Source organism: Rhyacophila brunnea, unplaced genomic scaffold, assembly GCF_057557595.1.
Source record: "Rhyacophila brunnea isolate RB1 unplaced genomic scaffold, BYU_Rbru_1.0 scaffold_9, whole genome shotgun sequence".
In the NCBI taxonomy this organism is placed as follows: domain Eukaryota; kingdom Metazoa; phylum Arthropoda; class Insecta; order Trichoptera; family Rhyacophilidae; genus Rhyacophila; species Rhyacophila brunnea.
Genome location: NW_028233361.1, coordinates 42,142,751 through 42,401,965, shown reverse-complemented (window position 1 = coordinate 42,401,965; position 259,215 = coordinate 42,142,751). Strand labels below are relative to the sequence as shown.

General features: G+C 35.6%; 10 protein-coding genes, 1 long non-coding RNA gene and 1 pseudogene across 17 annotated transcripts; 5 read left to right on the top strand and 7 right to left on the bottom strand.

The window, feature by feature from the left end:
- Positions 1-305: 305 nt before the first annotated feature.
- On the bottom strand, positions 306-3,276 carry LOC147063655 (uncharacterized). Its single transcript, XR_015072124.1, has 3 exons — positions 2,252-3,276; positions 801-1,844; positions 306-541 (listed from the first exon to the last, which is right to left on the bottom strand). It is a non-coding gene; the product is annotated as an uncharacterized LOC147063655 (long non-coding RNA).
- A 34,657-nt stretch (positions 3,277-37,933) lies between these two features.
- Positions 37,934-54,390, bottom strand: LOC147063653 (U6 snRNA phosphodiesterase 1). Its single transcript, XM_085959811.1, has 5 exons — positions 54,137-54,390; positions 51,052-51,188; positions 50,114-50,294; positions 43,353-43,515; positions 37,934-41,533 (listed from the first exon to the last, which is right to left on the bottom strand). The coding sequence occupies exons 1-5, from the start codon at positions 54,241-54,243 to the stop codon at positions 41,330-41,332; spliced, it is 792 nt and encodes a 263-aa protein (XP_085815937.1). The 5' UTR covers positions 54,244-54,390; the 3' UTR covers positions 37,934-41,329.
- Positions 39,577-41,307, bottom strand: ZC3H3 (Zinc finger CCCH domain-containing protein 3). Its single transcript, XM_085959803.1, has one exon. It carries the CDS (start codon positions 41,305-41,307, stop codon positions 39,577-39,579), a length of 1,731 nt encoding a protein of 576 aa, XP_085815929.1.
- Positions 54,391-60,030: 5,640 nt separating the features above from the next.
- Positions 60,031-66,656, top strand: LOC147063652 (GEL complex subunit OPTI). Its single transcript, XM_085959361.1, has 4 exons — positions 60,031-60,221; positions 62,062-62,165; positions 63,984-64,113; positions 66,279-66,656. Exons 1-4 carry the CDS (start codon positions 60,114-60,116, stop codon positions 66,330-66,332), a joined length of 396 nt encoding a protein of 131 aa, XP_085815487.1. The 5' UTR covers positions 60,031-60,113; the 3' UTR covers positions 66,333-66,656.
- Positions 66,657-68,858: 2,202 nt separating this feature from the next.
- Positions 68,859-84,031, bottom strand: Tcs3 (Probable tRNA N6-adenosine threonylcarbamoyltransferase Tcs3). The gene is made up of 6 exons (XM_085959501.1): positions 83,786-84,031; positions 76,971-77,192; positions 74,449-74,599; positions 71,555-71,661; positions 69,985-70,151; positions 68,859-69,324 (listed from the first exon to the last, which is right to left on the bottom strand). Exons 1-6 carry the CDS (start codon positions 83,898-83,900, stop codon positions 69,085-69,087), a joined length of 1,002 nt encoding a protein of 333 aa, XP_085815627.1. The 5' UTR covers positions 83,901-84,031; the 3' UTR covers positions 68,859-69,084.
- A 4,868-nt stretch (positions 84,032-88,899) lies between these two features.
- LOC147063649 (5'-3' RNA helicase armi-like) lies at positions 88,900-124,184 on the top strand. 3 transcript variants are annotated; one of them, XM_085959795.1, is made up of 7 exons: positions 88,900-89,199; positions 92,288-92,716; positions 97,454-97,896; positions 99,097-99,255; positions 102,378-104,744; positions 106,626-106,987; positions 123,341-124,184. In XM_085959795.1, exons 2-6 carry the CDS (start codon positions 92,518-92,520, stop codon positions 106,974-106,976), a joined length of 3,519 nt encoding a protein of 1,172 aa, XP_085815921.1. In that variant the 5' UTR covers positions 88,900-89,199; positions 92,288-92,517; the 3' UTR covers positions 106,977-106,987; positions 123,341-124,184. The 3 variants fall into 3 exon arrangements, with proteins under 3 accessions (XP_085815921.1, XP_085815922.1, XP_085815920.1); XM_085959796.1 differs by lacking the exon at positions 123,341-124,184 and adding an exon at positions 118,698-118,775; XM_085959794.1 differs by lacking the exon at positions 123,341-124,184 and having other exon boundaries at positions 106,626-107,388.
- On the bottom strand, positions 107,376-111,685 carry LOC147063650 (uncharacterized). Its single transcript, XM_085959812.1, has 2 exons — positions 111,219-111,685; positions 107,376-109,975 (listed from the first exon to the last, which is right to left on the bottom strand). The coding sequence occupies exon 2, from the start codon at positions 108,516-108,518 to the stop codon at positions 107,736-107,738; it is 783 nt and encodes a 260-aa protein (XP_085815938.1). The 5' UTR covers positions 108,519-109,975; positions 111,219-111,685; the 3' UTR covers positions 107,376-107,735.
- Positions 124,185-128,357: 4,173 nt separating the features above from the next.
- eIF3e (eukaryotic translation initiation factor 3 subunit e) lies at positions 128,358-140,515 on the bottom strand. Its single transcript, XM_085959806.1, has 6 exons — positions 140,361-140,515; positions 140,010-140,126; positions 136,937-137,104; positions 136,461-136,583; positions 129,038-129,835; positions 128,358-128,503 (listed from the first exon to the last, which is right to left on the bottom strand). The coding sequence occupies exons 1-6, from the start codon at positions 140,454-140,456 to the stop codon at positions 128,477-128,479; spliced, it is 1,329 nt and encodes a 442-aa protein (XP_085815932.1). The 5' UTR covers positions 140,457-140,515; the 3' UTR covers positions 128,358-128,476.
- On the top strand, positions 130,681-135,001 carry LOC147063648 (uncharacterized). Of its 2 annotated transcripts, none has more exons than XM_085959809.1 (3): positions 130,681-131,252; positions 133,013-133,515; positions 134,104-135,001. In XM_085959809.1, exons 1-3 carry the CDS (start codon positions 130,835-130,837, stop codon positions 134,167-134,169), a joined length of 987 nt encoding a protein of 328 aa, XP_085815935.1. In that variant the 5' UTR covers positions 130,681-130,834; the 3' UTR covers positions 134,170-135,001. The 2 variants fall into 2 exon arrangements, with proteins under 2 accessions (XP_085815935.1, XP_085815936.1); XM_085959810.1 differs by having other exon boundaries at positions 130,738-131,225; positions 134,104-134,302.
- Positions 140,516-151,572: 11,057 nt separating the features above from the next.
- Positions 151,573-160,979, top strand: LOC147063646 (type 2 phosphatidylinositol 4,5-bisphosphate 4-phosphatase). The gene is made up of 4 exons (XM_085959814.1): positions 151,573-151,746; positions 154,210-154,385; positions 155,427-155,636; positions 156,648-160,979. Exons 1-4 carry the CDS (start codon positions 151,647-151,649, stop codon positions 156,918-156,920), a joined length of 759 nt encoding a protein of 252 aa, XP_085815940.1. The 5' UTR covers positions 151,573-151,646; the 3' UTR covers positions 156,921-160,979.
- A 5,607-nt stretch (positions 160,980-166,586) lies between these two features.
- LOC147063645 (tubulin polymerization-promoting protein homolog pseudogene) lies at positions 166,587-171,986 on the bottom strand (annotated as a pseudogene). Its single transcript, XR_015072059.1, has 3 exons — positions 171,826-171,986; positions 169,476-169,608; positions 166,587-167,782 (listed from the first exon to the last, which is right to left on the bottom strand). The product of XR_015072059.1 is annotated as a tubulin polymerization-promoting protein homolog pseudogene (transcript).
- Positions 171,987-226,893: 54,907 nt separating this feature from the next.
- Positions 226,894-236,823, top strand: LOC147063644 (uncharacterized). Of its 3 annotated transcripts, none has more exons than XM_085959505.1 (3): positions 226,894-226,954; positions 228,039-228,364; positions 234,907-236,823. In XM_085959505.1, the coding sequence occupies exons 2-3, from the start codon at positions 228,178-228,180 to the stop codon at positions 235,173-235,175; spliced, it is 456 nt and encodes a 151-aa protein (XP_085815631.1). In that variant the 5' UTR covers positions 226,894-226,954; positions 228,039-228,177; the 3' UTR covers positions 235,176-236,823. The 3 variants fall into 3 exon arrangements, with proteins under 3 accessions (XP_085815631.1, XP_085815630.1, XP_085815628.1); XM_085959504.1 differs by having other exon boundaries at positions 226,894-227,007; XM_085959502.1 differs by having other exon boundaries at positions 226,894-227,135.
- Positions 236,824-259,215: the final 22,392 nt, after the last annotated feature.

Sequence of the window (259,215 nt, the reverse complement as noted above, 5' to 3'; positions counted from 1 at the left end):
TTTTAATCAGTTTCTATCTACTACTTGGTAGTTTTAGTTCATTTTGCTCTTAAATTCTCACCAAAAATTAATAATATTAAATATATATTTCAGAAGTACCTATAGTTCACAAACGTTTATTTATTTTCGAATTTAATGGGATTGCATAGCGCCTAGTTGTCCCGGCGCAGAATCGTCCTAGACCAAACCAGCTTAAGTCGCTCAGTATTAATTGATTGCATAGTACTGCAATCTTAGTGGACTGTATATAGACAAAAAAAATATGAAAAAAGGAATATGGTAAGTTGAAAAAAATAACACATTAATTTTGTAGTTTCTTTATATATTTCTCCTGTCATCTCTTTGTTCCCATTCACATTTTTTATAAAGAACAATATTTAAGGAACTTCACAAAACATCGGTTATTTTATTTATGATCAGGTTTAGTGTGTCCATCTCACGTAGGCTCACTCACTCTGCCGACCAGTTTTTCATTTGAATTATGCTAGTGTAGCAGACCTCAGACACCAGAGTGGGGGTGAGCTTTAGTAGGATGAATACACTATACATATCGCACCGTGAGTGTAAAACCAAGGCATCTGAAAATTTGTCAATTTTGAACTGCAAAAGTCGTGAACTTGATAATGTAAAAGTGAAGTAACTGAAAGAACATGCGATATAATGTAGATATAAACCAAATATTATGGTTTTTTTTAGAAACTCTATTTCTCCTAACAAAACGAAGACTTCAAACCCTAATATATCCAAAATATGTCTTTTGCAGATGCCATGGTTTTACACTCACGCTGCGATATGTACACATACATCAGTACTCCTCTGTTATTTATTTACAATTTCAGAAGAAAAGCCAAGTCGACAACTAATTAAAATATTGATAGTAGTACTGTATTAATTTATTATACAATGCAAACATTATAAAATCAACCAAAACATGTAGGTAGATTCCTTCTATTTTTCAGCAATAAACATCACATACCAATTGAAATTCTTGAATTAGTTAAGTTTTTTACTTTTCCTATAATAAAATAGTATTATTACATACAAAATGTGTAAGCGGACCGGTGGGACAGGTAAAGTAAAAAAACAATAATCCATAACATAAAGTTGCTTGGTAGAGAATCCGTCAACTTATTGGATTCTTCACTGATTGCTTGTTTAAAGCAAAAAAATGCATGTGGATTAAAAAAAACTACTAATGACTGACAAGCAGTATTAGTGACAATATTGTATTCACGTTATTTTAAATAAAGAATTACCTACATTATCAAAATTACTCCAAAATAGTGACATCGTAAATATAAAAATATATATAAACACATTAGCGGAAAAATACCGCCAAGCCGATATAGCTATTGTCATGTGACATTTCAACGCCACATGTCTACCTAAACCTTCAACGCATAACCGAATACCGTTAAAATAACAAAAATAAATAACGAGTAATTTCGCCCGGTTCGAAAATGAACTAGATACTGACGCTGAGTTTTGGAATTCACCGGACCCCTCTCTGTCTCATCAAACGAACCACAGCCGAGCAATTCACTGGCTACATATTATCAGACAGTGGAAATCGGACTTGATCATACTCCTTAAGGGCCTACATGCCCCATGTAGGTCAAAACGGAGCTTTTATGGTATTTTCTGAAATTTTCTGAATTTTTTTTTTTGAAAAATGGCTTATTTAACAATAGCCCTCCGCTATTGAAAACTTTAATTATAGGATTGTGGTTTTTTCTTTACTCAATTCAGATCACAAACCAGTCCTAATGTTTCTTAGTTACATCACCCGAAAACTCAAGATATAAAATATCTTGGGAAGAGTTCAGATCTGAAATTAAAATAGACTGGGAAATCAATGGGAGAAACTGGACACGCGGTCATAAAACTAGAACTTTACCCATTCCGCGAGGTTTGTCACATACAGAAGAACATGTGGTGGAAGCATGCTTTAAAAAGATTAACCTTTCTAACTACATCTCCTGCGGATCCATTGATGTTACAATTAATGAAACTAACAACAATGGCGACGAACCAGATTTGCAAACTTCCCAACCATACAAAAGACAAAAGGTCAATGAACTCCTCCAATTCTTACAGGAACACCCAACCAGCTCCATATTAGCTGTGTTGGGTTCAAGTACTCAATTCAATCAATGTTCAAGTTGGGATGAGTGCCGAAGAAGTTGACAGACTACTACTGATCCTTCTGCATTAATTTCAAAGCCCGGACCTGCGTGTTTTTCTTGTAGACTCCACTCTGAGAGACTTGACGTCCTCGATACAAGAGGCCGTCAAAGCCGCCTCAGCTTTGCTCAGCCCGGCTGATAAATACAGACTTAACTGACCCAAAGACACTAGGCAGAAAATCACAGAGAGAAATCGTGCTAGAAAGATTGCCCAAATCATGGGCGACCACTCCTCTGATGCCTAGTTTAAAACACTATTGACAAGCGTTAGATATCTAAACGCTGATTACGTAGATAACAAATGGTATAATAAACTCAGAGCTAGATAGAAATGGGCAGTAATCCCTTCTGGTCTCTACCTAAATCCTGAGGACAAAGAAATGTCCTATAACTCCCCTGAAGGTTGTCATGTTACATTTCATTGTAACATGTCTACGATCATCTTCATCGCACCTTTTTACCAAATACCATTGTGCCATTGGCACAACATTGTGCAAAAAATCGACTAGCTTGATTTCTCATCTGCATACAGTGTGTACAATTGTTATTGTAGAATTGTGTAAATCTCTTACGGCGTTGTGATGCCATTTCATGAACGTAACTATTGATTGTTATATTGTATTAAACGCAGTGAGGTTAAGATATCACAGTGTTTCATTTGATTTAATTGTTCCCTTTATTATGTTCTTTTACATTCTTTCTCATTCAGAAAAGAATCGTTGGCGCACTTTTGGAGTTTAGTTTGTCACCTACTCGCAGTTAACCGCTGCAACGGTATGACAAAAATATTCGTCGGATACCAAATGGCTCCGATGGTCCTTTCCGTAATGGATTGGAATTCACCAGAGAGATAGTGCGACAATCCAATACCCTGAGCTAGCTGTACCTGTTATCCATGTAAGTTTGGATAACAGTGTTAAAGGTAAGGATCGTGACGAGGTTGGTCTGTTTCTATAACAAACGCTCGTTTAACTAATGTTAATTCTTAATTTTAAGTATATTTTAGAATTGTCCATTTTTTTTCATAATCGATGATTATTATTTAATGTAACCTTGTTTTAAGTTGATTATTGTTCGATGCTGCCCATTCAATTTTCTTGCCTTTAAATATTTCAAATAATTATTTTAGAATCCTTTTTAAAGAACAAAAATATATCTAATTTTAAATTAAAATGGAGAACCAACAGTTACCTATTCAAATGAATAAAACCTGGAAGGTTCCTACATTGAAAATAGCTTTAATTATTAGAGGTCTTGTACCTAATGAAAAATTATCAATCATGCAGGAACAAGCAGTCATGGAATTCATCATTGTTAACTCATCAAGTAGTCAAAAAAGAATCTGCAATTGATGAATGAAAAATATTTATTAAAAAGTTATAATGTATCATTCGATGGAAAAACCAGTGTGCATAATTTCATTCAACATGTAGATGATTTAATTGAAAGCAGAAAAACTCCTGAGCATATTTTAGTATCGTGTTTCTATGACCTATTTTGAGAGGCAATGCTTCTATTTGGTTCAGATTAGCTAACGAAGAGTTTAAGGATTGGGCTCAGTTGAAAAAAAGCACTTTACAATCAATTTGAAAGCGTTCACGTAATTAGTGAATTAGCAAATACTATTCAGGTAACAAAACAAGGAAGTAATGAGTTAGTCGCTGATTACATTTTAAAAATCAGAGCGACGGCAAGTCGTTTAGGTACTGTATGACACTTGAGGCAGCATTGATCATAATTCAGTAAGGGTTATTACCTAAATACCAGAATTTTTTATGGAAGACCTTGAGATGTTGCTCTGCATGGCAGAACGAAGTTTCGACGCAGCTGGTGTTGTGACGGCTTTATTTTCGAATGACCAGCGAATGTTTTGATGAAATTTTGAACCTCATCACAAATGACATTCGAAAATTTCATACAAATTATCGTGAAGCCATCTCACCTGAGGAACGACTTATCTCTAATCATTTATCTCATCTGTTAAAGCGTTAATATAGTATGGAATGAATTATTTTTAACTTTCTTTTGGTATGTTGTATTAATGAAAATTTTATTGAATAATGGTTATCAATTTTTTTTATATTTAATATTGTATACTAACTGATAACATTGCATGGCATGTGCGATTTTAATTTTCTTTTTATTTAATTGCCAATAATTTAATTTAATATGGTAAATGTAGATTTATAACTAACAAATGGCTTGTTTAACAAGCGCCCTCCGCTATTAAAAACTTTAATTATAGGATTGTGGTTTTTTCTTAACTCAATTCAGATCACAAACCAGTCCTAATGTTCCTTAGTTACATCACCCGAAAACTCAAGATATATAATATCTTGGGATTCTTCAAGAGTTCGGTAACCATGTGGTGGAACACCACACACTCACAACAGACCTCAACTCTAAAAATAAAATTGACTCCGCTCTGAGGGACTTGACGTCCTCGATACAAGAGACCGTCAAAGCCGCCTCAACTTTGCTCAGCCCGGCTGATAAATACAGACTTAACTGACCCAAAGACACTAGGCAGAAAATCACAGAGAGAAATCGCACTAGAAAGATTGCCAAAATCATGTGCGATCAACTCCTCTGATGCCTAGTTTAAAACACTATTGTCAAGCGTTAGAGATCTAAACGCTGATTACGTAGATAACAAATGGTATAATAAACTGAGAGCTAGAAAAGGGCAGTAATCCCATTTGGTCTCTATGTAAATCCTGAGGACAAAGAAATGCCCTATAACTCCCCTGAAGGTTCCAACTAAATCAGTATACACCACAGAGGAAAAACTAGAGGTATTTGCGCATAGCCTCCAAAATCAATATACCCCCAATGAGATAGATTACACGAACAATTCACTACAAATGACACGTAAACTCAACAATCAGTAGAGCTATAATTATGCTTCACGACAATTATATTCTTGCGTTTGGATGTATCTAAAAGAAAATAGTAGTGGCAAAGACATGATTTTCTATTCTGACAATTGCACTGGTCAGAATAAGAATAAAGATATTGCCAGCATGTATCTATATGCTGTAGGGAACTTGGACATACCGACTATTACCCACAAATACTTGGTTGTGGGTCACACACAAAACTCTAGGGTCTCCTCTCGATGCCTAATTTAAAACACTATCGAAAAGCGTTGGAGATCTAAACGCTGATTCGGTAGATAATAAATGGTATAATAAACTGAGAGCTAGAAAAGGGCAGTAATCCCTTCTGGTCTGCGGCGGCACTCTATTGGTCCATATAGAGTATCGACGCGTATATGCGGCGACACCATTTCATTTGAAATTTTCTATTCCATTTTTTTAATTATTATCTACAGATAACAGAAATACATTTATCAACAATTTTTAGATGTTATTATAAAATAAATATTCATTTCTAGTGAGAAAAAAATACGTAAATAAACATAAATATTACGAACACAATCTAATTCCGTAAAATTCCTATATCCCCTTTTATGCTCTTTTGAATAACATTTTGAATTTTACCAACAGAAACAGATGGTCTGTCGAAGATTCCAGACCCAAACTGGAAACAATTATGTGTTCAAAATTTTATAAATTATTTCTAAAATATTTTTTTTATGCATTGCAATTTCATTTTTGATCCCAAATGTGTAGAAATTCATTTATACATATATGACGACAAATTATTATAAAAAATATTATTTTCAAAAGTTTCCAAAACAGCTCTATTGTGACACATTTCAATTTTATTCACACTTGTCGAGAGCTTGCTCTTGCGTTGCGTTGCTTCAATCACTCGAGAAAGATTCAGATATTATGTCAATTTTAGGTAAACCTCACCCTCTGCACAACCCTAAGCATATATTTGGATATTATTTAGTCTTTTGCTTGAAGTTGGATTGCATGCATTGAAATTGAATCGCGATAATAATTATTTGATATTATTTATTTTGTGATTTTGCCATTTCATATCGATAATATTTCTTTGTCTACTGTGTCGCGTAAAAATTGTGAATTCTTCAAAATGTCTCGAAGACTGAATTGATGAGGAAATAGACAATGTTTTTAGTGATAGCGAGGATGAGAACGTGTTGGACGATTTAGATGACCTATATCTCCATCTAAACAATTCCTCTCATGAGGAATCGGATTCGGAAGAGGAAGCTGGACCTTCACCGCTTCGATGGCCTCGGAAGAGAATTAAGAAGGTGGGAAGAGGGAGACTTCACCCCTCAAATTTTTCCATTTACTAATTCAACGTGCGGAATTCAGTCAGGCTATCAAATGGAGACTGAATTGAGCTTCTTTACACTATTCTTCAATATGGATACTATGAATAATATAGTAAAAGAACCGAACAGGTACGCAAGTAGGATTAGAAGTAACATGACATCAAAATTACAAAAATGGGTTGATAGGGATGTTTCTGAAATGTACTTTTTTTTAGCCGCCATAATGTTGACTAGTTTGGTTGGAAAAAATTCCATGAAGGATCATTGGTCAACTAATCCAATCATTTCAACCCCATTTTTTAGAGTGCTCTTCTCCCAAGATCGTTCTTTCTATTACTACGAGCACTACACTTTGCAAATAACGCCATCCGGATCACTGACAGATTACAAAAAATCTGACCCTTATTAGATCCGATAAAAGCCATATATAAAGCTGTTTTTCATCCGTTTCAAAATATAAGCATAGACGAAAGTCTATTACTTTGGAAAGGGCGGTTATCATTCCGAATATACATTCCATCCAAAAGGCACCGTTTCGGAATAAATTTTTTTGTTTGTTGCGATGTTGAGACAGGCCATGTTTTAGACATAATTGTCTACACGGGAGGCTCAACAGGTCTTGAAATTGACACACATTGGCATATCTGGATCGGTTGTAAAAACAATGCTCCGCGATTATTTGGGAAAGGGACAACGATTATTTATTGATAACTGGCACACGAGTCCAGCATTATTTGACTACCTATTTCAAAACAAAACTCACGCTTGTGGTATTGTTCGACCAAACCGTAAAGATTTTCCGTAATTTCCAAGAGGAATACAAAGGCATGGTTACGTAAAATTTTTGCACTCGGATAGTCTATTGGTTATAAAATGGATGGACAAACGTGAGGTTCATATGCTCACAAATATTCAGGAACCAAAAATGGCTATTTCGAGTGCAATAAATTATACAACGGGTGAAAATATCAGTAAGCCAGAAGCTGTCATCGATTATAATGTAAACATGGGCATTGTACATAAATCTGACATGATCTCAGTTTTATCGATTGTTCCAGAAAATCTTTGAAGTGGTACAAAAAAATTCTCTTTCGACTGTTGGATGTATCGACCCTCAACGCGTATAATTTATATGCAGTAAAAACGGGAGAAAACATAAAATTTAGTGATTTTCATCTCAAAATAATTACACAAATCATCGAAAAATACCATAAGCCAAGACCATCGTCTTCTGGAGGCAGAAGGGCTAAGGAGACTCCTTTTGAGACTCCAAGTGAGACATTTTATTCACCCGGTTCCGGAAACAATGGCCCAAGGCTCGAACACACGGAGGAAATGTTATGTTTATAGTCAACTCCACAGTACATCAACAAAGAAGAAAGGACACAAAATTTATGTTGTGTTGGATGCGATGTGGCATTGTGGTTTATCCATGTTTTGAGCAATACCACACGAAGACAAAATTTTAGCATAGTGCTTACATATTCCAGCTGCGTAAATGTTTTTTTTCATAAACTCTTTATTTTTCGTTTTTCCATAATTATTTTCAATTATAAAAAAGTTGTTCCCATTGTTTCCTCTAATTGTGCAGTGTAAACAATAAATGCATAACAATGATAAAAAGTGTACTCTTGCAATATAGAAACTGTTGAACAGACTGATATATTTTTCAATTATATTTCAAGTTCCTACCTAGGTAAGTTTATATAATAAGACTTTACTTATCTATACTTTTTATATTTTTTTAAAACTTTATAATCTAGCAATATTGCAATGTAAAAATATTCTTTTTGATGTTGAGAGGCAGTGAATTTGTTTAAAATAGCATAATAATAATCATTGGAAATTGTGAGATAAATTTAGATAGAAAAATCTTTTTATAAAATCTTGACAACTACTGCTTGTAGATTTTACCATTATACTGATTTACTATAGTTCATTACACAATAAAAATTATTTTAATATAATACCCAATAACCATTGGGAAAAGTGCGAGTTAATGTTACCACCTGTAGGTAGGCGGGCGTCTACCCATAGTAAATTAATTAGTTATAAGCCGACATATAAACCTGATCTCTAACTATACGGCTTAGTAAAAACGACTAAATCGCCTTCCTTGTATAATCATATGTAAATGTTTTATTTGCTCGCAGGTTTAAGCCCTCCGTTCAGTGTGAAAACACACTGGACGAAGGACTATTTACTACAAACAAGGTAATACAGAATGAAAGAAAGAAGTACGATAAATTGCCTTGTTCTATGTAAAACCTGTGTTAATTTTAAGAATAAAATGTTAGGCATAAGTGTAATTAATATCTAAATATATATCCATGTACTGGTATGAAAGGAGAAGAATGATTGATAACATAAAGGGATGAACGCGGCAGCGAGCAATTATTATAATTGTATGTAAATAATCAATATGAGCGCATTAATCGAATGATATTATTTAAAATTAGTAAATTCATTATACGCCTAAACCAACGCGGTAATACTGCATAGTAACGCAAGGCACAGGCGAACGCGCTAGTATGTGTGCGCAGCCAGTAAACTCGTCTGTGTGTGTACGCAAAAATATTGCGTGCCAAAAGGGAGTCGGCTCACAGGAAAAATAGATAGAATAACGTCGTAGAGTCTCTAAAATATTATTCGATTATTGTCTTCATATTGATTATACCTATCGTCTGTAATATAAATCATAAGGGAATTCTCATGTCAATAAAATCTTGAAAAAATTCGGCGTGGAGCTTCGCCGATTTCTAACCAAATAAATTAAAATCCTGACCTTTATACAGCTGAACGGTGTAGAAACAGCGGCTAAAATCGGAGCAATGCGGGGATTACATCGCCGATCGATATAGTCTCTAACAGTGAAATGCGAATCACCTATATGGCGAAGTAATGTTTTACTATTTTGTGAAAATAGTAAAATATTATTTCATATTACTATAAAGGACGTAATTTTAAGTTAAATTAGTTAATAGCATAAATATGTATTTATAAAAGGTAACGATAGCAGACACGTTTTACCGTCGTAAAATCGCAAATATTTATGTGAGGGTCAGTGGATGTTAATTACAGGGCCTATTATCATGTTAATAGGTACCTAGTAAGTAGTTGTAAATGCATATATTTCAAACGACAATCAAATCATGTGTTTTATCTCATCATAGACCATCAACCGCGGGTTTATGCTGGAGATGGCTATACAAATGCTCTATAAAAATTCATTTAAAATCAATCAAATTACATAGACGTTATTTTATAACGTCAATACATCCACCCACTCGCGTGATAACATAATACCTCTTGACGTATAGTCCTTCCGACAAACGAGTAAATTCTAATTAAATAAACAAGAGGTATTTCATAGGACGAATTAACGAATAAATTAAAATCATGGGTGATATTTGGTACTATCTCTTTGGACTAATCAGAAACAAGGGATGAGCTCTATAAATACCGCTGTACCAGGGCAATAGATCATCAGTCTCCAGCCACCGGTCAGCCTCATCTCAGTCTCTTGCCGCTCATCTCTTCAGCTACTTACTCGCCGCTCCGGGAACTTCTCAAACAACTTGTAACCGGAAGTACTACCCGACGAGAATAAAACTATCCCGTTTACTTACGGGTAGAATTATTTTCCGCGCGCATCATTTTTACGTTCCAAAGGAACTCGTGTCGCAAAAACCTACGTGTCTGGCATCGTTACCCGCCAGATTTTTGAACTGTGCCTGTGAATTTTTGAACATTGTGATACACCCCTGTTACAGGCGGGCTTCTCCCGGTGTAAAATAATCATTTAGTAGCTCAAGTCGAAACGTAACCCTGACCTCTAGAAACGGCTTCATAAAACATCTAATCTGATTCCTTGCTCAACCACGTAAGTATTTTTTTTATTTATAAGTAAGGGCCTTCGTCCGGTGTGTGAAAATCACATATTGGGCGGAGGTGTAATTAAGATAAATTTAATTTAATTTAAAAAGTATAAATGATGATGGATGAAAGCGATAATTTTAAGACTAAATATAAGTATTTAAATATATTAAATTTTGCCGCGCATTGTGCATGAAATCCTCGCGCGCCGGCGCCAGGGTCAGGCTCGTGATTCGCCGAATCAAAGATCACGCGATAAAATTTGGCCAATCACGAGAGTCCTTTTGCTGGATGGCGTCGGTACGAGTAATTTAAAAAGAAAAAAAGAAAAAAAAATTAGTGAGCGTCCGGTTTTAGAACGATACGGACTGACGACTGTAACTGTAAAAAACTACAAAATAACCTTGTCAAACTCAAGATTAAAATATATACCTAATACCAAGTTACACACAAGAAAGTCTTAGTGTTTTATTTAACCACAAACATAAATATATCGTTCCTTTTTTTTTTGTGAATCCGGGGTTCGATGGACACCTGAGCTAGCCGCTGGAACCCCGGGGATCTCAATTGACTGCTGTATTTTACTGATCGAAGAAAATATTGAATAAACCTAAACAATTACGGGTCGTATGAACCCCGTACTGAAAAAAGGAAATATTCTTTTTAATTGACAACTCCTCCACCGACTGAGCTACCATTCAACGAGGTATTCGTACACGTATCGTTGAGGGGGTGTTGTTATTAACTTTAGAAAAAAATATCTTTTTATAAATTGTTGAGAGCCGCTGAAATTGATTTACTATATAGTTTATTAATATAATATAACACAACGCAATTATAATATAACGTATTCAACATAATTATAGTACTTGTAATATAATCATTACCATTGGAAAAAGTGCAAGATAAACTTTGAAAAAAATCTTTTTATAAAATATTTAGAGCCACTGAAATTGATTTACTAATAGTTTATTATGTAATCGAAATATTCATGGTATATTACCGCGCCCTGCTAACCAAAAACAGTTTTTTTACTTAGCAAGGCAATATAACAATCAATGAAAAAAATGGGAGACAAATTGACAAAAGATTTCTTGTTATAAAATTATGAGAACTACTGATTGATTTACTATATAATTTATAACGCATTCGAAATAATTATAGTACTTATAATATAATAATTAGGGGAGAGTGGGTCATAGTGAATCACGGGTACAGTGGATTATTCACTATAACTCAATTTGTATAACGCTTACGCCAGTGGCGCACCCAGGGGGGGAGCCAAGGGGCCCTGGCACCCCCCAAACATGAAAATTATCAGAATGATTTTAAACATTGAAACCGAAAGCCCTATACCTTTGGGCTTAGACAAATAAAAACACGACAAAAAAATTATTTGTAATTCTCCAGCACTCTTTTTAGAAAAATTTCTTAGATTTTAATTTCTAACACAAAAATTTTGAAACACTAATGTCAGGTTTTTTTAGAAACCTAATCCCTAATGGAACTGTCAAAAAATTCTCGGTGTCCACCCGAATTCCGGAGTGGCGTAGGTCATGGCTGGGGAGGGCTGACATGGCTCTATCCTGGGGGCCCGGGCTGTGGGGGGGCCGGCGTGTCGGGTTGACCAGATAAGTGAGATAAACACACATCATAAATTAGCTTTAATAGTAAGAAAAGTCGCCTGCGGCGCTATTATACTTCATGGCTATGAACATTTTCAATTATATAATTGTGCAATATATTTTTTGATTATTATGTATCGATACTCGACAGCTCCATTATTAAAGTAGATGTATTAAAAATCGTCAATAATTCACTGTATACGTACCCTTAATTTGAACTTAAACACAATTTGACAAACGTTAATGTAGTGTTTCACGCTGCCTTTAATCTTAGCGGTAGGTAGGGGGACCGCCAAATATCCTAGCCTGAGGGCCCGTTTCAGGATGTGGGGACCATGGTGTAGGTACACCGATGCAATAGACAAAAGACCGATAAACGTGAAATTAGGCTGTAAAGAAGAAAAAGAGCCTATGGGACTAATTTATATTCTCCGCCTTGGGCCCCCTCCAATATTAAATCCTGGGTGCACCACTGGCTTACGCAAACAAACGAATGCGTGGTTGCCGCTCCCTCTCCTCCGCACTAGTCGCTGACGTGGTATCAAAGCGGGAAGACGCGCTGTCACCTGTCAGTAGGTAACGAAACTATTTTTTCACGTGGTTTTATAATTTGTTTTGTCTCTAAGTGAAAAAGAAATGTAAATGTTTATATTATGTTTTACATACGTTGTTTTGTCTTTGAGTTAAATAGTTTTTTTTTTGTTATATTTTTTTTTCCATAACAGCCAATGGGTCACAGTGAATCATTTCGTTTTGGGTCACAGTGGACTGCTGATCCAGTGTAACCCATGAAGCCAATATTCATCTGTTCTTTTTTCGTAAGTAAAAATGCCTCGTAATCGAGTAAGGAAAACTAGTATTGGACTTCACACTGAAGAACAGATGAGTAACGCTTTAAAACTTATATCAAATGGCCAGAAAATAAGAGCTGTTGCTAAATCGACTGGTATTCCATTTACAACGCTATATAGGTATCATATAAAATTTAAAAATAATCCTGATCCTGAAACACCAATAAGGATTACACCTAATTACACAGTTCATAAGATATTTACTGATGCGCAAGAAAAGAATGTAGTCGATTACACAGTTAAGTGCAGTCAAATGTTCTATGGACTTACCATCACAAATGTTCGATGCCTTGTTTGCGAAGTGACGATGATAAACAATATAAAAGTACCAGATAAATGGCAAAATGTGCATGCACGAATGAATACACGACAAACGGAGCTCTTCAATATGATAACGAGCAGTATTCGTTCGCAGCTAATTGGCAGTGAAATCCGCATAAGAATGTTTGTCACTGGTGGCGCTGGAGTTGGCAAAACATTCAACTTCAATGCACTGAAGGAGCAAGTAAATCGCTGCTATGGAAAGAATGCAGTGAAAGTAGGTGCACTAACCGGTATTGCTGCTTTACGTGTGGGCGGTAAAACACTGCACACACTATTTCGCTTCCAAGTCCAGCAAAATGGACGAATCCAGCCACAATTGCCTCCACTTACTGGAAATTACTTAAGAGTCATGCGAAATCAGTGAAAGGGTATGGAGTTTTTGTTTATAGACGAGATATCAATGGTTCCATACGAGATGTTGTGCATGATCGACTCTCGACTGCGACAACTCATGAAGAATGAGCAAGATCCATTTGGCGGCATCAACATTGTTGTATTTGGAGACTTCATGCAGCTACCGCCAATTCCACCTACTTCTCCCATTTTTCGTCAACCAGTGCGATTCTTCCCAGCAATCACTTGTGGAGACTTTTCAGTCTCATTGAGTTGACTGAGAATATGCGACAAAAAGAAGATACATTTGCCAATCTTCTAAATGCCCTACGAGTTGGCAAAATGGAAACACCACATTTCAGCCTACTGATATCAAAGCAGTTGACTGAAAAAACCGGCGAATTTGCTCGCAACAAGGCAATTCGCATCTATCCAACTCGCAACTAAGTTGACGAGCACAATGCTGCTGTGCTTCAACAATATCGAGCCGAAGGAGAGCACATTTTCAAGATTGGAGCTCAAGATGTTCTTATAGATGCGACAAGAAATGCTGACAATGTGGACAACATTGTTTCAACAGATGTCAATAAGACTGGAGGTTTACAAAGAGAGTTGGAGATATTTGTCGGAGCAAGAGTAATGTAATGCTTCAATCTAATATCAATGTCGAGCTGCTGGTGCTATGCAAATATTATAGAAATTGTCTGGCCACTCTTCCGCCGCGATCAGATGTATGACACCAACACTCCTATCTGTTCGAATTGACTCTGGTAACAATAACGTTCAACTGATTCAGCCAAAATCAGTTCAGTTCCCTGCGCTCCGGAACTACGGAACGATTAAGAGACGAATGCTGCCATTGATTTTGTGCTGGGCTTGCACTGTGCACAAAATGCAAGGATGTACCGTGAACCACGCAGTTGTGTACCTCGGAAAAAAACTCTTCGCCAAGGGACAGGCTGACGTTGCATTAAGCTGAGTTAGAACCTTGGAAGGACTCCGCATCGAACAGTTTGACTGCTCCAAACTTACTGGAAATACGCCTTGCAATGAAGAAGCCATGACGGAAATGGAAAGAATGCGTCAATATCCTCCAGCACCATAATGGTTATTAATATATACTTTTTCCTAATGATTGATGACTTCTTTTCATTTCAGTCATTTTTTCAAGTCCATTTTTTGTGAGTAAACTTCCATGGTTTACTCATTTGTCCTTTGTCTAATATTTGTGTCTGTTCGCACATTATCACAAAGCCCGGACCTGCGTATTTCTCTTTTAGACTCCGCTCTGAGGGACATGACGTCCTCGAAACAAGAGGCCGTCAAAGCCGCCTCAACTTTGCTCAGCCCGGCTGATAAATACAGACTTAACTGGCCCAAACACACTAGGCAGAAAATCACAGAGAGAAATCGCGCTAGAAAGATTGCCCAAATCATGGGCAAATCACTACTCTGATGCCTAGTTTAAAACACTATCGAAAAGCGTTGGAGATCTAAACGCTGATTACGTAGATAACAAATGGTATAATAAACTGAGAGCTAGAAAAGAGCAGTAATCAATCAGTTCTGGTCTCTATCTAAATCCTGAGGACAAAGAAATGTCCTATTACTCCCCTGAAGGTTCCAACTAAATCAGTATACACCACAGAGAAAAAACTATAGGTATTTGCGGATAGCCTCCAAAATCAATTTACCCCCAATGAGATAGATTACACAAACAAATCACTACAAACGACACGTAAACTCAACAATAAGTAGAGCCTGCGCTATAGTTCACGACAAGTCATCTCCTCCGCCCCCACCGATAAGCCCAGCCGCAACTCAACCGCTTGAATTGACTTAAAAATCGCAAAGCCCCCGGTAAAGACGGTACCACCATAAGTTGACTAAGCAAAAATATTTTATCAAAACTAAGTGCTTTAGGGCACAAAATTTTCTCTTCTAGGATGTACATCCAAGCTGTAGATGGCCGATCGCAACGCGCTAAAGGAGAAATCACTCTACCCATTTCATATAACAATGTTACTAATAATTTTAAATTTATTATAATGTCTCTAATATTTATCCAGAGTTAATTCTAGGTATTGATTTTTGGCATACCTTTAATATTGGACCTGATATTGTTCAATTAAGAAATGGCTTGTTTCCGCTATTAAAAACTTTAATTATAATAAAACTCAAGATATAAGTTCAGTAACCATATGGAGGAACACCACACACTCACAACAGACCTCACCTCTAAAATTAAAATAGACTCCGCTCTGAGGAACTTGACATCCTCGATACAAGAGGCCATCAAAGCCGCCTCAGCTTTGCTCAGCCCGGCTGATAAATACAGACTTAACTGAGCCAAGACACTAGGCAGAAACACAGAGAGAAATCGCGCTGGACAGATTGCCCAAATCATGGGCGATCCACTCCTCTGATGCCTAGTTTAAAACACTTTTGTAAAGCGTTAGAGATCTAAACGCTGATTACGTAGATAACAAATGGTATAATAAACTGAGAGCTGGAAAAGGGCAGTGATCCCTTCTGGTCTCTATCTAAATCCTGAGGACAAAGAAATGTTCTATAACTCCTCTGAAGGTTCTAACTAAATCAGTATACACCACAGAGGAAAAACTAGAGGTATTTGCGGATAGCCTCCAAAATCAATTTACCCCCAATGAGATAGATTACACAAACAAATCACTACAAATGACACGTAAACTCAACAATCAGTAGAGCTTGTGCTATAATTATGCTTCACAACAATTATATTCTTGCGTTTGGATGTATCTAAAAGAAAATAGTAGTGGCAAAGACATGATTTTCTATTCTGACAATTGCACTGGTCAGAATAAGAATAAAGATATTGCCAACATGTATCTATATGCTGTAGGGAACTTGGACATACCGACTATTACCCAAAAATACTTGGTTGTGGGTCACACACAAAACTCTCAAAAGTCTCAAAGGTCTAGTACCTAATGAAAAATTAGTGATTTTGCAAGAACAAGCATAGTCATGGAATGCTCTTTATAATCAGTTTGAAAGCGTTCACGTAAAAAGTGAATTAGCAAATACTATTCAGAGGTATTTGCGGATAGCCTATTAGATAGATAGCCTGCGGATTACGCAAACAAATCACTGCAAACGACACGTAAGCTCAACAATCAGTAGAGCCTGTGCAAAGAGATTGGAAGACTGGGGAGAGGGAACACGCCATCATTTATGTACTAAAAAATACGAATCAGAGAAAGTCAGTTGGTAATGTTGGCATTCTGGAGCTAGTACCTACTTGTTCGTGTGGTAAAACAACATGGCGGATATAATATTGTTATTCTCTCCATGTTGAAAGAAGTAAGATATTTTCGTCGACATTTTAAGTAAAAAAACCATGGCCTGTTGCAGTGCAATAGGATGCAAAGCCAAGAGGAATGCCGGCGTATCTTTTCACAGGTATTTATAAGATGAAGAAAATTTTGTACCATATTTTGTTTTTGATAACCAAAAAATAGTTGTTATTTTAGATCCTTGTCATATGATTAAACTTATTCGAAATGCTTTGGGGGATAGAAAACTTATAATAGATTCAAATGGGGGACTTATTAGATGGGATTTAATTGTTAATTTACAAATATTACAAAGCAGTGAGGGGCTTCATCTAGCTAGGGAGTATTATATTATCTTGAATCACAGTTTGTAAAAAATGTGTGGCACTGTCACGTGGCATGATTTTCTGCAGTAGTTTTAATGCATGCTGGCTGATATTCTGACATTAATAGGATTTTTTTTCAACTTTTCATTAAAAAAATTGTTTAGTTTTTCACTGGTCAACTTACTGATTTTTATGAACAACTGATATACATACTTGTAAGTTCTTCTAAAAGGAAAGTGGCTAATAGGTGTCTGTTCATGTTAATAATATTTGGAATATACACATTTTAGCAAAGACCTCTTAATGATAACATAATAATCAATCCTAATATTCCAGTCTGCTAGAGCACGAGGGAAAAGCCTCAGGACCCCGGCGTCCACAGGGAACCAGTTTTTTGTGTTATTAAAAATAAAATACTTACATCCATTTGCATTATTTTTTCTTACCCTGAATCCTAATAAAGTTTTTATTGCGGGAACTTTTTATAATGAAAATACGTTTATCATAAATTGGTTGTAAGCTTGTGTTGATAAAAAAAAATACTCAGTGGGGCGTTTTTATGTCCGAGTATGGCCCATTTGCAGCAAAGTGTACCTAATTTCAGAGAAGTAACACTTTCTCTCACAAAACGAGTACACACTGACATTTGTGTGCTACCTCTGGGGGAGGAGTCCAATCTCTTTGAGCCTGTGCTATACTGCCGTCCTAAGCGAAAGAGCGGTATCTCAAAAATGTTAACTTTGCCTATGAGCAATTTTGTAAAGATACAAACCGCACCACTTTGTAAATTCTTATTTGCTGTTTATATGCGATAAAATACCTCTTCGCACATTTACCTAACTGCTTATAGGTTAATTTTAATTAAAAATAGTATAGATCCATTCGGTGGCATTTTATATACACATGTTTTCCGTCAATACTTCTGATGCAATTTGGAAATCCCCACTTTTCGTTAAATCTAGCTTCAGACTTCTTCCATGTTGTTTCCGTGGGTAATGGCATATATATTGGTTGTAATACTTTCCAAATCGCTTGACTTACTTCTTTTACTATTACACCAAACGTTGTAAATCCAATATGATATGAATAACCGATTGTTTTATATATATATATCTCCTGTAGAGAGGTATCTGAAACAAAATTATTTTTACATTGGAGTTCCAAGTGGAAGAGCCTGAGGGACAATTACCATAAGTATAAGAAAACCACGGAAACTGTCTCAGGCCAAGCCTGAGGGTGGAAGGAAGTCCGCAGACAAGTGCAATGTGTCAATAGTAGTTAAGTTACAGTTAAGAAAACCTAGAAATAAGTACATCTTAATAACTAATCTTAAAGTGCATTGCAAGCCTAAAATTTACAGCAATATAAATATTTTACAATCAGTAAACTGTGCGAACTTTCCTGCAGGCCGAAGGAATGCTTACGTGTCGGGTTTCATTCGTCGTATCACAGAAGCAATCCGCAGTGTGGGAACAAAACAACAGTAATTAACCCTCGATAGCATTTTCTTTGTCTCCTTTTAATATAAAAACAAATGTTACAATCCAACAGGATATAGTATCTTCAAATCGTTCAGACTAATCACACGCTTTCATTACAAACACAATCTTCTTTCATTACAAACACAATCTTCGTAAATCTTATTTGTAAACTTCGCATTGTAACAAACTGTAATTTGAACTTGCATATTGTTGTTAAGGGATAATAAATTTGGGGCTACTTTCATACGCATCAAAACCTTCTGATTCTATGCATTACCTACCCCTCATCACACCATCCCTTACTACAAGCCTATAAAAAAATACAAAAATTGGCCACGGGCTGAACAGATGAGGTTTTTGGATGACTTCAATAACAGAAGGACTACTGAAAGCAATATTTTAAATCAAGCTTCCAATGTAGAAAATTTAGAGCCTTTTGATGCATCGATGCCAAGAGGTTCAACGAAATGATAATTCCGAAAATAGAAAAAGGAAGAGAAAAAAAGCGCGCAGACCCGACAGATAAAGTACTGCAATATCTGTCAAAAAAAAAATGGATGATGTAGATCTGTCCTTTTTGAGTTCCGCTCAAACTTTTAAAAAATTTCCACGTAGAACACAAACTACATTAAAATTAGAAATTGCAACATTATTCGCCCGGTTCGAAAATGAACTAGATACTGACGCTGAGTTTTGGAATTCACCGGACCCCTCTCTGTCTCATCAAACGAACCACAGCCGAGCAATTCACTGGCTACATATTATCAGACAGTGGAAATCGAACTTGATGATGCTCCTTAAGGGCCTACATGCCCCATGTAGGTCAAAACGGAGCTTTTATGGTATTTTCTGAAATTTTCTGATTTTTTTTTTTTGAAAAATGGCTTATTTAACAATAGCCCTCCGCTATTGAAAACTTTAATTATAGGATTGTGGTTTTTTCTTTACTCAATTCAGATCACAAACCAGTCCTAATGTTTCTTAGTTACATCACCCGAAAACTCAAGATATAAAATATCTTGGGAAGAGTTCAGATCTGAAATTAAAATAGACTCCGCTCTGAGGGACTTGACGTCCTCGATACAAGAGGCCGTCAAAGCCGCCTCAACTTTGCTCAGCCCGACTGATAAATACAGACCTAACTGACCCAAAGACACTAGGCAGAAAATCAGAGAGAAATCGCGCTGGAAAGATTGCCCAAACCATGGGCGATCACTCCTCTGATGCCTAGTTTAAAACACTTTTGTAAAGCGTTAGAGATCTAAACGCTGATTACGTAGATAACAAATGGTATAATAAACTGAGAGCTAGATAAGGGAAGTAATCCCTTCTGGTCTCTATCTAAATCCTGAGGACAAAGAAATGTCCTATAACTCCCCTGAAGGTTCCAACTAAATCAGTATACACCACAGAGGAAATACTAGAGGTATTTGCGGATAGCCTATTAGATAGATAGGATAGATAGCCTTCGGATTACACAAACAAATCACTGCAAACGACACGTAAACTCAACAATCAGTAGAGCCTGTGCTATACTGCCGTTCTAAACGAAAGAGCGGTATCTCAAGAATGTTAACTTTTGCCCATGAGCAATTTTGTAAAGATACAAACCGCACCACTTTGTAAATTCTTATTTGCTGTTTATATGCGATAAAATACCTCTTCGCACACTTACCTAACTGCTTATGGGTTAATTTTAATTAAAAATAGTACTTTCCAGATGACTGTAAACTGGAAACTTGCAGACATTATTCTATTACCAAAACCCGGTAAAGATCACAATCACCCCGAAAATCACAGGCCTATTAGCCTTCTCCCTATGATGAATAAAATCCTAGAGAGAATCACATGGAACACAGCCCTCTGTGGGCCAACCTCACCGGCGATCCCAAGGATAAGTGCCACCAACTAATACGAGTTGGCTTGATTAGCTTTAGCGAAGGAGCTTTAAGAATAAATTAAAGTTAAAAAAAACTGCACTCAGAAAAGCTATGTCCAGTAAATATTACGATATAACCAACGCAACATTTATGCATTATTTTCAGAATGGAAGTCATTACGACAGCCGTAAATAAGATGAAAAGAGATCGCAGAAAACTAGGAGCGAGACCATACAAAAACTACAACTTTGAAAAACGTTGTGTATTGCAACGGAACTAGTTACAAGTAAAAACATGACGTCCCGTGATGCAGAAAAACAATTCGCAATTCCTAAGAGCACGAATTATATCGGACATTGTCTCTGTTGATTTTGTCCGAGAAGGAAAAGAAGGAGTTAATAGATTACATACCATCAGATATAAGGGAGCCATCTTCATCGTTTGTCTTCATAAAGGAAGCAGATTTGGAGCCCATTACCACGTCGTGCATGACTGCGCCTATTACGACAGCTACTGCTCCTGTGCAAGAATGTCAATCTTCACCCGAAGACGAAAATCCGCTCGCAAGGTGGTTTGGACAAGCACTATCACAGGAGAAAGGCTCTACAATTCCATCGAGTATTTCTGCACGGAACCAAGATACCTTGTTTACTGTTAAATCAATGGGAGAAACTGGACACGCGGTCATAAAACTAGAACTTTACCCATTCCGCGAGGTTTGTCACATACAGAAGAACATGTGGTGGAAGCATGCTTTAAAAAGATTAACCTTTCTAACTACATCTCCTGCGGATCCATTGATGTTACAATTAATGAAACTAACAACAATGGCGACGAACCAGATTTGCAAACTTCCCAACCATACAAAAGACAAAAGGTCAATGAACTCCTCCAATTCTTACAGGAACACCCAACCAGCTCCATATTAGCTGTGTTGGGTTCAAGTACTCAATTCAATCAATGTTCAAGTTGGGATGAGTGCCGAAGAAGTTGACAGACTACTACTGATCCTTCTGCATTAATTTCAAAGCCCGGACCTGCGTGTTTTTCTTGTAGACTCCACTCTGAGAGACTTGACGTCCTCGATACAAGTGGCCGTCAAAGCCGCCTCAGCTTTGCTCAGCCCGGCTGATAAATACAGACTTAACTGACCCAAAGACACTAGGCAGAAAATCACAGAGAGAAATCGCGCTGGAAAGATTGCCCAAATCATGGGCGAATCACTACTCTGATGCCTAGTTTAAAACACTATCGAAAAGCGTTAGATATCTAAACGCTGATTACGTAGATAACAAATGGTATAATAAACTCAGAGCTAGATAGAAATGGGCAGTAATCCCTTCTGAATCCTAAATCCTAAGGACAAAAAAATGCCCTATAACTCCCCTGAAGGTTCCAACTAAATCAGTATACACCACAGAGGAAAAACTAGAGGTATTTGCGGATAGCCTACAAAATCAATTTACCCCCAATGAGATAGTTTACACAAACAAATCACTGCAAACGACACGTAAACTTAACAATCAGTAGAGCCTGTGCTATACTGCCGTCCTAAGCGAAAGAGCGGTATCTCAAGAATGTTAACTTTTGCCTCTGAGCAATTTTGTAAAGATACAAACCGCACCACTTTGTAAATTCTTAATTGTTGTTTATATGCGATAAAATACCTCTTCGCACACTTACCTAACTGCTTATGGGTTAATTTTACCGGCGAGCCCAAGGATAAGTGCCACCAACTAATGGAGTTGGCGTGATTAGCTTTAAGAATAAATTTAAGTTAAAAAAAACTGCGCTCAGAAAAGCTCTGTCCAGTAAAGATTACGATATAACCAACGCAACATCTATGCATTATTTTAAGAAACGAATTATATCCATTGTCCCTGTTGATTTTGTCCGAGGAGGAAAAGAAGGAGTTGAGGAGACGAAAATCCGCTCGCAAGGTGGTTTGGACAAGCACTATCACAGGAGAATGGCTCCACAATTCCATCGAGTATTTCTGCACGGAACCAAGATACCTTGTTTACTGTGAAATCAATGGGAGAGTGCGTTCATTCCCTTTGTTCTAGTTAAATAGGCAGCGAATATGTCGTTGGTAAATGTTACAAAAAGATAGTTGAACGACTAACGGGAAGTGATCGCAAGCTCGCGCTTTTGTTCCAAATATTGGGGACTTCACTCTCAACCGCCACACACACGCACTTTTTCGCGCTCCGTGTTAATTAATTAACAATTTTTTTTCAACATCGAACCAGTTTATAGTTCCTAATAGTAATGAATGAATTTATCTTGAAAACGTTTGATACAATGTGGAATATAATTATTTATTTTAATTAAATAATTTATGTTACGTGTAAACTGTGAACTAGTGTAAAATTTTCAAGGAAGTGACAAGGCCTGGATGACCTGACTGGATGTCTAGAATAGGTATTAATATGATTGGGGCGGTTCGGAACCCCGGAAAGTGGATTTAAAGTTACAAAACTGTAAATGATGACTCACCATTTCAGAAACTTTCAAATTAAGAATATTTTATAAATATTTTTGGAATCGAAAAATTCGCGAATTTTTTCGAAATTTAGGATTTGGACTATATACCGGGAGGTACCTATAGTCAATAAAAAGATTTTTTTTTTCAAAAATAAATTTTTATGACTTTTATAAATTTTTCTTCGATGTCGGCTATGATTACCGTGACGCCGTATACCGCAGGATACTTGTAACCTGATCTATAAACGTGCCCACTTTGCGCGGCAAAGATCGGACGATCTTTAACTAATTTGGAGTTCAAAGTCGTTAAATCACTTAGCTGGATGATAAATTCAAATAACGATTGTAGCCGAACGGTTTGAGATAGAAGCTCCAAACAAAAGCCAATCGGAGGCTGGAATTTTTTTATGAATTTACGATCAGGTGTTTGTTACTTCCAACTTCGAGGAACTGAGGAATTCGAAGAAATAATGCCGAACCCTATTCCTGGTCCAAGTGTTGAAGACTTTATATTGGAAGAAGGTTTTCAAAACGCACAAGTTTTCCAAGAGGATAGTCCTCGTACAGACATAAGTGCTCTACATATAAGACGCCCGACGGCGACTCCGGATAAAAAGATGGATACACATTGTAATTCCAAGCCAGAACTTTTCGCCACGTACGATGGCAACTTAAGACAACGTGCCGACGTCTTTTTAAAACATTGCCAAGACTATTTCGAAGCGGTCAATTATCCGCGAGAAAATTGGACCGAAAGAGCCTTGAGGCAATTGACAAGCGAGGCTAAAGCCTGAGGAAGGAATATTAGTCCTTCAGATAGTTGGAAATCGTTCGGTTTGGCATTGACGGCATACTTTGAATCGTCTACTCGAAGACGTTGCCAAAGAATAGATCTGCAGGAAAGACCGCAGAGATTGGATGAAGAAGCGTACTACTTCTTAGTACAGAAGGCCGAACTACCAGAAATCCTTATGCCTGGAATGCAATCGGAGACATTAGCTGCTACCTTCTTTGATTTATTGACAGAAAGGGATCAATTTCGAATTGATCAAGGGACTTGGCGTGACTTCAATGTTACATCCCTTGAAGCAAACCCAACCCCCCGTAATGTCAACAATGGTATTTTGGGGTGATTACGGAAAGACCTACGACCACAATCGTGGTAATAACGACAGAAGAGTCGTTGAGCAGAATAGGTGACAAGGAAGGCCACGTTTCGAACAAAGGCCTGAAGGGCGTTTCGAAAGAACGCAAAATGTTGCTCAAGAGAGGCCTCAATATGGGGGCAATAATGTGAATCAACGCGGTAGTTCAGCTAATGGAACCAGAGGAGGACGTGGAGGCATGCAGCCGGGAGGTGCCTGACAATCTAGTGAAAGTCGTAAATGTCACTATTGTTCGGGACCCCATGACAATAGAGATTGTCCGAATCAACAGCGCCCTCAATGGAATGGTAATCCCCGAACGTGAGGATGGCCAGCGGCCCCGGTGTCTCGTCGACGGCTCCTTGATGGCGAACGCCGGCTTACCGCCAGCAAAAAACTCTCGGAGATACGGGAGCAGGCAGATATCTGGAACAACAAGCTACGTTCCGTTCCGCTTGAGGAAAAAGCAGATGATCTCGCATCACTCTCGTCTTTCTCTCAGTTAGTAGAAAGAAAACCCGCAATAAATTATAAGGTTCTAAATTCAATGCATGTTAAGTATGACGGCTCAACACCGGTTCATGACTTCGTCATTAGAGTAGAAGATATAATGAGAAATCGAGGGCTATCGTTTGCCACGATGATCACCCATCTTGGTCGTGATCCATGAAACATCTTGGTCGAACGATCAACCAAGATGCAGATGATGTAGAGGGGTCTGGAGAGCATATTCCATGCTTGATAGTCGTAAGCGTGCCTAGACACCCAGCCCGTGAGACATGCTCATATGCAGGGCCGGTGTAGGGTAAACAAAAGTCACACTGTCTGTTCGTAGAATCATCAAATCCTCACTGTGAGAGGAGATCTAACATAATCAGTAATGCAACTGAATAGCTCATCAAAGCGTGAGATCATCAAACTGTAATTTGCTTGCAAAGACAATCAAAGTCGTTAGAAATATATCCCCTATTATAAAAAATTTATTGTGCTTAAGTTCGTGTCTTAACCTTTTTATCGCGACATAATTTCGCTCATGTACTTGTTCGGGCGCGCTGCGATTTTTACGATTCATAAATCATACCGAAACGTCATTAAAAATGTACCTAAAAATCCACTGAGTGGCTCTAGCTATAATAAAACATTCCTTTTAATTTTACAGCATGTGAAAATAAACAAAAAGATCGTAAATTAAGCAACAGAGCTTTAAGAAATTCTGTCATACATAATAAAGCACGCTTGGAGTACATACCGCAGAGTGAAGTGGCCTCTATGATACCGGATAAGTGGTAGACATTTGCGCCGATGATTAATGTTCACACGTTTTTTAACACCAACACAGAACGCACACAATCGTTATTGTTATATTATTTCCTTACAACTTGGTCTCATATTTCAGTCACACCTAATTAATGTTTATGGCTTAACTATATTTCAAAAATTGATTTTGTCATGGTAGTCATAAAAACAGGGCACAGAGCATAAAGCGACATCACATGCTTCACACATAATGTTCGTCATTTTTCTTTTTTTATCTTTAGTAGTTGAAGCAATACACACACGACATCTTCGATATGGTTTTGTTTTATTTACTGTTGGAGGAATTTTACGGGGTAAATGTCTTAGGAGTTCTGTTTTTAAAATTCTTTTTGGGTTATTAACTACACGAGTAGTTTGTGATGTCGATGGTCTTGAGGCACTGCCATATGTTTCGATTAATTGCCGGATTACGTTTAATTGAAATTCAGCTAAACTAATTTTTTTACCGGTGATAACTTTGTAAAGTATGCTACTATTTAATAAAAATAAATCTATGATGTGGAATCCAACCTTTTTATACCACTTAAGACTCTTTCGCATACACGAGAGGCTGCTCAACATCATGTCAGCTTTGTCTACCGTGCCCATATTTTTATTATAATCCACAACGCATTGTGGTTTTATAATGGGTTGTCCTGTGGCCCTATTAATTTTATCTGTCGGTACCATGGAGTCATCGTGCATGGTACTGATCATATGCACTTCCCGCCTATCATGCCATTTTAACACGAGCAATGGGCCACGGTTAAGAGATTTTACTTGTCCTTTCTTCAGTTTATCAAATTTTGGCATTGACTTTCGTGTTTTACGTACCGTGCCGCAAGCATTTGTCTTTTTTTTATGTAGAAACTGAAATAATTCTGGGCTGCTGTACCAATTATCACAAAATAGTTTATGCCCTTTACCAAAATAATCCTTCATCAAAGTGGTGACAACAGCCCCAGATATTCCCAAAAGTTCACTATCACTTATTTCGGTTTCTACACCACAATAAATAATAAAGTCTAAAATATAACCGGTTTCCACATCACAAATCACAAATAATTTGATTCCAAACCTATGTCTTTTTGACGGTATAAATTGTTTGAATATTAATCTCCCTTTAAAAACAATGATACTTTCGTCGATGCAGAGATTTTCGTTTGGTAGCATTGTTTCTTTGAATATTTTTCTGCAGTGGTCAAGAAGTGAGCGCACTTTATAAAGACGATCTCCAGTAGGGATTTGGGTATCAGAGTAATGTAGCATTTGTAGAATCAACTCATACCGATCTCTTATCATAGTTTGGCCAAATATTTTAGAATTTAATAATGGATCAGCACTCCAATGTTCTTCAATTGTGAGATGGCGATTTCTTGTCATCAACATTGATACAGCATAAAAAACATACATCTCTTCTGGGCATGTATCATACCAGGCATGGATCCTTGCATTCGGAGTGTGGGCTTGTGTGTTGAGCATATGGTTGTGGTAATTATTTGTATGGTTAACTATGGTATTCATTATTGTTTTGTTAAGAAAATGACGAAAAAATTCCATTTCTGTGGAATTTTCATTGAGCTGTACACTAGGGTTAACGCCTGAGTTGAAACTATCAAAATCGTATGTGATCGGCACGAAGGGACCCGCAGTCCACGATTGGAGTAAACTGTCTGGTGCTGCACTGGTAGACGGTTCAGCCACTCCTTCATCACTGCCTATATTGGAAGGCTCGTCAACATCGTCGGGATGTTCTACTAGCGCAGCTTCTTCATTATCACTTTCCATCTCATAGTCCGAATCCAAACATTCAACATCAGGGATAGACATTTTTATTTAAACACTAAATATGGTATTATAACTTAACAGTTTTGAGGAAATTTAAAGTTTTAATTCACTACACAATAATATTAAATTTTAATCTTAGTTCTTTATTCGACTAAAATGAGAAGAATTTTCCTTGAAATAAAAATGAGTGGCCGTGAATTTTGAAAATCTATTCTACATTTTTTAATTTAAATTTAAATATTTTACAGATTATTATTTACTTATTCTCAATTTTTCGTATGTATTTCCATACAGTACAAAAGATTTATTATAGGAATTTTAAATTATTTATGTGTTAATAATTTCGTTTTCACTTTACAACCACTGATTTAATTCATAAAATCACTTTTCATTTAAAGAATTAACGCACATAATTAATTATTAACAGAATGGCGCATCAATAATAATTTTATAGAAAACCGTAAAAAACTTTGAAATGTATCAATCACAACACGAAAGCAATCGACTGTTGAAAATTATCACCGCACTAGCCGATTTCATGTATGAGATCATTAACATCAATTCGCGCCGGCGCAAATTGCGCAAAGCAACTAGCGGTAAATTTTGAAACCAATCATTGGAAATCTGTTTTACTCCAATATCGACAGGGTATGTGTCTTTGCTTAATTTCGAATTATCTAAAAAGTCTTATTGAAAAAAAGTCACAGATGTCAGTAAAGGAATAACCCAGCTAGTTTTTCAAACAAATTTCGACTGTATTACTCGCCGAATTACGAAAATACGGAGGTAGAAACTTATGGGCACTTCTGGATGCCCTTAGCGGTGAACGGTTTAACTATCATGGGCATTTCTAGATGCCGTTAGCGGGAGGAGGGTTAAGAATCTCGATTGTACTTGATCAAGGTCCAACCAGAAGAGGAGAGAAGGGAGCAAGGAGCGCTGAGGAAACCTCATCCCGCAGATGCAGCACATACCTCAAGGTCTGCAGTTGACTGCCACCTGAACCTCCGTTGAACACCCCGTTCGACCCAACCTGACCAATCATCCTGAGGATGAAACCGACCAACTGCAACTCGCATCCGAGAGACACAACTCCTTCAAAAAATTGTAGACTCCAGACTTGGAAGCTATCAATACTCAAGGGAGGCAGTGGGGACGCTAGCAGTAAATTGAGACCTGTGCCTCAATTTCATCTGACAAGGTGGGTGATGTCACGATGTACGTGAAATAGAGAATTATTTCATAAGATGGCAACTCTGAACACACTGGCTGGGTGTCAGCGGTCGCGATGGAACAGGCGGACGTAAAGAGGTGGGGGGCAGGCGGAAATCGCTGGCGCGAAGCAATGAAGGCAATTTCGCGTTCTCTTTTGTGTTAATATTGGTGGGAGACGGACGTGTGTTGGTGGCACTGGGGGACTACCGGCCCCCGTGCGTAGGATAATCATGGTGTAGTTTAATCCAAGAAGCATGGATGAGGGCTCACATACCTCTGTATGTGAGCATGTGTAAATATACTGTATCGATATTAATTATTAAATAAGGTTATTGTTAAGCTAGTGACGCATTGGTGTGCGAGGTAAAATCTTACCATGTGGTCCCTAATTATTAAATAAGGTTATTGTTAAGCTAGTGACGCATTGGTGTGCGAGGTAAAATCTTACCATGTGGTCCCTGTTGTAGGTTAATTTGTATTCCGCTGTATTCAATATGTTTATTTGTACAATACAGTGACTTAATCTTACTCAGTTTTTGTTCTTCAATTCTTCAATAGTCCCAAATTACTTGAGTCGGGCTTTTGCAGTTCTTTCCACGTGAGAGAAAAACTCGCTGGCGCTCATCCGGAATGATAGGATTTGCCTCAAGGGTCAATAAAGCATGCAACACTCATTCCAGACTCCTTTAGAGTCTGAGAATCCACGCCATGGAGATTAGTTCCTATATTCCCATAATATAAAATTAAAAATAATTCACCCGATAAAAGTGACAAGTGACATGGGTAGCTCATTGTAATGCGCTGTCCAAATGAAACGATGCTTTGCCGCATTTTCGAGCGAGGCGAAGACGCGCCAGACGGAAATCACCGCGAGTGCAGCTTGCGTGCACATCGCGAGACTCAAATCGTATCATGTGGGCAAAACTTTATATCCATGTATTGCAGTGTTTTATTATGATTTCTGATAGAATAATATTAGATGCATGGTTATATTTGCCACTTATTCATCAAGTAATATTATATTTTTAGTTTCATGTTGAGCGCGTTTCAGTGTGCATTTCATAATTTTTCTCCTAAGTTTGTAATATTATTTCGTGAATTTTCGGTGAATTTTATTATTCCTAAAATAGAGTACCAATTGTCACGACCTCGGACTTCGGGTCTTATACCTGGAGTACCTTTTAGGGGTGTAGAGTGGCCTGAACACGCCATTTGCCTCGTAGTCAAATAAACTGCACCGAGCCGCACCCTTGACCACCCAGAGGGACGTTTCTTTCCAGAAATAAGTCCCACGGCCCGTGTCTTCGAGACTGAGGACACGGTTCATGGAAGACCAGGTGTGAATAAGTAAGAAAGTATGCGAGACGACGAATGCAATTGGGCTTCGCCACTTAAACAGTATAAAAAGTGACCAACTGTTGCTAACAATAATGTATGAAACATGTCAGTAGAATGTATAGAAAAAAAAACCGCCAATAAATTGTAATACCATGTATAAAGAATGAATGGGAAAAATAACTTGTATTGTGACTGAGAGGGAGGAATGTTAGATAGTGCAAGGAGAAGAAAAAGAGTTGTTAGAAAATAATTAAATAATGTTGAATATCTGCTGGCAACAATGCCATAATTTTGACCGTTGGAGATATTGCAACGTCGCCTTGAAAAAAAACCGTTGAAAGCGGAAGACAAGATGGCGGCAGTGTTCGGAAAACAGCCAAACAAGAAACGCACAAATCTTGTCCTCCGTAAAACAAATTATAAAAAAACGTAACAATTATATAAAATCCACTTAAATATACCCTGCCATTTATAAAACAAATTCCGGTGTGTTACTTTGTCCACCCCAAATCCTAAAAACCATACTAAAGATAAAAGTGACAGTTTACTAATTACTAACCAAAAATTATGATACCCACCTTCAAAAACAACTGAAACTGAGCTAGACCTGAAGTGTGGTGGTTTATCACTACCTATAAACATTGACAGTGTGTAATAGATATATTTGTGTTTGTGTTTTGTCACCCTTCAAAATGGAAGATGATCATAATAATCCTGAGCAAGAAGCCGATGATATTTTATTTTCGACACAAGAATCCGAAGATGAGGATGATTTAGACCTCGACATGAACGAGGATAGCGATGAGGAGGTATTCGACGAACCACTTTCGGAACACGATGATAATGGATCCCAATCATATCAGCCTGCTGAACAAGTCAATTTCTTTGATTTTCAATGGAGTGACAGTGAATTTGTTCCCCATTTGCATAATTTTGACGATTGTAATTCCGGAGTAAAATTTGATCTCGACAGCAATGCAAAAGAAATGGATTTTTTCAAATTATACGTAGATGAGGAATTCGTGTCATTTATTGTCACAGAAGAGAACAAGCAATATGATTTTTTTGAAATGATTTTTTGAAAAATAAAATGATCGCAGAAAAAAATCAATTATCACACAGAATGAGTAAATGGGTAGACACCGATATAGACGAAATGTACGTTTTTTTAGCAATACGTTTCCTAATGGCTCGCAATAGAAGAAATAAGCAAGAAGAACACTGGTCCACCGATCCACTTTTACATTCTGAAATTTATTCAGATACAATGGCACGCAATAGATTTCAAATTTTGCTAAGAATGTTGCATTTCAATGATAATAATGAACAGATTCCCGGAGACCGTTTACAAAAAATTAGAAAGGTGGTTGAGCACGTAAAAAATAAGTTTTTGATCCATTTTTATCCTTATACAAATTTATGCATAGATGAAAGTCTACTATTGTTCAAGGGTAGATTATTTTTTCGCCAATATATCCCATCTAAACGAAGTCGATTCGGTGTAAAATTTTTTGTACTCTGTGACTGCAAGACAGGCTACATATTGAACTTCATCATATATACAGGCATTACAACTGAATATCATAAAATCGATCAATTGGGAGTGGGCGGTAGCGTAGTTATGACTTTACTTGAACCATATCTGGAAAAGGGACACTCGTTATACGTCGATAACTGGTATACAAGTCCAAAATTGTTCCAAAGTTTATATTCTAAAAAAACAAATGCTTGTGGCACTGCCCGTAAAGGTCGTATTGGAATGCCCAAATTTGAAGACAAATTAGCAAAAGGACAAACGAAAGAATTACATACAGATTCAATTATGGCACAAAAGTGGAAAGATAAAAGAGATGTTATAATGCTATCAACTATGCACACGGCAGAAATGATTACTACCCATAAAAAGGATCCAAAAACGAAGGAATTTATAAAAAAAACCGACCGCGATCGCTGATTATTCTAAAAATATGGGAGCTGTTCACAGAAGTGATGGAATGATTTCATTCGTGAAATCAATTAGAAAAACCATCAAATGGTACAAAAAAGTATTTTTTCACATGTTAGATCTTTGTTTATTCAATGCATATACAGTATATTCGTCGTGGTAAATGCAATAGGTCGTATGTCAAAAAAATCTCAAAACTGTTTTATTGCGCCATAGTGATCAGCTCAGTCATCTACACGACCTCGAATAGCTCTTATGTCGTTGAACCAATAAGAAGTCGACTATTTCAACACTTGCAAAAAGACGAATCGACACGTCATTGATATTGGTCAAGCCAAACAGTTGTATGTCAAACCTCATCATGACAGTAATGTTTTTGTTTGTTTCTATTCCTCGTTCTTGACGTTATATTCAAGAATTCATCAAATAATTTGATGTAAGTAATTTTCTAACCACTGTTTTATTTAAATCTACTTTATAATTACATTACTGTTGTTAATTTTAGTAAATTTTTCAAGATTCTTTCTAGAGATACTAACCTTACTTTTTGTCTCATTTATTTATTATTGCCAAAGTAATTATTTGTTCAAGATCGACAGTTTTAATAAGACACTGTTTATTTAGAGTAAAAATTAGTTATATAATAATGCAATTATTATTAATTAAATAGAAATTTGGTACACGAATCTTTGACATAGAACCTTTTGCATCAGGGAATTCCGAGCATCGGTTTTGACATACGATCAATTGCATCTGTTCCAGATTACCAAAAAGCTATCAAAATGATTAATGGAAGTCGTGGGCGGTACTTGGTATCTTTAGCAGTCAGCAAAATTACTTCATCTAAGAATAACGGTAAGAATAAATAAGTTTATCTCGTCATAAAACAATACGGTGTGGAGTGGAGATGACATTTTGCTGAGGAGCATGAACGATTATCAAATTTAAAAATCATTATTTTCTTCAGGACCTCAAGTAACCTGTGGAGTCGTAGGAACCACTGACGATGTGGCGTTACAAGTTGAACCTGGGAATGCGGCGGAAATTGAACTCTTAAAGCATCCATTAGAAGAAATTTTTCAAAATATTGGCTCAGAAATAGAACTCGATTTTGCTGAAGTTAATAATACTTTGACTGTTGAAACTCCAATTTTAGAACAAGCAGAATCATTGTTGAAGCAACCTTCGGACATAGAGATAGCAGAGAACACTGTATCAACACAATCAGCCCTGAGACAAAATATAAATTATGATATGACGATGGCTGAACATCTAAGTGGCCCTGAACATTCACTATCTGACAGCAGTAGTGACTCTGAAGATCTGTATCAACCTGAAGCTAATCAATCAAGCTCATCAGAAGATTTAGAGGAGTTTGCTATGCAGTCTGACACCCATGGTGATGAACCTAATGAGCAAGTCAATCAAAGAAAACGAAAAGGGCAAAGCATTAATTGTAAACTGTGGAAGAGGCAAAAAAACTCTCAACTGCGATTGCTAGGCAAGTCTTATGTGGGTTTTGAGAAGAGTGAAGAGTCCGGCAAGTATAGACAAACGTCTAAAAAAAAATCTAAGACCATAGGTCCACGTTGTGGTGGGCATAATGTGCGTCCTCAAAAGGGTGGGCCAAAAACAGCCTTTAAGTGCGATACAATTAGTGATAAACAACGCACCGTGATATTCACAAATTTTTGGAAAAAAACAAGTTGGGATTCCAAAAAAACATTTGTCACCGAAAACGTTTTGCAAACCACCCCAAAATACAGAAGAATCGCCAGTGAAAACTCAAGAAGAAAACAAAGCTTTCGCTTTTATTTTACAGCAAAAAATGAAGAAACTGAAGAAATAACTGAAAATATAATTAAAAAACAAGTTTGCAAAAAATTTTTTTTAAACACTTTAAGTATAGGGGAAAAATGCTTAAAATTATGGACCTCGAAGGTTGAAGAGCCGCAGTCATCTGAAACGAATTTAAATAAACAGAAAGATGCAACACTAACTATTTCAGAAGAGTTAGAGACCTGGTTTAACTCTCTGCCAAAAGTTGAATCGCACTATTGTCGATCCTCTTCAAGTAAGTTATACCTGGAGCCAATTTTTTACAGTTTTCGAGACATGCATCGCTTATATCTAGAAAAATGTGCTTCTGAAAATAAAAGAAAAGTATCATGGGGTACATTTCAAAATACTTATAAAAAATTGAATCTAGACATTTACACGCCAAAAAAAGATCAGTGCAATGAGTGCACTTTGCACAAAAACGGGACACTCGACGAAGAAAGTTTTCAGAAACACATTAAAAAAAAGAACGATGCTAATGCGGAAAAAGAGTCTGATAAATCCTTAGATCTGAAAAATGAAAACATCAGATGTTACACAGTCGATTTGCAAGCTGTTCTTCTTTCGCCTCGTTTAAATGCTTCAGCAAATTATTATAAAACAAAATTAAAAGTACACAACCAAGTCTATTATAACCAAGCCACGAAGGACGTCTCGTGTTATGTATGGCATGAGGGAGCTGGGGGGCTTGAAAGTGACGTCTTTTGCACTATAGCTACTAAATTTATCTTGAAGGAAATCGGCCATCTGGTACCGCAAAAAGTTATAATATGGAGCGATGGTTGTGCGTATCAAAATAGGAATGTAAAATTATCAAACGCACTACTCGACATCAGTATGAAGAATAATCTTATCATAGAACACAAATATCTGGAAGTAGGGCATACACACATGGAGGTTGACAGCGTCCATTCAACAATCGAAACGAAGCTGAGAAATCGAAAACAAATTTTCGTCCCTGCCGACTACATGGCTATCATTGAAAGTGCAAGAGTAAAGAAACCATACAAAACACTTTATCTCAGCCATGACGATTTTCAACAATTCAGCACAGACTACTACAGCAGTATTCGGCCTGGAAAGAAAACTGGCGACCCATGTGTAAACGATGTCGTTGCATACCAGTATACTCCAGAAGGTTTAATAAACTTTAAATTGGACTTCGGCCATACATGGAAACCACTTCCAACACGAGCGCGAGTTTCAATCGCAAGCAGTGAACGATTAATATTATACAATGGGCCTTGCCCTATTGAGGAGAGTAAATACCAACACTTGCAGGTACTAAAACTATTAATTCCAGAGGACTACAGAGATTTTTACACCAGACTACCGTTTAAATAAAAAAAATACTTTTTTATAAAAAAAATTAAGTATTCTTTTAAAACTGCTATTTTTACTTTTAATTAGGTATTTACCTGCTCTGTTTTAATGCTTTTTTAAAAAATATTTTATGTATTGTATTTTAACTTTAATCTTTTCTTTTAAAAATTGTAATTGTTTTTAAAAGTACCTAATTAAACAGATCTCCAATTTATAATAAATCTACTTTTTCATTAGTCTAAGCTTACTTTTTAAGTGTTTATGTACAAGTGTATAACAATATGTATATTAATATAATATAATCTGTATAATATTATATTCGTTTCATTATAAATACCAAATTTTAGTGAATTAAATATAGGTATGTATACATAAAAATTGGAATTGGATTTGTCAACAAAAGTGGCCAACATTGATGAGCAAATAGTCGTATGTCAACCTAACTTTCTAAATATTCATCTTACGTAAAAATGTTGATAACCATCTTAACAGGGAACAAATTTAACCATGAAAATAAATTTGTGAAAAAAATCGGTGAAATGGGGTTAAGATGGGATAGTTTTTTGTCTCTCCTGAAAAGTTTGGTATTTTTGACATACAACCTATTGCATTTACCACGACGAATGTAAATAAAACAAAAAAGAAGGTTACATTGGCTGATTTTCAACTTGCGGTGATACGCCAACTAATTGATGAACACAAACGACATGTAACCCCTCGGAAAAGAAAAATTGGATATATTCCTCGATTAGAAGGAAAGTGTGGGCACTTTCTAACCTTTGTATCAAAGGAATTTCAAACAGATAGAAAAAGGTGTATTGTATGTCTTGCTGCCAAAAAAACGCCAAGCAACAAAATTTTCATGCCAACAGTGCCACGTTCCCCTGTGTCCGACAGATTGTTTCAAAAACTACCATACAAAAGAAAATTATTGAAATAAAATAAAAAATCTAAAAAACACTATAATAGAATTTATGATGAGATGACCCTGAAAATGATGACCGTGAATAGTAAAGACTGAATTCTAAGTGAAAAAATACATCAATAATAATAAAAGTGAAAAAAAATACTTATAAAAAATAAATAAATATTGTTGGGTGACAGCCCTGAGTGAAAAATGAATACAATCTATGTTACCATACATAATATGTGAGTATTACTATACATTATATATTTATTTCAACTTTTTCTATTTTTTTAAAAATGTGTGGCATATAGGTGTTAATTTGATTTTAACTCTTGGCGATCAACTGGTTAAGCAAATTTTGCAGCGAGCGAAAAATCATTTTATATGCGCTACCACCTACAAGGTGATGTTGTTATGTGGCTAAATGAACACAAAACAACATTTGAAAAATATCACCCGAGAGACATTTATAATATGGATGGAAGGGGTATATTCTATAACATGCTCCCTGATAAGACACTGGCCTTGAAGGGCGATAAATGCCATGGAGGAAAGCGCAGCAAAGAGCGCCTTACAGTAGCTCTTGGTGTAAACTTGGACGGAAGTAATAAATTGAAGCCATTAATAATCGGGAAGTTTGGTAAGCCCCGATGCTTCTGAAATATCGATATGACAACATCATGTGTGGATTACACATTTAATAAAAAATCATGGATGACGCGGGAGCTTTTTAAATCGTGGCTAATACACCTTCAACGCCGAATAGCAGTACGTAATCGCCAAATACTACTGTTACTCGACAATTTTTCAGCACATCATGTCCCTGAAACAAACACGCCCAATATAGAAATACTATTCTTCCCCCAAACACCACAAGTGTTTTACAGCCGCTGGACCAGGGAATCATCCAGAAACTCAAGTCCCACTACCGTAAAAAATTGGTGGGTTCGTACCTACTCCAAATAAGCAATGGCCGACAGGCTTCAGAGTTAAGAAAGTGGTCAATTTTAGATGCTTGCCGAGCTATAGCATGGTCATGGGACCTCGTGACCCCTTCAACGATCACTAATTGCTTTAAGTGTGGCATTTTGGCCACACCCGATTCAGCTATGGAGATCGACGTGGCAACAGAGGAAATGCACGAAAACTAAGGCCATCCTCCCACGGCGCAACTTATGTCCGTCGGAACTGAAACTAAAATTCCAGCCAGTATCTAGCTAATGTATTTCAATGGCGGCTCGCTGACGGCGAGACTGGAATCTCTCAGCTTCAAAACGGTCACGAAGAGATGCGACATGCTAGTCGCGCGGTCTCTGAAGTTTCCAGTCACCGTAAAACAATGGTACCAACATCATTAGATTTCGGTGAAAAATCATATTTTCTTACCAAAATTGGTTAAATGTTAATTGGAAAATCAAAATAACCTTATGTAAACGCTGCAGCGCGCGTGTTGTCAGTTTTTGTACAACACGGTTGATAGTTGAGTTTGACAGTTTGAGGTTATGTGATTATTATTTCAACTGGGTTTCAGTAGCGCCGTGTGCGAAGCATCACATTGGTCAGTTTATGAGTTCCTTCATAAACCAGTTCCATCAGATTTCAGTTGCGCCGTGGGAGGATGGCCTAAGTGATGGGTACGATTTCTTTTGCCGACTTTGTTACTTTCGATGATCTGACAGTTGGTGACACGGAAGGATTATTGAGTGATGCAGTTGAGAATGTCAATGAAGATAGTTCTGAAGACAATACTGATGAAGAAAAGGAGCCACCACTGCCTTCAAAGAAAATAGCTCTCCAGAGCTTAGAAACTCTTACACAATACTTAAAAGGGAGATCAGATATTCCTCCAAATATTTATGCTGCAATGGATTATATTATAAATATTATAGTGGTCAAAGAAAGTGCAAAGACACAACGAAAGATTGAGGATTTCTTTGCAAAAAAATAGACCTAAAGCATAATATAGTGTAGGTAGATACTCAATGGTTTCATGTTCACAAATACATGTTCATATTTAGTTGAGTACATATTCTACTTATTTTAATACAACTTAAACTTAAACAGTGCATATACATTATTATTATTAAGATTGATGTGAATGTTTTTTATTGTTCAGTGAAAGTGATTAATGTGAAAACAGGGCAGACATGTGTTTCAGGGAACATTCAATCACTTTAAAACCACGAAAATGGAATTGAGTATTTTCCTGCATACATTTCATAATTCTAATTTTTTTTCGATTTTAGGTCCCGTGGAATTCGTATTAACGAGGTTTTACTGTACTTCAAAACCAATTTTCACAATGAAGTTTGCGTATGAAGGATTGTGTCATCTACCTATTAAAATCGCTTTTGAAAATACACCAGTCGCTGAATTGGCTGGCTACTAGCATATTCACACTAACAATTAAAAAAAAAATGTGATAATGTTGCTTCTTAAAAAAATATTATAAAACATATTGAAGAATTTCAAAGATGTGATGTTTTATTTGCCTCGTAAAACAATCTATATTTCAGATGTTGTGTCAGTTCACCAATAAGGGCTCCAATTATTAAACCCTATGTTGTGAAATCAATGGCACTGATACGCTTTGTAATTAAGTTTAGTACCCCTGCATACATGGATATTTGTATAAAAATGCATGGATATTTGTATTACATTGCGTATGTGCAAATGCACTAAAAAACATGTTTGAAAATGTTACTGGAAGTCCCGAATGATGTAAAATGTCCAAATTGCATTCGAGCAGTCTAATACCAAAAAACTGATAGTCCACATGAGGCCAAGTCTAAGAAGAAAAACGCCCACATTTCATGTGCAATTTCACACAATATTAATGGTCAATAACTCATAAAACGCCCTCAATCCCATGAAAAAATGTTTGAAAACCCAAAGATTTACACAAACTGATTGTTAAAACTGACTAGTTTCGTCCGACGCACAAAAATGTAATCTGCCACTAATATTGAATTGTGATATCAGTTTTTGTTATTAGACGCCTCATTTATGCAATGTTTGCATGCATATGAGTTGAGTTTGAAGTCGGGGTGGGGTTTAACTGTATCAATTGTTAATTTTGTAATGAAATTAAATTGTAATTCCCAAAACTCAATACATGACAGTTAAATTAGTTGATTTAAAAAGAAAAATAACAAAGGTTGAATGTATTCAACCACATGATACAATCTAAATTAGACAGTGCGCGAGTGGAGAACTACATGGTTCTAAGTGTTTGTCCTTGGAGAAACAAAAGTAACAATGAGGCAGCTTAGAATACTACTTCATTATTGGGTTTATTTTTTCAAGGACGAACACTTAGAACCTTGTAGTACTAGGCTCGCGAGTGGTATTAATATAAACAAACGATATACAGTTAAGTTGGTACCAGTGACAGCAAATGGTCATAGACAGCTGTTTTTGGCATTCTTCTATCCTTTAAAAAAAAAATCTTCCATATATTTAGTATATTCTTTCATGGGGAAAACGAATTTCGGAGACTGGTTTAAACTCAGTACTCCATCCCTATTAACAATAGACAGGAAAAAGAAGGCCAAGGCATATAAAGAGAAAAAGCACACAGCTGCCACTGTCAAGGCAAGACGGCAAAACAACCGAAGACATTAATGTTGCATATTAAAATGGAAGCCTCCATTGAAAAGGGATGCTAAACACTCTTTCTTCTTTGTATAAAGTACTTTAAATTTTGTCTTGCTAACAGATATAACCGTTTGCTATCACGGTACTGAAGTTATTAACATTAATTAAAATACAAAATTCAATAACATTATTTGAAACTCTCATCAATAATTAGATAATTTAAATTAGGTACCCTCAGTCGGTAATATTAATAACATAATTTGTTCCAAGTAGAAGACTGAAAAACATTACTCTAAAGATATGAACGACGGAAGCTTTCCGAGCTTAGGTCTATTGTGAAAATTAACGATTTCCTTACTCTCTTCCTGATCAGGTCTCCTCGTCACCCGTACAGACTCTTCGACATTCACGAGAGACGCATCTGCACCCACTTCTTTCAACAATGACACTCTAGATGATTCTTGAAAATACCTTAACGATTGCTGTTGCTTCCGATCACACTCTCGTCCAATCGATTCAGTATTATTATTATTAATTGAAGATTCTAATGTCTTATGCACAGATATTTTATGATTGTAAGCCAATAGAGCGAGAGGCTTTCGCTCCTCAATGTTTTTATGGGGATATGTACACTTTGGCCTGACGCACTTACCGGAACTATAAAATTCCGGACAGACGTTAATATGTTTATTAGTGCACCTATCCCCGACGGCACAGTATCCCTGGATGAATTGCAAGCATACTTTAGCCGAATCGTTCACTTTGACATGGAGATAGGGACATGACTGTCGGACACAGCATCCTTCCAGGAAGAATCGGCAGGCGGGCATCTTTTCCGGCACCACCTCGTGGGAGAGATTGCAGCCGTCGATCTCGCAAGCGCCTTTCAGAAATTTACTACAAATAGTTACATGCTTTTTGTCATGCACCAGAGCGCACTTTCCTGTGTTATTCTTCAAGCATTTCCCGTACCTTCTGTACACCGGACAAGGCACGTTCATTTTTTTCAGTCTCTTCATCGAATTCTTTTTTCTGTTATCAAGTGTGAATAAGTCATTCGATCTCCTGACATAGGTGACTCCGCTTACACGGATCACTTTAACATCTCTAGCTTTGGCTGACTCCTTCTCTTTGTTAATCCGTTGACTAGTTTGCGCCACTTTTTTAAGAACATTGTTATTAACACTAAACTTTTCACCGTTGATATAAACAAATTGAGCTTTTTGTTTAGAAAAAGACAGTCGACGGCCGGAAACGACCCTTCTATTTAATTGGGAATCAGAAGACGAATTCAAACAGAATACGCTGTAACGTTTCGATGCATTCGATAAGCCACATCCATTCGGTTCAGAGCTACCGATTGACGTTCTTTTCCACACTCTGGTATGCAATCCCGGAAGAAAGTATTTACTCGGTTTGGGTTTATCTGACTTATTCTCTTTATACCTAGCCTTTACCTTTGTATAAGATTCTTTAGGATTAACCGTGGAAGGCGGCAGATTTGTTTTTCTAACAAAAGAATATGAAGGTTTCTTTGGCACACTCGATATTGTACTAGGCGTAATGGACAATGGTTTGTTCACAGCCTGTGAACTTATACTATTGTTTCTAATAATTTTATTTTTGGAATGTAGAATGTAGTTAGACTTTTGTAATTTTTCCACGACAGGTGTTTCGCTTTTAACAATATTCGACAGCTTTAACATATTCGGATTGATATGAATCAATGGCGCAGCATACTGACTACTGACAGGATACTCGTTTTGATAAGGATAGTGTATTTTACTTTGAACATCACCTTCGATTTGATGTCCATTCACAGAACTATCCAATGAGTTTAAAAGTGATCTCTGTATCAAATAGCTATGCTTAAAATGTGGGTTTATGTGCGGGACAACATTGACATTCTGCTGAAAATCCTTATTGATATGAGGCCGAACGGCAAAGTGTGGATTGACGTGAACATTGGTAGGTGCACGACTACTCAGCCGCCCGCCTGTTTCACTGTTTGCATCCATACTATTACTACAAAGACAAAGTCTACGCGAGCTCAAAATTGTAACTTTTATTTCCCGTTTTGCAAATTATGCTGTCGACATCCAAGCAATACGGAGAGTTATCTTCGCAGTCTGTTTCGCCAGAAATGGTATCATCAAGAATTAGCTGAAGACTCGGAAGAAGCTCATAGATTTCCGCTCGCTTATCGCCCAGACACCATAAGAGACTGATGTGGAATGACGGATCCTGAAAATGAAAATACATACAAGGTAAATCAGAACGTAATATAATCTTATTTTTGACAATACCTTGTGTAACACATTAAAGTTTTCCGAGTGCAACAACTGATAGTTATTCTAGAACATCGATGGGCACGTAGCCACATTTCGTAGACATCAAGTATAGTGGAGGATTTTTCCAGTACGCCGTGTTCAAATAATACATTTTTGTACATTAGAATTACACTTACAATTCATATGAATACGTGTATTAAATAAGGCTCTAAGTACCAAAAAGTAGTATTGCCTGTAGTTACAAAATACCGAGTCATTGCAGTAAAATTTCATGAAGCAGAACTTTTGAAAAATGTAGTTTTACAGTGTGAAGCAATCACGGCAGCTTCTATAATTTTAGGTATTAAGAACTCGCAAGTGTCAACACACCATCATCAGCTATGTTATATTGAATGCCGTTGACCACTGCAGTGCTACTTACACCATTATAAATAAAACACGCCAACGGACTTACAACGTCGACATGTTTAATTATTTTGCTGTATTTTTTTGACTTGCTTGAGGCACTTAGACTATAGTTGAAGTTATAGGCGTTGGTATGTAGAACATTTTTCTATAAAAATGTCAGTTTTTATTTTTTTGGTACTTGGCGCCTTAATTAATACACGTATTCATATTTGCATATGCAATTGCGTATTTAGCCCATTCTCACCGGTTAATACATATTTTACCTAAAATTCAGTACATACGTATCCACGGCCGTCACCGGCGCACAAAATATAAAGAAGATAATTAATTATATCTATAAAAAACAGAAATTATTTTTTTTTTTAAATAATTATATAGATTGTAAAATTGATTTTTCGATCTTCGCAGTTAAACTGATTATATTTAGAAAATTACGATGTCGCCATGCACAATACGCATAACGGAGCACTGGTACTGGCAACAGTAGAATATTATTATAATATGGCCGATTAGTGTATTGTGGTAATTAACTAGTCAGCAGTGAAAGTACTATCTAATGGCCACACGCCTGGCGTGTCTTTAGTCCTTACAGCGCGAACGCCACAGCTGTTGTGTTCTGATTAGGGGGCCATTAGATATAATTAGCATGTTATTAAAAAGTAATTAAATGCTCCGCAGTGAATCGGTTAGCGGTGAAAGACTTAATAAACTTACAGATGTTTCAAAGATTCATAATGCCGGAGCTCCATTGGCAAGCCCAAAAGTCCAAGTACAATAAATCGTCCGATTTGTCCATGCTCTGCTACTGATCAAAGAACGAATACAAAATTCGAGCTGTCAAAAGTTGCGATTATCGTAATGTCTTCCGATAATCCTACGATTTTGTGTTATTTATATGTAGTCTTGCTTAAAATAATAGAGCAATGAAAACAACACAAGTTTTACGTTTTCTTTTATGAATTTTATAAATACAAATAAAAAAGTAATTGATAAATCTCTCATTTTCCAATTCCAAATTCTCATTTTAACAAATTAATCAATAAAAATGTTTAAAAAAATTAGCAGATTTTTTTTTGGTCGGAATGATTGCGTATTTATGTAGTGATCTACGGACGAAGTCTGGCAACTCGGAGAGTAAAATATCAAACATGTTTGAAATCCAACGAGCCTGGTCCGCGGATTAAAAAGTCCGCAGATCTGGGGTGCTCCAGGCGAAAAAAAAGTCCGAAGACTGTAAATCGTCTGACTTGCGTGCCAATGGAGCGCCGGCATAAGAAATAGGTATTTTTGTAGGTTATAATTTGAAATTTACATAGAGAAAATTCAAAAGGTACTAAAAGGGTTAAGAAATATAGATAACATACCTCATAAAATGTCTTCAATTGCAATTCTTGGAGGAGAAAGTCTGTTTTGTCCACAACACGCTTCAATTCACAGCAGCAATCGTCACCAACCTTGAGACCGATGAACGTCCTCGACTTCTCATCATTGCAGAACACGGCCAGTGAATCGAGAGTTAAGGAAAACCTACAATAAAATAGGTAGATAGTAACATTACATCACATTTTAAATGCTATTTGCAGGGCTTTTTTGTCACGTAAGGTGGTGGAACGGCGTTCCGGTACCTTTGTCATGGTATTTATAATGTTTGAAAAGGAATCAGACGAAACAATGTTCACGCTTACATAAATTATAATCCATAAATTTATATAATTTGTAAAAATTATAAAATACAGTATCGTTATGAACTGGATGAAATGTGGATGGATTCAAATTTGGCGCTCTCATGTAGAGACAAGTGTGAAGTGGACTCATCTATATTCCCATTGGTCACTTGTGGTCAACGACATGACAGCGACGCATGCGCTTTATTTTTTAGTGGAATAGTTAAACTGTTACTTCTCAACCGCCGGTCCCGCTAACAAAAAGTCCAAAACAGAAACGATGACAGAAAATATCAGTACAAGTTGATGTTCTTGAATCATCTCAAGTTTGGACCTACAATGTCAACCACATTGCAAATCGAAAAATAAATGAACTAGAGTGCGAAATGTTTGCGGTGATGGCCGGCTGGCTTGGAGAACTAGATCCCCTCCTCTCGCGTTTCAGTATTCATTCCCCTCACCTTGAACGCATTCGACGTTTCTTATAAGTGCGCGGTATCAGTCATTTAGACATGTTAATAAGGGCAAAAATTTTAAGTGACAGCAGGAAGTTTATAAGTCATCTTATCTCCTACGCTGAAGAGGAAAAACAACAAAATAACCTAATTCGGCTCTTCAACAACATTATCGAAAGAGTTGCCGCGCCGCGATGACAGCTACACTTAAAATTTTTATGTTGCCCTATAAAATTTATCCTTAGTTATTGGGAAAAAATGTATACTTATCATTATTTGAAATTTGCGAAAATATATAGGTACCTATTTAAAGAAGTGGGAAATAATATCTTTCAATCCTGGCAATACTCGAAATCAAAAACCATAGATAAGATACAACACGAGCGCAGCCGCCAGGCCTCACGTTAAACTTTTCGGTCCCTAGTTCAAGTTTTTGAAAAAAGATAAGAGAATTTTGGACCCTATTATAAATATGCTGCACCTACTGTATGCGATCTGCGTTTTCGTAAAGTGATACTCCACGAAAAAGTTACAAAAAATGATCCTCATATTGTTCCAAAAATATTTTATTCCACGTTGAAAGAGTCAATTGAAAAAGGATGCTAGATATCAAAGGTGATGAGTTTGCATTTTGGGCTTGCGTACGTGAGCAAAAATTTTGGAATGAAGATATTGATAATCGGTTGACATTTCAATGTCAGAAACATGTCAATCAGACGACAACTAGGCGAACAAGAAAGATGCGTGGAATTCGCGAATACATTCTCGAAAAGACATATTCTGAAAAACTATTGCGTTTGATATTATGCTCTGAATTCTATTCCCATTACCCCAAGTACATGTGAACGCAGGTTTTCGCAAATGAATTATTGTTCATCAAACTAATCGGATCACCTTTCCACACTTTTCAACCCTTCAAAATACCTTGATCGTTGGTTACTCAGAGTAAGACATTAGGCTATAGACAGCAACACTAAGAAATGGAATCAAGACAATTTTCCAGACGAGAATTGGACAAAACTTTGGAAATCACTACAAACTTTTATTCAAAAAGGTACCTATATGATGTTTTTACAACTTAAAGGCTAGATGACATTGAGCTGCTTTACAAACTGCTAGTCGGCGAGTTTAAAAGCGTGCGAGTCAGCTAGTGCGATAGTGATGATGACACACAAAACTTTCCACTCGCTCAGAAGCCAACAAGCTAGCGAGTTGAAACCATATGTTGTTTCTTTAATTTGCGGTGAATGTAAATAAAAATGTAAATAAAAATGTATATAAAAGTTCATTGAGATTTACGCCAAACCCCAATATTGAAAGGGTACATAGGATATGAGGAAGTGAGATGAAATTAAGGAACAGGCAGGGTAGGTTGACTCCAAAATGAATAACTCAGAATTTGGTGCGTGAATGAAATGAACCCTGGTTTTATTATCTCCTTCCAAATAAATATTAATTTAATTATTACAGGTACGTTTACAGATTATAATTTAGATGAGTGAAATCACGGTTATGCGTTTTGACGAATTGCCAAGAGCAGAACGATAACCTTACGGTTAAATCTTTGATAACTGACTGACATTTGATTTCATGTAATTAGTATTTTTATAGTGATTCGATACAACAGAAAATGCTGTTATCACTACTTGAATATTTTGATAATCATGCTTTGTTGTGTAATGCATGGCTCGTTTATAAATAATTGATTTTAATTTGAACAATTAAGCAGTTTTAATAATTAGGCAAGATTGATTTTCATATAAACAACTTTTGTGCATATCATGATAAATCGTTTTGTAAATTATAAATAATTGATTAATATAATTGAATTATTTTGCTAAATTAGCTTTCTGTTAAAAATTGATTGATTCACATAAATCGCTTATTTTACTATTTCAACAATATTATGTTGCAAGATACATTGTAATTATAAATTAATGGTTTCCTGCCGAGTCATGTGGATGGCAGGGTATTGACCTCCCTACAGATATTATACTTTATGTATCTTAAAACATCTTCGTCGGAAAACAGCAAATGCCGTTTTTCGCGGATTGTCAGTCGAATGCGGGACACAGCAAAAATCGTTTTTGTTGACTGTCGGTTATTTTCGGGAAACGGCTTTTCACGGGTTTGTATATTGGCGTGAAATAAAACCCCGCACCTAATTATCGTTAGTTCTACATCTTCGCTAGATTATAAGAGTAAACAAAGAATAAACTGTCGTATAGATTTGTTTTGCTATCTCAATCTCTAGTTCAGTTTGAGTCGTTTCACGTGTCGGACTATTTTTCTTATCGCTCGCTTGATTATCAACATATAATGGATTGTATTGACTTTTGGAAGAATAAAAACTATGATTCATAAGTTGAATGGTTTCTTCAAATAAGGCGCGGCAACCGCCAAAGACCCTTTTTCGACAAGCAATAAAACTCATGAGTTATTATACACTGAATGTTCGCCAACAGCGTTTAGGCGACACGTATTTCTCAAATATTTACGCAATCAGATTTCACACATCCAGCGATTGTAAACTTTAATATTGAGTGCCATTTACTAAATTGATATCAGGTTTTTATATTCAGCTTAGAAATATAGTGAAATTATGATGCAATCAAAGTATTTATAATTTATTTTTAACCCGGCCGGCGCCGATGTCACACACCTTGTACAAATCGGCCAAATTCGCAATGCGCATGTGTATAAATCGATGTCACCGCGTCCATATTTATCATACGGGACTGATTTTTTCACGTAAATTTGGCCTGATTTGTCCTTCTCCTGCCACCTATGACATATTTTAAAAGCATTGGTTCTAAATATAAAATAATCACCAAAGTTTCGAACCAATTCGTACGGCCAAGTTTTGCCGGTCGACAGAAATCAGTTTGAACTGCGCGCCGCGACTGCGCAGTATACGACAGACTTTCAACCGAGCGGGCCATTGCGCGGGATTGTATTTATCGCATACAAGTTGAATATTTACCGCAATCGTTGATAAATACTTTTTTTGCTGTCTGGTGTACTTATCACATTAAAACTGGCATGATTAACTATTGAACGTATGATTTTATTTTACCGCGATTTTTAAAATACTTTTTGTACTGTCTACCGTGTCCCATTTTAGTGAATGTGAAAATTAATACTGATATCAATAACTATTGTGTGTGAGTTTAATGGTTTCTGTGATTTGGCGTTCCCTAATACTGTAGTTAAACATTTTAAAAACATTTCAGAGTTTTATAGTGCGTAAATATGGAGGAAGAAAATGTGCGTACTAATGAGGAATTGGACTCAGATTATGATATGTCGGAAGAGGAATTGGAACAGCATGAGACTGATCATGACGTCGACGATACGGACTCTGACGAGCCAATTGAATTTTTGCGGTCGTGGAGAACTGGCCCGTATATTCCAATAGTTCACGAATTCAATGATTGTCGATCTGGCGTGACATCGAACGACTTGAACGAATCCTCTCCCGAATGTCTTTTCTTTGAACATTTTTTGAATAAAAATATAATGTCGGAAATAGTGAACCAAACGAATACATTTTTTAACCATTCGTACAGTGCGGGAGACCTTGGACCGAAATCGCGATCACACAATTGGACAGACACGTCAGTGCCGGAGTTGTATACATTTTTTGCCGTATCAATGCTGATGACTCGAAATAAGCACACGTCGATAGAGGAACATTGGAGTACCGATCCTTACCTGCATGCAGACATTTTTGGGAAAATAATGGCTAGAAATCGATACCAACTTATTTTACAAATGCTTCATTTTTCTGATCCTAGTGTGACCGCCTCAAATGATAGACTAGCTAAAATTAGATTACTGTTAGAACACACAAGAACAATTTTTAGGGAAACGATGATACCGTATCAGAATCTTTGCATAGATGAGAGCATAATCGTGTTTAAGGGTAGATTAATTTTTAAACAATTCATTCCTTCCAAAAGACATCGATTTGGAATAAAAATGTTTGTGATGTGTGACGTAATGACAGGATATATTATTGACTTTATAATTTATTGTGGGGAAGGGACTGACATACAAGACAATGAAAATCTCGGTATTTCCGGTGCGGTAGTGACAACGCTAATGAAAGACTACATCGGGAAAGGTCACACCTTATGGTGTGATAACTGGTATTCGAGTCCGGCGCTTTTTAAATACCTTCACTCTCACAAAACGAATGCTTGCGGTACAGTGAGAAAAAATCGTAAAGATATGCCAGAGTTCAGCAAACTGAAAAAGGGAGATACCGAGTCTAAGTACAATAGTCCACTTTTGGCTCTGAAATGGCACGATAGGAGGGATGTTCACATGCTATCCACCCTCCACGATGCATCATTTGGACCAACGGGAAAAGTGAACTATAGAACTGGCGAAAACATCGAAAAACCAAAATGTGTTATAGATTATAACAAAAATATGGGTACGGTAGATAAGTCCGACATGATGCTTAGCAACTTGTCGTGTATGAGAAAGTCGATCAAGTGGTATAAAAAGGTCGCATTCCACATGATCGACTTATATTTATTAAATGCTTTTTATTTATATAAATTTATTAAATGTGACAAAAAAACATTGGGCGATTTTCAACTCTGTGTAATAAAACAATTAGTGAACAAATATTGTGTGAGAATTTCAAATGCACCCCTGCCCAAGCCGACAGCGTCAACTAGCGATAATCCCGTACGATTATTGCCCAAAAGTGCAACGGGACATTTGCCAGAATACATTTTACCGACACAAAATACCGATAAGCCTAGAAGGAGATGTTTCGTATGCGGGAATTCTAAAAAAAATCCGAAAAAAACAAAACTCTCTCGCTATATGTGCCCAACGTGTGATGTTGCGTTATGTCTGTCACCTTGCTTTAAAATATATCACACGTCAAAAGAATTTTAAAATAGGTTTATTATTGTATTTGTTTTTTTTTTAATATCTGAGTTCGTGTTAATTTATCAATAATATTCAATAAGTTAAGTGTTTGTGTAGTTTAAATATATTAAAAGGGTCCCCTTTATATTTGTTTACGACTCAACCCGAAGACATTAATATGTGATTTATCGATATGCACTTGAAAATTAGTAACACTTCAATTCGTGGGAACGTAATGCACAAGTGTCGAAATAGTACACACCGCGCAGAGCTCTAACTATTGGCTACAAAATGGCGTCTTACGGTGAGTTCTTTCAAATTTGGATAGCATTCGTTTGTTCGAGTGTTTCTGATATTATAACTGATTTATTACGGTTTTTTAGTGTGTCGAAATTATTTTAATGGTTTTGGGTTCTCGACTGGAGCTGTGACATATTTTTTATTGCTTTTTTTAGTATAGAACAAAGACGATAATGAAATTCATGCGTAGTTATGGTGCGTCATACGATTTTTGAGGCAGGTGCCGGGTTAATAATCAAATGTCACATATGATTTCTTTGAGAATTTCAATCGAAAATATTGTTTGGTTTAGAAGTTGTGTCAATTTTAAGAAAGCAATATATTTTTGCGCTAATCGCGAAAAACGCCCGCCACAGGATAGTGTCTATTGATTAAAAAGTGTTAAAACATTATTGGTACTATTTGACAGGACGTATTGAGTAGTTCGTTTTTTTACCGGCAGGTTCGCCATTATGGCTCTACTGTGCAGACACAGATCGGCCCACACGCCAGCGAGTAGCAAGTAAAGTAGCCAAGCTTTCAACTTTTCTCGGTAGATTGTTTACAATCTGCTGTTAGCTAGTTCGATGATGACACTGGGCGAGTTTACAAGCAGATAGTAAATTCGCCGGCTTGTAGCTTGTAAAGTACCTCCATGTCATCGAGCTTTTAGATTTGATATTATGTTGTTCATGGCACAGGAAAAGCTGCTTGAAATTTCATTTAAATATTGGAATACAATTTTGAAGTGAGTTCCGCACCTTTTTTTCTTTAAAAAAAAAAGCCCTGGCTATTTGTATAATACAAGTCATATTATATACGAGAAAAAAAACTCACCTCTTGATGGACAACAGAGATTCTTTGAGCGAAGCCACAAAATTATTTATCCAATGGAACTTCAGCACGACTGTCCTCGACAGGCTTATATGGAAGTCTTCAATCACATCCAATTCACCGATGGAAGAGCAACTTGCCAGCAGCTTGGTGATAAATGAATAAAAACCTTTGCTCGGCACATCTAGAAATATACAAGTAAATTGGTACAATAAAAATATCGAGGCAATTCTCTATTTTATTTGCTGTGAATACCAGATGCAATAAGTATTTATTCACAACGTTAATACTATTAACTATTTCTTTTATTCAACGAATAATTCACGAGATTTTAAGAATGTACCATTCTAATGGTTCGAGAATGGTACATTCTTAAAATCCTGTGAATTAGTTGTTGAATATTAATTATAATATTAATATTAAAATTATTAGCAAGTTCAAGTGAATTACAACAGAAAATATTGGGAGTGATCCGTGACGTCCGTTAGTAATTAAAGTAATAAATACTTTCATTTAGGATACAAAAACCGATCGCCTACCGTAACTTAATTTGGAGAGCGCTTATGAGCAGGTATTAAAAAGGCAAATAGTTAAAATTTGTCGCAATTAAACATGGCAGTCGTAGCATAGTGGTAATGGTAATGCACAGGGCGCGATACCCAAGAGACAGGTTTGATTCCTGCCGGGTGTCATACTTTTTTCAAAAACGATTATTTCTATTGGCTATATTTTCTCATGAGTGTTTTCAGAATTATGTATGTTCATTAATACTATTGACTGAGGGTAAGCTCAACGTGTAAGGCCAAAACAGGTGCAATGAGAAGAGTATAATAACCAGATGACGACCTCCTAAGTTCCTACCGCTCATTCGACCCTTAGTGGTACATAACCATGAATACAGATCCATTTTATACTTTATTATTAATGTCTTCAGTACTTACATGGAACAAAAACGTAGGTGGACCAGTTGCCTCTTTCGTGGGGGTAGCTTCTTATCCTGCCGTTGTGTTTTTCGGGTGCATCGTTATGCTCACATGTCTCCGATGGTTTTTTATTGAAGACTGCGGGCAACGGCAACCTAAAATATTCATTACATCACCATGTTTGATCGTAAGAGGACCGGACGGTTTTTTTACTAGAAATGGATATTAACCACTTGCTAAAATGTCGCTCATGTTTAAACTCACATTGACAATCTGTTCATTTTCACGACATATACTCACGCATTACCGCTCGGCTATTGTGTGCATCACAATATTAATATAACGTGAACAAAACAAACTTTACATTGGACAGTCTAATCGGAGGTGTAGGAAACTTTTTTGTGTGTATATTAGTAAAAAAAAGTGTGTAGTCATTTTTCTTGGTATTTAAAATGGTAGCAGACTGATACTCCCATCCCGTAGACGTAGCACCTTTAAAAGCTTTAAATGAACATTGTCAGTTCTGAATCAATTCGATTCAGTTCAGTTAAATTATTATCTATGACTGGTATTTGCGTCTTATCTTTCAGCGGGTGGGGTCGACTGACTCAGAAGACGCACCGTCCTTTTACATAATATTAGAAAATGAGATACGGTATGCGCTCGGTAATCCGGTACCCATATTTTTTCACCTATGCCGGATTGTCGGAAATACCGAATTATTGGATTTCTATAGGAAATAATAAATAATATGTCAAGGTCGCGCACCAAACTGCCGAGCGAACGGCTCTCAGCTCTGTAATCCAGCAGTTTAATGTGAAACCTGCCGAATTATAGAGCGAGAGAACTGAGTTGCAAAATGCCGGATTGATGAACGCCGGGTTACCGAGCACCTACTGTATTTAGATATCAACTAAATTATTATTTTTTGTTAAAATTTATAATTACACGCTTGACCTTGAGTTTAGATTTTTGTCAATAATGCAAAAACTGTATGCTTCCACAGTCACTCCCCCACCTCCTTATAAATGTATAACAATGAGTGAGAAACAAGAGATACCGACAAAAAAAAATAACAACTCTTGATTTTTGGTTTTACAAAAAATTAATTTTATATCCGGTATGTGTGATGCATTACGATAAGATCGATAAACTGTAAGTGTTGTATTATCATAATGTGGGTACATTATACACTAACTTTTCATAGTTCTAAAAGTCTAAAACAATAAATTAACAATATTTAGTAGGAAACATATCTTCAAAATGCTGCAATACATAATGAATAAAAATCGTATTGAAGTGAGTAATTTACATGTAAATTGTACGTATTACATTTCACTGTAGTAAAATGCGGTACAAGTCGGTTTACAAGAAGCCAGGCGGGAACCGCGCCAATCTTCATAGCCGATTTATAAATAGGTACAAGTCGGTTATGGGGAAACCAGCGGCAAACACATTTGAAAATAGCCAATATACTGGATTATTTGTTAGGTTGGGTTAGTTTAGGTTTTCATTCTTGTAATTCATGCATTTTGCTAAAATCGGCTATGAGAATTAGCACGGTTCCCGCCTGGCTTCCCCATAACCGACTTGTACCACTTTTTTTTTAAAGGCTAAGGCAATCAATCATCCATAGACCGAAACCGTATGCTGTTTAGAAGCGTGTGCCATATTAAACTTATAATTTCTGTTCACGAAAAGTGTATGGTATAAAGGGATAGGATCAAATCAATGACATTAATATGGACGAATCATCTGGAAAAGAAAATGACACTCACTTTATTGTCGGGTCTGCCGAATGGCATAATCTGTTCTAACGCCATTACAATAAAGGTGATATTGCTATAAATTCCTGATGCTTTTTGTTGTTCGGTTCGAACGGGTTCGCTCAAATGAACATTGACATTAGAAACACTGCGCTAACGCCATTACAATAATGGTTATATTGCTATAAATTCCCGATGCGTGATATCGCATAATGGAAATTGCGTGACGTCTACCTATACATGCCAATGCGCGAATTTACTTGCCAGCTACTATATTGAGTGCGTCGTCCATTAATAATGTCATTGGATCAACTGCTTATAATATAATTTGTGAAAATATATTTACATGAACAGAAATCACATGGGACACGGTTCTAAACCGCATACGGTTTCAGTCTATGGATAGCCTCTTCGTTTCTTGAAACTCAACAAAGGATATGCTTATAAAACATGATTATAAACATATAATTTATTATTTACCTATTGTACTTGCATTTATCTTGCTTATGGTTTTAAAAAAATATGAAAAAAGGTAACTGTATGTATCTGGTTAACATTTAACTTTACTGACGTTTCGAAGAAACTAGAAAAGAGACCATCATGTAGCCGATAATGTAAGATAACGTAGGTACCTAATTTAAAAAAAGATAAGTAGACAATGTTGTTTGACTTTCAAGCACTCGAAATATCTAATCCAGTACATTTATTATATCCGATATCGGCTATCAAAATTTGTTTGCCACTGGCTTTCTTGTAAACCGATAAGAAACGAAAATGCTTTGGTTATTGATAAAAAACGACAGAAAAATATTTTTTTCAAAGATCATGTGCCTACACGTCCATGCAGATTGCAGATAGGTAACGCATATTATCGCAGTTGAGTTATCTGTTGATCAAATTGTAAGAAAATGCGTTGTAATTCTTTACATTGTACATATTTCGATGATATTATACAGCAGGTACATACATATTCCATATCGTTTTTGTAGTCGTGGCCTTGAGACACAAAAACCCAAAACTAGTTATTTTTCGGTTACATTAGGTTGTTTGGATTTTGGACTCAAAAAAACCATATGGAGTACCTACCTACTGTATCTTTACCCAAATTTCTTTGAATATAATACACCATTTCTTGTAAACAAACCCCATAAACTATAAGGATCGCATTTTATATACCTACGCCACCCTCGCCTCCACAAAATTGGTAAATAAAGGAGCAAAACAAAATGTATTCAAGCAAAAATTAATAATTGTAGTCAGTCTACTTTATTCACCAATTATTACAATGGCGGATGAGGCTTCCAATTTCCAATGCAACAACAAAATTAGAGACTGACCTTTCGATGCTCGTAGAAGTTTGAAGCTTTCTGCGTTTTGCGGCTGACTCTTCGTCACTTGAATCAGAACTTGAAGAATAGTTTTCAAGTAGTCCAAGAGCAGACATCACATTTTAAGGACGAAAGGGAATGTTGAAGATTTCCATGAAGACACAAAAATAATGTCGGAGGCCACGGCTCTAGTCCCTACAACGGTCCCAACTGTCGAAAACAATAGCGTCAACAGGGGCTCGATTGCGCAACGGACGTACACTGGGCGGATGCCGGAAGTCGAATGCAGAGAATGCTTGAATCAGTGTTACCATATTTTGAAAGTGGAATTATAGTACAGTGCCTTCAAAATTATAGTATTTCGGCAAAAAATATAGTACGCGTTGAGTGACCTATAATTTTCTGCATTTTCAAAAAATTATACATGAAGGGTAATTAACGTCTTGTTTTTTTAGATAAAATTCAAATGTTAAGTCAGTGGTTTCCAAACTTTATGTTACTACGCCTCCCTTTAAAAAAAATCTATTCTAGGCGCCTCCCCCCTTAATTCATTAAATAATAGACACCTTTTTAAATAGTCAACAATGTACCTACCTACTTACGAATACAAAAATTAAAAAAAAAATAAACAAGGTTTTACTTCTTATATTACATTAATTTTTGATGAATGTGCTTGTTTATTATCACAATCAATTTCAATAGTTAGTAGTCAATCCAAACTCGTCTTCGTTCATTGACAAAATGGATTCTATCATGGACCCCACATCCCGAAGCGGACCTCCCCAGGTCAGGATTTTTCAACCACACTTTTTTTGCTATTAATAAAACAATGTGAAAAGTGCATTAGTAAACTAACCAAGAACTCTGGCGTAGAAATCATTTAAAAATAATGGAGACATGGCGAACTTTTTTTTTGTCATTTTGATTTCCTAAGCTCCAATTTTTTATGAATGCCTTCACTTTGTTGTTTTAAATCAGTGAATGCATTAGTGGTCCTTGGATTGATTTATTCACTCATTTTTTTTTTAATTTCAACCAAATACACAAGTTTAACAACAAAATTATCGTTCCTAAACAAATTTTCTTCAAATTTCAACATTATGATTAATTTGACCCTTTTATTTAATTTTTTTTACGAGATAGCCATTGCGCTTCACAATAGTATAGAAGTGAGGGATTATATAATTAGTCTCCATATTTGCAGAAAGGTTTGGAAACAACCTTTTATAGAACTGTTTTTTTGTGTAGTTTATAACTAGCGGCCGTTTTATAAACTATGCATTTGAAAACTGCAAACTTGTGGCTACATTAATTGTGTTAAATTTTTCGCGCCTCCTTTGCAACATTCCGCACCTCCCAGTTTGGAAATCGCTGTGTTAAGTAATTAACGTCATCTTTTTTAGACATGCGGATAATTTTTTTTTGCTGCTCACGGATTATTTTGGCGTTGTTTTTCTTTTATTGGCAACTTTTTTTCCAATTTCTCAAAATTATAGTATTTTGGGCGTACTATACCTGTTTTATATCGTACATAGTACGCAGACGAAAATTATAATACAAATACCATAATTATAGTACGGTTAGCAACACTGGATGCCATCTATCCAAAGTGGAATTATAGTACAGAGCCTCCAAAATTATAGTATTTGGGGAAAAAATATAGTACGCGTTGTCATAATATGCTGAAAATGTTTTGTTTTGGCTTTTTTTCTCAGAAAAAACGGAGAATTTGATAAACTCCGAGACCCTTTTTATTTAGGTGCCTCTTCCGAGCATAAATGCTTACCGAAGAATTCAATAAATTTCATTTTAAACCAAAGTCAAGGGATTTTTACGTTTTTGGAGCAGTTTTTTTCCAAGTTATAAATAATATTGCAAAATTATAGTACTTTGTACCAATTTATCGAATAAAAATATCAAAATTTTAGTACTTTTAACATATTTTTTCCGATATTAAAAATTATAGTATTTTGGGCGTACTATACCTGTTTTATATCGTACATAGTACAAGGACAAAATTATAGTACAAATATACTATAATTATAGTACGGTTGGCAACACTGGCACGAATGGCGGAATCAGTGTTGCCATCTTTTGGAATTATAGTCATTATTCATAACCTCAAAATATACGGTGTTTGACGTTTGTCATACTGAAGAAACATCCGCCATCTTGCAAAATCCATAGACAATGGCAAAATCACTAGGTGACGCAATAAAAATAACCAACACGTTTGTTCGCCGGGAGACTCGCGAGGTGACTCATAATCACGTAGCGAGGCGTGAAGCGTGCAGTGTGGCCATTGCGATAGAATAGTGTACGTTCGTTCACTAGGATATGTCACCTAGCACGTAGCCACCAAGCAAGGCTCCTGCCTATGTGGCCGAAGCCTTAGCATCCAACATGGTGACGTAATGTAATGAAATGAACCGCAATAAATGCCATCGCGGCCTCAATGCGGCCCGCGGGCCGAGGCTGTGTAACACTAACCCAGCTACTCGTAGTTGTACCTACTGGAAATCAAGCAAGTATAAAATCTTATGCCTAAGTTAGCGAGAAAGGTCAATAGAGTATCTCTGACTTATATATTCATTACATCCATCCATCTTATACATTGAAGTCCTATCATAAGTTTAGATAGAGCATTAAGATTGTGGCTATTGTCCCAACAGAGCACTAGTATTATTAAATTTTAGGAATAGGTACTTAATACTGATCTGCTGATATTAAAATAATCATGTAATCGAGAATCAATACATGGACACCACTTTTCTATTATAATCTTGTATACGTATGGAAAACAGTATGGTTTTCTGCAAACACTATGAAATTATTGTGCTGACGGGAATATTCCAATTTGTAACAAACAATGGCAAGATAGAATGTTAATAATTGTTAAACCTATGCTGTCCACTGTTCAAATTTAATAAAACAGGTACGTAATGATGAATGCGAAATTTGGCTTTGTGTTTCAGGGCGCATTCTTTGATAGGGCGCCGCCTTATTGTCCTCATTTGAATTGAGAGGGCCGACATGCTCGAGGAATTTCGCTAGGTATTATATTAATTTATATTAGAGTACACACAATGTATATAATAATTATTTGTGGTATTCGGACTGTTGCAAGCCTCAACATTTGTATAACCAGTATTTGGGGGTATTAAAAAATTTAGTACGAGTTGTCATCACTGTTGAAAATGTATAGGTTTTTTGTTTCTCAGAAAAAATAACCGAGAATTTGAGAAAGTCCGAGACCCCTTTTTTATTGAGATACCTCTTCCGACCAAAAATCAAGTCAAGGGATTTTTTTACGTTTTTCGAGCAATTTTTTTTCAAAGTTCTCCAAAGCTTTTTTTTTTGTGAAATTATAGTACTTTCCACCAATTTGTCGAACGGAAATATCGAAATTTTAGTACTTTTTACATATTTTTCCCGATATTCAAAATTTTAGTATTTTGGGCGTACTATACCTGTTTTATATCGTACATTACGCGGACCAAAATTATAGTACAATTACTATATTTATAGTACGGTTGGCAACACTGGGTGGAATAAAACAACAAACAAAATGGAGCCGATATTGTCTATGGTTTAGTTTGATTTTTTCGATTCACAAGTGACCAAGTTGCCAAAGTACAAATTTAATATTTGTAGTGCAGGGTACAGAGAGCATTTTATTTTTCAACGATAATTTACTACCTAGGTATCTGTATTAATTACAATGGTCAGGAAACCTTTTGCGCAGGATCTAAATCAAATAAAGCCGCGTTGACGCGGTCCAAATACGATCCAAGTACCCATAGACCGAGTGCCATCCAAGCGACAGCTTCATACTAATTATTCCTATCTAAGCCACTCGGACCGCGTCCTACTCAATACTCATCCAAGTTAGCTTGATAGGAGTAATTTGTATGAAGCTGTCCCATACGAGTGCGCTTGGATGGCACTCGGTCCAAGTGTACTTGCATAGACTAATATACTTTGTACTTGGACCGTGTCAATGCGGCTTAAAGAAAACATTTTGACAAAAAGTCTAACTAACAATTTAATAGTAGGTAATACATTTTTGGTGTCAAAAGTCAAAATGCATCCTACTGTCGTATCTACCGACCGTCCAACCACTACCTAGTACAGTGGTCGGCAAACTGCGGCTCGCGAGCCACATGTGGCTCTTTGGCCCCTTGAGTGTGGCTCTACCACAAATGACCACGTACGAACTAAAATAGTGAAAAATAGAACAGTCAAAATGTCTTCGAATATAACCAACCAGCAAATCGAAGATCTTAAATTGGTTTCAGCGTTATCAAAAGCAGTTGACGAGTCTTGTTACATAAATGATTCAGCACAAATTTGTACTATTTATTTCATGTACTGGTATTAAAGAAGAACTTTTAGGATTATTGCCACTCAAAGGTCAAGCACGTGGAGAGGATAATGCTGTAATTGAGCGCATGGAAAAACATCATATTCCACTCGATAAAATTGTGTCAATTTCAACAGACGGCGAAAAGTATGACTGGCATAAGAAAAGGGTGTGTTAGTATTTTGAAAGAAAAAAATAATCACAAGATACTTGCTTACCATTGCATCATTCGCCAAGAAGCGCTTTGTGCGCAGACATTTCCAGAAGAAATTTACAAAGTTATGGAATTTGTGATTAAGATTATCAACTTCATTATAGCTAAAGTTCTTAATTGTCGCCAATTTAAAGATTTTTTAGTTGAAATGGAGAGTGAGTGCGCAGATCTTCTGCTGCATAACAAGTTACGTTGGTTATCAAGAGGAAACGTTTTAAAATTTTTCGCGTGAAATCAAAGCATTTCTCCCTGAGAAGGGTATTCACGATCCAGAAATAACGGACGATCAGTTGATCCAAAAATTTTATTTCATGGTAGACGTTACGTCTCATCTAAATCAGCTTCATCGTAAACTGCGGGGGGAAGGAAACACATTTTTTTCGATGTTAGAAGAAGTTATTTCATTCGAAAACAAATTATCCCTTTTTGCGCAAGATTTCGAAAGAGAAGCTAACTAAGCCTGCTGAAAAATCGCCAAGAAAATCATTCTGATATTGACATTTGCTATTTCAAAACAACAATTTTAAATAATAGGGAAGCTTTTCTCAACAGGTTTCAGGAATTCAGAAACAGCAAAGCGACGTCAGTCTTTGTTAAAAAAAAAACCTCTTAATGCTGAGGTAACAGAATAAAAAAAATTCTCCCTCAATGTTGACATTGGCAACTTTGAAATATGAACGTCTCTGTGCTGATATGGACATATTTGAGAAAAACAAATATGAATATGGTTCACAGCACAAGTAGTCTGACTCATATGATCAGTTGAAAAAACTAGCGTTTGCCGTACTTTCGCATCTTAATCTTTAATCTTTTTCAAGCATGAACCTTATGAAAAGTAAATTGAGAAGTTGTCTTATTGATGAGAACCTGGAATCGTGCCTAAAATTAAAAACAACCACATACAAACCTGACTTCCCCAAACTTTTCAAGGATACGGATATTAAGTGTTTGTCATAATTTAATTGTATGGATACCTACCTTACTTACAATTTAATTTTTATCAATAAATACGATCCTTTTTTATTATTATATGAAGTTTTATTCAGTGTACTTATAGTTTAAAATTTATAGTTAAAAAGTTTATTAAGTTACTACAGTGTAGCTACATAGGTATATATACTTTAAGTTTAAGAAATTTGGCTCTCAAAAGAAATCTCAATCGTTGTACTGTTGATATTTGGCTCTTTTGACTAATGAGTTTGCCGACCTCTGACCTAGTACAAAGTATCCTGCCAGCGAGTCCAGCGACTGTATTGATGTAGTAGAGTATATTATTTTGTTTATGGAAAACAGTTAGCAACAGCAACACTGCACGTCGCACGAGTTGGAACATTTTGACAATTTGGCAGATTCAAGATTGGGAAAATTTGTCATTCATCAAAGTAAAGGAAATACTGATTCTTTCAGTCATGTCCACAAAAACGCGAACTCTTGAAGGGAAAACCCTAAATAAATCATCTGAAACTTTGTCTATTTGGTCCAGGGCCATTAAATCACAGTCAGAATGGCCAGATAAGGTGATTATTACTTCAATTTAATGGTCACAAAAATATACTTCTAAGGTTTCATCATGATGTTTAATTTATGTAGGCAAGCATATTATTATATGGAATTATCTGCCCAATCACATATTTGTACCAATATTATTTTCATATTTAAAAGTAAGAATCTACGCGGCAATCTGTCATTTATTTTTGGTTTTGACTTGTATGACTTGTGGATCTCATCTAAACCAATGTTTTGTTGTTGAATCAGTCAATCTGCCAATTATTGAATCTCAAATTACAATAGTTATTAAAGTGGACCGTCCTGAGCATTAACAGATCAGCCTGCAAGCGTAAAAATGAGTAAAAATATTATGTTATATCGATGTATTAAAATTAAATGGATGAAGTATCTTAAAAATCAAGTCAACCAAGTCACACATAATATTTTAGCCTGCAAGAATCCTCTCATACAAATTTTGGTCAATGTGCCGCAGATGACCGCATGAGTTTTTATAACTTTCTTTTTAGACCAAACCCAACCTAACCTCACCTACCTCAACCTAATATTATAATCTTAGTGTGTGGTAATGATGCATCGAAATGTATGAAAATTTTAAATTAACAATTTGATCGAAAAACATCTGCGCCGACAGGAAAAGATTTAATATACTTATGTAATTGTATTCGTGGAATAAACTTTTTCGTAAAAAAATAAATATAAAAGCTCATGCGGCATCTGCGGCATAATTACCCAAATTTTATTCTTTCATAATAAACTTATAAATATAGATGAAAGTAATGGAAAAATGAACTATATCTGCATTGTAATAAGGTCAATTTGCAAACTGCGCTAATTTATATAATCGGAAAACATGAATTCCGGGTGCATAAAATTGAGGTTCTGCTGTATTATTAATTTTAAAGCAACGTATTTTATTTGAATGTTTTTTTTATTAGTACTCTTAAACATTTACAACATGTAAACAGGATAAATATCAAAGGTGTCTTGTTCACTAGAATTAGTTATTTTACACATCTTTAGATACTTTTTGAAGTTATACTTCTTTTGGCGCATTTGGAAAATCAGATCAGTGTATTTTTGGCGTGTGACATGTAACACATAATTTATTTTTCAAATGAAAAAAAACGCACTCGATTGGATTCGAACCACCGATTGTTCGGTTATCAGCCGAACGCATTACCTTTACGCCATGGTATGGTACTGCAATCGTGACGAGTATACAGTATAATATTATAGTTTAGAATTGTTGCCTAGGCAGCGAATTTATTATTGTCGGCCATTTGCAATTCCTTACGTAAACAAACGATTAAACGTCAGAGTGACAGTTGGTACTTTAAAAATAAAAACAACGAGAAACCATTATATAATTTAGTAATATAAGTTAAAGTGTATAGAAATAAACCAACGGCGTTCCAATAGGCGGTCATTTTTCTTGAGTGTGTAATTTAACGAGATAATTTAAGACCTAGTCAAAGAATCTAGTTTAGCACAAGTTTTGTTTTTGTTTTGTTACGCCAAAGAAGTATAACTTCTAACGCGAGTACATAAGTACTCACACCGATTTTTTTATATATAATTTGACCAAGGGTTTGACTGCAACACACTGACATTCGTCTTTTCCTCCTAGTGAGGATCCATTATTCAGGTCCTCTCTCCAATCCAATTGATAAAATTTTATGGTTTCATTAAACTTTTCCATCATTTCCTCCTGAAGGACTTAAAATGCGTGTGTAGGGTAATAGAAGCATCATTAAAGAGACCCTTCTGGTCTTGTGGTAACACAGAAGAATGTTAAAAAAAAATGCTGCATTAGATTTTGTTGTGTATCATATTTTTATTAATTTTCAGGAAGAATTTCTAGATGTCATCTATTGGGCACGACAAGCTATGGGAATTATTTTAGGATTAGCATGGGGGGTCATCCCCCTGAAGGGTTTTATTGGATTAGTGTTGTAAGTATTACTATCAAGCTATTGAAGACAGACTAAGGTGGACGCGTTTGGCGAAGCGGCGTGCGCAACTCAAACGTAGAACCGTGTGTGAAAATGTTCGTAGACAATGTCTTTTTTTGGTTATACGTTTGAGTTGCGCACTCCGCTCAACGCTCCGCCGAACGCTTCCACCATGGACAGGGACTAAAACGGAGAAAATAGTGGACTAATAAGCCAGTATAAATTTTGTAGTAAATTTGACATGAGTTTACTAAAACTGGTACATCTTTTTTATGTTTAATTTCAATATTGTTTTAAAACTTGTGTAAGTATTGAAACAATTCAATTTACAATTCTCTTTTAAATAATATCTAAAAATAAAGAATTAAACATTTTTACTGTCTACATATCGTCGGTGTTTTGTAAAAAGGGCGAATTAACCAAAATGCTATTTTACAGGAGGAGGATTTTTAACTTTTGACATTTATTTGTTTATTACCTGTGGATGATTATAAATATTTAACAAGTTTATAATAAAGCTTAGAAAGAATACTGTCATTATAATAGGCATGATTATATAATATTTTAAAAGGCCTAATATGTCACACTCGCTTTTTATTCGTAATTTTAATTAATTTAATTTTAGTCGATTATCGTTTATACACAACAAAGCTAGTGGGGTACATATTATATTTTCAGTAAAATCTCCATTTCGCCATAATGGTTGATTCGCCCTTTTTACAAAACACCGACCATATTGTGCCAATTGTCCAAAATAACTTGGTTAAGTTATTGTATCTGCGTGTTCATTCGAAAATCCTTGTAACCTTCCTTCAGAGCAAGACAATTCAACCCTCCGTTTATTAATCTTTATCAACAAACTACCCAATGTTGTATAGCCCTTGACAGACTTTAGAAAACATCTCCACTCCTGCCGCAACCGTTATATATTGTGGAACGAAACCTTTGAATCAGAATCATGAAAACACTACCGGAACTGTTTAATATCTCCGGTTTCCATTGTTTTTAGTTTTGTAATATTCTAATCTAATAATTTTGATTGTCGTAACTGTTGTTTGAGCCAGCTATTACTAAAAATGATTAAATAGGTACTATATTTTTATACATTCCTAAATCTCGTTTCAAAAGTTTTTTTTTTACTAATATGTTTATTACCTACTTAAATTGTCATGTCATATACTCCTCCTGCGGGTCTATTCTATACACAAGGCGACTATCGACTGCTAAAGTGATAGTATTTATTACATATTTGTATTGAGGTATTATAATTGTTACAATAAATTAGCCATCTAAACAGTCAAAACTGTCTATCTCGCTCTAAATTTTATCACAGCTAAGAGCGAAGCCACACGGGCGCTGCGTCGCAAGACCGCTGTATTCCGACTGCGAGCGGGAGTGAGGACGCATCAGCGGTGCTGTTAAAATATAGCACTTATTGCAACAATTACAACCAACTTATTGTAATTGTTACAATAAGTACTAATACTTTGATACAAACCTACCCTAAGTTTGAAAATATTTATCACTCAATAAGTATACAATAGACCCACTGGTGAGGATATCTACAAATAATTGAATTGGTCTTTGAAAGAATTGAACCCATTAGATTGGGACAATCCCGGAACCAAATTGTGAAAAAATGGTAATTCTCCCACAGTCCAAATACTTCAATTTAGATCGCTTGGTTTGCCAAAAAGTAAAAAATTGGTTCCTATGATCATGGGATCGGATTTTCTTGCCAACAAGGGAATAGCAAGGTAGACAGGTGCAATACCAAAAAATTTATAGGTTATAAAAATGCATATTGTTTTGTTTCAGATTTGTACTAGTTAACGCGGGAATAATATATGTGTATTGTACAAGTTTTCAAAACATTGATGAAGAAGAATACGGTGGCATATGGGAACTAACCAAGGAAGGCTTTATGACATCTTTTGCCGGGTTTTTGGTAAGTTTGTGATTAGTTTTGACATGGCGCTACGTAATGTTCGTCAGTAAGCGATGATTGTACACATTGCATATTCTTTACATATTTGGATGAAAACCGTATACCTACTCTTGATTGTCCTATCTAATGATGGGCAAACAAGCAAGCACAAATAAACCTAGTGGATTTAAGTTTTATACTATTCAATTTTGAGTCGTGTTTTGCGACCCGGGTTTTGTCTAATATAACTTATTAAAGACTGATAGGTATTGTTGATATATCTCATTACTTCATTAAATTCCTAGCATTGATGATTGTGACGCTTGACCTCTTGAATTTATTGATTATTATTAATGATCTATTATTAGGGTTTGACGATGTATACACCTATTGATTGTATTATTAGTGATAGGGGTTTTTTACAAACATTCATAATTTGTTGACTAATGAGTGGGTGATATACTTTTTACCTACTTTATTGTATTAATTTATTACCTATATAAGTTAAAATTAATTGTATTCGTTACCAGTGTGTATTTACCCATAGTGCTTGAAGATGCCGAAAGGTGAAACCCGGGTCGCAAAAAACGACTCAAATGGAATAGTGCAAAACTTTAGTCCATTATAATTGAAATTGAAATTCCACCAAGTACCTTTGGTCATTTATAATATAATTATAAATATAATTTGAATCTTTTTTACAAAACACTCATACATGCAAATCGCCGGTAAAGATAATGCCACTTGTCCATGATGAAATAACTGTTCTTTGATATACGTGCATGGATTTACTGGCAGCAATAGTGCGTACTTGAAACTATTGTGACAATAACTGTTTACACGTAAAAGTGCTGACTGTCTCTCCAATCTCATTCTTCAAGAGTAAGCAAGACTCGATGTTGTCATTTTATGGTACTATTTGACAGGTCGTAAAAATCGGTTAACCTCAAAATTAGTCTCCACACGGTGTAGTTAATTTTTTTGCCAGTAGGTTTGCCACTATCGTTCTACTGCGCAGGCGCAGATCGAAAAAATCCCAAATGTCACATGAAAATTCAGAAGCTTCGGAACTTTTTTGATTCATGCATGCAATCTTGCAACTGCAGGATGGATATTATCCGTGGCTCTATCTAACTGACTTTCTCTTAGGTATGCTTACATGCTGTAGTTTAAAATTTAGAAGGGATCTTTATTTAGCTACATATTTTTTACGACTTATACGCGGCGTAAATGGAAACTCTGCCATTCTTGGTGGTGTTGGCTTGTGTTTCTCTGATAATTATCTTATTAATCGAGGGCATCCGTTGTTTGTTCTCCCACGGTGCGGAACTAACCTGCCCCTAGTAATGCCAATTGGGAGGGCAATAACCATGTTTAATGAAATCGCTTGGGATATTGATATATTCCACTTACGTGAGAGTGAATTTAGGTGGACGTTGTTTTATAAGTTTTTTAAGATAGGGTCTATCAATAGTTCACTCTGTGTGCTTCCATCTACTTTTATTTTTGTTATTTTATTTTATTTCTTTTCTTATTTTATTACTTATTGTATTATTAACTCGCATTGCTCTGTATTTTTATTTGAAAAATTGTTAACACTTATTTTATGTCATGTCGTGAACGCTTTAAATTTATAATTTGTTATATTCATTAAAATAAATAAATTTGAAATTTTGAATAATAATGTTTACACGTACATTTTCTTGTTATGGCCGCGATAATGGGGTATTTGACTGGTAATAATAACAATTAGTTTGTTAATTTATGAATGTTTCACTTGGCGAAATCCCCAAGTTAGAAATGTACCACATGAAGTGATAATAATTGTCGCCAACATATTAATTGGGTTCTAGTCGGTTATGTCGAATACAGCGGCAAACACATTTTGAAAATACTCTACATACTGGATTATTTGTTAGTTTGGGTTAGGTTTGGTCAGATTAACCTAACAAATAATCCGGTATATCGGCTATTTTCAAAATGTGTTTGCCGCTGTATTCCACATAACCGACTTGTACCAATAATTGCTATGCCTGTACTTGTTTGCGCCTATAGCTTATTTGCGGTCCTGTCAAAAAGTGGAGATCGATAGTTTTTGTTGCAGAGTGAGAGAACTGATGTGTAAGCTGTTGTACATTATAGCCGCCTTTTCTACTCAATTCTAACGTGTTGATTTATATTTCCAGGTCACTTGGATAATAATGTATACGGGTTTGCACCAAGAAACCTTATTATTATGAACATCATAGCATGAGTCCGATACAGATCAAAATGCTGTTGCAAATAATAGCCATTAATTTATACTACGAACGTATCCTAGAAGAAGAAGAAGCCAGGATTATTATAAATGACATTGTGTGACATACTTCCATACATTTTTACCTGAGAAATGTTCCCCCGAATAAAGACTTTCGAATAGGAGTAGTAATAAGGCTGTTTTCACCAAAATAATATGTTAACTGTTATTTAATGGATATTGCATCGACTACCTAATTTATTTATCAACGTTTATGAGTGATTTTATAAAACTATAACATTAAAAAAGTTTTTCATTATTTACAAAACAGATGTTTCATTCTTTTAATCTGTTACCAACCATGGCAGTGATTCCCGATTTGATTTCGTGAGAATTTAAAAATCTTGCAGGCAGGTCATACGTTGTTTAGAGGCATTCTGAGGAGGCCGCAAATTAAAGAATAAATGCGAATAGTAATGTGAAACATATCAAGAGAACAGTAACGATCAAAAATGCTACGTCTAAACTGCAGCTAGTAACCAGATAAAACAGAACTGCCAGTGGAAAAATAAGACATTAATTGTTGTCGTATCTATTTATTAATTAAATACTTATAAAACTTAGGTTTATAAAAGAAATATGTATAAATATAATCACTGCATGTTGACCATTCAAACCTCAATTTATCTGCTTGATTTTGATAATCATGCACAACTCCACAGAATTATCAAACCCATTATTTCGTTGTACCTAGTCACCCAAACATTTTGAACATAAATGATTGATTAAATTGAAATATACCCCGCTTGCCTACAACACCGTTCAACACGAGTCTCGTTTAATTGAGGCTTTTGCGATTAGGAATGCAGAAATTATATGGTAATTTGATTTTTTTTACGGCGTATTGAAAACCTGTGTTATTAAAAATCTATACAATAGAGATACTACAATATTAAATGTTATATTTTTCCTGAAATGTCATAGTTCTGTTTATCGCTGTTCTGTCTTATCACCGTTCTGTTTCTTCATGTTCTGTTTATTCATGGAAGCACTGCAGCCAATCTAGTGAGATCTTTTGTCTTCCCCATTTGTATATATCCCTCTGAGACTTGCAACGGTAAATGCAGAGGCTAGATGCTTTTGAAATATTGTAGTGGAGGCAATATCGAGGGTATACTGACAGAACGCATTATTTCAGTTTTTTCTGTTTTAAATGCCAAAATGTATACAATTTTACGCTCCACGTCCTCGTAAAACGCACAAAGGCATAGGATATAATGGTGAGAAACTAGAAACATTATTAAATCATATTGTTATTTTTTTATTCTGATAGAAAGCATGATAATGACCTAATGCGTTCTGCGTATACAAAATACAGGACTTGTCACATGTCGTATATTGTGTTTGCCATAAAGGTTAGTCTTTATAATGTAGAAAAAATGTTTTTAAATCATAAAAAAATCTACGTGGGAGAACGCTTTGAAAAAAAAATTAAAATTCTTTTTGCGATTATCTCAGAACTTGTTTTAATGAGTTAATGCTTTCTGTCAGTATACCCTCGATATGGCCCCATACTAGAAAGATAAGAACGGCCTATTTGGCATAACCTAGAGGTCTATAACCTCTTCCAAGAAGAATGTAACTCCACATTCAATAAACTTGGTAGACTTCAATGAGCGGGCCATATAGCAAGAATGGACAGTGCTAAACTGCCAAGGGAAGTCCTGGATACCACACCGGACGGTCGAAGGTCCCAGACTCCGGTGGTTGGACGGTGTCAACAAAGATGCTAGAGCGGCCGGCGCAGACACTTAAGAGGACACAGGCCTAGGATAAGAGAAGATAGAGGATGCTGGATGGATTCTGAGCATGTCGCAGATGGCAAAACATACTGATTCCATAATTTGCGAACTCCATATTCGAGACAAACTTTGCTAGGTTAGCCTTTGTTGGAATTTTTTGGTCATACAACACCTAGGAATGATGACAATCTAGAGAATGTCATGATATTAGGTCGCTTGACGATTAGAGAGGATGAAGAATAGCTCCTTCCATCTGCGTGATTATATAAATTTAGTTTTATAAATTTTTTGTAATATTTAAAAACTAATCGATATAATTTCGTATTTACAAGTATCTCGAGTATGAATTTACATATTCACACTTTTCAACCATCTGTTGCGTTGCATGGAAGCATGAAGTCCGTATCTACCAAAATACCATATTCCCCCTGAGATAAGCGTTTCATATTGACATAATATCTATATCAACATCAGCCGAGGTCGATCTACTGCTGGATGAAGCCTCCCCCAAATCTTCTCGGTCCCTAGTTCTTCACTGCCACATGCATCCACCGAACTTCACGAGCTCAATATTCATAGACATATTATTCCTGTAGCCACAATATCATTGCGTGTCGTAATAATCTCTGTTATTGGGTGGTGTGACTCTGCAGCAGTTTCAACACATACTGGTCAACGTTCTGGCATGTAAATAATGTTTTATAAAATTTAAACATTGTTTTGTTTTTAAAAACATTGTTTATTTGTTTAGTTAAAAACATGTACTTAATTAAAAATATAAAATAACTGTTGATTTTTAAACATACACATTCGGAGAACCTACTTTATTATATAACGGATTTTCGGCTTTAATGGACACCCCCTTGTTCGAATTAGTCTGTAAATCGAAGTTTTACTGTTTGTGAAGCGGCAGATGTTGACAGAATGCTGTAATGGCAGTGGATCAATAAATCTTCAATCTCTCCACGTGACCTCTACTTCATCGGTTCTATATCTTTGCGTACAGCTGGAATCCTTCCATTTCATTGTGCCGCCACTTTCAAAGGCTCGGGCGCCCGCATGGGCTATCATCAACCCATTGTCAATGCAGAACCTCTCGTCAGTTGCGAATATTGTGGCGTTTCTTTCTTTGCACATGACCCCCATCATTTCTTGAAGCCTTTCGTTGCACCCCACTCCGCCTACTATTAAAACCTGTGAATAAAAGATAATATTTAATAATGCCTTTCTGTTTCCAATGAAACAGTAGTAAAAAACACTTTGTATATATTATGTTATTGTTATACGCAACATGCACACTCACAACAATGAGTTGAAATTCTATTGAACAAACACATTTCGTCACCTTAATACTACAACTAGATAACTCTGATTTGGTCATTGTTGGGAACTTACTTGATTAACGTAAATCTAGGCTATAATTATTATTTAAAATAAAAATGGAAAATTATGCTTGTCTAATTGGGAACAATTAATAACACAATCACTGCTGACCTTTTAATTACCACATTTAAATAACACGTTAATTATATATAATGGCCAAGTACTCCAAACGCGCCAGTTGCGGTGTTCGCACTAATTGAGTTAAAGTTCAATTGTATGAAAAAATATTGTAGATAAATATTATTTTATTTATTCAATGCATTTATGGTTTTAAAGTTATCTAACATTTTCAAACACAAAATTAATACAGTTCCCGTTAACTTCTGACTTACCTAGTTTCATTATTTTGTAAAGAAGGAAATGTAGAATCATATTCAATAGGTATCTCAAAAATAGTGAAAATCAAGTTATCTAGTTGTAGTATTGAGGTGGCGATTTGTATGTGCAAAATTAAAATATTATCACTCTTACTTCATGTGATCCGCAATGTGCCATCGCTCTTTCTGTAGTCTCAACGAGCATTGCGAAGACAGTTTCCTGCAAGGAAAAGCACAGGTCTTCAGCAGACCATTCCTTGCCGATTTGTGATGCTTTCTCTTCGATAAATGATAGTATCCCGGAGAAGCTTACATCCATACCTGTTTTCAAAGTAGATATACTGAAAATTAATTACAATATACAACTGTACTCTAAATGTATAGGATAATAAGTGAGGTTTGATAGTTTAACCAGAAAACAAGGGAGAGTAGGAGGGGTCTGAACCAAACAGGCATGATTTAAAGCTGTCAGAGAAAAGCAACTTAAGACAATAAACGCGATATAGATAGTCAAGAGATAGTTGAATAATACCCTTTTATGTATTTGAGGGTGAAGGTGACAGAGAGCGGAGGAGAGAGGAGCGACTGCATAAAAGTGCACAGTTTTTGCATTATCAACAAAAATCTAAATTTTAAGAGATGTACGAAACGGCGAATTGTACGAAAGTAGAACGTTCGAAAGTCGAGAGCCACCTCGCCACAAATAAATTTTATTAATTTCGAATTAACCGTGTTCGTATTAATGAGGTTTTACTGTATTGAAAATACATTGTAAAAGAAGGAGGATCAAATCACCATTTCATATCGAAGGAAAAATTATCGATACCAAATGATGTTTGTCCACAAGGGATTTATTTCTGTAAAAATATTGGTATCGGGCAGTGACAGGTGGAGGTAGGCTGTTAAGATCCGACATATATTGTGCACACTAAACTTTGTCAGTCAAACGGATATGTTTTCATTGAACTAAGACTACAATGTGTAGGTAGATAGTGTTTTGTTAGTTTTCAGATTCAATGCACTATCTGCAAATTGTATTCTTAGTTCAATGAAAATAATTACAAGATAAAAAGAACTTTTTATATACAACGTTTTTAAATTTTCCGTTGAATTATTATGCTCAATATGCTCAAACTTGTACATGATATGAAGTAAATAAAAAACAATCAAACAAATATAGAATACTGAAATTTCATTTTGATTTCCATAGTAACGCATGTATATATTAATAATTTAGTTGCTAGGACCACCCCCTTAGCAACCAATAATAGTCTTTTACTTTTTACGGATTTTTCTGAAATAACTTTCCATACAAAAACAGAATTCACTGAAAATTAATTCAATTCTGCTTAGAGATGGGTAAAAGTATTAAAAGAATGCATTGGCACCGTGTTCTGATATATTCTAAAAGTTTCAAATGTCTAGCTAGTCGGGAAGTTAGTTAAAAATCGATTGCAAGATTTGCACTGGACAAACAACCACCGGACAAACAAGAATACGAGCTAATAAAAATAAGTATGACTGACAACGTTTAGTGTGCACTATTTATGTTGAATCTTAATAGCTTACCTCCACCCCTTGCCATAGGTACGGGCATGGAAAGAAACACATTGAAATATCTGTCAAGGAGTGTCAATACATTTTTGACAGCCCTATTTCCATCTAAGATGGACCATACTGGACTAAATAATATACTAATTATGGTTCATAAATAATTAACATACCTTTAACAACATATGGCAGGGGCACATATTTCTTTCCTTTCTTTGCAGCCTGTTCTATGTTGTATCCCGGGCTTGGGGCATTTGACAGCTTAAGCACTCTTGCAAACCTAAATAAACCGATCAAGTCATATTAGAACAAAATTAGTATCTGTGATTTTACAGAAATATATTTATTATTTTGTCTTGCACCCTACCCTTGCCCTACTGTGCCGTCACATGAGGCCAGAACAGGAGAACTCGTTTATGTTTCAAATGACATAGTCTTAGAGCGGAATGCAGAAACATTTGTCATAACTAAAATTTCCTTAGCATAAAACACTATGCAGAAACATTGTCCTTAGTTAAGATCATTTCTATTGAAAATAATACCATATTTAAAAATTCTCTTTCCTATAGTTTAGGTAAATTATTTTATAATTGTTAAACGATGACAAAAATATGACAACTGCATTTTATAAATGCAATAACTATAAATACATATTAATATTTAATTATAATACTCTTATGTTTCCGTTATAAGTCATTATACGTGATTCCACAGGCACCGCAAGATATTTTTTTAACATGGTAACACTAGCGTCAAGTGTCATTCTTCACCTGGCATTTTGTATTTCTGTGGGCTGGCGTATAAAAGTAAAATAATATTCTCCAAGTACATGCCAAACGAATTAACACTATAAATATTCATATTGAGATACATTGTTAAATGCATTTTAGTGTATGGACTGTTTTATAGACATGCAAATTTATTTTGACAGCAGCTGTCAGTGGTAAATGGTAATACAGACGGGGGCGTGTTCATAACAAAAGTAGTCAATGGTTAAGGATTCCTTAACTCTATACTCAGGATTGTCTATAGTTAAGTCATGGTTTTCGGCATCTTATCCTTAGGATCGAAATCTTAGATTGTGCATTCCGCTCTTATTTATTAAAAGTAAATTGCAGGGTGCCAGTGCTGTAGTGAGAGTGGAGCATGCTCCGGCACTTCTTCAAACAGTTCTTATCAATATTATTTTACACACAATAATTTCAAATGACATGAATACTGAAAATTATTGTGAGGTTGTTATTTTTAACTTAATCGAGAATTTTAAATAAGTACAGTCGAACTTGGTTATTACGAGGAAGATGGGACCGACTGAATTTGCTCGTTATAAGCATTACTCGTTATATTGTTATATAAAATTTTTCGCGCCACATTCTATTTAAGCATATAACAAAAAAAATCTGAAAACCATTGTAAAAATCCCTGAAACAAGCATGGTATTCATAAACTACAAAAGCAGTTGTGGTACAGTTCGGTTATGAGGAATACAGCGGAAAACACATTTTGAAAATACCCGATATACTGGATTATTTGTTAGTTTGGGTTACTTTAGGTTAGGTTAGGTTAGGTTGGGTTGGGTTAGGTTAGGTTAGGTTAACCTAACAAATAATCCAGTATATCGGCTATTTTCAAAATGTGTTTGCCGCTGTATTCCTCATAACCGAACTGTACCGAAGTTGTTTATTGTAATGAAATGCTGAGCCACTGGCGCTGGTAGGTACCTACTGACTTCACAAAGCTTGGATTTTTACATGCAATTTCAACCATATGCGTGGATACTTTTTCAATGTTGTCGGCGAAAACATCAACTACGTACTTAGACACTTAACATTACAGGGCAGTAGCGAAGAGTGGAGGTAGGCTGTTAAGATCCGATATAAATAGTGCATACTAAACTTTGTCAGTTATACGTAATTGTATTCATTTTACTAAGACTACAATTTACAGATGGTGTTGGTTAGTTTTTTAAATTCAATTAAACCCTGCGAAACCCAAGCCATAATAGACAATAGTCAAAAAATACTCATCTATCTATAAAATATCTATAATTATGACATCAAATCATATATAATTGAAATTTTTTAATGGATATTTTATAGGTATAATAATATTTGTATGTGGCTTGATTTAAGAATTTTAAGAAACTGACCAATAACATAAAACGTAATATGTATTCTTAATCCAACGAAAACAAATAAGTATGCATTAAAAAGTGTGTACAATTTTGTCAGATCGCCCAAAGCATACCAAAACTATTATGGTTTGGTTTAGGCAGGGTTTAACTGATTTTTTTTAAATTAACCAACTCCATCTGTAAATATTGTAGTCTTGGTTCAATAAAAACAAATACGCATGACTGACAAAGTTTAATGTGCACTATTTATGTCGGATTTTAACAGCCTACTTCCACCCTTCGTCACTGCTACAGGGTGTCAATAAACTTTCTATGAAACTATTGTGTATAATGAAAATGAGATACAAAATTAAGACAGGCTAAACAATTAAATTATAAATTAAATTAAGAAAAGGCGGAAAAATAGAATACATAATTATAACGACTTGACAGCACTACATTTCGTCGGTGTTTTGTAAAAAGGGCGAATTAACCAAAATGCTACTTTACAGGAGGAGGATTTTTAACTTTTGACATTTATTTGTTTTTTACCTGTAGATGATTATAAATATCTAACAAGTTTATAATAAAGCTTAGAAAGAATATTGTCATTATAATAGGTATTATTATATAATATTTTAAAAGGCCTAATATGTCACATTTATTTTTTATTTCGTAATTTTAATTAATTTAATTTTAGTTGATTATCGTTTTTAAGTACGTTCCTGTGGAGATAAAAATTCGCCGTTTTTACACAACAAAGCTAGTGGGGTACATATTGTATTTTCATTAAAATCTCGATTTCGCCTAAATGGTTGATTCGCCCTTTTTACAAAACACCGACGATTTGATGAAGGATGCAAGAGAACAAAATGGTTCTATATTGATCTATATTTTTCAAACATTTACGCTCATCAGCCATTATTTCAAATTATATAGATATCTATGGCTTACCTGTCTAGGCAATTTCCAACGGCAATGTCAATCGTCTCGCCAAATATCCTATACCTCTTTCTGGAGTAGGCGATGACTTGCGTGTTGCCCCCGCTCACATACAGAACTGTTGGATTCTCTGCTTTTGTTATCAGGCGACCCATTTCTATATCTGTGTATTTACGGTAAGGAAGATAAAGTTTCCACAATCTGAAATACACTGAAAAAACCTTTGCAGTATAAACCAGTGGATGCTTGAGTTGACGCCATTGTTAGTTGAAAATGTCCCCCTGAGGCGGATGAAACTGGTCCAGTGAATATGTCATAAGACTGAAATAATTAGTGTTATATAATTGTGATTTATTTGAATTAATAGTACAATATATTAACCATTAAGGGGAATCATATAATGCCAACAGAGAACCTAGCGGAAAAATACGAAGCTTGCAATTTGAGATTTTTTTTTGATAATTTACAATTTCAACTGAATTAATTAATAAATATGTATCTGAAAACATTAAAAAGATATTTTTTTTTAGGTCAAAGATAAACTTAGAATTGTAAAAAAATGTGAATTTGTCACATATTTGGTACATAGGTTACGTTATTATTACATTATTTTTATGGTTAAGATTTAATTTAAAAATTTAGTTTATTAAGTTTTCAAATTTTCAGCGTTTAGATTTTTGATTAATTCATAGTTTTAATATTTTTTATATCTATTTGAAAAAAGATCAATTTTTATAAAAAATATAAATGTGTATAACTTGATATAACTAATGTACGTGTATAACTAATTATCCTTTTTATTTATATCAAATCAAGCTTAAATATTGGGACCATACCTAAATAAGATTTTATATAAATAAAAAGGATTTCAAGTTATACACATTTATATTTTTTATGAAAATCGATGTTTTTTAAAATAGATATAAAAATATTGAAATTATGAATTATAGGCCAAAACGAACCGTTTATGACGGTCTCATCTTACACCGGAACCCTTTATTACCATAATAAAACTAGTCGATCGTTCATGCAGTTGCCTGTGAATTTGTAAATTTGGATGCAGTTGTGTTCCATTATGCTCCATTCGAATAACAGTGTTTAGACATGCTCGTCTATTTGAAACAGGTATTCCTTATATCATGGTTTCCCAAACTATAAGTCGCGACCCACCAGTGGGTCGCAAGCGAATATTGAGTGGGCCTTCGCCACTGTATGTATGAATTTAAAAAAATTAGAAAGTGATAAATTTGATATTTTATTCAGCTATTTATAATTCTTAAAAATTTAAATATACTTAAGTTACGGAAAATATTGTGATAAAATAATAATAATTTGAATTGCCAATGCACTACAGATGGCTTGATTCGTTGCGTTGGATTTGTAACCCATTTCAAGACGACTTACCAACTAGTATGTCAACAAGAGCAAGTGAAGAACTCATTGATTTATCAGAAGATAAGTCACTGAAAAATAGTTTCAATCGTAAACAGTTAACGAAATTCTGGCTCTCAGTTGCTGATAATTATCCTTGCCTGTTCGATGAAGCTATGAAAGTCCTCCTCCTCTTTACTGCCTCATATCTATGTGAGGTCGGATTTTCGGCTATGGTTAACATTAAAACTAAATACCGAAATAAATTGGATATATATCAAACTCACTGCGATTAAGAGTAACTAAAGTTGAAGTTGATGCTAAAACTGTAATGAAGAAAAATAAGAAACAAATACATCCTTCCCATTGAAATAACTTTGTAAAAAAAACCTTGCAGGTGTAGGTATTTAAACAATATTTTTTTTAAATTTAAGTTGTGTTTCTTATTTCAACAGTCTTTCATTCATATTGGTAACACTTATAAAAAATATTTTTTTTATTTCAATTAGAACAAATAAGACGGCATTAAGTAGTTCCACGACTCGCCACTAGGGAATCTGAGCATTACCAATATTTATACCCTCTTTTCTCTAAACAGCTAAGAGGTGGGTCCCAAGATTGGAAATTTTTGTTAGATGGGTCGGGGCCCAGTCAACTTTGGGAACCACTGCCTTATATAAAAACAGAAGAATATTTTTCTCTATGGTCACTTTTTGATGTCTATGATCTACAGTGGTGTATTCTAAATAGTGTTTGAGGTAAAATTTAGGGTATTTTTTATCGATTTTTTAATACACCCACTTGAATTATGGAGTTATCGAATATTGACAAACAATAATCAAAAATTGCATCGCACAACCACATAAATTTAATTATTATTATGCTTCAAGTAAAATAGCTTTTACATTTTTTTTTCTATTAGTGCAATTTTGTGATGTGTGTTTATCTAACTTGGCTGAATGATCTACCAGTCAGTAGAATCAGTAGAAGTAAATCAGTCAGCCTACCCCCTTGTGCGGGCCATGGACATGGCACATGTCAAAACAAGTACGGGACAAAAAAATATTATTAAAAATCAATGGCGATATAATGAACTCGCACGCGCCGAGGTCGCAATAAACGACGGTTACCTGTATATAAATGACACTAGTATAAAAGGATACGGCCGATGCAATGATTCACACCGAGAATTGGTTTATTCCACAGCTGCGCAACGGTTCTCGCTACGATGGCTACCGATACTAGTGGAGCACCCATTCCTGGTCCTTTGGTGTAGCATACCACATCAATGTCGCTCGGCTTCAAGCCTGATTGGTCCAGGGCATCTTTTAATATCTTCAATGCATTTTGTCGGTGGTGTTCAGCAGTTTCACGAGGGAGAAAGCCTAAAAAAAAGGCTCATCAAAATAAATCAAAGTATTATAGATTGTAGTTGTACATGATACGAGTGGCGTGGACAGTTAACGAACATTGTACCTGCCAATGCGCTTTATTTATACATGGTCATTGCAGTGGCAAAGGATAGAGGTAGGCTGTTAAGATCCAACATAAATAGTGCACACTAAACTGTCCGTCATACGTATTTGTTTTCATTGAACTAAGATTACAAATTGCAGATAGTGTTGGTTAGTTTTTAAAATTCATATAAACTCTGCGTAATAGCCAATCTAAACTAAATAATAAAAATAAACCATCATCAAACATTTAATTGTGGTGATTTAAGAATGCACTGACAAATATAGAGCGAAACATTAATAAATTGGTAGTAGTACACCAGAGAGGCAAGGCTATTCTAACGTATCACTTAACATTCAAGTGTGATAAATATATACTTTATGTCGTCTCTGTTCTGGCAGAACACACTAACTGGAGAATACTAGTTTTGAGTAATTTGACTTTGAAGTTGTTAAAATATTTGAAATGGTCTATCATGTGAGTTTATTAAGTAATCGTGAAAAGGATGACTTTAAAATAAAGACTGTTTATTTATTAAGAAGATTTCCAGACGGTAAAGTTTGAAATAAGGAACATTTTGGTATAACTAACTCAATATGTAATTTTTTCGAATTAGTGTCTTCTGCCAGAACAGTGACGATGTAATCAGGCATTAATTATCACAAGAAGTTAACTGTCAAAAGTGCAATCTTTTAACACCCCCTCTCTTGGCTGTGTTAACTTTTAGAGCGAGATAGAGTACGCTAATTACATATTGAAAATTGAGATCCGAGTATTTTGAAAAATAATCTAGGTCATGGGTCATGGCAGCTGCCCCAATTTACAGTTCCCCGCGAGCTGTTAAATATCGAGTGGCGAGTAGTAACATATTTTTTTTAAAACATACTGCAATGACATGACTAATAAAATTGTAGGTTATGTTGATATGTTCAATTTGTGTTTGACGTTTCAGAACAAAATTTTGGGGTTCAGGTGAAAAAACCATAGATACGCGAGAACACCCGAATTTGACCGGCCTTCGTAAATAAGAGACGAATTTTACACGACAGGCATACCAACTTAAATTCTAACCATATTACCGTGTTAACAGTTAAGAATAGCTCTGCAGAGCATCTTATTTACATCTTCTTCGAAGACATCTAGGTAGAAATATGAATACATAAGAGAATGCATTTTTCTGACGGTGGAGATGCTTTTCGATCCAATAAGTAATTATTAATTTAAAGTTTGATATTTTCATACATTTCGATACATCATTATCACACAAGGTTAAATTAAGGGGCCCGTAAACGAGCAATTTTTTACAGCAATTGTGTTGCCGTTAATAGTTGGCGAAAACACGAAAACAGTAGTCTATGTTGCGAAAACTTTCCATCTATTGCCGGCAGCATGGTTGGTCGATATATCGAATATTGGACACAATCGAAAATACGGCAATAATTCCTAGATAAATCTATTTCCTTCTCGCTCTGTTCCATATGTGCGTCTCTGCTTAACCTGCCGTCGGCCAACCTTACCCATAGCAACAATAAAAATATAGTAGTGACAACCGATTTGACAATACATTATTATGATTTTTCACTGTGTCATTATTTATATTATTATTAATATTCCCCCCCCCCCCCGACCATGTCCGATCCTAATAGGATCATATGGGCCTCCAAAAAGTAGAGGGTTGTATTAACAGATTTTGTTTTTTTTACGAGAAATGGATGTCAGCCACTTGCTCAACCTATTAGGTCCATACCCTGACTCACACACAAATTGAAAAACAATATGTGTCTTTGTCAGACCCAGGATTCGAACCTGAGACCCACGGCTTGATAGTCCAGCGCTTAAGCCACGCAGCCACCGTGGGTGTCATTATTGTGTTATTACTAGGGCCCGGATTTATATGCTAGTGCATGTTTTGTTAGGGTGTATGCACAGCTATGAGAGTTGCACAGAAATCCATTTTGAAACACACAGAATCCAAAAATAAAATTTTATTGTGCATATAAATGCATATTTGAGACGTTAGAGCATATTTCGGAGATAAGTGCATATTTCGTTAATAAATGCATATTTTAGGGCTTTTGTTGGAAGTTGAATTGGAAGTGTTAAGAAAGTGTTTATTAAGGCACCACTTCGAGAGAAGATCAGCCTAATCTACCACTCCCCCCAGAACCTGTGCTGACTAGGTGGGAAATGTGGCTGAACGAAGCTCATTTTTCTCACAAAAAAGATTCAGTGTCCATAGAAATATGCCAAAACATAGTAGATTGCCCGACGGTAGAAAGGAACTTGGCTGTGATTGAGACTCACTTTTCTTTCTTCTTTCTTACCTGAAGCAATCACAAAACTGGAGACACGAGGACTTCATTTAACAGAGTCACTGGAAATGGTGGAAGGTGTTAAAAGACGATTGTCTTCTATCCCAAGTGAGATGGGAGACATAAACGAAATATTCGTAAATATTTTATCGAAAAACCCTGATTTAGAGAAGCTATACAAAATTGATGCTTATATTAATGGAAGAGGCCTGGATTTACCAGAAAACGTCAAGTCAACACACGCACCTTTATTTAAATTTTGCCCAATCACCTCTATGGATGTTGAGAGGTCATTTTCTGCATATAAACAAATACTGACAGATATGCGGAAAAGTTTTACACCAGAACACATTGAAAAAAATATTATAACTTATTGTTGTGGACAAAAACAACAATAAATAGTATTTAAGAATTAGTTAAGTGTGTCGTTTCTGTTTTTTTTAAATTGTATTTAGTTTATATTGCATTTCTTATTCAATTGTAGGTAGGTACTTGTAAAAAAAACTATTTTGAAAATAAAATTGTATATATATATTTTTTAGTTTTTAGTGCATATTTTAATGATTTTAAGCGCATATGTGCATGCATATATTCATGTTTTTGGTGCATACAAATCCGGGCCCTAGTTATTACTAATCGTCAATTCACACTACGTACAATGAATAAATGAACAAGCGGCAGGGTATATTAATGAGTTTTATTTACATCCCGAGCTATAAAACGTAGAAGCCAAATATATGTTGGGTCACTAGTGTGGTGTTCAATGTGTGGGTTGAGGATGATGATGATGAAGTCTACGATGTAGCAGGGTGAGATTTATTAGCAGCGTATCGGTACAATAGTATATTATACAATGATAGTACCTATAATCTACTGAGATAGTTACGAGCTAGGTACTTGGATTCGAGTGACATTTAGATAAATTATTCTTCGTTATTTATACAATAAAAAGTAATACATTAACATTTAATTCTGGCATATTGGACTAATTATAGAGTAGCGAAATGAAATATTATTTATTATTACAGCCGTAAGAAAATATGATAACATGAAAAATGATTATTCGGCTAATACACCGTAATGATATAATGTGCTGTGTTATGATGTAATAATATACCGTATCTAATATTACCAATCAACTTGCTGATCTAGCTAAGAGTTGTTTGCTGGAAATTGATTCGCTGGGAATATATTACTAGTAATTTGATACATTAAACAACAGATATCTGATCGCTATTATTCTGCAGCTACATATATAATGATCCAAATATAAAAAGACCAACTGTCAACGCTGCACAAACGTCTTGATCTGGAACAATGTGAGCAATTGAAGAGTCGAACACCCCGAATAAATACATTTAACTCCTGTATGAGTCTCCAGCTGCCAAAAATCGATTAACAGTATTGTAGTAATCGGTGTTGCTTTCTTCATAACTGTATCAATTTTCTTTTTCTTCGCACTAATTATATTTAACAAATAAATACCCACTAAATGTCAATTTTTTACATCTTGTAAAGTTTTTAAATAAATAAATAATTATCAATAACTAATTACTGGTTTAGGGTCTTTTTACTGGTTCTCCGCCACCGGCCGCTGTCATCTGTCAGTGAGCGCAGTGTTGCCAACCGAACTATAATTATAGTACATTTTGGTTCGCGTACTATTCGAAAAGTTACATTTTCGTCCGCGTACTATTAAAAAAGTATAGTACATCAAAAATACCACAATTTTGAAAAATTTTATTAATTGAATTCGCCGGTTTGGTGTGGGGTGTGAAGCGAGGGACGGTGTATTATAAATAATATAAGATCTCAGTGTGCGATATTAGTCTATAGCCGGGTCTACACTCGGGACTTTTCCATACGTCTCACGAATTGAACTCAGGGCATGCGTCGTCGACCTTGAAATCGGTTCGAAAATGGCCGCCATTTTGTGATGAAAGTACTAACGCACTGCGATCCGACCGGCTTGGATTTCTATTCAACACCCCAGCAGCTTCGTATTTTTTCGGTAAGATTCGGGTCGTTCGTGCATTTGGCTGTCAGTTGCGTTGTCAATAAATGTATTTATTTGAGTCTATTTGATCATATTCGATGCATTTTAGTATTGGAATATTACGATTTTTTGCAAAATGTCGACTGAAATGATTACAATAGATTTTATTGAGAGTAGGGGCACATTGCGCATTATGGCATATAACCATAAAGACTATACGAACAAACTGAAGCGCAATGATGCCTACCTACATGTTATTGGCAGGAAAATTTGGAATGTCAGTTTTAGGGGTAAAAATAAAATGTTTACGGTTCTACTTTTCCAAGGAGTACCATAAAACAAAGGAAACAAAGAGTGGCGCTGTGGCTGACAACAAGCATGAACCCTCGTGGTTTGCATATGAGACATGAGTCAAATGGCATGTCGATAATAGGGGTTAAAAATAAAATTGAGAGCTTGAGTTCGTATTTTTCAAAAGAGCTCCACAAGACTAAGGAAACAACAATGAGTTGAGCTGGGGCTACAGCAAAAATGAACCCTCGTGGTTCTCATACGAGTCACTGTTGTGTTGTATCGAATATAATATTATTATCTAGTTATTGTAGGTACCTACCTATTCAATGACATAGGTATTGTAGTAGGTATTGATGTGTCGTATTATGTATAACGCCCACGGTGGCCGCACGGCTTAAGCGTTAGACTATTATGCCGTGGGTCCCAGGTTCAAATCCTGGGTCTGGCAAGTACACATATTGTTTTTCAATTTGTGTGTGAGTCAGGGTAAGACCTAATAGTTTGAGCAAGTGGCTGACATCCATTTTGCCTTTGACATCCGTGTCAAGTTCTGAAAAAGGACGTTTTCATTCGATTCTGTTGCCCTCATTATTCCGAACAGTAGTCAGAAAATATATTATATCATTAAATTTAAATCTCTTCAACTTAAATTGATGTAATTACAATATACCTAGTATAATTGTAATATTTATTTTGAGAATCAGAATTATTCGCATGACGTTTTGGCATAGAATATTTTAATTTCGAGGGTGAATATCCATACAAGAATAAATATCATTAATTTAATACAAAGTGCACCGATAGATGGCACTAAACTAGTTCCATGACTGGTTTGTCGTTAGGACACACTCAAGTATGCTCATTTATTACAAATATGATTGTGATAATAAGTTTAAAAAAATAATTAATATAATTAAGTATTTGTTATTCTAAATTTTACTGTTTTCTTTTAACATTTTACACTCGTTTCCCGTACGCTCCGTGGTGGCGCTGTATTACCGTGAATAATTTTATTCATCACCTGCGAATCTATTTCGATGTATAATATATGACTCAACGAAGTGTAAGCTGTGATGAACGAATGTAGACAGTAAAACGGATTCATCTCCTCTGCGCATGCACAAAACTTCTCGGTGTAAAACCAGAATTTAAAAGTTGAAGAGGAAGTCGGCGTTGAAGTGACTAAATGGGGACGTAGCTTATGGACGTGGTTTTGCGTTGTATACCTACTCTAAAAAACTAACGTGACAGTTAATGACGGCGGCCGGTGTTAGCATTTTTCGGTCGTAAGAGGTGTTATAATTAAGCAGGGCATCGGAATTTCTCAAATTCTCCAATATGTTTAAGTATGTGACAAACAAAAAACTTTCATTTTCTACACGTCCTATAATTTTTGCCGAAATACTATAATGGCTTGGACCGCGTACCATAATTCGATGACAAAAAGATAGCTAAAATTCAAAATGGCGACTGACAGATTACGATGACGGAGAACCAGTAAAAAGCACCCTGGTTTATATTACTTATTATTTCACGTTTGTTTAAGTAGGGCCGGATCTAAATCCTTGTTTTATTTTGGATATGTTTATGTGATTATTTAGGACGGTATGTTATGCTGCAGTAACTTCATTGTCGGCCGTTTTTGCTTTATCTAAAGTCACGTGTACGCACGAAATACATCAGCCTCACTTGCCCGACATTAATGTCGGGTCACACATTGCCCAGCAACTGGGCAATAGTTTCACCATTTTTTTTGGCAATTGTAAGTATCGCCAATCTGTAATTTTTGATGCTCGTTTACGGGCGCCTTTAGGTTAGATTAGGTGGTCTAAAAAGAAGTTATAAAAGGTCACGCAGTCATCTGCGGCACAATTATCAATATTTTACCTACGTAAAATGTATTGACTAAATAAAAACAAACCTTCTCCCGGAGGAGTTATGTACGTGCACCGGCAATTGGATAGTACTTCGCCATCTCGGATGATACCGATTCCCAGTTTATTTGCGCTACCTTCAAACCCAATGGCAATAACCATTTTATAAAAGTATTTATATTTTATAAAACCTTGTAAGTAACAAAAAAAATATATTTCAATATTGCGAATTAAGATAACCTATAAAAACGGAAATCTGACAGTGACAGTTGCAGTGATGACCATAGATAACTGATGGTACTGTTTTTGCGTATATTATCTTTATCACTAATAACAAGAACTATTTTACCTATATACAATTAATTTTAAATAAATTGGGACAAATTGGTTAGAAAAATGGCTAGATTACATAGATAAAAAATTCATAATATATCGTTAACCCTATAAGAGTAAAATGGTAATTAAGTATTTAAATACCTATGTGAAGTATAGTAGGTACCTACCTACCTAATAATTTATCTTATTGCGTTCCTTTTTACTACAAATTATGATATGAATATCATTATCAAAAAAAGATTGTATTTTCATTATATTTTGATTCTGAAAATAAATTGATGGTTTAAATTGAAAAGATCATAAAATGGTAGGTACCTACTTACTATTCCTTAATCTAAGTGTACCTACCTATTTACAGTAAAAACGAAACAATGATGCGGTTCGTTGATTGTATATATTATTATGTGTCGCTAGATTAAGGTTAAGTTGGACTGCAGAGGTCTTTGTTCTGAGTAAACCAGACACTGGTCCTCGCTGTCCTACAAGGCAAGTGGATGCGTAATATAGATCTAAAACAGATCATTAGCCTCTCCCTTACCGAGACCGTATGTGCGTGGTGCCAGCACCACATCCTCCTAGAGGTGACCCTGGTATCGCAGAACACAGCGGATCTTGACTGGGAAGTCAATAAATATCCCTGTTATTGGACAGCAGCAAGTATCAGTACTGATGTAAGGTGGAGAGGATGGACTTCGGTACAGCTTACATTTAGATAACCGAAGGCATGGTCGCAACGGCTTTAATGGCTTTGACACTGCGATGTGGAAAGCAACGGGAAACTACCACATTAACTATATCCCTAGTAATCACCATGCCTGGAAAATCTAATTGCATGGCCCTCAGTCCCCGGCAAGCCTTAAATGGTCAGAGGGTGTTAAGAATCCCCGGGCCGACTATCAAGATTGCGACCTGGAATGTGCGATCTATGTTTAAAAGTGGAAAATTGCAAAACGTTATAATGGAAATGAATCGGTTAAAATTAGACATCCTTGGTATCAGCGAAGTGAAGTGGAAGGGAAACGGCACATTTAAAACTGACAACGGCAACTTGTATTACTCGGGAAATGATAATAACCACCATCAAAATGGAGTGGGTATCATAGTGACCGATAAAATTAACAGATCGGTCAATAGTTTTGTTCCCTACTCTGACAGAGTAATGCTATTACAACTCAAATCATGGATGGGTAATGTTAATATAATACAGGTGTACGCTCCAACTGCCGACAAAGATAACGATGTTATAGAAGAATTCTATCAACAGATAAATGAAATTCTAAAATCGACGAAAGATAATGAAGTTACCTTGATTATAGGAGATTTCAACGCAAAGATTGGTAAAGGTAAAAGTGGAGAGTTAGTAGGAAAATTTGGTCTAGGACAAAGAAATGATCGAGGAAAAAGATTACTACAATTTTGCCAGGAAGAGAGTATGGTTGTTTGTAACACATTATTCAAACTTCCAGCAAGGCGATTGTATACATGGAAATCCCCACACGATGATAGCAATAACATTGTAAGAAATCAAAAATAGACTATATATTAATTCGCAATCGTTACAGAAATAGCGTAACATCTACTAAAACTTATCCAGGTACTGACATCTCATTTGACCACAATCCTGTTGTAGCTACAGTAAAAATTAGATTTAAAAGATTACTGAGGGAACCACGCGCAGCCCAACGTGTTGACATTAATCAACTGAAGGATCCCGAAGTCAAACAACAAGTAAAAGTGCACTGAACACAGAAATAGAACAAATAAAAACTTCAGTCATTACATCCTCTGACATAAAAGACAATTAGTGGGACAGGATAAAAGATGTGTTCTCCTCCATATCTAATAATCAATTAGAATATAAAAGAACAGCTAAAAAGCAAAAATGGATGACAGATGAGATTCTGTCTTTAATGGACGAAAGAAGAAAATGGAAAAATAAAAATGAACTCAATATAGGAGAATTCATAATACCATAAAAAGTAAAATTCGTACAGCTAAAGAAGAATGGATGTCCGACCAATGCAAAGAAATTGAAAATCTCCAACGAAAATACGATTCCTTTAATATGCACAAGAGGATAAATGAAACATTGGGAATTACGAAAGGAACCTCATCAACTATCTTGAAAGACGAAAATGGGCGTATTATATTAGATATAGAAAAGAAGCTGACTCGCTGGAAGACATATATTGAAAATCTGTTTGATGATGATAGGGGACCTATTGGCTATACTTTTAATGAATGTGAACAAGCCCCATGCATAAATAGGGCAGAAATAATAAACGCAATACGAAATTCTAAAAATGGTAAAGCTGTCGGCCCTGATAATATTTACAACGAAATGATAAAATTATTAGAAGAAGATCAATTAAAAATTCTCGTTGATTTGTTTAATAAAATTTACAAAACGGGCATAATTCCCGATGATTGGTTGAAATCGACATTCATCACTCTACCAAAAAAGGCGAATGCAAAGGAGTGCAGCGAGTTTAGAACAATAAGTTTGATGAGCCACATGTTAAAAGTTTTATTAAAAATCATCCATAATAGGATTTTTCGAAAATGCGAAGAAGACATGGATGACACACAATTTGGCTTCAGAAGTGGTTTGAGCACTCGCGAAGCACTTTTCAGCTTGAATGTTCTAGTGCAAAGATGCCTAGATGTTAATGTTGATGTTTATATGTGTTTCATCGATTACGAGAAAGCATTCGATACTGTTAGGCATCCTAAACTTCTCGAACTCTTACAGGAGAAAGGCATCGATGCAAGAGACATTCAACTGATAGCTAACTTATATTGGAATCAAACAGCGAATATTAAGATTGAAAACGAAATCAGTGGAGAGGTAAAAACTCGTCGCGGTGTAAGACAGGGGTGTATATTGTCACCTTTGCTATTTAACATATACTCGGAAGCTATTTTCAAGGAAGCCTTACAAGGTAAATCGGTGGGTATTATGGTTAATGGCAAACATATTAACAATGTACGATATGCCGATGATACTGCGCTGATTGCTGATAGTTTAAAGAGTTTACATCAACTGGTAGAAAAGGTTAATGAGGTCAGTAATTCTTATGGTTTAAAAATCAACCCCAAGAAAACAAAACTATTACTAGTATTAAAAACAGCAACACCAGACACCAACACAAATTTTGTCATTAACATCGAACCAATCTAACGTGTGACCCATTATAAATATTTAGGTACATGGGTCAATGAGAAATGGGAAACAGGTCTCAGGAAATAAAAACTAGAATTGAGATCGCAAGGAGCGCCTTTCTCAAAATGAGACGCCTCCTTAGCAATCGAGATCTTAACCTAGGTCTGAGACTGTGTATGGTACGTTGTTATGTGCTCTCAATTCTTTTCTATGGTATGGAAGTATGGACGCTAAACCAAGAGATGTCACGGAGACTTGAAGCTTTCGAGATGTGGCTGTATAGACACATCCTCAAAATTCCTTGGACTGACCGGGTGACAAAAATGTTGAAGTTCTCAATCGAATGGGGAAGGACCGAGAAGTTCTAGGTAGTATCAAAACCAGGAAACTACAATACCTCGGCCACATTATGAGAGGACAAAAATACAGCATTCCCCAACTCGTCATTCAAGGAAAGATCAATGGGAAGCGTAGCAGAGGACGGCGCCGCATTTCGTGGCTTAAAAACCTCCGTGATTGGTACGAGTGCAGCTCCACCGAACTGTTCCGGGTAGCAGACGACAAAGATAAGATCGCCTTGATGGTGGCCGACCTCCGATAGGGGATGCCACAATAAGAAGAAGATTTGTAGACATGTACCTACTCGCTACATAGATAGTAGGTTGGTAGGTGTTAAGCCTCAATTACATTGAGCTTCTTTAGGAGCTGTTTATTGGCGAATTTAAAAGCGGGCGATTCAGCTACTGCGATTTGATGATTACACACAAAACTTTCCATTCGCTGAGAAGCCACAAGCCAGCGACTATTTTGATGGAACGTAGTTCGTTTTTTTACCGGGAGGTTGGTGCTGCGCTCTACTGCGCAGACGCAGTAGGCCCACACGCCGGCGTGTAGCGTGTAAAGTTGACCGGCTTTCAACTTTTCTCGGTAGAGTGTTTACAACCTGCTTATTAGCTTATTCGATGATTACACTGGGCTACTTTACAGGCAGATTGTAAATTCGCCAATAAACAGCTCGTAAAGAAGCTCAATGTAATTGAGGCTTTAGAAAATGAGAGATTTATCTTTTTTTCTTTTATTGTTTTAACTGTAAATTCATGGTAGACATGCATTGTACTTATTATTAATTTAATTTAATAAAAGGCACTTTTTATCGTACTTACTTCTTTCACTTTTCTTTAATATCTGGAGTCTGGACCGGTTTCACCACCTCAGAGGACATTTTCAGAAAGATTTATCAATTATTTTTTTATTTGAATTGATGAAATTCTTAACTGACAACGGAATCTTATGTTCACGGCTATATTATTTTATAAATAGGATTATCGGAATACATTACGATAATCACAACTTTTGACGGTTTGACTTTTTTACTCTCGTTCGTTGATCGTCCGTTGGTCAGTAGCAAAGAAAAGACAAATCGGATGATTGACTTTTGGCTCGCCAATGTCTGCAAATAACAGAAAATTTCAATATTATTTACGAAATTACAATAATCACAACTTTTCACTTTTAACAGCTAGAATTTTTTACTTGTTTGTTGACCTCTATTGGTCAAAGTCTAGACACGGACGTTGTCCTCCGACTTTTGGCTCGTCAGTGGAGCGCCGGCATTATGTCAGTACATTATCTATGATATCAACAAAACTTCATAAATGCTTTGATTTTGTGAACACGAACACGAAATTTTCCGCCAAGGCGTCTAGCGGCCGAGACAGTTTCCGTCATAACATCATCTTTTTTTGTCTTTTTGTTTTGTTGTTTCGGATATCGGAAAGATTGGAAACGTCAGCCCATAGACTAGTATACTTTTGTCAGCCGTAGCCCGAAGTTAGTTTTCATTTGGTTACTTCGTGCAAATAGAAGGATTTAAAACTTTGCTCGCGTTTATTATTGTCGATTATGAGTTCCCTCAATGTTTCAAATTCTGTGTTTTCTTCGCCAAACCAAGTCAAATCGGAGGTAAGCAAACGAAATATTCCCATTTAATCGACGTGCTTTTTGTTTCAAATTCGCTTATCAGAGCAGGCATTTTTGTTATGTTATGGTAGAGAAAGATTCCAATCGCCGTACGCTATCGAAACTCCATAGTCCACCCCGCATGGCCGCTTCAAGCGTTTATTTGTAATAATGTTAGGGTTAATGGTGGATTAGAATGCGGACTTATGCTCACTAGACTTTTCTCCACAACAAGCGTTTACACTTGGGTTTATGTATTTATAGGTACTGTTGTCTGTTGTGAATAGTGAAACTATATGAAATAATTTAACATCTTCATTAGTAATTTTCAATTTCTTTATTGTAAATACAGTACTACCTATATTATATTATATATCATCAAAAAACGCCCCGTAATTCATATTTTTCAATGAAAAAATTGAAATGGTTGTATGCTACACAAATTTATAGATACCAAGTACCTATGTAAGACAATAATTAAAAAAATACTTGTATGTAGCTGCAGAATAATAGCGATCAAATATCTATTGTTTAAAGGTTTCAAATTACTCTTCAGTAATATATTCCCAGCGAATCCATTTCCAGTAAACAACTGAGCTAGATCAGCAAGTCGGTTGGCGAAATTAGAGACGGTGTATTATTACATCATATCACAGCACATTATACCATTACGGTGTATTAGCCGAATAATCATTTTTCATAGTATCATATTTTCTCACAACTGTAAAAACAAATAATATTTCATTTCGCTACTCAATTTAAAACCCTGATTCTATAATTAGTCTAATATGATTATGTACCAGAATTTAATGTTAATGTGTTACTTTTTATTGTATAAATAATGAAGAATAATTTATCTAGATGACACTCGAATCCAAGTACCTAGCTCGTAACTATCATGTATAATATACTATTGTACCGATACGCTGCTAATAAATCTCACCCTGCTACATCGTAGACTTCATTATCATCATCCTCTACCTACACATCGACACCACAGTAGTGACCCAACATGTACATTTTTTTTCATGAAAACTAAACATGATAGCAACTGAAACGATGGCTTGTGTCGGTAGGTGGATTTTTCCATAAAAAATCTGGTTCTATACGTTTATCCTGGATACAGCGGCAAACACATTTTGATTATATACTGGATTATTTTTTAGGATAACCTAACCTAACCCAAACTAACAAATAATCCAGTATATCGGCTTTTATCCAGGATAACTGACTAGTACCAAAAATCTTGCTCCAGTGACCTGTCGCTTGCCATTGTCTCATTTGGTTCTGTCATCGATAACTCGTGATTATTAGTGATGATTTGTGATATATAGATAGACATGCTGAATACTTAGATGAACTTGTAAAGTTCGGCGGATGTATGTAGCAGCAAAGAACTAGGGACCCTAGGGGAGGGAGGAGAATGGAGAGAGCTAGGGGAGGCATTCAAAAGTTCAGCAGTTTTTGAATTTTCTTGTGACAGTTGGAACTTGTGAGATGTCTACACCTGCGCAGTAGAACGTTAGTGGTGAACCTGCCGAAAGCATTTTCATTAGCTATCAAATAGTACCATACAATGACAAAACATCTTGCTTAAGTTTGATGAATGAGGCGGCTCTCATATCAAAACTCGCCTCGTTCGATGCGACCGAGATCCGAGGCTGCTGTACGTGACGAACGCGCACGCCTATAGTGCGAAAACATCTTCTTGGCTATGTGTTAAAACTGTGAACTAACATGCTCCTCCCATTTTTAGCCGCACTTCCATTATAAACTAACAAGCTCCTCCCATTCAGTCGCCAACAGCGCTTCCTTACGTAGCCAAAAAGATGTTTTTGCACAGTACTAGCATCACTAGCGACACCGCGTCTCGAAACGTCAAAAAAATAATATACTCCCAGCCAGACGCCATTCATTACGGAAAATGTCATCGTTGAAACAGAGATTATTATATGTTGGTACTGCAGAAATTTAAGTAGAAGGCGAAAATATTAATATATATCCATGCACAGTGCTTCATTTATCGCAGCAGAACTGATCCAGCACCCCGATAGATTCCAAAATTGTTATAGAATGAGTCCGATCTGTTTTAACGTACTGTTGAAGTTAGTTGAACCCCAGCTAACGAAAAATGACACGAATTTTAGGAAAGCCATCAAACCAGACGAAATCTCCGTGTATAATCATATACCTATACACATATATTTTTCTATCTCTTGAATGGAAGAGATGTTAAACCGTTCGTCTGCCATTTTTGTTTATTTAATGCCTCAGTTTGATGTGTTGTGTGTGGAAAGACCACTGATGTCTAGCTAGTACAACAAATGTCCGCAACGAGCGCTCCGCGCAATCTCGGCAAACGCGACTATCAACATGTTAGAAGAGTCGATCCTCAACATGTTGCATTTGTTGTACTGTCGCATTCGACCAATCTGCGAAGCTCCATTTGACAACGTTTGTTATGTGGATTAACGATGACATCACATCGACGATTTCAACATGTGGCGCATGAGGCGGATTCTGATGTGCGAGCCGACTGAGGGTTGATGAATGAGATTGGCGACTTTTACGTGTAAACAATTATTATCATTTAATTTACACATTATTGGTGCCACTAAATCATGTATGTGTACAGGCGCTATTATACAGCAATTTTTCGACATACGACAGGGTTCCGTTCTGCAAATATGAACCTAAATCGAAATGGTCATAAGTCAAATTTCATACAAAATATATTGAAAAAAAAGCATTATAACAGTCAAGGTTGGTGAATGTTGCATTCTACCTTCAAAAATACATTATTTGAGTCCATATTTTCAAATTTTTAAATTGCCTCATAGCTAAGCCATTTCTCTCAGCACAAATTGTTTTGGATGGTTGTTCATGTTCATCTAGCTCTGTTACGTTATTCCTGCAACCTGTTGTTCAGTGATGAAGGGTAGAGGTAGGCTGTTAAGATCTGACATAAATAGTGCAAACTATATTTTGTCAGTCAAAAGTATTTGTTTTCATTGAACTACGACTACAATGTGTAGCTAGCGTTTGTTAGTTTTTAAAATTCAATTAAACCATGCCTTATTTTTCTTGTCAGATCGTAGACTCCCAGAGCTCCACGGCTGAGATCGAGGTTCTGAGCCACATCCGTTACGAGCACAAAATCGAGCAGCTCCTCAACCAATCGCAGAAGGAAGCCCACCAGAAGAGGATGCAATCACTCCGCAAGGAAATCGACTTTTTGAATAACACCGCGTGGCAATTTGAAAACCCTGACAAAAACACCACTCCCTTCTAATCCAATCGATTCGTGAGACATCAGCCACGATGTTGAGTATGCTGAAAGGTCTGGGGCAGTATGTGTGGGGGAAATTTGACCAAACAGGTGTGGCGGAAGTTGTAGAAAATGAAGAAGAAAAAATTGAAAAGGAGTTGGCGCAGTTTGAGGCCGAGAAATCTGAAGAAATCAATCCTTTAATTCCCAAGGAGGAGTCGCCTTCTCGGATCGGTTGCTTTGAAATGACAGGTAAGACTAGTATAAACACTAGAAGTATATTTGGCCACATATTTTTTCCAACTTAGACGCAGTGTAAATGAGAATTCTGCCATTCTTGGTAGTATTGACGTGTTTCCCCTTGATAACTATCGTAGAAATCGGGAGCATCAATTGTTTGTTCTCCCAAGGTGTAAAATTAACCTGCCATTGATGATGCCAATTAGGAGGGCAATCACTCTGCTCTTAAAATAGGATCTACTTCGCTCATTCGGCGCATACTTTATAATTTTTTTATAATGTACTCTTTTACTAATATTACTTTTATTTCTTTGTTTTTCATCTCATGTTGTGAATATTATGAATTAGTAATTTGTGAAGTTCACTATATGTAAATACAGTCAAACTCGGTTATTACGATCTCGGACATAGCGAGATCTCAGATGTGATGGGGAAACATTCGTTGACATTTTGGTTTATGATTTTCTCCATACTATCATGGTATGATTTAGACATGGGGGTAAGGAATAGGTATGGATGGGGATATAGGATAGGGATAAGCATGAGACTCGGGGAAATAGGAGGCAGGGTCGTGGATGGTTTGACTTTTACCTCTTTAGACCTCAGCTACCTGTCCGGTTACTATACTCATTCGTTGGATGTTCCTGTATTATAATAAATTACATAAAGATGGAATAAATATAAATATCTCGGATTGAGCGCCACTCTATGATGATGCATAGAGACAATAGTGATAAGGAAAATTAAATGAAAAGCAAGTAGAGAAATTTCAACAATTGTATATTAATAAATAAGATAACTTGCGGGCTACAGTGTATAAAGAAGTATAATTACTTAAGTGAATCACGAGCACCTAATGCGATATAATATTTAAACAAATTAGAACAAAGACCCAAAAGCTAATTCGAAACAAAGACTACTTCGGTGGACCGTAACATAAAAGAACAATAAATACCAATTACACAAAAGGCTCTTCAGCCTTTTCGCTGCCCTCGATTCCTTCCAGGACGGAATCGAGGAGTGCGTCTTCAAACGTGTGGGGACCGTGGAGTTCCTCCGATCTCCTGGCGTGGGGGGGACGTCCTTCAGATGACCATCGTCCACGTCTCCAAAACGTCAGGAAATCGAAAGCCCTGAGCCCAGGGTCCGAGGCTCGGAACTGGCCAAGACGTCTGCTTCCTTCGAACGATCAGGACTGAGAGATCGACTCCCGCTTCACCTTCGTGTAAAAAGCCCGCTATCTCCTATAGCGCCGGAAATAGTGTCACGAACTCCGTACCAACTATCCCGTGCGCAGGCGTGATCCGGTCGTACTTTTGCGTAGTGTTGCCCTCGTAAAGACTTCCTTGACTTAGTGTGTTATGTTATAAAATAACATGACAATACATTTATTCACTGTTATAACGGGCAACTTATTGGATATAACGAGCTAAAATACTGTTATTGGGTCGATTGTTTAAAAACATTTCGACCCTAAGCAATAAAATCTGGTCAGACAGGATGCCGTCAGGGTCGGATTACATTTATGACACTAGTTAAGTGTCTAAGTACCTACCCAATTGGTGTTTCGCTGACAATAATAAAAAAGTATCAACTCATATGGTTGAAAAATCCTAGGTTTGTGAAGTCCGTAGGTACCTACCAGTGTTCATTACAATAAACAACTTCTTTTGTAGTTTATGAATGCCATGCTTGTTTTGGGGATTTTTACGATAGTTTTCAGATTTTTTGGTTTTTTCTGGTCTGCAGATTTAAAAGTCCGCAGATCTGGGGTGCTCCATGTGAAAAAAAGTCTGCAGACTGTAAATCGTCTGACTTTCGTGCCAATGGAGCACAGGCATTAGGTGTACCATCCCAACCTAACTTAACAATACACTCCAATTATCTCTTGAGAATGGCCTCTAACGAACCCCAAACATCGAGGAAAGACGGAGGAAGAACACGTGTCCAAAATATATTATAATAACTAGAGACCACATCGAGGGCTTAGTGTCAAACAACACTATCTACAAAAGTGCAACTTTACAGGAGAGCCAAAAATCGTTATTTTAGATTCTTGTAACTCAACAAGGGAAATGTTTATTTAAAAGCTAATGTTAATATTTTATAATTTATTGTGTATTGTACATTTATCTTGCTTATGATGATGTTAAAATTTATAGGGATAGTTTTAAAAAAAATATGAAAACAAGGGTAACTTATGTAGTTAGCGTTAAACTTTACTGACGATTTAATAAGAAATTAGAAAAGATTGACATAACGTTGTTTGACTATCATGTAGCCGTAAATGTAAAATAACGTTATCTCAAAAAAAAAAAAAAAAAACACTTTTTTGTAGATAACGTTGTCTGACTTTAAGCACTCGAAATTATATGTAACATAAAAAGCTTGAATGCGTGAAAAGTGTCAAAATATGAAACATTAAAAAGATACTAATTTTTTTTAATCAAATCGACGATAATTATTATTCTTATTTAATATTTTGTTACTCTTGTAGACGTTAATAATCTGCTACTGTTTCAAATGTTCGGTAGTAAGATTGTGTCTTCAATCACTCTGCATATTTTTATAAGTGGAAAAGGACCGTCCCACGTCCACTGGGTAACTGGGCAGTATTTGAATTTGGGTGCTATGTTAGCACTTATTGTGTCTGGCAAAAGTTCACCCGTCCCATTAATAAATAAAACTATCAGTTTGACATAAAGGTTCAAATCCTGGGTTATTGTTCAAAATGTTTTCAAACTTCTCTCCAAGTGTACGGAGGAATACCTCTGGCAATGCGGAGTTCATTCGGCGGATTTTATTCATTAACTGAATAGATTCAGTCATCGCCAAACTTGAGTGTTAAGTTTCTTAATACTCGCAGGTATGCGGGAAAAATGAGTGCTAACGCTAATCAACTATGTTTTTTTATACTAGAATCGTTAAATACTTCATTGAACTGACAAACTGCCATAGCTTCTGCACTATCGAAGTCCTTTGATGGCCTCGAAATATAAAATATACCGAAAATATGCATCATTACTAGATTTTAGGTAAAATATGCAATAACCGGTGAGAATGGGCTAAATATGCAATTGCATATCGACTGTAAAAAGGAAAACGGGCGTAATCCAAACAAAACAAATTTTACAGGAGGAGCAAACAACGTTTTTTCAATGATTTTCTGTCAAAATCAAAATAAAAAATATACACAGACTTAAAGTGCATAATGATTAATAATTTTGTGTATTATTTTCCCAATCTGACATAAATTACGTAAGTTATTAGAGAAAAACCGATAAAAATGATGGTAACATCCTTTTTCCTTACCAATTTCAAAAGTCGTATTCATAAAATACAGTGGACTTACGCAGCATATAGCCTTTTTTCTCAATTATTTTAAATTAAATTCTTGGGAATGTATTTCTTTATAGTGTTTCACTATGTGTTTATTTAATATTTTTCATTTCCTATGGTTCAATTATATTAAGGTTAAAATTAGAACAATCATAATTTATTATTTTCAGAAAAAAAGTATTTTATTAAACCATAAATGACACATAATCATTACATAATAGTAATAATGATAATAGTAAATATAGCAAATATTTTATTATATATAGATAGACATAAGTATATTGATTCAAGCTAATCTTAGTTATTTACAATAATTCTAACAAATAACCAATATTTGCGGATGTATTTGGTTCTTGACAATCACATGTCACTTCGATCAGTGGCTCCTGACAACAAATTAAAACAAAACGCATTTTACTCGAGATTTATGTTATTACTATAAATAATACGGTGCATAATTATAATTTTTGTCCATTACAATGATTTTAATCGTAAATATAAGCGTAATTAGGAAGTTCAGTTTAGAATTGTGTTTGACACGTCACATAACCTATAAACCGCACGGCGGTGTTTGTAGTAAATATAGCAAATATTTAATTAATTTTATCATCTAATATGAACAAGAGATCATTAACCAATGATTAAGACACAATATAAGTTGTAATATAGTGTTTTATAACAATTTACAGAGATTAACGATGACGCTTCACTTGTGCGGCATAAAAATTTCAAGACGTAATTTTAAGGACTTACCATTTTTGTTTGTGTTGTTTATTCCATCCATGTTAACACCACAAATTTTAAGAATATTTTAACTTCTTTCTATTGCCATTTTCACTTGATTAGTATACTTTTAATGAATTTTAATGGAGAGAGTGTCGAAAAACGTGTTGACTGTCAAACGAGCGGGCGAGACTATTAGGCGGCTTAATCTTCATTATGGTTCATACCTGACCCAGCCGGCCATCAGCGTTTAGTGAATCTGCCATTATTCTCGTAAATTTACGGATTAAGTTGCTTACCGCCCTCTTCCTTACCACAAAAGATTGCTTGAACGACTTATAATGTCATTGATGTGGTTTGAGCCCCTTTTCCTGGACGTAAAATTCACACGCCCTTCATTTCCAAAAACTGCAAGCTAAATTTTGATAATAATTCGTCATTTGCAGCTTAAATCCTTTGGGCATACCATGTATTGAGTTGAATACTTTGCTAATAACAAATAAAACCCACTTCGCAAAAACTGAGGCTTACGCCCCTTTTCCTTTCCACAGTCGATATGCAAATGCATATAAACCTGTCTCTAATAATAACAAACAACAGTCAAACATTAAATTATTATAAAGTAATTTGTGGTCATCGAAAGGAATATTATAAGTATTAACATAATAACTGTTGAAATATTTTTAGGCACAATCACCAAGCTGACAAGAACATTTGGTCTCATCGATAATAGCCACCACTTCTTCGTCACAGAAGACTATTACGAGAAATACCGAGAGAAGGATGTCGTTCACTATCTGGCGTACAGCATGGACAGCAGTAAAATCCTGAAAGTCGTCAGACTCCTGTCGACGCAGGAACGCTCGTGGGATAAAAACGTCACCACCACGGAAGAGATCTTACGGGTGCCAGTGGACCCTGTGTATGATGAGTTTGAGATTGGCAATCACGATATCATCGGAAAAGTTTCCAAAAGGAGTGGTACAATGGTCATCCTGGAAGACAGCGGCATTCAGTTGAATCTGGACGCGGTAAAGTGCAGCTTTCGACCCATCGTCGGAGACTGGCTGCAGCTCAATTCCAATGTGCAACTCAATGATGGCTCCTCCATGGACAAGATCGTTGGAGAGGTAATAATCACTGAATAAATCCGTATGTTGATACGCCCAGTAGGCTAATACTAGCTGTCCTGTTTATTGCGCATGCAGACATGTAGGTGCTTAAGACTGCCAGAACAGGGCAAAAATAGGGGTTTTTTTAATCATCATTGTTATCATCAGCCTGGATCTATCCACTGCTAATTGAAGGCCTTTTCTGGTGTGTTGCCTCAAACTTTGGCAGAACATAACTATTTCATTAATCTAGCAGTCTCTGGGTCTATATTTCAGTTGTTTTCTACCTCTTGAGTATCACTGGATGATAAGAATTATCCAGTGATTGTCTCTGCTTTGGCTTTTTAACTGTCACGGTATCACAAACTCATCTACAAAATCAAAACCATCAACTTAATGACGTATTCAATATGGCATCGTTGTAGTCCTATTTACGTCAGCTCTACAGACGAGCTTGTCAGACTTTACATCGCAAATCCTTGTTTATTACCTTATTTTTGATCGTTTAGTTTTTTGTCCTTACACATTATGGCAGCATAAATCTCTGCCATATGCCTCACTGCTATTTTTAAGTTTGTGGATCTCTCTTTCCCTTAGTGTCCCATGTTTCACACGTATATATTGTGATTACGGGGGAAAACTGTGGAAAAAATATTGATTCCTCGTAAAGCATTTAGAGAGTGCACAGATATAGTGTGATATAAAATTTTCTACTCAAAAGATATTGAAAAAAATCTTCTTGTATAGACAAGGAGCTTAAACATAAATTAAGTTAGTTAGTTACTTAAGCTGGTGCTACAGACCATTCAGGTCCATGGCCGACTGCGCAACCTTCCTCCAGTTATGTCTATCGCCAACTCTCGCTCTCTTTCTCTCTCTCTCTCTCGTCTCTCAGCCCCTGCTCATTTCCTCTGGGGACGGCCCAGGGATAAATATATGAAACTCCTGACGATAAAAGGACAACTGGGTAAACCCTGCTAAATTACTACTAAGCTGATGATTTTTATAGGAAAATTACAGAAGGTAATATCTTTAGTTCTACCCAAGGAGATCTGAAATTTTGTCAGCGCTGCTTGTGGAATTGCCTATCTATCCAAAAATTATATAGACTTCGCTGCACACTGCCAATTGCCAAAATTTCAATATTAGTATTATGTTATGCATTATTTTTTTATTATGTCTGATACTTGGCAGTAATATGGTTTTGTATCGGAACAGATTCTGGAAGTGAACTCCATAAGTAGCCTGCGCTCCAAACAGGTGGAGGGCTACGTCACCTGCTGGGACAAGGCGAAAGGCATCGGCGCAGTTGACAACACAATAATGGTGATCAAGGAATTCTGCCGCTGCAGGATTGAACCGGAGGTCGGTGACAAGGTAAGCCCTCTACTATCATTTACTTCTGTGTCTATCGAGTTTTAATTGAACTATATTTGAAGGGAAAGGAGTAACAGGGAAACAGTGCGTTTACAGATGATGTAACGAATTTATTGTATTCTCTATTGAATATACATTATTTTTCGTAACACAGATATACCTAAACAATTGAAAAATATTTACACTGAGTGGTAGATGGATCAATAACCATCACATATCCGTTATTGTATTTTACTGCTTAATGTTTAACCCATTGACACCTAACCACGAGAAATTCTTATGTTAGAAAAGGTACTTTTTTCTTTCTTAGGGCATCTATTGAAAAATTCTGGTATTAAATGTGTTTAGAAAAATGTTCTAAAAACACACAGCAGGAATCGAACTTGCATCTCTCGGGTATCATTGAGTCTGTCTTCTATAAGCTGGCGTGCCGGTTTCCCCACCGCTTCAGCATCCATCTTGTTCCCTCCCATTGAAAACTTGCAACAGTTGAACGCGATGGCACAATGCTTTCCGCGTGACGTGTACGCCAGTTTATAGAATCCAGACTCTAGTCCGCTATGCTAAAGGAGTCATACTTAATTACGACAAATTTTAACAATTGGCCTTTTAATACTCACTGAAGCGCTTCCCAAATTGAACTACTTACTTTTTTCAAAAAGATTTTTTCTATTGGTTATAATATATTTTCTCAGAATTTTACAAAATACAACTTCTATAAACGTCGGGTTGTATTCGTTCCACAGCACATCTCACAAAATACGACGTCTATAGACGTCGTGTCCGTGAATTTGATTAAATAACAAACATTTGCATGTGCAAGGTATGTTAAAAACTAAAATTTGTGGAGTTCTTGTTATCCATCGTTAAAATCTTGATTCAAAATTACAAAAGATGGTCGCAAATATTGTATGTAATATCGCATGTAACATAAAAGTGCTTATATCTCAGTTTGTGGTTTGTGTGGACTGTCTGCTTTCTGCATTACTACGCTCAATTAGAATACAAAAATCGATTGCCTACCGTAACTCAATTTAGAGAGCGCTTATGAGCAGGTATTAATAAGGCCAATATTTAAAGTTTGTCACAATAAAGCATGGCAGTTGTAGCATAGTGGTCGTGCACAGGGTGCGAAACCCAAGAGACGCAGGCTCGATCCTGCCGGGTGTCTTACTTTTTTCGAAAAAGATTTTTTCTATTGGCCATATTTTCTCATGAGTGTTTTCAAAATTATGTATGTTTATTAAATAAATGTCAAAAGTTAAAAATCCTCCTGTAAAATAGCATTTTGGTTAATTCGCCCTTTTTAAAAAATACTGAAGACTTTATATTCATAAATTAAAAGTTATTTACATTCATCAGCCGTCATTTTGTTTTTACTATTTAATAATTTTAATGACATTACATTTGAAATTTTTAAGGAGAGTTTTTTGAAACAACTTACTGAAATTATTTATAATCTTCATGGATAAATGTACTAGAGGTGAGTTAGAAATATTGACACCAGTTTGCGTACTCAAGTCTCGGCATGTACTACTCATACTCAGTACGTGTGGCCCAATAAACTTGTTCCAAGAAACTTGAAACATATTAAAAGTTCTTTAAATGTTATTGACATTAAATGCGCGCGAGCGAGATAGCATAATACACGTATGTCTAGCCGTGATATACTCAACTGTCATTGCTCTCCCTTTCTCCCCAGTTTTAAAGTTGGTATAGTGAAGGACAGAAATGGTAACATGTTCGTTTTATAGTAATACTACCGAGTTAATTTTAGTTTCAGTTGAGTATGACACTTATATCAAGTTGACGTCAGTCGCAAGTCTCGGAATAGGTACTAGTATTCGAGTTCTGATAACGCTAACTGACTACCCGTTTATCTGGTTTCGAAAAAACGGTGCATACAATAATAAATATATAAATAATAAATAACTGAAGTAGGCTGTTTCAAAAACTCTTTTGCAAAGTATTTCAAATGTGAGTTAGAATACTTCTGCATTCAGTTTCGCCATTTGCTTTTTCTAATTGTTTACCAAACACCCACGGTGGCCGCGCGGCTTAAGCTTTGGACTATCACGCCGTTGGTCCCAGGTTCAAATTCTGGGTCTGGCAAGTACACATATTGTTTTTCAATTTGTCTGTGAGTCAGGGTATGTACCTAATAGGTTGAGCAAGTGGCTGACATCCATTTCTCGTAAAAAACAAAATCTGTTAATACAAACCTCTACTCTGTGGAGGCCCATATGATCTTATTAGGATCGGACATGGTCGGAAAAAAAAAAATATTCTAAATGCAGGCCTATTTATGTGCTAGACCAGCGCCTGGCAACCTATGCTACGCGTGCCACTAGTGGCATGCCTCGAAAATGACGATTTATTAAATTTTTAGGTACTGCAATGTTTATATAATATATTTTGCAGCCTTACATTAAAGACAGTTACAAAATTGACAAAGAATATTTTGAATTTTTGAACATTGTGTATATTGATTTAGAGTTAATCGAATTTAGCAATTCTGAAATTTGGAAATTAAACTTCAAAACTACCAGAGATGAAATTATTAAAAACGAAGACATGATAACCAAAACGTGGAATGAACTCCCAGACAGATTTCATTGTATGAAAAAAGTCGCATACAATCTTTTAAGTATTTTCGGTACAACGTACTACAGTTAGCAAACATTCTCAATTATCAAATATATTATAAACCTGTATCAAAATCGTTTAACTCAGAAATGTGCATAAAATTAAAAACATTAAACTATGAACTAAATATTGAGGTGTTAGCTTCCAAAATTGAACCTCAAGGGAGTCACCAATGTTTAAAAAGTATAATTTTTATGATATTTTTATGTTGAGTGTATTATAGTCAAATAAAATTGTCTTACAATAGATTTACTAGTTTTATTTCAGCATCGGCACGCTGAGTGTCCAATTTGTACTTTGAATTATATGTTTTGTGGCACGCCAATGCATTTGGGTTGCTGACCGCTGTGCTAAACGGTTTTTTGTGATAATCTCAAAACGTGAACGAAGGCATGAATAAAATAAAAAATGAGACCTTACCTAACTTAGTATTGTAAAATATAAATGAAAAATATCAATGTTTAACTGTTTTTCAGGTCTTCGTGGACGCTATTGAAAGTCATCAAGGGGTCCTTCAATGGCGGGCACTATCACTCAAGATCGTCAGGAAGAAAGTAGTGTCGATAGATTATGTCGAAGATAAAAAAGTCGATCCGAAACAGACTCTCCACAAATTCGGATTGACCGTATCGGGCGAAACCGACTTCGGTGACCTTCAAATCGGGGAGACAAAAACCCTCACCATTTCGATTTCCAATAATGGAAGGACACTGCAGACATTGAAGACCGCCAAATTTCTCCATGAAACGAGCCGGTCGCAGATGACAGTTCTTGATCTTCCGGGTGCGGTGGGTGACATTGCTCCGGGGGAATCCCGCCGGATCGCTATCCGGTTTTCCGCTACATTTTACGGGTTATCCGAAGAAAAGTTTGCATATGTATTCAAATCATTTGAGATGTGTCAGACTTTTAGAGCGAACATTGTGAATCCTGACTGGGAATTTCAGAGGAACGAGGGAAGGCATCCCTCGCACATGGCGGAGGCCCGCTCCTCCCTCAACAAGCACCGCGACCGCGCCGGCAAGAAGTGGATCCCCGGAGTGAAGACCATCAAGTCTCCCCCCTTTGTTTGCCAGCGCCTCCCCACCTTTTCTGTCCCTCAACAGTTTTGGGACACCATTTACGACTGCTATGAGAACAGCAATTCCCATCTTCATCTGCAGACTCTTCTAGAAAAATCGTATCCCTGCCTCAATGAGGTTCTGTCCCTCAAAAATTATACGGAAAGATTCCACGCGCTCCTGTACCTCGAGGAGATTCACACTATCCTCAGGATGAAGCGCTATGACATTGACAGAGCTCACATGATCTCGTCTGGCCAGTTTCTGGTGCTGAACATTGAGGGGCTGAGTGAGCGCCGCCCGTCTCTTATGGTGGGTGACTCTGTGAAAGTAGAGATGGCTGACTATGGTCTGCTCTATGAGGGTTGCGTCCACCAGGTGAACGCCTCCTCCGCATTCCTCCTATTCTCTCCTGACTTTCACTCTAAGTACAGGGGTGAGGATGTTTCTGTGGAGTTTTCCAGCTCTAGGGCACCCTACATCAAGTGTCACCAAGGTGCTGCGCTTGCTGTCGCCCACCTCGGGAGTGATATCCTTTTCCCCGAGGGCGTGACGCTCAAGTTGCCCCAGATAGATGCAATCTCTGCTCGAGACATATCTCCCCAAAGCTGCACCAAGCGACTGATTGAGGCGAGTCGAGTGAATGGAGAGACGATAGGAAATAAAAGCAATGGAATAAATTTGACCTGGTATAATGACGGTCTGAACACAGCTCAGAAGTTTGCCGTCGTGAATGCGCTGAGGGGTGTGACCCGGCCGGTCCCCTTCGTCATCTTTGGCCCGCCTGGAACGGGAAAGACCATAACCCTGGTGGAGACGATCCTGCAGCTGTTGAAGCATGCACCCTACAGCCGCCTGCTGGTGGCGACGCCATCCAACAGTGCTGCTGACCATTTGTCTGAGCTACTGATCTCTTTCGGCGTCGTCTATCCTGGCACGATGGTCAGGCTGGTGGCGCAGCACGTCGCCCTCAGGGGTAACACATCGGACATACTGAAACCCTATTGCGCCACCGTCGACATCTCCATGGAATCCGCCGCGAGTAAAAGACGAGAGTACAACTCCAGCGGGATGAGAGTCAACTGTCCCAAGTCAGTCATTGGGCATCACCGCATCATCGTGGGCACCTGCGGTTGCATCGGATCCTTCCTGAAGCTGGGATTCCCCCGAGGGCATTTCACTCATGTGATTGCTGATGAGGCCGGCCAGGCCACTGAACCCGAGCTAATGGTGGCGCTGTCCTTCATCGACCAGAACTCCGGCCAGATCATTCTCGCCGGGGACCCCATGCAGCTGGGTCCTGTGGTTATGTCACAGTTTGCTAACCAGTATGGCCTCGAGGAGTCGTACCTGGAGCGGCTGCTCCAAACCTCCCCTTATCAGAGAGACAGTGTGAGCTTCGGGATCGCCAATGGAGGTTATGACCCCCGCCACGTCGTCCGTCTCAATGAAAACTACCGCTCCATCCCCAGAGTCCTCCGTCTGGCCGCCGACATGTTCTACGAGGGAAATCTGGAAGCCCGCCTTTCACCCGACCGAGGATGGGCTGCTGATGACATTGTCACTTTGTCAGAGTTTCTCGTGGAAAAGGGTTGGAGTGTGGAGAGTGGCTTTCCGGGAATCGTATTTCACGGAGTGCGGGGGGTGGACTACAAGTCCGAGGAGAACCCTTCGTGGTTCAATCCGTGCGAGGCGGCCATGGTTCTTATGTGCACGCTCAAGCTCTATAGGCTAGGCTTCCAGCCTCAGGACATTGGCATCATTTCACCTTATCTTCAACAGGTATCTATTTTCACATTTATACGTAAGTAAAATCATTAGCAACGTACCCTGAAACCATATGAATACTTCGAACAATAGAACTTTGTGCGTAGCAAGAAATTTTTAATGATTTGTGCAAAAATATAGTACATATTCTTATAAAATTGACACAACTGAAACAATAGGTATTTTTGATTGAATTTTTCACGAAAATCATCGTAACATTTATATTTCATTTTAAATTTAAAAAATAACCCAATTACATACTTGATAATTTTATTAAAATTCTGAACTAAATATAAATACCTACCAATATTTGCATAATATCCATCAGTTATCAATTTATTAAAATGCGCTCTGCATGTTCTTCTATATCTGAATTTATGCAAAATCTATTCAACACATTGTAAATAAAAAATAACAAAAATATGGTACCTATGTCATATAATTCTATAATAAATAAATATCCAGTAAAACCTCGTTAATATGAATTCTATGGGACCGGAAATCGAAGAAGAATTACGAAATATGAAATGTAAGGGGAAAAATACTAAAATTTTGAAAAAAAAAATTGATTTTCATTAATTTCATTTACGATCATAAATGTGCCTACCTAATTTTCGATACAATACTTCAAATTAAAATCTGTGCAAATACCACTAATGCATTAATTGAAGTTACCAAGTAATGGAGGTATGTATATACCACCGTGTGTTGAGCTAGAATTATAAATAATTACAAGATAAAATATATATATATGTTTTTAAATTTTCTGTTGAATCATACAAACTTGATTTGAATAGCTTAAACGATCAAAAAATTTGTTCTTGATAGAAATAATACTGAAATGTCATATTGATTTCCATAGTAACGCATGTATATATTAATAATTTAGTTGCTAGGACCCCAGACCCCCAGCAACCAATAATGGTGTCGAAATAATTTTTCATACAAAACAGAATTAACTGAAAATGAATTCAATTCTACTTAAAGATGGCTAAAAGTATTAAAAAAATGCATTGGCATCGTGTTCTGATATATTCTAAAAGTTTCAAATGTCTAGCTAGTCGGGAAGTTAGTTAAAAATCGATTGCAAGATTTGTACTTGACAAATAAGAATACGAGCTAAGAAAAACGTAAAAAATACTATAGTAAGTAACAATGTCACAAATTACAATTATGTCGTTGTGGATTCAAACTCAGAAAATAAATTTGTCACAATTACCTTAATGACGTTGCTGTCACAGTCATTCACCAAAACCGCAATGACATATGGGACCTCTGACGGAAACTATAAGAACTACACTTATGACATCGATGCGCCAGGTGCGGGACCTATTAGGCATCTTTTCTGACATTAATCTAGCACTTATAACGTTGTTGCACCGGATGTGCGATATATTCTTTTTAACACTACAACTGGCCTAGAGGCCCAATGACAGTAATGTATTTTTAGTAATAGAAGTGGAACTATCACAAACACAAACCCAGGCTTTGAGAAAATCTAATTAAATATATTGTGTTCCCACCGGGCTCGAACCCGGAGCTCCCAGATGAAAGGCCAGCGCCTAACGCACTGCACCACGAGAGCCGCAGTTTTTTAGGTTATGATGTGTAAGCTTTTTCACTACATTATAATATTATACACGCTTAACAGTAAATAAATACAAATAAACCAATTATTCTTATGATGCATAAGTCTTTCAGTGCTAAAGACGCGCTAGGCGACTAACGATTAGGTGGCCATTAGATATAATTAGCATGATATTTAAATGTGGTAATTAATTAGCAATTATCTAGTCAGCAGTCAATGTGCTTAGCACTGTTTCTTTATAGATAACACTAATGGGTTAAAGGTAGCAGTTTTATGTGCACACTATAATTATTGTGTTTTACTTTCAGACTGTCCACATCCGTTCACTTTTCCAAGAGCTGACGGACGAGTGTCCTAAGACGGGCTCCGTAGAAGACTTTCAGGGGCAGGAGAGGAAGGTGATCATTCTGACGACGGTGCGGTGTTCCGTCTCCCTGCTGAACCTGGACGTGAGAAACGTGATGGGCTTCGTGAAGCACCCCAAGAGGCTCAACGTCTCCATCACCCGCGCCAAGCTGCTCCTCATCATCATCGGCGATCCGCACCTGCTAGCTATGGATCCTCTCTGGTGCCGGGTCATCAACTATGCCCTCCACAGTGGCAGTTACATCGGCTGCAACTTGCCCCAAGTTTTGACTGACTTTGAATGTGAACTGTGAATGATTCAATGGTTCGCATGTTTATTGTCTTTTCAACCCCTGATAGCTTATATTTAATATTTTGAGAAATAATTACAAAAAGTATAATGGGGAAATCTGCCGGAAAAGCTAATCAAGACTTTGTAAGTACAGTAAAACCTTGAATTGCGAGCACTCGTATATTAAATTTACTTCCGTTGCACTGCTACAGCCTTAATTGGATGCTGCTTTTCTACAAATTTTTGACGGAATCCGGTCAGCTTGAAGAATAGGAAAGGCATGTTGAGGTTCTCTTCTGGCATCCACAGCACGTGGCGAGCTAGGTCCAACGTCGCCTCTTCACTTTCAGCGTGATGAGAGGCTGCTTGGTACGTTCTCTTATCTCCTCATTGCTCCTAAAGTCATACCACCGCACACCCAGTATTCGTCGCAAACATCTGTTTTCGAAGCTCAGTATACGGTTGCTCTGAGCCTTCGTAAGGTGCCATGATTCACTACCGTAAAGCAGCACTGTCAGAATGCAAGCGTCGAATATGCGGCATTTGGTTTTGACCGAGTACAATCGTGAGTCCCAGACATTTCGCATTGAGTTGAATGTTGCTCCAGCCATTCCCATTCGGATAGCGAGCTCTTTCTCCAAAATGCCATCTCCCGTGATGTGTACCCCCAGGTACTTGAAGCTGTCGACGCTCTCTATGTTTTGTCCATCGCTAATCAGAGGGAAATCTGGATCATGACAGGTACTATTGCACAAGACGTTGGTTTTCTTCGTGTTGATTTTCAAACCAACGCGAGAGGAGTTGTTATGCAACCTGTCGATTGTCTCTTGAATGCCCTCGATTGAGTTGTCGAATAGGACAGCATCATTATTTCTGTGATTACCCCAATTAAGTTGCTGGGATCTCCGTTTCCTTTATCAAATTGGCTGATGCCAACCAACACATTACCGCCTTCTTTCAATGGTGGCATTAATAATTTGGATCTTTCCATCATTTTGTTTGCTTGGAGCAATAAATTTTTACTTGCTATTTTTCTGCATTCAAATGCAGGATGTGACGTAGGTTTCTGATTCTCCGATTCAAATGCAGGATGTGACGCAGGTTTCTGATTCTCCGATTCAAATGCAGGATGTGACGCAGGTTTCTGATCCTCCAATTCAAATGCAAGATGTGACACAGGTTTCTGATTCTCCGATTCAAATGCAGGATGTGACGCAGGTTTCTGATCCTCCTTTAGTAATATTGGAGCCCAGGTATGTGAACCAGTTGACAATCTCAAATTGGTGGTTTCCAAAACTCGAACTTTGATCCAGCCTACTCTGATTTTGTCGGCTTTGTACCATGACTTTTGAGTTTGAGTTTTGTTTTCATTTACTCTTAAGTCAATCTCTATTGCGGCCCTTTGGAGGCGGTCAAATTCTTTCTTCACAATCTGTATGGATCTGCCCATCATGTTGAGGTCGTCTGCGTAGCCAACCAGTTGGCTCGGTCTGCTTAATATAGTGCTGCTCCTGTTCACTCGAGACTTTCTAATAGCGGATTCGCGGGCTAAGTTGAACAGCATGGGAGCCAATCCGTCTCCTTGCTTTAGACCCCGAGATACTTTGAAACCCTCCGTCAGTTGGCCATTCACCTTCACCTGGGAGTGTGTATTCTGCAGTGTGATCCTAACAATCCTGACTAGCTTCGGTGGGATTCCAAAGTCCAGAAGGTCAGTGAATAGTTTTCCCCTATCGATGCTGTCATATGCCTGCTTGAAATCAACAAAGAGCTGATAGATGTCCACATCAAATTCCCAGCATTTTTCCAGTATTTGGCGTACTGTGAAGAGCTGATCCGTTGTAGACCTTCCTGCCCTGAAGCCAGCTTGGTATTTATTCACTTATTATGTTTTCCGCGTAACCTTCCAGTTTTGTCTTCAGGATCATTGTGAATAACTTGTGCTCAGGAGTGATACCCCTCTAAAATTTTCACATCGCAGTCTGTCTCCTTTTTTATATATTGGACAGATAACGCTAATCTGCCAATCCGCTGGAAGGCTTTCGGACTCCCAGATGTTAACCTCATGCACTGCTGCTATTAATTGGTGTCCACCATACTTGAGAAGTTCTGCAGGGATGTTATCGGCTCCTTGTGCTTTATGATTCTTTAGTGTTATAATAGCTCTTTCGGTTTCACTAAGTGTGGGTGGAGAGATGCATGGTTCGTCGCAGTGGTGCTGTAGTCGTGGATCCGGTGGGGTATTTTCATCCTGTAAGTTAGGGTTCAGGACTTCAAGTTCTTACCCCTTCCATTCAATTGGATTTGTTTATATTGGCCTGTGTGCTCATACTTGTGCAATATTCCAGGTTAATCCTTCGAATACTTAAAACTTTTGACCAGGAGCCAATTCACAATACCTTTTTCGGTAATTTTTGACCGGTTATTAAATTTATCGAACAATGTACGTAGATAAAAGAAATTATCGTATTTAAGTTCTGTTACGTTATATTCAGAACTTCTTTGATTGCGGTTTCTCTTAGGTCGTGCTAGCTTAAAAATTGATATCCAATCTTGCATTGTGTAGATTGGGATATATTTTTTTGCATTCTCAATGGCACAATGCATCTAATCTACGTCCATGTACGACTGACCGCTCTCTTAAAATTTATGCTCTATCACTTGAATGTGAGTCGTTTGAACTACACAACTGAGAAAGGTCGCAATATGTCATAGCGTCGAAGTGTCATAGTGACACTTCAGTCACATTCTGCGGCAAATTCACTAAATATTTATAGAGACACGATCCTATCGCTCAGCTTCCTCTTTTCCTGTTTAATTCGGTCCAGCAATAACAAAATGCTGAATTAGGAGATGCGGATTCATAAATTGTCAGGTTATATTTACACAATTTTTGGCTGTAATACATTAGGCTGTCTGATGAAGGAATTTGGAGACCCGACTGAAAAACAAAAGAAACTGATATAAAGTTGGGATCACTAGATGTTCTTTCTTCATCAATAGTCTTAGCAGTGTAGCATTCTTATTAGAGGTGGGAAAACTGGTCGATTTTGAAGACTAAGTATACTTACTACCAGTATTAAAAAATACTTAGTATCGAAACTTGTTCCAAAATACTTACTAGTATTTGAAATATCGGCTATAATAGAATCGTTAAAAATACATCCGCTTTTCGGAAAGTCCCATTTTCGAGATAGGTATAGCTGGAACTATGGCACTAGTCACTCCTGTTTCAGTAGAAAATATTAGAGCATTAAAAGCACTGGTTTCATTTATCTGTAAAGCATTTTCATTTACAGGTGGAGCTATATTTTGCCTGGCAAATTCAATATGAATAGTTGGGTGCTTGCGCTGTAAAAGTTTCTTCCAATTTGACGTTGACTTGTATGAATTTTTTATTTTACAAACATTACAGATGGCATAATTTGTAACTATTTCTTTGGAACGATTCCACACGAAACTTAACCTTTTAGTAGCCATTTTTACACAAATTGTTTATTAAGTATAATATAATTATTATCCATTTATACAATCACGCATACAATTTGAATTCAGTTTATGTTTATAAGTTCCAATTATAACACTAAAAAATCGAGAAACTCGACGTGACAAAACCAGATAAACGCGTAGTCAGTTAGCGTTATCAGAACTCCGCTATTCCGGCTTGCGACTGACGTCAACTCGATGTAAATCGATGTAAGTCAACTGAAACTAAAACTAAAACCAAAACCAGTCGCATACTAAACATACGCGAGTCGCGACACCGAGGTGTGATGATTTCATACGTACCAAGACTACGAACTATCTAGCGGACGGCGAGATCACATACCATGCGTCGAACTACAGAACTCGATAAAGTCTCATACTCAACTGAAACTTAAAACTCTTAAAACTCTTAAAACTAAAACTAAGGCGAACTCAAATAGTATACTATAAAACGAGTGACCATTTCTGTCCTTCACTATACCAATTTTACAACAGAGGAGAAAGGGAGAACAATGACAGTTGAGTATAATATCACGGCTAGACATACGTGTATCATGATATCTCGCTCGCGCGCATTTAATATCAATAGCGTTGAAAGTCAACCAGCATTACGCGAGTCACTGCGATGACATCATCGAATGCGTTCGAATTCGAACATCTAATACGTTTCAAGTTTCTTGAAACAAGTTTATTGGGCCACAAATACTTAGTATGGATAGTTTCATCCGAAACTTACAATCCGAAAGTACACAAACTGGTGACAGTATTTCCAACTCACCTCTAATTCTTATCTCTCATCATGCGATGGTTGCAATTCTGGCAACCGTATAATTTGGCACTGGTCCTTTTTAGGCTTAAAGAAATACAAATTGTACCGAGTTGCAAAAATTTATCTGTACATAATTAACGATGCTGGTAATTTAGTTTCGTTTGTACATATTTCTTTATAGAGATATACATTTTTGTAAAAGTTAGTTTACAATCAAGGTATTTACTCCCTTTTAGTTGACTGCCGTGTGTAATGGGATTCCATTTTCGGAAAGCTTTCAATGCGACTCTTAATATGCTGCCCCCCATAAGCAAAAAATAACGCAGCTAATGGGAGAAAATCAATTTGAGAAAAGATATTTTTCATTGTTGCTTCATGAAAAATTAATGAATTTTTCAGTTTACAATAGATAATATAAAAATTGATATTTTTTTTACACAAAAATAGCAAAATTACAAAGACATTGATTATAAAACATTAAATTTGTCTTTTTATTTATGATTTTGAATGGAATGGTCAGTTTCATAAATAAATATATTGTTTTTTTGCTTATGATCACAAACTCTGATTTAGGCCTTGAGCAGACAGGGAGCGGTCAGGCGGTCTGCGTTCGGAGTTCAGCGTTCTTTGTACTGTATGGGTACACAGCCGGGAGTCAGACCACGCCGGTCAATTAGAACGCTAGCATTACAAAGAACTCCGTACCTCCCGTCGCAATGTCAGAAAAATTAATCGATTTAGTGAGAGAGAGGAGATTATTGTACGATTTAAGTGATATATTATAAAAATCGACAATTGAAAGCCAAAGCATGGCTCAAAATCCATTCCGATCCAATTGGTATCTTCTTTTTCTATGTCTAATTTAATTAGATTATATAATTCATCGAAGCTTTGTATTGACATGCGAAGTAAATAAAAAATCGTTTTTCATCTTGAAGCAATTGCTGAAAAAGAACATGAAATTCTTCTTCTCGCTTCGTATTTATCGGATGCACCCAGTGCCTTCGTTTTGTTTGAGACGCCTGTAAGCTCCACAAAAGCAATGCTTTGTCTTCAGAAGACGAGCTGTCAAACGACATATTGCTACAACGTTTGTATACGAAAGGAACGCATTATTGTTGACCGCCACCTGTCTGATGTAGGAACTTGTATTGAACGCTACCGGTCAACTTGTCGGTTGAACGCAGAACGTCGACCGCTCTCTGTCTGTTCAAGCCCTTAGCGCAGAAAGAGTTGAATATCATTTCCCGCGTTTCCTTGGCTGAATCTCTTTCCCACTTGAGAACCCTTCAAAGGTAAAACAATATAATATTACTTAATAAAAAAAATAACAGTTATTATACTTAATACAATTAAAATTGTAATGAATATAAAATTTTTGAAAAATGAAGTATATTTTAATGTAATGATATTTATTCATAAAATAATATTGGAATGACAATATTTTTTAAATATACCTACACTAATTAGACAGTTTTGGTGTGAAGACTGCTAAAATTTTGAATTATGCATTTCTTCTTTTCCTTCGTTACTCCACATGATGCAACGTACGCTTGAGGTTCTGGTGTATTGAGGAGAGAAGTTTTAATCAAAAACTTCACATCTTGCTCCTCAGAATCTATATCAAACGAAGTTTTGTATTTTAAAAATGTATTGCCTCTGACGGCTTTGACAATCATCATATCCTTCATGTATGGTCTACGTAGGTTCGTCTTCTTATTGTTGATTTTATAATTGGATGAATCATCCTCCCACTTCCAAAAATCAAAATGCTGTATCACTTTCGTCACAACTTTGCCCGAATTGGCTTTTGAAACAGCTTCGTTTAAATCACTGAAGTCGTATGTCTTTCCTTGGGTTTTCAATGATTTCTCCACAGAATGGTGGAAGTTGTCAGCCAACATAAATGTATGCCATGGCTCCAAGTATATAAGAGTGATCTCTTCGGCAAGAATTTTGTTTGAGTTTATTATAAATATAAGAAAACAAAATAATGTTCAATTATTGTTTTGCGCCGAACAGTTGTCGAGCCAAATGGTAATATTTTTTACATCACGATTGAGCAAAAAAGGCATAAAACATGCTAATCAACTCTTCCAGCTATCGCTTTATGCCAGATTACTGCAAATGGTTTCACATTCTTTTTGTTTTTACCAGAAGCTACAAAACTCTCAATGGTAAGCGATTATTCGCTGTGTAAATAAAATCGATTTGAACGAGTCAATTCTTGGCAGCATAATAATCTTTTGAAGATCAGCTGAAATGCAGAGTGACTCAGAATTATTATAAGTGGCTGCTGCATCTTTTTGATAAGCTTCCCTAGCAGCATCTGCTTTTTGTTTGTGTATATTGTATGAACTACATATGTCGCAATCTAGAATAACATCCAAAGAATCATTTTTCTTCTGTTGGATTATGGAGTGAATATTGTTCATACTGCTCACATTCCTCGTGTCCCAATTCACTGAATTCATTTCTTTGATTAAATTTCTATAAACGTCATATGAGCAGCAGATGCGGATGTTTTTGAAATGAAGTCTTGATGCGTCAAAATAATTGTAATGTCACCGGACAAATATTGAATATTGGGGGCATATTCCCTTCTATAATGGAAAATAGTTGGGTGAAATAGTTCAATATGAGCAGAAATTGGAGCTTTGTCAATTTTATTACAAAATATCGTTAAAAATACAGGGCGATATGAACGTCATTGAATGATTAATTTGAGCTTATGTCACTATTACCAGTAGCAAGCGGTATTACAGTTTGCGTAAAAATTCTAGAGTCGGTTTCATCGGCGTCTTATTTCCCGGTACATGCTTTCCACTCTTGTCCTCACCGTCGTACATCCCTGATACTCCTTTATTAGCAAATGCATTTAAGACAACGTTACTAATGTAGAGAGTTATAAGAAAAAATAACTGGCACACTCTTGATAGTATTCTTTTCAAAATGGTACTGCTCTGAATTAGTTTTAACTCTCTTTGACTCTACGGGGAATTTTTATTGTCACATGATTTAAAATGAAATCTTTTTTCCTTTTGAAGTCAGTAAGGCCCCAATGAGTAGTGCACAATATTTTCCTACCGTCTTCATTGGTTAACTGAACATTTAAATGGACAATTACAATGAACAGCTTTGGTTTTTTTTGGATTACGTAGTTTATTATGTACTTCATAAGGCAAGAATTTGCTCCGCATTTCTTTGGCTACATTGCATTTCCATTTCTTCGGGTTACTTGCCCTTTTCACATCATCTGGTACAGTCGATGGCGTAGGTACGATTTCAGTTTCTACTTCATTCTTATTTATATGAATTCCTGCCTGTAATCCGCTCGTACCAACTGTTATACTACATTCAGATGATGATAAAGGATGTTCAAATGGAACATAACATGAATTAGAACCTGCTAAGAAATTGGACAAAGAAGTATAACAATCTTCCGATACCACATTCGATTTGTCATTTTTTGCCAAAAGAAATGTAGACGTATTCTGCATAAATGACTACTTGTACTTGGCCCCTCATTGACACCTGCTATGGTTAAACAATCAACAATTGCATGGTTTTGTGATTCTTTAATGAGACTATCTAGATTTGGGAAACATGGTGAGTATTTATCATTTTGAACTGTAAATATTTTGCTATTTCCAGCGCCTTCATTCTCTTCTGATAATAGTAGAGCTAAAAATGATTCAATGTTAAATGATTTTAACATACATTGCCTCAATTATTATAAGAAAATAATATTCAATAGCCGCGTACTGACTGAGCGAGCTGCCTAGAGCGAGATAGCCAAAAATAAGATCTTGATACAGACGAGTGGAATTTCATGGACCATCGTCGGATGATTGATCAATTAGGCCTTCTTTTTCTTTAATGTCCAAATGACAATTATCGATTTTCGCCGTAAATAGATCTATTATCCACGTATTTCCGTGTCTGGGATCCTCTTCCTTTGGATAATAACGACAGAAAGAGTCAGTGAGCGACTGTAAGTGCTGTCGAACAAGAGTTATTATCTGTCGGTTGACATCTTCCTGTTTCACATAATCATCAAAATTAGGGAACATTTGCAGAACTTTGTAAAGTGTAAAAGACGTCATTTGTTTCAACTGTTTTAAATGTTGACAAGTAAAATGCACTTGGTGTATTCTATATGAGATTATGCAATAATTTTCGGAAAGAAAATACACCAAGTACATTAGTTGATTTTCATTGTTAACCTTTCTGATAACATATGGATAGGTGTTGTCAATTTCTTGTAGCCACGTTATTAAGCTCCTCAGCGCATAATGGATTTTACCTACACGTTATTTTTTTCTGCACTTGGAGGTATTATAATCCGCTTGGTGGATTTTAGTTGTAAGCCGTCGATATTGTAGTCATGTCCGATGAATCACCTTAAAGGTTATGTTTTTCACTACATTTTTGTAGTAAGTAGTGAGGGGTAGGGGTTTACGTAGGGTGTTGATTTACACTTTTCCACTTATTAAAAACACTGATTCAGGGACATTAAGTATATTTCGCTTGACAAGTAACAATTAATTACTAACATTTGTAAACGCACGCTTTGGCGCGAAAAAGGTAGCAAATCGTATTTAGAGGCGACGTAAGAGGCTCAAGGGTAGGTAGCCGACTGACCGTATCTACTCTCGACCCTTCGTCCGCCCAGAAACAGATAACGGTAACTTTCTTTTTCTTTGTTTCGCTGTGCATCATGGTCTAGCCTTGACTCATTTACAATTACAATAATATCATTATATTCCCAACTCTGTCGATTGGAGGATTTTTGATGGGGGATTTAGGCATTATGATAATATAATAAATATTATTTGGTATCAGTAGGTACTGACATATCTAGGGGAGTGTCGGGTAGCTCAGGTGGTGGTGTTTATCACCCCTCGATAGTATAAAATTAAAATTATTATTCTTTTCACTTTTTTGCTATTTCTAGTCGTTCTCGTTGATTATGTATATCCGGGTGTGTAACACAGTTTTATTTTATTTCTAGTAATAAAACGCTCAGAACTTTTCGAGTTATTGTTTATTCAGAACACAAGTACACTTTAACATTACTTTCTCAATTATTTTGGTAGTCACAAACTACAAAAAGCTAGGGCCACTTTCAGTGAACCCCTGGTTTAATTATAGTTCATTTCTAACTTAAGGGGCGGCTGAAGAGCTCCGTATTCAAATATAATTTAGTATGAAATCGACCTCGGCACGCACGTTAATTTAAATCGATCTTTTGGCAAAAATCACTAATCATCGGAGATTTTATTTAAAAAAAAAACATTATTATTAGTATTATTACTATTGTCGACCTTCTACATTATTATTATTGTGGACAATCTTACATTATTATTTGATAAACACCACCTGCACGTGTCCGCTGATCAGAAAACAGGGCTGTCAAAATAATATAATATTTGTAAAATGTTAATTTCATCATAGTTTTTAATCAAACCTGTGCAAGTACATACTGATAACTTGGGTGGATATCGTGGCAAACATACTATTGATATATCTACGGGTATATTATTATTATAACCCAATTCAAATTGAACATAGGTTGATACTCAAATACTATTATAGTATCTTTATGATTTCGAGAAAATAATACGATGGAATATATTATATAATCCATTTTGGTTGCCAGTTTTTACTGCGATGAATCACTGTGTTCCTTACTGTCTTTTTTTATTCGTAGGTTTGTTTACTATGTACACGGAGAAATTTCCATTAATAATATCGGAAATGAGTTGGAATATAATGCAACCAAAACTGGAAAAATTCTATTATGGGTGTTTACTTTTTGAATTAGTTGACCCCAGAAAAACAGGTACATGCCACTACGTGAACCACAGTGGATATTATGCCGGGTCCAAATTGGCAACATGTTGCCGGCAACCTCGTTAAATTTTATGATAAGTATGATAATTATCGTAAAATTTTTTAAGCCATTGTGATAATTATCGTAAAATTTATCGAGGTTGTCGCGCGACATTGTTTTGCGCCAGTGTGGACCCGGCATTAGATGCACAAAACTTAAATAAAATATATTATAAATTAAATTTAAAAAGTACAATATAATTAATTGCGTCGGCAGCCCTGTCAGACACTTTTTCTAGTGACAGTCATTTTTTATAGTCATTTTTTATATGCCCGCCAGTCCGATGGATTAATAAAAAAATAATGTGTCTAGTGACTGTATGTTAATAATTATTTTTAGGCACTCTTAATATAATATATAATTTCGCCCATTGGCTTTACCCACCACTTGTTTCACTAGTATAAAAGTGAAGTTGCGCAGGCAATAAAAAGTCACTTTCTTTTTATAGGCAGACAGTAAATTCTACGTTTTAAAAAATATGCATTAGAATTAAACAATACCTATTTTTTTCAATATGTAGGTCCTAAACATTACAAATAAGCACTATTCATTAGTAATGTTTTTTGGATAGCACATGAAATAAAAATGTAGGTTGATATGTATGTCAACATCCTTCGTATGTTTAGTTGTCGGACAATTTCAGGTTAAAAAGTTATTAATATATTATTAAGTTTATATCGTGGCCAACACATAATCAAAAAAGTTATCATATCCATCATATCAGTTGCAATATTTCCCACCAAAGAACTGATAAACATATTGAATTTAGTAACATTAAATGTTATTAGTAAATTTATTAGAAAATAAATTTTATTAGAAAGTACTATTTTTTGGTCACCCCATAGCTTCACTTCACAAGCTTCACTTGTAGGGAGTTTATTGAGACAAACATTGGCGGCAACCTTTTTATATTAACTAGTAGACCAGTTATTATGGACCACATGTAAAAAAATCATATTTTCAATTCTCAAGGCCGATTCTGTAGAGCGTCCTCTTAAGGTAAAGTTAATTTTATTTAAATTAAACTTCATTATTATTGGCAATTAAATTTAGGGTCCCACTTGGAGTACCTCTGGTTTAGTATATTTACTTATTTATAACTTATTATTTAATTAAATATAATTATTCTATCGAAGTGAGAGCTCGTCATCAAATTGGCTCACGTTCTAGCGCTATACATGGTCACGGAAGGGAGTCCATCCGGTCAAGGAGAGATTGTATTGGCCGAGGGATCCCGGCCTCTGTCACTGGACACAGATGGAACCTCTACCTACCCGGACGTTGACAAAACAAAATATTACAGTAATTCCACAGACGGAACCTCTATCTACCCGGACGTTGACAAAACAAAATATTATAGTAATTTTAACATAACCCAAGTTAAAACGTTGAATACCTATACCTAATAAAATCACACTATAATCCTGCTAAATATCTACTTATGTAAATATATCTATCATAAATTGGTACGTTTTAGTACTTTTAATTTCCAGCCATCCACGTATACGGCATGCGTTATGACGTAATACATGGGTCCGAGTACATATTTATAGTTTACATAATAATATAAGGTTTAATTTCTTTTTTTTTAGAGTTTTACGAGGCTTACTTTCAACCTTTTACACTTTACGCTGGACTGTAGACGCGTTTCGGGCGTCTGCGTCTTACACTGGCTCAGGATGCTTCAGTGGCCGCTTAGTAGGTTGAGGTTTCTTTGGGCCCAACGGTTCCTCCTGGATGAAAGCATCCAGCGCAATTTCGCACCTACCAAGCGCCACCCTTTCGACGGACATCGTTCTGTCAACGTCGGACATTTCATCTGTGGAGAGATCGTAGACTGACGGCATTATAGCAACGTCGGTCATTAGACCCTCTCCACAGGATACGGGCAGTTGATTCCTGAATATGGCCGTTTGTGGTGCGGCACGACGACGGCAATATTCCTGTACCCGTCTTGTTGTTTAGTTAATATTGTTAAGTATATTAATGTCTGACTTTTTATCACAATGTGTCACATGAAAAAAATAATCGTCTATACATAATATGACGGAATATAAGAATATTATATTGTTTAAATGATATTTATTAAATTTAAGTTGATATGATTCAGACCTTTTGCCGTAGGCTCAATTTGGTGTTGTGTGAATCTAGTGTAAAAGGTGCAACCGGAAATCAGTGATATAATTTTAAAACAATTTTTTAAATTAGATTTTAATGTCTTATTGTTAAGGTTCAAATAGACTATATGACGATCGGGCACATATATGCTCAGAGCGTTTTAGTGTCTATGATCAAATCTATGCCATTCCGACATATTATACATACATATTGTATGACAGCTATGACATCCTATTTACACTCTGTGACACCCTGTGACACAGGACGCAAACATAAGAAACGGGTTTTTCGACATATATATGACCGATCGTCATAGAGTGTATTTGAAGCATTAGTGTAATAGGTTTTAAGTATTCAGTAATTGACTGTCTCCAGATGATGCGTTAATTCATACGAATGGATATCAACTGTTTGCTTTTAAATTTGCTCAATAGATTGAGGTTCATGTGACAATACTTTGCTTATTGAGTCCCCTGTCCTGGGGGATATTGGCATGAATCATCGCACCATCTGAAGCCATGAAAACAGTATTTAGTCTATAAGTATTTAGTCTATAACGGTAATATAATATATGTACATGTACTTTTTTTATCTAATAACATTAAGTCATGCAACTCGATTATTCTTTACAATTTTTCATTCATGTATTTTAAATGCTACGATCCCGCCGGTTGTCTCCTTTATTTTGTATAATGTTATTAGATGTATATGGACCTGTATAGAATGGAGGTTATCTTGACATACTCTGGAGCAAATACACATTGAAAAAACATTTATATTGACAATAGTGAGTATCAAAGTGCGACATAAGCCATCTACCAACGTTTACAGCAGGTGATTTCTTATGCTTTCTTAACATTATGGTGAAAGGTTCCGAATGTTTAATTCGGAAGCCAAATATTTCGTTCTGGATTATGTGCCCCTGTGTCATGGCTCTGATATGCGGGAAAACTGTTGATATATGCAATGATATCGCAATCATCGATTTTTTTTGTCCGTCTTCGTTGGTACAATGGAACAACAGAAGCTATACTATCCATAGACAAACATCGGTGTAGTCTTCCAGAACTGATCTGAAGTGTCTCAAGAAAATATTTTTTACATATTTGAATGTTTTGATCATTCACCCGGAAAAATATTTAAATGTTAATTCCTTTTTTGAGCCTTGATTATTTCTTGGTCTATGTCGTTTCGCTGGTTTTCTAACTAAACCGTGAATATAAATATTTTGGGAATAACGGTTTTCAAGTTCCCAAAATGTTTGAAATATTTCCCTACGACAGTGTGTAACTTCTGTGCGTTTTAATCGGCAGTGTTTTGGCAAATCATATTACTTCTAAAACTTTTTTTCATAAAGAGTTAGCCAGTTTTTGGTGTATATTTTCTTTTACAGGACTTTTTATTGATTGTCCTTTTTCATCCCTTAACAATAAGATTGTCATAATTGGTCACTGATAGAATTTTTCTCCGTTAGATGGGCCAGGTTGCCTCGATATGGATACTGTCGGATCCGTTCGTGACACCCAAAAGAAATGTTTTTGGGTGATCACAAAGGCTCGATAGTACCGCAGAAATGATGAAATAAACTTGTATTATAGACTACGTAACATAAATAAATAGTACGATTCTGATCATTCCATCAAGAATTTTAACCTAGAAAAAAGTTGGTTATACTTATATTCAATTGTTACATCAGAATGCATGTCATCTTCGCTAATAACATATTCTGATCCACTGGTAACATCCTCGGATTCTGAAGAACTCATATTTTGATTACCTTTTGTAGAAATATAGTCACAAAAACGATCAACTGTAGGAACTGTCTAAATGTGTCGACATGTTCCATTGGTATTCTGAAACTTTAGGAGGTAAAAAAAAAATGCAATCTATCGGAAGAAGAAAACATATTTCTAATGGAGCGTTTGAATCGGACGGTTGGAGCGGACCCTTTTTGTTAGTTGCTCCGCTCCGGGACCTAATACTTGCGCCAGCTCCGCACTATATTTAATTTTAGTGTATAGAAATTTTGAATAATTGAAAGTCTTACTTGACTTCTGAAAATCTAAAAAATCTTCAGTTTTCAATTGGATTATGACTAACTTTTACTAAGTTTGCGTTGGTACGTAAGGTATGACTGTTACCTTTTCAATTAAATTAAACTTATACATAAAATAGGTATAAACAGTAAAGTTTCAAACTTACAGTTATTGGAATGTTTCCCAATGTCGATCGGCATGTTGTACTGTTCGATAAAAATGATAATACTTTATAGTAGGGCCACTTCGATTGATATATGTCATCGAGGCCTGATTCTGATTTCTTTGTTGTTCGTTATTAAATTGATTCCTTAAGTTGTGTACTTTTCTGGTAATTTCCACGACTGTGGTATCAAAATTTTTGGCAAGTTCTGATATTGCATCACTTTTTTTCGTTCGGTTTTTATAATCTTTCGTGGTCACATCCCATAACTCTGGTTTAAGGTAATATTTGTCTATTAAATCAAATATATCTGCTTTTAACCACTCTTTTTTAATATCCATGATGTACCTATGATAATTGTCCAAATGCACTTAACTACCAGTCAAACTAGGTACGAATAATGTGTCAGGTACTTAAGCCGCGTTGACACGATCCATGTACCATCCAAGTACACTTGGACAGAGTGCCATCCAAACGCATTTGTATGAGACAGCTTCATACAAATTACTCGGATGCGCACTTGGATGACGGCGTCCGATCCAAGTACACTTGGACCGAGCGCCATCCAAGTGACAGCTTCATACTAATAATTCCTATCCAAGCTAGCTTGGATGAGTAAAACGCGGTCCAAGTAGCTTGGATCGTGACGTTGACACACATCCAAGTTCAACTCGCTGTCATTTCATTAAATTAAGATCACAATTCAACATGGCGTCTACGATTCTGTTGCTGCAAGGTGTCGAAGTTGTTGCAGATATGATAATAGAAGAGTTGGAAAACCACTACCAGGAGAAAAGAAAGTCACGCAAGAGAATTTGGGCCCGCAAATGGATTTTAAGGCGTGATAAGCAGGGTGCATCTAACAATTTTCTCCGTGAAGTAGAACTGGAAGATAAGGTTACGTTTAAGAATAATTTGAGGCTGAACAGTGAACAATTTGAATACCTGTTACAAAAAGTTGGGCCAAAAATACAGAAGAAAGATACCCTCATGAGAGCTGCCTTACCTGCACGAATTAAACTACAAATAGTAATACGATATTTAGCAACTGGTGATAGTTTTTCCACCTTAGAAAGTAGCTTTCGTATTTCAAAGAGCTCCATATCCAAGTTTCTGTCATCCGTGATAGATGCAATCTATGAAGAGTTGGAGGAGTACATACAGGTTAGTAACAAGAAATTATTTTATTGTCAGGTTATCAATTTTTTTTATTAAAAATCAAACTAGGTAGGTACAACAAACAAGTAAATTACAAAATAAAATCAGTTTCCGTCTATATCGTCATCATCATTAATCCCTCCAATGCTTCTAATTGCCTCTTCTAATGCAGTATTTTGTACCTCGAACGATGGTGCCATTTCTTGGATTGTTGCATCAAGCGGAGAATTCATATTGTCGAATGCATGGTCTGGAATTTCAATGATGTATTCTGTTACACTACTAATTGACGAGGAAGAATCTTTTTCCATCTGCTTTCAATGTACGTCTTCTTCGTCTTACAATATTCAATATGTCTGCTTGAATGTCGAGAGCATCCATGACAGGCAGTTGTCTGAGCTGGCTGGCAATATTTTTTGCGAAATAAGAGAACTCGTCTTCTGGTTCTTTATTGTATAACACTTGGTCTTTTATCGACCTAAGATTGTCGATAGACTCTTCAATGTGCTTAGGTAGCGATGTTTGTTTAAGACGTTTGTTTTTAATGAATGATTGTGGTTTAGTAAATGTTACACTATTAGACTGTTCTGGTAATATGTCTGGAGAAAGATGTTCTTGTATGTCTGGAGAAGAATTTTCTGGTATTTCTGGAGAAGGATGTGCTGGTATGTCTGGAGAATTAATCATATCAGGTGAAGCTATGCCCAAGTCCGAGTCCAACTGTAAAAAAAATAATGAAATTATTATTTATCATTTTCAGATCCCAAAATCAACCGAAAAATGGACTTCAATTGAAAGAGGATATAATAACCGTTGGAACTTTCCTGGTTGTTGCGGTGCGTTAGATGGAAAGCACATTAACATACAACAACCAGAACATAGTGGAAGTGATTTTTATAACTATAAAGGTTACTTTAGTACTGTTCTTCTAGCCCTTGTTGACAGTAATTACTGCTTTACGTTTATTGACATAGGCAGCCAGGGAAGAGTTAATGATAGTTCCATATTTAATAACTCACTACTTAAAAAGAGACTGGAGGATGGAACACTGAATTTCCCAACGTGGGGTGTCATATTGGGAGATGAAGCTTTCCCATTAAAAAATTATCTCATGAAACCATATTCACGTCGGCTGCCTTTAACAACCGAAGAAAAGATTTTTAACTATCGTCTGTCTCGTGCCAGGAGAATTGTCGAGAATGCTTTCGGTGTAATGGTAATGAAATTTAGAATTTATCGTACATCAGTATATGTATGCCCTGATAAAGTTGACAAGATTGTAAAAGCAACCTGTGCACTACACAATTGGCTAATAAAAACATCATTACGTTACTATGCACCTACTGGAACAATGAGTATCGACGGAATATCTGGTTCATGGAGACTAGAACCCAGATCCAATTATATTGCTGATCTTGGAAATCAAGGCAGCAATAATTATTCTCTGGTAGCAGATCAACGAAGGCAAAAATATAAAAAATATTTTATGAGAGAAGGTGTTGTCGATTGGCAAAATAACTGCATATTTTAGAGTGTAAAAAATACTTGACGACTTTATTGTAATACCTATTTGTATATTATATATGAATAAAAGTTTAAAAGCCACCTAGCAGTTTCATTTAAAACACAATCATAATTAGCATAATAAAAATATAAAGATAAGGTACTTACATTTGTAAATGATTTTCTGCATTTGATCGCATTGGCCAAAAATCGGTCCGCTATATCGAACCACGAATTGCGCAATGTTATATTCCATAGAACCTCTTCTGCTTCGTAAATTTCCACGAATCTAGCTGTGTCACAATGAGATCATTTATGTTTCATGCTAGATTCTTGTGGGGCCACCATGTTGTTTATTTCTCCTATACGAGTATATTTGGATGAGCAGAACGCGGTCGACGTTCACTTAGATCGGACGCCGTCATCCAAGTGCGCTTGGATGACCGGACCGGCGTCCAAGTAGCTATCCAAGTGCGCTCGGTCCAAGTCAACTTGGATGGTATTTGGATCGTACTTGGATCGTGTCAACGCGGCTTAAACATAAAAGTAGACCACCGGCTCAACTTCGGTTATATGTCGCTGCAAGTTCGAACTTGTTGTATACGCGGTGTTTACATTTGCATATATAAGTAGATTGAATAAGTGACAGGTGAGTGTCGACACACGCAAAATAAGTGGCAGATACAAATATACTTACTGTTTACACTTAAGTGAATATGGTGTCATACATAAATATGACGATATTAGTGTCAAATGTAAACGTACCATTAGTAGTGAATTGTGACTGAATATTTCAGTGGCGAAATTATTTTTCAATCATACTGTGAATTGCGTCCACTTCCTGCATACTGCCATGCCCTGGTTCGGAATATTTTTGTTCAATAGATTCTGTTTCAGGATGCTCTTAAAAAATTTAGCAGTCCGAATGACATGATACTATTTTTATTTTAGGGGACGCAGGAATCCAACCATAAGACAAACTTTTTTATGCCAGCATTATATAATCAACAATGCTTTTCAATATTCTGCACAATGCTGCTCTTCCCGAAATGTTTTCATGCCATATCACAAGTCTTATTATTGAGTGAGCAATGACCGGTCAAGTTGTGTCCATTTTTCTTTTATAAAAAACATTTGATCCATTACGTCTGACACGACCTGACCCTTGATCTGTTTCCGTGAGATATTTACTGTACCGTTTATTCGTTGAATGTAGCGTTTGGTTGTGTTTTTGCTTCTCTATCCACTCACATGGTTTCCTCTTTGATCCGTGTATTAAAAGTTACCTGTGATCAAAGATTGGATTAATCACGGCCCGGCATATCGCATTTCACTTGCGTGTTTTATGGTTTATTCGGGACCTGCGGATTATTTCTTCATTTGAAGGGAACATGATTGCGTACATAGGCCTGTCGTGGTGTTTATTTCAGTGTGGGAACTGACACTAGATAATCTGCGATCACCTTGTGGCCACAAACTTTATGTCCCAAGAAGAGTTCAGAGGAGGGTCCAAGAATTAAACTCACTATTTATTGATTTATTTAAATGGACATATTATATATTTCCACATAGTCACACACTGATACAACGTAAATATATGATTAATGCTTATAACTAAATTTGCAGTCATTTCGCTACACCGTAATTTTTCTCTCGCCACGAGTGTCGTGGGGATGCTACGAAAGATCTCAAAGGGCACTGCTTGAAAATTTTAGAATCAGGGGCTTCTATCCGGCTTGCCAAAATTCGCAGAAACATCGGCCACTTGCAGAACCCTGATTATCTGTTGCCCTCACTCTTACGGACCACTATCTCTTACTCGCACTCTTATCTACGATCAACATCCTGTCTATCGGTGAATTGCGCTTCTTAGCTGGGCTCTCGGCTGAATCCTATATCTTATTATTCTTAAATTTGTTTCACCGACAGATCCTTCGATGTAGACCGTAGGATTTATAAAATTTATAATACTAGCTAACAGAATCGCTGTTTGCGAATTTGTAAGTCCAGTTGACTACTAGGCTGAAGGTTAGGTTGTCTGGTGCTCCAGAGAAGTCGTCTGCTGAAGGCGTACCGTTTTAATTGGTGTTAGAACCTTTGGCACGACCTATTACGTGTGCATTACATATTGCCATTTCATACCTGATGAATTCAGGTTTTTATGGAGAGGTATCTATCCGCAGGGGTGAAATATTCCGTATTTGCTCGCAGACATCTTTCGAGTGTCTGTCCTCCTAGATAAGTTTGTGCTGCATATCGGCCATCGAAAGGTTTCTTAAAATGGACCTGACGTTGCCGGATCTGGTTTGTCGATCAATGATGTCAATCGAATAATTTTATGAAACGGTTTGTGGGTAATAAAATCGGCTGTAAACCATCGCCCAATTACTTGGGCCGAAATTATATTGTATTCGATCAAATTAGTAATTGTGTTATTTGATGACATTTCCTTGCCTATTGTTGCCTTTCAAAACATAGGTAGCCCTTCAGGTGATATACTGGCTCGAACAGTGTTTCGATTCACTACTTGTGTGTTGGGTGGACCTGCTGAGGTAGCCTTGGTGTTTGCATCTTCAGGTGGATTATGCCTTGGAATTTTGCACGGCAAGGGATCTCTAGTGTGTTATTTTTGTATGACATATATTTGAATTTGTCTTCTCGAGATTTATTGTTAGTAGGTCTCTATACTTTTCTTCCAATATCGAGTAATCCATATGACATCTGTAGATATGGTTACTCAAATCGACGTTGCGGATGAACGTCCCATCACATACTGTACAGGTGAAGTGACAGATTCACATGTTTCTCTTATGTTGAAACAACATCACCAAACTCCTGGAGGAGCATATACAATAGTTACATACGTATTCAGGTGCAGCTGTGCACATGAGCACAGCCCCAATTCGTTCCTACTAGTTTGTTGATAATGTGTATTTGGCTCGTGGCTTTATCCTTGGCATATGTGATGTGTTCTCGGTACGTTAAGTCCCGATCCAGTGTATTACCTAGATATGGATCATTTACCTTGTATACCTCGAAATTTAACGATATGTTTGCTCAGGTGGGGAAGGACTGGGTTTCAGGTATTTTTCCAGCATTATCAAACCAGTGCCCAGTTCATTCACACTCACTCACAGTGGTCCGGTTGGTGGCACAGCCATCTTTGATCTTGTGGCTGGGCAAAAAAATGTAAACACAGCCACTGAAAAAAGCACACCCTTATATGAATTTTCATATAATTAATACTGGCTTCCTTACGTCATCCGGTTCATGGTCATCATCAAATATCCCAAGCCAGTCAGGCCGGCTGTGATGTATGTCATGACCTTGGATGATTACTTTTAGTGACTTCTCGTTTATCGGGCAAAAGGAGTAAAATAGAATATTTGCATTGGAGTGGAAACATGTTTCCACCTATTTAATATCAGAACAACTATCACAGTTTCCAGAGTTGGTGGTATTCACTTCTATAACTGCTCTTTTTCATAATAAGAGCAATATGTCGGCCACACTCCCTCAATAATGTATGCGCAATCGTTGCATTAATAGAATTCACTCCGTGATATGAATGTCCTGACTTAATCGTCGATTATATTTACCGCATAGGTCATAAAAATTAGAAACACCTGAGTTTTTTCTTTGGAATTGAAACCATAGCTTATTATCATCAAAAAAAATGGTTTTATTTCGAATGTATTCAATAAAACTCTTGAAATATGGCTACCAGGTGCAGGTGAACACGCACTACGGTTTCAGAGATGGGCTATCTGTCACTACTCCACTGTGGGGATAAAAATCACTTGTTTTTTAAGTGTGTATAATGATCTAGAGCAGACTGTTTGATATTACTTCAAAGTAAACCTAACCTCAGAACAACCATTCCTCATATAGACATCTGTCAAAAACACTGTGGGGACACATGTAAAATAAAATTGTCAATTGAATATTGTTGAATGACTACTCAGGTCCTTAGAGACTAATAATTTGTACTTAACCTAGAAATATTATTCATTTCCGATCTTCCCAGGTAAGAGATACATAAACTCATCTTTCCTGCTTTGTAATATTTTCATAATTTTATAACTACAAAATGCGAAGATTTAATATGTAACTATCAGGATTTTTGTTGTAAGATCCCATCTAAATAAACATTGGAGAAGAAATTACGATTTTTTCGTAAATTCCTGACTTAATTAAGATTGATGTATTTTTGAATATTGACTGTCAATGCGATGTTGTAAACTGTAATGTTTATTGTCAATAAAACAAATATCTTGGACCTTTTCTTTTTATTTATTTTCATTATAAAGTTGACAAGGTACACAATCTTAAATGAATATTTAATTTTAAAAATACCGCAGATATATTATAAAACCAACAACCTATCCCTAGATTAGAATTCTTGAGTTCCCCAACGTATCTGAAAAAGAAGAATGTAGAGATTTAGTTTATCAGATTTCAGTTTATTTTTAACATGTGAATTTTTAGTATCAAAGACCAAGTAAACTTATTTTTGAAATCCTCAAAAACATAAGATAGAATTAGATGATTTAAAAAATGGATCGAGTGTTCTTGCTCAATAAGCTATCGATCGGTCTTGTCAAACTGGATAATAATAAAAAGACGGCACCAAATTGTGTCCAATGGGTAAAACAAAGTTTAATGAGAAATGGGTGTTAGCCAATCGCATAACGTATTGGGTTTATACTCTGGGTCCAAAAATATATTGAAAACAGCATATGAATTTGCCAGATATGGGACTCTAGCTTTGCGTTGAGGATTCGTAATCAAATGGAGTAGGTACACTTGGACAGACAGTATAATATTATATTGATCCAGGGCATATACCCAAATGGTTGTCAACCATTCCTCATAATAAAAAATGATATTATAATTTCCACTCTCGGGGTCATTCCACTTACAATAAAATTGAACTAATGTGATGGATACTCACATCTTGGTTTCTCGCCTTGTGCTTTCGTTCAACGAGGCCGGTTAGCGCTTCAGAGCGCACGGAGAGGGAATCAATCTTCTCGATAAGCTGCTGATAGGGTGACATGGGCTGCGTTCCCATAACCACGTGCCCCAGCTTTGAGTCGATCTTGGCGTCCAACCGCGCGTTCCGGATCAGGTTTACTATCCACCGCTCGGCGTCCTCAGGGTCCATGTTGAGCTTCTCGGCCAGCATTCCGATGCTGATGCACTGGTGGATCCGGCAGAAAGTCTCGAATATCATGAGGCGGGCGTTCTCCACGAACTCCTCAATGCAAGCGATCAGGAAGAAGTCACTCAGCAAGACGGCCTGGCACTCATGCAGCTTCTGGCGCGCTCCGTCAAAGTCGAAGTTCACGTACAGGTGCTCGATGAACTCGGTGATGGGATCTCGGTACGTGTACGACTCCTGCTGGATCACCCTCACAAGGTCCTTGAGGGCGTTTCTCCGCGAACGGTTGATAATGACGGCCGTTGCCAGGTAGCGCAGAATATGCGGACACATGGTCTGGATGGCGTTCAGATACAGAGGCTTGTGCAGGAAGATGTCGATGATGAGATCCCGCCCTTTGATGTGGTTGAAGTAGACGAACAGACTCCAGTGGACCAGCCATGTGCGCTGCTGCAGCACCTGCATGTTGTTCGCGAACTGGTTGTTGTCGATGAACTCCCTCAGCTTGTTCAGGTCCTCCAGCGCTCCATCCCAGTTCTGCACCAGAATCTCCGAAGCTAGCTTACCCCATAATACTGGCAGGTAGTTCTGCAACAAGTGAACAAATATTCAGTCAAAACCGGCAGCAATTCCTATTATAAACAATAAGATGATTGTAAACCCAATCTATTAATACATTCACAAGAAATACAGTTATACTGCAATTTTACGTTTTTCAAAATACTGAAAAAAAAAGTAAATGCGGGGTAGCTTTGAATTATTGTATAAACTTCGCCCTGTACGCAGCAGCCATGTCTATAAAAAGGAATGCGCATATGCATACCTTAACCAACTGCACTGCGTAAACTTAACGTTGGACATAGCAGGCGTATCCATACAAAGAAATGCGTCTGCATCTTAAAATTTCAATGATTTATTACGTAAATGAATGTGTCAAAATAAATTAAACCTGAAGTTTAATTGTAATTTGAATATGTATTTGCACTTGAAATGGTTTGCAGAAACTACACGTAAAAAGCGGGAAAACGTGAATTCCAGGCATGTAAAATCAAGGTTTCACTGTAATTCATGTAATTCATGAAAAATATGCCTACTATCTTGCTGTACAAGTAGTACACTCTTTACAAAACTCGGAAACCTGGACGTTAAAATTGAAGAAAATTTTTGTGGATTCAACCTGACGACTACATTATGTGTTAAAACTCCAAATACTGGCATTTTCGAGAATTCGTATAACATAATAGTGTATGTAGTTAGTTATACTTAATTACTCTTGAATGATTTTGAAAAATTCACAAAAAGCATTTTGATAAATAATTCAACACTCATAATTACATATACCTACCTAAATTAAAACAAAAACGAAAAAAATAGTTACCATAAACCTATAATAAATTCATAGATATTTTTTATGAACAAGCTTTAATAAATACACTGCATCTGTGAACATTGAAAAGTGCAGCCATTTTGAAAACTTTAAATAGGTACCCATAAAGTGAAATGTCAATCTTTTAATTTGTTTCTTTTGGAAAAATTGCAGTAATATATAACAATAGCTATATTAAATTATTAAAGGCTGATATTAAAATGTTTTCCAAGTTAGTGGTGAACAGATTCGAACCAGGCAAAGATGTGCTATCGAGGATAATAGCATTTTATGACGATGTTATAAAACCAGATGACGAAAATGATTTTATGGATTCACTAAATGGATCGACAAAAAGAACCATTTATGGACCGTGGATGACTGGAATGACTTCACCGATGGACAAATACGGAACGCACGCATTAGTTACGAAAGAAATAGACTTAGACGAAAGCAGCGATTTTGATTTGGATGCAATCACACAAGTTATAATCACTCAAAAATTAAATTATGAATCAAATACAGAGAATGATTCTGAGCAGTTAGAAAGTTTAATGGAAGACATTGTCCACTGCGAACAGGAAAATGAAATCATAAATGCGTCACAGATGGGTGAATACCATGATACATCTCAAGCAGGTAAAGCTCTTTTATTCATCCGCACGGCTTAAGAGTCGTGGGTCCCAGGTTCGAATCCTGGGTCTGGCAAGTACACATATTGTTTTTCAATTTGTGCATGAGTCAGAGTATGGAGCTGATAGGTTGAGCAAGTGGCTGACATCCATTTCTCGTAAAAACAAACCTCTACTCTGAGGAGGCCTATATGATCTTATTAGGATCGGACATGGTCGGAAGTAGTGTGACCTTATGATTTACGGTTACTTATGAATGAGTAAATAAAAATATCGCTTGAGAGGATCGAGCGATATTTCAATTGGAGGTTTGGGTGTAGTTAAAAGCAGAAATGGTCATTATGTTTTTATTTAAACTTACATAGTATACATACATAATGATGTTGATATGGCATGGGTGGATTTGGCAATGGCCTCAGCGCTCGTCCAGCGTACGCGCGTTTGGCGGAGCGTCGAGCGGAGCGCGCAACTCAAATGTATAACTGTATGTGAAAATGTTCGTAGACAATGTCTTTTTTTGGTTAAACATTTATATGGTTACATGTTTGAGTTGCGCGAGCCGCTCAACGCTCCGTCAAACGCGCCTACGCTGGACGGGGCCTTAAGCCCCACAGAAAAATTGTGTTACATTTTAAAAATAAATTTACATCCTATAGTACCCACAGCATAGCTTGTCACCTCACAAAATCGAATATCATTTGTTTCTTTCTGTCTAGCTAGATTGTGACATAATATGTTAGAGGCGTCAAATAATTAGATCTTATTTTTTTACATTCGTAAAACTTTATGTCACAATCGTTGGACCGAAAAAAAGTGATGATACTTGGTTTTACGATGCGACAAGCTACGTTATGCGTTCTATAACTTAGTTTTAGTTTTTTTTTTTAACTGGCTTTACAATTCTGTATGAAATCTGGGCCGCCAAACGAAGGATTTCATAATAGATTATTTTAACGTGACATGGATGTCAGCCACTCGTGTCAGTGTGCATTTCCTATTGGTGCCTGAAGATACCGAAAGGTGAAACCTAGTTTGCAAAAGATGACTCAAATGAAATACAGTATAACCTCGTTTTTACGTGCCCGGAATTCACGTTTTCCCGGCAATTGCGTGTAATTTTTTCAGTCCCGATGTATTTCAGTACATTTAATACCCGCATTTACGTTTTTCTTTCCCGCGATTTACGTCGGAAATATTCAAAATATGCGAGTTACGCGCGCTTGACAATGATTGGGTCGTGACATTCGAACGGCGTAAGGTGTTTGGAGGGAAAACTCCGTGTCTTTAGAACGGCGCACGGTGATTGGTCGGCGAGCGACGCTGTGATTGGCCGGTTTTGGAGGTTCATCGAGGGTTTAAAAACCTACTTTACAAGCTTTGCTGATATTCAAGATGACACTTTAAATGTTTATATAGTTTTGAAAGAGAATTACATAACAAAAAAAACATAAATGCAACAAACTAATATACCTACATGATTTTTTTAATAAAAAATAAAACATTTTTCAATAAAAATTTAAATTGAATGTTGTTTTTTAATAAAACGTTATTTTTTTAGAAACATAAAACTTAAATGTTCTTTTTTTCAATACCTCCCCTTTACATTTTCCCTCCAATTAGGTTTTTTTTTTCAGTCCCTTAAAAAACGTAAAATAGGGGTTATACTGTAGTACAAAACTTAAAACAGTTAGAATTTAAATTCAAAAGTACCCTCAGTCGATAGTATTAATTTTATGGATTATATTTATACCGAATATTTTCTTACAGAACCCAATACAAAAGAGAAAACCAAATTAAAAATCGACAATTTGTGCGAAATGCTAGCAACAAGAATTACGTTCAGAAAAGTCAAGAATAAAGAACTACTCGATGATGTGTTGTACAAGATTCAGGGAAGCAATGCCAACATCATGCGCAATATATTCAACCTTGACAAAATCCTCGAATACACGCTGAAGGAAGAAGAGAAATCGCACAACACGACAGACTTGCGCAATCACGGATGTGAGGTAACTGACGATAGTAGTGGCAACGATGACGTCTACCTGATACTCGCCAAAGAGAGTGATGGACAGACGGATGGACTAATACATCACGGTGGAGATTATTTTAATAAAGTCGACAAACATGATGTAATGATGTCAGAGAATGGAGAGGAATCCGCTCTACACGACTTTGAAATGTGCCGAATCTCTTACACGATGCCAATCGATCTGTTGCCGAATGCTCGCAGTGAACAATCCCAGTTCCTGTGCGACACTTGCGGAGAGGTAAGAGATAGTGTGTTCATTTAATATTCTGTCGTTTACCGGCTGTGGCCTAGTTACTAGTGTGTGCTCTGTTTTCAGATTGTAGAGCAAATTTTAAAAAATCCCCCAAAAATATAGATGCATACACGTTTGATTACAGTCATATTCCATTCCATTCCAAGTCAACTAACTAGTTTATTACATAATTTTTATTTAAAAATTATATAATATAGATGTGCATTCAAGAACGTAGCATTCTTTACAGTAAAAGATTTTAGCAATCTTGCCGCCACCTATTAACAAAATTTCGCAATGTTCATTTAAATTACAAAGACAGTAGCCATGATGTTGACGGAATTCGAAAACATCCTCAGTTATATTACTATTAGGAATTATTCGCAGGGATACTTGGATCTTGAGCTTAACAATCACACCGCTCATCCGGAAAGCAATAAAAGTGTTCAAAGCACATGTCGTAAAGCAATATTTATACATGGTGAATACCGAGCGATAAACTCATTGCATTATAAATTATCATGAATTTACCACTGAGAGGTTCTTGAAAAGATACAAGCTATTTCATTACAGATTTATTTTTTTTGCCAACAGATATCTGATTCCGTCGAGCTGGCTGAAGAACACATTGCCACACATAGATATGATACGTATTACTGATTCTGTGGCATGAAATACAAAGGAAAACATTCAATAGATTAAGCGACTGTATTGTTATTTCTTGAGCTTAAAGATAACTTACTCACTGTGATTATAAATGTGCTAAACAGAGAAAACATTTATAGTATTTGGAGAATCTGCATTATTTTCTTTTATAGTGTCAATGGTCAATTTTTAGTGGAAATACATTGTATGTGTTAATTGATATAATATAACACAATATGTAGACTCCGATTTCTATAAGCTGGCGTACACGTCATCGCGTCGCATTGATGATAGATTTGGCGGGGGGCGGACGTAATGCAGTGTTAAGATGCTGAAGCGGGGGGGATTTAGAAATTTAGTTCCACTAGTTCATAAAAGATCTGTGATGACATGTACACCAGCTTATAGAAATCGGACTCTAGTATTAATTTTCAATTAGTTTAAACCCTTTAAATGCTGGGAGGTATTAGCATGGCTGTACCCAGTGGGCCGCGAATTAAACCTTATAAACATTATCTTTTTGTTGGGAATATATTAAAAGTAGGTATCTATATCATAAATGCTGTCTTGTAATTCGGTTAAGTATTTCACCATGATTCCAAGAGATGGCAATGTGTATACAATATAATTTATTAAATTATTTAAAACAATCGACCGGGGCTAGTATGAGTGTAAAGTACAGCGTGCATACACGCTCATTTTCTATAGTCGGCTTTGCGCGTACCGAATTGGAGAGCGCGTATATGCGCTTATCGAGTTTATTTCAATTAATAATGAATTTCATTCCATTGATTCAAGCTTTAAATCATCAATCAAACCCACATTAAGATTTAATAAACGCCTTGGTAAAATACAACGTATGTTCTGTACATTAACAGTGTTTTATAGAGATTTCATCATAGATGTCGTATATAATACAGATGGACTCGGAACATATTTTTAAACAGGAAAATATGCAACTGTGTGTGTTTTTCCCTGTTCCCTCACACCTTCATGCTGCCTATAAGATGAACCAATCGCTGCTTAGCTATAATTTGCATTATTGTTTTTTTCTACACACATATACATGGCAGCAATGACATATTAAATGGACAACTCACTTCATATCGGCGCGCACGAGAAATTGTGCTGAAAGTCATTCACAGATGTATAGGTAGACGTCACGTGACCATATGATGTATCCATTTCCATTATGTGATACAAGCTCCGAGAATTTATAGTAATATAACCTTTATTGTAATGGGGTATTAGAGTGTCATTGCGTTAGAAACAGATTCTCGGTTACGACTTCTCGGAGATTAGACGCAAGTGAGCCCAGCGCATCATATGCGTCTGTCCAATGGTTTCTGTCATTCAATTGCATTGAATAAACACTCATCAAATGGCATTTTATCAATAATAAATAATACTAACACATGAAAAGTGATATCCCATCTTTCTTGGAGTGTTTAGTAAATTTTTTTTTACAATTTTTAACTAGGCACATTGGCATTTTGTAACACAATAATAACGGCGGAGTTGAAACCTGACAGTCAGAAATTTTGTATGGGCAGACCCAGCGGTGTCGCCAGACCGCTTGCGAGCAGAATGTACATTTGAGCGTAGGATACCGATATTAAAATGTGAATTTCGCCATCCGGCAGAACGGACACAAAGTGAGTGTTATTTTATTTTACAGATGCTTCGTCCATATTAAGGCCATGCATTAGTTGAGGCACGGTCTAAAAAGATCGTTGCTAGGCGATGCGCGGATTGCGGGTGGCGGGTGAAAATGACGCCTGTCAAACGCAATATTATTTGTCATATAAATCCAACATACGTCCATTTTATGTTCTGTTTATTGTTCTATTAGTAACAATAATAATATATTCATTGACATGTTTTCTTTTTAAAGTAAATGGGTAACGTTTTTAGTCATCTTTACACGATTTTAGAATTAATTGACCCGTCGCCATCACGCAGCAAAGTGACGTGTTCCTGGGTCAACATTCTCTCACTGAATGGCAGCGAGTCCAAAATTTCGACGCGCGTACAGTTGAAAATTATTTGGCGTTTCACTGATGCGTCACCTTAATGTCATTGCACGGCAGAGACAACCAACGAAATAAATATTGTTTATGTTGTATTTACACGTGGTAACTAATCCCATCAGCTTTTGATTTTGTTTGATTGAGTGTGACATCAAATGTGTACTCTGGCAAACTAAACAATCTCTATTGAAATCGGCTGTGCTCCGAGTATGAATTTTACATAGAATAAGACTCAAGTAGTATAAAAAACATAACGTAATAAACAATATGACTGACCTTATCCGTCGGTGGCATAACCAGCTGGCAGAAATATAAATAGCTGGCCGACTCGCAATAGTTTCCGCACTCGTACCGATACTTGGCCAGTCTGTACATACTGTCGATCATTTCAATTTTAAACTGTAACAAAAGACGATAAAAACATTAGCATTATTTTACATTCGGGGTTAATTGAATCCGTTAACTACATTACATATAGCGAATACTTATGTATTACTATATATTTCCTTCATTCGTTCGCTTCAAACATTTTTAATGAGTTGTATTTTTCTGATTGCCTAATTTGGAGCGAAGATTCATAGAACACTCATCTCTTCTTTCATGTGTTGTAGGTTTAAATCCTGCAGCTAGCTCAAATTGAAATGTAGTTTTTTTCAATGAATATAATAGTATTTAGATTCGCACAATGGCTTCATGAAAAGCCTACTAAACTACCTGTACACTGTATAGTTTCATATCGGGATATAACTTACTTCGAACTCTTTATTAGTCGTGAGATAATTGATTAACATCTTAGAATCGCGCATGGTCTCCATCGTTTTCATGACGTCGTCTCTGTGCATGAGTCTCAGAACAGGTTCCACCGCGTCTTGCAATTCTTGCAGTTGTGACAATACTATCATACGACGGCTCTTGATTTCCTAAAAATAATCATACATAAAATATAATAATTTTTTGGTATATGATTGTGAAGGTTAAAATTTGTAAATAAGTCCTTGGTAAATAAATATTACTGAAATATTTGTCCAAATGACTGAAACAAGCACAATGTTGTTATGATTTGGAATACAAAATGGTAAAGTCATGTTCACAATGGTGTACTACATTTATAGCGCCTGTACATGTGTGAATGGATTTTCTGGCACCAATGGTGTGTAAATTAAACTATTACGATAATAACAGTTTACACGTAAAAATGTTGACTGTCTCACCCATCTCATTCTTCTGGTGTAAGCGAGACACGTTGTTGTCATTGTATGGTGCTTTTGATAGGTTGTGAAAATTGGTAAAATGCTCCATGCGGTGTAGTTCGTATTTTGATAGCTCTACTGTTTCCAATTATCGTGTGAAAATTCAGAAGCCATGCATGTAGATGAATATTTTTTGACTATTATTTATTATGGCTTGGTTTACGCAGGGTTTAATTGAATTTTAAAAACTAACCAACACTCTGCAATTTGTAGTCTTGGTTCAATAAAAATAAATACGTTTGATTGACAAAACACTGCAACATTCACTGCTAAAGATGCGCTAGGCGCTTGGCCATTAGATACTATTAGCATGATAATTAAATGTGGAAATTAACTGGTCAGCAGTGAATGTGTTAACAGCCTACGTCCACCCGTCGCCATTGTTTTATACATCATGCAATATACTCTAATGTTAGAAATATTACATATTTTAATCTTGTGTCATGTAAAAACAGCTCATAGCTAATTTTCATGACATGACTATATTCAAACCGTGGCACTGAATATCAAATTACGATGGTAGTGCTAGCTATTAATTATATTTAAATGTAATGTGGTAATCTGTTTGCGATAAATCAAGATTTTCGATTGGATATTTCGTTCAAATTATTACCATTTTTTAAAAATAGGTATCGAATAGTCATCATTTTCTACAAACAAATGGTTTACCATATTGCATTCAAAGTATGTACAATAACTAGCACTACCATCGAAGTTTACAATTTCGTGTCACGGCCTGACTAATAATAGTGGGGCCTTTCTAAGTTTAAAAATTCTACTATGTCACCATAGTCGTTTAATCTTCAGCTTCATCTTGATTTTGATTGTAAAAGATAAGCGGTTATGTTATTCTAAGAATAACAAAACATAAATCATAAGTTGATGCTTAAATTGAGTACATCATGCATTTCAAGCATTCGAGACAAGCCATAGTACATATTATATTTACTACTTTGACTTTTACCTATGCAAGTATGTCATGAACAGTAGTGTTGTGCTAAATATGTGAACAAAAACAAATTTTAGCCGATATACTTGATTATTTGTTAGGTTAGGTCAGTAGTCGGCAAACTCATTGGTTAACAGAGCCAAATATCAACAGTACAACGATTGAGATTTCTTTTGAGAGCCAAATTTCTTAAATTTACTATATAGGTAGGTATACTGTTAACTTGATATCATTCTTAATAATGATCATATTTATTGATAACAATTAAATTGTAAGTAAGGTATCCATGAAATTAAATCATGACAATGACTGACAAACACTTAATGTGAACAATGGCCTTGCATCTCCTTGAAAAGTTTGGGTAAGTCAGGTTTGTATGTTGTTTTTAATTTTAGGCACGATTCCAGGTTCTCATCAATATGACGACTTCTCAATTTACTCTTGATAAGGTTCATGCTTGAAAAAGATTGTTCGCAGGAATATGTAGAACCGGAAAGGAAAAGAACAACAAACGCTAGTTTTTCAACTGATAATATGAGCCAGGAATACTATTCCAGGTATTTAAGCACCATCATGTCTTCCTTCTCCAGGTCTTTCAAAGCAGACTACTAAACTTGTGCTGTGAACCATGTTCACATTTGTTTTTCTCCAATATGTCCATATCAGCACAGAGACGTTCGAATTTAGAGCTCCATAAGCTTTATCTAAAATGGAGTTCATAATCTTTATCACCAATTCCATATCTTTGCAAATTTCTTCGGGAAATGTCTGCACACAAAGCTCTTCTTGACTAATGATGCAATGGTAAGCAAGTATCTCGTGATTTTTTTTTCTTTCAAAATAGCAACAACCCCTTTTCTTACGCCGGTCATACTTTACGTCCCGTCTATTGAAATTGACACAATTTTATCGAGTGGAATAATTTATGATGTTTTTCCATACACTCAATTACAGCATTTGCAATATCCTCTCCATGTGTTTGACATGTGAGTGGCAATAATCCTACAAGTTCTTTAGGACCTATAGATGAAATAAATCATACAAAACGTGAAACTTGTGCTGTATCATTTGATACGTCACAGGACTCGTCAACTGCTATTGATAAAGCTGAAACCAATTTAAGATCTTCGACTTGCTGGTTGGTTATATTCGAAGACATTTTGACTGTTCTATCTTTCACTGTTTTAGGCCGTACGTGGTCATTTGTGGCAGAGCCACACCCAAGGAGCCAAAGAGCCACATGTGGCTCGCGAGCCGCAGTTTGCCGACCACTGGGTTAGGTTATCATTCATGAATTTTACTGAAATCAGCTATGAAAATTGCTGCTGTTCCCGCCCGGCTTCCAGTAAACAGACCTGTACCAAAAATCCTAATACCAAACGCACTGGACTATGGGGGTTATACAGAGATATCTCTACTCAGCTTAATAAACGAGAGTCACAGCTGTTTACTTTTGCCACATCAAATAATAAAATTATCAATACCATTTGGAATATTTTTATGATAATACCTGCATCTATAATGAACCATTAATAAATCATGTCAACTGTGGTGTCATTGTGTTACGATACTGTAGTGTGTAATTTTTGACTTGTGTTATTTGTATAATAATTAATGTTTACTTACTTCTGGGACTTCCTCATCAGGGTATAGCATTTTCCTAATGTCAATGACATAATCTATCATATTAGTTTTGCTTAAAATATCCAATTTAGCTTGTAAAAGCTCTTGTTGATCATAGATCTGAAAACAAAATTATTATTGGGTCAATACTCCATATGGATGCTGGTAATGGGAATAATATGTATCTCGGATGCAAAGCAATGCTAGTATGGGCAATAATTGATTATTGGCAAGCACTGAGGGGTAAATATTTTAATCTGGGTGTTGATTGACAAGAAGTTTTTGTGGATGTCGAAGGGTTAGGTTAACCTACAATTTTTGGTGTGTCACACAAACGTGCGGCACAAGACTTACATCTTTCGCCGCCAAGAATTCCAGAAGTGGAAATACCATGTGCCGATCCAGATATTGACCATTTTTAAAGGTCAAATCGAATTTTGAGAAGCTCATCTTGAGCGATGGCTTTTGACAACGCGTGGACTTCTTGGGCCGGTGGGCAACTTAAAGGCATAGACAAATTATTGTCTGTGACAGACTAAAAAAATAAAATCTCTTTGGTTTAAACGGTGCAGCCTATATATTGTCAAAATATTTTACTCCTTTGTACCTACGCAATTTTTATATTATTATTAATACATTTTATATTTTCAATAAAAGAATATTTATAAGGAGCATTATTGACTTTGAAGTCCTTGAGATAGGGTTTGCTCTTCCTTCTTCGCGTTAGGTGTTATTCTACTAAGTTAATTTCCTTTTTATTGTCGTTGGTCATTCCTCCCTTTTTATTTACTGGTCATACCCGCACGTCCCTTTTTTATGTAGGGAGTTTGGGACTCCTTTGTCTTTATTCTGGATTTGACTTTCCTATTGTTTAGATGCAGCGTTTGGCATTTCATTTCTAACTATCAAAAAAAATATCTTGGACGAACGTTAAGTGATCAGTGATTATGGCGCAACATCTGAATAACCGTGAGGAGGATATTCTAAACGCAATGGACACGCCCAAAAACAATTCTTGGCGGCCCATACGATCGTAGAGTTAGGTCTAAATGACGAGTTGCGTCGGTACGACCACTCGTCATCAGCTAACCAGCTGACGGAGAAAACCATCGCGGCCCTCCAGAATGCGATGTTTTCCCAACGGGACAGCTTCTGGAAGGGTATGCAAGGGTTAGTATATTGGGCAACCAATCCTCAAAACATCATAACAGCGATGGGCCTGTACCAAAAAATCGAAGAGGGTTTTGGGGACAACGCATAATAAAATTCGCGAGGACATGACTCAGATCCTTACCGGGAAGCGCGCCGAGATTATACAAGCTCGGCGCCAGGTGATTTCCTCAGTGAAGGATACCTTCACTCGGCAGGCACTATCAAGGATTCCTCCGAGTTCAAAGTCCCGGAAGGCCCTCGAACTCACATTATGGCCGGGGTACTCCCAAGGGGCGACGTCCTGTGGGAAGGGAGTTCTCCATCGGAGGTACGAGCTCCACCAAGGATCCGTACTCTTAGCGGAGGTGACCGAATCTGGACGACCAACAACATTGGGGGCCGCCTAAGAGACTTTCGGGAAGTCTGGATGGCGTAGTGTACCCCCCTCACCAACATTGGTAAAAATAATAACAGTAGCCCGCATACCTTTTGTGCGGACACCACCATTGGTAAGTCCTTCTTTACTTTTACTGAAAGAATTTCAAACGCAACAATCAGCAGAGGTCACGCTCGAGATCGAGGACTTAAAGAACTCAGGGGTTCTAGAAGAAGCGGGTCCAACCCCCAGTTTTCTCTCAACCCTATTTCTAATCAAGAAACAAGACGGGACTCTATGCCCTGTTTTCAACCGAAAGCGTTTGAATGCGTTCCTACAGCCAAAGCCATTCAAACTAATTCACCATTACGAGGTTACAGCCGTCTTACAAACAGAAGACTGCCTAGTTTTAATCGATCAAAGCCAGGCGTACTCCAGGTACCCATGGCTTCTCAACATCGTCGATTCGTTCGACTAGCCTACCAAGGGAAGCTCCTACAATTTACGTGTCTCCCGTTCGTACTGTCAGCCGCTCCGACTATGTTTGCATCCATGACCAATTGGGTCACCGAACGCCGACGAAAGAATGCCTGAGAATATTCACTTACCTATCCGACTTCTTAGTAGCCAACCAATCCGAGAAACAGTCTCGGTTCAGGTGGAATACAGGATAACCTTCCTACAGTATTTGGGTGGTTAATAAATATAAATAGATCCTGTCTGATCCCAAGCCAACAATGAGGGTTCCTGGACATCACGTGAGATACACACAGCAAGCGGAGGTTTTTGTCGCCGGAGAAGTGTGTAGCACTCCGTCACCATCTGCTAACGCAGGTACAAAAAGGCAATTCGTCCCTCAGACAGGCACGTATCCAATCCCTTCTGGGGCGACTCAACTTCACATCCTACCTCCACAAGGAAGGTTGCATTGCCGACGGCTACAACGCTCCAGTCATCAATATGGCCGAGGTCCCATCCTCGCCAATTGATGACAATCCCACCACAGGCCCAACGGGACATCATGTGGTGGCTCGAGGTGATAGGATCCTCAGAGTTGACACAACGCAGGTACAAAAAGGCAGTTGGTCCCTCAGACAGGCACGTATCCAATCCCTTCTAGGGCGACTCAACTTCACATCCTACCTCCAAGAGGAAGGTTGTATTGCCGACGGCTACAACGCTCCAGTCATCAATATGGCCGAGGTCCCATCCTCTCCAATAGGCGACAATCCCACCACAGGCCTAACAGGATATCATGTAGTGGCTCCAGGTGATAGGATCCTCAGCGCAGCCGACACAGGCTGGGGAGCCTAACCTAATCAACAAAGAGGGCGGCACAAAATCTGTCACCCTCCTAAACCTATGCCGACAGATACTAGTATTCAGTGACGTCCCTAGACAAAATGCCGCCCCTAGGCAGCGTCAAAATGCCGCCCCATTTTTTTATCATCCTTTCATTACTCCAATATCTAAGAAATGTGTTGTATGAAGCATGGCCCCCTCATCCTGAAGCAGGCCCCATGTTAGGATTTTTGCCCCCCCCCTACCTATCGCTAAGGATAAAAGCAGTGTGACGCTCTACAGTAATGTTTTCCAAATGGTGTACGCGTTAAAATTGATTTGTATATTTAGTGTTTTTTTGTATATTTTAATACATACACTTGAATTGTGGAGTTTTTGAGTATCGCTACACAATTATAAATTGTATTGTGTAACCATATAATTTTAAATAATATCATTATTGAAGGAAAATAGCGCCGCAGGCGAATTTTTTGCTATTAGAGCAAATTTGTGATAAGTGTTTATCTCACTTATCGAGCCCGAGCCCCAGGTTAGAGCCCTGTCAGCCCCCCCCTTCTGGGGGCCATGGTTTGGATACATTACTAATAAAATATACACCTACCACTAAGCTGAAACATACAAAATTAATTTTAGATATCAATAAATAAATAAGCGAATAAATATAATATTAGTTAGACCAGGGGGGGGCAAACTGCGGCCCGCGGGCCGCATGTGGCCCGCCGGGTGTTTTTTTGCGGCCCGCTATCATTAATTGTACTTCTGATTAAGAATAACTTTTTTATAATTTTTTAAAAAATATTGACAATAGATTAAAATTTGAAGAATTTGTTGTTTTGTAAATGTATTATCTCAGTACGTCTTCTTTGCGTCTTGTCGCACACTATGTAACCACTATTTTCTACGTTGAACATCGTGACACATTTAAATACTTGCAACTTACAACTCCGCGTTGCAAGGAAAAAATATAGGGTAGTTGTACCAGTAGTCAGCCACTTAGCACATATCTGAAGTGCATACTGATGTAATATGTTTATAAATAACATTGGGTTTTTGTGTTTTTTTTTTGTAATAAGCGAAATTTAACGAAGTGTTGTTGACATTTTTTATTATGTCTATATCTCATGGAGTTTAGCATATAAATATTGTTTTTGTAAAGTAAACCCAATTTCCCAGTGGCCAGCCACAATGTTCCTAATTCTGGCCACCCCAGCACCAGAAGTCAGCCGCCTGATTCTAAATAGGATTTGAATTATTATACTCTTACGATAATGCTAGTAAAACAGGGCTATTTCATTTGGGTGCTCAAATTTTATTAAAAAAGGTAAAAATATTTACTTATTATATAAAATTGTATGTATAATACTATTGTTAGACGATAAAAAAACTTGCAAAACATACTACAAACATAGAAAACTACGACTACTTAGGTACAAAAATCGCAGACAAAACTGTTCGTGTCTGCATCAGCACATGCCACATGACACCACACATCGCAGACCACGCATTTAATCCATTCTTCCCCTAATGTACCTTGTGAAAATTTTCGTTTGCAATATTTGCACTCAGCATCGTCAGAAGATAGAACAGAGTTTTCACTGTTTTCTTTACGTGCTTTCAGCTTTTTCTTGGGTATCATCTCCGTAGTTGCAACACTTTTATTTTCTTTTAGAACATTTACAGAAAGTGCTCTTTTTTTAGTTTTTTTGGCTATATTTCCCGCTTTCTGACGAGCCTCTTTCCTCGTTCTTATTTCTGCAGCCTTTTTAATTTTTAAAGCTTCCTTGTTCGATGGGCTTGGAAGTGGGGAAGGGTAAAAGAGATGGCTAGAAAAAGGTGAAGGAACTGAGAGAAATTTGGTTGGTAAGAATATGTCTTCTAGCACAGTATTTTTTTTTGATTCAGTCGTTTCAGATTCGTCATATTACCGCAACAAACGCTTCTTTGGCACCATATCTGTAAACTGAAAACAAATAATCAATTTATCAACCAGATCTCGTTATAAATACAAGTAGCTGTTTTTATTATAAAAGAAATCTACAATGATTAAGTGAAGAACTTAAAAGGTGGCTGACCTAAGGATTTGAGAACTCCAGTTCTCGGCCGTCAGCATAATAGTACTTTTACAAGCGGCTGACTATAGGATCCTATGAGAAAAATAAATATTTTTTAATTGTATTGATTAGAGAACATCATTAGCTTGTCATTTCAATACCAAGCGATATTATATATTTTTTTATCAAATAATCCAGTTGTCGGCCGGGTGGCTGACTTTTGGAAAACTCGGAAAAAGTTGACCCTAAAGGCAGCCGCTTTAAAATAGTAACTAATATTATTTAAATGCATTCTTTTTACACTAAAACATAATAAATATATCATGATTAAGTAGAAGCAAAACTTACTTTGAAAAAATTATCACAGAATATTGAAGTATATCGTATTTTCGAGCACTGTGTCAACTCGTCCAAAACGTCAAAAACACGTACTCACTCTCCGAACTTCCAACTCCAACTAAATAAATATTAAAATTTATTTCTCATTCGAACCACAGATGGCAGTACACTATTGTCAATAATCGTTATTAGGTGACCGAGCATTGGGTCAAATAAATTAAATAATTTAATGTTTACTTTACTTCGTATACAATGTTTTGTTTGGCATGGCTGACTACTGGAGCTGGCTGACGAAAGGGGCACCTACCCTATGCCATGATATGGTAAAAAGTTTGAATGGATTTCAATTATTATTTTCATCAGTTATTCCTTCGACAAATATCGAATAACAATGTGGACCACTTTACAACTTTGAAGTTGCTGAATATACCAGAATATAAATTTGAAGAATATGGTAAAATTATTCAAGTTCTGAATGACGATTTTTCACAAAGATTTGGTGACTTCCGAAAAATTGAGACAAGTTTAGCAATAGTACGCGATTCATTTTCAATAGATATTGGTTTTGTACCGACAGAGCTACAACTTGAGATTATTGATCTGCAGTGTGACACTGATTTAAGAGAATTGCATCGTCGTGAAGAAATTTCCAAATTTTACAATGCCCTTAATTCAGACAAATTCGACCAATTTAAAGATAAATGTTCGTTATTTTTGGATCAACCTATATATGGAACAAACATTTTCGATCATGAACCTCAATAAAAATTATTTACGATCAAATATCTCCGATATCCATTTACAAGCAGTTTTGAGAATATCAACTACAAAATTAACACCTGAATTTAAAAATTTTTTAAAAATGTACAACAGTTTCATTCTTCTCATTAATTTTTTGTAATGTTTATTTTTCGTGATAATAAATATTGTATATCTAAAAATGGTATTTTACTTGCGGCCCGCCGCTCATTTTGAATTCTTGAATTTGGCCCTCCATCCAAAAAGTTTGCCCCCCCCTGAGTTAGACACTTACCCAAATCACCAGAGTCTGAGATGCCATTTGGTTAATACCTATGTCTGACACATTTGGTTTGTATCATTTAGTAATACCTACGCAGATGTATTATTTTCACACCATTTTTTCTATGCTATTATTGTACCCTACAACATGTAAACAAAATAATTTTCCTCATTATTTTTTTAATATAAACCTAAATTTAATCATAAATACACTATTAATTAATGGTCTCAACATTCAACCGTTGACGATTGAAATAAACTACAAATCCACACTATTATCAGCAAAAAATATGTTTACAAAAAAAACGACTTAAAAGAAGGTATTGCACAGTATTGTATTCACAGCACGATAAATATGGTACATTTTTAATACAATTAGATGGTACTTAACGTAAATACCTATTATATGCACGAATACTAATTGATTATGTTAAATGTCAATAAGGATTAATAATCATTATGAATAGGTATCTATTTGCAATAGGTACATCCGGCAACTTTTAAATCTCGCGAATGACTGGCAAAAATATTTGGATAAATTAAAAAATACGGTATGTACCTACCTACCTATAAATCTCTACCATAAATTCTCCTTGTTTCGTTACCAACGTTGATATAATACTCGTATACATATAATATTATTTTCTTTTAATAACTATGGCGCGACATAATTATTGGTTTTTGCGCAGTATACCTACCACTGTTATGAAAGGAACTCTTTAATCTGATTAAATGACATTATATTATTATGACTGATTTATTATTCGTTTGTGATGTTTTACATTTATAAAAATATTCATAATGTGTATAGGCGCCAAGTTTATTAGCATTTGTATACGAAACCGAGCAGTCAAAAATAAAATAAAAAAATCTCTAGCTGAGCGTGGTGACATCATACTAAAATCGCTGCGAGTACCGACTGGATAATAATAAAAAAAAGCATCCGGAACAAAACATCTCCAAAGCTCTGGTTATAATATAACTAAGTTTAGGTAGCTATTTCTATATAATACCAAATGATTCTCCTCGATTTGCCGCCCTTCGAGTATCTGCCGCCCCCAAGCGACGCTCAATCTGCCTACCCCCACGGGACGTCACTGCTAGTATTTACCAGTCGAGCCAACATCACGTTTACTGCACAATACCTCCGCAGAAATTACAACTGCGTGGCAGATCATCTCTCCCGCAGACAACTCATTCCCGAATGGCAAGTCATCAACACCGCAACAACCCCCCTGTTTCAAAGACGGGGGGGAGTTCCCGAGGTGGATTTATTCGCAAGCCAAACAGCACATGTTCTTGCAACATACGTCTCACGAGACGTTACAGACAGTGGCGCGCTGTTCCACGACGCCTTCAGCCGAGTATAGGACTTCAGACTGGCGTGGATATTTCCTTCACCAAACTTACTTCCACGAGTCCTAGTGCACCTGAATTCAGCAAAAAGTACTTGAGTACATGGGAAGTACTTACTAGTGGCACCGAGCTGGAAACAATGCTTTTGGGGAGTGGACTTACGAAAAAGGGTGATAGTACCTCCTTATACAATACCTCACCTGCATACGATACTAGTAGGTACGGAGACCAACCGTCCACCCAGGACCTGTCCCTTTAACTATGGATAATTTCGGGTGGGGTGAAATAACATCAAATTGAATGGTGGAAGAAAGGGCACTCCTTACTTCCAGATGGCGGCCTTCGATTCTAAAAACTTACAAACCACCTTGGAACAAATGGAAGACAATGAAATGGTGTAACACGAACCTAATGGATCATAATAGCCCTCAACCAATGGAATTGGCCAGATACCTAGGCTACATGCACAAAATGGAGGGTTTGTCGTACAACACCATCCTGGTGCATAAGTCAGCCATAGCCACATTTTGCAAACCGATTATCATTGTAGATATCAGCATCAACGTGGTAGTACAACACAATATGTTACAGGCAATTTCGGTACATAAAACGAAACCCGTCAAACCACCGGTTTGGGATCCAGGACGAGTGGTAGATCATCTTAGGAAAACAACACCGGTGGAGTACAACCTATTCGAAACCTCTCGCAGGACAGCTACCTACTCGGCTGCTTCTCGCATCAGGACGAAGGGTTCATGACCTCACACTACTCAGTAATAGTAGACAATGGATTAGTGGAAAAAAGTGACCACATAATTGTATGGCCAATGTTTGGCTCAAATACAGATACCGCCAAGCATCGTCAATCGGAATGGAAGTTAAGCGCTTCCACGTGTCAAAACATCGAACCAGTATTCTGGTTACGGAAACTCGTCTGCATGTCAAACCCAAGGAGAGGGGAAGGTGGGGATATTTCGGAATTATTTATATCTTCAAAAGGATCACCAAAACCAGTCACCAGGACAGTTATAGGGAATTTGATAAAGTCAGTACTGTTGGCAGCAGGGGTACAAGAACCACCAGGCAGTGTCCGCTCAGTGTTGGCTTCCTTAAACTGTAAATATACCCAATAGATGATAATCTTAAAGAGATGTAACTGGCGTAGTGAGTCGACATTTCACGACAACTACCAGAGAACGATGGATACACCACCATCAGAAGGGGAAAAGAACCCATTAACTTCTCTATTCAACCATATACATGGAAAGTCACGATGGTCTATACCTCGTCATTGAAGCATTGTCACATACAGGAATTTGGCATACCCAACACCAGGTGATAACAAACAGATATCTCAAGGACTTCAAAGTCAAATTCTAATAATGAAAGGAGTTTTACCTACCAATAAAACTCTTATTATTCATGTTGACTTTGAAGTCCAGGTAACTTCTACCTAGTTCCTTGAGTCATATTATAATGAAGACAAAGGGATGCCAAACTCCATACATAAAAAATGGACGCGCGGGTATGACCAGTAAATAAAAACGGAGGAATGACCAACGACAAGAAAAAGGAAAATAAATTAGTAGAATATAACCTCACGCTAAGAAGAAAGAGCAAACCCTATCCCAAGGACTTCAAAGTCAACATGAATAATAAGAGTTTTATTGGTAGGTAAAACTCCTTTCATTATTTGCTTCCGCTCATCCCTTACACACCAGAAAAATCCCGCTGAATAACAAAGTGATACGATCATAGGTTTTTTCTGTTCCGCTAATTGACTTAGGAGGTCAAGAGCCGCTTTTTAGGCCTATTAAACCTTATTTCCGACTTTCCATTTAAGACGGGAAGTCCATGGGCATGTAAGTAGCTATCAACTACCAACATACCTTGGTACAATCGGTAAACAACATACCTATCTACTTACCTAAATGTATCGCAATCCTATGAATCATGCCAGCATCTTCAAACTATAAATTAATGTTCTTACGTTCGAGTTTGCCAAATAATAGTATAAAATTCCAAAGAGATGTAAAATTCTCTTTTGCGGCATTATAAACTTTATTGGGAAAAACCAAGGAAAAACGATTTGATGCAAAGAGGTTGGAGGACAATTTTTTATTCTCTCTGGTTTAATGTCGATAGCCCTAAAAATAAAATAACTCAGAAGACCAACATTGCCGTCAGAAACAGAAATTTACTATTCGCACCAGTGTTGCCAACCGTACTATAATTATAGTATTTGTACTATAATTTTCGTCTGCGTACTATGTACGATATAAAACAGGTATAGTACGCCCAAAATACTATAATTTTGAGAAATCGGAAAAAAAAGTTGCTAATAGAAGAAAAACAACGCCAAAATAATCCGTGAGAAGCAAAAAAATCCCCATGTCTAAAAAAAGGTTAATAACTTAATATAACGTTAATACTTAACACAGCGATTTCCAAACTGGATGGCGGGAGTGTTGCAAAGGGAGGCGCGAAAAGTTTAACACAATTAATGTAGCCACAGGTTTGTAGTTTGCAAATGCATGGTTTATAAAACGGCCGCTAGCTATAAACTACACAAAAAACAGTCCTATAAGGCCATCCTCCCACGGCGCAACTGAAATCTGATGGAACTGGTTTATGAAGGAACTCATAAACTGACCAATGTGATGCTTCGCACACGGCGCTACTGAAACCCAGTTGAAATAATAATCACATAACCTCAAACTGTCAAACTCAACTATCAACCGTGCTGTACAAAAACTGACAACACGCGCGCTGCAGCGTTTACATAAGGTTATTTTGATTTTCCAATTAATATTTAACCAATTTTGGTAAGAAAATATGATTTTTCACCGTGTCAGTTTCAGTTGGTACCACTGTTTTACGGTGACTGGAAACTTCAGAGACCACGCGACTAGCATGTCGCATCTCTTCCCGACCGTTTTGAAGCTGAGAGATTCCAGTCTCGCCGTCAGCGAGCCGCCATTGAAATACATTAGCTAGATACTGGCTGGAATTTTAGTTTCAGTTCCGACGGACATAAGTTGCGCCGTGGGAGGATGGCCTAAAAGGTTGTTTACAAACCTTCCTGCAAATATGGAGACTAATTTTATAATCCCTCACTTGGTTGGTGTGTTTCACGTGAATTTGGTTGCAATTTTAAAGAAATTGAGCGAATAAATTAATCCAAGGACCACTAATACATTCACTGATTTAAAACGACAAAGTGAAGGCATTCATAAAAAATTGGAGCATATGAAATCAAAATGACAAACAAAAAAAAGTTCGCCATGTCTCCACTTTTAAATTATTTCTATATAGATATATTGAAGCAAACAAAAATCTATTTACTGAGTGGTTAGTTTGCTAATGCACATTTCACATTATTTTATTAATAGCAAAAAAAGGCGCTGCTTTGCTTCGGAACTATTAAATATTTTCATTATGTGGTGGAAAAATCTTGACCCGGGCGGTCCATGATAGAACCCATTTGTCAATGAACGAAGATGAATTTGGATTGATTAATATTGAAATTGATTGTGCTAATAAACAAGCACATTCTTCAAAAAATTATGTAATATAAGTAGTAAAACCTTGTTTTTTTCCATTTTTGTATTCGTAAGTTGGTACATTGTTGACTATTTAAAAGGTGTATGTATTATTTAATGAAATAAGGGGGGGAGCCTAGTTTTAGATTTTTTTAAAAGGGAGGCGTAGTAACATAAAGTTTGGAAACCACTGACTTAACATTTGAATTTTGTCTAAAAAAACGAGACGTTAATTACCCTTCATGGTTATTTTGTTTAAAAAACAAGACGTAAATTATCCCACGTTTAATTTTTTGAAAATGCAGAAAATTATTGGTCAATCAACGCGTACAATATATTTTTTGCCGAAATACTATAATTTTGAAGGCAATGTACTATAATTCCACTTTCAAAATATGGCAACACTGATTCGCACTGTTCGCAGGTTCAGTAAGTTCACGATCTACGTCCCTTTGTCATAGAAAAACAGTGTAATAATATTATATTTCGATTGAATATAAAAATGGGTGATGGAAATGATCCAGAACGACAGTATTTGGCGCCTCGCAAGGGACAAGGATATAAGATATACAATGCTACAGATAGCGACGATTTCTCGCAAGGTATTATAATTTCCCGTATTAATTACCGCGGTGTTTTGACAGATGATGATTCAGCCGTCACTCAACAATATTTTCATTGATTCTGTACGGTTACTACGTAAATGTGTTTTAAGGGCAAAGTCTTTCGGTTGATATAAAATGAAGTCATTTATCATGTTGCTGGATATATTTTTGATCCATTTTAAGTGGCCCGGCTACAAGGGAAACATTATTTTCGAGGCGTTTTTAGCTGTAAAAAATATAATACAAGTCGTGACATCACTCGTGCTAGCAGCTTATTTACTTCCTTCGCGTTTGTTTACTTTATATCGTATCGAGTGCTATTTTTTAAAAGCGTTATCTATTGTAAATCGACTGAATTGATGCACTAAAATATGGTTTAATTGCATTTTGTATAATATTGTTTATGTTGACGGCTATCTAAATAGAACTAATGAACTCATGATTAGCGTTATTCTTATTCATAGCCGCGTGATTGATAATGTAATTAAAACCGCAGACCAGTCAAATTATGATTAATTATATTTTTTTCGCACGGTAATTAGTTTAATTTTGTTGCAAGTGGTTAGGTGAGAATTGTAGGCAGGAACGCTCTGCTAATTTCCTATTTTCAAAAGACGATAAGTAAATAATATAATGACCAGCGTCTAACAAAAGAATACGTATATGACTGAACACATGAAATAAAATAGTAGGTACTTAACTATGTGCCAAATACTCAAAAAAAAGTTATTCAACAAAAACTTTGTAAACCTGTAAAATTCAAAAAATGTTAGGGTATAATCAACAGAAAAGGGTACTGTTCGGTTATCAGGAATACAGCGGAAAACACATTTTGAAAATACCCGATATACTGGATTATTTGTTAGTTTGGGTTAGGTTAGGTTAGGTTAACCTAACAAATAATCCAGTTTATCGGCTATTTTCAAAATGTGTTTTCTGCTGTATTCCTGATAACCGAACAGTACCCAGAAAAGTTTTTAGAAAGACAAGATAACCTGACCACTAAAAACCTCAGGTATTTAAAACTGTCGACACTCAATGTTTTACGCGTCGTCAATCAGGAAGAAATCTGTATCAGGACAGATGTTATTGCACAAAAGTTGGTTTTCTTCGCGTTGATTTTCAAACCAACGCGAGACGAGTTGTCATGCAACCTGTCGATTGTCTCTTGAATGCCCTCGATTACCAAGTAGCACAGCTTCACCGTGGCGTGATATTGGCTTTGTTGATCGATAGCCAACCAAATATTTCAGACCATCATTGTTTTGAATTCATAGATGAACGATGAAAAAAGATCGTGTATTTCATATTATTATGTACATCATAACAAAGTGTCAAAATGGCACTTATAGCATATTTTTTAATGTTGAATTGTACAGAATATTGATTTTTCTGTGACTGCCAATTCAATCAAAGTAAAAACTTTGAGACATCACCATCGAGTGTTGTATGAAGTATAAAAAGTTCATAATACTCTTTTTAGTTATAATCCTAACTCTTTAGTCTAAATTGAGACCAGAATTTGTGAAATTAGACATTAGACTTAAAGAAAGTGCCGGAAACTAACATTTCCAAACCTAGCCAGTCGGTGTATTTCAATGGTCCCTTTACGTAACACAAATAGTATGCTTTGTTCCATCCCGGCCAGTCAAATACAGGTGTACGCCGGGAAGTTTTACTACTTTGTTTGGTCGCCATTTTCGTAAACATGAATTTTGACAGTTCATATTTGGAAGTAGTGAAGTATAGACGTGGCAAATTTATTATGGAAAAATATTCGATAAACCAACATGTTTTAAATGTTTTTAACATTTTATCAAAATCAATTATCAATTATTGTGACGACTAGAAAATTAAGTGAAGTTTGGAGTAGAATTAATGTGCCATCAAAACCTACTATTTATCGTTAAATGAATGATTTTGAAGAAATGGGGTCTGTAGCAAATAAGTACAGGCCTGGGCCACAACATACGAGAAGATCAGCTGAAAATATTGCTGCTATCCTAGAAAGTGTTCAAAACAATTCATCAACCTCGATTCGACACCATGCTCAAGAAATTGGACTTAAAACAACAACTTTGTGGGAAATTATGCATAAAGATTTGCATTTGTATCCATTTAAAATTCAGTTGACACAAGAGCTTCTTCCACAAGACCATTTACGACGAAATTAATGAAATACTGGTTGAAATGTGTGAAAATGTGATGAAAAATGTTGCAAAAAGAGCCTGCATTTCTGAGTCTAACAGAGGCGGACATTTAGCTGCCATTGTCTTCCATACATAATTCCCAATATTCAATAAAACATTTATTAGCATTAAACCATTTAGTTTACATTTGCCATAAAGTTATACAAAAATAAAGTAGTAAACCTTCCGGGCGAACATCCTGTATATGACTTATTTCCTTGGGCTGTTTGGCAATCGGTATATGTAATGCGCAAAATGTTAAATATTTCAGGTGAAAATGTCAGCACAGTGTCCCCGATCGGGCCGGACGAGCTGCCGCCCCCGTACCAGCAGGCTGCGACAGGAGGGGTCCCCATGGTCACGTGTCGTGTCTGCCAGGCCATGATCGATATATCCGGAAAGCGAGATCAGCACGTCGTGAAATGCGTGCAGTGCAATGAAGCCACTGTGAGTAAATTTAAAGGCTACTTTACTTTCAGCATATGGAGACCATGCGGTGCTTCCAAGAATTCATGCCGTTTATCAGTCTTATTGTATCTTCTCAGGTCGTCAGCATCATGTTGCTACGTTGTATATACCCTGCGAATGGTATTTAATGGCTTTACAAAAATATGATTGTCTTGAAGAAAAGATAAACCAGGTTGAGACTCTCTTCAGGTATCCGTAGCATGTGGCCGAGCCAGGTCCAATGTCGCATCTTCACCTTAGATATGACGAATGGTTGCGTGCTTTGATTCATCATAAGGTACTGTGTCTGGCTACTGAAGAAAATCACCGTCAGAATGCGAGTGTTTGAACAGGTGGCATTTAGTTCGACCACAAACAACCGGAAGTCTCAAAATTTCCGCATTGAGATGAACGTTACTGTTACTATAACTATAACTATTTAAATTAAGTATAAGTAATAAGTTTATATTAAGTAATAAGTATTATTTAATAGGCCAGCGAACGCTGGCCTATAGACTCGAGGGTCCCAGGTTCGAATCCTGGGTCTGACAAGTACGCATATTGTTTTTCAATTTGTGTTTGAGTCAGGTATGGACCTAATAGGTTGAGCAATTGGCTGACATCCATTTCTCGTAAAAATAAAATCTGTTAATACAAACCTCCACTCTGTGGAGGCCCATATGATCCTATTAGGATCGGACATGGTCGAAAGAAACGAAAAAGAAATATTTAATATAACTATTAAAATCAAGCAAATCTTCGCAAAGTACCTTTTCCCATGATGTGCACCCCCGGTTACCAGTCACGGTTGTCAGTCAAATTCCTAATAGAATTGTTTTATTAGACAATATCATGTACCCCCAGGCCAGGATTTTTGGCGGGCCCCCTACCAATTGCTAAGGACAGTGTGATGTTTTACAGCAGCGTTTCCCAACTGGTATTCTTTGGACTATATAGTCATAAATCGTAGAATACATAGTACATGTCGCGCAGTTACATACATCTGGATGTAATTCATGTGTTTGATAATGTTTATTGCAGCCGATTAGAAATGCACCCCCCGGTAAGAAGTACGTGCGGTGTCCGTGCAACTGTCTGTTGATCTGCAAGAGTTCTTCTCAGCGGATCGCATGTCCCCGCCCCAACTGCAAACGCATCATCAACCTGGCCCCCTCCCCCGTCACTCCCCCCGTGCCCCCGATGCCGGGCATGTGCCGAGTCTGCTGTGCTCATTGTCATGAAACATTTTTGGTGAGTATTCCACAGATGCTACTTATTTATTAAGGACACTTATGTTTACTGTTTATTATTTTGAGAAATTAATAAGGGACCAAAACCCATTGTAAACACGGGTGTCACAGATCAATTGTCGATTAGAATCCCACACCGCTTCCAATGGGCTTTGGGTGTAGGAATCAGCGAACATAACTGCACTTATTCCATAAAGCAATGTATCCCAACCATTTTAGTGTTACGGCGCACAGTAGTATTACATAAATACCATGGAAACATAATAAGGTCAGAGTGGATAACCACTGGAAAAATACAGCGATACCAAAGGAGCGCTAAACATTCTCACCTGGATCAATGAAATCATCAAGTTCACTGGAAATACGAGGCATCAAAAAACTAGGTATTTACCGAGATGAGTGGAAGGAGCTAGTGGAGATCATAATCTAACAATTGATCGATATCGGCTGATGATAAGAAATTAAAATTGGTGTTCGTTGACCATACGTTAATAATCATGTTCACTCCTATGCGGAGATGACAGAGAGAAGCAGTGGCTATGGGGATCCTACAAAAGTAGTACACACTAAACTTTCTCAGTAATATTTATCTATTTTTATTGAACTAAGAATACAATTTGCTGATGGTGTTGATTAGTTTTTAAAATTCAATTAAACCCTGCCTAAGGCAAACCATCCGCAATTTGTATTCTTAGTTCAATGAAAACAAATAAGTATGACTGAAAAAGTGTGTATTATTTTCATAAGAACTCCACAGCCTACCTCTACTATTTAGGTTTGCTCTAGGCAGGGCTAAAATTAATTTTAAAAACAAACCAATTCCATTTGCAATTTGTATTCTTAGTTTGATGAAAACAAACACATATGCCTGATAAATTTTACTGTGCATTATTTATGTTGAATCTTAACAGTCTCTCTCCACCCTTCTCTACTGTAGCCTACAGCTATATCACCGACCGGGCCACATATGGGTGCTAGTATTAAAAACTATTATTTTGCTTTCTTTTTGCAGTTCAACACCCTGAACAACGCTCTGGCACGCTGCCCCCACTGTCGCAAGGTGTCGTCCATAGGGCCTGGCTTTGCACGGGGCCGCGCCTACATGTTTCTGGCGTTGGCTCTGATCGTCTCCGCCATTGGAGTGGGGGTGACGGTGGGTACATACACGATGGTGCGAGGTTACGGAGGCGTCTATGTCGCGTACGTCGGTGCCTTCCTCTTAGGTCTCATCCTGTTTGCGCGCAGCCTCTTTTATTTCTCCGTGAAGATATCGATGCCCATCTAAATCTGATCCGATCAGCGGTTTGTGAATGAAAAGAGCAGCTATGTTATTATGTTCAGGGTTTCGCATATCTGTCGTTGTACTAATGCTAGCTCGTATCTGAAAAATGAGGTTATATTGATCGCCGCAAATTCATGTAGTTTTCATCCAACAAAAATTCAAGAATACAAGGCAAATGACACAACTACAACTTAAATTGTTTGTCTTATCATGCACACAGACTTGATGTATTTCAGCTAGTCAAAACATCAATAATTGTTGAAGTCAAGCATTCAAACTGGCCATTCATCATTGCACAAAAATAATATAACCATATAAAGACCGGATCGGACATGGTCGGAAAAGACAATGATTTTGCCAAATAATATCAAAGTGAAAATTTATTGTCAATATTGAAAGAGTACCTACATCTATTGGTGCTATTGGGTATTTATTTATCAATCTCTTGGATGAATAAGATGTTTTTACAGTCGTATACTATTATCGTGTTGTTGATTTGACAAGATGGGATTGATGGCAATAAAATTACAGTCGTAATCAACATTAATGCCATTATTAACAAAAAAAAATTTTTGCACATGTAAACTATTTTTTAAAAAGTTTAAATGTCGAATCGATTCTGTGTGCGTACTGTTTGTGTGTTTTGCGAATGTCAACTATATGATGTTAGATCCAGTTGGCGAATTGCGTCGAGTTTGAATATGCGAGCCCTCGCTAAAGGATTGATGTATTGCAAAGCCAGGGATGAAACTGCGGCTGTAATAAAAATAAATTTCATTCATATTTAGTTAATTTAATAAAGGTGAGAGTTAGCATAAGTATAATGTCTATTTGTTTCGACTGATTTTAAACTGAAATTTAGGATATCAACGGGCTTTGCGAGTCTTATGTAGCGTGTTTAAATTAATGAGTATCCATGAAAGTAATGCCGATTATCGCAAATATTTTGAGAACTTACGTATGTTACTAAAGACCATTCAAGTCTATATATTATGACTGCACTACTGTCCTGCAGACATCTCTGATTGAACGAGTACCCGGGTTCCTCGTTAGCCCTGTAGAGAGCTCTGGATTACCTGCATCTAACAATGTGAGGCTTAAAAAACTCAATTTATTCAGTGTCAGTACATATGCGGCACATTTGGTTTTCATTCACTGGGCAAAGAGTTTATTGAAAAATTTTCTTGTAAGTTTTCGTGATGCCTCGTATCCGTATGGAATTATGGGTTTTACAATTTTTAACTGGACAGTTGTTTGGACTTGGACAGGTCTTTTTAACGTGAAGAAGGAAGCATTTCCACTTTTTAGACTCTCGGCGAGCAGAGAGTTTGAGAAGATTATTTTTTAATAGATATATTTTTTTTTCTGTCATTTTTCGATGCTTGGAGCATATCATAATTATTATCAAGTTAAATTATCACAAATGGTGGTGACTATTAATTTTAATGAGTCATTGATCATCCATCATAAAGTATTAACAACTTCAACACTTTTCTACATAATATTATATATATGTGTTTTGATTGTTATTTACGATAATATTACACAGGAAAATATGTATGTTTATTGCCATTTGCAATAATTTAGCTTGTTAAAAATGATATTATGTATTTTTGTAAACAGCAGAATGGTATGAGTGAACAATTATTGTATTGCTTCATTTATTCTTATTATATTTCATATACATCATCAGGATAGAAGTTATGATTCTACGTAAAGAAATTAATTATAATATATGTCACCATCAAATTGTATCATTCTCTTGTTTTTTTTTAATTTCAAATTTTGATTGAAGAATTTTTCCAGTCATTGAATTTGTCTTTCTTAGTAGTTGACATCAATTTTTTTTTGTGACGGGTTATAAAGGGTATGATGCAGATTGTTTTTAGACTTTAACCGGTTAAGTGCCCAAAGCGTCTTTGCACGCCCTAATTACACCAATTCTTATGTTAATTACTATCAATTAACTAATTGCGGCATAGAAAGGATTAAGATCGGTTTGAAAATGTTAAGAAATAATCTTCCTTAATTATTTTTAATTTGCCATTATGTAGCATTGTTTTAATATAACAAAACCTTTTTAGTTTATGCAATGTAATTACTCACATCTCTCTACATATTATGTTTTAGTAAATTTTCTAAACAACGTGTAGGGTTTTTCTAAATACAATGTCATTTAATCTACATAATTTGAACAGCTCAGAAATATCCTTGTAACACTTGTTGCACTTCCACACTACAATTTTTTTGTTACAGTTCCAAATTATGTATATTCAATAAAGAATGTTATATTCTTAAATCTTGTGTATTGGTTAGTCTTAGTCGGCTCTCACATCTAAACTCGCCTCGTGTGCTGCACAGCCATAAATCAACCCTTCCGAGAATGGCGATCCAGGATTGCTTATGAAGACCGCACACATCTACCTAGTGACAGTCGCGCGTAGCCTTTGAAACTTATAGATATTTGAATGGGGTGATCGGCGAGTCGGTATATTAATAACCAATTCGTAGGTGTTTGTATGCAACCTCGCGTCTTCGACTCGGAGCCTGAGAAGCATGCAACTTGTCGATTGCAATAGCAGATGTTTTTTTAAAACGAAACAGTTGCATTCGACTAATCTGCGGAGCTCCATTTGGCAACGTGTGCTTTGTGAATAACGATGACGTCACATCTACATATTCGACACGTTGTAGGCGAGACGAGTTTTGATGTGAGAGCCGGCTTATATAAAAAAATAGCATTGTAATTAACTGAAAATGATAAATAAAAAACCTAAATGTGATAATGGATATTTGAATCTCAAATCAATTTTACATTATGTCAACACTCATCTGCTGATGCTAAAAAATACCATAATTATCCCTAGATAGAACATAGTGATTTTTTATCTCCAGATGACCGTTGGTTTTAGTAAAGAGATTGACAACTATAACTTGGGGTGCGGTGGCATGGAGAACAAATGGCTTGCAATATACTGCCAAGACTGCGACGTCAAGTTATAGTTGTCAGTCTATAGTTTTTTCATGAACGACAAAGTCATGTTTAACATTTTTTTTTTTTTGAGAGATGTGATGTTTTTAGTAGATGATGTATATATAATTTTATGAATTATTATCCACTTGTATAACATTCTAGTGCTATAATGTTGTGATTATCCAATTGCATAACTGGGATACAATATTATTTTATACTTGAAAAGGACTTATGGCAATCTAATAATCACTGTTACAAATGCACATTGAGAATAAGATTCGATGATTCGGGCGGGTAACAAGAAAGAGCAGGGGGGGGGCAAACGAGACAAGACGATATTTACGTCAAGAGTGATGCAAACTTAGCCGTCGATAGCGAAACATGAAAATTCTTCTTTGCGTACTTCATGCACACGTGAAGAAATGGTACCGTAGAATGGTTCGGTAGTGTCTTTATAAAGTGTAATGTTAAATTCGAAGATTCAATCCATGGTATTAATTTGGGACATTGGTCAGCATGAGGCTTACCATACTCATTGCAGTTCACCATTATCTCATTTCTCCGTTGAATAGTATTTACTGGACTTCCAGAAGCTCTATTCTGTGAGTGGTGTTTAGTGTGAATATTGGTCGTTGGAATCAAGCCAGCGTGGCATCGTTAGACTTCAATTTCACTTGAGACTGCAGTAAAACCCCGTTAATTCGAAATCAACGGGACAAAAAATAAAAATTCGAATTACGAAATGTACGGCAGTAAAAAAAATTGAATTAACTGTGTTCGTATTAACGAACTGGTTATTTTTGTCTAGTTGCAAGTGGGTTTGTACCTTTAACACGTGTCAAAACGAATATCTCATCTGATATTTTGGTGTGCAAATAAGACGGTTCTTATTAATGATTTTTGTGGCATAATATTATATCGAACGATAAAATGTAATTTTTGTTATACTTTGTAAAACTTGAAAATATATTTTTTCATTCCTATTACGTAATAATAATATAATCGGAGTGTTCTTGTTAAGCGACCATATTTCTCTGTTTTTTCTTTGTTTAAAAGCTTATTTAAATGGTTGCCTATTTTTTTGTTGCGAAAAGTATTTAGATTCATTCCATAAAATGTAATCGATTTTTGTAATATATTATGTATGGAAATTGAATCAATAATAATAAAAAAAAAAAACTAACACATGCCAATATGTTATGAAGTTAGATATATAAATATAAAACATTTCATACTTTAAAATTATTATTGTAAGGACTAACATATTATACATTTTTATAAGCAAAATATAAAATATAATGAAAAATATTAGACATTAAGAAACTATAAATACCTATAGAAACTTCAATGCGTGAGCTTCTGATGTTTGGTTTCATTTTTTTGATTGTTAAATATTAATACATATAATATTGTATTATTTAGATATGTAAACACTCAAATTTGAATGAAATTTAGTGTGATATTTAATAATTAGTACCAACCTTAATAGATTCAACGATAATTTAATTAGTTACTTATTAATAGTATTGTTAAATTGCTTTACTGACAACACATGAGATTGGTTTGATTTTAGGATGCATTTGTTACAATGTTTACAAAGTAAATGAAATGTTTTCATAATACGAGGGTGGGTCAATAATTCCTTAGAAAAAAGCATTAAAACAGTTTTTATTTTTGTATTTTTTTTTTATTTCTCAACATAATCTCCTTGGAGCTCAATACACTTGGTTAGACGTTTCTCAATTTTTTTTTAAACCGTCAGAAAAATAAGTTTTCGGAAGGTCCTCAAAATAAGCATTTGTCCGATCGACGACTTCTTCATTTGAAAAAAAACGTTGTCCACTTAGCCATTTTTTTAAGTTTGGGAAAAGGAAAAAGTCACTGGGGGCTAAATCTGGCGAATACGGTGGGTGGTCGACCAATTCGAACTTCAATTCTTCAATTTTAGCCATTGATCGTAAACATGTGTGAACACGGGCATTGTCCTGATGAAAGAGGATTTTTTTCCTGTTTAAATGAGGCCGTTTTTCTTCAATTTTGTTTTTTAGCTGGTCCAATAAAGATGCATAATAATCCCCTGTTATTGTTTTTCCTTTTTCCAAATAGTCAACGAAAATAATTCCACGTGCATCCCAAAATACAGTAGCCATAACCTTACCAGCTGATTTTACGGTTTTCGCCTTCTTTGGACATGGTTCGCCTTTCGCAATCCACTGCTTTGACTGTTCTTTCGTCTCGGGAGTATAGTGGTTTGTCCATGTCCATGTTTCATCTACAGTTACAAAGCGACGAAAAAATTCATCCGGATTGCGTTGCATGAGCGACAACAGGGCTTTAGAGGCCACCACTCTATTGCGTTTATTGTCGACTGTGAGCAAACGCGGCACCCATCTTGCAGAAATTTTTTTCATGCCCAATTTGTCATGTAAAATAGAAATGACGCTACCTTTTGAGATCCCTGTAACCTCAATTATCTCACTCAACTTTAATCTTTGGTCACTTAACACCATATCGTGGATTTTATTGATCATTTCTGGTGTAGTCACCTCTACAGGACGTCCTGAGCGTGGTTCATCCTTTGTTGATGTACGACCACGTTTAAATTCATTTAACCAGTTATAAATAGTTGCAAGTGAAGGAGCAGATATGCCGTGAACTAAATCCAACTCATTTTTTATTTCCTTTGCTGTTAACCCTTTTATATTAAAATGTTTAATAACAGCTCTAAACTCAATTTTCTCCATTTTTGTAAACAAGCAAATTTTTTTTTTAAATGTACGAGAAACACACAACAACCCGACCAATCTGATTGAAACTTTGCAGCATACTGAATCGGTAGTGCCGCTGCATGAAAACAAACCGCTTACAGTACTAGTCGCGCCACCTGTCGGCTTTTCTAAGGACTTATTGACCCACCCTCGTAATAAATGCGTTTGTAAAACATATAATTATGTGTCATAAAATTAATGCAATTTATAATGTGGTGAATACATATTCTTTTAAATTATTATCAATTGATTTCAGAGTAGCAAAACACTTTACTAGATTTTAAAATTAGCTACATTTCGTGCTCTGAATAATGATTTTTAAATAAATCAAAATATTATATTTTTTTTCCACTTTTTTTCAAAACTCTTAATTTGATGTGTTTGAAAATCTCAAGTATTTATTTGCATATGTAAAATTTGTGTTGTTATTTAATTACGAATGAACAGTAAACGAGTTTAATTATAAATATTATAACTCGTTTATTATATTAGTCAATGTCGTTTGCTCTCTTTCATTAATCATGTTGAATTACTTTACTAGATTCAGCGCCCACAGAGGTCGCTCAGCTCTTGATCCGGTTCAGGGTATCACTCCAATGGGTTAAGTGAATAGTTAACAGCCATTCCTTGTAAGGGTAGAGTGTAAAGATACATCCACTTATAGCGGTACAGAAACTAACAAAAACCAAAAAAACAAAACTGATTTACCCTTTACTTTTCATGTTAAAGAAAATATTTTTTTGTAATGTCTTCGATTACAATTCTAAATCGAAGACTGTTTAGGTTTGGGTTGTTGAACTAATAATTTACGTCACATATATGTATTTACCATCTGAAGACGCTGAAAGACGAAACCAATATCCTGAATTATAATCTATATGTAAATGTATTAACTTTATATCCATAGAAATCACGAGTTGATAGTTTTAATTTATCGATATATTCATTTGAATGTTAACACCATGCGTCACAGTTAGTTTGACGAGAAATTGGTGAAATGTATCTAAGGCCAGTGTTACATTAGTAACGTCCCCGCAATTATATTGTGTCTGCTTATAGATTTATCACCATAATAAATATTGTGACAGAGTGATGTCAAAATCTTTGGGTGTCCCCGGTGCCTTTTGCGAAAAGTAAATTTTTTTTATCCGAAGATGCTGTTTGTGATTTTATTAGATATCAATTTCAATTGAACATAATTGAGATTGTGTCCTGAAATCTAAGTCTAGCCTGTGTACGAATGCATATTTTATCAATATTGTTGTTTTGCTTAAAATATATAGCTTTTTATGAACTGATATATGTATTTGTTTAAATTAATGTTACGATAATAATAATTATAGCTTTGTTGTATGTAATTCAGAACATTAAAAAGTATATATTCAATATTATTAATTACCATGGATTTAAGTCATATTATAGGAATAATAAATAATGTCGTTATAATTATTATTAGTTGTCTTTCTGTGTTGGGATATAACGGTCTTTTACGTTTAGTTTTGGAATATCCATGTACATTGTATCGTGAGGCTTTTGTATTTTAGCCGTGACATTATATTCAAATAATCATTTCAAAATTGCACGTCGAAAAGGCATGTTCACTAAAAAGTGAATACTAATGCTTTTAACATATTTTTTAATAAGTAATGAAAATAACCAAGTTTTTTATTGAACGACCATTTACAATGATGATGGCAACGTTTTTAGAACTCATTTTTTGTCTGCATCAATTGTTGAAAGAATTATTTAAAATTCCTCAAAGATGATCATTTGCGAGTAGAGAACTACAAGGTTCTAAGTGTTTGTCCTTGGCGAAACAAAAGTAGCAATGTGCAGCTTAGAATACTACTTCATTGTTTGGTTTGTTTTCTCAAAGATGAACACTTAGAACCTTGTAGTATCAGGCTTGCGCATTTTCAATTATTGGTAGTGACCACCGACGAGGTTTAAAATGCGCCTATAGAGACGCTTTTACGAGTGAAAATCGTACATTGCCCGCATTCAGTTTGGGCTCATCTGCGCCTTATCGATTTAAAACCTCATTGGCTGCAAACAGTTTCATATCAATTAGCCGACACAACATTGGCTGTATACCGGCTTACATTGATAGGCCAACCACTGAACAGCCCTGATGTACACATTTAATTTATTCGATATTAGTCATTAGTGGTAAATCAATGGTGATCACCGACCTGAGCTTACATAGAGATATGTGATGATAAAAGTATTTATTGCTCTTTTTTCGATAGACAGAAAGTCGTATTTTACAGTCAATCAGAATTCAGACAATTGGATACCTTTGAACTGTACTATGGGGATTCAATCACTCCTCAGAAGCTACGTGCTCGAATCAATTTGGGATAAAGATACAAAAGTATTTTGAATCTTATTTAAGCGACGTCGAGTACACACTTACCAGTTGTAAGCTCTGTTTCCAATAATTAAAAGCCCCCCACTCTTTCGTGTGCATATCTATGCTTCTGACACCCGGTTCCATCTTTTCACACTTCATAATACTATAATGTCACAGTCATAATATAGAAATCGCACTGTAGTTTTATAGTAACCCATTGTTTCTTTGAATTAAAATCTATTACGCGGCAAACAAAGAGAGATGCTGAAAAGAGAATGTTTGTTGAAATGTTCAATAATTATATCAGATGCAGCGAACATAAACAACTCAGAATCAACAACTCGAACACTCATTCTATTCTCGCGAACATTACGTTGCACTGTTCGAGTTTATCAGCCAAGTTATATGATGTATGACCTTTTTTCTCTTTATGATTTTAAAGATAACGTTATGTTTTATGAAAATACTGCGTAATAATTCATAATTTTTTATTTCAAAAGTATTCGTCATTATAAATTTCACAATTATTCTCTTGTTGCAACACTGATATACCTTAATTTTAAACAAAAAATGGCACTCCCTGATGGAAAAATTTATATAATAAGCTGAAGGTAGAATTTATTCAACAACCAGAATTTGTTTCGTTTAGTTTTCAATTACAATAATCAATTGTCATTAATAAAAATCCAAGAGATTTCTTTTATTAGAATTTTATTATAAACCCCTTATTTCATGAATGTTAACGTATTCTATTGCTGCTTCTTTTTTTATTTTTGAAATGTTGACAAATGTCAAGAGAGATAAATATATAAATAAAAATACTCAAATCATATATAAATATAATTGTATATTATATTATGAACTAAGGTATTTCTTTTACATGTTTTTGTGCATGATATTGACTGAATAGTATAACTTAATATGTCTCGAAAAGTAAAACACTTCAAAATATTAAAAAAATCAATACTATTCACGCAGATAAAAATATTAGCTTCCAGTTTTGTTAAAAAGATTATTGATTTTAATTTATATTCTAGCTTGAAATAATATATAAATTATTTTGCAATTAATAATTAATCCCTGTAAATTATAATAGATTTATATTGGTAATGATCGAGAAATAAAAACATTTTTAAACGTGTGTCAACTTTATTTAATGAAAATAATTAACAGATCTTATAATTTAGTAGGTGGCAGTATTTTTTTATTCCTTTTCCGTGATGGAAGCAATTTTCGATTTCTTTTTTCTTTTCATTTTAGTGATATTAGAATAGATTGATTATTTTTTTTTCTTTTCGATCATCCGATCGATCGATTTAAAAATAAACGAATGGCTTGTTTGAATGGCTGTCAACTGTAATGCACGTGTCACCGCAATAACATCTTTTGTATAACTAAAAATATATATAAATATACATATTTAAGAAATATATCTACCATACTGTACAAAGGTTAGTTGTGTAAAATATACATATTTGAATTAAACTTGTGTTTTATTTGAGTCAAATGTTGAATAATGTCTCCTCTGGCAGACGCAATGGCTCGATATATTATTAAATTCAATACACATTTCTGGCCTCGGGGATCACTTTTAATTTAATTGTTTTAATGTCAGTGATTAGTAAATTTATCAAAAATATTATCTAATAATTATTTCAAAGCTTCATGAATTTTTTTCAAATGGACCAGGTGACCAGGTGGTGACATTGGTTAGTGGTCAACTTCAATTATGCAGTTTGATATTGACTGTGATTTCATACTTTAGTGAATATGTATTGAAATTCCATGTGAGTGATTTTCTCACTTCTTCCTTCCAATAATGATTTGTGGTTACAATGGATCTCAACTTCGTTATTATTAAAGATAACAAAAAATGTTGTATCAATATTTTTACCCAGCGAGTTGTCTATCAATATACCCATCATTATTTTTGTTTGGAATGGAAACTTTTAACTCATAATAGTGAACGAAGAAAAAAGGTATCAGACTGATTTTAATGACTTCAAAAAAGGAAATGTGTTGCTGTATATAATATTATCAACATGTATGTATATTGTATATGATACTAATGCAAGTATACCTCTATTATTAATTTATTCCTATTGTCTGTGAAAATCCTTCGATATGGCAACTGGTAATACAAGAAAATAGAAACATTAAACGCGGTCAGTGTGACAGGTCACAGTCCACATCTTCGTTGCAGGGATTGTTTTGACACAGGGATTCGACGCACTTTGGCAAAGATGGTTGTATTTGGAGAATGTGTAGTTTGGCAGACCGCAGGCTGAGAGTGTTTGCGAAGTCTGTTACTTTTGGTCTACCACAATGCATGTTCCCCGCATACATCTATTTTTTAGGCAGCATAAATTATTGTATCGATCCGCCCAACCATTTTTATTAATTTGGTAATCAAATATTCATCATGAAGAAAGGAATGAGAAAATTTCTTTCAAAAGAGTGAAATGTGTAACAGTTTTTTGTGGTTTCTTGACACTTGGCTAAGAATCACTGTCGTCAATATTGTATACTGCTTACCTAATTTCATGAAGTGTGTGGTATATGGTGAAATGACAGGCAGTAAAGGCTTGAATATAATTCATTTGTCAGGTTTGCCACGGTAGAATGCGGACACATATCCGGAGGTGTCAGGGATATCCTCCCTTCCCTCGATTCCTTTCCCCTTGCCGTCCTTGTCGAATCTGGCTTTGTGACTTCCCGTGTACTTGCTGGTGTCTGTCAGACGGTCCACTGCGCCACTTTTAACCGCCACCTGAAATATTGATCGATATCATAATTACGAATTTGTCATAAAACAATAATTATTGTTCTTTTCTTACAAAAATGTTTTGGCCACATTATGACAAATTCGTTTCTGGACCAAAGAAGTCAGATCGAGCTTCAATATTGTGACAATACCAAAACTAGATAAGGATTTAAAAGGTTTTATTCATTTTATGTTTTAGAAAAATTACTGTTTTTTTTAAATAACATAAAAATACATTCAAACTACAGTAGGCGCTCGGTAATCCGGCACCCATATTTTTTCACCTATGCAGGATTATCGGAAATGTCGGATTTTTGGATTTCTATAGGATTTTTAGGATTGTCAAGGTCGGGCACCGAACTGCCAAGCGAACGGCTCTCCACTCTATAATCCGGCAGTTTAATGTGAAACCTGTCGGATTATAGAGCAGGAGAGCTGAGTTGCAAAATGCCGGACTATTGGACGTGCCGGATTGGTGAACGCCGGATTACCGAGCGCCTGCTGTATTTCTATACATTAGCATTAGAGGAAACTTAATAATTAACTATATTTTAATGATAAGCCTTATCATAAAATCATATAAGACTAGGTCCTTCACAGCTGGTTATAAGTTTTGTTTAACCTTATCACTACTGACAAAAAGAGGAATGAGTGGATAAGGAAGCAGACAAGGGTTTGCGATGTGATAAGATTTCATTAAAAGCCTAAAGAAGAGACAATCGTTGGACAAATTTAGTCATCCAGTGGTATCCAAGAGGTACAAAACGTCCGCAAGGTAAACCTAGAGGCCGCTGGATCGATGAAATGATTAAGTTTTGCGGAATTAGGTGGCAACGCAACGCACAGGACAGAGAGAAGTGGAAGCAGCTTGTAGAGGCCTTCATCCAGCAGTGGATAGATTCAGGCTGATGATGATGACTAGAGGCATCTATCGGAAAAATACAAAGCTTACGATTTTGGACATTTTTTTAAATGTATGTTAATAAATACATAAATTAATCTAAAAAATTGTCTAAAATAAAATTGTAAGCTTCGTATTTTTCCGCTAGGTGCCCAAAATAGGTTCACTTTCAATAAATAGAGCTTCACATTTTCCCGCTAGGGAAGCAATTCGCCTTGATTACTTATTAAAGTAATATTAACAGATGTCACTGTCATCCAAAATATATTGCGAAGAAGTATGTAAGTAAATATTATTATTATTAATTTTGATGTCTACGCCGCGGCTACCGGCGTACAGGTAGTTGTAGAGCTGAACGTATTCGTATTGTAGGTAGGTGTAGATTTCACAAATAAACTAACAGACGAACTAAAATACATATTATTAACTATTGGAAATAGCATATTATTTTTAAGTTTATCCCATATTGTTTCACACCCGAGATATTTAGCCTGTTATACCACACCCAGTAGGGTAAGCCAGTACCCATTAATTTTGTGGTACCTACCCCATAACATATTCATAAACAACACATTTTCAATTGAAAAGAATAAATTCGCATTAATTATCGCTTCGGCCAAACGTTGATCCATGTAAATTCCATTCTGTTTGAATGCTTGTCTGCCTTTATTGGTGAATCGGGCTGATGGTTTCAGTCAGTTTCCCCTCATACAAGTTACACAATCTACACTCTACAGTGCAGTTGTCCACAGTGTGTGAATGTTGATGACATAAAAAAATATTAAAAACCATTCTTACCGTCGCTCCTTTGGCTGCGCCGGGCATCTTGCATTTGAATAATTTCTCCACCAGAGTCTGCGGTTCGACTTTTTTGTCACGTGCCAGCTCTTCCACGTACAGCATGAAATCTTCCATGCCAAGCGCTTTTGACCTGGAGATAAAAAGGAAACACATAATTTGTGTATTATTAATCTCACGGCGAGTCAGTACCTAAATCTACATTATAAGAGTGGTGTCCGTTGCTGAACAGGGGGCGGTCCGCCAGATTGGCAGAATATTAGACGCCGAATACTTCCCTCCAAACCAACCGCCCCGAACCACACTCGGTGCTAATCGAGCGTCTCCCGATTGTTTTTTTTTTTTTTACAAGAAATGTATGTTAGCCCCTTGCTGAACCTATTAGATCCACCAGGGAACTCAGAAAACATGGGAACTGAAATACGTAACGGGTAAGGAGTAGCAGGTAACCTATCTCGAGTAAGGAATACTCCGGGATAAACACGTGTCAAGAATACGTCATTGAATACTGACAATTTCTCGGTTTATGCGTTGACGCTCATTTAATATTGGTGTATTACACACACTATTGCATTCGCATTATGCGTGTTTCATTTTCGTAGGACACCCTGCATCAAAGTGTAGTTTATTGAATATTGCCTATTGGAATTCTATTTATTATCTGTTCTGTGAGATCCACACTACGACTCCAAAAGACAGATTGAAAAACAATATGTATATTTGCCAGAACCAGCAGCAGTGTTAGTGTTGCCATGTCTAGTGAAATTTCAGTAGATCTACTGATATTTTATGAAATCTACTGATATTTCTTCGTTCCACAAAATTCCCACCATCCGGGAAAAAAACGAGCCGGCTTTGAAAATTTGGGAACCTGCGGCCCGCAGCGAAATTTTTCTCGCGTTTAAACGCGCGTTAATAATATTAACGCTAATATTTTATATTATTTTCATACATTTGCAACGTAAGATGCATAACGCCTTTTTCTTTTCCGTAAAAGATTACTTGAACGACTTATAATGTCATTGATGTGGAATAAATCCTTTTACCTGGACGCAAATTTCAAACGCCCTTCTTTTTTAAAAATTAAAAGTTAAAATTTGATAATAATTTGGCATTTTGCAGCTTACATTCTTTAGGCAGAACGTGTATTTAGTTGTGTGCAATGCTATTATTCAATAAAACCTATTTTGCAAAAAGTCAGGGTTAAATCCTTTTGCCTTTCCACAGTCGATATGATCTTACTCCATACTTCAGTTATACTTTGTCAATTTATGGCTACGGCCGTATGTTGTAGCTTAACCACTGTGAAATGCCGATAGAAATGGCGTATTTTAAAAAAATACTACCTTATTCGTAGTTTAATAATTATTATAAAACAATCATTATTCGTAGGATGTTTATCACACTTGAATGGTCAAAGACATTGCTTATAATTAGTATCTTTAGAATTATCTTCGGATGTGTTAATCATGCCCATTTTTTGAATAATAAAATGCCTAATTCTTGACAAATTTGGGATCACAGAGATTATCAATATAATTTTTTATCGTAAATATTTCACTATAATAATGTCGACATAAATTTTACTAATGGTTTTATAAATGCGTTTAAAAATTACTGAATGTAAAAAATCTTATCACCACTGCACATGGATGTACTAAAATATGACTATATTCTAAAACATTAGATCGAGAGGTTTAAAATAGTACTATTTTATGTAATAGAAATACTTTAAAATAAATATAAAGGATAATAAGGCTTCAAAATTATATAAATAGATTATCTACAACGTTTAAGCAATGTCCAGGATCACGCTTTGAAAACACCATAAAAGCTCCATTTTGACCTACGCGGAGCACGTGGGCCGTTAACAGATTTTGTTTTTACGACACATAAATGTCAGCAACTTGCTCAACCTATTAGGTCCATACTCTGGACTCCAGATCCAGGATTCGAACCTGGGAACCACTGAGGACACTGTCATTTATTCACCGTGCAAAATATCGGAATCTAAATTATTTCATACAAAGCTGTAATAAATTGAATCCCATTTTCCTATTCTTCTCTTCTTGGTCGTGCACACATGGCTGAGGATCGTGACCACATTTGAATTTCGCCATCCTTTGAGCGACCAAGACCTTCCATTCTTCTCGATCTTCCACTTCTCTCAGGGCAGATGGAACCACCGTTTAAATGTCAGTCGAATATAGTTAACAACTAACCTTGTAAAACATTGTTAAGAAATTTCAAATATACGTAAATACCTAGGTACGAAAAATCAAAGATAGATGCATACCTAATTAAAAGAAAGTAGAATTAATGAAATGTGGAGATATAATGTCCTAAATACCTGAATTTGTTGAAACAAATAGCCGTGTCGACAGTGGTGATTTTCTTCCCGTCAATGACCCCCGACTGTTTCATCCATTTGTCGGAATTTGAAAGTGTTATGTATTTACCGTCGCTTTTCGGATTCCCGAACTTCGCGAATGCTGTGAAGGCTTCTTCCATTTTTATTTCGTTATTGTTATACTATTTATATGTTATATTAAAAAAAAAACACTAAGAATTTTGATGGCGAAATAGGTTCACGATAAAATTTTGTCGAATGTCGGAATTTTGTTTTTTTTTTATCAATATTCCTTTTTGTATTACGAATTTATAAAATTTGAATTCAGAATTCCAATTCTATGAGTATAAAGTCGTGAAAAAAGCAAAGATAATAATTATTCTACCTATCTCATATTATTTACCTATTATTATTTATTTTTTAACATTATTACTATTTCAGTAATTCAGTAAAAAGAGGAATGAGTGGATAAGGAAGCAGACAAGGGTTTGCGATGTAATAGAGTTCATTAAAAGCCTCAAATGTAGATGGGCTGGACAGATAGCTCTAAGAAGAGACAATCGTTCGACAAATTTAGTCATCCAGTGGTATCCTAGAGGTACAAAACGTCAGCAAGGTAGTCCTATCTGGATCGATGAAATGATAAAGTTCTCCGGAAGTACGTGGCAGCGCAACGCACAGGACCGAGAGAAGTGGAAGCAGCTTGTAGAGGCCCATAGATTCAGGCTGATGATGATAGGTGTATAGGTACCTACCTAAGATGGACCTGGAATTTTATAGCCACACTAATTAATGTGTAGGGTTTTGTTGTCTTATACCTATAATTATTGTGATTCATGTTTAAAATGTTTGTCCTGTAAATTTATTGACTCATCGCAGGCCGGTATCACGCCGGTAGGCGGCAAATTTCTCAAATATCTCGAATATCACACCTGTCGAAGTTGGTTTATGATTCAGTGTTTACCGCATTTTTATAAATTTATTTTTATTACTGATGACAGTTGACATAAACGGTTGACATAAAGGGGCATAAATACATATTAGGGGCTCAACAAAAATATTATAGCGTGCCGAATTAAGAAAATGAGAAACTTAGGACATGGCCTCCATATCCTGAAGCGGCCCCCCTACCTACCACCAAAAAGGCAGTCTGACGCTCTACAGTGGTGTTTTCTAAAATTATGGAGGACACACAATAACCAAAAATTACATCGCACAATCATATACTTAAGTATTTTAAAATGATAATAACCCTGAAATAAAATAGCCCCGCAGGCGACTTTTTTACCATTAAAATTTAAGATGTCTATTTATCTCAATTATGTGGTAGATCCGCCACGCCGGGCCCCTAGGCTAGAGCCCTGTCATGCCCCCCTTTGTGGGGGGCATGCCTAAGGAGCCTAAGGTGCCTAAGATGCCTAAGGGCGAGTTTTTTAGTTATATAATTCCTACCTACCTAACTTAAGACGAATAAATGCAATAATATTAATTAAATATCTGATATGCACTATTACTAAATATTTGGGCAGGAAATATCTGTCAGCGCCGTAGGCGAAATATTTTTTTTTTCGAAATATGTTGTCAAAATGGTGTTGTTAGTTTTATTTCTTTTTCTCTAGATAAAGATCTGCAGTGTATTTATAACAACACAAAACGTTATTATTGTTTGTAGCAATAGGATTTAAATAGGTGTTAACGACACCAAATATATTATTAAACTTTATTAAAAAATGCAAATGTATGCAGGTTATGATTTTCATTATATTTCCCGAACCGGAGTGCTATTTTCAACGTAATGAGACGAAGCGAAAGTCTCGAGGACTTCCCGAACAGAAGCTGCTGCGCTCGTGTGCGTTCCGGTCCAATTCGAGCGCTGTAAAAAAATAAAAAACCCCGCAGCAATGTACGATCTTATAATATTTATAATTAAATCTTGTCTTTTAGTCAGTAAATTAAAACTTTCCATCGTTATTTTCGTGCAGCGACAAATATTCATTGAAATGATTCGTATTTAGAGTTTTTTTGTTTTGTAATTTTGATATTATAATTGAAGAAAGGGCCTTCCCCAGCTCCCTCCTCTTGTTTCGATCTCCAGCCCTTCGCTGCCACGTACATCCGCTGAACTTTATGGGTTTGTCTATTAGTGCCCCTTGAGTACCACTGAATGATGGCATTGGTCCAGCCCATTGCCATTTCCTCTGATTAACGACTTCTATCACATCGCGTACTCTTGTCTGCTTCCTTATAGGTACATTGGTTTATTTTGTGATATTATTTCCGTGGTATTCCCAATATGCACTTTCACATATCACGGTTAAATCAATTATAATTTTAATTCAAACTCCATCAAGTAGATCCACCAGTCCGATAGTAATAATACCTTTCTATTAATATTTCATTTATATCTGTGATTATCTGCAGACAATGTCGTCACTGTACAGGCCAATTGTCGTAACCTTCACTTTTCCCCGAAGTGACATTTTGATGGTAATGAACTTATTGCATTGCCATTTGTAACTTGGCAAAAAATATTCCAGCCAAATGCTGTATCCCTTTAAACGCAAGTCATTAGTGTGTCAATAAAAGAAAATTCTCAATTTGTAATACAATAATATACAGTCGAACTCGGTTATTACGTTCTCGGAGATCTCGGATGTAATGGGTAAACATTCGTTGACATTTGGTTTATGATTATATCCATACATTTATTCACTGTTATAAAGAGCAACTTATCGGATATACCGAGCTAAAATACTGTTATGTGTCGATCGTTTAAAAACATTTCGACCCTAAGCAATAAAATCCGATCGGACAGGATGCCGCCGGGGATGGATTACGTTTATGACACTAGTTAGGTGTCTAAGTACCTACCTAATTGTTGTTTTCGCCGAAAAGTATTCACGCATATGGTTAAAAAATCCAAGGTTTGTGAAGTCCGTAGGTACCTACCAGCGTTCATTACAATAAACAACTTATTTTGTACTTATGAAAGCCATACTTGTTTCGGGGATTTTTACGATGGTTTTCAGATTTTTTATTTTCGACTTTTTTTGTTATGTGACCGCTCATTTAAAAAAACCTATTCTCTGATACAACGAGTACCGCTTATAACGAGCAAATTCAGTCGGTCACATCGTCCTCGTAATAACCAAGTTCGACTGTAGTTTTTTTTTTCTTGTAGGTATATTTCTACCTAGTAGAAGTTTTAGTAGGTGTTTTCGAATTATTTACTTACATGCATTAAAGTTTGTCACGTAAACGCAACATTATTAATATTTGAGGATTTTCAGGGGGTTCTACTTTTATTTTCCGTCTCTTATTAAATAACTAAATCATAAACCAAAACTGCCGTCAAAGTTTTTGTCTATTGCGACTGACGTTCGCATTTTTTATAATGTCGTTGGTCCCGGGTTGAAATCCCGTGACTGGCAAAAAATCACAAGTAATTTTCAATGTATCTTCGGACCCAGAGTATGGGCTGGATAAATTGAGTAAGTGGCTAATATCCATTTCTCATACAGACAAAAATCTACTAATACATCTTCCACTCTGTAGAGGTCAATGTGACCGCTCATTTAAAAATACATATTCTTTGATATGACGAGTAAATTCAGTCAGTTCCATCCTCCTCGTAATAACCAAGTTCGACTGTATATACACTAATAAATAAATATTATATAAAATAATAAGTAAATCCAATGCCCATTGTTTTTTTCACTTCCTGAACAATTTGATATTTGAGGGTTACGCCAATAAAATTGGCCTGTACAGTGACGATGTGATCAATGATCATTATCCTTGATGCATCGAATTGGATTGCTTTGAAATGTTTTAGAGAAACTATACTATATTTTATGGAATGACTATTCACTTCTCATACTTATTGGCATACCAATATAGGTACAGTAAAAACGAAAAAATAATGCGGTCGGTCGATAGTGTGTGTGCGTATGGGGAGCCGTGATAAATGCCTGGCAGCCGATGACCGCGTATTCGTACGTATACGTACATATACAATCGACGAACCGCATCATTGTTTCGTTTTTACTGTACCTGCCCTCTGAATCTTGGGGATCATTCAGTGTCGTCCCGTGGGGGTAGGCAGATTGGGCGTCGCTTGGGGGCGGCAGTTACGCGAAGGGCGGCAAATCGAGGAGAATCATTAGGTGTATATAAAAATAGGTTGATACCTATCTAAACTTAGTAATAACGGACATATTTTTCTATTAAAAGATTGAGCTCACTGGTTGGAAACAAAATGTATTAATTAATTAACATAAAACAGGCCTGATTTGTTTTGTCGGGTTCGCGATGTCTAGCTTACTTACGTAGTGATTGGACGTGACATCCTTGATGACTAGCAATGACACGTGCATATTTTCGAATTATAGGTAGGTACACACTGACCTAATTAATTTATCCAAATATTTTCGCCAGTCATTCGCGAGTTTTGAAAGTTGTCAGGTCATTTACATATATGAGTAGCTTAGTATCAAAGTGGGACATGAGCCATTTACAAAATTTTACAGGAGACTCACAAACATGTGTGAAAAGTGTCCGTTTTTCATATAACATACCAACTTTAAACTCAAAAATCTCTATGAAAACCACCATTTTTGATACTGTTGGTGGATTTTTTGAAAAGAGCATCACTTGCATTACCATAATCAATTAAAACACGAATTTAGTGGGAGGTGGCGTTTGTCCCACTTTGATACCAAGGTAGGTACTTATATCTAAAACCGTGGACACGCAATATTGTCTATTGAAGTATGGCATTTAAATTAGATTTAGTGGAAAGTATATATTTTCTTAGTCATGTATCCAAACAACACATTCCTTAGATATTGGAGTCATGAAAGGATGATAAAAATTATTGTATAAAAATGGGGCGGCATTTTGGCGCTGCTTAGGGGCGGCATTTTGTCTAGGGACGTCACTGGGATCATTCGTTTAGATATTGAACTAACTTATGAACTTATTATGTTGTATAATAGCATACACCCAGCACCCATTTATCCCTACATATGTAGGTGGAGAGCTCTCGCTGACGTAATGTATCGTTATTGAAAATTATTAGGAAGCTTTCCTACGTGTGACGGCCCATTCGCTGGGTGACGTTATATATAGTAATATAGAGTTAGGCCGAGCACAGACTGTAGTCGAGACCGTGTCCGGAAACTTGTATGTATGCAGCTCGCCGTGTTAGACTTTACCATCTCAGAGCAAATGCCCAAGTCTTGCCATGCACTCAAGTGTGCTTTGACTGACTTTACAAAGACTTTCACATTGGGAGAGGGGAACACAGAGAAAGAGAACCACGGAGAATTAACAAAAATAAATGATTCTAATTACTTTACAATCTTTACATATGTTATGTGCCATTCAAATTTGTACCGTTAGTTAGTCAGCCTGTGGGTTCGACAGGCTGAAACATGTTGCATCTTGTTAGTTTCTTAAGTTTTTTGCATCATATTTATTGTTTCCTTCCTAGAAGTATTCCAGAATAACAAACACTCGACAGCTGGACGTCTCACAAGAAGGACGCATTTGTGTACCTTGTAATATTCAACTTTGTATTAAAACTTCAGTAATAATAATTGTATGTGATTTTGTGTTATAAATCGGAATAAAAGAAAACGTTAAATATAATTAATAATATCTTTTAATAAAACCAACCCATAACATAAAATTGGTGTCAGGAAGTGTGGATAAAGCTAAAATAACGTGAAATAAATTAACGGTGAATTCAAATTCTTTAAAAATAGCAAGAATCCTAAAAATAAAACACATAATAATATTACGTATAAACTAATTGTTTTTTTAAAGTACATCGTTGTGAAAAACGAACGGAAATTAAAAATCTAATTAATAATATAAAGTTGTATATTCTCCTAAATCTTCAAAATCATTAAATCAAGAATCTTCTATATCTTCAAATCTACAAGAGAAGTCCAACAAACTCCTGTCTCCAAGAGTCTTCAAATATCTTCAAATTCCTGAATTCGACGAATAATCTCCAATTCTTCAAACTCCAATCTCGAATTCGTCAAACTCAAATCTCGAATTCTTCAAGCTCCAACTCCAATTCTTCAAACTCCAATCTCGAATTCGTCAAACTCAAATCTCGAATTCTTCAAGCTTCAACTCCAATTCTTCAAACTCCAATCTCGAATTCGTCAAACTCAAATCTCGAATTCTTCAAGCACCAACTCCAATTCTACAAGCTCCAACTTCAAATCTTCAAGCTCCAGCTTCATATTCTCAAGCTACAGCTTCATAATCTTCAAGCTACAGCTTCATATTCTTCAAGCGTCCATCAGATCTTCAAATCTCCAATATCATCAAGACATAATCTCCGAGTGTCAAGTGCTTAGTGTATATAACAGTGACAGTGTAAAGTGTAGGTATTTATTCTCCACAACAGAACGGTAAATTAATTATTCATTCATTTATATGAAAATTATCAATAACTACAATAATACTATGTCGTCACTAAGCTTAGATACCCTGATGAAATTTATTTCAACCTTCGATGGAGAAAGGAAAAATCTATACCCATTTCTTAATGACTGTGATACGGCTTTTGAAATATGTCCGAATGAATTAAAACCCATCCTGTTAAAATACATGATTCACTGCGTAGTAGGCAACGCCAAATATACAATTTCGAATTATAAATTTGAATCTTATGACAATTTCAAATCTTTTCTAAATACTACTTACGGTGAAAATAAACATACATCACAATTATTAGAATTAGAACTCAGAAATTGCAAACAGGATTATAAAGAACCTATTATCAAATTTATTCAGCGTGTAGAGAATTGCAGAAATAACCTCATCAATGCAATCAGACTAATACATAAGGATGACGACGAGTTAAAAGGTCGGATTAAACAAATCGAGGATAGTGCTCTAAATACCTTCATGCTAGGAATCCATCCTCAAATGTCTATGGTAGTTCGATTGTCTAAGCCAACAACATTAACAGAAGCAGCAAACGTGGCTATAGACGAGGATAAGATTTTAAATGATTTCAAAGGTATGCACATAAACTATAAAAATAATAATCATAATCAGTCACATCATTTCAATTACAACAATCAAAATATAAATCAGTTCAAAACTTCAGTAAATAAAGTGTGCAGGTATTGCAAAAAATCAGGACACTTAATCAAAGAGTGCAGAAAACGACAATACAATAATCGTTTTAAAAATAATTTGAATCCTTCTCAGCTTCAAACTAATCAAACAAATCCAAATGTTTCTTTCGATCAATCTCCGCAAAATTCACAAAATTCGCAAAATTATCCAAACACTTTAAACTTCCAGCACTCCAGGAGACCTGCCTCCTCCCGGAACGTGCAAAGCATTCAGGCAGAATATTTTCATTAGAACCAAGTACATCGTATGTTGAATTTCCATATACAGAAAAAAAAAATCTAAAATTATTGATTGATACTGGCGCCGACATCTCATTAGTAAAAATAAGTTCCCTAGATGGAAACGAACTTGTTAATGAAACTGAACTCGTCACGCTCAAAGGTATCGATAACTCTCCGAATCCAGTAAAAACTATCGGAACAGTTAATTTAAAATTTCCTTTAAAATATATGCAAATTCGTCATACTATTCACATTATTCCAAACCATGTCACTAATGTTCCTTTAGACGGATTACTAGGTCATGACTTTTTCGTCAATAATAATGCGAAAATTGACTATGAAACTAATACATTACATATACACGATGAAATTATTCCTATATTTAATAAAATCAATAATCCTATGTATACCTTAAAGCCTAGATCTGAAACACTTATAGAATTAGTTGTTGGAAATCCTGAAATTAACCAAGGTATAATACCAGATGTTCAAATTCTTCCAGATGTATTCCTATCACGTGCTCTAACTAAGGTACGTCCTGGAAACAAGGTATATGCGACCGTTCTTAATAATAGTGAAAAGTCGGTTAATATATTGTCTAATCACATATACCTCGAACCTTTTAATGAACACGAAAGTTTTCTTTACTTTGCAAATACTTTAGAATCTTTAGATAATAATCCATCGCGCAATCAACGAATTCAAAATGAATTACGATTATCCCATTTAAATACGGAAGAAGCCAATTCAGTTTTAACATTATGTCAAGAATTCAATAATATATTTCATTTAGATGGTGATTTATTAACCCATACAAACACTACGCATCATGAAATACCTGTGACATCTCAAGTACCAATATATACTAAATCGTACAGGTATCCGGAAGTACATAAGACAGAAGTTAAAAATCAAATCGAGAAAATGCTTTCGCAAAAAATAATAGAACACTCCAATTCACCATGGTCCTCGCCTCTTTGGATTGTACCTAAAAAAAATGACGCATCAGGTAAAAAGAAATGGAGAATCGTTATCGATTATAGAAAGCTTAATGACGTAACTGTTAATGATAGTTATCCGATTCCTAATATTACCGAAATATTAGATCAGTTGGGTCACTCGAAATATTTCACAATTCTAGATTTAGCCTCCGGTTTCCACCAAATCCCCATGTCTCCTAAAGATTCAGCTAAAACTGCTTTTTCCACTGATCAAGGACATTATCAGTTTTCTAAAATGGCTTTTGGGCTTAAAAATGCGGTATCGTGTTTTCAGAGACTAATGAATAATGTTCTCTCTGGTTTACAAGGAATTAAAGGCTTTGTTTACTTGGATGATATTGTAATATACGCTGACTCCATAGAATCCCATTCTCAGAAACTACGCGAAATCTTTCAACGCCTTAACCAGCACAATCTTAAACTGCAACCGGATAAATGCGAATTTATGCGTCACGAAGTTGCGTACTTAGGACATATCATTTCCGAAGATGGAGTTAAACCAAACCCCTCAAAGGTCTTATCAATTACAAATTATCCCAAGCCTAAAAATACCAAAGATATAAAATCATTTCTTGGTCTCGTAGGATATTACAGAAAATTTATTCCAGAGTTTTCAAAAATTTCTCAAAATCTTACTTGTTTATTAAAAAAGGATGTAATTTTCAAATGGACTAAGGTTCAAGATGATGCTTTCGAAACATTAAAAAATAAATTACTTACTGAACCAGTCTTACAATTTCCAGACTTCACGCAACCGTTTAACCTTACAACGGATGCTTCAAACTTTGCTATAGGGGCCGTATTATCACAAGGACCTATATCCAGAGATCTTCCTATAGCATATGCATCTCGTACACTAAATAGGGCTGAAACAAATTACTCTACGACTGAACGGGAGTTACTCGGGATCGTTTGGTCTTGTAAACACTTCAGACCCTATCTCTATGGCCGAAAATTTAAAATAATCACGGATCATCGTCCTCTCACATGGCTTTTTAATGTTAAGGATCCCGGTTCTAGACTCATTAGATGGCGATTAAAATTAGAGGAATACGATTACGAAATCATTTATAAACCAGGTAAATTAAACTCTAATGCTGACGCTTTGTCCCGAATCGAAAATCAAAATACTGTTCTTGTAAATAATCCTTTTACCGATAATCCTTCATATTCATACAATGACTTTCTCGAGAAACAAAATGAACGTTTCAATGTCAACTTAAATGAAATCGACGAATCCCTTCTAAATCAAAAACAATCAATTGCGCACTGTATTTCAAATGATAAATCAATGTCCAAAGGGATAGCTTTAGAAATAAGTACAATCATTACCAATCATGATGAATTAGTTAGTACACATTCGAGAATAGGAGATGTACTCGAATCAAAATTTCGTAAAAATAATATTTACCACTTAATCACAAAACAAAATTTTTGGGAAAAACCAAACTATAATTCCGTTTTTCTGGCATTATCAAATTTAAAAAATATTCTTAAAAATAACAAAGAACCAAATATTTCATTTCCACGACTCGGTTGTGGTTTGGATAACCTCAATTGGGAAAAAATTAAAAAGATTATTCAATATGTTTTCAATAACTCAAATATAAATATCACTATTTGTCATAATACAATAATTAACCCTAATCACAATGAAATTCCACAAATACTTAAGGGGGGACATGCTCGTCGAAGGTCAAAATTGAGTTTTTATTGTATTTTCAAACCATGATCCTGGACACTCCTTAAACGTTGTAGATAATCTATTTATATAATTTTGAAGCCTTATTATCCTTTATAGTTATTTTAAGCATTTGATGACTGCAGGAATTATTTTTGTTACATAAAATAGTATTCTTTTAAACCTCTCGCTCTAATGTTTTAGAATATAGTCATATTTCGGTACATAACTGTGCAGTGGTGTTAAGATTTTTTAAATTTATTAATTTTTAAACGCATTTATAAAACCATTAGTATAATTTATTAAGAGATAATTTTTGTAAAATATTCACGATAAACAAAATATTTTGATAATCTCTGTGATCCCAAATTTGACAAGAATTAGGCATTTTATTATTCAAAAAATCGGCAAGATTAACACATTTGAAGATAATTCTAAAGATATTTATTATAAGCTATGTCTTTGAACATTCAAGTGTGATAAAAATCTTATGAATAATGATTGCTTTATAATAATTATTGACCTAAGAATAAGGTAGTGTTTTTTTGAAATACGCCATTTCTTTTGTCATTCCCTAGTAATTAAGCTACAACATACGGCCGTAGCCATAAAATGACAAACTATAATTAAAGTAGGGAGTAAAATTATGTTAACGCGCGTGTTTGAACATGTACTTAACCGAATTTTTTTTTATTTTTTTTAAACGGTACATGTTCAAACACGCGCGTTAATATCATTTTACTCCCTACTTCAATTATAGTTTGTCATTTTATGGCTACGGCCGTATGTTGTAGCTTAACCACTGGGGAATGACAAAAGAAATGGCGTATTTCAAAAAAACACTACCTTATTCTTAGGTCAATAATTATTATAAAGCAATCATTATTCATAAGATGTTTATCACACTTGAATGGTCAAAGACATAGCTTATAATAAATATCTTTAGAATCATCTTCAAATGTGTTAATCTTGCCGATGTTTTGAATAATAAAATGCCTAATTCTTGTCAAATTTGGGATCACAGAGATTATCAATATAATTTTTTATCGTGAATATTTTACAAAAATTATCTCGTAATAAATTATGCTAATGGTTTTATAAATGCGTTTAAAAATTAATAAATGTAAAAAATCTTAACACCACCTCACATGGACGTACTGAAATATGACTATATTCTAAAACATTAGAGCGAGAGGTTTAAAAGAATACTATTTTATGTAACAAAAATACTTCATGCAGTCATAAAATGTTAAAAATAACTATAAAGGATAATAAGGCTTTAAAATTATATAAATAGATTATCTACAACGTTTAAGGAGTGTCCAGGATCATGGTTTGAAAATACAATAAAAACTCAATTTTGACCTTCGACGAGCATGTCCCCCCTTAAGGAATACCATGATTCTCCTTTAAGCGGACATTCAGGATATCACAGGACCTTGAACCGTATACGACTTAAATATCGATGGACTAATATGCAAAAGGATATTAAAATGTATATTAAACAATGTGAATCATGCCAAAAAAATAAAATATCCCGAAAAAACTTAAAACAACCCATAGAAATTACTACCACCAGTCTAAAACCATTTGAACGTATTGCTTTAGATATAGTAGGTCCTCTACCTTTAACCGAAAGTGGAAACAAATATATATTAACCCTCCAAGACGATTTAACAAAATACTCTCAATGTTACCCAATCCCGAATCATGAAGCAGTAACCATTGCAAAGGAACTAACTTCAAAATTTATTTGTCAATATGGAATCCCAGATAAAATACTTACCGATCAAGGAAAGGATTTTACTTCAAATATTCTCAAGGAAGTAGCTAAACTTTTTAAAATCGAACAGATACAAACTAGCGCATATACGCCTACCAGTAATGGATCCCTAGAACGAAGTCACGCTACTTTAGCTGATTATCTAAAACATTATATCTCTCCGAATCAAACCGATTGGGATGAATGGCTTCCATTCTCCATGTTTAGTTATAACACTACTCCGCATACCGCCACAAAATTTACACCATTCGAATTAGTTTTTGGAAATCTACCAAGTTTGCCGACAGCTCTAAAAACATCTGAATTCAAGTACACATACGATTCATTTATCGATAATCTTAAACTTAAATTAACAAAATCACATGAAATAGCTAGAAACAATCTGATAAAAGGAAAAGAAAAAACTCAGATAAGGTATAACAAGGACAAAACATTAAGAACATTTGAAATCGGTGATAAAATATATTTAACCAATAACGCCTCTAAAATAAATAAATCAAAAAAATTATCTCCTAATTTCCAAGGACCTTACGAAATTGTCAAGATTAACAGTCCGTTAAATGTTACAATTAAGGTTCAGAATAAGTTAGTTAAGGTTCACACAAATAGAATTAAGCAAGCTAATTTAGATCCCTCACAATAAATAATCTCATTCAAAGGATTATGTTATTATTTACTTTATTATAATATGTACTAATATTAAGAATTTTATTGTTTTTCTAAATGTAAAAAAAAATATATATACCTGTATGTAATATGACTTCAATTGTTCTAAATCTATTTGTCACACATCACAATCTATTGTTCACAACAAAATCTATTTTCGAAAACCAATGTATTAATATGATTATAATTTCTTTTAACCAAACTCATGGTAAAAATTGTGTACCATAAGTTTATTCTTTTGAAGGGAGGTGTTATGTGCCATTCAAATTTGTACCGTTAGTTAGTCAGCCTGTGGGTTCGACAGGCTGAAACATGTTGCATCTTGTTAGTTTCTTAAGTTTTTTGCATCATATTTATTGTTTCCTTCCTAGAAGTATTCCAGAATAACAAACACTCGACAGCTGGACGTCTCACAAGAAGGACGCATTTGTGTACCTTGTAATATTCAACTTTGTATTAAAACTTCAGTAATAATAATTGTATGTGATTTTGTGTTATAAATCGGAATAAAAGAAAACGTTAAATATAATTAATAATATCTTTTAATAAAACCAACCCATAACACATACTTAAATGTAAAAACAATACGAACATACTCATTTCTTTTATTGTATTAACTGTTAATTCATGGTGGAAATGCACTGTATTATTAATTTAATTTAATAAAACGCAAATTTTTTAGAGTACCTTTTCCACTTTTAATAAATAAACCTGGACCAGTTTTGTCCGCCTCAGAGGGACATTTTCAACATTTTCAAGTGAAAAAAGAGTTTCTTGAGGAAGAGGATCAACTGAAACTGCGGACTTCTACGCTGCAACCAAATATTCCAATGCTTTCCAAGAAAAAGCAGACACATCCCAGACATTAAACGCTGTCAAATTAATAACTAGTATTCATTAAGTTTATATATTTACTATATCCGTGTAAATATAATATGTACTTGATATCATAATGTATGTATTAGAGGTGGGAAAACTGGTCGATTTTGAAGACTAAGTATACTTACTACCAGTATTAAAAAATACTTAGTATCGAAACTTGTTCCAAAATACTTACTAGTATTTGAAATATCGGCTATAATAGAATCGTTAAAAATACATCCGCTTTTCGGAAAGTCCCATTTTCGAGACAGGTACAGCTGGAACTATGGCACTAGTCACTCCTGTTTCAGTAGAAAATACTGAAGCATTAAAAGCACTGGTTTCATTTATCTGTAAAGCATTTTCATTTACAGGTGGAGCTATATTTTTTCTGGCAAATTCAATATGAATAGTTGGGTGCTTGCGCTGTAAAAGTTTCTTCCAATTTGACGTTGACTTGTATGAATTTTTTATTTTACAAACATTACAGATGGCATAATTTGTAACTATTTCTTTGGAACGATTCCACAAGAAACTTAACCTTTTAGTAGCCATTTTTACACAAATTGTTTCTTAAGTACAAATAATTATTATCCATTTATACAATCACGCATACAATTTGAATTCAGTTTATGTTTATAAGTTCCAATTATAACACTAAAACATCGAGAAACTCGACGTGACAAAACCAGATAAACGCGTAGTCAGTTAGCGTTATCAGAACTCCGCTATTCCGGCTTGCGACTGACGTCAACTCGATGTAAATGTCTTACTCAACTGAAACTAAAACTAAAACCAGTCGCATACTAAACATACGCGAGTCGCGACGCCGAGGTGATGATTTCATACGTAGCAAGACTACGAACTAGCTAGCGGACGGCGAGATCCCATACCATGCGTCGAACTCCTGGACTCGATAAAGTCTCATACTCAACTGAAACTAAAACTTTTAAAACTAAAACTAAGGCGAACTCAAATAGTATACTATAAAACGAACATGTGACCATTTCTGTCCTTCACTATACCAACTTTACAACAGAGGAGAAAGGGAGAACAATGACACTTGAGTGTAATATCACGGCTAGACATACGTGTATCATGATATCTCGCTCGCGCGCATTTAATATCAATAGCGTTGAAAGTCAACCAGCATCACGCGAGTCACGGCGATGACATCATCGAATGCGTTCGAATTCGAACATCTAATACGTTTAAAGTTTCTTGAAACAAGTTTATTGGGCCACAAATACTTAGTATGGGTAGTTTCATCCGAAACTTAAGTACACAAACTGGTGACAGTATTTCCAACTCACCTCTAGTATGTATACATTTTAAAGGGTAAACCGGTAAATAAATAAATTTCATTCAATTACAAAATAATGTACACTCATCCCTCGATTTACGCGGTCGAGAAAAACAAAAAAAAAAGCGCAGTTTATCTGAAAAAAATAACATTTTTTTTTTCTTAAAACATCCTTTGGAACCTATCTACCGCGTAATTTGAGGGATGACTATACATGCATTTTTATGTAATATTTTTCTTAAATGCGGCCTTATTTGATTTAAGATAAAAGAATGCGACATTTCGACAGAAAAAGGTTCGTCACCCCCCGCTAGACCATTATTTTTTGTCTATGAGCCGTCTCGTTGTCAGTGAGTGCATTAAATTTCATACATTTTGTTCTCATGGTCCAGACTGGACACGTAGTCTACAGTGTGCGCTTGGCCTTACAGTAGTATCTCGCAATGGCAATACGTTTCAAGTAGTATGTAAATAAAGTGTTCTAGTTGTCGGGCGATGGCGTGACCTACAATAATCTCTGATTAATCACATTGGCTAGTCAGACCTCTCAATTGGAAAATTGGATGATAAAAACGATTACTCTTATATTATCTTCACACCGGATGTTTTCTTGTATCACCTTTGGCGACACTAGGATTTGACATTATTATAATTTGATCGCTGTACGTCATGTAGACATTGTTAAGAAACAGTCGCCGCCATGTTTCTATCAATTTCGTTATATTGCAACATGATCTACATTCTACGTTACGTTGACTATCCAATCTAGACTAAAGATTCGTGAATAGTTTATGTTAGATAGCCCGCTTGATTTTACTGTCAGATAGCACAAAAGGGTATTACATATCTAGAAGATGTGTAACTTATAAATGGTTATTTCACCTATTTCACACTATACGGTTTTAACCGTACGGAAAAATATCTAACGGTAAAAATCCGAATCGGCAACAAGTTCAAATGTACACAATTATTGCGCATAATACTTACATTGTAGAGTTGTATTGAGTTATTTATCTGCATGTAACCCATAAGCTGCTTCTATCTGACGCATGCATGCACGCATCTATGTTGCGCGATCGCATAAGTAGAACACTCACGTTGCACCCCTCTCATGCGCGTTGCATTTAATCGCTTAGTCACGTATCGTATAGGAATGCATTGATATTCAAATTGACGTGTTCTTTAGCTTTGAATATTGTTAACCTATATTGCTTTTGATATAAGAATAGTATTATTGAACGCATCGACAGGAATGTTGACAGTTGGCGCTGCCACATGGTATTTTTTTCTTATAATAAATTAATCTGTGTTTTTAATTGACTTATTATTGTTTTAATACTTTGTCAGTAGACCAGATAACTGAGACAAACATACATCACACATTTCCTCTAATAGTAAAAAAAGTCGCCTGTGGCGCTACTTTACGTCGTGACCATTAAATTTTTAAAATAATTACGTGACTGCGATATAACTTTTGATTATTGTGTGTCGATGCCCGACAACCCCACAATTCAAGATGACGCATTAAAAATACAAAAATCGCTAATAATACGCTGAATACCCTTAATTTTACCTCGAGCACGCAGGAAAAACGCTACTGAAGAGCGTCATACTAAAGTCTGTCTTCTATATGCTGGCGTGCGGTTTCTGCACTGCATTCCCTCTCGTTCCCTCCCACTGAAAACTTGCAACAGTCGAACGCATGGCACAATGCTTTCCGTCGTGACGTGAACGCCAGCTTATAGAATACAGACTCTACCTTTAACCTTAGCGCTAAAGATCCTAGCCTGAGGGCTCGCATCAGGATGTGGGCGCCATGATCTTAGGATATCAATGAAGCAGACAATTTGAATTGTCGAACTTACTAAATATGATTTTTTTTTCTAGATGCTTTTATGGATACTTCGCATTTTATATCAAGGTTTCTTTAACGACTTTGGCACGATAACTACTCTACTTGATGCTAGTCAAATGAAAATTGTGCCGGCTGAGAGAATATGCCTTATTGAAAACTATTCCCGCATCGGGTATTGCTAATTTGTATTCGGCCATGGCCTATGAAACCGCCTTGCAAAAACCCTGGAAAATTCTTTGTAGCGCAAGGCGGTGGTGATTCTGATGAATATTTTGTCGTATTCATTGGGAACAATTGGGTAAAAGAAATGTCGCATAGGACTGATATTCTGAGCATATACTTATCCTATCTTATATGACTGCAGTCACTGGATCTGAAAGGCATGAATCATCATTACATGTCACCATTTATTATTTTGATTCTTTTTAGTTTGCATGCCAAAATTGCCAAAGTCCTTAAAGAATCCTTAACAGTAAATGCGAGGTCTAGGGAAAAATGTCCAATATTCATTCATTCATCATCGGTAATGTAACCTAGGGATTGCAATACCGATATTTCAAAAACCGAGATCCCAGTATTCATCGATATCGATAGTTACCGGTTTTAGAAATCCAAGAGACCGGTAATTGCAAAAAAGCTATATTTAAAATTACTGAATCATTCGGCAAAAGTGAAATAATCACTAAAACAATGACCACATCTTTACTTTGTGTGGAAATGGTACACCGTCAATTATTCCGCAATACGCATTGTAGGATTCACGTGACGAAAGGCGTGAGACTAGGGATTACAATACCGGTATTCAATTATTATTTGAGAGCATATACTTATCATAATATCTTATATGACTGCAGTCACTGGATCTGAAAGGCATGAATCATCAATACATGTGACCATTTATTATTTTTATTCTTTTTATTACATCAATACAGAAATTAAAAAGTGCACTAAATAATAATATGATTATTCAAAGTAATGTTGCGTAGACATATTATTATATAATATTTTATTGGCAAATACAATTTGTAGAAAGCGACGGCACACCTGCGTTTCCATGCAACCATTTTAATATTTAATCTATGTGCATAATAATAATTAGGTAGTATAGGTACCTATCTTTCTCTGGTGCATTTGTCATTCAGAAGGTTACCGTCGACTAGGAGATGGAAAAGCATTTCGACATACTCGTGAAACTGCCATAAGTCGAGCCGTATGCTCTCATTTAAAGAAAAGACAATTAATTGCTGTCTTTTTAATTTATTCAATTAATATATAATTAGTTATTAATAATAAGAATAAGTAGGTAGTATGTAGGTACAGCTTGTGTCTTATTTTAGTTACTCGTGTTACAACAATGTCTTTGCATTGATTGACCATTTACTATTAAAGATTTTTTTGAATTAATGGTTTTTTATTTCTATTAAACCAATAGCATTAAAATATTTAAAAATAGAACTTTATTATCTTATATAACACTGAAGTTAATGTTAGCAATATATAACTATCAGATCTTGAATCCATATAAACTTCTCCAAAGCATCTTTCTGAAAGTATTCTTGAAATCAGAAGAAGCATTGATAGTCGCAACAATGGGATCCACCATTGCAATCGTGCATCAGCGCGTTGAATTAAGATAGTCAAGATCAGTGGTCGGCAACCTACTACCCTCGGGTAATTGAATTACCCACTACAACATTGAGTTACCCGCCTAGAAAATATGATCATATTTTTATCAAATTATTATTTTTATAAAATCATTTATTTATTGAAAATACCAATAATTAAAACAAAGTTAAAATTAATATAAATAATAATGTTTTTTTATCATTTATTAATTTTAAGTAAATAACTGAAGGCCTGTTTTTGAACAGCGACACCAGACACCAACACAAATTTTGTCATTAACAGCGAACCAATCGAACGTGTGACCCATTATAAATATTTAGGTACATGGGTCAATGAGAAATGTGACCAGTCTCAGGAAATAAAAACTAGAATTGAGATCGCAAAGAGCGCCTTTCTCAAAATGAGACGCCTCCTTAGCACTCGAGATCTTAACCTAGGTCTGAGACTGCGTATGGTACGTTATTATGAGCTCTCAATTCTTTTCTATGGTATGGAAGTATGGACGCTAAACCAAGAGATGTCACGGAGACTTGAAGCTTTCGAGATGTGGCTGTATAGACGCATCCTCAAAATTCCTTGGACTGACCGGGTGACAAATGTTGAAGTTCTCAATCGAATGGGGAAGGACCGAGAAGTTCTACGTAGTATCAACACCAGGAAACTACAATACCTCGGCCACATTATGAGAGGACAAAAATACAGCATTCCTCAACTTATCATTCAAGGAAAGATCAATGGGAAGCGTAGCAGAGGACGGCGCCGCATTTCGTGGCTTAAGAACCTCCGTGATTGGTACGAGTGCAGCTCCACCGAACTGTTCCGGGTAGCAGACGACAAAGATAAGATTGCCTTGATGGTGGCCGACCTCCGCTAGGGGATGGCACAATAAGAAGAAGAACTGAAGGCCTTTCCATAAATTTGTAAGTTAGCACCACCGAAATGCAGTGAAGTTTTGTTGCATTATAGGGAATAATGAAATATGGCAAACTATTCACTGATGATGAATACTTAAAAGATATTTCAGATACATAATAATATATAGATAAATCTAGAATAAGAATACATTCAATTCAAATGTTTAGTTCTATAGACAAATAAATTTAAAGATCTTCGCCAGCATCTTGAAAACACAGAACACGATCAGATGAATGCAATATCATCATGGTGGTCGCCAATACCACAAAAATGTTCATGCTTAAAGAAATTGCATTTGCTCTATTATCAGCATTTGGTTCAACATATACTTATGAGCAAACATTTTCTCAAATGAAATGTGTCCAGAATACTCTGCGAAATCGATTAACACCAGAAAATCTTGATTCCTGTGTTAGGCATAAGACAACTACATATTTGCCAAATGTTGAAAATCTTGCAAAAAAATTCAAAACCAAGGAGACAACAATGAAAAGATTATGTTTTTTTATAAAATAAATTCGTATTTACACATAATATATACATATTATATAGGTACCTAAGTATATGTACTCATATATATTTCATTTTACAAAAATATTACAAATTTGTTTCAAACTTTTACCCACTAACTAAATATTTTTTTCAAAATTGTTTTTTTTATACCCAGTTTCTCAAAAGATTGCCGAATTGCAAATATTGAGAAAATTATCAAAGTATTACAAATATTTAGAGATGGGTTCCGTGCACGAAGTTTTTTTTAAGGATCAAAAGCACAATTGGACAAGAATGCCATTTCCTAATCCTTATAATGTGATCATATTACGTGGGCAGTTTAAGAAGAAATGATCTATATCAGATCAGATAATTCGCTTGGTGTGGGATTTAATGAAAAACGTATTTCAGAATTTTGAATAAAGTGACAGCAAGAAATCGCAAAATCGATATTGGTTGGTATCCATAATTATTTTTGCGACAACATAGGTACCGCATACTATCTCGCCGGACTAAAAGCACTCTTTACAAGGCACTTACTTGTAAAGCCAGTGCTCACCTACGCATCGGAAACCTGGACATTAACTCTGCGAAATGAACGAGCCCTGAAATTTTTTGAAAGAAAAATTCTCCGCCGTATATATGGACCGATCAGGGACGGCAACAATAGGAGGAAAAGATATAATGCTGAGCTCTACGGGCTGTACGAAGATTGCAGCGCAGTTCAATCAATCAAGATTGGGAGACTGCGGTGGCTAGGTCATGTGCACCGTATGAATGACAATGAACCGGCAAAGAGAGTGATGTCTAGCAATTCAATAGGGCGTAGAAGAAGAGGTAGTCCAAAGATTCGCTAGTTGGATGGAGCTGCCAGTGACTGCCGTATTCTGGGGGTACCGAATTGGAAAGCGGCCACACTGGACAGGGACAGGTGGAGTAAGCTGTTGGAGGAGGCCAATACCCACACCGGATTGTCGCGGCCCTATGCGAAAGAGAATTTTTGTTATTATATTAAAAATAAACAGAGGTCAAACTTTTGTACGAAGACTTTCGTTGCGAATTACCGTGCCAACGTTGAATCTGATATTGACTTGTTGTGTAAACACACGCAATTTCATCACTCTCGTTCATGGCCCCCACAAGGGGTGGGCTGATAGAGCTCTAGCCTAGGGGCCCGTGTCTAGAGGGGCCCGGCATGGGAGGTCGATTAGTTAAGTGAAATAAACACACAACACAAATTTGCTCTAACAGTAAAAATGTCGCCTGCGGCGCTGTTTTACTTAAAAACTATAAACATTTACAAATATGACGTGTCTATGTGATGCAATTCTATGTGATATGATGATTGATATACATACCTAATTAAATGATAATTCATGTTCAGAAATGTATTTTAAATATTTTTAGTATGTTTCCAGACTATTTTTTTTTCTTTATTATTTTTTTATTTGTCCGACCATGTCCGATCCTAATAGGATTATAATATGGGCCTCCACATAGTGAAGATCTGTATTAACAGATTTTGTTTTTTGCGAGAAATGGATGTCAGCCATTTGCTCAACCTATTAGGTTCATACTCTGGCTCATACACAAATTGAAAAACAATATGTGTACTTGCCAGACCCAGGATTCGAACCTGGGACAACAAGGCCAACGCTTAAGCCGCGCGGTCTTCGTGTGCTAAAATTTTGTGTGCACTATTTATGTCGAATCTTAACAGCCTACCCCAACCCCTCGCCGCATATATAATGTGAGTGTGTTTAATAATAATTAATAAAAATAATGACTAATAAAAATGGGTATTTATCGAATATATTGAAGGATCGCATGTTACTTGACTACCACAAAAAGCGATCAGTGCTTCATAATAGAATTCCGAGTGACGACAATTCAATAATTCAAGTGGATTTATTTAAAAATACTAAAAAACGCTAAAAATACATGGAATGCCCGTAATTTTACCTTGCGAAAACCTGGGGTTCCATTGGAGACTTCCATTTAGGGAACACTGGTGTAGAACTTCACGCTTTCCTTAACCTTAGTGATATGTATGGGGGCCCGCCAAACATCCTAGCCTGGGGGCCCGCTTCAGGATGTGGGGGCCATGCCATCGTTTAATTGTTTTTGTTTTTCACATAATATTATATTATACAATTTTTTCGTATTTTATATTATTTATGATACATAATATTATATACATTTTGTCAGTCAAACATTTTTTTTTATTGAACTAAGACTGCAGTGTGTAGAATGTAGATAGTTAGTTTTTTTAAATTTCAATTAAACCCTGCCTAATCCAACCCATAGTAAGTATATAGTTATATTACAGTCAAAAATAATCAGTTATCTACAATGACGTATTAAATGGACAACTTACTTCATACCCGGCGCGCACGAGAAATTGTGCATGAAAGTCATTCACAGATGTATAGGTAGATGTCACGTGACCATATGACGTATCCGTTTCCATTATGCGATACAAGCTTCGAGAGTTTATAGTAATATAACCTTTATTGTAATGGCGTATTAGTGTCATGACTCATTGCGTTAGAAACAGATTCTCGGTTACTTACGACTTCTCGGAGATTAGACGCAAGTAAGCCTAGCGAATCACAGGCGACTGACTGTCCAATGGTTCCTGTCATTCAATTGCATTGAATAAACATTCATCAATATCTTAAAATGGCATTTTATAAATAATAAATAATACTAACACATGAAAAGTGATATCCCATCTTTCTTGGAGTGTTTAGTAGATTTTTTTACAATTTTTAACTAGCACATTTGCATTTTGTAACACAATAATAACGGTGGAGTCGAAACCTGACAGTCAGAAATTTTGTATGGGCAGACCCAGCGGTGTCGCCAGACCGCTTGCAAGCAGAATGTTCATTTGAGCGTAGGATACCGATATTAAAATATGAATTTCGCCATCCGGCAGACCCGACACAAAGTGAGTGTCATTTTATTTTCTAGATGCTTCGTCCAATTGGTTATCTATAACATATTTAAGATTGTGCCAATAAAACCATACATAATTTTAGATATTTTACAGATAGACGAATACTTTTTATCGATTATGGTTTGGTTTAGACAGGGCTTAATGAATTAAAAAAAAAAAAATATCCAACACCATTTTTGTGATATGTATTCTTAATTTAACGAAAACAAATAAATATGATTGAAAAACTGTGTACTATTTTTGTCGGATCGCCCATAGCATACCAGCTAAACTATTATGGTTTGGTTTGGGCAGGGATTAATTGAATTTTAAAAACTAACCAGTACCAACTGCAAATTGTAGTCTTAGTTCAGTAAAAACAAATAAGTATGACTGAAAAAGTTTCTACTAACCATGTCCATATGATCCTAATAAGATCAAATAGGCCTCCACAGAGCGGAGGTTTGTCTTAACAGATTTCTGTTTTTACGAGAAATGGATGTTAGCCACTTGCTCAACCTTTTAATAGGTTTACAGGCATACGTTGACTCAAACACAAACTGAAAAACAATATGACGTGTATTTGCCAGGCACAGGACTCGGACCCACGACGTTATAGCCCGACGCTTAAGCCACGCGGCGATCGTGGGCTAAAATTTAGTGTTCACTATTTATGTCGAATCTTAACAGCCTACCCCCACCCCTCGCCACATATATATGTGTGTGTGTTTAATAACAATTAATGATATATAAAGCTTTTGATATATTATATTATTAGGGAGTATTTTTTCAAATTTTTGGATCTGTGGTATGAAAAAGTTTGAGAAGCATTGGCCTACATCTCGCTATTCCATATTTTAGATATGCTGCATGGTACGCATACTAGGTGTGCGGTGGTATGACTTTAGGAGCAACGAGGAGATAAGAGAACGCACCAAGCCGTGTGAAGAAGCGACGTTGGACCTGGCTCGGCCACGTGCTGCGGATGCCAGAAGAGAACCTCAACCTGGCTTGCCTGTTCTTTAAGCCGACCGGATTCCGGTGTCCTGGAAGATCGCTTAATACTAGGTATCTATAGAGTGTATACGACGGAGCTACGGGATGCTGGTATGACCTGGAACCAATGACATTAATATGGACGAAGCATCTGGAAAAAAATGACACACACTTTTTTGTCGGGTCTGCCGAATGGCATAATCTGTTCTAACGCCGTTACAATAAAGGTGATATTGATATAAATTCCTGATGCTTTTTGTCGGTCTGCCGAATGACGGGTTCGCTCAAATGAACATTGTCACTAGAAACACTGTTCTAACGCCATTACAATAAAGGTGATATTGCTATATATTCTCGATGCGTGATATCGCATAATGGAAATTGCGAAATTTTGTCACGTGACGTCTACCTATACATGTGCGAATGTCGCTATGCGCGAATTTACTTGCTACCTACTGTACTGATTGCTACCAACTACGTTGTCCATTAATAATGTCATTGCCTGGAACTAAGCAAGAAGACTGGCGAGCGACAGGGATTCTTGGAGGCGCTGCGTGGTGTCCATATGCTCCAATTAAGGGGCGGATATGGCCGAAGAAGAAGATATTCTATTACTGATTATATCGTACCGAAAGAAAAAGACTAAATTAATATATATTTTACATTTTTGCTGACTGCATGACTAAATTAATACATATTTTGCATTACTGATTTATATCAACCACAACCATATTATGCCCATATTCATGTTACCTATAATTATGATATTGTTCATGTCTGTACTTTCAATGGAAGAAATTTTCCCGGAAGTGAAACCGGATTCGACAATTAATAGTCATTTGTTTACATAAATATGATTAGTTTAAACGGCAAAACAAGAAAATAATAATTTATCAGTACATAGTTAAATAATGGACAGTGCAGCACGTACGCAACGTTGAAGAGTGGAGGTGGGCTGTGGAGATCCCTTCTTTGTTTTCACTGAATGCACTGAATGAACTGAAGCACATGTCCCTCACAACGGGGGGCTAACAGGGCTCTAGCATAAGGGCCCGGGCTCAGGGGGGCATGGGAGGGTCAACCAGATAAATGAGATAAACACACATCTTAAATTTGCTCTAATAGTAAAAAAAGTTGTGTGTTGACACTCGACAACTCCATAATTCAATGTGGTAAAAAATCCCTAAAATACACTGAATTTTATTTGACCTCGAACAACATTTGGAAAATGCTACTGTAGAGCGTCAGACTTTCTTTAATCTTAGCGATAGGTAGGTGAGCGCCCTGGCCTGGGGGCCCGCTTGGTGCTTGCTAGTTTTTTTTAATGCAATTAAACCCTGCCTAAACCAATCTTTGATAGATAACATTATATTATATCGAAAAATATCTAAAATGGTGCCATTAAAACATATATAATTTGATGTCGCCAATGTTGAAGTATGATAGAAACCAAAGAAATGTTAAAACAATAAACTTATTTAATTCTCAAAAAACATAAAAACAAAAATTATGACATGTTTTACCAATAAACTGATATAATATTCTAAATTCTAATATCTTAAATCGATAGATATGGAAGAATTCATCATAAGTTTTATTTAATGTAATGAATAATATATCAATGATATAAATAATATAAAATAATGATAATAATATCACTAAATAAAAAAAATCGGACTTTTGCCGCCCTCTGAATCCTGCCGCCCAGTTGTTTCGCACCGTTTGGCGCGCCTCTGCGTATTGTAAACGTGTATAGTCACTGTACAGTGTAAGTAAAGGAATGTAACAAGGAATGTCCATATCAATATTATGTCAAACGTCAACGATTAGGTTATGTTTTGTATACCATGCCAGATCCTAATAAGAATTTATTGACCTCCACAGAGTGGAAGATGTATTAGCAGATTTTTGTCTGTATGAGAAATGGATATTAGCCACTTACTCAATTTATCCAGCCCATACTCTGGGTCCGAAGATACATTGAAAATTACTTGTGATTTTTTGCCAGTCACGGGATTTCAACCCGGGACCAACGACATTATAAAAAATGCGAACGTCAGTCGCAATAGACAAAAACTTTGACGGCAGTTTTGGTTTATGATTTAATTATTTAATAAGAGACGGAAAATAAAAGTAGAACCCCCTGAAAATCCTCAAATATTAATAATGTTGCGTTTACGTGACAAACTTCCGAAACGTCGAATCCTAAAACTTGGTTTAGTAAACATTGTAAAATAAAGCGAGATGTAATAGTGACAATAGCTAGAAGCAGGACAGGGCATTACAGTCTCAACGAATCATTGTACAAAATTAAAGTGGTAGATAGCCCTCAGTGTCAGTGTGGACATCCCACTCAAGATCTTAACCACATTGTCTGGCAATGTGATGCCTATGACCAGGAGAGAGAAGTGTTATTGAATAAGTTGGGAATACCCTCCTTTTACGATTAATTCATTCCTGGCAAAACCAAATATTTCAGTTATGAAAATTGTACATGAATTTCTCCAAAAATGTAACGTAAATGTCTAGTGTATAGTGTAACAAAAATGTAATTCTGTATCATTAATAATGTAACTATTTATGCCTGTCGTTAAAAAAATGTATGTATACTTTTGTAAACCATTGTAAAGCAGAATATCCTTCCATTCAGAGAAGAGCTCAATTGCTTCCAAATAAAGAAAAAAAAAATAAGTCGAACTTGGTTATTACGAGGACGATGGGACCGACTGAATTTGCTCGTTATAAGCGGTACTCGTTATGTCAGAGAATATGTATTTTTAAATGAGCGGTCACGTAACAAAAAAAGTCAAAAATAAAAAATCTGAAAACCATCGTAAAAATTCCCGAAACAAGCATGGCCTTCATAAACTACAAAAGAAGTTGTTCATTGTAATGAACGCTGGTAGGTACCACTAGGTAGGACTTCACAAACCTTGGATTTTTCAACCATTTGCGTGGATACTTTTTCATTATTGTCGGCGAAAACAACAATTAGACACTTAACTAGTGTCATAAACGTAATCCGTCCCCGGCGGCATCCTGTCCGATCGGATTTTATTGCTTAGGGTTGAAATATTAACAGTATTTTAGCTCGGTATATCCGATAAGTTATAACAGTGAATAAATGTATGGAGAAAATCATTAACCAAATGTCAACGAATGTTTCCTTACTACATCCGAGATGTCCGTGATCGTAATAACCGAGTTCGACTGTATAATAAAAATACGACGTCGGGAGGGACTTAAACCAATATTCATTGGATTCCTGTCAATTGTGCTTGAAAAATTGACCCACCTCCATCCTACCTAATTACGACGAAATAACTAGTAAATAAACAACTGAAACGCCTATCAAATTGTGCTCATGTAAGTGTACGGCGTGTTTTGAATAAAAGTACCATTAATATGTACTTATCTCAATTCCTAGCCGACTTCAGGGTCTTTCCAAATTTTTTAAACACCTCAGAAACATACATATGTATAATTTATGCCTTAAAATATCACATAATTACAGTTTTTGGGCAATGCGGCATATTTATGTTAAGTAGACAGGGATAGCGAATCTTTTTAAGCTTTGATGCTAAAAATTTAATAAGTACTTATTTGTATTAATGGGTAGTGTAAGGATTTTTCTGTTATGCAATGAGAGCCGAGAGATTTTTTGTTTTTTAGCTCTTCCTGGAAGAAAATTACATCGAAAAGCGACTTTTTTTTAATGTCTTCTTCCCATAATAAATGTGTAAAGATTTCCTACCAAGTTCTACGTCGACCGGAACCTTCTGTGTGCCAGTGGTTTGAGGTTTTATATGATTCTCAGGCACACACAAAAGGAGGGGGTCTGAGGAGCCCCCTGTGAATTTTTAAAACTAAGATGTTTGTACTTTCTAACGAAGCGAGAACTTCGTGGAAAACCGCCATTGCTTCTAAAAGTTATAATGATCGTATTCGTTCCTTCATTTGCCCCCCTACGCAATACACTAATTATTTATTTATACGTATTGTGGACATTACAGATTATAAGTTTAAGACGTTCACAACATGAGATATAGAAACAAAGAAATATTATTAAAACAGTATTAGGTACACAAAAAAGAGATAGATCAGTATTAAGTTATTTAACAGCATAAATGTGTAAATACAAAAAAAATTAAGTATATAGGTACAAGGAAGTACCTACACCGGATGAGTTAATCAGACTCTATTTAAAAATATATAAAACAACGTCAACCTATACTCATCCTCACGTAGATGGAATATATCAACATCCGAAGCGATTTGGTTGAACGGAGTTATTGCCCGTCCAATTGGCATCACCAATGGCAGGTTAATTCTGCTCCTTGGGAGAACAAACAACTGATGCTCCCGATTTCTAAGATAGTTATCAGGGACACACAAGTCAATACTACCAAGAATGGCAGAGTTCTCATATACACCACGTACAAGTCGAAAAAAATACGTGGCCAAATATTGATATCTTCTAGCACTTAAACTATAGTATGTAAGCATACCTATGAGAATGTCAGTTGGATAAAGCCACAGATATAACATGAAATTTAATAAAGAAGTCTCAAAAATTTCTTTTGAACTCGCTCCACCATAATGTCATATTATTTTTCAACTGAGGGGCCCAAACAATCGACCCACTCTCAAGCCGGCTTCTTACGACATGACCTGCCGACCACCACGGGACGTCATTGATGTCATCGAATTGTTTTATACATAATTTACTATCGTTTAATATTGTTATATTATCAGATTAAAACATTATCAATTACCGGAAATTATGTGTATTGCGTGAAAACGAATTTTCCGTTATACGTCACTCACGTAAGTAGGCACCCAAAACATATATATTTCAGAGACGTTCAAAAGACGCGTTATATCGTGTCGTGATCGCAAAACAATCAGTTGATACCCAGCCTTCAAACCGCACGGATCATAAAAAAGTTGGCTCTAGGTGTGCAGTTTATTTCACGACAAACAGAAGCAGTTCGCATACAATAAAGTTATAGTGATTACGTATTATTATAATTAACAGTTATAAAACAAACAAAAATTAAAAATGAAGTACACCAGTTCAATATTGTTGGTGCTGTGTGCGATGTGTGGAGTTATTTCACTCCCAAGTTCGAATACCGCTAAAGAATACCGGAAGCACATCGGGAGAGTTTTCCAATTCCGCTGCAAAGACCCTCAGCCGAGGGCCATCCCAATCAGTTCGCTGCACAATCCTGGATCGCAACAAATCTTCCACCCTACCGTGACCGTACTGCACAGGTGTGACGCTGCGTCAGGATGCTGCCCTCAAAGCGAAAGGCTAATATGTGGCCCTGTGAAGGAGGAGGAAGTTTCTTTGGTGTTCTCCTACACGAATGTCATGGATGATATGACCATCGGAAATTCTGGACGCAAGAATTCAGGTTTTATTACAGTCACTGCCACTAACCATACGGAATGTGGCTGCCTAGATATCTACGACATGCCCAAATAGGCGAATCAGCTGTAATACCCCTTGGAAAAAAAATCATTGTTCGATTGAAGAAATTATATTTATTTTATTTATTGAAAAGAAAATTGTAGAAATCTTTTTCGGCTGCTAGAGTGCTACGAAGCAGCTGCCAATATAAATAAGTAATATGGTAAAACTTGAATCTTTCGTAGAATCAGTGAATTTGATGATGCGGAGCTTTGAAAAAAATCGTGCCACGAAAGAAATGATTTATGATGATGAAATTCAGCAATGTTTTATCGTTAGATAATGCCAGTTGAAGGCCCTCCCCATTGCCATAGATTACAATCGTGATACAACAGTGCCAAGCTTCAATATTCTGTTGAGTACACCATGACATTTCGACATTTAATCTTAAATCGTGATTATTAGCCTCGATGAAAAAATAATAATGCTTACCGAGAAGAAGACAACATAAAGTAACATCACATTCTGTTAGTTTTAAGGCCTTACTGTTGTGTAATTTATTTAAACAGCTGTTGACCATGGTACGTGATTTGGCAATATAGTATTTTATTGAATGTGCACAAATTATACAATACAATGTTAATTTTACTGGTTAACATGGAATTATATTAATGTGACCAGTGTGTTGATTATAAATCGCTAGTGTTTTTTTTAAGAATTATAATATGTTTTGTTGAAACCAAAGTAAGTAAGTTATAATCGCTTTTTTAAATTAGAAGTGACAATCACAAATAGGTTTTTTAAACAAATAATTTTTGTACTTAATATATTATATATTTAATAATATGTTAAACAAATACCTAGTAGCCATCGTTTGACAACAGTGCTTAAATATTTATCTACGAGATTATAATATACTCGTAATAATTATGTTAATAAGATTTCACATTCTTTCTTAACAAAAAACATATTTTTAACAAAGAACCAGCGGTGAGTGAGTGGAAACAGAACATTCAGTCATATTGAAATTTTGCATTTTTTGGAAGCATACATAATATAAACAATGTTACAAAAAAAAAATGTACTTATGTACATTATTTTTTTTGTCTTTTAGATATTACACAATGCAGCTCGATTTTCTTAATCGTATTTTTAGTTACGATTATAATATAAGCTAGTAGATATTTATAATTATTTATACTACCAAATAATATATATTTTAAGCTCAATATTTGAGCAGTATAAGTAAGTATATAGTATATAGTAACATAAGTAGCTAAATGAATGAAGGACATTGTTTAAGATTATTGTGAATTATTTGTGTTTTGAATTTTGCTCAATATAATTTATTTAAATAATAGTAAAACCACCATCAACAGTCAATGTTAAATGCTTTATGTAGACTTAAAAAAAGTATTGATGATTATTAATATAATATGGCGTGTGGAAGATTTTATTTGACTCCATACTTCGCAGTGCGATTATTGACAGTACAACTATTTTTTACCATTGACAGTAAGTTGGTACATCATTTATTATATTATGTATCGAAATGAAACCAAATAAAATAATTCACTAATGATTTAAAACCACCATCACAATATCCAATTAATTTATATTTAAATCGCCATTCGTAATATACAAAATATTAAAGATAGAAAAGAATTACCCCAGTTGCCATATTAATGTAATAATTGTATTTTATTTTAAATTACTTAACGTTCCATTATGAAATTATAAATTTGCCAGTCCTTGTCATAGAAATTAATTATAATACTTATAGATAAGTGAAAAACTAGAAAATTATATTTAATACATTGTTTATTTTAATGTATTGGTCTCTAGTTAATGACAAAAAAGTGTCATCATTTAACTTAGGCGATTAAAAAACTTTCGAATTGAATAACTTGGTCAACATTAATAATTATTCTCCAGTCAGCTGTTAAACTATTTATATATGAAGGTGATTCACACAATTTACGTTAAATGTTTGCATATAAAGTTATTGCTAATACTTTTTAATAACGCTATTTAAATTAAATTTTTTTTTTTTAAAACATGTAGGTATGTATATTTTTTATAATATAGTATACATACCATTTACTGCTATTTGTACCTATATATTAGTAAAAAAAAGAATATTTTTTTATATATTTGGCGATAAATAGATTATACTTTCATAATAATTATTATTAGTTGTTTGATTTTATTATTTGTAGGAAGGCTGTGAAAGTAAGAAATTGTTTATTTATTTTAGATATAGAAAGTTTTAAATTTTGATTTATAAGAAGATGGTTATTGTTTTTTTGTACTGATAAGGATTGCTGCTGCTTTATAGAATAAAATATATTGTGTAATTTTACGAATTTATTTACATTTTTATTTCCGACCAATTATAATCTCATTCAATTAGCACAACTAATTCAATTGAACAAAAAGGTTATTATTATCCATACATGGCTATATAATACATATTTTAATAACGACATTATTATTTAAAAAAACAGTGAGTAAGAGAAATAATACACTCAATGTATACAATAATAAGTAATACATGTTGTACAATCAATATTGAAATTTTGCATACAGAATAGACATTTAATCTTTTATTACAAAATATATGTATGTTTTTTTTTTTTACATTTCAGATGTATTTGTGGAAAAGAGTTTAAAAATGTAAAATGTCACCCACTATCCAGTATTAGGAACAAACCATTTTTGTCTAAAAAAAAACTTAAATACTATGTTTATAGTTTCGTGACTTTTACCAAAGAGATTTTATAATTATTATAATTAAGAAAATTTCACTGCAACATCTTTGGTGTCCATTTAATTATTATTGTTTGTTTCCAATAAATTATTTTCGCAATATAGTGACCAGCAATCACTACCTAATTAAGACATTTATTTATTGGTTAATATAACATAGTTTGATTAAAAACATTCAGTGAAAAGCATTTATTCGATATACCATTCAACATAATAAATGATTCACACTATTACATTTTTTGCCATGTTCGAGTGTAAGAAGATCATAATAATAATATTAAAGATCTCTACAGAGAGGAGGTTGCATTAACATTTTTTTTTTTGTATTTACGATAAATGGATATTAACCGCTTGTTCAACCTATTAGAATTAGATCCATACTCTGACCAAACTCTTCAAATGCACATTAAAAAAACCATGACATATACATTTACTAAATATGACAGGGTTTTCATTTATTTGTTGAATATAATAAATTACTATATTTGCTTATTTGATGTTTTAAAACATTTCTTTGTAGGTATGAAAAAAACGCATTTAAATATTCACGTAATTAGTTATTGTTAATATTGTATTATTATCAAAAGGTATTTATTAATACTTACCTACTTTGTTATTTTGTGTTGGTAATGAGGTAGGGGGGGGGGTAAAATATTTGCAATGGCGTGATAATGGCAAACTTCTGTTATATAATTTGAATGCTATATATATTATGTATATACCTACAGCTTAACACGCTGCTGTTGTTATAATTGTATAATAAATATTATGAATTTAAAATGGTGGTTTTTATTTCCTTATTTTTTTATATATTTTTATTCAATAAATTGAAAATAAACAAATATTCTTTGGTCAGTTAAAATGTAATGGGCGGCCTCCTTAAGAATATGAGTAACATTTTGGTCAATACAGGTTAAGTTTAAGTTTAGAACCAGCAGTTGCAGGCTAAGTATACATTTTAGGCCTTTAGGGTATCCGGAAAAAACAAAACAAGGAGAAACAGAATGGTGACAAAACAGAACATGAACAAAACAGAACAGTGGCAGAAGAGAACAACCAGTGGAAAAATATAACATTCATTTTTGTCGTCTCTATTTAATAATTAAAAACTTAAGTTTATAAAAGAATTATATATAAATATTTAATATAAGTGTATAATCACTACAGGTTGGCCATTCGGCGTAAAAACCTTAATGTATCTGCATGATTTTGATAATCATGCACAACTCCAAAGAATTTTAAACTTATTATTTCGTTGTACCGAGTCACCTAAGCATTTTGAATATATTAGATTGATTAAGATGAGATATACCTAGCTTACCGGCAACACCGAGTTGAGTTCTATTTAATTGAGGCTTTCCAGCGATTAGGAATGCAGAAATTATATAATTTGATTTTTTTTACGGCGTATTGAAAACCTGTGTTATTAAAAATCTATACAACATAATATTATATAGATAATTATGACATTTCTGATATTAAATATTATATTTTTCCTGAAATGACATAGTTCTGTTTATCGGTGTTCTGTTTTGTCATCGTTCTGTTTCTTCATGTTCTGTTTATTCATGGAACCACATTTTAGAAAGATGGTTTGGACAGGGGATATTATGCATGAAGTGGGCAAAGTTTTGTTATACAATTTAGATAAAACATGCCGAAACAAGACGTGTGTATAAGAGTAGATACATAAAATGCCAAACTGTCTACGTTCATATAAGAGTCTAAAAAGACTTTTTATCTTCCATGGTGTTTATTTTCTTAATGTTATCTTAATGGTGGGAATTAATCGCACTTGCGTTAGTCAAAGTTCATAGCAACCAAAAATATTCAAATATTTAGAAAACAGTTTTCACATATTAACTAAATAATAGTAAACAGACGTAACGTATCACATTTTTAAAATATACTTACTTAATTTTGACAACTAGTCACACTCGTAAAATTTCTCTCGCTTATAAAAAATATTTTGCAACATTGAAAAAGGACGAAATTCGCAAAGCGGAAAAAGAATTCACCATCAAAATAATAGTTCCTGGCAATTGCGACGTCACGCCATTTCGTGTGCGTCAAAATATTTCAGATAAAGTATGACATTACTCTAGAAATTGTCGTTTTAATATCTTCATATCGATACAATCGGATATCGATAATACGAATTAACATTATTATTATTGTATCCTGTATTCTCATTTGACATTATTTATATTATGTACCTAAACAAGAAACTATGAATACCTACGTCTAAAAACAAACTTCAGTATAGAAATAAAATATTCTGCATTCATAGGTTATTTAAAAAAATCGCATAATTTATACATATTTCTTATAATAATTAGGTTGCATTATATTGTTACTAAACATATCTTTTTTTTTTAATAATACAATTATTTTCAATGTAGAGTTACAGGCGGCTGTCGTGGTGCAGTGCGAAAGGCGCTGGCCTTCCACGTGAGAGTTCTGGATTCGAGTCCCGGTGAGGACAGAATATGTATGTGATTTTCTCAAAGCCTGGGTGTTTGTGATTGTTCAAAATTACTAACAACCACCTTGTACGAAACAGCAGACATGGTTATTAATAATTTAAAAAAAATGTAGAGTTACAATATTAAGTATACTATCGACAGTAGAAAAAAAGGAAGTAACCCTCAATTTGTTAAAAATAGGTTTTGTTGGATAATAAAATTTAATACGACTAAATACACCGTGTGTCCAAGGGATGTTAGCTGTAAAAGCCGAATTATTATCTAAGTTTAAGTAATTACTTCAATAATAATTAATATCAGATTGGGAACATAACATACTATATTTTCGAGTGTTATACGTGCCTAAGTAGTTACAATAATATATTACATGAAATATTTCAGTCCATTCTGAAAATCTGTCAGCGCTTTATGTAGTAAAAACAGTCTATTATATTTTTTGAATATAATATAGTTCCCTTTTTTTAAAAAATTGGAATACTGTTCTTTAATGATTGTTTTTAAAATTGTCAAAGTTAATTCTTTGTTTTTCATAAGATTTAAATTAACAAATTTAATGTAGGATTTATTAAATTTGAATGTTTTTTTTTCTGAAATGTCCACTTTTATTACAAATACTGACCTTTGGTTATATTATAAAAATCACTAAAGCATGTTCCAGTTTGACTTATGTTCTTTGTATGGAAGAAAGAAACACAACGCTGGAGGAACGAGATAGTTTATAAGAAAAATAGAGGTTCCAGGGGTGATTTTTTTGCTTCACTTTCATATTTTGAGCATCCATCCCTAGAGCATCCAAACCGGTTAAAATTAAAACCGTTTAATTGGGTATCCGCGCGTTTCTAAACTAATCAAAAACCGGGCAATTATACACGGTTAACCGACCGAATTATTAGTAAGTATTTGTACACAAAAATACAATAAAATTGTATTAAATGAAACATCAACAACTGCGCAGTTTGACACGACAAAATATAAAATATCACCTACTTACTAAATTTAATTACTACATTACTACCTTACAATAATTAACCGACAATCCTAATTGTTGGGAGCCTGTGTAGCGCAGTAGCCACTAATTAAACTTTTTTGGAATAAAAATAGAATTTCCCAAAATCTCAACCGACATCCAATTTTTAAAAAAATCGACAGTTTATATCGGTTAACCGGTTGGTTATACATTAAAAACCGCTAACCGGGTAGTATTTTGTCCCAGTTAATTGTATGCTCCACTCCTCTCTACACGAGGATTGTTTCTTCCTAATTTTTGAATAAGACCGACTAGTCGGTCGTGTGTTAAACCGTAGATATTTTACGTTTACCATTAAATCGATTAATTTATAATAATATCAATGAACGTACTAGTGGTCGTGTCCGGAAACTACAGAAACAACTAGGCAGTACGGCCAATGACATTAATATGGACGAATCATCTGGGGAAAAAAATGACACTCACTTTATTGTCGGGTCTGCCGAATAGCATAATCTGTTCTAACGCCATTACAATAAAGGTGATATTGCTATAAATTCCTGATGCTTTTTGTTGGGTCTGCCGAATGGTTCGGTTCGAACGGGTTCGCTCAAATGAACATTGACATTAGAAACACTGCTCTAACGCCATTACAATAAAGGTCATATTGCTATAAATTCCCGATGCGTGATATCGCATAATGGAAATTGCGTGACGTCTACCTATACATGCGAATGCGCGAATTTACTTGCTAGCTACTGTATTGAGTGCATCGTCCATTAATAATGTCATTGAGTACGGCACACTTCACCGTGAAATATTGTATCGGAAAATGGCCTTATATTAAAGACCGCCCAACCTCTTTGGATCGTATAGTACTGACATAAAATGCATGTCTAAATAAAACACGGTTCTTGTCAGCTTTACAGAAAGCCAGCAGCAAACAAATTTTGAAAATGGCCGATATAATGGATTATTTGTTAGGTTAGGTTAGGTTTTCATTCTTGAATTCGTGAATTTTGTAAAAATCAGCCATGAAAATTGAATTAATGTTCATATTCAAATTAATAAAATTCGAGTCCATATAGTATACATACGGTCATATCTTTCCGATAAGCTCAGCGCGAACTGTGCCACAGTGAAATGTTTTACATACAATTTACACGTAACCCTATTATAGATAAAAATATGGTACAATCTATAATATGCAACGCCTAAATTGAATCAGACTTTTGATAAATTAAGTAGGAAACATATTATTTGATCAACAATCAAAGTATTTTATTAAACAAGCATATACGTATAAAATATTACATAATATCTTGTGGTTTGTAACATTTCCACATTGCGATCGAGTTGTTATTTAGTTGGAAGTATTTCCTGAGTGGGTAGGTATATATATCGAATGATAATATTATTTCCGATATTTTGCGTAGGTATAATAAGCCCCCGCTGAGAAAGCCCGTTATTTTGGAAAATACACGAAAATCGGCTACAGTTACACTCTGATTGGCAATGGCCGGCCTACAAATCCATTTAACTATGAATCAATCTTTCTTATCTGATTTTATATAACAATAATAATATACAAGGTCAGGCATGTGTACCATATGAAGGGCAGTGATTGTACTTAAGAAGTAGCGGAAGGCTCAAGGTAGTTTCAAGACCCAATGGTAAAAAATACATTTTATACAGCTGCTCAGACCTAACTAAAATTAGTATCTAGAGTCTAGCTAGACTAGTGATTTCCAACTAAGGTTCTGCAGAACTCTAGGGTTCCGTGATCCTCAAAAAATTCCTAAAAATATTGAACATCAAACTTTTTAAAAATAAACAGGCAGTGACGTCCCGTGGGGGTAGGTGGATTGAGCGTCGCTTGGGGACGGCAGATACTCGAGGGGCGGCAAATCGAGGAAAATCATTTGGAAAATACCTATAGATATAGCAACGTTAACTTAGCAATAACGAAAATATCTTTCCATTAAAAAAATCAGCTCACTGGTTTTGTCGGGTTCGCGATATCTAGTTTACTTCCGTTGCCCTTCGACGTCCTTGGTGACCAGAAACGACACGTGCAGATTTGCGAATAATTAGTCTGATATTTTGTTAGTAATGTATCCATAGAACACATATATTAGATATTGGACTCATGAAAGGATGATAAAAATAATGTTTAAAAAAAATGAGGCGGCATTTTGGCGGTGCCTAGGGGCGGCATTTTATCAAGAGACATCACTGTAAACAGGTATTTTAGTCACAGCCATCATGATAATTCGTATAAGTAAAAAATAACGGCGACATATTTTTTTTTATTCACGTCACTCAAAACTATTTATCGTATCATAATTTTGATGGAAACTGTCCGAAGAAGTCCCGGCGCACTCCGGCTCCATTACAGTTCACGTTTACACCATCGCGCTTGAACGAAAAACATACGAGGGTAGTTTTTCATATTATGTTTGTATCGAAATATTATAACGGTTACAAAAAGTTAGCCGTCTAAGCCAGGGTTGGTCAACCTGGTCCTTATCGCCCAGTATTGGGCGTTCCAGCTTTCATGGTGGGCGGTAGGGGTTTTAAAAATATTATTAACTTCGTTATATTATATTGAAGAGAGAATTTCATCACTTTCCTGAATTGTCATCTATAAAAATGATGTAACTCCAGAGGATATTTACAGATTCAGTAGCCACCTCAATGAACATAAATTGGATTTGAAGATATTTTGAATTCAAGGTATGACTGGATAAAAATCCTTTTACCGCAAATATTGAAGAGGCTGATAAAACTTGCCAAGAAGAACTGTTAGAAATTAGATATGATGAAGAAAGTTAACATAAAAATTCGATAGTGGTGGATATGAAAACCTATGGCAAAAAAAATGCCTGTCTTATATCCAAATAATATGTGGAAAATGATATTCAGTTTATTGATACCTTTCCCTATCTCATATCTTGTGGAATCATGTGACCGGTTGGAAAATTTTACTACTAACAGAGATACAAAAGTGGGCGGTAGGTATAAAAAGGTTGACTACCCCTGGTCTAAACAATGAAAACTGTCTATCTTGCTCTAAAATTTAGCACACCCAAAAGATGCTGTTAAAACATAGCACTTATTGTAACAATTACAACTACTTTGTGAAAATTATAATACTACAATACAAAAATATGAAAAACTATCCTCGATAGCTGCAGTACTGACCGATAATACTCGTAGTATTGTGTATAGAATAGATGCGCTGATCAAGAACCTACCTATACAGTGTACCTACAGCAGGTGCGCACACTTATTATTGGTTTTTAATGCGATGGGAGGGGATTAGGATTAGGGTTGACATTGTTACATACTCAGGCACTCCATACTTTGACGAAATGGTCTGCAGGTATAACGAAGGGTGTTTTACTACGTGTTATTTCGAACTGAGGCATCCATAAGTAACTATCGAAGAATAATTAGGATCGTAGTGTACATTTGTGTGTTGTCTTTTAGACATGCCGCAACGGAATATTAAAACAAACATTGGATGTCCCAGATAGTTGCACCACTTTATGAGTAGGGATTCCCGGGATTGATAAACATAATCCCGGGATTTCGGGATTGATTTTTTTATCAATTTTTATGGAAAATAAAATAAAAGCGAAAATATAACAGAAAAAATACTTTTAATAAAAAATAACTACATTGGAAATAAACTGAGTTTGAATGAAGTTTGATTTATACCCATGTGTCGGTTGCTGATTCATTTTATTTTTTCACATTAATTATTAAAAATGGAAAGATTGGAAAAAAACAATGCTTCGCACTTTTAACAAAGTAATTCCGCCATGATATCATACTCGTACGTTTTACGGCAGTTTCATATTTGGCTGACTAATTAGATTTATGAAGCGGAAAGGCCATAAGTACGCCATGATTATTTGCTTTACTATTTTAAATCTCGCTAATCCATTCATTAAGTCTTTATTATCAGAAACAGCAATCTCCTATTAAATTCACATTATTATTTATATTACAATATTATATTTTACTCCGTTAAACTTGTGTATTTCCATGATTGAACGTATACGATACAATAAATGTCTTAAATTGTATAAATTATACTAGATTTATTTTTGACCGATTTTATCAATGTTATTTGTAAATATAAAAATTTTATATTAACAATGGAAAAAATGCCAATCCCGAGACCAGTCCCGGAATCCCGGGATTGTCAAATTGTAATCCCGAAATCCCGGGATCAGAATTTTGGCTCGGGATTGGATTCCCTATTTATGAGTGACACGGATCTTTAGGTGGTCACAGGCCTTGCGTGTCTGAGAGGAGTGGGGGCCAACCTGTTGAGAAAGTCACGATCCTCAGTCATAAGGTCCTGATGAAGAAAAAGAACAACTAACGTTTTGATCAAATTAAGGTGCATATCGCCTACTGTCACGCTGTCGTGGCGACAATTTAGTCTATGGTTTCGTCATTTTGCAGAATATTTTGTACGATCACCATCTCTGTAAATTCACTGGAAAATGACACTGATGAAGAGTGCCAACTATAATGTATTAGTAATTTGAATTATTATTAATTATTCATGCTAATTTCAATTAATTTTAACAGTTTCTACGTGTGCGTACGTTAAAATTACTTGCGACATGTAATCCATATATAATATTTTGAACATAACCCAACCTGCAGACCATAGATAATAGACAACATTCTTATAGAAAATACATAGTGCCAATCGCTAAAAACGTGATTTTGCATGATAATCGGAAAGTGTAGGCATGTAGATGATGGTAAAAACTTTCATTGAGTCATGCAGGTGTCGAATCAGCGCATTTCAACGTGAGTTGTTAGGTTTGTTCTGTCAAAAATAAACACTTAACCTTATAGTAGACCTCGTTGTTGTTCTAGTGATTTCAGCGGATTTTGCCAACTGACAACGTTAGTTTAAAGGTTCAAAATTTGCTACGGGATGGGAGCATTAGTCTGATAACATTTTAAATACCAATAAAAACGACATTGCACACGTTTTCCCGTAGCGGTAGTTACTGTTACGGTTACTGTGACGTCACGTGATAGTCAGCGACATGCACCATAATATAATTCGCGCTTAATATGCCATTTAACTAAATAATTTGTAATTAACAATTTTCATGTCGCTTGTGCAATCGAAATACTTCCAACATTTAAACAGCGGGTATGAAACTGCGGGTTAATGCATCTTGTATTTCCATCACTGACCGGAACCATCCATTCTGGGTTTTGGGTCCAATGTATTTATTATAAGACGATAAAAAGTGTATAGATATTGGTTATGTCGCATGACGATGTCACAGAGGTAAATGCGAACGCTAATGAGAAGGTGGTACGAAGTACCCACTTACCTACCAGATAAAGTTTATTGCCACTATTGCCAGAGTAAACGTGATTTGCATAATAATATCCAATTGGACTTTGTTCGCATAACCAATGCGAGTCCCACTTAGGCGGTAAATTTGACACAGACTACCTTCGCAGGTTGGGGAACCCCGCAAGAATGTAAAATACCGGTTTAATGATTCATTATCTCGTCAGGTACTTGTCCCCATCTTGCAAGATGTTGTGATATTGCTGATCATCAAATCCAGATGCAATATTGTGATTTCTACATTACGATTTCACTGTATTTATTTAAGAAAACAAAACATTGTGGACATAATAAATCTAAATTCAAGACGTACACAACATCAGATTTACAGTATAACAAATATTACCCTCACAAGAGAGAAGAAGAGAATATAGAAAATAATAATAATAAGAAAAAAAATAAAATCAAAACATACTAAGTACAATTTAATACAGAAAAATAACATTTTTAAAACAAAAAACATACAATTTTATACAGAAAAATAAATTTCAAAAACAAAATGCAAAGTACATCATTGAAAATGTCTATGTCTTTAGGGAGCCCATTTACTAATCTTGTACCTCTCGGCCCAGCGCTCGAAATGGAAAAGTTTACGAACCGGAGCGCTCGACAAATTTTCTGAAGATATTTACATAGTCATCAAATCGTATGTGTATTTTATAAAAACAAGTGTGTCAGATTTTCTATTCTATGGTCTATCTAGCTCAGATGGTACTATTTAGTTTAGTTTACTACATATTTTTTCCACGAGACGGAGCGATAATTTTACAAATTTCACGAGCCGGAACGGCGCTCCGGTGCGTTCCGTTCCATTTCGAGCCCTGCCTCTCGCTAATGGTGCCTGATAGGCTTGACACGAGGAAACGGTTCCGATCCAGAATAAATCATGGCTGCGACCACGTAGGAAATTGACAGGCTCATGTAAATTCAAAATCATTAGGACACCAGGATTGGAAACCATCCCTCGCGATAACTGGAAAAAGTGTTTCGAGAGCAGAAGAGACCTACGAGATTCAAGAGAGTGAAAAGTAAGCATGCCTTGTAGAAAGGCAGTCGGAAAATAATCATTTGACGATAGTGACAATATTAGATTTAAACGGTTCTAGCATAATAATAGGTACCTAATATAGGATGGTTTTTATTTGTATGTATAACTTAGAAACACTTTGGGCCATGGCCCCCACATCCTGAAGCGGGCCCCCAGGCTATCTTATAATCTTTGGCGCCCCTACCTATCGTAAAGGTAAACAGTGTGATGATCTACATTTGCGCGTTCCAAGTGGTGTTCGAGATAAAAATGAAAGGTATTCAGTGTATTCTTTTGTATATTTGAATGAACTCACTTGAATTATGGAGTTGTCGAATATCGACAAACAATAATCAAAAATTGCTTTGCACAATACATTTTTAAATATTATCACGCTTGCAGTGCTTGCACATTTTTTTACTTTTATAGCAATTTTATGATGTGTTAATCTCACTTAGCTGATTGATCCACCAAGCCGGGCCCCCCTTAAGCCCGGGCCCCCAGGCTAGAACCCTATCAGTCCCCCCTTGTGGGGGGCATGTTTTGGACCCACGTTGGTCACCAGTATGTTTTAGTTATAAAATAGAAATACTTCCGGTTTTAGTATTAATTCCGAGTTCACAGAGATTAATCAACAATAACAAAGAATACTTTAAACGATACACGAAAATAGATTACCAAGATAAGATGACTCGCTCGACCAAATAGCCAGATGAACTTTTCAAAGGATTAGTTCAGTTCAGGTTCAGGTAGGTATCACATTTGAAAACTAGATACCACACTTATCACTAGAAAAGAATCTCGATAGTGTAAGGTACTTAGTCTTAAAATAGAAGAACTGTATGATCAAAAGGGTCAGAGCAAATCAGACTAAGCTGACTGGCTGTGAGAGATCTGTGAAAGATCTGTGAGAGAGATATCAATTTCGGAGTCAGCACAGAGTTAAATCCTAATCCGCCTACATAGTACTTGCGATGTCTAGTCAATGGGCCATGCTATATCGTCACTGTTCTGGCAGAAGACACTAATTCGAAAAAATGACATATTGAGTTAGTACCAAAATGTTCTTTATTTCAAACATTACCGTCTGGAAACCTTCTTAATAAATAAACAGTCTTTATTTTAAAGTCATCCTTTTTACGATTACTTAATAAACTAACATGATAGACCATTATTTCAAACTTTTTAACAACTTCAAAGTCAAATTACTCAAAACTAGTATTCTCCAGTTAGTGTGTTCTGCCAGAACAGAGACGATATTATATAGGTTTCTTTTCAAAGTTATGCCTTCTATTTATAGTAATCATATTGCAAACCATAACCAAATTGCATTGAAGGTTCTATAATCTATCTATAGTATAGCTGAAAAAAATATTTTCCGTTTCTGAGAGCTTAATTTTAAATCGACACGACTATTGATAATTTAATATTATATTCAAAATAACCAGTCATCGAAAAGGACCCCAAACACTATGCGGTCGTAACTTGTAAAGATTTTTCTAGGGAAATGTGAAATATTGCATTACCTACTACATCAATGCCTATGCCTACTACAGTGCGACTTTCATATCGAGTCTTCTACGTCATCACGGTCGTTTCTAAACTACTAAAACTAAGGTACTAAAACCCACACCGCATTTATTTTCACTACTCCTACAAATTTCATTAATTAAGGTGACGCATCAGTGAAACGCCAAATAATTTTCAACAGTAGGCGCGACTAAATTTTGGACTCGCTGCCATTCAGTGAGAGAATGTCGAGCCAGAAACACGTCACTTTGCTGCGTGATGGCGACGGGTCAATTAATTCTAAAATCGTGTAAAGATGACTAAAAACGTTACCCATTTACTTTAAAAAGAAAACATGTCAATGAATATATTATTATTGTCACTAATAGAACAATAAACAGAACATAAAATGGACGTATGTTGGATTTATATGACAAATAATATTTCGTTTGACAGGCGTCATTTGCACCCGCGACCCGCAATCCGCGCATCGCCTAGCAACGATCTTTTTAGACCGTGCCTCAACTAATGCATGGCCTTTTAAGTGTTTGCTCGATATTGCGTATAGTTTTATTATTATTTGAATGCCTAAACCTTCGCGGAAGCAGCCGAAGAGCATTATTACCGAAAGTATTGAGAGTGATAGATAGTACAGGTAGAAATTTTGTATTACGTAAGGGGCGCAATTTTTGTTACTGCCCCCGGCGCTAAAATACCTTGCTATGCCCCTGATAATAGGTACAATTAATAACTATTAATATAAACATGGCATAATTATGAATTGGGAAACTATTTAAAAAGAAAAAAACAACACGCGTGGGAAACTAAAACAAACATATTATAAATTTTATGATTTGCTTTCCCCAAAAATATATTATTATTATTTAAAATAAGAATGGATTAATGATAGTTGTAAAAACCTCATCCAAAAATAAACAAAGCCTCGGGATTTACGTCGGTTTTAACAATACATATTTTTAAGATATTTTGCATAACCGGTATGAAACAAAAATGTAAATGTAATATAACCTGTGTTGGGTAAAATCTTGCATATTTTTATTGCTTGGAATTGCCAGCGACGTTATAGGAAAACAAGGTCGTTATTGTGATAAATTCAATCAGTGATGGGCTGGTCACCTGTGGCCAATGGCGATGTCTTATTATTGGCAGAGGTGGATTTAATCACTAATAATTAGACTTAGACCCATTCCCGACACAACTAGAAAGCCGATACATTCACAACGACTGGTCCTACCTTTTCCGCCTCTCCCATTCTTGTCTAAGGATGACCTGTCATTGCCTGTCATTTTTATATAGAGTACTAATACTGACGCGTCTGTCGTGTTCACACAGGGAATGGTTTGATTTGAGTAGATAAGTTACATGATAAATAATACAATAAGGCACACCTTCTACAAATGTAATGCATATATCAATGCTACATATTTTTTGGAAATTGATTTTACCACGGGTTTTTGTGTGAAGGACTTGTCTGACTTTGACAGCTGATGAATAATAGGATTGTATATTATTTATACTTAATTTATTAATATATTTGATTTTAGAATTTTTTATAATTCAATTTGAAACGAGAAATGGTGAATCAATATGTCAAGCAATCTGGGATCTGATTTTGACAGCTGAACAGTGGACCACTCGTTGCTTGTGCAAAAAGATATGCTCAGGCTTTATTAATCTAAAGATTGCGCTGATTAGACCCCATATAAAAAAACACGTTTTAAATAAAATAAACTGCTTAAAATAGTGTGAAACCCTTTATATCATAATTTTAATTTACATTACTTCTTAACACCGATGTAATAAATATCTTATAATAATATGTACGTTGATTTTTAATGGTTTCATTTCTCTTCGACTAGTCAATATTACGCGTTAAATAACATATGATTGACTAATGTCTCTTATCTGATGCCACAAATTGTCATAGACGGATGCCCTCAGCTACAGCTAGAGACGAGAAGAGTGGAAGTGAAGTGGAAGGCCTTCATCAAAGAGTGCAGAGACACGCCGAGCAGGGGTTTTTAATGACTGACAATTTTAAATCAACCAAAATGGCGACAGTAGCACTTAGTGGGCACTAGTGTTAAAATACCCGGAAAATGCGATTTTTTAAGGGGGCTTTTAGCAGTTGTCACTGATTTCCGCACTTACCCCGCCACAGATTCTCGTCACTTCAATCACGGACCCCACAGTTTCCCGAGTATATTCCTCATACACAGACATACTGATTTTTGAGTCTAGCAAGGAACACCTAGAAAATCCAGGACATAGAAAAACGTGCTTTTTGTTTCAATTTCAATGTATAATGGAAGTCTAGCATATTAAATTGGTACATAATACTATAAATACATACAATATTAATAATATTTCCCTATTGTTATGCCGATTCATGATCAGCTGTGACTAGTCAACCATCTTTGTTGCTGAATATCGGGTCATAAAAACATAAATGGCTATTATAGATACCATAAAGAGGTAGTCTGTTGAATTATCGATTTGAATTTAGAATATTAAATTCAATTAACATATTATTATTGTAAATAATAGACAATTCGATTAATTTTGATGTTATAAAACGTGTTTTAAAAATCTGGGCATTTTATTATGTAAATGATATTTAAAAAATGATTTTTAATAACGTAATAATATTATTAACAAAAAAAAAAAAATTATGCGCGTTCAATGTAGATTTTTTTAAACGGAAAATGCATTATGATAGAGGGAGACAATTAAGACTGTTCTATACCATGTTAGCAAGTACAAGCGAGATGTAAAAGAATTTATAGTTTTCATTCGAAAATGTAAAAAATCTTGTACACACAATAATAAATGTGAATACAGCTGTTGTAAATATACGAAAATACTGTTGGATTTACGTAGATCGTAATGTCTACAATTAACAGAACAGAACTAGAAAGAAAATTAAGAGTAACTAAACAAAATAAATGAAAAATATATGCCAGTGCCACTCAAACTTTTTCGGTGTGCGGACCTGTATATATTATATTTATCAGTTTTACATAGAAACCGATATTATAATATTATAAGCCTGTGATTTCATTAAATTTTCTTTGAAAACCTAATATGATATAAACGAGTTTGTTTGGTTTTAGATAATTTGTCCAATTGTGGTTTTATTAAAGATAATGTCACACGTAATGGATAATGAATATGCACATTATTATGATATGTTGTCTTAATTATACTCGTGGTTGAGAAGCCAGTTTCACATAGATAAGTCGATGCAAGTGGTAAAAGGGTTTTTAGTGCAAGTTCATAATATACATCTGGAAATTCTGCTTTAATTTGATCCACAAGGAGACAAGTTGTGGCTTCAAAACATAATACTTCACAACAATACTTCCGGTATCGATCCACGGACCAGCATTTTAGCAGCTCCAGAGAAGAAATCTTACGTTTTAAAACTTGCATCATAGCACAGCTATGTTCCTGTGTATTGTTTGATTAAAATTGCGCTGCATGACGACGGGGGATTGATCGGACATAGGTATTCGCCCTGATGATTGTACATAATGTACTATATAGGCACGTAATCTATTCTGTGGGCACGACCTTCACTTTATATATTGAATAGATTGAATCCGAGAATACAGAATTAATGGGAACTGAAATACCTAACGGGTGTGGAGTAACAGGTAACCGATCTTCAGTGTGGAAGAATATGGGATAAATTTAAGCAGGTGTCAAGAATACGTCATTATAAGTTTGTCCTTTGTTCTGACAACTGCTCTCGGTTTATGCACTGACGCTCATTCAATATTGATATATTTGAATGTTGCAGATGCAATACACACTATTGGACGTCTATAATTTGTGTTTCATTTTCGTAGGATACTTACATATTCAAAACCCTGCTTCAAAATGTAGTGTATAGTCCAGACGTGGGCAATTGCGGCTCTTCGTTGGGTTAAGCGGGACTCCCAATAGTCCCAATATCTAAATATATGTATTTTCTTTTCCCATTATACTTGTATTTTCGCGAGTTTTCCTTTCTAAATGACAAGATGCGTGTAAATGAATGCACCTGTCAAAGACGCATATTATATTGGTGCATGCGTGTGTGCTGTGCTTTTAATATTTTTGTTCAAGATTTGTGTAGAAATATAATTATTAGATATGAATTTGTGTATGTAATACTACGTGAAAAACGTGACTACAGTGTGGCTCTTTATATATATGAAAATCCGGAATGTGGCTCGCGTTGACCTCATTTATGCGCGTCTCTGGTATAGCCTATCTAAATTATATCTATTAATCTATTCTGTGGATTGAATTATCTATTTATCTATCATAAATCAATATTTACATATATTTTTTTTGTTAAAAAAAAACGTATTCTACTCATGACGTTTTCGTGTAAACTGTATCTATGTATATACATATTATATATATCTGACAAAGATATGTATAATGTGATGACACCAGATCAAGCCTATTGTATTATTTTCATGCATCATACTCTAAATAAATACTTTGGACTTTGACACGTAACTGAGAATAGTTTTTGACGATTGAAAAAAGCTGCTTTAATATTACCAGAAACTGATTTCATAACTAAATAAACTAAGGCAGTCGTATAGCTAGTAATGTTCCATAGGGTAAGGCAGGCCATGCGTCGCTTAGGGGTGGCACATTCTGAGAGTCGGCAAATGAAGAAAGGAAAGATAATAATCGAACATTTGAATTCTCAAACTGGCGTCGTTTCCCGACTATAATAGTCATTATATATGCTTGTCATATAAAATCCTGTTGGTAGGTACACAGGGGCGGCTCTACCTTAAGGGTTCATAGGGACCATCCCCACATCGTTATCATGTGGATAATGCGTAAAAAACGTCCGATATTTTTATCATTGTCATAATATACCTACTTAATTAAATGATTGAATGAATTATTAAATTTATTTTATCTATCTAAACCCGTCGCAATTTTGGAGAGAAAGTTATTATTATTATACAAATAAATAAAGCAATAATTGTAAAATATGTAATAACATTATAATGATTACGCGGTATTAAAATAACTTATTAATTAAATACACCCTATTTCACGGTGACACCTATGTACAAACTAAGAAAGCTATGGCGTCTATTTTTCGCTGATCGGGGTCACTCAGTCCCATCCCGTTGCTGCGGTACAAATCTCTTTCTACAAAGTATGTGAATGCATTAGCGTTATTATACACATACTAGGGACCGAATAGAATGACCCAATAGGCGAGTAAAAACGCTCGTTGTATGCTGTTGTTCAAAACTGATGATGGTAAATCTATAATAATAATTATTATTAATTAAGTTTATATTTTTAAGCACGATTTTTAGATGTGATTAAGTAACGACTAAGATAATCATATTATTTATTCTGAAAAATTACTCATTTCCTCATTAATAAAATTATATTATTATAAGAAACTTCATACATAATGTATCTATAATAATATGAGGATGTAGGTAAGTACATACTTGTACATATATTTGATAATTATTAATGACTAAACCCCACCACCTAGAAAGTCGTCGAGCCGCCACTGGGTACACACACATTTAAGCGAAATGGAATAGGTCAGCATTTTAATCATGATTAATATAATATACTAGCTGAAGTACCCGGCTTCGCACAGGGTCGCTTCGTGGTTATATTTATCTTAGATATTTGAAAAATAATAAGAGGTAATTATTTTTTTAATATTAAAATATCTGTGTAATACAATATGGCAATATGAAAATAATTCTAATTGGAGTAAAGGTCAAACAGAAGAACACTAAATTAAAATCGAATCCAAAATATGAAAACGTTATTAATGTTATTAATATGTAGTAAAAAAAAAATCAAAATTGGATGGAACAAACAAACAACAAACTTTGTATTTTATATAATAATGATTTAGAAACCTTCGCAGGTGTGCGCACAACAACTGACAAAAGTTTCATCGCAATCGGATGAATGGTATAGGAACGCATACGAATAGTAGAAGAAGATGATTTTCTAATTCAGAAATCTTTGTGGGCATGCGCACGACAACTCACCAAAGTTTCATTGCAATCGGATGAATGGTGTAGGTACGCATTCGAATAGAAGAAGAAGATGATGGTTTTACTAATTCAGAAACCTTTGCAGGCGTGCGCACGACAACTCACCAAAGTTTCATTGCAATCGGATGAAGGGTATAGGAACGCATACGAATAGAAGAAGATGATTGTACTAATTTAGAAACCTTCGCGGGCTTGCGCACAACAACTGGTCAAATTTTCATCGCAATTGGATGAATGGTATAAGAACGCATACGAATAAAAGAAGATAGAATGAAGAAGAAGAAGAAAATGATGATTTTTCTAATTCAGAAACCTTCATGGATGTGCATACAACCACTTACCAAAATTTCATTGCAATCGGATGAATGGTATAGGAACCAAGGAAGAAGAAGAAGATACTTGTACTAATTCAAAAACCATTGCGGGTGTTACCACAATAACTGACGAAGGTTTCATCGCAATCGGATGAATGGTATAGGGACCATACGAATAAAAGAAGATAGAATGAAGAAGAAGAAGAAGAAGAAGATGGTTGTACTAATTCAGAAACCTTCGCGGGTGTTGGCACAATTATTGACGAAAATTTTATTGCAATCGGATGAACGGTATAGGAACCATACGAATAAAAGAAGATAGAATGAAGAAGAAGAAGATGATGATGATTTTTCTAATTCAGAAACCTTCATGGATGTGCATACAACCACTTACCAAAATTTCATTGCAATCGGATGAATGGTATAGAAACCATACGAATAAAATAAAATAGAATGAAGAAGAAGAAGAAGATGATGATGATGATTTTTCTAATTCAGAAACCTTCATGGGTGTGCATACAACCACTTACCAAAATTTCATTGCAATCGGATGAATAGTATAGGAACGCATACGGGACAGACACACAGACAGACAGACATTCATTTTTATATATTAGTATAGCCTATACTCTTCCTGCAAGTGCAAGCAATAAGTTTACAAAGTTTTATCGCAATCGGATGAACGGTATGGCTGCGCATTAAATACGAACAAACAAACACACAAATATTAATTTTTATATATTAGACTAGCTGAAGTACCCGGCTTCGCACAGGGTCGCTTCGTGGTTATATTTATCTTAGATATTTGAAAAATAATAAGAGGTAATTATTTTTTTTATTATTAAAATATCTGTGTAATACAATATGGCAATATGAAAATAATTCTAATAGGAGTAAAGGTCAAACATAAGAACACTAAATTAAAATCGAATCCAAAATATGAAAACGTTATTAATGTTATTAATATGTAGTAAAAAAAAATCAAAATTGGATGGGACAAACAAACTACAAACTTTGTATGTTATATAATAATAATTTAGAAACCTTCGTAGGTGTGCGCACACAACTGACAAAAGTTTCATCGCAATCGGATGAATGGTATAGGAACGCATACGAATAGTAGAAGAAGGTGATTTTCTAATTCAGAAATCTTCGTGGGCATGCGCATGACAACTCACCAAAGTTTCATTGCAATCGGATTAATGGTATAGGAACGCATACGAATAGAAGAAGAAGAAGATGGTTGTACTAATTTAAAAACCTTCGCGGGCGTGCGCACAACAACTGGTCAAAATTTCATCACAATCGGATGAATGGCATAAGAACGCATACAAATAGAAGAAGAAAAAGATGGTTGTACTAATTCAGAAACCTTTGCGGGCGTGTACACAACAACTGGTCAAAATTTCATCACAATCGGATGAATGGCATAAGAATGCATACAAATAGAAGAAGAAAAAGATGATTGTACTAATTCAGAAACCTTTGCAGGCAAGGGCACAACACTTGATCAAAATGTCATTGCAATCGGATGAATGGTATAGGAACGCATACGAATAGTAGAAGAAGGTGATTTTCTAATTCAGAAATCTTCGTGGGCATGCGCATGACAACTCACCAAAGTTTCATTGCAATCGGATTAATGGTATAGGAACGCATACGAATAGAAGAAGAAGAAGATGGTTGTACTAATTCAAAAACCTTCGCGGGCGTGCGCACAACAACTGGTCAAAATTTCATCACAATCGGATGAATGGCATAAGAACGCATACAAATAGAAGAAGAAAAAGATGGTTGTACTAATTCAGAAACCTTTGCGGGCGTGTGCACAACAATTGGTCAAAATTTCATCACAATCGGATGAATGGCATAAGAATGCATACAAATAGAAGAAGAAAAAGATGATTGTACTAATTCAGAAACCTTTGCAGGCAAGGGCACAACACTTGATCAAAATGTCATTGCAATCGGATGAATGGTATAGGAACGCATACGAATAGAAGTAGAAGATGATTTTCTAATTCAGAAATCTTCGTGGGCATACGCACGACAACTCACCAAAGTTTCATTGCAATCGGATGAATGGTGTAGGTAGGCATTCGAATAGAAGAAGAAGATGATGGTTGTACTAATTCAGAAACCTTCGCAGGCGTGCGCACGACAACTCACCAAAGTTTCATTGCAATCGGATCAATGGTATAGGAACGCATACGAATAGAAGAAGAAGAAGACGGTTGTACTAATTCAGAATCCTTCGCGGGCTTGCGCACAACTGGTCAAAATTTCATCGCAATTGGATGAATGGTATAAGAACGCATACGAATAGAAGAAGATAGAATAGAAGAAAAAGAAGATGAAAATGGTTGTATCAATTCAGAAACCTTTGCGGGCGTGAACACAACACATAATCAAATTTTCATTGCAATCGGATGAATGGTATAGGAACGCATACGAATAGAAGAAGAAGAAGATGGTTGTACTAATTCAGAACTCTTCGCGGGCGTGCTCACAACAACTGTTCAAAATTTCATCGCATCGGATGAATGGTATAAGAACGCATACAAACAGAAGAAAAAGAAAATAGTTGTAACAATTCAGAAACCTTTGCGGCGTGAGCACAACACTTGATCAAAATTTCATTGCAATCGGATGAATGGTATAGGAACGCATACGAATAGAAGAAGAAGAAGATGGTTGTACTAATTCAGAAACCTTCGCGGGTGTTGGCACAATTACTGACGAAAACTTTATTGCAATCGGATGAATGGAATAGAAACGCATACGAATAGAAGAAGAAGAAGATAGTTGTACTAATTCAAAAACCATTGCGGGTGTTACCACAACAACTGACGAAGGTTTCATCGCAATCGGATGAATGGTATAGGGACCATACGAATAAAAGAAGATAGAATGAAGAAGAAGAAGAAGAAGAAGATGGTTGTACTAATTCAGAAACCTTCGCGGGTGTTGGCACAATTACTGACGAAAATTTTATTGCAATCGGATGAATGGAATAGCAACGCATACGAATAGAAGAATATAGAATAGAAGAAGAAGAAGAAGAAGGTGGTTGTACTAATTCAAAAACCATTGCGGGTGTTACCACAACAACTGACGAAGGTTTCATTGCAATCGGATGAATGGTATAGGGACCATACGAATAAAAGAAGATAGAATGAAGAAGAAGAAGAAGATGATAATTTTTCTAATTTAGAAACCTTCATGGGTGTGCATACAACCACTTACCAAAATTTCATTGCAATCGGATGAATGGTATAGGAACCATACGAATAAAAGAAAATATAATAAAGAAGAAGAAGAAGATGATGATTTTTCTAATTCAGAAACCTTCATGGGTGTGCATGCAACCACTTCCCAAAATTTCATTGCAATCGGATGAATGGTATAGGAACGCATGCGGGACAGATACACAGACAGACAGACAGACATTCATTTTTATATATTTGTATAGCCTATACTCTTCCCGCAAGTGCAAGCAATAAGTTTACAAAGTTTTATCGCAATCGGATGAACGGTATGGCTGCGCATTAAATACGAACAAACAAACACACAAATATTAATTTTTATATATTAGATTGTACTTATTTATTTATTATTTAAGAATACAAACATTGTGGACATAACAAATCTAAATTCAAGACTTACACAACATGAGATTTACATTATAAGTCAAACATTACCCTCACAAGAGAGAAGAGAATATAGAAAAAAATATAGGTATATAATAACAACAATAATAATAATAATAACAAAAAAATCAAAACATACTTAAGTACAATTTAATACAGAAAAATATAATTTTTGAAAACAAAAAACATACAATTTTATACAGAAAAATACAGTTTCAAAAACAAAATGCAAAGTACATCATTGAAAATGTCTATGTCTTTAGGGAGCGCATTTACTAATCTTGCACCCCTCGCTAATGGTGCCTGATAGGCTTGACACGAGGAAACGGTTCCAATCCAGAATAAATCATGGCTGCGACCATGTAGGGCATTGACAGGCGCATGTAACTTCAAATTCATTAGGACACCAGGATTGGAAACCATCCCTCGCGATAACTGGAAAAAGTGTTTCAGGAGCAGAAGAGACCGATGAGATTCAAGAGAGTGAAAAGTAAGCATGCCTTGTAGAAAGGCAGTCGGAATATAATCATTTGACGAATTATCGAAAGGAAAATAGTTAAATGTCTTAAAATAAAGACATCGAAACAATTTCTTCTGGACGTGTTCTAAAATAAGCTTATAGTAAACATCATAAGGACACCAGATAATCGACCCATATTCAAGAATGCTACCCACTAACGAGACGTAGTGTGTACGTAATACATTTGGATTCTTGAATGGTTTAGGTTGTCGCATGATGATGAATCCTAGAAGCTTACTCGCACGTAGAGCCGTAGAAGTTATATGCGGTGAAAAGAAATGAAGAATCAAAAATTATCCCAAGATCTTTCGCCTCAGATTGACGCTTTAATGAACTTAATTATATATCCTTTATAACACTACAACAAGCCAAGAGGCACAATGGCAGTAGGGTGAATTTATTAATTTAAGTGAAACAATCACAAACATCCAAACCCGGAGCTCCGCATCTTACCCACTGCACCACAAGAGATGATGACTAAGAAAATAGGTCGATAGGAACAAAACAAATTCTGGTACAATCTGACACTAACAATGAAAGGGGATGACATTCTATGTCTGCCATGCCATAAACATGCATTTTTTTGTCCAGATTCGGCATCGAACTAACGATCCACGACTTCATGAACGGCCGCTTTACTGAAATAATGAAGAGTATCTTAGTTTATAGTTGTAAAGGATAAAAAGTATATCATTTTATTTACAGCCATTAGTTACCAACCTGACAGCATAAGAGCGGGAAAATACTCGTACGCAGAGCGTTGGAGCGGAGCTCGGAACAGGAGCACGGAGCAGTGGAGCAACGGGGTTTTACCCGGAGCAGGAGTGGAGCTGAAGCACTGAAAATTTTTAGTGCTCTACTGCTCCGGACGTTTTTTTATTATTAAATTTTTGTGCTAAAATCCAAATATTATAATTATTTGACAGTGGAATTATTTTAAATACGGCAATAGCACTGCCGAGTGATAAACAAACTCACTTTTGATAGAAGAGGCAGATAATGAGAAACGATTTGCAATCGGAATTTTTTTAATATAATTAATAATGGAAAGAATGAATAATAAACCCTATTTCAAAACTACTTATTTTTTTTAACATTTTTGTGTACATAAAATACCTATTAAAACTTTTTACCCGGAGCGGAGCAGACCCTGGAGCGGAGCAACTCAAAAAAAGGTCCGCTCCAACCCTCTGCTCGTACGAAATATCCTGATTCCATTCGTCTGAATAAAGTAATGATTTTATTCTAGATTAAAAAAAAATGTTTTGTTTCAAAGACAACAATCTATTTCATAGATAGCAAACACATTTTAGCGAATATATCGATGACGTTTGCCGATGATAAAAATGATGATTTTTTATAAATACCTGACAATACGTTTACATTACTACAGTTTATTTTTTATTTGTCGGTTTACTTTTCACGTCAGTGTGCGACTGCATTCGCGAAGAGATGTGTCTCGGTCATTATTTGCGCCGTTATTAATTCGTGTTGTTATTAATTATTATCATTATCTGATTAAAATTATTATATTCGATCAAGTAATCACATACATAAATCAAGTGCTCTACTATAGTGTAAAGGATGACATAAAAATAAACCAAAATAATACAGTGTTAATAGCAATATGAAAATGTATTATAAGTAAACACTATATCAGATTATAAAGGTATTAATTATAAATACAAATGAAATTAAATTGAAATATCGTGAATATTTACCTTTTGTTAGTAATACTCGTGTTATTGAATATGTGAAAGCATTTAGGCTAATATTTTTATTTGAATTTGTGTAACGTAGTGAATCTCCTTGAACTCCGTTGTTGATTTTCTGTAGAAATTTCTCTAACAAGAAGCCATTTAAATCATTAAAATTATTATTTTTTTGTGAAAAATATGGATACAAATTTATAATTGGAGTAAATTAGTACAATATTATAAAGTCGCCAATGATTTTCCTACTTTGATTGCGTGTGATGTTCATAATATGTGCTATTGTTTTAAAAACAATATTAATATTTGTAAAAATAAATGTTTATATTATATTCTAACACTACAACAGGCTATAACGCCGAACGACAATTAATAGTGTAGCGTAGTTAGTAATATATTATGTGAAATAATCACAAACACCCACGCTTTGAGAAAATCACATAACTATTATATTGTGACCTCACAGGGGATCGAAGTGATCGAACCCGAATCCCTCCGAGTGAAGAGCCGCGATCTAATTACATATTATAAGTAATCTTGGATTTTGATTTGTTTTTTTTTATCCCACGTTAATTTTTCCACAGTAGAAAAATGACATCATTATAAAACATAATTGAATTGGTGTTTACGTGGTAGAAGTCAATTATAATGATTTTAAAATGAAGCTGTTTGTTAATTCTACAATAGTTGAGTTATTCGTGTTGACGGTTGTTAAGGGCAGATATCTTACTGTGTTTTTGCAGTTATTTTCATAGCTCGATAGAACAGTCAACATTAACTCAAATTATCATCATCAAAAAAAAAAATACTCTATTTGAAAACCATTTAATTTTCACATTGTATGTTTTTATTCTCTCTAGATTCTTTTAAAAAAATGAGCTTTGTAGATATGTCATTTTCAAAACGAATTAAGTATAGTGTTGTGTGACAAACTGTGAAAAAACAACTACGTACTCAGTGAATGTGAAATTGACGGATTTTTCCGGCTGTGTTGTTTTTATGAACTTGATAAACAAAACAGCTATGCATCTATTATCCGTGGAACTTTTCTTGCTGGCAATTATGGGTTCACAAAGTGACCAGATCCTGTCTCCAGAGAAGAAGTTGGCAAAACACATGTCCAAAGTGAACGAATTTAAGTGCGGAGTTCCCCAAGCCAGGAGTTTCAGCTCGGATACCCTATTGGGTGATTATATTTTACTATGTTTTATTCATCCAGTTAATTATCAATGAACCCAACCTTATTTTCACCGGGATCACATAATATATAGCCAAAAACGGAATGGCGGGCACATTTCTTTCCAATGAAACGTACATAACTTAGTCAGATATATTTGACAAATAAATATTAGTTATGTATATTTTTTCACACTTCCTGGTCAATAACCATGTATTAGAGCTTGTTCAGATGACGCGTGTCTCGCCGCGATACGTCGCGAGTGCATGTGGACGGCTCAATGAGGTCACATGCACCTCGAGAACGCACAACATGTCATGCGCGCGTCAAATCGCGCCATCTGGACAAGGCCTTAACGAAGTTTTACATACTACGTAAAAACATTGTACTTAATTATATTTTTTATTAATAAAAATATACTTATAAATAACTCTGAAAAAGCATATCGTATAAGAAGAATGACATTTTAATTAATGGGATCTTCGGCACTGGATTTCTTCAATGGATTTTACCACGTTTTTATTAGCTCATATTCTTGTTTGTCCGGTACAGATTTTTTCTTGTTTGTCCAAAATTTTTAATTAACTTCCCGACTAGCTACACATTTGAAACTTTTAGAATATATCAGAACACGACGACAATGCATTCTTTTAATACTTTTGGACATCTTTAAGCAGAATTGAATTCATTTTCAGTTAATTCTGTTTTGTATGTTTCGGAAAAAAATCGTTAAAAGTAATATTTACTACACACTATTATTGGTTGCTAAGTGGGTCCTAGCAACTAAATTATTAATATATACGTGTGTTACTATGGAAATCAATATGAAATGTCAAAATGACATTTCTGTATTCTATATTTATTCAGTATTTCTATCAGGTACAAAAAAAAGTTTTTATTAATACATAGAATTGTCAAGTTTATATGATTCAACAGAAAATTTAAAAACGTGGTAAGTATATAAAAAGTTCTTTTTATGTTGTAATTACTTGATAGTTAGGAATGTATGTGAATAGGTATTCCTATTTTTAAACAGACATCTTGATTCGCCTCAGTGAGTCGCGAACTGTATTTCGATTATATTATGCTCATTATTGAAAATATTGATAAAATAATACTTAAATAAATCCATCTGCGCCCAAACCAATAAACCCAGAAAATACAACGACCATCATCATCAGGGGCGCGACAACCCGGTGTGGGTCCTGGCCTCCTCCAACAGCTCCCTCCACCTGTCCCTATCCAGTGTGGCCGCTTTCCAATTCGGTACCCCCAGAATACGGCAGTCACTGGCAGCTCCGTCAAACCAGCGAATCTTTGGCCTTCCTCTTCTTCTACGCCCTATTGGATTGCTGGACATCACTCTCTTTGCCAGTTCATTGTCATTTATGCACATGACCTAGCCATCGCAGTCTCCCAATCTTAATTGATTGAACTGCGCTGCAATCTTCGTACAGCCCGTAGAGCTCAGCATTATATCTTCTCCTCCAATTGGTGCCATCCCTGATCGGTCCATATATACGGCGGAGAATTTTTCTTTCAAAGATGTTCAGGGCTCGTTCATTTCGCAGAGTTAATGTCCAGGTTTCCGATGCGTAGGTGAGCACTGGCTTTACAAGTGTCTTGTAAAAAGTGCTTTAAGTTCGGCGAGATAGTATGCGGGACTTAAAATGTCTTAACAGGCCAAAGTAGCAAAAATACACCGATGGTCCTAATAATTATGACCATTAAACCACGCGTATTTAATAACCACTACATACTGCTTAGTTATAGCCGTAGACCACGTGTTCATCGGAGTGCGGAATATCTGGGTTTACAAAATGTATACGGAAACAGTGTAGAAGTCTACAGTGTAGTACGTAGCAGTATACGGACGCCATTGCCATCTGCTCAAGACTCGAAATGAACTGGAACGCACCGGAGCGCCGTTCCGGTTCATAAAATCTCCAAAATTGTCGCTCCGTCTCGTGGAAATATTAATTTGACCGTCTGAGCTAGATATGTCATATAATAAAACATCTAACAGACTTATTTTTATAAAATACATATACAATAATTAGATAACAACATTAATAGTTCCGGTTCGTAAAATTTTCCATTTCGAGCGCTGCATCTGCTAGATTTTGTTAACGGTCTGAAAAATCAATAATAAATTAATATGATCAATTTTTCGAAATGGTGCTTTCATGCCTGATGGCCCGCTTCATGATGTGGGTGACATGGGTGTATACATCGTCATCTTAAATTAATAAAGCCTGAGCATATCTTTTTGCACAAGAAACGAGTGGTCCTCTGATCAGCTGTCAAAACCAGATCCCAGATTGCTTGACATATTGATTCGCCCTTTCTCGTTTTCAATTGAATTATAAAAAAATCTCAAATCAAATATATTAACTATCAGTGTTATTAATAAATAATATACATTTCTGTTATTCATCAGCTGTCAAAGTCAGACTAGTCCTTCACACAAAAACCGGTGATAATATCGATTTCCAAAAAATATGTAGCATTGATCTATGCATTACATTTGTAGAAGGTGTGTTAATGCTAGTGTATTATTTATCATGTAACGTATCTATTCAAATCAAACCATTCCCTGTGTGAACACGACAGACGCGTCAGTATGAGCACTCTATAGAACGATGATAAGCAATGACAGTTCATACATAGACGACAACGGGAGGGGCGGAAAAAGTAGGACCAGTCGTTGTGAATGTGTCGGCTTTCTACAATGACATTATTAATGGACAATGCACTCAAAACAGTAGCTAGCAAGTAAATTCGTGCATAGCAACATTCGCACATGTATAGGTAGACGTCACGCAATTTCCATTAAGTATGCGATATCACGCATCGGGAATTTATAGCAATATCACCTTTATTGTAATGGCGTTAGAACAGTATTTCTAGTGTCAATGTTCATTTGAGCGAACCCGTTCGAACCGAACCATTCGGCAGACTCGACAAAAAGCATCGGTAATGTATAGCAATATCACTTTTATTGTAATGGCGTTAGAACAGATTAGGTATGCCATTCGGCAGACCCGACAAAAAAGTGAGTGTCATTTTTTTTCCAGATGCTTCGTCCATATTAATGTCATTGGCTTTCTACTTAAGTCGGCAATGGTGTATATATTGAGAGTGTGTATTTTTACTGTTTCCTCATTATTCCCTCTAATTATTACATTTCCTAAGTAGGGGTTGAGAGAATAATTTTCAGCCAATCCTTGTAAAACAGTCTACTAAGCCACCTCCCACATAACGGGGGTTCAGTGCTTACATCCAACTAAAAAGATACATTAAAACACGCTAAACCGCAAGTAAGCTTTATCCACAGATCGATCCAGTGATTCCCAACCAAGCCGACGAAAATTCTCAAAATATTGTTAAAACCTTTCTGTACTTAAATATTGAAAAAATTTACAATCACGTCTTTGAAATATTAAAGTTATTATTTTTTTTATTCAATATTGAATATATATATACACACATGGTTTTAACGGCCCACGTGTGCCACGTAGGTCAAAATGGAGTTTTTTTAATGACATTTTCAGAGCATAATCCTGGACATTCCTTAAACGCTGTAGATAATCTATTTATATAATTTTGAAGCCTTATTATCCTTTATATTAATTTTAAGCATTTGATGACTGCATAAAGTATTTTTATTACATAAAATAGTATTCTTTTAAACCTCTCGATCTAATGTTTTAGAATATAGTCATATTTCAGTACATCCATGTGCAGTGGTGTTAAGATTTTTTAGATTTATTAATTTTATTATTAAACTATTAGTAAAATTAATGTTAACATTATATTATAGTGAAATATTTACGATAAAAAATTGTATTTATAATCTCTGTGATCCCAAAATTTACAAGAATTAGGCATTTTATTCTTCAAAAAATGGGCACGATTACCACATTTCAAGTTAATTCTAAAGATACCGATTATACGCTATGTCTTTGACCATTCAAATGTGATAAATATCCTACGAATAATGATTGTTTTAATAAATATTATGCTCTGAAAATACTATAAAACCTCCATTTTGACCTACGTGGGGCATGTGGGCCCTTAAGAGTGTTAGATTCTTTATTATTAGAAATAACATAATTTTAAAGTTGAACCGAGTTGGACTCGACTTTCACTTTCCTGGAGAGTGCTTTCGATTCTAAGCTGTCGATCCGTCTATGATTATGCGAATTGTTTCTTATAACTCCGTTTTAACTGAGGCACTTAAAATTTTAATAACACTAATCAGGAGGTAGGAGGCAATCTGCTTTGTAATTAATTTAAAGTAAATGACATTACTAACTTAATTGTAACCAGCGCTCGTAATGGAAAAGTTTACGAACCGGAGAGCTCGACAATTTTTTGAAGATATTTACAGTTATCAAATTTTATGTGTATTTAAAAAAAACAGGTATGTTAGATATTTTTTTTATTATACGGCATATATACCTCAGACGGTTATAATATTTTTTCCACGAGATGGAGCGATAATTTTACAGATTTCACGAACCGGAACGGCACTCCGGTCCATTTCGAGCCCTGATTGTAACATACGTCTGGGAGTTAGCCACTTATGTATACATATATCTTGAACGAAACATTTTTTTGTTGTTGCATGCATTCAATTTAGCCTAAAAATAATTAAATGCAGTAGGTAGGTACCTAAGTAATGACTTAGTATATTATACCTAATGCAAGACTATAAATAGTATGGAATGCATTTTCAGCCTGCCTAAGGGTTGCAAGTTATCAATGTATGCCACTTTATATTGTTTAACACGTATAATATTATTTATAATATCCCTCTTTGTACAGGTTACATGTAAATTGTACGTAAAACATTTCACCGTGAGCTTTCTTATCGGAAAGAGATGACCGTATACTATTCAGTTTCCAATTTTATTAGATTCAGTATGAAAATTAATTCAATTTGCATAACCGATTTTGGCAAAATTCATGAATTCGAGAATGAAAACCTAACCTAACAAATCTTAATCCAGTATATCGGGTATTTTCAAAATTTGTTTGCTGCTATCTTTCTGTAAAGTGAAACCGACAAGAACTGTGTTTTATTTAGACATGAATATTATGTCAGTATTATACGACCCAAAGAGGTTGGACGGTCTTTAATATACGGCCATAAATTTTCTGATACAACATTTCACGGTGAAGTGTAATACGGCGACCTGCATACGTACAAGTATCCGGTCACGCTCTACAGTCTACACCAGGCAGGGTTTGTAGATATTATACATTCAAAAGTTGGAAATCATTTGTAATTTTAAGTCAAGTAGCAAATGAATGAAAAACAATCTAATTTATAATGGCATAGTTATAAAATTTCATGATCAGAACACACACCTACCTACTATTTTCCTTATGATAAAACTCAGATTAAATGTTGCAAAGATATTATAAGCAAATAATGTTTATTTTTATAATCAATACTCGATAGCCGATTATTGTTATATAAAAAAAATACTCTTTGTAATGACGTACTTCACATTGTTGACATTACAAATATAATATTAATGGCGTCCACTGCACAGCTGTTTTTATTCAAACATTTAACAAAACGACACATATTTGTTTAAAAAACTAGCATGTGTTTTAAATTCATAAAAAAATCATGCATAACTAGAATTTATTGTGCGAGATTCTGTGAAATTTCATTACAATGAGTCACGTAGGTATTTGTACCTGTCACTGAGAGTTGCTAAGCGTTTATACCTATATAATCGATATTTAGAAAAAAACATCACGTAGATATTAAAAAATATCATGCCTTAATTATTTGTAACCAATCAATCAATACGTGGAAAATATTATCTGCCTACTGAATATTATGATCTAAAAATTTAAAACGAATATTCTGGCAATAATTCTTAGAGTCCACGTATCCTGTACATCTCACAAATTTTAAGAATATGCAATCATCGGTGGTGAAGGGTGGAGGTAGGCTGTTAAGATCCGTCATAAATGATGCACACTAAACTTTGTTAGTCATACGTATTTGTTTTTATTGAACTAAGACTGCAACTTACAGGTATTGTAAATCAATTAAACCCTGCCTAAGCCAAACCATAATATTTTTGGTATATTTTGGGCGATCCGACAAAATTGTGCTCACTTTTTCATTCATACTTAATTGTTTTTGTTGAATTAGAAATACATGTTATCGGTTATTTTTATTAAATTCATTAAGCCCTGCCTAAACCAAACTATAATAGATAAAAAAAAATATTATTATACTTATTTATAAAATATGCAAAATTATGTATGATTCAATTGTATTATTTTAGATATTTTATAGATAGACGAGTATTTTTTGACTATTATCGTTTGGTTTTCGCAGGGTTTAATTGAATTTTAAAAACTAGCCGACACCATCTGTAAATTGTAGTCTTTGTTCAATGAAAAAATTACGTATGACTGACAAAGTTTAGTGTGCACTATTTATGGCGGATCTTAACTTCCTACCTCCACCCTTCGCCACTATTAAAACATATACTTAACGTTGTTTCTTTTTTTTTCAGGTGATACAATCTCAACAGCGGAAGGTGTCATGCCGCCATGCACCGTTCTGCACAGGTGCGAAAATAGCGGTTGCTGTTTTGGTAATTACGTCTGTGGGGTGAACGAAGAAGAAGAAGTAGAACGGGTGTTCAAGATCTTCAACAGCGTAAACAGAAGCATTCCACCCCGGATCATCTCGGTCATGGTGACCAACCATACCATTTGCTCGTGCCGTCCAAAATATTTAACAGAACAGTCCGGTGCGATGGCGGTTAATCAAGAAAACTAATACGGCAGTGTCTTTAAAATTTTAGTATACAAGTGTGCAGCTCTCGAAATGGAAAAATTTACGAACCGGAGCACTCGACAAGTTTCTGAAGATATTAACATAGTTATCAAATTTTATGTATATTTTATAAAAATAAGTGTGTTAGATTTTTTGTTATATAGCTTATCTAGCTCAGACGGTAAAATTATTTTTTTCACGAGACGGAGCAATAATTTTACCGATTTCACGAACCGGAACTGAGCTCCGGTGCGCTCCGGTCCATTTCGAGCCCTGCAAGTGTGTCAAAACCAAAGGCCCGTAACAATTTTGTTGATTGGTTCCTCTTGATTGACGCCAGACAGCTTTAAAAACTGCTCAGAACATTCCATAATGTAATTTTTTGACATGACATAAGCATTGATGGCACCCATCTTGTGCTTACCTTCGACACCTCAAAATTTTCGTGTATAATTCTGTAAGCTTTGAACAGATTGAACCTTTCTGCGATTTCGATTAGTTTTAGCCGACCATTGTCCATCAGGGTATCTTCGATTTTGAATACCATTTCATGTGTAGTGCCGTCACTTGCCCTTCCACAATGGTCATCATCTTCTAATGACTCTCTACCTTGTTTAAATAAACGCGACCATTTATAAATCATGGTTTTACCACAACAAAGAGCGCCATAAACCAATTTCATTTCATTTTGGATGGTTTCTACACTTTTTTCTTGTTTTTTTAGGAATTTAATTACTGCACGGATCTCAATATTTGACATTTCTAAATTATCATAGACTTTCATTTGTTCTTTTGAATATTGGAAGCCATTTACTGGAACAATCAATTTGAAATTGCACAAGTATATCTGAAAGGATCAACTAACAATGAAAAAATATTTTTAACCCCAATACTCGACAATGCATACATAATGAAAAATCTGCCGAAAATCGAAATCACTAAAACAACAATGAGGTCACCTCACGTTGAACCTGCATCGACACCTGCATGATGTTTTGAACGTTTTATCATATTCCACATGCCTACACTTTTAGAATGTCATGTCAAAATCACGTTTTTTGTTTTTAGCGGTTGGCACTGTGTATTTTCGATAAGAATGTTGTCTTTGGTCTGCAGGTTCGATTCTGTTAAAAATATTATCTATGGATGTCATGCCGCAAGTATTTTAACGTACGCACACGAAGAAACTGTTACATTTAATTGAAATTAGCATGAATAATTAATAATAATTCAAATTACTAATACATTATAGTAGGCGCTCTTCATCAATGGCATTCTTCAGTAAATTACAGAGATGGTGATGGTTCAAAATATTCTGCAAAATGATAAAATCATAGACTAAATTTGTCGCCGCGACAGCGTGACAGTAGGCGACAAGCACCATGACATGCACCTCAATTTGCTTCGCGCTTGTTGCCAACCTTGATTGAAAATATCATAACACACGATACTCTGTATTCATTTGTTTTACAAAAATGTTGTGAAAGATCTATTTAAAAAAAAGGATGTTATTTTTTATATTATAGTTATGATAGCAAAGCTTGCTATGATAAAACTGTTTCATAACCGAGATAATAAAAATGTATTAAGTAAGGTTATGTATTTATTTTAATTATAATTCAGGTATAATAATAAAATTGTTTGCACTGATAACTGGTTTTATTTTTTTATATCGTTTTGAAACTGCATTCATTAATTGGAATATCTTTTTATAAATAACAGTGGCGACGGGTCGATCTCCACAGCCTACTTATACTATTATGGTTTAGTATATACAGGGTTTAATTGAATTTTAAAAACTAACCAATTCTATCTGCAAATTATATTCTTAGTTCAATATAAACAAATAAGTATGACTGACAAAGTTTAGTGTGCACTATTTATGTCGGATCTTAACAAGCTACCTCTACCCTTCTTCACTGTCTTATAGACAGTAAATTAAAAAATATGTTGTGAATAAAATACATAGGTACATCTCTGAAAGCAGGTGACGTGAACGTGCGATTACTGGTTTAAAGTTTTTGATGAATGGTACCTACTACACTTATTTACATGTTACATACTTACTTTTTACTTACCTTTATTATTGTAATTCACATAATTTCGTCCTATTCGTGTTTTTTTTATTTTTTTTTTAAATTTATTGTATTAAACAAACAGTTACATTTTGATTACCTACAAAAATATGTTGATGAATAGAATAGTGGAAAGTTATTGCAATCAGTAAAGTTTCCATATATAAATTATATTATAGTTAAGCCTACCTAACAAGATAGAAAGAAAGTAAGAATAACATAAATATAAAGAAATTACATAAGAACATTAAGGAAGAATAATAAATAATTATAGACAAAAAAGTAGAAGAAGAATTATTGAAATTTAGACATAATATGGGTGATCTAAGATAGAACAGAAAACGAGAATAATAAGAAAGGAAAAAAACATAATATTTAAAATTCGATCAATGTCCATTATACAATTTACATTTAAAGCGATTTGCCAAATAATAAATAATTGTGACGGCATTGACTCATTTAGAAAATTAAAGTTTGATTGTTATTTTTTTATCGTACAGGATCTCAAAATCAGTCTACGCAACTAAACGCGCTATTAATTTTATTGTAACCGATGACGATAATGATTATAATGATAAATGTATTATTATCATTAACGAAATTCGTAGATAGGCTTGTCTGTTGGCATGGGTACTGATTTGGCAATTCTATCCTGATGTTTTTTGTACGGACTCATATTTTCCTCTACTAGAGTCTAGACCAGGGGTCAAGAACCTTTTCCTGTCGGAAGGCCGCATTCAAATATTCAATTATCTTGAATCAAATAAGGCCGCATTCAAGAAACATACATAAAAATGCACGTGCAGTCATCACTCAATTTACGTGATAGATAGGTTCCAAAGGTTGTTTTAAGAAAAAAACAATGTTTTTTTTTCAGGTAAATTGCGTTTTTTTGTTTTTTCTCGACCGCGTAAAAGTGAACCGCGTAAATCGAGGGATGAGTGTATATTGTTTTGTAAATGAAGGAAAACAATGAAATTTATTAATTTACGGGTTTACCCTTTAAAATATATACATACTTACATTATAATATACATACTTATTATATTTACACGGATATAGTAAATATTTACAATTATTATTATTAATTTGACAGCTTTTAATGTCTGGGTTGTGTCTGCTTTTTCTTGGAAAGCATTGGAATATTTGGTTGCAGCGTAGATGTGCGTAGTTTCAGTTAATCCTCTAAATGGGTATCTGTCAATTGTCACCTTAACCATGTCTTGATTTGGGTTAGATATGAGTAAATAGATTCACACCAATATGTGGCTGAGAAGCAGGAAAGCGTTTTACGAGCATGTTGCCGAAGACGTGGGTATTCTACGGCATTTTTCCATATTTCAATTGGATCTTTCTTAGCCAATGACATTAATATGGACGAATGGGGAAAAAAATGACACTCACTTTTTTGTCGGGTCAGCCAAATGGCATAATCTGTTCTAACGCCATTACAATAAAGGTGATATTGCTATAAATTCCTGATGCTTTTTGTTGGGTCTGCCGAATGGTTCGGTTCGAACGGGTTCGCTCAAATGAACATTGACATTAGAAACACTGCTCTAACGCCATTACAATAAAGGTCATAGTGCTATAAATTCCCGATGCGTGATATCGCATAGTGATATTGCGTGACGTCTACCTATACATGCGAATGCGCGAATTTACTTGCTAGCTACTGTATTGAGTGCGTCGTCCATTAATAATGCCATTGTTCTTAGCATCAAACAGTGACTTGAAAATATCATTTACTTCCATGTCGTACTTATGCATAAATAATATTATTTAACCTCGCGGATTTACTAAATATTTAGACATTTTATTCGACTTACGTAAAAAACGACAGCGGGCGTATCATTTCATGACTCCTTTGATATATATATATATATATATATATTATAAACCTTTGTTATATGTAAAAAAGCACTAAAATGATATAAAAATAATCTAACATTTTTGTATACCTACCTAATAAATAAAAAGTTGTATAAAAATAAAAGGCTTCATTTTATAAATTTTGGATTCAGTCAAACGTCCGCACTTGAGACCCTAAAAAGCCGCAGGTTCATTACCCCTGGTCTAGACGTTTGATGATTTGCAAAGGAATGTTGATTAATAATAAAGTTATATCTACATTAATGCCCAAATTCCGATGAATCATCTTTTAATCAAAATTTATCGCGCTTTCGTGATGTATTTACATTTTTGTTACCATGTCCGAGCTGAAGAAAATCATAATATAGGGCAGCGATACTCAACCTGCGGCCCGCGGGCCACATACGGCCGTTTAAGCTTTTATGTGTGGCCCGAAACAAATTTATTATCAGGAATTTCGTATATCTTGAGATTCGTTTAAACTTTGACGCACAGATAGTGACACCCGAAGAGGATTGTCATTATGGTCCACATCAGATCTGGTATAAGAGTTTTGCTATTGCACACGATTAATTTAAAAAACACGCATAATTTTTAAAATCTCAAAAATGTTTTGTAAAAAAGGGGGGGTTTCATGATTTTTTTCGTCACACCAGTAGTGATGCGGCCCGCGTATTTGGCCCGAAGAAAAAAAAGGTTGAGTATCATTGATATAGGGTCTAGGACGATTCGGCGCCGGGACCACTAGGCGCCACGCAACAGAATGAAATTCAAAAATAAATAGACGTTCGTGAATTACCTATCTATAGCTACTTTTAAAATATATATTTAATATTATTTTTTTATATTTAAATTATTATTTAATACTGACGAGAATTTAATTAATATGCACACGTAAATAATGATTTAATTGTGTATATTATATTTTTAGTTCCACCGAGAAGAGGGTTATTTTAATTTTATATACTTAAAGCATCAGGCATGATAATTCTCAATCCGCAGTAAATAAAACATTATGTTAAGACCAAAATGATTTAAAACTACCAAGTAGTAGATAGAAACTGATTAAAATTCGTCGTCTACTTTCTGTATAAAATCGTAACGAACGTCTATGCACTCTCTTTATATTTTTCATATCAAATTGTGGACGACGTAAACTTATAATTTGTAAATTCCTAAAATAACTAAATTTCGATTTTCATTAATTTTAATTTTAATAAATAAGGGAAAGGGCCGAAAAATTCTTCGTAGTATCCATTGATATACTACTAGATGAGCAGTTCCCATACAAGTGTCATTTTAAAAACGTACCACAAAAGATATAACGAATATTTCCTTTAATGCGTTAAGACCGTTAACATGGATTCCCGAATTTCACCCGTATTGCCCTGGCTGTAAAACTAAATTTGCGTTCTTGGAATAGTGAACCTAAGGGTGGCTGCAACGCAAAACAGACAGAGCAAGTCGTCATGCGCTGACTATTAGTTAGAGTAAGGTGCAAGCTAGACCGGGCTTACTCAGTAAGTTTTAACAAAGGCCGAGTCGCTGAAAATCGGGCGTCATTTTAAGAAGCATATGATTCATCCAGTAGTAGATATATCAATGGTAGTATCAAAACCAGAAAGTCACATTATGAGAGGACACAAGTGCAGCATTCCCCAACATTTCGTGGCGTAAAAACTTCCGTGATTGGTACGAGTGCAGCTCCTCCGAACTGTCTCGGATAGCAGATTATAGAACAAAAATCGCTTCGATGGTGACCTACCCCGTTGAGAATTTTACGATAGTAAGAAGAATCATTTTTTTTTTCAAATGACAGTCGCATCTTTTTTGACCTTGTATGATAAACAGCTATTGCCGCCCCAACTGCCGATTGCAACTTAAGCACGGACCTTTCGTCCTTTCGTGCGCATAGAGTAGGGATGGATAATTGGTACAACCCTGACCTCGGGCATGTTAACGTCGGTACGTGTTCATGAAAAGTCTATTTTACACGATTCAATCGTATATTTTTTTATAGTTTTACAATGAATACCCCACCCCAATGGCATTATTAATGGACAACGCACTCAATACAGTAGCTAGTATACGAGATTCGCACATATATAGGTAGACGTCACGCAATTTCCATTATGCGATATCACGCATCGGGAATTTATAGCAATATCACCTTTATTGTAATGGCGTTAGAACAGATTATGCCATTCGGCTGACCCGACAAAAAAGTGAGTGTCATTTTTTTCCCCAGATGCTTCGTCCATATTAATGTCATTGCCTCACCCCGATCGGGGTATAACAAAAAACATTTACAAGGACAAGCGCTAGAAATTGTTTTTAATGTGACCGAATATTTTAAAAATATTGAAAAACAGTACAGTTTTAAATATAATATTGTTAAATCAGCAAACGAAACAACTGGCGTATCCATAGCCTAGGGGCCCGGGCTCAGGAGGGCCCGGCGTGGCGGGTCGACCAAATAAATGAGATAGGTAATCACCCATCTTAAATTTACTCTAATAGTGGAAAAAATTGCCTGCGGCGCTATTTCACTTCGGCGTTATTATAATTTTTAAATATATAGGTGTGCGATACAATTTTTTGTTGTCTTATGTTTATACACTGATACAAAAATACACTGAATTTTATTTAACCTCGAACACCATTTAGAAAATGCCACTGTAAAGCGTCAGAGTGCCTTTACTCTTAGCGATAGGCAGGGGGCCCGCCAAAGATTCTGGCTTGGAGGCCCGTTTCAGGATGTCAGGCTTCAGAATCGATATATGTGACGGGTAAAACATTATTCAGATTCCAAAATCCAACAATACTTAGCGATTGAAAAAATCTGGGTAGACGATTTTTGCAAAGGAGCGATTCGTCGCAAATAGAGTTGGGTTTTCCCGAGAAAATCTCAATCTCGAGATTCGGGATTTCCCGAAATGGTGAAATTTTGAATTCTCAAGATTCGGGATTTCCAGAAAAGAATTCTCGAGAATTCTCGAGATATCGGGAAATTTAAAAATAAACCTGTAAAAATTCTAAAATCAGTGTAAAAACAGACGAATTCCAAAAAAAATATGATTTTTTTTATTTATGTAAGAAGACAAACAAAATAGAAGTAGGAAAACTAAAATAATTCAAAACATTACCTACTTATTAAAAAAGAATTTCAAAAAACACAGACTATCAATCGCTGCGTCTGACAATAGCGTACGCTTTTGAGACACAAAATTCCCTGATGTTGCAAAAATTGCGCTCAATTTGAATCGACGTTGGCGTAGCCCCAATCAGTCGTCATCACGATCACCCGTCTTAGAACGTTTTGTGTTTTCTGTCCACTTTTTTCATATATTTTCAAAATCGTTTTTTCAATTAATATTTGATAATAAAGAAATCCCGAACCCCGAGAAAAGATTCTCGAGATCCGGGATTTTCCGAAATGTTAAAAATTTTAATTCTCGAGATTCGGGATGGAAAATCTCGAAAATTTCTCGAGAATTCCCGTCGGGAAATTCCCGAAACCCAACTCTAGTCGCAAAATTAATGAATTTTACACTGTACGCAGTCGTTCATACATTTAAAAAAACTACAGGTAGCCTTTAAAGAAAGTAATATAATTATTGAATTGCTGTAAATAGTACTTGATACTCAATAGCAACCTTTTATGATAATAATAATTGTCAAATATTATATTAATTTGCGGTAGATACGTGAATCATGCAATCATATTGTGGTATTTAAAAAAAATACAGTGTCATGAACCGGAATACTCGACATAAGTTTCAGATCCTGTGGTGGCGATGATGGGGATAATGACTAAGTAAACGTGTAGTATTAAACAAAATTGTATGTGATAAATATTATTTACAATTCGGATCGAATTGGCATGCCGCATGAATGGCTACGCGCTATGTCTCGTATACATAGTGTCCTATTAAATATGGGTACCTAGGGGCGGCAGGTTATATGAAAGTATGGTGAGGCAGGCTGGTAATCTAGTTGCGGCAAAACTTCCACGTTAACATTATTATATTATAGGGGTACGTTATAATTACGGTCAAAAGGCCAAAGTAAATCCTCCGTGATGCCCTGCATTTTGTTTATTGCGTCGATATTTCTCGTAAGTTGCTGGCTATTAAGGCTATATTTCAGTTTAGGCATGGTCTAAAAAGATCGTGGCTAGGCGATGCGCGGATTGTGCAAATGACGCGTGCCGAACGAAATATAATTTGTCATAAAAATCCAACATGCGTCCATTTAATGTTATGTTTATTATTATATTACTAATAATAATTGTATATGCATTGACATGTTTTCTTTTTTAAGTACATACGTAAAGTTTTTTAGTCATCTTTACACGATTTAAGAATATTTTCATCCGACGCCATGACAAAGAAATCGACGTGCGCACACCTCGACTGTCGGTCTCCGATTGGCGACGAGTGCGTAATTTCGTCACACCTACTGTTGAAAATTATTTGCCGTTTCACTGAAGTACGCTCTTAATTATTGTTGGCCTGCTTCATTCAGTTGTATGAGAAAGCCGATTCCTTGCCCCTCTTTTTATGTTATACCAATACCTCTATAATAGGTACATTAAACAAACCAATATTCCTTCAATAAGGCGTTGGGGAAGACGCGCACAAAGAAAATGGGCTATAGTCTAAGGTTGAAGGTGTGATTTTCATTTTTTAAGGTGACAGGTAGGGGTGGGGTTAAGAAAATTTAGCAGACGCGACTAACTTCCGCACTTACCCCGTCTCTTGATTATCAAAATTGGCGCTTCAACCACGGGATACTGGACTTTTCCAGGTACATTCCCATCACCCAGGCGATAACCACCTCACCTTTAGGTATAACTAACGGTATTCATATACGAGTTATTGCGAACTATGGCAAGTATAAGTGGTTCTCGAATGCGCTTGACGCATCCACGAGTGGTTATCTAATGCTAGTGGTTATTAGGATCGTTAGTGTCCGTTTGTGTCATTCGCACCATCTTGTCTTTTAGAAATGCCGCATCGGAGTATTACAGCAAACATTGGATGCCGTAGATGGTTGCACAAATTTTTGAATTCCACTGACACTGACGTCTAAAGAAGAAGGACCCATTGAGAAAGCTGTTCAAAGTGTTTTTCGTTCCTGGGGGGGTGGCGTCCATATCCGAAACACCCACCCCTGTATTTAGCACGCAGGTGATCGATATATTTTTCAAATGAAAATGCATGGTGTCGGCAGGAATATGTGCTTGTTATTTCTTGTTTACAATTCGATATTAGGCATAAATAAACAAAATATATTAAACCTATTTTAGATTCATTCTGAATTTTGTGAAAAGCACTTGACAAAGCCCTCGTAGTTCAGTGTGTAAGGCGTTGGCCTTTCATACGGGGGCTCCGGGGTCGATTCCCAGTGACGTCACAATACATTTATTATTAGTCAATATTATATGTATTATGTTTGTGATTACTTCTCTATCTACTGTTTCAGTAGGTACACATACAAAGCAAATGTGGGAATCTCTTCATTAAACGAACTGCTACTTTAACCGCGTGAAATAATGAAATAAAAAGTGGACTTTTTAAATCAATGACATAGACAACGGTTGGTTATAGACACGCAGACACGTTGGTCGGAATCCCATGGATTGGCAAGTTCGAGTCCTATACGACGCTTTTTAGCATGGATACTTGTTTTTGTCTTGACCTCCCGGGCGGATTCGTTACGAAAAATCGCACAGGCGATGTATCTATAGTCTAAGCACAGGCGTAACGAAAAATAATGTCACAAAAGTTGCGCGGCCGCTAGAGACTCCAGTCGGCCGTGAGCGCGTATTAACAAATTTCAAGCTGTTCTGTAATCTTTAATACTTAAGCAGATACAAGTCGTTTATTTTTGTCGTCTTGATAATGTGCATGAGCAGTTTTCATTAGGTATGTAAGGTAAGTTCTCTTCGTCAAGATGGTTTTCTGATATTCCTTCTGAGAATAATTGCACTCTTACAATTATTATTAATAATTTAAAAAATATACCTATTTTCACCTTCAACACAGTTTTAGAACATTTTTTATGATAAATGTAGAGTTTTCACTCTTCATAACTTTGCACTCCGTAATATATTTTATTAAATATACTTATACCTATTTATTTATTACTACATATACCTATTAATACAAGTGAATATCATCTGACCAAATTTAATGCGAGGTAATCAGTCGCAGAGGCGTATCAGTGCAGTAAAAAAGTGAAAAAAGTGCAAAGTTAAAAGCGTATACCTACTCCATGAATAAGTAAATAGTCGTATATTATTCATTAGCAACAGAGATTGGCATTTTTTCTTTCGAATTTGGACAACCAGCATTCAGAGAAGGGTCTAGGACAATTTGGCACCGGACAACTGGACGCCACGGAATTCGAAAATAAATAGACGTTAGGTACTTATAGGTACTTTAAAAGAATATATTCAATATTATTATTTATACTTCAATGATTATATTATGATTTAATAGTTGGTAAGAATGTAAATATTCAGACGTAAACAATGATTTAATCGTGCATATGTTTAAGTTCCAACGAAAAAAGAGGTTTTTTTATTTTATATAAAGCCTTAGGCATGGTAAGTCTCAATCCGCGATAAAGAATACATTATCTTAACCCAATGCTTACGGGCCGCACAAAATTGTGTTTTTGCTGATTACTTTTCAAATGCAAATTAACACGTTAATTACAAAATTAATTAAAAGGGCCCGTAAGCATTGTGTTCAAACTACTAAGTAGTAGATACAAACTGATTAAAATACCTCGTCTACACGTGTCTACGACAGTGCGGCGTCCAATAGTCCGGAGGCCAGTCGTCCCATTACCTTCAGAGAATCAGTAGGCAAAGAATGTATCCATGTTTAATAATTTTAACCGTCAGGATTTAAGTAACCATCATCTCATATTTTGTATGTAAGATCATTTTTGCCAAAGACACCCTGTATATGCAATAAATTTTATTTTGTAATGCCCACTCATCCAGACAAGAAGAGTACCTATTGACATAATAAAAAGACGCGATGGAAAGTGCAAGCTGACCGCGAAATCGTGTTCACATGGCAAGCACATGGGTATAAAAAAAATCAAGAATGAGGATTCCGACCAGACAGAATGGCGATGAATCACGAAATGGCGGTGTGTCATCCGCCTTCCTAACATAACAATATTATTTTCTTCACCTCCTGCGTCACCTCGCCTTTACAGAATTCCGATAAAAAAAAATCGATTAGATCTCGAATTAAGACATCGGAAATTGTCGACATAATATTATATTATTATCTAAAACAGTGATTTCCAAACTTTATGTTACTACGCCTCCCCTTTTAAATAAATCTAATCTTGGCGCGTCCCCCCCATTTATTTCATTAAATAATACAGACACCTTTTTAAATAGTCAAAAATGTACTAACACATACAAAAATGAAAAAAAAATCTTCACTTTGATTCAACCAAAATTTTGTTTTAATGAATTATAGCATGATAATTCTATCAATTTTTCCTTTTCAATATTAGTCAATCCAAATTCATCATCGTTCATTGACAAATATATGGATTCTACCATTAGCCCTACATCCTGAAGCGGGCCCCCATGGTAGGATCTTTGGCGGGTCCATCTACTTATCGCTGCGGTTAAGGGCAGTGCGGTGCTCTAAAGTAGTGTTTCCTAAGTTATACACGGGAGTTATCATTCAAGTATATCAATCATCGTATAGGTATCACATCAAATTGCAACGCACAACCACATATTTAAAATAATATCTAACAGCCCTGAAAGAAAGTAGCGCCGCTTGTGTTACTCTCACTTAGCTGGTCAACCCACCACGCCGGCCCCCTTCTATGCGCGGGTCCCCAGGATTGGATTCTATATCCACGCGAACTTTGTAAAATCTAGATCTTATAAATAAATAATGTGAATAGTACATTAGCAAACTATCCAAGAGCTCAGTAAATACATTTTTGTTTGCTTCGTTAACTTATTTTTTCTTGTAATTTTAATTTCCAAAGCTTCAATTTTTTATGAATGCCTTCACTTTGTCTTTTTAAATCAGTGAATGCACTAGTGGTCCTTGCATTGATTTATTCACTCATTTTTTTTTTTTAATTTCAACCAAATAAATAGTTTAAGTTTAACAACAACAAAGTTATCATTCCTAAACAAATTTTCCGCAAATTTCAATATTATGATTTGACACTTTTATTTAATTTTTTCACGAGATAGCCAGCGCGCTTCACAATACTATAGAAGTGAGGTAGTATAAAATTAGTCTCCATATCTTCAGACAGGTTTGCAAACAACCATTTAAATGACTGTTTTTTATGTATAACTAGCGGTCGTTTTATAAACTATGCATTTGCAAACTACAAACTTGTGGCTACATTTGTGTTAAACTTTTCGCGTCTCCCTTTGCAACACTCCGCGCCTCCCCAGGGAGGCGTACCTCCCAGTTTGGAAATCGCTGATCTAAATATCGACAAAGATACTGCGCTGTGTCAAAGGAAGGCAGTGTAGGTACAGTATAATGTCAAATTGGGTATGCAGAATCAGACGCAGTCATGTAATTTTTTAAAATTAAAATTTGAATATTTAGTTTAAATTAATTAATGTATTACCGTATCAATGTATTATTTGGGAAGGGGTTGACAGGGCTCTAGTCTGGGGGCTCGGTGTGGCGTGTCGACGAGCCAAGTGAGATAAACACACATATCACAAATATTCTCCAATACAGAGGCTAATACTTCAGCTGAGGCATGGTCTAAAAAGATCGTGACTAGGCGATGCGCGGATTATGCAAATGACGCGAGCCGAACGAAATAGAATTTGTCATAAAAAATCAACATGCGTCCTTGTAAAGTTATGTTTATTATTATATTCGTAATAATAATAGTATATTCATTGACATGTTTTCTTTTTCAAGTACATGCGGAACGTTTTTTAGTCATCTTTACACGATTTAAGAATATATTCCTCCGACGCCATCACAAAACAAATTGACGTGCTCACAACTCGACTGTCAGTCTCCGATTGGCGACGACTGCGAAATTTCGTTCCACCTACTGTTGAAAATTATTTGCAGTATCACTTATGTATTAACCAGTCGCGTTATTTTATTTCAGATTTAATAACAGCGACAGGTACCTACAATTTGACGTACTTAATATGATGATTGATAAGTATTATTAAATGATATTTCACGTAAGTATAGAATTGTATTTATTTTATAAATTGATTTATTTAAGAATACAAAAAAAAATCTAAAAATACACAGACTACCCTTAGTTTTACATCGAGGCACCCTTGGATTCCACAGAATTTAATTTGGAAAACGCTGTCTTTATCCTTGGCGATAGGTGAGGGGGCCTGCCAAAGATCCCGGCCTGGGGACACTCTTCAGGATGTTGGGGGCATGGTATTACCATTGTACAACAATCAATATTTCCTACAAAGGGTTTACTAGGTATATTGCATTCGAAGAATAAGCAACAAATAGCACTACGATAGAAATTTATAGCTTCGTGTCCCGGCATGAATAAAGTCAGGGGTTTATGGCAATGAACGTGATGCATTATAAAATCAAAACAGGAAGCTCTCGCGTTATCATTGTGCATTACCTAAGTACTTCGTGCTGAAACCGCATGAAAATTGTCCTAGTAAATTGTGGTCATTATCAGAATTTATGGATAACTATACTTTGGGAATACTCGATTAGCATATTATATTATGTTAAAATATTAATATCCTTTTACAGGTATATTGGGTTTTTAAGAAGGAAGTCACCGTGGTTTCAGTTCTTCTTAATATTTTTCGCATAACTATTAATAGTAGGTGACTATTTATAGCCACCACGAGGCGTGAAGCTTATCAGGGCCGCAGGCGGAGGTATATTTAATGTAACCAAATTTGAACATACCTACATAATTTGAAAACATCTCATGCATAATATACAGTACAGTGGCGAAGGGTGGAGGTAGGCTGTTAAGATCCGACATAAATAGTGAACACTAAACTTTGTCAGTTAAGCGTATTTTTTTTATTGAACTAAGACTATAATGTGTACTGTGTTTGTTAGGTTTTACAATTCAATAAACCCTTCCTTATCCAAGTGATAGTAGATATTAGTCCAATAAATATTCGTTTATCTATAAAATACCTAAAATAATGATTGAACCACCAGGGGGGGGCAAACTTTTTGGATGGAGGGCCAAATTCAAGAATTCAAAATGAGCGGCGGGCCGCAAGTAAAATACCATTTTTAGATAATATACACCATTTATTATCACGAAAAATAAACATTGCAATAAAATTAATGAGAAGAATGAAACTGTTGTACATTTTTGAACATTTTTTTAAATTCAAGTGTTAATTTTGTAGTTGATATTCTCAAAACTGCTTGTGAATGGGCATCGGATATATTTGATCGTAAAGAAATTTTATTGCGGTTCATGATCGAAAATGTTTGTTCTCATATATAGGTTGATTCAAAAATAACGAACATTTTTCTTGTATAATCTTTAATTTGGTCGAATTTGTCTGAATTAAGGGCGTTGTAAAATTTGGAGATTTATTCACGACGATGCAATTCTCTTAAATCTGTGTCACACTGCAGATCAATAATCTCAAGTTGTAGCTCTGTCGGTACACTATCAATATCTATTGAAATCGATGTTCAACGTAGAAAATAGTGGTAACATAGTGTGAGACGAGACGCAAGGAAGACGTACTGAGATAATACATTTACGAAACAACAAATTCTTCAAATTTTTATCTATTGTCAATATTTTTTAAAAAATTATAAAAAAGTTATTCGTAATCAGAAATACAATTAATGATGGCGGGCCGCAAAAAAATACCCGGCGGGCCGCAGTTTGCTCTCCCCTGAATTAAACCATACATAATTTTAGTTATTTTATAGATAGAAGATTTTTTTTCAATTATGGTTTGGTCTAATCAGGGCTTAGTGGATTTAAAAAAAAACTAACCAACATCATCATTCTGTAATGTGTATTCTTAATTCAATGAAAACAAATAAGTACGGCTGAAAAAGTGTGCACTATTTTTGTCAGATCGCTCGAAGCATACTTAACTATTATGGTTTGGTTAGGCAGGGTTTAATTGATTTTTTTTAAACTGACTAGCATCATGAAATGAAAATAAATAAGTATGACTGACAAAGTTTAGTGTGCACTATTTATGCTGAATCTTAACAGCCTATCCCCTTCGCCACTGGTATACATACAGACTAGAAAAAAATATTTTGTAGAAAAAAATACGACACCCGACGGAACTTGATCGTGTATATTCTGGATTTGAGTCAGTATGCTTTTACAATTAAGCTACAGGCATCTTAATAAATTAAGACAATTTAAACTAGTGGTTGTTCAATGAAATGCTAATCTTGCTAATAATGCGTTATAATGTTGTCTATCGGTTTCAGTATATAAAATTGAGGTAGGTATCAATTATTTCCTTAATTACTAACCGACATCGCGGATATCTCGAAAAGAAATAGTTTATTAAATTAAGTCTAAGTATGTACCTAAGTATGTACATAAGTATGTACATAATGGAGAGATCTACGATTTTTTCTAGTGTGTACTTATATGCATGCGATGTTTACAAATTATGTATATTCAATATATAAAATGTTATATTCTCAAATCTTGTGTCTTATTCGTTGAATAAAAGAAAATAGTTTATGTAACCAAATTTCATGTCTCGTCGGATCTGTACCGCAAAAAGCGGTTCATCTGACATATTCATGAGAGAGATGTGCCTAAACTCTTCCCAGTGACATCCCGTGGGGTAGGCAGGCCATGCGTTGCTTAGGGACGGCAAATTATAAAGGGCGAGAAATGAAGGAGTGCCTAAATACTTATTACCATTATAACTTTTGAAAGCAATGGTGGTTTTCCATCAAGCGGGCGATGTCGCTTCGTTATAATAATAATATATACCATCATATATCGTCAGGTATTCGAATTTAGAACTAAGTTCATTACGGTATGAAAAGTATTGAATGATTTGTCAAATGCTAGTATGTGACGCCTTCACTCAGCGGATAACTTATACTGGTGGATCTATAGAAAGCAGTGGCGCACCCAGGGGGGGGGGGGGGGGCAAGGGGCCCTGGCACCCCCCAAAAATGAAAATTATCAGAATGATTTTAAACATTGAAATTGAAAGCCAATAAACTATACCTTTGGGCTTAGACAAATAAAGACACGGCAAAAAAGTGATTTGTAATAATTCTCCAGCACCCTTTTTAGAAAAATTTCTTAGATTTTAATTTCTAACACAAAAATTTCGAAACACTAATGTCAGGTTTTTTTAGAAACACAATCCCTAATGGAACTGTCAAAAAATTCTCGGTGTCCACCCGAATTCCGGAGTGGTGTAGGTCATGACTGGGGAGGGCTGGCAGAGCTCTAGCCTGGGGGCCCGGGTTGTAGGGGGCCCGGCGTGTCGGGTTGACCAGATAAGTGAGATAAACACACATCATAAATTAGCTTTAATAGTAAAAAAAGTCGCTATTATACTTCATGGCCATGAACATTTTCAATTACTTATATAATTGTGCAATATATTTTTTGATTATTATGTGTCGATACTCGACAGCTCCATTATTAAAGTAGATGTATTAAAAATCGCCAATAATTCACTGTATAGTTACCCTTAATTTGAACTGAAACACAATTTGAAGAACGTTAATGTAGTGTTTCACACTGCCTTTAATCTTAGCGGTAGGTAGGGGGCCCGCCAAATATCGTAGCCTGAGGGCCCGTTTCAGGATGTGGGGACCATGGTGTAGGTACACCGAGTGCAATAGACAAAAGACCGATAAACGAGAAATTAGGCTGTGAAGAAGAAAAAGATCCTATGGGACTAATTTACATTCTCCTCCTTGCCCCCCCCCCCCCCAATATTAAATCCTGGGTGCGCCACTGATAGAAAGTACCGACATCTTAATTTAAAGAAATCACAAGAAGCCTCCAAACTTGACAGTGCCTTAGACTTTCACGTAGCTAAAACCATCTCTATTTTATAGGAGGTTTCATAGAAATACTCTAATTCTCAGTAGATGATAGTATCATGTGCCTACATAATTTTTTAAAAAGATTTTTGTTGCAATTGTCCATTCCAGATAGTTTGCATACAATTTGAGACTAAAAATTATAAGGAACGGTATTCTAAGTCTTCCTAAGGGCGACACCACCCAACCCTTCACAGCCACTAAACGCCCGTAGCTTAATTGGAAAATCATACTGGCGCGAATCCAGCAGATACAATAAATATAATAAAATATATATAAAATTTGATCCTAACGGACCTAAGCCTAAACCATTTTTATGTGTGCACGATTGCCCAGTAGGGTATCAATTTCATTAGTGAAGTATCGGCGAAATACCTAGTCTTAAGAAAAAAATATTCTTACTTATCTATACGTACTGTGATTTCACCGGTAATTGAACCCGAAATCTTTTGTGTACGAAACCAGACAGTGCCTTACAAATTGGATCACAACGGCCGCCATAATGATTATGACACATATCATCATCATCAGCCGGGGTCAATCCACTGCTGGATGAAGGCCTCCCCAAGCTTATTCCAACTCTCTCGATCCTGTGTCGTTCGCTGCCACGTATTTCCGCCGAACTTTACCAGTTCGTCAATCCAGCGGCTTTCAGGGCGACCCTGTGGCCGTTTTGTGCCCCTTGGGTACCACTGGATGACGGCATTTGTCCAGCGGCCGTCTTTTCGGCGAGCAATGTGCTCCGCCCATCTCCATTTCAGCTGTTTGGCAACGTCTATTATATCGCTGTCTGCTTCTTAACCTATTCGTTTCTCTTACGGTCCTTTCGCGTGATGCCCAACATACACCTCTCCATGCATCGCTGTGCGACTCTTAGCGTTTGAACATCTCTCGTGTTGAGGGTCCACGTCTTGCAGCCATACGTGAGCACGGGTAGAACACATTGGTCGAACACCCTACGCTTAAGACACAATGGTAGGTCACTCTTGAAGATACTATTCAGACGTCCGAAAGCACTCCATCCCAGTTTTGTTCTTCGAGCAATTTCATCGTGCATGCTTCCGTCTATGGGCACCTGATGACACATATAAAGAATATTAAATTTAACAATGCAACATTCTTTATTGATAATACATAACTTCAAAAAGAATAAGAAACTAACATTTTTTTGGTTGGAGCAGGCTCTTGATTACAAATTGGGCATTTCTAGAGGTTATGGTTAGCTCTTCCGTTTTGCACTAGACATTTTAGGTCATTCCTAGGGGATGTGGTCAGCATTCTGCGATAAGCATTCAGAAGTGCATGTATATCGTTCTACAAGGCCGAGCTGGAAGACGCCACAATGAACGGTCAAGAAGATAATAGAGACTTCATCGTATATTTAATTTTGTCTGTTACGTAAGCCGAGTGGCACATCTAAACTCATCTCGGCTGCAATACGTCGAATATGTCGATGTGATTTTGTTGGTATTGACAAAACTCTTGTAATATGAATAAGATATTTTAGTTTGAAAAAACAGTTGGTGTCACAAGCAACAAATTTCGCGGGACATGTACCTAGTGAAGGTACAGTATAAAAATGTAGCATTTCATCATTTATCCCTGAGTAATATATAATACTTCTAATGAAAATGTAAAAAAACTTGCTAGCTTATTAGTGCATTTGTATAATAATGTTTTACATCCGCGGCTGAACACAAAAATATGGGCATTTATAATAAACTATTTCTATTAAAAAATTAATAATTCACAAGATTTTGAGAATGTAACATTCCATATATTGAACATACATAACTTGAAAACACCTTAGATTTTATATTATATATTGGTTAATGTACAGATTGGCGCGTTCAAATCCCGTCGAGTTTCGTATTTTTTTCAAATATGATTTTTTCTAGTGGGTATACGCCCACGGTAGCCGCGCGGCTTAAGCGTTGGACTATCACGCCGTGGGTCCCAGGTTCAAATCCTGGGTCTGGCAAGTACACATATTGTTTTTCAATTTGTGTGTGAGTCAGGATATAGACCGAATAGGTTGAGCAAGTGGCTGACATCCTTTTCTCAAAAAAAAAACAAAATCTGTTAATACAAACCTCTACTCTGTGGAGGCCCATATGATCCTACTAGGATCGGGCATGGTCAAAGAGAAGAAAGAATAAGTATATTATATCTGAGGTGTTTTCAAGTTATGTATGTTCAATAGGCATTTATGTACAAACATCTTAAATGTTTGTTAAGTGTTTTTATACAATGTTTATTTTAGTTAAGTTTTAAGACAAGTAGTCATATAAATTCAGCCAAATCACACTTGAGAGAATGGCGACCTCAGTCTTGGATAACTGCTCCTGAGATATTTCCAGTAATACAAAAATACCGATGCTTCACAACCAATGGTAAGGTCACATCAGACTGGATGTAGTTATTATAATTATTACTCTTAAATATCTGGGATAACACACAAATTTCTTATCTAAACGCCACTTTGTTGATTTTTTAAACACTTTCAATTTACCCACACCCAAGATCCAGGGCTCGAAATGGACCGGAGCGCACCGGAGCGCCGTTCCTGTTCGTGAAATCGGTAAAATTATCGCTCCGTCTCGTGGAAAAAATAATTTGACCGTCTGAGCTAGATAGGTAATATAATAAAAAATCTAACACACCTATTTTTATGAAATACACATAAAATTTGATAACTAAGTCTTCTAACTATGATAACTATGTATTGTTCTTCAGAAAACTGTCGAGCGCTCCGGTTCGTAAAATTTTCCATTTCGAGCGCTGCCAAGATCTCTTCAATTTAAATCGAGTAAGTACATTCTCTTAGAAATTTACATTTTCAGAGATCTATCGTTTTCAAAATCGTGTTTTCTATCCGACACCACATACTTCATCATGGCCCCCACACCTTGAAGTGGGCCCCCAGGCCAGGATATTTGCCGGCCCCCCTACCTATCGCTAAGATTAAGGCAGTCTGACGCTCTCCAGTGGCGTTTTCCAAACAGTGTTCGAGGTCAAATAAAATTCATTGAATTTTTTAGCGATTTTTAACACATCGAATTATGGATGTTCCAATATCAACACGTCACATCAACCGAAAATTGCATCGCACAATCATTTATATTGTCGCCTTAATTCTAACATATCGTAAGTCATTTTTCTTCAGATTTCGTGTTTTGGTGATTTCGATTTACAAGTATGATAACGCATCTATTTCATTCGTTTAATATCCAAATATGCAGTTGGAAGGGAGATAGAATCATGTAAACATTGTAAACTAACATAACGTATATTATCAGAAGTGTCGTATAATATCAGATCTATGGTAGTGTCTCGACAGCCAGTCGAACATCACGTATGTCATAAGTTTGCAAGCTATTATGTCAGTGAGTTAGCTGCGTTTGAATATACGATAGTAACGCGTAACTCATACGCTTGATAGTTCTAATAACATGGAAGTCCTGTAGATACATTATAATTTAAAAAATATTAAATATTTTGTATAAAGTATAATCCAGAATAGTGAAAGATTAACCTACAACAAAAAAAGTTTGAAATATTTAGTTTTAACTGCCTCCTGAACACTGATTTATGATATGTTAGAATTAAGCCGACGATATCTTAAAAAGGTAACACCGAAGTCAAATAGCACCGCAGGCGACTTTTTTTTACTATTAGACCAAATCTAAGATGTGTGTTTATTTCATTTATCTGGTCGACCCGCCACGCCGGGCCCCCTTAACCCGGGCCTCTAGGCTAGAGCCCTGTCAGCCCCCCCCTTGTGGGGGCCATGTACGTCATTATACCTTTCCGTCAATCTGTCACAAATTAATTATTCAATTCAATTAAATTTATTTTTTAACGTATTGTGGAAATTACAAATTATAAGTTTAAGACGTTCACAACATGATATGAAACATTTATTTTAAAGAAAAAGGGTAAGGTTCGACTCCTCCGAAAAAAGATTTTTTCTATTGGTTATAATGTGTATTTAAAATTATGTAAGTATGTTCAATAATTGGAATGTTACATTCTTAAATCATGTGAATTATTCGTTGAGAAAAAAATTAAAGTATAATGTTGTTTAATATTTACCTACTCGATATGCTAGTACCGTTCTGTAAGCATCTGTCAAGTATCCTTTGTTTTCTTTCACAACCTGATTAAAATAAACGCTTCCTTTATTTGCGTGTCAGTTTATATTTCAAATTTAGAAATTGTGTTTACGTATTTATGTTTAATACGGCTTCTCGCTGTCTCGCTCTCTCTTACACACATTTATGTTTACTCTCAACCGTTACAGATAAATTCTAAGGTGTAAACAGGTATGTAGTTCGTTCATAAGAGAATTGTTAAGATTTTTTTTTATTGAAAATACACTGTGTAACAGTTCAATTTTCTATGTTTATTTTCAGAAAAAACACAAAAGGAGGCCACGAGCTAAAAAAACAGGTTATTAATCATTGATTCACACTATCATTAATTTATTAATCGGTTTTGGATTGTTGCTTAATTGTTACAATAAAATTCTTTCATTTTGAATTATTTTTTCCTGTTTACTGTGCATTCAATATCCGCCCCCGAGATAGATTTTCGATTTCAATTTCAATTGAACGACATTATGACATCCGGTCTCGTCTGGCTACCATATAAGGCCACGCGATATACAAATAGATATCATTAGCAAGAAATTTAATAATAGTTATAATAGAATAATAATAATCAATTGACGCCTTGTCAAGATAGTATTTAATTTGTAAATAAAGTTATTATCAGGTAAACCACAATATTTTCCATTTTGACGTACGTCGAACTGTCCACTCATGTGTCTATAATGTATAATGTGAAATGTCTAGTTGACTCACCCGGACATTATAAATGTTGTGCAATTAATTGAAATATGGCGTCTGTTGAAGGCTCGTCTTGTGGTTAGCATAACGATGATGATTCTCTTATCAACTAACGTTGTAATATTCACTCCCACACCTCGGGTTGATGACACTCCTCCTAGCTGAATCCCGTGTGAGGATGCGTTTTGTGAATGACAACAAATTCACACCGACTTAACTCGACGTGTTGCAGTCGAGACAAGTTTCTATCTACAACTGGGATAAGATAATATTTCTAACATTTGTGTTAGGTTTGCACCGGCCGTCGGCCTATAACGCAGTGGGTCCCAGGTTCGAATCCTGGGTCTGGCAAGTACACATTAATATTGTTTTTAAATTTGTGTATGAGTCAGAGTATGGACCTAATAGGTTGAGCAAGTCGCTGACATCCATTTCTCGTAAAAACGTAAGTGGAGGCCCATAATATGATCTTATTAGGATCGGACATGGTCGGGGAAAAAAATGGTAGAGCTTTCTTCAGAGGTACCTAATATGACTCACGTTAAGTCAAAGTAGGATCGGATCATCGTGTATGAGTAGTTAGAAATGTCAGACATTTTGCGTCAAAACATGTTATTGTTAACAGGAATACCTAGTTACCTCGAATCCGACATGTTCAATCGTGACATTTTGCAAATCGTAATACCGACTGTTTAGTTTACCGACGTCGAGCTTTGTTGGTTGAAATCTTTTTCATTTAATTATAGGATAATAGTACATATTATTATGATTAATACAATTACATTAATCATGATTTATGACGTATATAACGTAATAAATTAGAAAAAAACAAGTGAATTCAAAATGTCAAGTTGTCATGTTATGGATCTGTCATTGTTTGAATTAATTCTAAGCAAGACCAACCTAAAAACAAAAGAAAATAACATGTCTATATGATCTTTCATTATTATTATCCTAAGAGATTTTGGAAAATACACCAACAGCTCATTTAAGCGACATTTTATTGTTATTTTTACATCTTCACTTCAAAATGTGCGCTACCGATTCATCTACCGTTTGAATTGACCACATTTCACAAATTTTCAATGATTTTACAGGTACTTGACGTTTATATCCGATATTTTCTTACACACCGTATACGATCGCCATATTTACTGTCCACGCCTGTCAGAATGACGTCTTTGTCGCTTAAGACCTTCTAATCCTTTATTTGACAAACGAATTCGATTATTTTTATTCAAATATCGTATGTAGGCATTGGCGCACTTTTTTCCGGTGAAAAAACCATAATCCTGGTACAATTTACTACGTATAATATCTTTTGACAGCGGGGTACGCCACTGACGGCCATTTCATAGATAACGTGATATTCCAAATTTGATTTTTTTAAAATACTTTGTGGCTGTTCGCTCAATCCTTTTTTATTAAATAATTACCTAGGCCACTAATTTCCATAGATCAGATAGTCATATTAAACTAACAAAGTTGCCATTGCAAACAATAAAGGAGATTAATACGAATTGTTATAGTTATCAAAATGTGTGATATTGTATAATATCTACCTATTTTTTTCGTCCCTATCATCATCAATCTTGACCTATACACTGCTGGATGAAGGCCTCCTCAGCCTTATTCTACTCCTTACTTACACATGAATTGTTATATTTATCAAAATCAGTGATATAATATTATTATCTACCTATCTATATATAATGCCATTATTATCACGAGCCTCAATAAATCCACTGCTAGATGAAGGCCTCTCTACGTTGATTGTATTCTTGACAGTATTGAATTTCTAATGTTATTTATCTACATATTCATATCGTCATCATAATCATCATCATCATCATCAACTAGGATCAATCCACTACTGGATGAAGGGTTCCGCAACCTGATTCTACTACTATCGGTTTAACGAATTTGCGATATTATACCTATTTCTATCATTCTTATATCATCGACCTGAACCAATCCACTGCTGGATAATGGCCTCCCTAGCCCGGTTCTACTCCTTTCTGTCATATGAATTGCTGTATTTATCAAAATCGGTGATATTATATTTAAAAACATATTCATATCGTCATCATCATCATCAACCAGGATCCATCCATTGCTTAATAAAGACCTCCCTAGCCTGATTCTACTCCTTTTGTCATATGAATGTATGTATTTATCAAAA

What these genes read in the sequence shown, in the direction of transcription:
- ZC3H3 (XM_085959803.1), bottom strand. Translation starts at nt 41,307, where the DNA reads ATGGATGCAAACAGTGAAACAGGCGGGCGGCTGAGTAGTCGTGCACCT.
- LOC147063653 (XM_085959811.1), bottom strand. Translation starts at nt 54,243, where the DNA reads ATGTCTGCTCTTGGACTACTTGAAAACTATTCTTCAAGTTCTGATTCA. An exon ending in ACTTCTACGAGCATCGAAAG is followed by an intron (nt 51,189 to 54,136) that starts GTCAGTCTCTAA and finishes TGAATATTTTAG; the next exon opens with GTTGCCGTTGCCCGCAGTCT. An exon ending in TCTCTGTTGTCCATCAAGAG is followed by an intron (nt 43,516 to 50,113) that starts GTGAGTTTTTTT and finishes ATTTTATTGTAG; the next exon opens with GTTTTCCTTAACTCTCGATT.
- LOC147063652 (XM_085959361.1), top strand. Translation starts at nt 60,114, where the DNA reads ATGTCCACAAAAACGCGAACTCTTGAAGGGAAAACCCTAAATAAATCA. An exon ending in AGTCAGAATGGCCAGATAAG is followed by an intron (nt 60,222 to 62,061) that starts GTGATTATTACT and finishes ATTAATTTTCAG; the next exon opens with GAAGAATTTCTAGATGTCAT. An exon ending in GGTTTTATTGGATTAGTGTT is followed by an intron (nt 62,166 to 63,983) that starts GTAAGTATTACT and finishes GTTTTGTTTCAG; the next exon opens with ATTTGTACTAGTTAACGCGG.
- Tcs3 (XM_085959501.1), bottom strand. Translation starts at nt 83,900, where the DNA reads ATGGTTATTGCCATTGGGTTTGAAGGTAGCGCAAATAAACTGGGAATC. An exon ending in CATAACTCCTCCGGGAGAAG is followed by an intron (nt 77,193 to 83,785) that starts GTTTGTTTTTAT and finishes CCTTTTTTTTAG; the next exon opens with GCTTTCTCCCTCGTGAAACT. An exon ending in GTTGGAAATTGCCTAGACAG is followed by an intron (nt 71,662 to 74,448) that starts GTAAGCCATAGA and finishes CGGTTTATTTAG; the next exon opens with GTTTGCAAGAGTGCTTAAGC.
- LOC147063649 (XM_085959795.1), top strand. Translation starts at nt 92,518, where the DNA reads ATGTTGAGTATGCTGAAAGGTCTGGGGCAGTATGTGTGGGGGAAATTT. An exon ending in CGGTTGCTTTGAAATGACAG is followed by an intron (nt 92,717 to 97,453) that starts GTAAGACTAGTA and finishes AAATATTTTTAG; the next exon opens with GCACAATCACCAAGCTGACA. An exon ending in TTTCACCTTATCTTCAACAG is followed by an intron (nt 104,745 to 106,625) that starts GTATCTATTTTC and finishes TTTTACTTTCAG; the next exon opens with ACTGTCCACATCCGTTCACT.
- LOC147063650 (XM_085959812.1), bottom strand. Translation starts at nt 108,518, where the DNA reads ATGCTGTTCAACTTAGCCCGCGAATCCGCTATTAGAAAGTCTCGAGTG.
- LOC147063648 (XM_085959809.1), top strand. Translation starts at nt 130,835, where the DNA reads ATGTTTTCCAAGTTAGTGGTGAACAGATTCGAACCAGGCAAAGATGTG. An exon ending in CCATGATACATCTCAAGCAG is followed by an intron (nt 131,253 to 133,012) that starts GTAAAGCTCTTT and finishes ATTTTCTTACAG; the next exon opens with AACCCAATACAAAAGAGAAA. An exon ending in TGTGCGACACTTGCGGAGAG is followed by an intron (nt 133,516 to 134,103) that starts GTAAGAGATAGT and finishes TTTTGCCAACAG; the next exon opens with ATATCTGATTCCGTCGAGCT.
- eIF3e (XM_085959806.1), bottom strand. Translation starts at nt 140,456, where the DNA reads ATGAGCTTCTCAAAATTCGATTTGACCTTTAAAAATGGTCAATATCTG. An exon ending in AATTCTTGGCGGCGAAAGAT is followed by an intron (nt 140,127 to 140,360) that starts GTAAGTCTTGTG and finishes TTTTGTTTTCAG; the next exon opens with ATCTATGATCAACAAGAGCT. An exon ending in TTATGCCACCGACGGATAAG is followed by an intron (nt 129,836 to 136,460) that starts GTCAGTCATATT and finishes CACTTGTTGCAG; the next exon opens with AACTACCTGCCAGTATTATG.
- LOC147063646 (XM_085959814.1), top strand. Translation starts at nt 151,647, where the DNA reads ATGGGTGATGGAAATGATCCAGAACGACAGTATTTGGCGCCTCGCAAG. An exon ending in TAGCGACGATTTCTCGCAAG is followed by an intron (nt 151,747 to 154,209) that starts GTATTATAATTT and finishes TAAATATTTCAG; the next exon opens with GTGAAAATGTCAGCACAGTG. An exon ending in ATTGTCATGAAACATTTTTG is followed by an intron (nt 155,637 to 156,647) that starts GTGAGTATTCCA and finishes TTCTTTTTGCAG; the next exon opens with TTCAACACCCTGAACAACGC.
- LOC147063644 (XM_085959505.1), top strand. Translation starts at nt 228,178, where the DNA reads ATGAACTTGATAAACAAAACAGCTATGCATCTATTATCCGTGGAACTT. An exon ending in CAGCTCGGATACCCTATTGG is followed by an intron (nt 228,365 to 234,906) that starts GTGATTATATTT and finishes TTTTTTTTTCAG; the next exon opens with GTGATACAATCTCAACAGCG.